This window comes from Amblyraja radiata, chromosome 4 (genome assembly GCF_010909765.2).
Source record: "Amblyraja radiata isolate CabotCenter1 chromosome 4, sAmbRad1.1.pri, whole genome shotgun sequence".
Classification (NCBI taxonomy): Eukaryota; Metazoa; Chordata; class Chondrichthyes; order Rajiformes; family Rajidae; genus Amblyraja; species Amblyraja radiata.
This window is the reverse complement of record NC_045959.1, coordinates 29,527,161-29,756,138: the sequence shown is the minus strand read 5'-3', so window position 1 is coordinate 29,756,138 and position 228,978 is coordinate 29,527,161. Positions and strand designations below refer to the sequence as shown.

The 228,978-nt window shown below is 43.7% G+C and overlaps 4 protein-coding genes and 3 long non-coding RNA genes across 9 annotated transcripts; 4 read left to right on the top strand and 3 right to left on the bottom strand.

Moving 5' to 3' along the window:
- The first annotated feature begins 7,112 nt into the window (after positions 1–7,112).
- c4h7orf25 (chromosome 4 C7orf25 homolog) lies at positions 7,113–10,435 on the top strand. Of its 3 annotated transcripts, none has more exons than XM_033019169.1 (2): positions 7,113–7,192; positions 9,113–10,435. In XM_033019169.1, the coding sequence occupies exon 2, from the start codon at positions 9,120–9,122 to the stop codon at positions 10,374–10,376; it is 1,257 nt and encodes a 418-aa protein (XP_032875060.1). In that variant the 5' UTR covers positions 7,113–7,192; positions 9,113–9,119; the 3' UTR covers positions 10,377–10,435. The 3 variants fall into 3 exon arrangements, with proteins under 3 accessions (XP_032875060.1, XP_032875061.1, XP_032875059.1); XM_033019170.1 differs by lacking the exon at positions 7,113–7,192 and adding an exon at positions 7,408–7,448; XM_033019168.1 differs by lacking the exon at positions 7,113–7,192 and adding an exon at positions 7,570–7,626.
- Positions 10,436–11,868: 1,433 nt separating this feature from the next.
- LOC116971954 lies at positions 11,869–28,058 on the bottom strand. The gene is made up of 3 exons (XR_004411667.1): positions 28,023–28,058; positions 26,904–26,905; positions 11,869–11,993 (listed from the first exon to the last, which is right to left on the bottom strand). It is a non-coding gene; the product is annotated as an uncharacterized LOC116971954 (long non-coding RNA).
- LOC116971955 lies at positions 13,134–15,616 on the top strand. The gene is made up of 2 exons (XR_004411668.1): positions 13,134–13,518; positions 13,557–15,616. It is a non-coding gene; the product is annotated as an uncharacterized LOC116971955 (long non-coding RNA).
- On the top strand, positions 23,803–114,442 carry avl9 (AVL9 cell migration associated). Its single transcript, XM_033019166.1, has 16 exons — positions 23,803–23,950; positions 41,350–41,470; positions 50,854–50,939; positions 60,045–60,116; positions 63,309–63,398; positions 75,844–75,910; positions 78,736–78,776; positions 82,572–82,610; positions 83,192–83,261; positions 84,891–85,417; positions 88,671–88,805; positions 90,082–90,301; positions 93,360–93,477; positions 95,970–96,023; positions 111,547–111,635; positions 112,589–114,442. The coding sequence occupies exons 1-16, from the start codon at positions 23,876–23,878 to the stop codon at positions 112,702–112,704; spliced, it is 1,920 nt and encodes a 639-aa protein (XP_032875057.1). The 5' UTR covers positions 23,803–23,875; the 3' UTR covers positions 112,705–114,442.
- Positions 114,443–114,918: 476 nt separating this feature from the next.
- Positions 114,919–150,126, bottom strand: kbtbd2 (kelch repeat and BTB domain containing 2). Its single transcript, XM_033019167.1, has 5 exons — positions 150,116–150,126; positions 138,578–138,741; positions 124,279–124,763; positions 122,049–122,214; positions 114,919–117,409 (listed from the first exon to the last, which is right to left on the bottom strand). Exons 3-5 carry the CDS (start codon positions 124,446–124,448, stop codon positions 115,871–115,873), a joined length of 1,875 nt encoding a protein of 624 aa, XP_032875058.1. The 5' UTR covers positions 124,449–124,763; positions 138,578–138,741; positions 150,116–150,126; the 3' UTR covers positions 114,919–115,870.
- Positions 150,127–161,292: 11,166 nt separating this feature from the next.
- LOC116972554 lies at positions 161,293–173,547 on the top strand. The gene is made up of 7 exons (XM_033020376.1): positions 161,293–161,395; positions 161,538–161,777; positions 163,437–165,001; positions 167,472–167,781; positions 172,089–172,184; positions 173,056–173,166; positions 173,380–173,547. Exons 1-7 carry the CDS (start codon positions 161,293–161,295, stop codon positions 173,508–173,510), a joined length of 2,556 nt encoding a protein of 851 aa, XP_032876267.1. The 3' UTR covers positions 173,511–173,547.
- A 7,691-nt stretch (positions 173,548–181,238) lies between these two features.
- LOC116971705 lies at positions 181,239–197,881 on the bottom strand. The gene is made up of 3 exons (XR_004411571.1): positions 197,844–197,881; positions 197,501–197,505; positions 181,239–181,248 (listed from the first exon to the last, which is right to left on the bottom strand). It is a non-coding gene; the product is annotated as an uncharacterized LOC116971705 (long non-coding RNA).
- Positions 197,882–228,978: the final 31,097 nt, after the last annotated feature.

Below are 228,978 nucleotides of genomic sequence, written 5' to 3'. Positions count from 1 at the left end.
TGTGTACCTTCGATCTTCCAACATCTGCAGTTCCTTCTTGAACACTGGTTCCTAAGACTATTCACATTAGATTTTCATGCCTTGGGTATTCTATTGATTAATAATTAATCGAGATTTGACTGCTGTGATCATTTGGGGATGAGGACAATGGACCCTTTGTCATCTCAATAATTTCATGTCATTATTTCTTTATTCCGACAACCCTTCCAATCCACCAAGCAGCCTTTGTTTATTTGTGATGGATCCAGGTAAGAAGGGGCTGATGGATAAATGAAGCCAGATGGGTGAGATATATAGTGATAGACTCTACCAACAACCGGGGAACACGACTACACATACAATCCAAGAAACGATATACATCAGTACTACAGTTACTGAGCCCACTTTCTACCCATGCCGCTAAACCCATTTGCTCATTGCTCTTTCAACGTCATGACTATTATGAAATGCCTTTTGGAAAACCACATATACCATATCATTGTACTTCCCTCTCTTCACTTCATAAAATTAAAAAAAAGACTACCAATCTACACTTCAACAAGTGGCTGCTAACTCTTTATCGTTCCTCAAGCTTTGTCAAACGTTAAACTGCGGAATTTACCCGTCTTCTTTGTTTTCATTTTTGCACAGAGAGCGCCGTTTGCAATTTTTGAGTCATCAGCCAACTATCAATGTGTTCACAATTATGGGCCAAACCTCTGAAACTTCCTCCTTTAGTTCCTTCAGGAACCTGGGCTATATCCCATCTGGACTAGGGATTGACTAACTTTTAAGTGTTGCCAGTCATTCTGCTATCCCCTTTACCCCAAATCTCAATTACTTTGTTCCTGATACTGCATATTATTCCTTGGTGAAGACTTATACAAGTATTATTAGAATCTCAGCTTTGCTTCCACAAGTAATTTCATTTTTTGATTCTCACTGGACATCTTTAGACTTTAGAGATACAGCATGATAACGGCCCTTCAGCCCATCGAGTTCGCGCTGACCAGTGATCACCCCGTACACTAGCACTATCCTACAAACTGGGGACAATTTACGATATGATTGAACTTTATTTATCCCAGGAGGGAAATTGGTTTGCCAACAGTCATAAAAACACATGAGACATGAAATTAAATTGATGAGGGGTAAGGATTGGGAATGTGCAAAGATTGTACAGAAGCCAATTTACCTACACACCTGTATGTCTTTGGAATGTGGGAGGAAAGCGGATCACATGGAGAAACCCCATGTGGTCACAGAGGGAAAGTACAAACTTTGCACTGACAGCATTGTGGTCAAGATCGAACCCAGGTCTCTGAAGCTGTGAGCCAGCAACTATACTGCCACTATGCTATCCCCTCACTCCTCTGAAAATCCTGTTCTTGTTCATTTGCCCTTGAACTACTTTTAGATTTCTACGGCCAGGCTTTTATCATGCTCCATCATTGCATCTTGTCTCTATTTTTATTTGTACCTTTAACTTTTTGTAATTAATCTGGTTGTCATTTGTGTTTTCAACTTAGCATTTAACCATATAACAATTACAGCACGGAAACAGGCCATCTCGGCCCTACAAGTCAGTGCCGAACAATTATTTTCCCTTAGTCCCACCTGCCTGCACTCATACCATAACCCTCCATTCCCTTCTCATCCATATGCCTATCCAATTTATTTTTAAATGATACCTACGAACCTGCCTCCACCACTTCCACTGGAAGCTCATTCCACACCGCTACCACTCTCTGAGTAAAGAAGTTCCCCCTCATGTTACCCCTAAACTTCTGTCCCTTAATTCTGAAGTCATGTCCTCTTGTTTGAATCTTCCCTATTCTCAAAGGGAAAAGCTTGTCCACATCAACTCTGTCTATCCCTCTCATCATTTTAAAGACCTCTATCAAGTCCCCCCTTAACCTTCTGCGCTCCAGAGAATAAAGACCTAACTTATTCAACCTTTCTCTGTAACTTAGTTGTTGAAACCCAGGCAACATTCTAGTAAATCTCCTCTGTACTCTCTCTATTTTGTTGACATCCTTCCTATAATTGGTCGACCAAAATTGTACACCATACTCCAGATTTGGTCTCACCAATGCCTTGTACAATTTTAACATTACATCCCAGCTTCTATACTCAATGCTCTGATTTATAAAGGCTAGCATACCAAAAGGTTTATTTACCACCCTATCTATATGAGATTCCACCTTCAAGGAACTATGCACGGTTATTCCCAGATCCCTCTGTTCAACTGCATTCTTCAATTCCCTACCATTTACCATGTACGTCCTATTTTGATTTGTCCTGCCAAGGTGTAGCACCTCACATTTATCAGCATTAAACAGCATTTTCTGCTCTACTATCTATTGTTTTAGTTGTCCAGGGATTCTTGCTTTATTTTTCCTATGTTTTACTCTCATGAGAATGTACCTGGACTTTAACTAAACCATCTCCAGTTTAAACATTTGCTTTGTTTATTTACAATTTTGACTTTACTTTACCTGAGCCTTATATATCTACATCAATCCAATTGAAATAGTTCAATGTATTATTCTTGCCTTGAATAGGCTACATCTTTTTCCATAGCTGTTCTAAACCTTTTGATATTATTGTTTTTATTATGTGGCCCCAGCTAATTCTTGAGCAAGAAAAATATTCACACCACAAACAATAGGCTGTGGGCCGAGCATCAGAAATGTGTCTAGAAATAGGTTTTCGTGACCCAAGTCACCAAACTACATGACATTTTCCACAGATTTAGATGAAATATAATTGAGAAGGATGTCATAACTCGTCATTGCCAAAAGTTGCACATTAATTAATTAAACTAATTAGAAAATGAGATCGGGAAAGCGCCATCGAGTGGCCAATGCCCGTATTACACCATGGGCAGCCTATTTCCGTGTTGCAGTCCATTTAAACTATATATTATTATACCTATATATATATATATATATATATATATATATATATATAACCTGTTAATATGAATGTTATCATATATAATTAAGTATAATTATATTATATAAAAATAATATGATGAATATAATTGTGGGTGTGTTTTTTTTAATGACACTGTCGCAGAGGTCCTGTTCCTGAACCATCCTAATTAATGGGTTAGGGCAGTTCTTGTGGGTTCCTCCCTTTACTGAACCCCACCGACTGCCAGTGTGCAGAGTGGGGGTGACGGCCATAGTGGGACCGGGGCAGTGCCAGGCAGGCATGTTCCAGTCGCTTTAATAGGAAATTAAATGAGACTGCAGCAGATGTCCCAGGTTTTAAGGGCTCATGAACCTGCCTAAATAAAGTGTCAGGACAGATCCTCTAGGTTTCCCCATTTACTGAACCCCGCTGACTGCCAGAGTGGGGGTAACGGCCATAGTGGGACTGGGGCAGTGCCAGACCTGTAAGAGACCTGTCTTATTTCTGATGTAAATATCACATCCTGGCCAAGAATCGAATGTTCTGATGTTTACTCGATGAAGATTCATTTTAAGCTACAATGAGCTTATATTTATGTTATAGACCCCCCCCCCTCCAGATGGTGCCTTTGCAAATGAGGGCTATTACATTTGACCTAAAAGAACCCTAAAAGTGTTGCATTTTTTATCTCTAGTTTGTGTGTGTGTCTGTGTATGCCTTTCAAACGTGTATCTGTGGATGTAAGTGTGTATGTACGTGTGGATGGATGTATGTAAGTAAGTTTTATTTATATAGCACGTTTTAAGTCAACTCGCATTGACACCAAAGTGCTTTACATAAAATAGATAATAAGTTTCCATACAAACCATAGAAAAAGGTTAAAAAAATAAAGAAAATGGACACAACACATTATAGAATTCAACACAAACGTCCCCCCACAGTAGAATCAAAAATTTCCACTGTGGGGAAAGTCACCAGAAAGTTAAGTCCTCTTCCTCTGTGAAACACCCGAGGTCGGGGCCCATTTGTGGCCTTGCAGCCAGTCCGATAATTTTCATGGCCCTCTTGCCCTCAGCGGCTTGGAAAGTCTGGAGCAGCTGCCTCCTCCCCGGAGACCGGGTCACTCGTAGTCCTCAGGCCGCGCCGGTTGGAGCTCCGACCCCGGCGAACTCGATCCCAGACTCCGCGGCGCTCCAAATCCGGCTCCGCCCGCAGCCACAGCTCCGCGATGTTGGGAGTCGGCAGCCACAGCGCTCCGGAGCTTACCGCACGGCGACCCAGTAAGGCATCGCCCGCTCCGTGTTGGTATCCCAGCGCTGCGCCACCGCCGCCGAAGCTGTAGTCCCGGTCGGTGGTAGGCCGCGAGGACGGGGCGAAGAAGCAGCTCGGAGGGATGCTGCCTCTCTGACCAGGTAGGGGACTAAGAAATAAAGTTTCCCCTTCCCCACCCCCACCCACCACATAAAAGACCTCCAACTAACATTTTTTAACTGGACTTAAAATTAAAAAAAGGTGAAGAGACGGACTGCGGGCAGGCTGCCATACACAGACGGCGCCCACTCCTGCACATCTTAACTGTGTGCATGTATGTTTGGATGTGTACATGTATGTCTGCGTGTGAATGGATGTGTGTGTGCGGATTTATGTGTGCATGTATGTGTGTGTTTGCATGCATGGAAGTGTGCGTATGGATGGATGGATGTGTGTGTGTGGATGTGCGTATGTATGTATGTGTGGATCGGTGGGTGGATTGTCGCAGTCATTCACCGGCACACCATTATCATAAGTAATTCACTCATTGTTTAAATAATTTGACCAAATAAACAGTGAAACGATCCACATTAAAATAAAACTTTATATAATCATTTTTTGCCACAATCTATCTTGTTTACATTACATCTGATTCTCTGCTCGATGACTCTCTTGCAGAAACTAGAGTAGGACTTCTCATACACCTGCTGCTGATTATCTTGTTTACATTCTTGTGCAAAATCAATGACAACTCTGGGGTATCTCTGGTAGCATGATTTATGGTATCTCGCTTCAAGAGCTACAAGGTCTCTGTCTCTTATGTCTAACAGCAATGCCTTCATGGTTCATTTCTTCATGGTTGCAACAGTCATTAAATGGCCACCTTGTTTTGTTTCACATTGCATTAATTTCTCCATTTTTCTTTTTCCCGTGTTTATTTCTTTTGTGTACTTTGAACCTTTACAAATTATGCATGCCTGCGGTCAGTGTGCTCGACAGTTGCTGTTCGTTGACTATGACTTGTCATGGATCGAAGCAGTCTCTTTGGGGCCGGCTCATCTGCTTCACCATCAGGAACTGCCTCTTGAGGTGATTCATCTGCTTCAGGCTTTTCAGCGTCTTGAACTCAATTGAAAGAGGAAAAAGAAAACAGAAAAGGAATGAAAAGTAAAATAAATCAACATCCTCAAATATATTCATTTTTCAAAGTAACATCATATGACCATAAGTAAAAAAGATTTGTTGTTTGAGTCCTATCATTACCTTTCTTCCTTCTAGACTTTGCTATCGCTCGATTTATTGTTGTTATGTTGCAGTAGTGACGATAGCACTCTGCATGATAACCCGGGATACACTGCTGCCTCCTAATAAAAGAAGATAATATGTGTCAGGGTGTATTTTACATCTTTTCATGTTTTATATTATGTAAGACAATATCGACATATCAATAAGGAAATTAAACATGTATGCAAGTCCAGGTAGATGGGATGGCAAGTCTGCTAATTATCAAATTAGTGTTCATTAAAGCACAGTGCATGTCCACACAAAAGTGTTTTGTGTGGACAGGCTCTGAAGAGTGGAGGGGCAAAAGCTGCAGGAAAAAAAAAATCTCATATTACTTAGGTCTGCATGGACTTCAATTCATAAAATGTCAATCTCTTCTTAATGTCAATGAGACTTACACTGTAATTTACTGCCATAGATAAGACTTCAAGTTCAAGTGCAGGAGCAGAGGGTGCAGAATAGCTAGAGAAAGAAACATCTCATAGTACCTAGATCTGCATCGTACTGTAGGACTTGTCGAGGAACGACTCAGTTTCTCCGACGAACCGGAGGTCATCCACTTGCTTCTCAAGTTCCCCAACACGGCCCTTCAGGAGCTCTACCTGGATGTACTTCTCGCATTTGTAGCAGCCAGAAGCACCAGCGGTGTCCTTGACCTCCCACATACTGCAAGCATCGCACTGAATCAGCTTGCCTGACATCTCCTTCTTTCGTCTCTACCTCTCAAGCGTATTGCGTGGTCTCCTCTCCTCAGCCTCCTCGCCGAAGACTCACGAGCCAAAGAATCACACTTTTCTCACAGGGCACTTCGCTCACTCACTGCCACTCGCTAAGAGCCGTCTTGCTTAAATTGACTGATAAATTGCCTGATTTACCAATTTACAAACCAAATTTCTCAGTTTTCAACTGTTTTCCCGGCACTGACTCACTTCTCTCCTCCCACTTGGGCTAGAGCCAATCAGTCGTATCTCTTGCTTAGCTCCTGCTGCTGTTGCTCCCAAATCTACAGCAGTTCTGAGCTCCTCGGCCCACAGCCTACAACGGGATCCCACCAGTAGCCACATCTTCCCATCCCCACCCCTTTCCGCAGAGACTGTTCCCTCCGCAACACCTAGACTCTCCCACTAGTGGGAAACACTATGTGCCCCTTTCTCCAATGCCTTTCGACCCTTCTTCATTCAAATCTGTTTCTCCCGCCCCTCTATCTCATTCCCCTCCTCTCCCTCCCACTGCCATTTCACACCATCCTCTCCTCCCCTCCTCCAGCCCTCACACCCTCCATCTGCTCTCCAGCCCCCACTCTATTCCCCTCCCGCTATTCCATTCCCCATCCCTCCCTCCATTCCCCTCCCCTCACTCCTCTTCCTCCCCTCATTCCTCTCAACCCTATTTCATACCCTCCTCCTCCACTCCAAAGGCCAACAGTCAGCCCTCACCAACATGGCGGCCTCCCCCTCACCATCATGGCGCCCCCCCCCCTCACCAACATGGCGCCCCCCCCCTCACCAACATGGCGCCCCCCCCCTCACCAACAGTCACTCGCCGCCCCTTTACCAACATGGCGGTCGCCACCTCACCAACAGTCACTCGCCGCCCTCACCAACATGGCGGCCGCCCCTTCACCATTAGTCACTCGCCGCCCTCACCAACATGGCGGCCGCTTTCGAACCGGACGGGACGTGCAGAGGTACTGACTGACCTGCTTCCGGCAGCAAGGCCGCGCCGGGCGGGAGGGAATCGCAGGCCGCGGGACCACCGGGTAACGGGGGGGACAGGGGAGAGAGAGAGATATATATGGTGACTGGGGCCTGGTTGCTCGCAGCAGCGAGGCGGCCGCGACGAGGGGGTGTGTGGCCCAAGGAGGGAGTGTGTGTGTGTGTTTGGGGGGAGGGAGTGCGTTGCCCAAGGAGGGTGTGTGTTTGGGGGGAGGGAGTGCGTTGCCCAAGGAGGGTGTGGGGGTGGGCCTTCAGGGAGAAGGACATTTATCTTGAGGAGCATTGACAGCGCTGATGGAGGTGGCGAACGAGTGATAATATCTTTCTATCTGATTTTAACATATGTGTATGAAGTTGCAGTGAAATCCGATGAGGTCTGAAGAAGGGTCTGGACCCGAAACATCACCAATTCCTTCTTTCCAGAGATGCTGCCTGTCACGCTCAGTTACTCCAGCTTTCTGTGTCTATCTCCAATGAGGTAAAGGTGTTTACAGAACCACAGAAAGTTTGTGGAAACATTTGAACCTGGCATCTGCTGCAGAGGGAATGTCCTTCTCCTCTGTGACTCTCTTTGGTGACCCTTCGACTATCCTTGATCAGACTTTAGACACAAAATGCTAGAGTGACTCAGCGGGACAGACAGCATCAAAGATACTAGAGGAGCTTCTCTAATATCTTTGGGCAGCGTCTCTGGAGAGAAGGAATGGGTGACGTTTCGGGTCAAGACCCTTCTTCAGACGGCGGGAGTGGGCGAGACAGAGATAGAATGTAGTTGAAGACAGTAAGACTGGTGGGAGAACGGGGATGGGATGGAAAGAGAGGGAAAAGTAAGGGTTACTTGAAGTTGGAGAAGTCAATGTTAATACCACTGGGGTGCAAGCTACCCAAGCGAAATATGAGGTGCTGTTCCACCAATTTGCGCTGGGCCTCACTCTGACAGTGGAGGAGGCCCATGACAGAAAGGTCAGTGTGGGAATGGGAGGGGGAGTTGAGGTGCTGAGCAACCGGGAGATCAGGTAAGTTAAGGTGGACTGAGCGGAGGTGTTCAGCGAAACGATCGCCGAGCCTGTGCTTGGTCTGGCAGATGTACAGAAGTACTTTACTGGCTTTACCATGCATTAAATGTTATTCCCTTGAACTGTACTGTAAATGTATTGCAATACACCGTAAGTACACTGCACTGTAAATGGCTCAATGTAATCATATATTGTCTTTCGGCTGACTGGATAGCACACAAGAAAAGCTTTTCACTGTACCTCAGTAAATGTGAGAATAAACAAAACTGAACTGATTCCCACTGCTCTTCAACCATTCCCTCCACAGATGCTGCCCACCCCGCTGAGTTACTCCAACACTGTGTTTCACTCAAGATTCCAGCATCTGCAGTTCCTATGTCTTCACATGACATCTGCTACACAGTGCCATCGATGACCACAGGATGTTACAAATGACTTTAAAGTAAATGAAGAACTTTGGAGATTATATCATCATACTGCTGGAGTTTCATTTGTAGAGCAACAATGTTGACCAAGACCTGTGGTCGCACCCTTGTTTTAAAATTGTGATATGTGATCTTTTGCAATCTTTGTTTTTAATTTTTTGTGGAGCACTCCTTCACCACTGCACTGAGGTGTCTGCCTAATATTTGGAATAATACTGGGACCTTTCAATTGAGTCACTTGAATAACAGCATTGACTATCAATCCGCCAGGAGCTTAATGTGCAGGGTCCTTAATTCATGTGTAGGAAGGAACTGTAGACGCTGGTTTGCACCGAAGACAGACACAAAATGCTGGAGTAACTCAGCGGGACAGGCAGCATCTCTGGATGAGTGACCCTTCTTCAGTCCTTAATTCACGTTTATTATTGTGTTTCTATCTGTTGCCCATCTGAATAAAATGAATGTCTTCCTCCCGTATCCTCCAGTAACAATACTCAACCAAAATGTGTTTTTTTTTTTTTAGTGATGCCATGTCCCTGCAGAAGATTCTATCGGAGAGGATCGTGGAAGCTCGGGAACTGCTGGAAAGGGCAGAGGCATTATCCCATTCCCGTGCTGGTGGGGTGCAAGGAGGGCCCAAGCTCTGCGGCAAGCTGAAGGCTGAGCTAAAGTTCTTGCGCAAAGTGGAAATGGGTAAAGTTTCGGTGAAGGAATCACACCTACAGAGCACAAACCTCACCCATCTCAAGGCAGTCATTGAATCAGCCGAGAGCCTGGAGGATGTGGTCAGCCTTTTGCACGTATTTAACTATCAGGAGCCTTCTGGCGAAAAGCAGTCCCTGGTTGTGGATGTCGTCGCAAATGGCGGACTTACCTGGGTCAAGGCTATCGGCCGGAAAGCTGAGGCATTGCATAGTATTTGGGTGGGGAGGGGCCAGTACGGTGACAAAAGTATTGTCGAACAAGCAGAGGATTATTTGGAAGCCAGCAAGCAGCAGCTGGTGCAGTATAGTAATCCACATGTTGTGTTTGCATTTTATAATGGCATTTCTAGCCCCATGGCAGAGAGACTGAATGAAATGGGGCTGTCTGTTCGAGGAGATATAGTTGCAGTGAATTCAATGATTGATTTCATGGACGAGGATGATAACTCAAGTGATTCGTCAGAAGATCTGGAGGAGCCTTTGCAAGTGACCAAAGTAGACCGGTCTACAATCGTTGCCAGTGTTGCCTTTCCCACCGAAGTTAAAGTGGATTTGTGCAATCGTGTCAATTTAGATATAACCACCCTGATTACCTTTGTTTCAGCAGTAAGTCACGGAGGCTGTTACTTCATCTTTAAGGAGAAAGTGTTGACTGAACAAGCTTCTCAGGAAAGGGCGGAGAACGTCCTGCCCAAATTGCAAGCCTTTATGAAGGACAAAGAACTATTTGCCTGCGAGTCGGCAGTGAAAGATTTTCACGCAATTTTGGAAACGTTAGGTGGCCCCGGAGAAAAGGCTCGGGCACAGAAACTACTGCAGCGAATCATAGTTGTCCCGGATCGCCCTTCTGATCGGGCCTCCAAATTGAACGTCAGTGCAAAAATCAACAGTCGCTCGATTAGAATTTTTGGAACTGGAGATGCTTTAAAGGCAATCACAATGACGGCAAACAGCGGGTTTGTTCGAGCAGCAGACAATCAGGGCGTGAAATTCAGCGTATTTATTCACCAGCCTAGAGCCTTAACAGAGAGCAAGGAATCGACAGCAAGTACTTTATGTACTGTTCATGAGAATCTTGGATGATGGCTTAGTAATATAAAGCAAACTCTTCTGGTCAAATATTTACATTGTCAAGTCTTAAAGATTGTGGCGTCATTTTTCATGGTGAACATTGATGCAAAGCCAGTTGCCTCTTGTATATCTCATCCCAGTCTTTCTTTTCATTGATGCCAAGCCCTGAGGGCTGTAGAAGAAGTGGGCAGTTAAAGCCCTGTCCCACGGTATGAGTTCATTCAGAGTTCTCCCGAGTTTGCCCGATTCGAACTCGGAGATTTACGGTAATGGCCACTGGTCAGTACTCGGGGCTCTCGTGGACATTTTTCAACATGTTGAAAAATCTTCACGAGTCTTCCCGAGCTTACCTGCCATTAGCGAGTCTTCCTGAGTACCTGCCGTTAGCGTTACGAGCCGCTAAGAGACGTTCCCGAGCTCCGATGTACCCACTACATTTATTCTCCGTGCTTACCACCAGTTTGATTTTTGTTTAAACTCGGGAGAGCTCTTGAATGAACTCGTACAGTGGGACAGGGCCATTAGACGTTGACAATTATGTTGTCCAACCTACTGTTAAAACAGATTTTTAAAATGCAAACCAAATACCAACTAATAAATGCACATTTGGACTGGTGGCAGCAGGTCATTTTGGAAGTTTTTGACTTTTCAAGTAGGTATCTATGCACTAAATGTATCGGACAAATTAATATGGCTATACATCAAACAATCCTCTTGAGTGCCAGGGACACATGTACTATGTTGCTGAGGCCAACACATATGTCTATGGGGGGAGAACAAGCAAATTACTACACACAAGGCATCTTGAAAATATACAGTGAGCTGACTCAAATGAGGCTTTGGTGATGATTGAGGTCATAAGGAATAGAATTAGGCCATTCAGCCCATCAAGTCTACTCCACCATTCAATCATGGCTGATCTATCTCTTCCCCCCTAACCCCATTCTCCTGCCTTCTCCCCATAGCCTCTGACACCCGTACTAATCAATAATATATCTATCTCTACCCTAAAAATATCCACTGACTTGGCCTCCACAGATTCACCACCCTCTGACTAAAGACATTTCTCCTCATCTCCTTCCTAAAAGAACGTCCTTTAATTCTGAGGCTCCGACAGAGGTCTAGACTCTCCCATTAATGGAAACATCCTCTCCACATCCAATTTGAAAATGTTTTGAATGACTTCGCAGCTTCTAAAGCTCAGATGAAAACAAATGGCCATATGATTGGAAGCCAGCATTTATTGAATTTGAGGAGGCGTTGAACAGTGCGTGGTTTTGATTGACCGGGATTTCGAATCTGCTAACATGCAACATGTGGGTTAGTTTCTTAAAATTGAGCGTGGTCACTTCTGAGAGAGATCGGTTTATGTTGGTGTGTATTCCATCTGCTAAGAATAAGTGTGCATCAGCAATTCTTTCCCTTCTTTCTGTAATCTAAAAAGACGAACCGGAGCAAAAGAGAGAAGTTTCAGGCAAAGAATTAATGATAGGATATGGAGGATTAAAAAGCAAAGAGCAAAGAAAATGCAAACAGAAGGTGAAGAGTGGGAATGGGTGTGTGGGTCAGATCATAGCATAGAAACAGGCCCTTCGGCCCAACTTGCCCATGCCAACTAATATGCCCTATCTACTATAGGGCGGTCACGGTCGCACAGCGGTAGAGTTGCTGCCTTACAGCAAAATGCAGCGCCAGAGACCCGGGTTCGATCCCGACTACGGGTGCTGTCTATGGAGTTTATACGTTCTCCCCGTGATCTGCGTGGGCTTTCTCCGAGATCTTCGGTTTCCTCCCACAATCCAAAGACGTACAGGTTTGTAGGTTAATTGGCTTGGTATAAATGTAAAATTGTCCAAGTTGGCGATATGCAGAGTACTGCCCTGCCGACTACAAAATTCAGAAGGTTCAGAAGGTACTATTCCTTCCTATCCATGTACCTGTCCAAATGTATTTTAAATATTGTTTTCGTACCTGCCTTGACTATTTCCTCTGGCAGCTCGTTATATATGCCCACCACCCACTCTGAAAAGGTTGCTGCTCAGGTTCTTGCTAAATCTTTCCCATTTCACCTTAAACCGATGTCCTCTGGTTCTTGATTCCCCTACTCTCGGATAAAGACTCTGTGCATTCATCCTATCACTTCCCTCGTGATCTTCTACACCTCTATAAGACCACTCCTCGGCCTCTTGCGCTCCAAGGAATAAAATCCCAGCCTGTCCAGCGCGCACAATAAAGTTTATCGCGTGCTGCAAAACCAACGTTGGTGGAGAGCTACAATCTCTGAGCTTGCCCTGTGATTTGTACAATATTTATAGATCAATTCCACCAATGTTTTAACGCTGAACTTTTTCTCCCATTCCTGAAAGAGGAATCCTATTTGTTGCCCTGCCCTTCGGCACAATTTTCCACATCCTCCGTGATTTATTAGATTCCCGGATGAAATTCCCAGCTCCTGGTTACTTTTTCGAACAGATCTGAGGAATTTTGTATTGAGCTCCACAAGACATCTACTTTCATCCCCTCTGGTTCTAAATCCCCAAACTTAAGGGGCTGTCCCACTGTACGAGCTAATTCAAGAGTTCTCCCGAGTTTCCCCTGATTCGACCTCGGAGAATTACAGTAATAGCAGCTCGTAGGTACTTGGGGGCTCTCGTGAACTTGTTGAAAAATCTTCACGAGTGTTCACGAGCTTACCGCGTTTCCCGAGTACCTGCCGTTAGCGTTATGAGTCGCTAAGAGACGTCCCGAGCTCCGACGTACCCGCTACGTACATTCTACGTGCTTACCACAAGTTTTTTTTTTTTTAAACTCGGGAGAGCTCTTGAACTAGCTCGTACAGTGGGACAGCCCCTTTATCGTCTCTCAACTTTAAGGTAAAGCAATTGAATCTAACATTCCATCTTTTTCGACTGAGCTGTTTCACCTTGGTTCACCTGACTACCCTGTGCTCATAAGTGCTGTAATTGTATTTTGTCCTGTATATTTTGTCATTTTCATTCTCTTATGTTTTTATCCTGTTTTTTTCATTGCTTTTCAGTGCATCCCAGCTTTTAATAGACTTTCCTTTTGAATTATTTATCTTTCTTTTGCAGAATAATGGTATTGCCAGCACAATCAGCATTTATTACACATCCCTAATTGCTTCTTGAAGCTGGTAGTAAGTTGCTTTCAATTGCTGCAGTCCTCGAAGAGAAGGTACTTCCAATGTTCCAGGGCAGGGAGTTCTGAGATTTAGATTTGGCATTAATGAAAGAACAGTGGTTATATTTCCATTTCAGGATGGTTTATACCTTGGAATCCTCAGCCGGTGTTGTCCGATGTGCCTGTCCTTTTCCGAGATGCTAAAGATAATAGATTTGGATGATTTTGGGGTGTAAATATCGTGCGTTTTGTAGATGGTACACACTTCAGCCACGGTGCCCTGGTGATGGATGGGTTATAGGTCAAGCAGACTACTTGTCTGGTTGGCATTGATTATCTTGCTGATGTCATGCTACTGTTGTTCAAAACAAAGGTTAGACTGTACATGGAATATAGTGTGCAGTTCTGGTCACCACACGATAGGAAGCACATGAATAAGCTTGAAAGAGTGCAGAAAACATTCACAAGGATGGTACTTGGTTTGGTGGGCCTGAGTAATCGGGAGACATTGGGTAGGCTAGGTCTGTTTTCTTTGGAGTGAAGGTGGCTGAGATGTGACATTATAGAGGTATATAACGACTGTGTGGCATAGTTCGGGTGGATAGCCAGTGTCTGTTTCCCATAGTGGGGGTGTCCAAAACTAGACGCAATAGGCTTGAGATGAGAGAGAGGAGGTTTCAAGGAGATCTGAGAAGCAACATTTCATCCAAGTTGATACTTGGAATGAGCTGATGCCAGAGAAGGTGGTGGAGGCAGGAACTGTAACAACATTTAAGAGGCATCTTGACAGATACTTGAACAACCAGGGCATGGTAGAATATGGGTCAGGCAAGATGTGATGGGCTGAAGAGCCTGCATGTATACTATACTAATGCTATACTAATCTGATTCTATGTTTTCACCAAAATAAGGGAACTATCATTTAAAACTGGTGTGTAAAACTTTGCACAGATGGTAGTGAATCTTTAGAATTATCTGCCCTATTAGGGTGGTGGAGGCAGACCATTAGATAAATATATCTAAGGTGGCATGGATATATATTCAATAGATCCAGGAACTGAGGGTTACAAGGAGCTGGCATTGGAGGAGTGATGCCAACATCTAAGTAGCCAAGATCATGTTGAATGGTGGGGCGGGCATGAGGGGCCCAATGGCCTATTTTCTTGTAGTATTTTTGTGTTGTGGTTATGTTATAAGCCATGTATCAGTCCATTCCTGCATCTGTCAAAAAAGGGAATCTGCTGGTGGAGCTCAGCCTGTCAGGTAGCATCTGCTGAGGGAAATGGGTAGTCAATGTTTTGGGTCGAGACCCTTCATCTGGATTGAAAGAGTAGAGGGGTGATTCCAGCATCTGCCGTCTCGTGCTTGTAATTGTCAGGCTGCTTAATGTTCTGGCGAGTTGAAAAATAATATCCATTGTACAATCACAAGTGACCATCCCCAATTTCAATCTAATTGAAAAGCTGTTGGAGGTGGTTGGAGCTGGCACATTTTCCTGAGAAATTCCTGCACTGGGTTGTGTCTGAAAGAAAAAATAATGATGTCTCCCATGTTGTGTCTTTTTATATCAATGCAAGTCTGTACTGTGGTTACTCCCTTTGTTATTGAAAACAACGCAATTTAACTCCTTCATGATTTTCAACATCACCTTCGATTGCATTGTAGCTTTCTCCAGTCTCTCACATAACTGAAGCTTTTCCCCCTGGTATCATCCTAGTAAATCCCGGTCTAAACTTCCCCAGTGTTGTGTCATCTTTTCAAAAGTGTAGCCTAAATAAATTGAGTACAGTACTTCAGTTGATATGTAACCTGTAAGAACTGTGTATAAAGCTAGCTATTACTGAGTAAGTGTTGAATATAACTAGTTCACTAAAGGTAGTTTTATTGGTGTGTATAGATCACTCTATGGACAAGTGATATTTTTGTCACATCAATGCCAGGGGCTATCTCAATTCAACAATGGAGTTTTGATCACAATCCTGGACACAATGCTGAGAACCCATCATTTGCTGCTTTGAGGGCACCATTGCGCCCATAAGAACATGTAAAATGTATATTCTGCAGGCTGTGGTTCACTTCCCAACTCTCTATAAAGTGTTCCTTTATCCACATGACAAGACAGGAGAACTTGAATCCTTTTAACTTTTGTGTTCATTTCAAGGACAGTACAAGTAGCTGGCTAAGTTAGCATTTATTGCCTACTATCCATAATTGCTCTTGGGCACAGTGGCTTGCCAAGTCATTTGTGATGATCAATTTAGAGTCAACCGCATTGCGCTTTATCTGTAGATCCATAAAGGCCAGATTAAATAAGGATAGTGGGTTTCATTCCATGAAGGACATTAATGAATCCGATAGGCTATGGATCACCCTTTTTCATTACTAATTTATTTAATTAAGTGAAATTAAATCCTTTTGCTGCCATGGTGAAATTTGAACTTGAGTCACAGGATTACCGGATATCATAGTCACTATGATTTGTATCCCTACGTTTATTAGCTTTATTGGTAATACCTTGGGTCACATAACTCTTAATAACTTTACCACATGTTCTGTCTGCTTCATAGCTTAATTTAAAATCTATTCACAGACCATTTTAAAATTGTTTATGTAAATCAGTTGTTGCTTCATCAGTTATAAAATTGTTAGTCGGACTCTTCAGTGATTTTCCAAGACCATAAAACTTGTAAACATAGACAATAGAAAATAGGTGCAGGAGTAGGCCATTCGGCCCCTCGAACCAGCACCGCCATTCAATGTGATCATGGCTCATCATCCCCAATCAGTACCCTGTTCCTGCCTTCTCCCCATGAACCCCTGACTCTGCTATCTTTAAGAGCCCTATCTAGCTCTCTCTTGAAAGTATCCAGAGAACTGGCCTCCACCACCCTCTGAGGCAGAGAATTCCACACAAACAACTCTGTGAGAAAAAGTGTTTCCTCATCTCCGTTCTAAATGGCTTACCCCTTTTTCTTAAACTGTGGCCCCTGGTTCTGGACTCCCCCAACATCGGGAACATGTTTCCTGCCTCTAGCGTGCCCAAACCCTTAATTATCTTATATGTTTCAATAAGATACCCTCATCCTTCTAAACTCCCGAGTATACAAGCCCAGCCGCTCTCAGCATATGACAGTCCTGCCATCCCGGGAATTAACCTTGTAAACCTACGCTGCACTCCCTCAATAGCAAGAATGTCCTTCCTCAAATTAGGGGACCAAAACTGCACACAATACTCCAGGTGTGGTCTCACTAGGGCCCTATGCACCTGCAGAAGGACCTCTTTACTCCTCTTGTTATGAAGGCCAACTGCCATTCGCTTTCTTCACTTCCTGCTGTACCTGCATGCTTACTTTCATTGACTGATGAACAAGGACCCCCAGATCCCGTGGTACTTCCCCTTTTCCCAACTTGACACCATTTAGATAATAATCTGCCTTCCTATTATTGCTACCAAAGTGGATAACCTCACATTTATCCACATTAAACTGCATCTGCCCACTCACCCAACCTGTCCAAGTCACCCTGCATTCTCATAGCATCCTCCTCACAGTTCACACTGCCACCCAGCATTGTGTCATCCGCAAATTTGCTAATGTTACTTTGAATCTCTTCATCTAAATCATTGATGTATATCGTAAATAGCTGCGGTCCCAGCACCGAGCCTTGCGGTACCCCACTAGTCCAGGGATCGAAATTAACGGTTGCCCGGGTGCCAATGACCACTCAAACTGCCGCCGGGCAACCTAAACGGCGAGTCATTTTGCCCGGCTTGGCAACTTGGTTTATACCGAAGATAGACACAAAAAACTGGAGTAACGTGACGTTTTGTGTCGGCGACGGTTGTGGGAAAGATGCTAAGTGTGGCATGACGGAGGGTCGGAGCGAATGTCGGGCCCCGCACAGCAGCAGCAGCGGCGGCGGCGGCGGCGACGGCTCCATCTCCTCCTCCTCCTCCCGCACCCGGCCCCGCCCGGCCTGTCTGCGGCAGCTGCTGCCACTCCGCCAACGGCGCTTTCAAAACAGACTCTTGGAGGAGGGAGGTGTCGGTCAGAGGCGGAGGTAGAGTGTGGGGGGTGATTGGAGGAGGGAGACGAGCCAAAACATTCTCGGCAGACCTGCACCGCAGCCAGGACCGATCCCGGACTACGGCGCTGCAATCGCTGCCGAACCGCCACTGGACCAACCCCGTCCCCGCCCGAGAGCCTCCACACGCCCAGGGATGGCCAGAGGCGTCAGGAGTCAGACGGGCGCGGCGCCCCCAGCCAGCGCAGAGAAGCAGCGCTAAACCCACCTGACTGCCTGTCCCGCCTGGTTAACCAACAGCCCTGTGTGGATTGAGACAGGCAGAGTTGAGCTGCATTTAGCGCTGGATTGAGCTGAAATGACCGTTCACAGAAGCCTCGTTCGTGTGTGTGAGTGTGCGCATGCGCGCGCGGCCGCCAAGATATTCTGTCCGCGGTCCCCTCCATATTTTGGTTGCGATTTATGTGCCTGACAGGTGTTGTCCGAGGAGCGTTGGCCTTCCTTCCCACCTCCTCTGCCCCTTCCTCTCTCTCTCTCTCATACGCCCCCCCTCCACTCCCCTTATCCTGAGACCCCTCCTCTCCATCCCGCACTGATCCCCATTCCTGTCTCTATTCAGTCCTCACTGACATCCCCTGTGCTCCCCCGCCCCCCCCCCCCCCCCCCATCTATTCATCCTGCACTGATCTCCCTAGCCACCTCGCATTGATTCTCCTGCCACTCCCCATCAATCCTACACTGGTCCCCCAATTCGTCCTGTACTGACCCCCTTCCCATCCATCCTGCACTGCTCACCCCTTCATCCTGCACTGCTCCCCCCATCCATCCTGCACAGATCCCCCCCCCATTCAACCCCACTGACATCCCCCGCGCTCTCCCCTCATAATTTTACCTACTCCAACCAACACTCACTAATTCCCCTGCCTCAATCCATCCAATCCACACCGATTCATAATATGGAGTATCAGTACTGTAGTTATTTAATGAGCAACATTCACAACTATATGTTGGATTTATCCAGGTTTTACTTCTACAGTCAGTCATATACATCACAAATTTGGTCAGGAGATATTTCAGTTGAAATTTTAACGTTAATTCTGAAGTGGGAATGATTGAAAAAGCGTTTATCAACAAAAAATTTTTTAAATGGTGCTTACAAACTGGGTATCTTCATTGCCACATACATCTAATCTGAATGTCTGGTAATGTGGCGTCTTGACACCTTTAAATATATTACCAAACATTTGCTGCATTTATGTCCTTTGGCCATCTCTTGTTAGTTAGTGTAATGTTTAACCTGTCAGATGGGTATAGTCAGTTTTGTCAGCTATTATCATAAAATGCCTTTAGAAAATTCCTTGCAACCTGTATATTTTGTTGTGGATGAATTATGTGGGAAGCGAGAGTGTTTCTGTACCAATAGCAATAACGACCCATGCTATGGCCATGTCATGATAATGTTCGGTCCTTCACAGAAAACATGCTTGTAGTGTGCATGGTTAAGTGTGCAGAAATTGATGAGGGTAAAGCAGTGGATGTTGTGTATGTGGACTTCAGTAAGGCCTTTGACAAGGTTCCTCATGGAAGGTTGGTTAAGAAGGTTCAATGGTTGGGTATTAATGGTGGAGTAGCAAGATGGATTCAACAGTGGCTGAATGGGAGATGCCAGAGAGTAATGGTGGATGGTTGTTTGTCAGGTTGGAGGCCAGTGACGAGTGGGGTGCCACAGGGATCTGTGTTGGGTCCACTGTTGTTTGTCATGTACATCAATGATCTGGACGATGGTGTGGTAAATTGGATTAGTAAGTATGCAGATGATACTAAGATAGGTGGGGTTGCGGGTAATGAAGTAGAGTTTCAAAGTCTACAGAGAGATTTATGCCAGTTGGAAGAGTGGGCTGAAAGATGGCAGATGGAGTTTAATGCTGATAAGTGTGAGGTGCTACATCTTGGCAGGACAAATCAAAATAGGACGTACATGGTAAATGGTAGGGAATTGAAGAATGTAGGTGAACAGAGGGATCTGGGAATAACTGTGCACAGTTCCCTGAAAGTGGAATCTCATGTAGATAGGGTGGTAAAGAAAGCTTTTGGTGTGCTGGCCTTTATAAATCAGAGCATTGAGTATAGAAGTTGGGATTGGCGGCGCGACTCACCCGTTGCAGCGGCCCCTACAGCCTGTCTGTCTTTTTTTTATTTTTTGTCTAGTTAAATGTAGTGTTGGTGTTTTTTAATATTGGTTTTAAATGTGTATATGTGGGGTGGGGGGCGGGGGGAGGGGGAAACTGTTTAAAATCTCTTCCCTGTCCGGGAGACCCGACCTTTTCCCTGTCGGGTCTCCGTTGTCGTTGGGGCCTAGCACCGTGGAGCGGTCTCCAGCCTGAACGACCCGGGGGCTCGGGAGACTGCGGAGCTGCGGACTACTCACCATCGTGGGGCTGGCCGGCCTCGGAACGTGGGGAGCGGTGGTGACTCGCTGCTGCGACTCGACTCCTGGGGCTCGGAGGCTCCAGCAACGCAGCTGCAGGTCCGGTGGACTGGGACATCGGGAGCTCGCGGGTCCGGGGGGAGAGAGAGACCGCTTCCCGGAGCTCCCGCAACGCGACTTCTCCAGCCCGTGTCACGGGGTTGGAACGACCCGGAGCGGGGTCGTACATCGCCCAGCACGGCTTCATGGCCGTGGGACATTACAGCGCCCGCCGGGGGCTCCAACTTTGTGACATTTGGACCGGGAGCGGGGCCGTAAATCGCCCGGCACGGCCTAAAATGGCCGTGGGACTTATCATCGCCCGCCTGGGGCTTGGACATCGGGAGAGACATGGAGAACAGGGGAGAGAAAAGACTTTGCCTTCCATCACAGTAGGTGATCACTGTGATGGATGTTTGTGTGAACTAAATTGTGTGTATGTCTAGGAATTGTCTTTGTTTGTATGGCTGTGGAAACGGAATTTCGTTTGAGCCTCACTGAGGCTCAAATGACAATAAATTGTATTGTATTGTATTGTATTGTATTGGGATGTAATGTTAAAATTGTACAAGGCATTGGTGAGGCCAATTCTGGAGTATGGTGTACAATTTTGGTCGCCTAATTATAGGAAGGATGTCAACAAAATAGAGAGAGTAGAGGAGATTTACTAGAATGTTGCCTGGGTTTCAGCAACTAAGTTACAGAGAAAGGTTGAACAAGTTAGGGCTTTATTCTTTGGAGCGCAGAAGGTTAAGGGGGGACTTGATAGAGGTTTTTAAAATGATGAGAGGGATAGACAGAGTTGACGTGGAAAAGCTTTTCCCACTGAGAGTAGGGAAAATTCAAACAAGGGGACATGACTTGAGAATTAAGAGACTGAAGTTTAGGGGTAACATGAGGGGGAACTTCTTTACTCAGAGAGTGGTAGCTGTGTGGAATGAGCTTCCAGTGAAGGTGGTGGAGGCAGGTTCGTTTTTATCATTTAAAAATAAATTGGATAGTTATATGGATGGGAAAGGAATGGAGGGTTATGGTCTGAGCGCAGGTATATGGGACTAGGGGAGATTATGTGTTCGGCACGGACTAGAAGGGTCGAGATGGCCTGTTTCCGTGCTGTAATTGTTATATGGTTATATGGTTAAGCATATATGTTATCATGGTCCAGGATTTATTGACACAGGTTGATCATACGCTGAATAATCCAACCACATTTTTGTTTTGAAGTGGAAATAAATAATAAAAATTGCATTAATTGCAATGTGTAAAAAGAGTTGAGATACCGTATTATAATTTTGCTGCTTGTCATTGTGGTATATATCATGTCTTGATTGGTGAATATGTTAGTTTGTGACTTTATTTGAAACAGAAATAATATGTGAATGCATAAATCCGACTGGTAACTACGCACTTCGTCCGAGCATACGTCATGCAAGCCATCTTAAATGACCACCTAAAATGTCATTTGGCAACCTAAAAAGCTGCCAAGGTTGCCCGGCTGGCAACAGGGAAAAAAAGTTAAGCGAGAGCCCTGCATAAGCATCTACCGACAACAATCGATCCGAGGTAAAACGGCTGTCATAGTGCCGTATCCCATAGGCTGCATATGTACACTTCGTTATGCCCGCGCGACATAGAATTGCGTAACATCGCCAGATCGAATCCGGGTACGTTATACGTGCAGACGATCTCAGCTCATCATTGCAGTTTGGTGAATTTAGAAGATCCACTACTTCACTGACAGTGATTTTTCACGGTACGTATTTTGTTTATGATTACTTTGTTTATTTATCTGTGAAGTGAGCGTGTATTAACTTTATTTTCGGGAATTTAGTTCTAAATGGGCAGAAACAAACTAAAGAAGTATCGTTAGACACTAAGCTTAAGTTAAACACAATAAGCCACACATCACCACCCTGACGCTTCCATGTAGTGCAATTAGTGCCATGACATCACTATGACGCGACGTCTTCAGTTGTCGCTGGCAGGGTCGTAGTTTGTCGTATCTTGTCACGGGTGGACGCAAGTTGACTGGTTGTAGTAGGTGTGGTCGTAGGTAGACGTCCCAATTCGCGAGGAATTGTGTTGCCGGTCAACGTAGCTTGTCATTGCTTGACGTCGACTAGGTGGTAACTTGTCGTAGGGTGGGTCCAGATTTCTCACTGTCAACTCTCACCCAATGTTGGCAGGTCTGCAGTGGGGACGATAGATATTGCATTCTCGCCAATAGGTTCTCTCTTCTGCACTGTTTCCAGTGCAATCACGTCCTTGCAGCAACCAGAAACGCGTAAGCATGACAGCTTTGAGCCAACCGATGCTTTATGAACTTAAATGACCTCCCTGCTTCTGTATGCGTTTAAAGAAATAAATGTCCTGGTCCCAGAACGTCGTTTTATCCATTTCCCCTCCGATCAGACTTCACTGCTGCTTGTCGCTGCAGATTCCAGCATCTGCGGACAACGACGGCCTTGCTCGACCAGGTGAGCGGCCTCCGACGTCGACGACAACCGCCGCCGCCGCGCTCCACAAAATACTCACCAAAGATTTAGAGGCGATCTATAACTAGAGGCTGACTTGAGAATTAAGGGACTGAAGTTTAGGGGTAACATGAGGGGGAACTTCTTTACTCAGAGAGTGGTAGCTGTGTGGAATGAGCTTCCAGTGAAGGTGGTGGAGGCAGGTTCGTTTTTATCATTTAAAAATAAATTGGATAGTTATATAGATGGGAAAGGAATGGAGGGTTATGGTCTGAGCGCAGGTATATGGGACTAGGAGATTATGTGTTCGGCACGGACTAGAAGGGTCGAGATGGCCTGTTTCCGTGCTGTAATTGTTATATGGTTATAACAGAAACACTAGAGGAGCTCTATAGGGGTGTTGCACGTAAGGTCACTGGGTCATAGGGCTCGACGCACGGAGCCGCTAAATCCAACTGGAAGACATCTGTCACTTCCGGTATATGTTATTAATGCTAGAAACGCGTACTTTCCTACCTGTTAAAAACCGCCAAAATGGTGAATTTTTGCGCTGAAAAAAATTGTGGAAGTCGGGGTAAGTGTGAGAGACATGTACCCAACTTTAGAATTCCAAAAGTGAAGCGAAATGAAGGTATAGAGAAGCGAGAACTGAAGGGACTATAGCAGCTAAAGTGCTTGGTAAACATTGAAAATATTGGGAATTATCGCGTTTGCTCACTGCATTTCATCAAGTAAGGCATTATTTGTGTTTTTTCTTGATTCCTTTGGTATCTAAAAATGCTCAGAAGTGATAAATCTGGCTGTAAATGTTTCTTCAGATGCGTTTTCATTTTGTATGTAAAAACCCACGAGAACCATGGGCGATTAAAAAAAATTACAGCCAGATTTATCACTTCTGAAACTTTTTAGATGCCAAAGGAATCAAGAAAAAACACAAATAATGCCTTAGTTGATGAAATGCAGTGAGCAAACGGCCAATGTTCGCCAAGCACTCTGGCTGTTGTTGTCCCTTCAGCTCTCGTTTCTATCTACCGTCATTTCTCCTCACTTTTGGAATTCTGAAGTAGGCTAAATGTCTCTCACGCTTATCCCGATTTCCATAATTATTTACAGCGCAAAAATTGACAATTTCAGCGGGTTTTAACGGGCCTGCTCCGCTGGAAACAATGGTAAGTGCCTACCTGCAGTACATCGCGTGTAATCCATTTGGAGTAGCCTAGCAACAGTACGGGTCATGGGTCGTGACCCGACTGCCGTGAAACATTCCTATGATCTTTGATACTCACGAGCCTCCCACTCGGAGCATGCGTGCTCTGGGCGATTTACGTACACGTGCGTGATGACGCATTGAACGCTTGGCTGGAGGCGGAAGTGCGTGCACGGCGAAGGCTCTCACCCGGGGCAGGATGGAGGAGGGCGCCGAGGCCCAGGTTGTCCTGCATATTGTGGTCGTGGGCTTCCATCACAAGAAGGGCTGCCAGGTGAGTCGGTCCGCTGGCTATTCCGGTCGGCAGAGCTCTGGGCTGGGAGCAGGGAGCCCCACAGTGGTCAGGGGAGATGAGAAGGAAGGCCGTACTGTTCATGCTGTAGGATCGGGGGGAAGCTTGGGAGTCAGCTCCTGGGACAGGATGGAGGGGTCGGGGTGTCTGCTCCTTGGACCTGAGGATGGTGGGGGACAGGGAGTCGGTTCCTGGGACCGGAGAATAGAGGGAAGAGGCAGTCGGTTCCTGGGACCAGAGAATGGAGGGGTCAGGGAGTCTGTTCCTGGGACTGGATCATCGTGGAAACAGGGGCTGGAGACTTGGGCTGGAATTGGTCAGTCCCTGGAACTGGAGGATGGGCTGGGTCAGTCCTTGGCACCGTGAAGGAGTGTTCAGGGGGTCTGTCTCTGAGGATGGGGGCAACAGGGAGTCTGTCCCTGGGACCTGAGGATGGACAAGGGTCGTATTCCTGGGATTGAAGTATTGTGGGGGACAGGGATTTGCTCATGTGGCCGTAGGATGGAGGGGGTCAGGGAGTTGGTCCCTGGGATCGAAGGATGGGGCTGGGATGTCAGTCCCTGGAATCGGTGGATGTGCAAGGAGTTGGTCCTTGGATCAGACGATGGAGGGGACAAGGCAGCCAGTGCTTGAGACCGGGGGATTGAGGGTGGCAGGGAATCACAGCTTGGCATCAATGGAGAGAGGTTGGAGGAGCAGGAGAGACTTGAGGTGACAGTCTGTGGGATCAGGGAAAAGTGAGTGTTAGATAATGTGATCAGGTAACAAGGATGCAGTAAGGTTTAGGAATTGGGGAGGACTGAGTTTCATGTTAGAAAATATTTTGAAAATAATGCCAGTTCAAAAGGTATTGTACCATTCACATGATCCTTTCCTTTGCCTAACCAAACAGCCTGAACAATTTCAACTCAATAGCCTTCAGGACCTGACTTCCTCCTTTTCTCACATGATTGCATTGTCTCTTTTCATCCCAATCCCACAAATTAACTCTCAGTCCTTCCCAACTCCTAAATCTTATTTCCTCCTTCTACATTGAAAATCTAATTGTAAATGATTGTAAATAATAATAATCCCATTTCTCCAATCCAATTGAGCATTAATGAGGGTTTTCACAGAATACTGCTTCATCTGAATACTGTAAACTTCTGTATTCTGACCTTCAGTCTGATTATGATAGGTGTTAATTAAAAAAAATTCTCTTTAAATGATTTGTATTTTAATATCGGATTCCAATTTTCAGCAGGAGCTTGTATGTACATAGTTCCTTTCATAGCCAGATATGTTACCACACAGGCCAGATGACAGCAGTCAGAGGTGGAGTAATTAAATATGAGGGAAATCAAGAGGCTAAAAGTAGAGCAGCATTATGTCAGATGATTTGAGAACCAGAGGAGGTTACAGAGTTTAGATTGTTCGAGACTGTGGTGGAATTGAAAGTATAATAATAATAATAATGCATTTTATTTGCTGGCGCCTTTCTGGACACCCAAGGACACCTTACAGGACATAAAATCACAATACATTTATCAATATTAAAATCAAGTTGATTAATAACAAAAAAACGCAGAAAATACACAAAACATTTTAAGTAATTAAAATCAGGGTGAACATGGTGGAAGTTATGTCGGGTATGCTAATCTAAACAGGTGTGTTTTGAGTTGTGATTTGAATTGATCGATAGTGTCCAGGTGACGGATGGGAGGTGGGAGAGTGTTCCAGAGACGTGGGGCAGAGCAGCTGAAGGCTCTGGCACCCATGGTGCTGAGTCTAAATGTGGGGACAGTTAAAATTGCAGCTGAGGAGGAACGAAGTGACCGGGAAGGAGTGTATGGTAGCAGCAGGTCAGAGAGGTATTGGGGAGCAAGGTGGTGTAGGGCTTTGAAGGTCAGCAGTAAAATCTTGTAGTTAATCCGGTGGTGCACAGGGAGCCAGTGGAGCTGAGTGAGGATGGGTGTGATGTGGTCCGATGATCTGGTGCGGGTGATGATCCGGGCTGCAGAGTTCTGAATGCATTGGAGGCGATGAAGAAGTTTATTGGAGGTGCAAGTGAGGAGGGCGTTGCAGTAATCAATGCGGGATGTGACCAGAGCGTGGATGAGGACTTTTGTATTGTCTTTGGAGAGGGAGGGGCGGAGTCTGGAGATGTTGCGGAGATGAAAGTATGCAGAGCGTGTGAGAGTATAGATGAAAATTGAGACATTTTTAATCCAAAATTCAATGTAGGTCAATAAGAGGCCTTATTGCACCTAATGGATGTGTACCTAATTAAGGGAAATTAGGCACAAATATGTGGTTAGTCAAGTTTGGAGGTGACATAGACATGAAGCAGAGTTGTGTTTGCAGATGTGTTGAGCCGTGCAGATTTGAATGACGTTATGCATTGGTAGACACCATGTCTACCCCGAGTCACAGTGCGGTTTTTCGAGCTGGAAGGTCAACAGTAGACATAGTCTTCTCCCTTCGCCAGTTCCAGGAGAAGTGCAGAGAACAGCGGATGCCCCTGTATGTTGCTTTCATTGACCTCACCAAGGCGTTCGACCTCGTCAGCATAGATGGCCTATTTAAGACTCTGCCAAAGATCGGCTGCCCACCAAAACTGCAGAGCATGATAGAATCCTTCCACATCAACACGAAGGGGACAGTGCAGTTCAATGGCAGCTTCTCTGAGCTCTTCGACATCCGCAGTGGTGTCAAACAAGGCTGCGTCCTCGCTCCTACACTCTTTGGGATTTTCTTCGCTCTGCTTCTGAAACATGCCTTTGGCACTGCAACAGAGGGGATCTACCTGCAGAGTAGATCAGATGGCAGGCTCTTCAACCTCACCCTCCTCAGAGCAAAGACAAAAGTACGTGAAGCTCTCATCAGAGACATGTGGTTTACCGACGACGCCGCAGTTATGTCCCACACCCAGCAGTAACTGCAATCACTGATGGACCGCTTCTATCGGGCATGCAAGGACTTCAGGCTGACCATCAGCCTGAAGAAGATGAACTTCTTGGGGCAGGATACAGAGACGCTGCCTGTCATCACCATCGATGACTACAAACTCGATGCCGTCCATCAGTTCACGTACCTCGGTTCCACCGTCACCGACAACCTCTCCTTGGACACTGAGATTGATAAGAGGATCGGGCAGCTACAACTCTCACTCGCCTCACAACTCGAATGTGGACCAACCCAAAGCTGACAGTGAAGACAAAGATAGCAGTCTACAACGCCTGTGTCATCAGCACGCTGCTGTACGGCAGTGAGACATGGACTACATATGCCAGGCAGAAGAGAAGACTCAACACCTTCCACCTGAGAAGCAACCGCCGTATCCTGGGCATATCCTGGCAAGACAGAGTGTTCAACGCCGAGATCCTGTCTCGTGCTGGCCTTCCCAGTATGTACACTCTACTCAGGCAGCGCAGACAGCGGTGGCTGGGCCATGTCCACCGCATGGAGGATGTCCGTATTTCAAAATAAATCCTCTATGGAGAGCTGACATCTGGGAGGAGAACCATCAGCCGCTCCCAGCTATGTTACAAGGATGTCTGCAAGAGAGATATGAAGGCGCTCGACATCGATGTGGAGTCCTGGGAGAGCCTTGCAGCTGACCGCACGAGGTGGAGAGGTACCCTGAACCAACATCTCAAAACGGGGGAAGAGAAACTGTTGAACGCAGCGGCACACAAGCGGGCACGCAGAAAGGAGCGCAGCAACTTCAACAAACCAGAGACCACACACAAATGTGACCTTTGCGACAGAGACTGTCACTCCCGCATTGGTCTCTTCAGCCACAAGCGACGCTGCTCCAGCCGAGGTTTGGAGCAAGCAGCCAACAACTAGGATGCATCACCCATGGTCAGTCATGACCGAGGGGGGTCTACGTATGCATGTGAAAGTAGATTATTGTAATGGCGGTACAGTTATCAGTTTGAGGCACGGTTCAGGATCACCGTGGTTGCAATTGGTGAAGTTCAGCTTCTGATAAATACCAAGGCGAGTCATACAGAATGGAAACGGGCCCTTCATTCCAACTTGCACATGCCGAACAACATGCCCCATCTACACTAGTCCCACCCATCTGCTTGCTTTTGGCCCATATCCTTTTAACACTATCCTATCCATGTACCTGGGTAAATGTTTATTTTAAACGCTGTGATAGTACCTGGCTCAACCATCTCCTCAGGTAGTTCATTCCATATACCCACCACCCTTTGTGTGAGAAAAAAAGTTGCTCCTCGGGTTCCTATGAACGAGTTCGGTATTACAACTGCGCATGCGTGAGTTTGCCCAGGTCATGGGTCATTCTGGATAAACATTCTCGTCAGCTGAGCTGTGTGTACATTACGATTGATAATTGTTTTGAACTGCGTTTCATACGTATTTTCCAGTTTAGCTTCGAGGTAAGAAAATACTGCTTTGAAACTATTAACTAGGTGTATTCATGGTTCATTTGTACAAAACTATGGTCATTTTGGTGGTTGTATTGGCTTTTCCTTGGACGTTTGCAGACCCGCCTCGGTGAGTGAGCGAGATCGTGATGATGAATAACAACCATTTTTTATTGCACCAAATGTCCAGCATAGCTGCTGTTTCACCCAAGTCACAGGTCTCCCCACTTTGCCTCGTGGACTTTGGACCTAACGACCTGCGTGCGGAGATAGATAGGGTGTTCCATCCCACCCTCGCCCCACAGAGAGCTGTTCACATTTGCACATGGTTGAGGGGGATGGTGTTCGCAACCTCTCCAGTGTGGATAGTTGCTGCCTGACTTTGGCCTCTGTGGGGATAGTTGCTGCTGGAGCCAGGCAGCTAGGTGGTTACTCAGTGACCACCTGCAGTGATTTGGCAGGTGATGCCAGACTCGACCTGATTCCCTTCACCTTCAAAATAACTTTCATGTGTAAATTTCCTCTCGAGTAGACCATTGATCGAAAGCACTATGCCTTGCAATATCTCCAACTCCTTGGGTAACACAGTGTTGTCAATAAATATACTTTATTTAGTAGAATCTGGAGAGGACAGACATGTAGTGTGGGTATTAAAATATAACGTGCATGAGAAAGTATCCAAGACCCCTCTGAAATTTATGAAAACATTCTTGATCTTCACCTTGTGTTGATGCCAAAGAAAATGTTTTCATAGTTTGAAGATGGGAAAAGATTCTCGATTCTTTGTTTATCCTGAATGCCCTTTGACAAATTCCATGATTCATTGCACACGCGAGGTACCAAATTCGCTTATTGAATCATACCCCCCCCCCCCCCCCCCATCGCCTTGAGCATATGTCCTTTGGTTCTAGATTGTCTAGGGCTTCTATATATTCTGGAATTTAGAAGGATGAGAGGGCATCTTATTGAAACATAAGAATACTAGACCAAGTGCAGACCCGTTGGGTCTGTACCCCCAACGTGCGGTTGTGGGGGGGAGGCGGCATGCAGCGTCACACACACTAACTATCCCCTCCCCCCCCGCACTCACGCTAATTACCCCCTTGATATTATATTAATATTATTAATTTGCTCCTTTTACCCCATAACCACCCTATCTACTGACGCATAGCCCCCAACTTGCATTCACATCCAGAGAGAGGAGGGAGGGGGGGGGGGGGTAGAGGGTGATGGCAGAGAGAGAAGGGGCAGAGACAGAGAGAGGGGCAAGAGGGATAGGGGGGTGGAGAGGAGGAGAAGAGGGAGGGTGGGTGAGGGGGGAAAGGTGGAGGAGGGGGGAGAGAGAGAGAGGGGTGAGAGTGAGGGGGAGAGTGAGGGGGGTGCTGAGAGGGGGGTGAGGTGGGGAGCAGGGAGGGGGGGATGGGAGGGTTGAGGGTAGGGGGTGTGGAGGGGAGGGGGTTTAGGGGAGGGGGAGGGAGGGTGGGGGAAGGTATGGAGGGGGGAGGGGAGAGAGAGGGGGGAAGGGGAGAGGGAGTGGTGCCGCTGAAAGAGAGGGGTGGAGGGAGGGGGAGAGGTGGGGAGCAGAGGAAGAGAGGGGAGGGGGAGGGAAGGGGGAGGGGGTGTGTGGAGGGGAGGGAGGTTTAGGGGAGGGACAGTGGGGGAAGGGATGGAGGAGGGGAACAAGAGAGGGGGAGGGGGAGAGTTGGGGGAGAGGGGGGGGAGGGGGAGGGGGGAGAGGGGAGGGAGGAGAGGGGTGGGAGAGAGGGGGGAGAGACGGGGGGGGAGGAGAGGAGGGGAGAGTGAGAGAGAAAGGGAGAGAGACGGGGGAGAGAGAGAGAAAGAGAGAAGGATAGGGGGAGGGGGAGAGAGAGAGAGAGTGCCTTTTTACTTCAACCCAACCCCAAACAACCAATTGCAGGCAGTGCTTTTTTACTTCAAACTAACCATATATTCATTTTCAAACCACATTAAGGGCACTCACAGTGATGTAGACATTTGTTCAGTGTCATTCAGAGCTCAGTGACAGAGACTAATTGACAGAGCTCCATCTTGCAGAGACTAATTGAGGCACACCACTTCCTGGTTTTATAGTCCCCCTCCCTCCAGCAGGGGCAGCAGAGAGAATGGTGAATTTTGTAAAAACATTAATATCTCTGTCATTTTTCATCGACGGGAAATATCCTCGGCACACATGCGGCGGAGGGGGGCTCTGAGCGAGGTGGCCAAAAATGACGGCCGTAGGTGGCGGCGTTTTCTCGGAAATCGCAGCACAGACGGCCAAAAGCGGTCAAGAACAGAGATTTAGTAATATAGATTAAGTGTTTGGACATGCTAAAGGCAAGACACATGTTCCCGATGTTGGGGGAGTCCAGAACCAGGAGCCACAGTTTAAGAATAAGGGGTAAGCCATTTAGAATGGAGATGAGGAAACACTATTTCACACAGAGAGTTGTGAGTCTGTGGAATTCTCTGCCTCAAAGGGCGGCGGAGCCAGTTCTCTGGATACTTTCAAGAGAGAGCTAGATAGGGCTCTTAGGGATATGGAGAGAAGACAGGAATGGGGTACTGATTGTGGATGATCAGCCATGATCACATTGAATGGCGGTGCTAGCTCGAAGGGCCGAAAGGCCTACTCCTGCACCTATTGTCTTTAGGTAGGTTTATTTCCATGCAGAAATGCACAATACTATTTTAGCAAACCTCTTATTCAAAAATATTTCAACAATCATAAACCATAGAATCGTACAAAATGTGCAGAAATATAGCACTTTCCAGCAAATTGTTTTTGAAGTGTAATGTAGGAAATGCATCAACAAATTTATGTAAAGAAAGTTCCTACGGAAGATATTGTGATAATGCTTTGGTAATTTACTTTTAATATTATGTCAGGACTAAATATTGGCCGGTGCACGGAGGATAACACCTCTACTTTGCTGTGGATTTGTTTACAAAATACCGAGAGACCAAATGGCTTATGCAAAAATGATCACCTTTTGAAATGATCATATTACTTTAGTGTACAAGAAAATAAAAACCCTTAGCATTCAAAAGAAAGTGTCAAGTTGAATTGAACACCAGCTAGGAGGAAAGAGTTGACGAGTATTTCTTGATGGAAGGCTTCAAATAGTTGACAAGTATTTTCATGGAGGACATAATGTTGTTTTCATCGTGTAGTTTGCAACTTAAGGGCAAAATTGGCTTATGCATATTCTAAAAATGGAACACAGTCATTGCCTGGGCACAGCCTGTACAGGATTGCACATTTAAGGGATTTCTCAGAGGATTGTGTTTCTTTGGAATTCCCTGTACCAGAGAGCTGTGAAGGCAGGATCGTTATGGAGGTGGTTATGGAGGATTGTTTTTCTAATTGGAGGCCTGTGACCAGTGGAGTGCAGCAGTCGGAGCTAGGTCCATAGTATTTATTTAATTTAGTTTATTATTGTTGCGTGTACTGCCGAGGTACAATGCAAAGCTTTTATTTGAGTGTTTTCCAGTCAAAGAAAAGACTGTACATGAATACAATCGAGCCATCCACAAGTGCACAGATAAAGGATACAACTTTTAGCGCAAGATGTACCATTGAAGCCCGATAAAGTCCAATTGAAGATAGTTCAAAGGTTTAGCAAATTTGCAAATGACACTGAAATTATTGATTTAGTGGACACTGAGGAAGGATAATTCATTTTGCGACAGGATCTGGGTCAAGGAATGGAAAATGGAATTGAACTCTGGCAAGTGTGAGGTGTTGTACTTTGATATGTCAAACCAGGGCAGGATTTACACGGTAAATGATAGAGCCATGGAGAGCTGCAGAGACGAGAAATCTTGGAGTGCAGGTGCATGGGTCCCTGAAAGTTGACAGTGTGGTGAAGAGGGTGTTTGGCGTACTTGCCTTCATTTGGAAGGATATTGGGCACAAAAGTTGAGAAATGATGATGCAGCTGTACAAGTCACAGTGAGACCACATTTAAAGTACTGCGTGTGGTTCTGTGCCCAGTTACAGAAAGGATGTCATTAATTTGGAAATGGTGCCAAAGACATTCATCAGGATGTTACCTGGTCTTGCGTTATAGGGAGAGTTTGGATAGTCTGTCTCAATGTTTCTTTTGAGCACTCGAGGCTAAGGGGTGACCTTATTAAGGTATACAAGAACATGAGGGGCATGGATAGAGCAAACGGTTTTTTTTTTTGCATGGGTAGAGGATTCTAAACCTAGAGGGCACTGCCTCAAAGTGAGAGGGGCGAAATTTAAAAGGGTCCTCGGGCAACTTTTTAACTTGGTGGGTAATCCCTATCTGGAATGAGCTGCCAGAGGAAACTATAGAAATGGATACTTGAATGACTTTTAAAGGAGATTTGGACATTTGGGTGAGTAGGGTATAGAGGGCTCTGCACCAAATGCAGACTTGTATACTCCCAGTATACCAATTTTGGCATGGGCAAGTTGGACCAAGGGCCTGTTTCAGTGCCATTTCCCCTATGATCTTTTTGTTTGCAAGGGAATAGTTATTGACAGAGCTCATGGCTCTGAGGTGTAAACTGGTTTTGAATCATATTATTTTTTCAATTACTCTTTTTTTGTAAACCAGCATCTGCAGTTCCTTGTTTCAACATAATAATTAGTTGTTTATTTATCTGTTCGTTTCTCTGATTCAAAACCAGCATTTCTGGTTTATCTTGGACTTAATATCTCTGAACTAATTGTTGCTATTTTTTTTCTCTTCAAACTATACTTTATTCATCTGCTACTGAATATTATTAGAGAAATGTTCATGCACATTTAAGACTGGACTGAAATTATCCATTCTCTAATTAAAAGATTTAACTTTAGATTGCTCCTTGTTCTTCTACCTAATTAAAAATTAATGTTGCATGGTAATTTGTTCACAAGTATTTTCACTCATGCTAAGTGTACCTTGTCCATCACATTTCCGAGAGCTAGATCCAGATATGCTTTCTTGTTGCACTTTCTTGCTATTGTCAAGGACTTTTTTCACCCCGGTCATTCCCCTTTCTCCCCTCTCCCTTCAGACAGAAGATACAAAAGCTTGAAAGTAAGTGCTCCTGATTCAGGAGCAGTTTCTTTCCACTTTTATCAGATTATTGAACAGTCCTACCATAAACTAGAATGTTGCCACGATCTTCCAACCTACCTCATTACAGAGCCTGCGTGACTCCTCTGTGACTAATGCTATAATGTTGTAATACTCTATTCTGCACACAGGTGTTTTTTTCTTTGTATTTGGTTGATGGCCAGTTTGGACATGTGTAGTGTAATATGACTTGATGGCATGAAAACAAAGCATTTCATTGTATCGATTCATGTGACAATAAACCAATAAAAACATATTGATAAAGGAGTTCTGTGAAAAAATCATAGAAATTCCTTTTTGATGCTCACTCTCACACCATTCAAATTATTACTAGAATTGTTAAAGTCACCTCTGTATCACCATCTTAGTTTTTGTGTATTAGCTTCCCTACAGATTTACTCCTGGATCTCCCTGTCATTATTTAGTGGCTTATGAAATAACACTTGAAACTATTTGTATAATTTATGTTTAAGATACATACACTTTTTAAATGTCTGATCTTTCTGAAAAGATTTAAAATAAAATTATTTTACAAATACATGACTTGCTTCCCTTATAGTAATTGGTCAAATCTAAGCACAAATGTTTCTGGTATCTAGTGAGTGCACGGGTGCTGCCATTTTCAGTTGTAATGTGGGCTACAAGCAGCAAATAAAAAGTGGGCAAAGTGTTCAAAAGGGAACTGCAGATGCTGGAATATCGAAGGTACACAAAATTGCTGGGGAAACTCAGCGGGTGCAGCAGCATCTATGGAGCGAAGGAAATAGGCGACGTTTCGGGCCGAAACCCTTCTTCAGACTGATGGGGGGTGGGAGAAAGAAGGAAAAGGGGAGGAGGGGGAGGAGCCCGAGGGCGGGCGGATGGGAGGGTGGGAGGAGACAGCTAGAGGGTTAAGGAAGGGGAGGAGACAGCAAGGGCTAGCAAAATTGGGAGAATTCAATGTTAATGCCATAGGGACGCAAGGTCCCCAGACGGAATATGAGGTGCTGTTCCTCCAATTTCCGCTGTTGCTCACTCTGGCAATGGAGGAGACCCAGGACAGAGAGGTCGGATTGGGAATGGGAGGGGGAGTTGAAGTGCTGAGCCACCGGGAGTTCAGGTAGGTTATTGCGGACTGAGCGGAGGTGTTCGGCGAAACGATCGCCCAACCTACGCTTGGTCTCCCCGATGTAAATCAGCTGACATCTAGAGCAGCGGATGCAGTAGATGAGGTTGGAGGAGATACAGGTGAACCTTTGTCGCACCTGGAACGACTGCTTGGGTCCTTGAATGGAGTCGAGGGGGGAGGTGAAGGGACAGGTGTTGCATTTCTAGCGGTTGCAACGGAAAGTCCCCGGGGAGGGGGTGGTGCGGGAGGGAAGGGAAGAATTGACGAGGGAGTTGCGGAGGGAGCGGTCTTTGCGGAAGGCAGACTTGGGGGGAGATGGGAAGATGTGGCGAGTGGTGGGGTCACGTTGGAGGTGGCAGAAATGGCGGAGGATTATGTGTTGTATTTGGCGGCTAGTGGGGTGAAAGGTGAGGACCAGAGGGACTCTGCCCTTGTTGCGAGTGCGGGGATGGGGAGAGAGAGCAGTGTTACGGGGTATGGATGAGACCCTGGTGTGAGCCTCATCTATGGTGGCGGAGGGGAATCCCGTTCCCTGAAGAACGAGGACATTTCCGATGCCCTGGTGTGGAATGTCTCATCCTGGGAACAGATGCGGCGTAAGCGGAGGAATTGGGAGTAGGGGATGGAGTCTTTACAGGGGGCAGGGTGGGAAGACGTGTAGTCCAGATAGCCATGTGAGTCAGTGGGTTTGTAATGTGTGTCGGTCAGGAGTCTGTCCCCTGCGATGGAGATGGTGAGGTCAAGGAATGGTAGGGAAGTGTCGGAAATCGTCCAGGTGTATTGGAGTGCCGGATGGAAGTTGGTGGTGAAGTGGATGAAGTCAGTCAGTTGTGTGTAGGTGCAGGAGGTGGCCCCAAAGCAGTCGTCAATGTAAAAGTGGGGCTGCATTGTCAAGAAGCTATCTGCTTTTGAGAGCCTCCTTATGTGCTTGAGCATAAGTGCAGCTTCTTAAGAAAGTCTTTGTCCTTGAATCTTCCGGTCACAGCCTACCCTGATCCAGATTGCCCACTGCCTTTAAATTGTGCAGGAAGCCCACATCCTAACTTTACATACATACATGTGTAAAAGAGGAATATGTCCCCCGGGTCCCACAACCAACCTTCACTGTTTAATAATGATTAGGCAAATACAATTATAAACTTAACTCCAATTTCCCTATTATCGCCAGTCATCTTCCACACCCCCCATTATCTACAACTGCCTTAAAAAATATTCAAATGCTTTTTTTCACACAGTTGTTTTGAGCAAGAGAGTTTCAAACACACAATTCTCTGCAAGAAAAAAATGTAGGTCTCAGTCCACATCATCCTGGATGTGTCAGTAATAGATCCAGAAAGACTGCATAATCTAAAATTGGAGAATATGACACTGAGTGTGTCCAGATGGAAGATTAGATATTGTTCCTCAAGCTTGCATTGGGTTTCATTGCATCAATGCAGGAGGCTACAGACAGATTGGGCGGGGTTGGAGAGGTATGGTAATTAAAAAGTGACGGGTTACTCCAAACGGGCTGCTTCTGTGGATTGAACAGATCAATGGTCTGCCAGTGTAAAGAAGACTAAGACTAAATGAGTCTGAAGAAGGGTTTCAGCCCGGAACGTTGCCTATTTCCTTCGCTCCATAGATGCTGCCGCACCCGCTGAGTTTCTCCAGCACTTTCGTCTACCTAAAGGAGACTAAATTGTGATCACAGAATGCATTAAACTAATTTGAAGAAGTGCAAGTGAATCTCTGCTTCACGTGGAAAGGTACTCTTTGGGTCCCTGGATGGTGAAAAAAAGATAGGTGTTGCAATTCCCGTGCTTGCATGGGAAAAGTGCCATTATTGGGGAGACATAAGGGCAAATTGGTGAGTGGAGAAGGGAGCAAAGGAAAATCAAGTCAAGTCAAGTCACATTTATTTATATAGCACATTTAAAAAAACAACTCTCGTTGGCCAAAGTGCTTTACATTTATTATAAGAATAGTATAAACAAACAAACTACATACATATATACATATAGCCCTCGCTCAGTGGACGTCAGGAAAGGCTTGGGAGTATAGATAAGATTTTAGTCTTGACTTAAAGTCAATGGAGGGGGCAGTTCTGATGGGAAGGGGGATGCTGTTCCACAGTCTAGGAGCTGCAACCGCAAAGGCGCGGTCGCCCCTAAGCTTATACCTAGACCGCGGGATATTCAGCAACCCCAAGTCGGCCGATCTGAGGGACCTGGAGGTGGAGTGGTGGGTGAGAAGACTTTTAATGTAGGAGGGGGCAAGCCCATTGAGGGCTTTGTAGACATAGAGGAGGATCTTGAAATGTATACGGAACCGCACAGGGAGCTAGTGGAGAGAGGCCAGGATCGGGGTGATGTGGTCCCTTCTTCGGGTGCCCGTCAGGAGTCTCGCTGCGGCGTTTTGGACCAGTTGCAGGCGGGACAGGGAAGATTGTACCAGTGTAAAGAGAGTTGCAGTAATCTAGGCGGGAGGAGATAAATGTGTGGATGATCTTTTCGAGGTCATCAAAGTGGAGGAATTGTTTTATTTTAGCTATTGTCCGAAGCTGAAAGAAGCTAGCTTTTACCACGGCATTGACTTGTTTGTCAAATTTCAGTGCTGAGTCAAATATCACGCCGAGGTTTTTGACGTGAGGTTTGAGTAGTGGGGTAAGGCTTCCAAGACTGTCTGCTATCATTTTGATTGAGTCCGAGGGGCCGAGAAGGATGACCTCAGACTTACTGTCATTTAGTTGGAGGAAGTTCTGGGCCATCCAGCAAGTGGTAAGGTTTACGTGAAGAATAATCCATTGAATGCGGAAGCTGGTGGGATTGGGAAGACCTGGGGATATCTAATCTTGTTCTGTTAGAATGTGGGTGAAAGTAAAGGCGTGGAAATTGATGATATGTGATTAAGGATTTTGTCCTCTGGTAGGGGGAAGTCGTGCTTCAGAAAGCTTCATGGTGCATGGTGGGAGTTTGTGGCTTGTGTGTTTTTGTGGCTGGCCTGTCCCGTGAGATGGAGATTGAGAGATCTAAAAAGAGATCCAGATAACTAGAGTTATTGGGTGACGTTTTGGGTCGAGACCCGTCTTCAGGGTCTGAAGAAGGATCGAGACCTTCAACATCATCCATTCGTTCTCTCCAGAGATGCTGCCTGTCCCGCTGAGGTACTCCAGCATTTTGTGTCTACCTTCGATTTAAACCAGAATCTGCAAGTCTTTCCTACACAAAACTAGAGTTATTATTGTTCAACAAGGAACTGCAGATGCTGGAAAATCGAAGGTAGACAAAAGTGCTGGAGAAACTAAGCGGGTGCGGCAGCATTTATGGAGCGAAGGAAATAGGCAACGTTTCGGGCTGAAACCCTTCTTCAGACTGAGACCAAGTGTAGTCTTGGCGATCGTTTCACCGAACACCTCCGCTCGGTCCGCATTAACCAACCTGATCTCCCTGTGGCTCAGCACTTCAACTTCCCCCTCCCATTCTGAATCCTTTCTGTCCTGGGCCTCTTCCATTGCCAGAGTGAGCACCACCGGAAACTGGAGGAGCAGCAGCTCATATTCCGCTTGGACAGTCTGCATCCCGGTGGCCTGAATATTGATTCTCAAATTTCCGGTAGCCCTTGCTGTCTCCTCCCCTTCTCGGCTCTCCCTCAGCCTCCCTTCCCCCCACCTCTCCCCCACCCTTCCCCACACCTCTCACCCTCCCTTCCCCCCACCTCTCCCCCTCCCTTCCCCCCCACCTCTCCCCCTCCCTTCCCCCCACCTCTCCCCCTCCCTTCCCCCCACCTCTCCCCTCCCTTCCCCCCACCTCTCCCCCTCCCTTACCCCCACCTCTCCCTCTCCCCCTCCCTGCTCCCCCCCTCCTCCCTCCCCCCCCCTCTCCCCTCCCCCTCCCTCCTTCCTTCTCTCCCCCCTCTCTCCCTCCCTCCTTCTCTCCCTCCTTCCCTCCCTCCCTCTCTCCCCCCCTCCCTCCATCTCTCCCCCCCTAAACCGCACGTTCGGGGAACAGACCCAACGGGTCTGCAGTTGGTCTAGTATACTTTTAAAAGTGTGTGTGTGTGGGAGTTGGAGGGTGTGCGTGTGTGTGTGTGTTGGAGGGTGTGTGTGTGTGAGCCCTCCGGAGCTCTTCCTCCCCTCCCTCTCTCTTTCTCCCCTCCCTCTCTCTTCCTCCCCTCCCTCTCTCGTCCACCCCTCCCTCTCTCGTCCACCCCTCCCCCTCTCTTCCCCCCCTCCCTCTCTCTTCCCCCCCTCCCTCTCTCTCTTCACCCCTCCCTCTCTCTTCCCCCCTCCCTCTCTCTCCCCCCCTCCCTCTCTCTCTTCCCCCTCCCTCTCTCTCTTCCCCCTCCCTCTCTCTCTTCCCCCTCCCTCTCTCTCTTCCCCCTCCCTCTCTCTCTCCCCCTTCCTTCTCTCTCTCCCCCTCCCTCTCTCTCTCCCCCTTCCTCTCCCCCAACCCTCTGCCCTCCCCTAAACCCCCTTCCCCCCTCCACACCCTCCCCTTCCCCCCTCCCATACCCCCTTCCCTCCACCCCCTTCCCTACCCCATACCCCCTTCCCTCCAACTCCCCCCTCCCTTCCCCCCACCTCTCCCACTCCCTTCCCGCCCCTCCCCCCCTTCCCTTTCCCCCCTCTCAGCCCCCCTTCCCCCCCCCTCTCTCCTCCCATCTCTTACTCCACCCTCCCCCCCCTTACCCACCCTCCCTCTCCTCCTCCCCTCCACCCCCCCTCTCCCTCTGTCTTTTGCCGTTCTGTCTCTCTCCCTATTCTCGCTCTGGCCTCACTCTCTACCCCCCTCCCCTCCCTCTCTAGACGCGCCTGCGAGTTGGGGCTATGCGTCAGTGGATAGGGTGGTTATGGGGTAAAAGGAGCAAAGTAATAATATTAATATAATATCAAGGGGGGTAGTTAGCGTTTGTGCGGGGTGGTAGTTAGTGTGTGTCACGCCGCATGCTGCCCCCAGCCCACACCCCACCTCCCCCGCAACCACAGGTTGGGGGAACAGACCCAACGGGTCTGCACTTGGTCTAGTACTTTTATAAACTTCTACCAGGCCTTCCCTCAGTTTCTGACACAAGTTTTTCCAACTTCTGTCAACTAGTACCCTCTAATCAAGGAAGCCTCTGAAACCTATTCTGCACCTTCTCCAAAGCAAGAATGTGTTGGCTCTTTGTTAGTTGATTGCAATTCTCTTATGATCATTCTTCAGCAATTTTTCATGGGGAGAGGACACTCACCTAGTTGCTCTGTCGGTTTTTGCTTCACATGAGTTTTCTCTTCCCATTCCTCATGTAACCTGATATGTATTTCATTCAGGTTTTTCAGCTTTATCTCGTGTCATCTTTAAAGCATCTGTTCTATTTAACCACACGCATCATCCATTAAATTGAAATTTCTATATTTGAATAATTTATCGTGTAAAGATGTTTCTCACAAATTCCTTTAATAATATTTTAGTGACTGTTTTTGTTTATGGCTCCTACTTTTCATTTGTCTGCATGTTGAAACATCTTGGTCCAGCTAGGGTACAAATTGCATCGGGAGATAAAAATCAGCATGTAAGAAAGGCAATGTTACAGTGGTAATGGAGGATTTCAACTTGCAGGTAGACTCGGAAAATCAGGTTGATACTGAATCCCAAAAAAAAGGAACTTGTAGAATGCCTATGAGATAGCTTCTTAGAGCAGTGTGTGGTGGAGTCTCCTAGGGAAAAGGCAATTTTGGATTTGGCATTGTGTAACGAACTGGATTTGGGTTCTTAAAGCTTAGAAGCTTAAGGTTAAGGAACTCATAGGAGGAGGTGACCATCATGATATGATAAAATTCAACCTACAGCAGAGAGAGAGAGGGGGAGGAGGGGGAGAGAGAGAGAGGGAGGTAGGGAGAGGGAGGGGGGTGGGGAGAGGGAGAGAGAAAAATCAGGTGTGAGCAGCTGGCTAAAGTTGATTGGAAAGGGCTTAGCAGGAATGGAGTACCAATGGCAGGAGTTTCTGGGAGTAATTTGGAAGATGCAGGATATGTTCATTCTAAAGAGAAGGAAACATTCTAAAGGGAGAATGACCATGGCTAACAAAGTACATCAAAGTTAGCATAAAAGTAAAAGAGAAGACGTATAATAGTGCAAAGGGTAATGGGAAGCTAGAGGATTGTGAATGATTTATATAACTAATTGATGGCAACTTAAAAGGCAATGGAAGGGGAGAAAAGATGAAATATGAAGGGGAGGCGGTAAATAATATAAAAGGGAATACCAACATTTTCTTCAGATATATATAAAGACTAAAAGAGAGGCAAGAGTGTACATTGAACTATTGGAAAATGATGCTGGAGAAGTAGAAATGGGGAATAAAGAAATGGCATTAGTAACAATGGTGAAACTCCCAATTTTTATTAAAAGAATTACAGCTATTTAAGATTTCTTAGACCTGAATCATTGGATTCTCAGAATGTGGCCCTAATTTTAAATAGCTTTGCATCTTTACCACCATCAAGGATTGTGGTATGATATGTTAAAATTGTAAAATATCAAAGCAAAGATGAATATTGTCCTGAGACATATGAGGGTAAAGAGCCATGGGGTGCATGGTGGGATTGGTGTTGTGGGGAGGTGCCCTGAAAACAGATGGGGCTGCTAGCTGCTATCAATAAATGGCTACTGTGTACTGCAAGTCCCTTACTTACATATTTATCACTGATAGGATCAGAGATAGTTCTGGTGACTGGTGACAGTGTTCATTGTGGTCAATTAATTGTTATCATTTGTTAAAACTAATTATTGTTGTTATATTACTGTTACTTATTTCAATTTCCTTTCTGGAACACTATAGGTTGAATTTTCATATCCACCGTTGGTTCCAGCAGAAGGACATGATGGTCACAGCTTGCCCGAGGAATGGAAATACCTTCCATTTCTTGCTCTGCCAGATGGAGCACATAACTACCAGGAGGGTGAGATATATAAATTAAATCTATTTATATTTATACTTTCTGTAGTTTGTTAATATCAGTAGATAGTTCCTTCAACCAAGATCTTGTTTGTATTCTGGAGAAATATAACTTTATCATCCTGCTGATTGCTCGATTCTTGTTCAGGTGCTTCATTTGGCTACTTTGTGAAAAAGGAGTTAAGACTTCTCCAAGCTTCCTGCTTGCCTTCTTCCCACAGCACTGTTCAACACTTTTTTCTTGATATTATTACTGATGTGGATCTTTCTGTGTGTCGAGTTCTCCAACTTCAAGTAACCCCTGCTTTCCCTCTCTCTCCATCCCTCCCCATCCTTGTTCTCCGACCAGTCTGACTGTCTTTCTAATTCCATTTTATCTTTGTATGATTTGTTGTCACCTTCCCCTAGCTAACAATGATCTATCTACATTTTCCTTGAACTTTGTCTCCTTTGATGTTTCGCTTCCATATTTCTGCGTCTCCCTCTCCCTACACTATCAATTAAGCAGGCTGCTTTGAAGTGGGTGATGTCAGGCTTCTTGAGAGAGATGTGCTGCACCCATCCATCATATTGCTGATGTAACATAGATAGTAGAAGGGCCTTGGGTTGTCAGTCGGTGAGTCAGTTGCCTCAGAATACCTTAGCCTCTAATTTCTTTAGTCACGGTAATTATTTGGCTGGTCCAGTTAAGTATCTGATCATTGATAACGCTCAGCATAATGATGATGGTTCATTGGTGGTAATGTCAATCGCTGTCAAGAATAGGTAGTAATGCTCTCACTTGTCGGCTTATGGATATTGTCTGTCATTTATGTGGCTAGATGATTACTTGCCACAGCAGTTCATGCCTGAATTTTGTTTAGGTCTTGCTGCATTCAGGCATTGTCATCTTCATTTACTTAGGAATTGAGAATGGAATTGAATATATTGCAGTCATCACAGAGTAGACTTGATGGGCCAAATGGCCTACTTCTCCTATTCCTTATGAATACCTTAATTTCTGAGCTTTGGAAGGAAGCTCATTGATGAAGCAGCTAAAAATGGTTAAATCTGGGACATTACCTTGAGTCCCTCCTACATTGAAGTAGACCACAAAGTTGGGTAACTCAGTTGGTCAGGCAGCATCTCTGGAAGACATGGATAGGTGATTTTTCAGTTAAGGACTCTTCTTTAGACTGTGGAGTCCCTTCCTGCTTTTATTCCCCTCCCACAATCATTCTGAAGCAGAGTCCAGACCCAAAATGTTGCTTATCCATCTTCTCCATAGATGCTGCCTGACCCGCTGAATTACTCCAGCACTTTTTGTCCTCTTTGGTAAGCCCGCATCTGCAGTTCCTTGTGCCTAAATGGTAATTGCACAGGGTGGGTTTGTCATGCTTCTAATTAACAGGGCACACCTGGGCAATTTTCCATATTGTTGGTATCGATGTCAGTATTGTAACCATACTAGAATGGTTTGGCTCGAATTACAGCTAGTTCTGGTGCACAGGTGTTCAGTACGACAGCTGAAATATTGTCTGGAACCAGAGCCTTTGCTGTATCCAATGCTCTTAGCCAAAATTGAATTAGTTGGAGATTGACTTTTGTGATAACAGGATCTCGGGCGATTTGGGACATTTCAACTTCCCTTGTGACTTCACCTGCAGGTAGTGTATCCAGCTGCAGCATCAAGCGTACTGCCTGGAGCAGTTAGTGCTGTGGATAGATTTGCTATGGATCATCTGCATTGCAGGGAATACAGTCGGGTGGTACATTTAGTGAGCAGGTCACTCCACAGAAAGAGAGAAGATAGGTGACCACTGTAGGGCAAGAATTTCATGTGGCTATTCCCTTTACTGATAAATGTACTGAGTTGGATACTGTTTGTGGTGAGGGATTGTATGGTCTCCCAGGAGAGAACAGCTGTGACTGTGCAGTTTGGAACACTATGATGAACACAGCTGTATAGACGGTTGGAGGAGAAACAATAATGGGAGAGAGATAGTGATACAGACAAAGATGTCTCAGAGTGGCTGCAGGACATTCTGAAAGGGGAAGTAAACAGCTAGAAGTAGTGGTACATGTATGTACCAATGACATAGGTTTGCGATGGGATGAAGTCATACAAGATGAATTAAGGGAGCTAAATGTTTAAGAAGGAACTGCAGATGCTGGAAAATCGAAGGTAGACAAAAAAGCTGGAGAAACTCAGCGGGTGAGGCAGCATCTATGGAGCGAAGGAAATGGGAAACGTTTCGGGTCGAAACCCTTCCTCAGACTGATGTGAGGGTGGGGGGGTGGGAAGAAGAAAGGAAGAGGTGGAGCCAGTGGGCTGAGGGAGAGCTGAGAAGGGGAGGAGAAAGTAAGGACTATCTGAAATTAGAGAAGTCAATGTTCATACTGTTGGGGTGCAATGAGGTGCTGCTCCTCCAATTTACGGTGCTCCTCGCTGGCCATGGAGGAGGCCCAGGACAGAAAGGTCAGATTCGGAATGGGAAGGGGAGTTGAAGTGCTGAGCCACCGGATCAGGTTGGTTATTGCAAACCGAGCGGAGGTGTTCGGCGAAGCGATCGCCAAGCCTACGCTTGGTCTCACCAACGTAGAGCAGCTGACATCTAGAGCAGCGGATGCAATAGATGAGGTTGGAGGAGGTGCAGGTGAACCTCTGCCGCACCTGGAAAGACTGCTTGGGTCCTTGAATGGAGTCAAGGTGGGAGGTAAAGCTACAATTGTATCATTTCTTGCGGTTGCAAGTGAAAGTGCCTGGAGAGGGGGTGGTTCGGGTGGGAAGGGACCAATTGACCAGGGAGTTACGGAGGGAGCGGTCTCTGCGGAAAGCAGACAGGGGAGGAGATGGGAAGATGTGGCAAGTGGTGGGCTCAGGTCGGAGGCGGCAAAAATGTCGGAGGATTATATGTTGTATGTGACGGCTGGTAGGGTGGAAGGTGAGGACAAGGGAGACTCTGCTCTTGTTACGAGTGGGGGGGGATGGGGAGTGAGAGCAGAGTCACGGGGTATAGAAGAGACCCTGGTCTATGGTAGAAGAGGGGAACCCCCGTTCCCTGAAGAATGAGGACATCTCCGATGCCCTGGTGTGGAACACCTCATCCTAGGTGCAGATGCGGCGTAGCGGAGGAATTGGGGATGGAGTCCTTGCAGGAAGCAGGGTGAGAAGAAGTGTAGTCCAGATAGCCATGGGAGTCAGTTGGTTAATAGTCGAACTCAAAGATTAAATAGCGGCATTTAAATAGCAGTAATCTCTGGATTGCTTCTGGTGCCACAAGCTAGGAAATATGAGAATAGGATACATCAGATGAATGAGTGGCTGAATGAATGCTGCAGCAGAATGGGCTTTAGATTCTTGGATCATTGGAAACATTTCTGGGATAGGTGGAAAGTATACAAATAGGATAGGTTGCACCTTAACCAGAGTGAGACCAACATCCTTGCAGCGAGGTTTGCTAGTGCAGTTGAAGATTTAAGCTGAATTGGCTGGGGAAGAGGGTCTTTGGTTAGTTGTTCAGTTCGAGAGTAGCAGTGGAAGATGTTTTTCTGGCTCATGGTATATGATTGTTGGTGTTCCGCAGGTTCTTCTGTTGTTTTTAATTTTATATATATCAATAACGTGGACAAAAATGTTAATGGGTTGGTTAATGTATTTAGAGTTGACTTTCAAACCACTACAGTTGCTGACAGTGAAGAAAGATGTGAAAAGGTATAACACGATATAGATCAGTTACAGATATGGGTGATGAAATGAGCTGGCATTTAATCTGGGCAAGTGTGAGGTGTTGCACTTCGGGAAGTTATATTTAATGGGAAAGTACAGTGCATTCAGAAAGTATTCAGACCTCTTCACTTTTTCCACATTTTGTTACATAACAGCCTTATTCTATAATGGATTAAATTCATTTTTTTTAATCATCAATCTACGCACAATACCCCATAATAAAAAAGTGAAAACAGTTGTTTAGAAATTTTTGCAAAGTAATTAAAAGGAAATAACTGAAATATCACATTTACATAAGTATTCTGACCCTTTACTCAGTACTTTGTTGAGGCACCTTTGGCAGCGATTACAACCTCAAGTCTTCTTGGGTATGACGCTACAAGCTTGGCACACCTGTATTCGGTAATTTCTCCCATTCTTCTCTGCAGATCCTCTCAAGCTCTGTCAGGTTAGATGGGGAGTGTCGATGCACAGCTATTTTCAGATCCCTCCAGAGATGTTCGATCGGGTTCAAGTCCAGGGTCTGGCTGGGCCACTCAAGGACATTCACAGACTTGTCACAAAGCCACTTTTGTGTTGTCTTGGCTATATGCTTTGGGTCGTTGTCCTGTTGGAAGGTGAACTTTCGCCCCAGTCTGTGGTCCTGAACGCTCTGGAGCAGATTTTCATCAATGATCTCTCTGTACTTTGCTCTGTTCATCTTTCCCTCGATCCTGACTAGTCTCCAAGTTCCTGCCGCTGAAAAATACCACAGCATGATGCTGCCACCACCATGCTTCACCGTAGGTATGGTATTGGCCAGGTGATGAGTAGTGCCTGATTTCCTCCAGACGTGATGCTTGGCATTCAGGCCAAAGATTTCAAACTTGGTTTCATCAGACCAGAGAATCTGTTTAGGTGCCTTTTGGCAAACTCCAAGCGGGCTGTCATGTGTCTTTTACTGAGGAGTGGCTTCAGTCTGGCCACTCTACCATTAAGGCCTGATTGGTGGAGTAATAATAATAATAATAATAATAATAATAACTTTATTTATAAAGCACTTTAAACAACTATAGTTGCCACAAAGTGCTGTACATGAGAAATCATGAACAAAAAGCTATTACAAACAATTAAAAACCATTAAAAACCGTACAACGAAGGACTAAAAAACACACTAAAAATTAAAAGACATTAAAAGCACTAAAAACAGGAGCAATGCCTCAGCCAGTGTCGAAAGCCAAAGAATAAAAATATGTTTTTAGGGAGGATTTGAAGATGGACAGTGAGGGGGCCTGTCTGATGTGCAACGGCAAGGTGTTCCAGAGTGCCGGAGCAGCAACAGAAAAGGCTCTATCCCCTCTGAGCTTCCGCTTAGACCTTGGTACCTCAAGGAGCAGCTGATCAGCTGACCTGAGGCACCGGGCAGGAGCATATAGGTGGAGCAGCTCAGAGAGGTAAGGCGGGGCGAGCCCATTCAATGATTTAAAAACAAATAAAAGAATTTTGAAATGAACTCGAAAGTGCACTGGGAGCCAGTGTAGGGAGGCCAAAATTGGCGTAATGTGCTCCCTCTTTCGAGTTCCAGTCAAAAGGCGAGCGGCAGCATTTTGAACAAGCTGGAGACGAGCCAATGAAGCTCGTGCGACTCCAGAGTAGAGTGCGTTACAGTAATCCAGCCTAGATGTAATAAAGGCATGGATTACTGTTTCAAAATGCTCCCGCTCGAGAATGGGCTTCACCTTTGCCAGCTTCCTTAGGTGAAAGAAGCTGGACTTAACCACCGCGCCTATTTGTTTGTCTAGTTTAAAATCACCGTCCATCCTAAAACCCAGGTTCAAGACGGTTGGCTTTACAGACATTGCCAGTGGACCCAAGTCAACAAAGGGAGGTTCACGGCAGCCATTGGGGCCAAACAAAATCACCTCTGTCTTCTCTTCATTAAGTCCCAGAAAGTTTAAGGCCATCCAGGACTTAATGTCCTCAAGACAAGGCAGAAGTGATTTTAGAGAATAGTCTTCCTCTTTCCTGAGTGGCATATATAACTGGCTATCATCCGCATAAAAGTGAAAGGAGATGCCATGCCTTCTTAAAATTGAGCCCAGAGGAAGTAGGTATAAGGAGAAGAGCAGGGGCCCTAAAATTGAGCCCTGTGGAACCCCATATACCAAGGGAGTGGAGGAGGATTCAAAGTCAGCAAGGCTTACCCGCATGGTTCTGTCTGCCAGATAGGACCTGAACCATCCCAGGGCACTGCCACAAATGCCCACTTGGTGCTGTAGTCTGGAAATTAAAATTCCATGGTCCACTGTATCGAAGGCGGCAGATAGGTCCAGCAAGACAAGAACCACATAATTACCTGAGTCGTTTGCCAGGAGGATGTCGTTGAAGACCCTTAGCAGAGCCGACTCTGTGCTATGCATAGCCTTGAATCCAGACTGGAAAACCTCCCGAATATTGTGCTCATCCAGGAAGAGTTTCAGCTGCGCATAAACTACCTTCTCCATGATCTTGGAGATAAAAGGCAACTTGGAGATCGGCCTAAAATTGGACAGATCAGTTTGATCCAGGCCTGGTTTTTTAAGTAGTGGTTGCACTACAGCATGTTTAAAATTTATGGGGACAACCCCAGAACACAAGCTACTGTTTATAATGGCGAGAACCGACTGCCCTATACTCGGGAAAACCTCTTTAAAAAGAAGAGGAGGGACAGCATCACAGGGGGAACCCGACGGCTTAATATGCCTAACCACATCCTCTAGACCCGACAATGTCAGAGGCACAAACTTTTCAAATGCCACCAGGCATGGGGCCGGAACAGAGGGGTCAGAGGCAGGAGCTGAGATGAGAGCCCTTATAGAAACGACCTTATTAATAAAGAAGTGCAGGAAGTCATTGCACAATTCGGACGATGCTTCCAAGCAAACAGGCTGTGGGGCATTTAAAACAGAATCAATAGTTTTGAATAATACGCGTGGGTCGTGACGCTTAGCCACTATTATATTAGACAGGTAATATCTTTTGGCCTCTTTAACAGTATTTTGATCATTTCGCCAGCTGTCCTTTAGGATTTGCGATGAAACCTGCAGCCTGTCCTTCTTCCACTTTCGCTCAGCTCTGCGACAATCCCGTCGAGCTGTACGAGTTGCGTCACTAAACCAGGGCTCGGGTTTAGCTCTGGGCTGCAAAGTTTTTAAAGGAGCCACAGAGTCCAGTATAGTTGTGCAGGAGGAGTGGAACCAAGAACTAATCTCCTCCGCACCAAGGGGAGTGGACGCAGAGGGGGCACAGAGCTGATCGAATGCAGCAGAGAATTGGCCAGCAGCAGAAGGGTTAAAGGACCGACAGCGCCGAGCAGACGATACAGGTCTAACTGCAGCACTGGAAAAACCAACATCAAACAGTATAGGCATGTGATCAGAAAACAAACTATCACAGACCTCCAAGTTTAATACAGGCAAGCCATAGGAGAGAACAAGGTCCAATGTATGTCCATGTTCGTGTGTGCGACCAGACACACACTGCACAAAATTAAAAGAATCAATAAGACTTAAAAAGTCCTTCGCCAACGGCTTATCAGGACAACACACGTGTATGTTAAAATCCCCAACCATAAGGACACGGTCATAGTTGGGCATAATCCCAGCCAGAAACTCAGAAAAGTCAGACACAAAGTCCTTGTGGTATTTGGGGGGTCGGTAGATGACAGCACAAAGCACCGTGTCGGAGCGACCCACCTCAAATAAAGTTGCCTCAAAGCTGGAGAACGTTGATAATGCAGTGCACTGTTTGCATTTAAAAGTGCTTTTATAAATGACTGCAATTCCACCTCCACGGCCCGACATCCGTGGCGAGTTGAAATAAGAGCAGCCCGCCGGCAAAAGTTCAGTAAAAGCGCTGCACTCACCAGGACCGATCCAAGTCTCTGTCACACAGAGGAAGTCCAGAGCCCGGGAACAGAAGAAGTCCCTCAAAATAAAAGTCTTGTTTGCCAGCGATCTGGCGTTCACCAGGCCAACCCGGGAAGGGGATGGACTCTTTAGGTCTGCAGATCGGGGAGCCCGGGGCAGTGTCCGCAGGTTCCGGATATTCACCCCGCGATGGCAGAGCAGGAGAGCAGGAGAGCAGGAGGAGCGGAGCCGGTCCCGCTGCAGCCTCCGATCGTAAGCGGGTAGCGGGGGAGGGGGGGAGAAAGGAGAAACCTGAAGCAGCCGGCACACCCGGCGACCGCCCCCGTCCCCTCCGAGGCGGCGTGTCCGGGCCGTAGCAGGCGGGCAGCCCTCTACACCTTCCGGGAGGAGTTGGTGCGGTGGCAGCTGAGAAGCACCAGGCTGGAGACCCCGGAAGAGCGGGCTCACCTTGAGGCTGCCCACCTCCCCTCCGAGGCGGCGTGTCCGGGCAGCTCTCCAGGCCGCAGAGTGCTGCAGATATAGTTGTCCTTCTGGAAGGTTCTCCCATCTCCACAGAGGAACTCTGGAGCTCTGTCAGAGTGACCATCGGGTTCTTGGTCACCTCCCTGACCAAGGCCCTTCTCCCCCCATTGCTCAGTTTGGACGGGCGGCCAGCTCTATGAAGAGTCCTGGTGGTTCCAAAGTTCTTCCATTCCAACAGGACAAAGATCCTAAGCACACAGCCAAGACAATGTCTGGGCCTAAGAAGGGCTACAAAGTAAAACATGGGAACTATAGATGAGTAGGTCCAACCTCTGGTAGGAAATTTTCTGGACAAGATTCTGAGGGGCAAAATACACATGCATTTGGACTCACGAGTTTATTAGGGAAAGCATGGCTGTGTAAGTGGATGATCACGTCTCATGAATTTGATTTAATCACTTTTCTGGTCAATATTAGTTCCTTGGTATTGTTGACAGTGAGGGGGGGGGTGTTGTGGCACCACTCAACCAGGTGTTTTATCTCTCTCAAATGCTGACTTATCACCACCTATGATTCAGCCAACCACAATAATGTAATTGCTGAATTTATAGATGGCATTGGAGTTGTGCTTAGCTGCACAGTCATGGGTAAGAGTAGAGCTGGGAGCGAAGCACTCAGCCTTGAGGGGCACTTGTGTTGACGGTCAATGGAGAGGAGATGTTGTTACCGATCCGCACTGGTTGAGGTCTACTAATGAGGAAGTCAGGTTTCCAGATGCAAAGGAAGGTATAGAGGCCCATCTCTTGGAGCTTGGTGATGTGTTTGGAAGGTTTGGTAGTGGTGCATGCCAAGCTTTCGTGGATGAACGACAGTCTGATGTATGTGTTCCAGAGACACAGATATGCTGTTGACCTGTTGTGCTGATATGCAGATCCAGGTCAATTCTGAGGCAGGAGTTGATTTTAGCCATTATTAACATCTCAAATCACTTTATCAAGGTGGACATGAGTACTACAGGACAATAGTCATTGAGGCATTACCAGGATGAAATGTCAAATACTTGGGAACAAAGGTTTAAGGTGAGAAGGGTAGGAGTTTAAAGGAGGTGTATGGGCCAAAGGTTTTACACAAAGTGATAGATGGATAAAAGATGTATGCTTTCAGGGGTGATAGTGGAAGCAGAAATGAGAACAACATTTAAGAGGCATTTAAGCACATATATGGATATACACAGAATATGGGCATGTGCAGGCAGAATTGATTACAATTGGTTCTGAAGAGCCTGCCATATGTTCTATGATGTTACAGTTGTTTTTCTTTCTCCTTTAGATACTGTTTATTTTCACTTGCCTCCAAGGAGTGGAAATCAAAAGACGGTTTATGGGGTTTCCTGCTATCGTCAGATTGATGCCAAGGTGTGTGCCTCACTGAAAATATAACTTTATTGATTTGTTATGGCAACTGAGAAAGAACTGTTTTGCAAATTGATTGTGTTTAATAGAAGAAAATACTAATATAGTTCACTATAATTTTTGTTTAATGCTTGGTGAGAAATTCCATGGTATCTGCAGAGAATAATTTTAATATCTGGAGATTTTTATTAGAACATATAAATGAAATAAATATCGGTCCTCATCAACTGAATGCTATGAGAATGCAGGGTGACTTGGACAGGTTGGATGAGTGAGCGGATGCATGGCAGATGCAGTTTAATGTGGATAAATGTGAGGTTATCCACTTTGGTAGCAAAAACAGGAAGGCAGATTATTATCTAAATGGTGTCAAGTTGGGAAAAGGGGAAGTACAACGGGATCTGGGGGTCCTTGTTCATCAGTCAATGAAAGTAAGCATGCAGGCAGTGAAGAAAGCGAATGGCATGTTGGCCTTTATAACTAGAAGAGTTGAGTATAGGAGCAAAGAGGTCCTTCTGCAGTTGTATAGGGCCCTAATGAGACCACACCTGGAGTATTGTGTGCAGTTTGGTCTCCTAATTTGAGGAAGGACATTCTTGATATTGAGGGAGTGCAACGTAGGTTGACAAGGTTAATTCCCGGGATGCCGGGACTGTCATATGCTGAGAGAATGGAGCGGCTGGGCTTGTATACTCTGGAGTTTAGTAGGATGACAGGTGATCTTATTGAAACATATAAGATTATTAAGGGTTTGGACACGCTAAGGAGAGTAAGCTATTTAGAACGGAGACGAGGAAACTCTTTTTCTCACAGAGAGTGGTGAGTCTGTGGAATTCTCTACCTCAGAGGGCGGTGGAAGCCGGTTCTCTGGATATGTTCAAGAAAGAGCTAGATAGGGCTCTTAAAGATAGCGGAGTCAGGGAGAAGGCAGGAACGGGGTATTGATTGGGAATGATCAGGCATGGACACATTGAATGGCTGGCTCAAAGGGCCGAATGGCCTAACCCTGCACCTATTGCCTATAATTAATTATAACTATTTCTCAACATCAGTTAAATCTGGCAACTTTTGCTTGGGCAAGAAGGTGGCCTTTTTTATTTGCAATGCAGCCCAGCTAGAGTCATAAAGTCAGCGACCTTTGCAGAATCAGCCCAACTTATCCATGCTGACCAAGTTGCTTAGCTGAGCTAGTCCTACTTGCCTGTGCCTGGCTCATTTCCCTCCAAACCCATCCCATCCACATACCTGTCTAAATATCATATTTGTGCCCACTTCTACCACTTCCTCTGGCAGCTCTTTCCATGTATATACCATCCTCTGGAAAAAAAGTTGCCATTCTTTCCCCGGAGGACTGCTAAATCATTTTATGATAACATAATGCAGCAGAACAGGATACAGTAGATCTTGACAAAGATGCAGAACTATTATACATTAAATCAATTGTAAGAATAGGTTTTCAGCAAAATAATTAATGTATTCTGCTGTTTTATGGTAATCATTCTCTTTAATTCTATACTACAGGTACTAGGATTTTGCATTGCATTTTAGCCCACCAGACACCCTGCTTAAGTTGTCTCCTCCTTTCTTTATATTGCTCAAAGTGTCTGTCCAATTGCACTTTCATGAACTTTATGCTTCGTTTCTCATTTTTACTGAATTTGCAATATCGCTTGTCATCCAATGTTCTTGAACAAGTTGTACATTTCCACCAAAGGAACTATCAAATCTAAACCTATTTAATAAACAATCAATAATCAGATTTAAAAAAACAAATGTTTTCTCATTAACTAACTAAATTGCCATTCCATCAAAATTGATGTACAGTGAAGAAAGTCATCTGAGGTTACCACATTAGTTAGATCATCTGGGAAAGTAGACAAGGGAGTGGCTGATGGAATTTTAACTCTGATAAGTATGAAATAATGCATTTTGAGATGTTAAACCATGCCAGGACAAAAATAATGTATGGTAGGGGACAGGGGTGTGTATTGAACAGAGAGATATTGGAGTACAAATACAAAGTTTCCTGCAAGTGGCAATATACAGTAGGTGGACAGAGTAGTAAAGAAGAGGTCGGCACAAAATGCTGGTGTAACTCAGTGAGATGGGCAGCATCTCTGGAGAGGTGCTGGGTGACGTTTCAGGTCGAGACCCTTCTTCAGGCTGTTGTCAGGGGAGTGGGCGGTACAGAGATAAAATGTAGTCGGAGACAGTAAGACTGGTGGGAGAACTAGGAAGGGGGAGAGGATGGAGAAAGAGGGAAAGCAAGGGCTATTTGAAGTTAGAGAAGTCAATGTTCATACCATTGGGTTTTAAGCTACCCAAACGAAATATGAGGTGCTGATCCTCCAATTTGCGCTGAGCCTCACTCTGACAATGGAGGAGGCCCAGGACGGAACGTTCAAATTGGGAATGGCAGGGTGAGTTAAAGTGCTGAGCAACCGGGAGATCAGGTAGGTTAAGGCAAAATGAGCGGAGGTGTTCAGCGAAACAGCGGAGGTGTTCATCGCCCAGCCTGTGCTTGGTCTCGCCGATATATAGGAGTTGGCACCTGGAACAGTGGATTCAGTAGATGAGGTTGGAGGAGGTGTAAGTGAACCTCTGCCTCACCTGAAAAAACTGTCGGGGTCCTTGGACGGAGTCGATGGGGGAGGAAAAAGGACAAGTGTTGCATCTCCTGCGATTACAGGGGAAAGTACTTGGGGAGGGGATGGTTTGTGTGGGAAGGGATGAGTTGACCAGGGAGTTGTGGAGGGAACGGTCTCTGCGGAAAGCTGAAAGGGGTGGAGATGGGACGATGTGGGATCCCGTTGGAGGTGGCGAAAATGTCTGAGGATTATATGTTGTATGCGACAGCTGATGGGGTAGAAGGTGAGGACAAGGAAGACTCTGTCTTTCTTACGAATGGGGGGAGGGGGAGCAAGAGCGAAGCTGGGGGATATCGAGGAGACCTTAGTGAGAGCCTCATCTATAATGGAAGAAAGGAACCCCCGTTCCCTAATGAATGAGAACATCTCCGATGACCTGGTATGGAAAACCTCATCCTGGGTCAAGATGCGGCGTAGACGGAGGAATTGGGAGAAGGGGATGGAGTCTTTACAGGAAGTAAGGTGGGAAGAAGTGTAGTTTAGAAGGGGTATGGTATGCTTGCCTTTAGTGACCAAGGTATAGTGTATAAGTGTTAGGGTGTCATGTTACACCTGTACCATGAAAGAATGAATAAGATTAAGATGTTAGTACAAGACTAAACAGTCATACGGGAGGCCTGGTCCCCCAACGCAACACATTCCCCAACGCAATATTCCACCACTTACCCGTTCAACCAACACAACCCGTTCCTCCAACGCAATATTCCACCACTCGCCCATAGCCCCTAACTGCGCAGGCGCGGCACATTTCCCCTCATCCCCGAGCACTCCGTCCCCCTCCTCTTCATGTGCGGGAGGGGAGGAGGGGGGAAGTGGGGTGTGTGGCGGGGCGGGGCGCTTGTGGGGTGGGAGGGGAGGAGTATGTGTGTGGATGGGGAGGTGTAGGAGGCAGTGAGAGGGTGGAGTGGGGTGTGTGGCGGAGTGGGGTGTGTGGCAGGGGGGAGGTGGGGTGGCAGGGGGGAGGTGGGGTGGCGGGGAGGTGTGTATGTGGGCGGGGAGGGATGTGGGATGGGGGTGTATGGGAGCGGGTGTTTGTGAGGGGGGGGGTGTGTGGGGGGGAGGGTGTGAGGGGGGGGAGTTGTTGGGGGAGGGTGTGGTGTGAGCTGGAAGGGGTGTGTGAGAGGGGGGGGGTTTAGGGGGGAGGGGGGGTGTGGGGGGAGGTGTGGTGTGGGGGTGTGGGGGGGAGGGGTGTGTGAGAGGGGGGGGGGGTTGTAGGGGAGGGTGAGGGGTTGTGGAGGTGGGAGGGGTTGGGGGATGCGGGGGGTTGTGGGGGGGGTGGGGGGGGTTTGTAGGCAGGGGGGGTTTGTGGGGGGGGGGGGTGGGTGGGGTGGGGGGGGGGGGTGGGTGGGGGGGGTGGGTGGGGGGGGTAGGCAGGTGTGGGTGGTGGGCGGGGGGTGTGTGGGCAGGGGGACTTGTGGGGGGAGGAGGGGGAGTGGTGGGGGGGTTTGTGGGGGGTTTTGGGCAGGGTTAGTTGTGGGGGGAGAGGGGTGTGTGGGCGGGGGTGAATGAGCTCGGAGAAAAAATGAGGGAAGAGCCATGGGGGAAGTGGGGAGGAGCCAGCGAGGGGGACCAGAGGGGTAGTGGCTGGAATTGGTGCGATGGGGCTCACAGCGGGCGCTGGTCATTCTCCTCTGCTGGGATCAGCGTCTCCATTTTACGTTTGGCGACTTCGGCAATATCCCTGACTCCAGGCTGAGCTGGGTCTCCCACGCTCGGCTGGGCTGGGTCCAGTCTCCGACACTGGGCTGCTTGGGGTGGGGCTGGGCTGCTTGGGGCTGGTCTGGGCTGCTTGGGGTGGGGCTGGGCTGCTTGGGGCGGGGCTGGGCTGCTGTGGGACCCTCCGAAAGTCCGGTTGGAAACCTCTGCCAGCCATCCTCAGCTCCAGTAAAGACGCGATGGCGCAGGAAGGGGCGGACCGTCCCGGGGAGTGACAGGGAAAGAGACTAATCTGCGCGGCGCTGACTGGCAGGAGAAGAGAATCATCTGCGCACGCGCGTTTTTTAAGATTTTTAAACCTCGCTAACTTTCACGGTATTCAACCAATCGGAACAAAATTTGGTGCACTCACAGCTCAGGAGAACGGTGAGTGAACTGGCGAAAAATCGTAGCGCTATCCCAAACTGTTTTTGCGCAAATATAAAGACCACCAAACCGGAAGATAACAAGATCAGAGTTTTAGTTATGTACTAGACTAAGTGGGACCCGTTGGGTCCCATGTTCACACGGGAGGGCTGGTCCCCCGACGCAATATTCCACCTCTCCACCAATTCCAATATTGGTGGCCAGTGAGGGGGCTTTCTGGAGTGCTGGTATGGGTTCTTGGGGTGGCAGCTCAGTCCCTCAAGCCTGATCTGCTGGCAGCTAACTCACGGCTGGTGGGCTGGCAGTTGACTCATGACTATGCCTTGAAATTCCATTTCAAGCAGGGTGCAAGGCCACCAAATTCAAATCCATGTTCCTACCATTTCAAGCAGGGTGCAAGGCCACCAAATTCAAGTGCAGTTTCTTACCACAATGAGCAGGGTGCAAGGCCACCGAATTCAAGTGCAGTTTCCAACCACTTCAAGCAGCGTGCAAGGCCACCGAATTCAAGTGCAGATTCATACCACTTTCAGCAGGGTGCAAGGCCACCACATTCAGTGCAGTTTCATTCCACTTCAAGCAGGGTCGAAGGCCACCAAATTCAAATGCAGCTTCATACCATTTCATGCAGGGTGAAACCACCATAAAACCACACAAAACACCAAACTCACAGTTCAGTAGACATTCAGTGTGTTCAGTTGATTCACAGCTCAGACAGTCATGACCTCTCCCTCCCCCATCATGCAGAGACTGAGCCACACCCACACCTCCGGGTTTTATAACCCCTCCCCCTCCCACCGGAAAAGGTGTGGCTTTCAGGGCGTGATTGACAGGAGAGAGTTTCTCAACATTTTTTAAACACTAATAACACTTTTATTTTTCATTGATGGGAAGAATTCCCTGCACCTGCTCAGCGGAGGGGGGACTGAGTAAGATGGCCAAAAATCACAGCCGTAAGTGGTAGCATTTTTATCTTAAATCAATATACAGTGCAAACAGGAAGTAAGTGCATTTGCAGTAGTGCCTTTTAACTTCAAGCCAAAGCACCCAAGCCACCATTTGCAGTAAGTAGTGCCTTTCAACTTCAAGCCAAAGCACCCAAGCCACCATTTGCAGTAAGAAGTGCCTTTCAACTTCAAGCCAAAGCAGCCAAGCCATCATTTGTAGTAAGTAGTGCCTTTCAATTTCAAGCAAAGCACCCAAGCCACCATTTGCAGTAAGAAGTGCCTTTCAACCTCAAGCCAAAGCACCCAAGCCACCATTTGCAGTAAGTAGTGTCTTTCAACCAAGCCAAATCACCCGCCACCACATTAAGGGTACTCACAGTTGTGTAGACATTTGTTCAGTGTTATTCAGAGCTCAAAGAGACGTGAACCTTGGCTTCATCCATCTTGCAGAGCGTGAGTGAGGCACACCACTTCCTGGTTTTATAGTCCCTCCCCCTCCCTCCAGCAGGTGCAGCAGAGAGAATGGTGATTTTTTTTTAACTTCAAGCCAAAGCTCCCAAGCCCCCATTTGCAGTAAATAGTGCAAATCAACTTCAAGCCAAAGCACCCAAGCCATAATTTGCAGTAAGTAGTGCCTTTCAACTTCAAGCCAAAGCAGCCAAGCCATCACTTGTAGTAAGTAGTGCCTTTCAATTTCAAACAAAGCACCCAAGCCACCATTTGCAGTAAGTAGTGTCTTTCAACTTCAAGCCAAAGCACCCATGCCACCATTTGCAGTAAGTAGTGCCTTTCAACTTCATGCCACCATTTCCAGTAAGTGCCTTTCAACGTCAAGCCAAAGCACCCAAGCCACCATTTGCAGTAAGAAGTGCCTTTCAACTTCAAGCCAAATCACCCACCACCATTTGCAGTAATTAGTGCCTTTCAACTTCAAGCCAAAGCAGCCAAGCCATCATTTGTAGTAAGTAGTGCCTTTCAACTTCAAGCCAAAGCTCCCAAGTTACCATTTGCAGTAAGTAGCGCCTTTCAACTTCAAGCCAATACACCCAAGCCACCATTTGCAGTAAGTAGTGCCTTTCAACCTTAAGCCAAAGCACCCAAACAACCATTTGCAGGTAGTGCCTTTTAGAAACATAGAAATTAGGTGCAGGAGTAGGCCATTAGGCCCTTCGAGCCTGCACCGCCATTCAATATGATCATGGCTGATCATCCAACTCAGTATCCCGTACCTGCCTTCTCTCCATACCCTCTGATCCCCTTAGCCACAAGGGCCACATCTAACTCCTTCTTAAATATAGCCAATGAACTGGCCTCAACTACCCTCTGTGGCAGAGAGTTCCAGAGATTCACCACTCTCTGTGTGAAAAAAGTTCTTCTCATCTCGGTTTTAAAGGATTTCCCCCTTATCCTTAAGCTGTGACCCCTTGTCCTGGACTTCCCCAACATCGGGAACAATCTTCCTGCATCTAGCCTGTCCAACCCCTTAAGAATTTTGTAAGTTTCTATAAGATCCCCTCTCAATCTCCTAAATTCTAGAGAGTATAAACCAAGTCTATCCAGTCTTTCTTCATAAGACAGTCCTGACATCCCAGGAATCAGTCTGGTGAACCTTCTCTGCACTCCCTCTATGGCAATAATGTCCTTCCTCAGATTTGGAGACCAAAACGGTACGCAATACTCCAGGTGTGGTCTCACCAAGACCCTGTACAACTGCAGTAGAATCTCCCTGCTCCTATACTCAAATCCTTTTGCTATGAAAGCTAACATACCATTCGCTTTCTTCACTGCCTGCTGCACCTGCATGCCTACTTTCAATGACTGGTGTACCATGACACCCAGGTCTCGCTGCATCTCCCCTTTTCCTAATCGGCCACCATTTAGATAAAAGTCTGCTTTCCTGTTTTTGCCACCAAAATGGATAACCTTTACTTCAAACAAACCATATTTTCATTTTCAAACCACATTAAGGGTACTCACAGTTGTGTAGACATTTGTTCAGTGTTATTCAGAGCTCATAGAGACCTGATCCTTGGCTTCATCCATCTTGCAGAGATTGAGTGAGGCACACCACTTCCTGGTTTTATAGTCCCTCCCCCTCCCTCCAGCAGGTGCAGCAGAGAGAATGGTGATTTTTTTTTTAACTTCAAGCCAAAGCTCCCAAGCCCCCATTTGCAGTAAATAATGCAATTCAACTTCAAGCCAAATCACCCAAGCCATCATTTGCAGTAAGTAGTGCCTTTCAACTTCAAGCCAAAGCAGCCAAACCATCATTTGGTGTAAGTAGTGCCTTTCAACCTCAAGCCAAATCACCCAAGCCACCATTTGCAGTAAGTAGTGCCTTTCAACTTCATGCCACCATTTGCAGTAAGTAGTGCCTTTCAACTTCAAGCCAAAGCACCCAAGCCACCATTTGCAGTAAGAAGTGCCTTTCAACTTCAAGCCAAATCACCCACCACCATTTGCAGTAATTAGTGCCTTTCAACTTCAAGCCAAATCACCTGCCACCATTTGCAGTAAGAAGTACCTTTCAACTTCAAGCCAAATCACCCACGCCATCATTTGCAGTAAGTAGTGCCTTTCAACTTCAAGCCAAAGCAACCAAGCCATCATTTGTAGTAAGTAGTGCCTTTCAATTTCAAACAAAGCACCCAAGCCACCATTTGCAGTAAGTAGTGCCTTTCAACTTTAAGCCAAAGCACCCAAACAACTATTTGCAAGCAGTGCCTTTTTACTTCAAACAACCCATATTTTCATTTTCAAACCACATTAAGGGTACTCACAGTTGTGTAGACATGTGTTCAGTGTTATTCAGAGCTCAGAGATACGTGCCCCTTGGCTTCATCCATCTTGCAGAGACTAAGTGAGGCACACCACTTCCTGGTTTTATAGTCCCTCCCCCTCCCTCCGGCAGGGGTAGCAGAGGGAATGGTGATTTTAAAAAAAACATTAATATCTATCTGATTTTTCATCGATGGGAAAAGTCCTCAGCACCCGTAAGGCGGAGAGGGGCTCTGAGCGAGGTGACCTAAAATGACGGCAGTAGGTGGCAGAGTTCTGTCGGAATTCGCAGCACAGTGGGCCAAACGCGGTCAAGATCAGAGATTTAGACCTTTGACAAAATCCAATGATTCATTGCGTGCACGAGATACCAAACTCTCTTATTGGAAAGGTTTTGGAGGGATATTGGCTCTGCAGTGGGAATAGTTCAGTGGAGCAACATAGTCAGTGTGGCCAAATTGAGCAAAAGAGCCTGTTTCAATGCTATACAGCTCTATGACACTATTTACCATGTTGTTGTTTAGTGTGTTAATGCAGGCATTTTTTTCCAATGTCAAAGTTATACTTTTTTATTAATTTCATTCTCTATCAAGCTATAAAATTATTCTGTCCCTCTAGGGGCTCTAATTTTAGCATTTATTTCTTTATTTCAGATCCTGAAAGTTCGTCAAGCAGACGTCACTAGAGAAACTGTACAAAAGAGCGTCTGTGTGCTCAGCAGGCTGGTAATTCACTCTTTTTCTCAAATACAGCTTCTTTAATAAAATATTGTAATTTGGGAAGAAGAAATAAGGTGTAAGTACCATTTCATTGTTCAGCTATTTGGTTTTAAAGTAATAATGACATAGCAATTGAGCTAATTTAATTTCACTTTTGTCTATTTTTTAATAGCACATTTTCTCTTGGGATCCATTGAATTGGTGAACCTGCTGATGGGCTTACTGGTTACCTATTCTAAGCTGATGAAAGGGGTTTGTTAGTGTTGCTTAAAAGCAAAAAATTGCAGATCTTGAATATCTGAAATTAAAATGGTATGTGTGGAGTTTGCAGATGGTGGTGGGATCATTTGAAGTTGGCGGAAATGTCGGAGAATGCTGTTTTGGATTCTGAGGCTTGTGGGGTTAAAGGTAAGGACCATGGGAACTCTATCCTTGTTCCGTCTGGGGGAAGGGGGAGCGAGAGCAGAACTACAGGATACAGGTGACATGGATGAGGGATATATCTATGACAGGAGGGGAAAACCATGTTTTCTACAGAAAGAGGACATATTGAATGTCCAAGAATGGAAAGCCTCTTCTCACCACAGAGGAGACGTGGGAGAGGGCTCCATCTGTAACAATGGTGAAAGCCACATTTACTGAAAAAACAGGACATCTGTGAAAAGCCTTATCTTGGAAGCGGATGCAGCGGAGTTGTAGAAATTGAGTGTGAGCATGGAATCCTTGCAAGAAGCAGGGAGGACAAGTTCTAGTCAAGATAACTGTCGGAGACTATGCGTTTATAGTGGATATCAATCGTTGGTCGGTCCCATGTGATGGAGAAGAAGGGTTCGAGAAAGGGGAGAAAGGTTTCAAAGATTGACCAAGTGAATTTGAGGGCAGGGTGGAGGTTAATAATGAAGTGATTTCATCAACTTTATCATGCAGAACTTGTTGAATTCATCAAGATCCCAACATCTGCAGTGTCTAAGCCTCAGAACACTGTTGGCTATGCTTAGAAATGGGAGACTTATAATGGAGTTTTTCCTAAACTAGTATTTAAATAAGAGCAATTTGAAAATATTAAATTTAACTATCAAATCGCGTCATCGTTTTTAAATTTTTTATTGTACATTTACAAATGTCTTTAATTTTACAATGATGTCATATCTGCTCTCAAAGTTGTTTCTTTATCTGAACTAGTGATGCAAGATACGCATTTAAATATCTTTGAGTTTACTTCTTGCCAGATAGTACTGAAAAGCAATGAAGATACTGTTAAGACCACAAATATTATGCACAATTACTTGAGTCCGGTCCAAATTTGTATTGGTTTGAATAGATCAGTCAAATAAATTGCTTAATGGGTGGTGTGAGAGAAAGATTTTATGAGTAATTAGTACCATTAATTAAAGACAAGATGGCAGGAGAAAGGGGGCTATTCTACTGGGACAGACTTCACATACCCTTCATAATCTTTTTACTGGTCCTAGCTCATTCCTTCTTGTCATCCCTCTTATTTGGGCTTGCCTGTTCCCTTTCCACTTTTCAGTCCTTTCTAAATGAAAAGTATTCTGCAATATTTAATTCTCAACCCTAGTAGGCACAATTAAACCATGTCTGAAGTATTATTAGACCAGACTCATTTCTATCTTTTTTTTGTTATAAATCCATGCTTTATTTTTAGGCAGATTGATGCATTCGGTTAAAATCCTTCCAATTCCACATTTACAGTTTTCCTCAACTTCTAGCAGGACTCTCCACAGCGTCTTGCACTCCAGAGAAAACAATGCAAATTTGTCCAACCTTATAGCTCAAATATCCTCAAATCCAGACAGCAAAGCTCTTCTGCATCCACTCCTCCACATCCTTCCTGTGATGGGGTGACCAGAGCCGCACACAATACTCCTTGCCCCGTAACACTGCTCTCTCTCCCCATCCCCGCACACGCAACAAGGGCAGAGTCCCTCTGGTCCTCACCTTTCACCCCACCAGCCGGCAAATACAACACATAATCCTCCGCCATTTCCGCCACCTCCAACGTGACCCCACCACTCGCCACATCTTCCCATCTCCCCCCATGTCTGCCTTCCGCAAAGACCGCTCCCTCCGCAACTCCCTCGTCAATTCTTCCCTTCCCTCCCGCACCACACCCTCCCCGGGCACTTTCCGTTGCAACCGCAAGAAATGCAACACCTGTCCCTTCACCTCCCCCCTCGACTCTATTCAAGGTCCCAAGCAGTCGTTCCAGGTGCGACAAAGGTTCACCTGTATCTCCTCCAACCTCATCTACTGCATCCGCTGCTCTAGATGTCAGCTGATTTACATCGGTGAGACCAAGCGTAGGTTGGGCGATCGTTTCGCCGAACACCTCCGCTCAGTCCGCAATAACCTACCTGACCTCCCGGTGGCTCAGCACTTCAACTCCCCCTCCCATTCCCAATCCGACCTCTCTGTCCTGGGTCTCCTCCATTTCCAGAGTGAGCAACAGCGGAAATTGGAGGAACAGCACCTCATATTCCGTCTGGGGACCTTGCGTCCTTATGGCATTAACATTGAATTCTCCCAATTTGGCTAGCCCTTGCTGTCTCCTCCCCTTCCTTAACCCTCTAGCTGTCTCCTCCCACCCTCCCATCCGCCCGCCCTCGGGCTCCTCCTCCTCCTCCCCTTTTCCTTCTTTCTTTCCCCCCCCACCCCCCATCAGTCTGAAGAAGGGTTTCGGCCCGAAACGTCGCCTATTTCCTTCGCTCCATAGATGCTGCTGCACCCGCTGAGTTTCCCCAGCAATTTTGTGTACCTTCGATATTCCAGCATCTGCAGTTCCCTTTTGAACATTCCTTGCTCTTATACTCGATGCTCAGATTGGTGAAGGCAAGTATGCCTTATTTTCCACTCCATCTGCTTGTGTTTCAGCTTTAGGCCCAAATCGAGAGCTCCTTCAAAGATCCCACTGTATATGGATGTTGTTCAAGATTCTGCCATTAAATTATACTTCCCCTTACATTTGATCTCCCAAAGAGCAATACCTCACGCCCTGCCCAAATTAAACTACAATTAAACTGCCATTTTCCCAACACATACCTTCTGTATTATTTGATAGCCACATTCGCTGCAAATTTACAAACAGACCTGATAGGTTGAAGGTTCTGTTATTCTATGAAATTGCTATAAAATATTGTTGTGAATTAATTGATACTTTATCGCAATTTTTCTCAATAGCCGCTTTATGGTTTACTTCAAGCAAAATTGCAACTCATCACACATGCTTACTTTGAGGAAAAAGATTTTTCACAAATTTCTATCTTAAAGGTAAGCATTTTACTATTTTCATTTAAATAAAATTGTTGCAAGAAAGTAACACCGAGCAGTAGAGTTGCTGCCTTGCAGCGGCAGAGACCTGGATTCGATCCCAACTATGGGTGCTGTCTGTATGGAGTTTGTACGTTCTCCCTGTGACCGTTTTCTCCGAGATCTTCGGTTTCCTACCACACCCCCAAAGACGTCCAGGTTTGTAGGTTAATTGGCTTGGCTAAAGTGTAAATTGTCCCTAATGTGTGTTTAGGGTGGCGTTAATGTGCAGGGATCGCAGGTCGGCGTGGACTCGGTGGGCCGAAGATCTGTTTCTGCACTATCTCTAAACTAAAATACGAAAACAAAATAAAGTAGAATATTCTTCATTTACATCCTTTGCAAACAGCTTCAGTTGGAATTTTATGTCATTTTAGTGATTACCTTTATTCTTTATTATCATTAATCCTATTCGTCTATATTAATTATTTGGTGATCTGTGCCACAAGAATGTGGGATATTTGGAGGACCAAAGCATTGTCTTTAGTGCTTGTTTAAAAAAAATCTGTTCTTTAACAACTGACTTCTTCCCTCTCCTTGTGTTGAGCCAAACTGTTTGTAATTTCATGAGACAGATTTTAGACCACATACAGTATCATCCCAAGTCATGTTCTTCCATCCCTTTCATTGATCTGCAGTGGTTCCAATTTAAGCATCAACTCTGTTTTTAATTCTCATTATTGTTTTCAATTACCAACACAGTCTCATTCATCCCTAACCTTGCAATTTCCTCCAGCTCTTTAACCTTCCAAGGCATCTTTTGGATACTAATAATAGCCTCTTAATATGCCTCCTTTACTCTATATGTATATTAGTGCTGTTAAGGTTCTTACCAGTATACTTTCCCCTTGCATTTGATCTCCCAAAGTGCCACACCAAGTTTGCTCGGATTACACTCCATCTGTCATTTCTCTGCTCATTTCTGTAACTGATTGTATTGTATTGTATTGTTGTATTCAAATTTATTGTCATTGTCTCAGTTAGAGACAACGAAATGAATTTCCCTTACAGGCAGTATCATAAAAATAAAAATAAAAATAAATAAATAATAATAAATAATAAAACATTAAAACTAAAATAGAATAGAATTTAAAAAAAAAAAGCACAAGCACTGAAAGTCCACGACACAACATAACACAGTGGCACCAAGGTGAGGAAGGCACCATAGTCCAGCCAGCCTCCCCTCCGTTCTTCCCAGATGTTCACTCGTGGTCGAGGCCTTCCTAGCACCCGCAGTCGCCGCCCCGGGTGGCCCGATGTTCAGGCCCTCACGCCGGGCCGGTGGAACGCCGACGCCGATCCCCGACGGTGAACATCCTCCTCCTCGGCGGCCCGGACCTCCAGATCAGCCGCCTCCCACAGCCGGAGTCCGCAGCTCCCGAGTCCGCAGGCCGAGCCGGGCAGAGTCACAGGACCCCGCGCTGTCCATCAGCGCCGCCCGCGTTGGGAGCTCCGCAAACCGCAGCTCCATGATGTCGGTGCCGCAGGTCCAGCACTCCGGGCTCCAGACGGCGACCCCCGGTAAGGCATCGCCAGCCCCGCGATGTTACAGCGCTGTCCCGCCGCTGCTGGAGCTCTGGTCGATCCCAGCAGGAAAGGCCGCGCCAATCCAGTAGGTAGGCCGCTGGGGAGGGGGGGGGGGGCGGCGAGGACGCGACTCGAATAATAGTCGCGTCTTCACCAGGAAGCGGCTGAAGGACGGTATCCCCCGCACCGTACCCTCTTCCCCCACATCAAAACACAAAAAAAAACACAAAAAAAACACACTTTTACATAACTAAATAAACAAAAAAACAAAAAGATACCGGGCTGTAGGTGGAGGCTGCTGGCACCAGCGCCACCGGAAGTACATCTAACCCCACTGAATATTTTGACAGCCATCCTCACAGTCCACATCTCCAGCAATCTTGGTATCATCTGAAAATGTATTAACCAACCCATCTACATTCATGTCCATTTATATATATATATATATATATATATATATATATATCATAAACAACAGAACTGTGCGGAACTCCACTGGTTACAGATCTCCAACCAGAATAATGCCTTTCCACCACAACCTTCTGTTTTATTCGTAAGCCAATTCTGAACCCATGTGTCTAAGTCACTGTGAATCACATGCATCTTAGTCTTCTGGATCAGTATACTGTGGGGATTTCATCAAATACCTTACTAAAATTAATGTAGATGGCATTCACGACCCTACCCTCAATGAGCACCTTCATCACCTCAAAAAACATGATCAAGTCAATAAGACAAAGCCATGCTGCACGTCCCTAATTAGCCCATTCTCTTCCAATTTTGAATTCTTGGCAATTATCCTTTCAGATAACCAAGCCTTCAACTCTGAAATTGCTTATCTAAACCTCATCATCTCTTGTTATCTGCTGCATCAGCAGGTGAAACAAAGACTTTCATGTTTTAATCCCATTGCTAGTTGCTTCTCAGTTTGTACACCTGATATACTGGCGTACATTATTAACACAAAGATAATTTATTGGACATGTATCAACTTCTGTGGCTTACAATTAATTATTTGTTCAACCCTGTGTACAGTGCGCAACGTTTACTGATATTCTGACTGTCCCTGGAAAAGCGGTGTCCTCTCTAGAACCGACTAACATCAGACACTGATGTTTCAAGCTGACTTTAAGGTCATTTCATTCCACTTCATTTCACCACCGCATGAACTTTCACTTTACACTTCCACATTATTGCTTTCCTATACTTGGCTTGTGATCAGGATACATCCCTCGTAGTCTTTGACATTCTCTTTACAGACTGAAGTCCTTTAACACCTAATTGTCCTTTCCATTCGGAACCTAACTTTCTATCTATCTCTTAGACCTCAATTCTGTCTTCTCCCTTTTATGTGACCAAGACTAAATTTTCCAAATTCAATGTTACTACATAGTGCAGAATGTAGAGTTAGTGCATTATAGCTATAGTGCACTATAACAATTTGGATACAAATGGAGGAGGTATGTTTTAGATAGACACACGGATATGCGCTGTGAGGTCCTCTGAAATGTGAGTGCCCAGAAACTTAAAGCTGGACACTCTCTCCACACTTTCCCCGTAAATGGAGATTGGGGCGTATTCTCCATTATGGGACACCCTGAAGTCAATAATCAGCTCCTTGGTCTTGGAGATGTTTAGTGAAACCCGCCAGGTTCTGCACCTCCGCTCTGTATTTTGTTTCATCACCGTTGGTGATCAGCCCAATCACTGTTGTGTCGTCTGCAAACTTCACGATGGTGTTGTTGTCGAATGCAGGAACACAGTCGTGAGTGAAGAGGGAGTAGAGCATGGGGCTTAGTACACAGCCCTGTGGTGTGCCGGTGCTCAGGTTGATAGTGGAGGACAGGTGCGGGCCCAGTCTCACTGCCTGCGGTCGCTCCGTCAGAAAGTTCAGGATCCAATCGCATATCGGTGAGCTGAGGCCTAGCTGGTGGAGTTTGGTGGTGAGCTTGGTGGGGATGACCGTATTGAATGCAGAGCTATAGTCAATGAAGAGCATCCTCACGTACGTGCCCTGTCTGTCCAGGTGAGTCAGGACAGTGTGAAGAGCCAGAGAGATGGCATCCTCTGTTGATCTATTTGCCCTGTATGCAAATTGATGAGAGTCCAGTGAGGCAGGGATGCTGGATTTGATGTGGGAGAGGACCAGCCTTTCGAAGCACTTCATTGGGATTGGAGTTAGGGCAACCGGGCGGTGGTCATTCAGGTTGGTGACTTTAGACTTTTTCGGCACCGGCACTATGGTGGCTGTTTTCAGGCACTTGGGGACCGTTGCCAGAGATAGAGACGGATTGAAGATTCTCGTGAATACCTCCGCCAGCTGTACAGCACAGTCCTTTAGTACCCTTCCCTGGACTCCATCCGGGCCTGCAGCCTTGCGTGGATTGATCCTACGCAGAGCGCACTGTACCTCCTGAGTGCTCAGTGTTAAGGCCTGTCCCTCCGCCATGGCCGGGGTTATTCCACTCCTGGTGGTGTTGCCAGTTTCGAAGCGGGCAAATAAGGTGTTTAGTTTGTTGGCCAGTGTGATATCATCGTGGGGGCAGGCGGGGCTGCTCTTGTAGTCAGTGATGTCCCTGACACCTTGCCACATGCTCGCCATTATAAAGATTTCCACAATCATTTTGCAGCTAAATCTGTAATCTGTTTAACTTACTGTCAGACCTGATAATATGTTCTTTTTCTAGTGTACTATTCAATCTTAAAGTCTTGTAAAAATGTTGATGAATTTGTACTCCAACATAATCATAAATCTCCCGCTCAACCTCTTGTTGTTGGTCAATCTGCGTTGGTTTGATTCCATATTGAACTGATGATTTATTTTGATCAATGTTGTTTGAGGAACACCAGCAAAACCATGGAACTGATTGTGGACTTTGGAAGGGGTAGGATCATGACCCACAATCCTGTTTATGGTGTAAAGGGTCAAAAACTTGAAAATTCTGGGCGTGCATATTTCCGAAGATCTTTCCTGGTCCCAGCACACTGATGTAATTATAATGAAGGCACATTAGTGCCTTTACTTCCTGAGAAGATTACAGAGAGTCGGTATGTCAAGGAGGACTCTCTCAAACTGCTACAGGTACACAGTAGAGGATACTGACTGGCTGGCTTGGTTCAGGAACCTGAACATCCAGGAGCGGGAAAAAATGCAGAAAGTTGTGACCACTGCCCAGTCCAAAATCGTCTCTCACCTCCCCACCATTGAAGGGATCTATCGCAGTCGCTGCCTCAAAAAGGCTGCCTGCCATCATCAAAGACCCACACCATCCTGGCCACACACTCATCTTTCCATTGCCATAGGGAAGAAGGTACAGAGCTTAAAATCTGGAACATCCAGGTTCAGGAACAGCTTCTTCCCCACAGCCATCAGGTTATTAATTACAACATCAAACAAGCTCTGAACAATAACAGTCTATTATTACTATTGCACTTTAAATGTTTATGTATTGTGTATACATGGTCTATGTTATATAGACACTGAACTTTTATCTCCTGTTCTGTATTACGTTTACATATTCTGTTGTGCTGCAACAAGCAAGAATTTCATTGTCCTATCTGGGACACATGACGATAAAACTCTCTTGACTCTTGAAATGTGGCCACAGCACTGGAGATCATCCTGCCTTTAATTACGTCATTAAATCAATTCAATTTGTACACATAGGCACATGGACCCATGGTTTATTGCCTTCTGTGAATAACAGTTCCCCTTCTATGCTATGCTGAAATGCAAGTCTATGTTATCTGTTCAAGTTCATGGTAGAAAATAGAACATAGATCATAGAAAAGTACAGCACAGGAACGGGCCTTTTCGCCCACAATGTCTGTGCCAATCATGATGCCAAGTTAAACTATCTCATCTGGAACACCTCCATATCCTTATTGTTACAGAGCGATGAGAACTGCATGCAATACTCTAGTCTCAGCCAAGCCAAAATCTTACAAAGCCACATCATGACTTGCTGACTCTTGTACTCAGTGCCCTGAGACAAGCAAATCATACACCTTCTTTACCACTCTATATACTTGTGTGGCCAATTTCAGTAAGTTATGGACTTGGATCCCAAGATCCTTCTTTCTATATTAGTGCTGTTAAGGTTCTTACCAGTATACGTCCCCTGGCATTTGATCCCCCACACCCCAAATTTGCTTGGATGACCCTCCATCTGCCATTTCTCCGCCCAGTTCTGTGACTGATCTAACTCCACCAAATATTTTGACAGCCATCCTCATAGTCCACATCTCCAGCAATCCTAGTATCATCTGAAAATGTATTAACCAACCCATCTCCATTTATGTCCATTTTTATATGTATCATAAACAACAGAGGGCCCAGCACAGATCTTTTCAGAACACCACTGGTTACAGACCTCCAACCAGAACAATGCCATTCCACCACAAGCCTCTGTCCTTTATTCATAAGTCAATTCTGAACCCATGCGACCAAGTCACTGTGAATCGTACGCATCTTAATCTTCTGGATTAGTATACAGTGGGGACTTCATCAAATGCCTTACTAAAATTAATGTAGATAGTGTAATGTATTCATACATATTCATGTGTATGTTAATGAGTTGGTGTTCAATATAAGCAGGGAATGCTGGGTAATAAATCTCTCTCGTGATCTAGGCAACCAGTGTGTAAGTGTTATTCATTCTGCCGTCTGGAATATAACAAAATTGGCGAGGAGGACGGGATAGAGTTTGTGAACTCATCCTTTAAATACAGTGCAGGACTGTTTGGCAACATGCAGTATTGTTTAACATTTTAAACAGCAAATACGGAGCAGTGTCGCACTTGTTTGCGAGCTGGACACGATAGGCCGCAGATCCTTCTATGCAGGGGACTGTAGTTTAAAACAGCAGCTGCACAAATCGGCGAGTGTTTGTCAGGCTATCTCTATGTTGTGTCTACGTGGCAAGATGCCCACCTTGGGATGGTATAAGATATTAAACGGAGATATTTTTTGTCGAGTTCCTCAAGCTGTATAGCCTTTGTACAGCTAAGTTTTAGGTGATTTGCTACACCAGAACAGACAGGAAATCAGAACAGACAATAAATGTCTCTCTCGTGATCCAGGCAACCAGTGTGTAAGTTGTTATTCATTCTGCCGTCCGGAATTTAACAGATAGCATTCACGACCCTACCCTCAATGATCGCCTTCATCGCCTCAAAAAACATGATCAAGTTAACATGACAAAGCCGTGCTGCCTGTCCCTAATTAGCCCATTCTCTTCCAAATGAGAGTAAATCTGATCCCGAAGAATCCTCTCCAACTGCTTCCATACCACTGACATGAGGCTCACCAGTTTCTAATTCCCTGCATTATCTCTACTTCCCATCTTAAACAAAAGAACAACACTGGCTACTCTCCAGTCCTCTGGGACCTTGCCTCCAGCTTGAGAAGATGCAAAGATCTTTGCCAGTGCTCCTTCAATCTCCCCTCTTGCCTCTGTTAGTATCCTGGGATAGATCCCTAAAATAGGCGAATAGGCTATTAATGATAAAATAGGTCAAAGTCAGCATGGCTTTGTGAAGGGGAGGTCTTGCTTGACAAATTTGCTGGAATTCTTTGAAGAAGTAAATAGCAGGACAGACAAAGGAGTGTCAGTAGATGTTGTTTACTTAGATTTTCAGAAAGCCTTTGATAAGGAGCCACCTGTTAGGCTGCTTTGAGAGCCAACTGTATCAAAGGGCAGATACTAGCCTGGATAGCAGGTTGGCTGATTGGCACAAGCCAAGGAGTGGCAATCAAAGGGACTTTTTCTGGTTGGCTGCCAGTGACTAGTGGAGTTCCGCAAGGGGCGGTGCTGGGGCCGCTGCTCTTCACGTTGTATACGGTGCTGGGGCCGCTGCTCTTCACGTTGTATATTAATGATTTGGACGAAGGGATTGAAGGCTTTGTGGCAAAGCTTGCAGATGATATGAAAATAGTTGGAGGGGCAGGTAGTGTAGAGACAGCAGGGGGTCTGCAGAAGGATTTGGACATGTTGGGAGAGTGGGCAGAGAAGTGGCAGATGGAATATAGTGTAGCAAAGTGTGGAGTCATGCATTTTGGTAGTAGCTGGCGTAGACCAGTGGTTCCCAACCTTTTTTAGTTCATGGCCCCCTTGGCTCTTTAATTTTTCTGTGCCACCCCCACTTCCCCTGACATTATTAGCGGAAAAAAAGTGGCCCCCTTCATTGAACCTGTGGCCCCCTAAATCCTCAAACTTTTGTGTGGCTCCTCCCTGAAATTTGCCATGGCCCATCTGGCCCCAGGTTGGTAATCACTGGCGTAGACTATTTTCTAAATGAGGTAAGAATCCAGAAATTGGACATGTAAAGCAGGGGTTCCCAAACTTTTTTGTCCCGTTTACCCCTGGCAACTTTAATAGCACATAACAATGTTATTTCACTTATTTATGAACAACTATTGATGAACAGATACCAGAACCAAGCATAGTCAGTCAATGAGAAAATATATGTACAAATCCAGAATCCAGAAACAAATTTACACTCTGGGACCCCTTGGTAGAAAGGGACTTTGTAGTAGTAGTGCAGGATTCCCAGAAAGTTAATCTGCAAGTCGAATCGGTAGTAAAGAAAGCAACCGCATTGCTAGCATTTATTTGAAGAGAGTTTGTATACAAAAACAGGGATGTAACGTTGAGGCTCTGCAATGTGCTGGTGAGGCTGCATTTGGAATATTGTGAGCAATTTTGGGCCCCATATCTGAGGAAAGATGTGTTGGATCTGGAGAGGGTCCAGAGGAGGTTGATAAGAATGATCCCAGGAATCGGTAGGTTAACCTATGATGTGCGTTTGTCAGCACTGGGCCTGTATTCGCTGGAGTTTAGAAGAATGAAGGGGGACCTCATTGAAATATACAGAATAGTGAAAGGCTTGGATAGAGTGGATTTGGAGAGGATATTTCCACTAGTAGGAGAGTCTAAGCCTAGAGGTTTATAGCCTCAGAATTAAAGGACGTTCTTTTAGGAAAAAGATGAGGAGAAATTTATTTAGTCAGATGGTGGTGAATCTGTAGAATTCTTTGCCACGGATGGATGTGGAGGCCAAGTCAGTTGATATTTTTAAGGCAGAGATAGATTCTTGATTACTACAGGTGTCAGAGGTTATGGGGAAAAGGCAGGAGAATGGGGTTAGGAGGGAGAGATAGATTGGCCATGATTGTATGGCAGAGTAGACGATGGGCTAAATGGTCTCATTCTACTATTTCTTATATCTTGACTGTATTAGAAATTAATGCAAATCAGCTGGCATATTATAAATGGAAATCTGCAATAAACATGACACGTTCTTTGTCACTGTTTCTGCATCCTTGCATTCATATGGTATGTTAGACGTTGTGTTTCTGGAGTGAGGTACATTTTGTTACATGCCAATAGATGTGTGGATCATCAAGGCGAGGACCGAAAATTATCCAGTGTCCTCCATTTGGTTAGGAAGGGCAAAGGGACAAACCAGGAAAATACAACTATAACCATATAACCATATAACAATTACAGCACAGAAACAGGCCATCTCGACCCTTCTAGTCCGTGCCGAACACATAATCTCCCCTAGTCCCATATACCTGCGCTCAGACCATAACCCTCCATTCCTTTCCCATCCATATAACTATCCAATTTATTTTTAAATGATAAAAACGAACCTGCCTCCACCACCTTCACTGGAAGCTCATTCCACACAGCTACCACTCTCTGAGTAAAGAAGTTCCCCCTCATGTTACCCCTAAACTTCAGTCCCTTAATTCTCAAGTCATGTCCCCTTGTTTGAATCTTCCCTACTCTCAGTGGGAAAAGCTTTTCCACGTCAACTCTGTCTATCCCTCTCATCATTTTAAAAACCTCTATCAAGTCCCCCCTTAACCTTCTGCGCTCCAAAGAATAAAGCCCTAACTTGTTCAACCTTTCTCTGTAACTTAGTTGCTGAAACCCAGGCAACATTCTAGTAAATCTCCTCTGTACTCTCTCTATTTTGTTGACATCCTTCTTATAATTAGGCGACCAAAATTGTACACCATACTCCAGAATTGGCCTCACCAATGTCTTGTACAATTTTAACATTACATCCCAACTTCTATACTCAATGCTCTGATTTATAAAGGCCAGCACACCAAAAGCTTTCTTTACCACCCTATCTACATGAGATTCCACTTTCAGGGAACTGTGCACAGTTATTCCCAGATCCCTCTGTTCACCTACATTCTTCAATTCCCTACCATTTACCATGTACGTCCTATTTTGATTTGTCCTGCCAAGATGTAGCACCTCACACTTATCAGCATTAAACTCCATCTGCCATCTTTCAGCCCACTCTTCCAACTGGCATAAATCTCTCTGTAGACTTTGAAACTCTACTTCATTACCCACAACCCCACCTATCTTAGTATCATCTGCATACTTACTAATCCAATTTACCACACCATCGTCCAGATCATTGATGTACATGACAAACAACAGTGGACCCAACACAGATCCCTGTGGCACCCCACTCGTCACTGGCCTCCAACCTGACAAACAACCATCCACCATTACTCTCTGGCATCTCCCATTCAGCCACTGTTGAATCCATCTTGCTACTCCACCATTAATACCCAACCATTGAACCTTCTTAACCAACCTTCCATGAGGAACCTTGTCAAAGGCCTTACTGAAGTCCATATACACAACATCCACTGCTCTACCCTCATCAATTTCCTGAGTAACATCTTCAAAAAATTTAAGAAGATTAGTTAAACATGACCTTCCAGGCACAAATCCATGTTGACTGTTCCTAATCAGACCCTGTTTATCCAGATGCTTATATATATTATCTCTAAGTATTCTTTCCATTAATTTGCCCACCACTGACGTCAAACTAACAGGTCTATAATTGCTAGGTTTACTCTTAGACCCCTTTTTAAACAATGGAACAACATGCGCAGTACGCCAATCCTCCGGCACTATTCCCGTTTCTAATGACATTTGAAATATTTCTGCCATAGCCCCTGCTATTTCTACACTAACTTCCCTCAATGTCCTAGGGAATATCCTGTCCGGACCTGGAGACTTATCCACTTTTATATTTCTCAAAAGTGTCAGTACTTCCTCTTCTTTGATCCTCATAGTTTCCATAGCTACTCTACTTGTTTCCCTTACCTCACATAATTCAATATCCTTCTCCTTGGTGAATACCGAAGAAAAGAAACTGTTCAATATCTCCCCCATCTCTTTTGGCTCTGCAGATAGTTGGCCACTCTGACTCTCTAATGGACCAATTTTATCCCTTGTTATCCTTTTGCTATTAATATAGCGGTAGAAACCCTTCGGATTTACTTTTACCTTACTTGCCAAAGCAACCTCATATCTTCTTTTAGCTTTTCTAATTTCTTTCTTAAGATTCTTTTTACATTCTTTATACTCCTCAAGCACCTCATTTACTCCATGCTGCCTATAACTATTGTAGATCTCCCTCTTTTTCCGAACCAAGTGTCCAATTCCCCTTGAAAACCATGGCTCTTTAGATCTTCATTAGTGGTAGGGAATTTACTGGAGAAAATTCTTAAATGTATAATTTACTCACATTTGTAAAGGCACAGACTTATCAGGGATCAGTTTGAAGAAAATTCCCGAAAAGAAATGTCATCTGTCCATTTCCCTCCACAGAGTTTCTCCATTGCTTAGTTTTTTTGTTCAACATTCTTTGAGAATTCTGTGAGAGCAGAAGTTTGGAAATATCAAAAGCCAATTCCTTTGATACTTGAATTTATAACATGTAGACAGAAGGAACTGCAGATGCTGGTTTACATGCTGGCGGTCAGTCTGAACAAGCGTCCCGACTCAAAACCTCGCCTCTATTTCGAACATTTCGACCTAAAATGTTCTCTGGTGAAGTTGCCTGACCTGCTGAGTTACTCCCGTATTTTGTTTGTTTAAAAATGGCCTTTAATAAAATCTGACAATGGACTTTAACCACATGTGATTTTTTTTTCTATTACAAATCTCAAATTGTGGAGTACAGAGGCAAATAAATAAATGATGGGTCTGTCCAAAATATTATAGAGAGCACTGTACATTGGGATCATTACAATTTTAAATTTGACTTTACACTAGGTTTTTAAAGATGAACATTTTAGGAGTTAAGGGTCTGTCCTACTAAGGCGATATTTTTTTTTCGGCGACTGCCAGCGACTGTCATAGTCGTTGCCAGTCACTGAAAAACCGGCGACTGGAACCCCCTACGACAATGTCTACGACAAGCTGCAACAACCTACCACCGAGTCGATGTCAAGCTGTGGCAAGCTACCAACAACCGGTGACCCATTAGGAAGTCCACCCACGACCACACCTATGACAACCTACGTCAGCTATGCCAACTGAAGACAACTTAAGACAATTCAGTCGCTGGTACCTGTCGCCGGTTGACGTAGATGGAATTCACCAAAGTCAGCACCAGCGACCTGACGACAACCTACGTCATCCTGGCGACAACCTATGACAGCACCTATGTCAGGAGAAGACAAGCTACGCACATTGGCGTCAAGCCCACTGTCGCCGAAAAAGTTAGAACATTTCAAAATCCAGAGGCGACCAGAAAAACGATACGACTCTTTGGGCGACTGAGGAGACTACTCACGACCACACAGGCGACACAATGTGGCAACAGCCTAGTCGCCTAAAAAAATCGCCTAAGTGGGACTGGCCCTTTAGACTTCTGCACTTAAGATCTGTGTTAGCAACAAATGATGAATCTTCTTACATTGTGCTTGAGTGGGTTGACTTTTTTGTACATGTGTAATGCTTGCACAAGGCAAATAAAAGATGGATATAATATTTGTCCTTTTCAGAGTTTGAATGCTTTTAACATGATTTTTTTTTAATGATTATACTAGGAACTTTATGAACACATGAACAGCTCTTTAGGAGGGAATGCCTTAGAGGGATCCCAGGCTTATTTAAGTAAGTAAACATCGATCACATCACACATTTTTTTGGTTACCCCCAAAACACACTCAAAGGGAGGAAAAACAGGTTTGCTCTAAATTGTCACAGGAATGTTGATGATTCAGATTTTATGTTGTAGTTAGTTAAGTCTGCATTCACTGTTCAACAACTCTGCCCAATCTTCATGTCATCCACTAACTTTCTGATCTTGCCTTCCACATCCAAATCATTCAAATATACACTTTGATCTGCTATAAAATGAGTTCCATTCCAAACAAATCTTGTGTTATTAAAAAAATGTAATTGGGATAAAGGAGATTGGGAACCAGGAACTTTTGCATTGACAACATTATGTTTCCTGTAAGATTTTGAAAAATGAAGGGTTTTTTAATGGAGTATTGTTGCATGTGTCAATAGAAGTGATTGTCAACTATATTTAAGAGGGAGTTAGATGGTACAGGATACTGAGTTGGATGATCAGCCATGATCATATTGAATGGCGGTGCAGGCTCGAAGGGCCGAATGGCCTACTCCTGCACCTATTTTCTATGTTTCTATGTTCTAACTGTTAATGGCCTATGGTGAAACTAGCTGCCTGTGTACAGTCTACCTTTGTTATTACCCACCTCTTTATAACGGATTTCGGTTGTAACAGATGGAGCGATCCCACAGTAATCAGACACTACTGTCATAGTCAAAGAGTGATACAGCGTGAAAACAGGCCCTTCGGCCCAACTTGCCTACACCGTCCAACATGTCCCAGCTACACCTCCCCTTGTTTGGTCCATATCCCTCCAAACCTGTCCTATCCATGTACTTGTCTAACTGTTTCTTAAATGATGGGATAGTCTCAGCCTTTACTACCTCCTCTGGCAGCTTGTTGCATACATCCACTACCCTTTGTGTGAAAAAGATACCCCTTGGATTCCTATTAAATCTTTTCTCCGCCTTAAACCTATGTCCTCTGGTCCTCGATTCCCCTACTCTGGGCAAGAGACTCTGTGCATCTACCCGATCTATGCGTTTCACGATTTTATACACCTCTATAAGATCACCCCTCATCCTCCTGCACTCCAAGGAATAAAGTCCCAACCTACTCAACCTCTCCCAAGAACTCAGAACTTCTAGTCCTGCAACATCCTTGTAAGAACATAGGCTGCTAGTAGCACTGTGTTGACAGCATCCTTGCAGGCCAGAAGCGTCGCGCATGCAAGGTAATTGGAAACATCGTATAATTGGTGGATGGTGACTCAAGACTTGCGCGGGACCCAGTCTTAAAGGCTACAGCCATCTTTTGTAAATCACAATTATGTTTAAAGTTCAAAGTTAACTAGTAAACTACTATTAGCTTACTTACTCCATTGTGGTTATTGTTCCTGGCAATACATAACACGTGGGAGGCCATTGAAATTGACACGCAATTGCTTTGATCAACACGTGCAATAAAACTATTAAACAATGTCACAAACAGCCTTAGTATTTTTAGCTTGCAGTTACAAAAATATAATTTTAGCTATTAAAAATAACTTGGTTGTTGTTCTTTCACCCTGAACTCGGGCGAACAGTTGGTTGTGGGAATGTCACTGAGAGCGGGACCACACCGCCACTCCACCACACCGCCACTCCAAATCCCTAGATCTCCCATTTTTTTTCTTAATCTCTGAATGCAGGAATCAGTGGCAGCAGTTATTACCGTTCCCCAGCTGCTCTGGACAAGGTGGTGCCCGGCCTCCTTGGGCCGCTACGCTCTGTGTGCTGAGAGAGGGCCGCCTTGTTCCCTCGCCCCCACCCAACCCCCACCTCAATGGGGAGGTTACATTTTCTTCAGGACTGTCTCTTCCTCCAGATGCAAATGAAAGTTGATCTTTACGATGACATTGCATTGGTCACTCTGGCAATATGATCAAGGATAGCGTTTCTCACAGATACCTGGAATGTGCTGCCAAGGGAGAAGGTAGCATCAGATAAGATAGCAACGCTTGAGTAGCATTAATCCAGGCACATGAGCAGGCAAAGAATGGAGGGATATAAACAATGTGCAGACAGATAGAATGAGTTTAAATTGGCATCATAGTCTTCAGAGACATTGACCTGAAGAGCATGCTCCTGTGGTATGTGGTCTGTTAAATGTATTTATGTTATTTCTGAAATAAGACACAGTACTCAATATGTGGTTTCACCAATGTTCCATTTAACTGACTCACAATTCCCCTCTTATTGTATTCAAATCCTCAACGATAACTTTCATAATGATTTGCTTTACCTACATAATTACTATTTGTAAATCATACTCCAGGAAACCTAGATACCTCTACTTCTAAGATCCCTTAATTCTCTATTTGTTTGCCATTTTGAATTTTTCCATCAAAATGTAGAATAAACCATGTCGACTTTTCCTAATTGCTTTGAATTTTTTAAGTGTGTAGTAGTAATGCCTTCAATACATTTTTAACACTTTCTGAATGACAGATGAGGAGCTAATTTGGCTGGCAGTGATGGAGGGAAGCCAAGAATTTTGTTTTGACGGCGAGTTATGATTTGGGATGTACTGCTGAGCGAGCGCTGAAACCATATTCAATAAAACTTTGAAAATGAAGGGGATGGAGTTGGTGGGACAATGGGAAGGATGGAGAGTGGGATTAATTTCATTGTTATTTGAAAGAATGGGCATAGGCTTAATTATACATATTTCTGTTTCTTAGATGATTCATTCTCTGGTTCCTTAACATGTCTAATGGAAAGAATAGACGATCTAATTATTGTTAATTGTAATGATATTATTTTTCAGTTAGGATTATTTATTGACATTACAATTTAATATAAATTATCTCTCTTTTTAGGTCTGTCGCCTCGTGACCTGGTTCTCCATTTCAGACATAAGGTATATTAACCAAATTGGTCTTGGATATTTGTTGGGCCTTGATATAAAATAATGTGAGTTTAATATTAGCCAGCTGATTTAGATAGCCTCTCAATTTCTTCTGTGCACAGTCAGCATTTCAAGCACAACATCAGATTATCAATTTAATTTAAAAATATTCATACTAATATTTAAATTGAATAATAGATTTTTTTTCTTGTCAGCATGCTTTTTCCCTATTTCCGTGTCCCACCATTACCCTTCACTTCTCTGTTCCAAGTTTCCCTGACATCTGTGTTACTTTGAGTCTGAGTTTAATAATCGGATGCCTGGCTCCAGAATTTCCGCACTATGCCGTTTGCTAGCTTCTGCTCTTCTCCAAAACTTCCTCAAAGCCTATATTCCTGCCCTATCTCTGATCATCTCTAACTTAAGGGTCTGTCCCACTGCGGCGACCTAATTGGTGAGTTTAGGAGAGTTTGATGAGAGTTAAATGTCGTGTTGAAGACCTCCTTCGACTATGTAGAAGACCTCCTTCGACTCTGTTGAAGACTAGCTTCGACTAGCTTCGGGAAAATTGGACACCGAATAGTGGAGAGTGAAGACAACCTCCTTCGACCTCCCTTCAATCCCCCTTGACTATATCTACGACTACCTTCGACTACCCTTGATTACCTACGAATAACATGCCGACCTACTACAACCTACTTCGACTAAACCTACGAGTAAAAAAAGATTCCATTTTTTTCCATGGCGACCTTTTTTCACTCGCAGGCATTTTTCAACATGTTGAAAAATACACCGCAACCTATCTGAGGCCTCGAGTACACGGGGACTACTCAAGAGCATGAAGGGGAGTTACAAAGACCTCCTAGGACTTTGTGTCGACCATGCTGCGAGTATGAGTCGAGGGCGTATGAGTCGAGGGCAAACTCGCCAGAACTCGCTGATTAGGTCGCCGCGCTGGGACAGCCTCTTAAGTCTTTCTCTATGCTTGGTTTATAAAATGCCATGTTTTTTTTTGTTGCAATAAAGATGCATTATAATTAAATGATTTTACCAATAACGGTATTATTGAACGGTATTAATAAAGATTAAACCCTAAATGAATAAAGTTATTAAAAGTTATTTTTAGTTTTTTTTTTAAATTCCGATGTTTGATGCCCCCCGGCCCCCCTGAAAAACGCATGTCCCGATGGTTACTAGTGAAATTTCAAGTCGGCATATTTATTTAGTGGAGGATCTATCTGAAATGAAAATATTTTTAAACAGTGGGTATTAATAATTAAAATATGTATCGTCCTTAAAAAAAATTCCTCTATTCTCGATAAAATTATAAATCTTACCGTTTTTTTCAAAAATTCCTTGTCCCGATGATTGGAGTCATTTACCGTCACGCACTTTGTTCAGCAATCCCATATGGCTATAAATAGAAAAGACACGAACTTCCGACATCAAAAGACCGCGGAATTCAAGTCCCCTACATTGTGAATTTCTCATGATTCGCGGGATAAAAAGTGTGTGAAAACTCAGTTTTCTGCTGCATAACAGGTACCTTTATTCAGCGCCATTCCCAAATGGTGCTGAACTCTTAGAATTTATTTTAAAATCTTTCGTTTTTGATTTGTAGTGGGGAACAAATCATGCCATGTGCCATTTGTCCAAACGATATGGCCAGGTATGGCCTTCCAGGGAGGCCATCCTGGGCTAAAGGCTTGGGCTACCATTCCCGTCACGGTCACATCCGCAACTTAACCCCCGATCTCCATCCAGCTCCAGCTCCAGCCGGACACAAAACCATCGCATCTTCCCGTGACCTGATGTCCCTCTCCACGCCCGGCCCCCTTCAGACCTTGTTCTCCCCCCCCCCCCCCCCCCCCCCCCCCCCCCACCGGGGAGCAAGGGCTGAAGAGGGCCGGGCGTGGAGAGGGTCATTGGGTCACGGGAAGATGCGATGGCTGCAACGGGGCTTTGTGTCCGGTTGGAGCTGGAGCAGCTGAAGCTGGTTGCAAAGGCCTGTTGCAGCCGTCGCCTCTTCCCGTGACCCGATGTCCCTATTCACACCAGGCCCTCTTCAGCCCTTGTTCCCCCCCCCCCACCGGGGGACAAGGGCTGAAGAAGGCCGGGCGTGGAGAGGGACATCGGGTCACGGGAAGAGGCGACCGCTGCGATGACTTTGCATCTGGCTGGAGCTGTTGGAGATAGAGGATAAGTGACCCTAGCCCTAACCCGATCCCTAACCCTAGCCCTAACCTTAGCCCCAGCCCTAGCCTGAACCCTAGCCCTAAAGATAGTTTTAGTCATCTCCATCACGTGTCGCTCCCAAACTTGATCATTTCCACCATACTGAGTCATATCCGTCACACGAATATTTTATGCTCATAATGTGTAAAATAATACACCACTGACCATAATTATCAATTGTAGTTGATAAATGAACAGTATGCTTTTGCCTATTCATCTGAAGTTAATATTGTTTTAGAGGAAGTTGAAGAAAAGTTATGTGAAGGTTACCATTCATGTTGCAAATCACCACTTTTTTCGGCGGTAAACTGTTACGAAGGTTTAAAATCAATGTGTTTGACTGAAAAGGTTTTTTTGGGGGTTTTATTTGAGGAAGATACTCTATAATTTGAATGACTGCGACAAAAATTTGATTTTATATTCTTAAATCAGTTATTTTGCAGTGTTCATCATAAAAATATGACGGATATGACTGAATGCAATGGGCAACCTGGAAAAAGAAGAGGAAAAAATAAATTAAATTCTCTAAATGATTGCGCCAAACATATTTTTTCCCATTGTAAAGATGTTCATCTATGTGAAACGACATTCAAAGTTGCAAATATTTAAGTTTTATTTTCGGGTTTCCAGAAACTTAAAAGTAGACACTTACTGAAGAATCACCCTTAAGAGCCTGTCCCACTTTGGCGACTTTTTAGGCGAGTGCAGGAGACTTTGCGCTCGCCACATGGTCGCCACATGTTCGCTGGTGGTCTCTGGTGAGTCTCCTTCATGGTCGCGTGGAGTTCCCGCATTCTGGGAACTAGTCGCAGCCTCAGTATGGTCGCAGCAAATTTTTCAACATGTTGAAACATTTTCTGTGAGCAAAAATTGATCGCCATGGAGAAAATCCATAGTTTTGTAGTTGTAGGTGCAGTGGTAATGGGGTCGCCATGTCATTGTAGGTAGTCGAGGTAGCCGTAGGTAGTTTTCGGTAGTTTTCATTGGCTCATTGGGGGGGAAAAAACGTAAGCACGAGTTTTCAGAACCAAGGAAAACCAACTGGTAATGTTAAATGCCCCCTAAACTTCACAGCTGTGTATCTCTGGCTTAGTAAAAGTTGTCTGGCTTCTTAAAAGCATCTCCACTCCTTCACACAAACATCCACCACAGCATTCTTCACTGTGGTGGAAGGCACAAAGTCAGTCCTCCTCCATTGTTCCCGTGGTCGGGGCCATAAACCTCCGCAGTCGCTGCTGCGGGCGGCCAGATGTACAGGCCCTCTCGTCGGGACGCTGCTTTTCTTTTTGTCCGCTCTGTTACATCATTATTTTTATTTTATCATAGTGTTTCTTTTTGTGAAAGCTGTTCTCAAACTTCACCTCTGGCAAAGCAATTCTCCTTTCTTTACAATGCTCTGAAAACCGATCTGGTTTAGGATCATGTCTCCTTAAAATGGCGGTCATTTTCAAATTACATTTCCAGGAAGGTTGTTGGAATGTTTTACAGTAATAAATGTACTATATAAATGTAATTTTTGTCCTCAATCATACAATTTCTCATACAAATGCTAATTTTAGGCTTTTTTTGCAGACAATAATTCTCTTCAAATTGATTCTTTTAGAGAAAAAAGTAAGTAATCTTGGCAAGTGTAAGTAGTTAATCCTCATCAAATTTTCTCTTGCATTCAGAACATTTGTACAACTAAGAGTGTTAATATGTTTGAAAAACAGAAGACTGCAGTCACTGGAAATCAGAAATAAAACAGGAAATACAGGAATCATTCATCAGGTTAAGCAGCACATGTGAATAGCGAAATATAATCTGGATAGAGTTAACACTTTGGGTTGTAGGCCATTCAACAGACTGTGGGAATGTGACAAAACAGACTAGTTTTAAGTAGCCAAAAGGGTGGGGAAGTGATGAATATGATAAAGGGAATATCTCTATTCTGAGCCAGAGGTCCTAGCTCCATTCTCAGTATTACTTCAGACTTCCACCAACTGCAGTTTTGTTGCTTTTAGATTGTAGTTTGGTTTAGGATTACAAGTAGACCATTTTACCTTAACATTTACTCCACCTGAAATTTGCTGAGATGGGAGTCAATGGTTTTCAATTTATGACATTGCTGGAAACCTTTAGTAATTGTATGTTTTTTTATAATATTTATTATCTGTTTTTGAGTGTGATAGTAACAGCAACTTACTTTGCAGGTTCTATTTTATTTATCACCAGTGAACCGTCTAGTTGGAACCCTGATGACTGTACTATCGCTATTTCCAGGTAGGTATCTATATTTTATCAATAAATTAGTTAAACACATTTGGCTGAAAAATGCTTTAGATTTCTAAATGTGTTTAAGTAACTACATTAAGTATTTTTTCAAATTACAGTACTTGGGAAATATAGCAGCCAATTTCCACGCATAAAATGCCACAAGCAATATGTAGAGTAAGTTTTAAGTGATATTGGTTGATAAAATGGGAGAGTTCCTCAAGCTTGTATCCTAACATGGAATCATTTCAATGTACCTAAGGTAGAAGGAATCTTGGTCCAATGTCATCTAAAACCATATCACTGTTGTAACACTCCTTAAACAGCATTAAAGTGTCAACCCTGATTGTATGGTCAAATCTCTGCATTAGTTTATGATTTACTGCCCCTGTGGCAAGATTGCTGCCGTTGAATTTAAATACATGAGAAAAATTGTTAAATTTCCATGGAGAAGGAGTTCGCTTAACATGGATTATCTTACATGTACAAAACCTACTCCTGAATCTCTATGATCAGGATACATAGAAACATAGAAATAGGTGCAGGAGGAGGCCATTCGGCCCTTCGAGCCCGCACCGCCATTCATTGTGATCATAGCTGATCATCCACAATCAGTAACCCTTGTCTGCCTTCTGCACATACCCCTTGATTCCGTTAGCCCCAAAAGTTCTATCTAACTCTATTTTAAATTCCTCCAGTGAATTGGCCTCCACTGCCTTCTGTGGCAGAGAATTCCACAAATTCACAACTCTCTGGGTGAAAAAGTTTGTTCTCATCTCAGTTTTAAATGGCCTCCCCTTTTTTCATAGACTGTGGCCCCTGGTTCTGGATTCCCCCAACATTGGGAACATTTTTCTTGCATTTAGCTTGTCCAGCCCATTTATAATTTTATATGTTTCTCTAAGAACCCTCTCATCCTTCTCAATTCCAGTGAATACAAGTCCAGTCTTTCCAATCTTTCCTCATATGACAATCCCGCCATCCCAGGGATTAACCTCATAAACCTACGCTGCACTCCCTCAATAGCAAGAATGTCCTTCCTCGAATTATGAGACCAAAACTGCACACAATATTCCAGTTGCGGTCTCACCAGGGCCCTGTACAACTGTAGAAGAACCTCTTTATACCTATACTCAAATCCTCTTGTTATCCAACGTGCCATTAGCTTTCTTCACTGCCTGCTGCATCTGCATGTTTACTTTCAGTGACTGGTGTATATGGACACCCAGATCTCGTTGCACATCCCTTTTCCTAATCTGACACCATTGAGATAATAATCTGCCTCCTAGTTCTTGCCGCCAAAATGGATAACCTCACATTTATATACATTATATTCTGCATCTGCCATGCACCTGCCCACTCACTCAACTTGCAACCTCCTAGCATCCTCTTTGCAGTTCACACTCACACCCAGCTATGTGTCATCTGCAAATTTGCTAGTGTTACTTTTGGAACTACTGATTTTGTTTATTTTTTTTAAGTGAATTTTGCAGCGTATGGTTTCATTAACATCAAATTCTTAAGAAGCATTGAATAGAGTTGTTCTTCCCCCATCTTTGAGTTACTGGCTTATTCTTTGTATGTAGAGGTTGGACTGATTAATTTGCAATCTTGATTTTTTTTTAATGATTTATTTAGGAATGGTAGAACATGGTTTAGCAGATGCGTCACAATACAAACCACGTAAAAGCACTTCAGAAGATATCGTTTTCCAGGAGCATGGTTTGAATGCTGAAGAATATGTTTCCATTTCTGTGTCAGACGTTTCAAATATTACTCCAGAATTCAGTGTAGACACAAAATATCCAGCAGGAGATCATCAGAAAAATGTTACAGCAAAGCTGGTAAGCTTTGCAGATGCAGCGAGGTCCGAGCAAGTAGAAGATAGATTACGACTTCCACCACACACTTCACCCAATTCATCTGAAAGTGATTGGGAAACTTTGGACACCAGCATTCTTGATGCAGATAATGGGACAAAGGAAGAGACAATGAATGAAAAGAATAATCAAAAAGAAGTGTTTATCTCAGATTCTTTGGTTTCTCAATCTTTACCAATCACTGTGCAACCACAAGCAAATACAATTGAGACTGTGATAGTTCCAGGTTTAATTTCAGGTTTAGAGGAAGACCAGTATGGAATGCCCTTAGCTATCTTTACAAAGGTAACTTTGAAAAATGTTCAATTTTGATTTAAATTGTCAAGCAAGGCTTATCCTAATCTTTATATTAGGCAGCATTATCGTGTAGACGGATGCCTTTTGCCTGAAAAAATATGGTGGATTGTTTTCATAAATCTAAATTCTAGAAATGTAATTTATAGCTAATGTGTCTTAATCCATTATGCACATTTTGCCAAGATATTGTAAAATATCAAATAGTGGTCAATGGTGATTTACCAGGTTATTATCAACAATAAGGGATTTTAGTTAGAAGATAGTGGAACAATCAAGAATGGGTTCCGAGGAGGCTAAGAGGTAAATTTATGGAGCATTTGGATAGGCTGGGTGAGTGGGCAAATGTTTGGCAGATGCAGTATAATGTGGATAAATTTGAGGTTATCCATTTTGGTGGCAAAAACAGGAAAGCAGACTATTATCTAAATGGTGGCCGATTAGGAAAAGGGGAGATGCAGCGAGACCTGGGTGTCATGGTACACCAGTCATTGAAAGTATGCATGCAGGTGCAGCAGGCAGTGAAGAAAGTGAATGGTATGTTAGCTTTCATAGCAAAAGGATTTGAGTATAGGAGCAGGGAGGTTCTACTGCAGTTGTACAGGGTCTTGGTGAGACCACACCTGGAGTATTGCGTACAGTTTTGGTCTCCAAATCTGAGGAAGGACATTATTGCCATAGAGGGAGTGCAGAGAAGGTTCACCAGACTGATTCCTGGAATGTCAGGACTGTCTTATGAAGAAAGACTGGATAGACTTGGTTTATACTCTCTAGAATTTAGGAGATTGAGAGGGGATCTTATAGAAACTTACAAAATTCTTAAGGGGTTGGACAGGCTAGATGCAGGAAGGTTGTTCCCGATGTTGGGGAAGTCCAGGACAAGGGGTCACAGCTTAAGGTTCAGGGGGAAATCCTTTAAAACCGAGATGAGAAAAACTTTTTTCACACAGAGAGTGGTGAATCTCTGGAACTCCCTGCCACAGAGGGTAGTCGAGGCCAGTTCATTGGCTATATTTAAGAGGGAGTTAGATGTGGCCCTTGTGGCTAAGGGGATCAGAGGGTATGGAGAGAAGGCAGGTACAGGATACTGAGTTGGATGATCAGCCATGATCATATTGAATGGCGGTGCAGGCTCGAAGGGCCGAATGGCCTACTCCTGCACCTAATTTCTATGTTTCTATGTTTCTATTTCAAAATGATGAGGACTTCCAAAATCTTTTCAGGTAAGGTATTTTGGATCTAACTAACTCAAATGCTAAAATACATCAAATTTCTCCAGTGGTTTTGTCAAGGGGCAAATGGACTTGAGATGCAATGATGCTAATATAACTTTATTGTAAATGCAGTTGTTGCCAAATATACTAGAAGTGACTTGTCTGGCGTGTGAAAAGAAAATGACAAAACACACACAAGGAAGGGCACAAGTTGCTGTTAGCTTAGATAATTGGCCTTTTCATGACAAACCAAAAAGGTGGCGAGAACAATGACTGTCATAGAGTGATACAGTGTGAAAACAGGCTCCTCGGCCCAACTTGGCCACACCGGCCAGCATGTCCCACCTACACTAGTCCCACCTGCCCGCATTTGGTCCATATCCCACCAAACCTGTCCTATCCATGTACCTATCTAACTGTTTCTTAAATGTTGAGCTAGTCCCTGCCTCAACTACCTCCTCTGGCAGCTTGTTCTTTACATCCACCACCCTTTGTGTGAAAAAGCTACCCCTCAGATTCCAATTAAATGTTTTCCCCTTCACCATAAACCTATGTCCCCTGGTCCTCGATTCAACTACTCTGGGCAAGAGACTCTGTGCATCTACCCGATTTATTCCTCTCATGATCTTATACACCTCTATGAGATCACCCCTCACCTCCAGCGCTCCAAGGAATAGAGTCCCAGCCTACTCAACCTCTCCCCAGACCCTCTAGTCCTGGCAACAGTCTGCCACAGAGACTATTTTCATAGTTTATATTGTTTAAGTGTAAAGCTAATCCAGTACACAAATTGTTTGAAACTGCAGTTTAAAATTACATCATGTAGCCACTACATTTTTAGAAATTGGGTGTTCATATAATTTTGACCAATCTTATAATTTTAAATGTTAACTGCAGATGCTGGAAAAATCGAAGGTAGACAAAAATTCTGGAGAAACTCAGCTGGTGAAGCAGCATCTATGGAGCGAAGTTATAGGCGACGATTTGGGTCGAGACCCTTCTTCCAACGGATATGGGGGGGGGGGGGGCAGAAAAAAGAAAGGAAGTGGCGGAGACAGTAGGCTGTGGGAGAGCTGGGAAGAGGAGGGGAAGGAGGGAGAAAGCAAGGACTACCTGAAATTGGAGAAGTCAATGTTCATACTGCTGGGGTGTAAACTACCCAAGCGAAATATGAGGTGCTGCTCCTCCAATTTACAGTGGCACTCACTCTGGCCATGGAGGAGGCCCAGGACCGAAAGGTCGGATTCGGAATAGGAGGGGGAGTTGAAGTGCTGAGCCACTGGGAATTCCCTCCGTAACTCCTTGGTCAATTCGTCCCTTCCCACCCAAACCACCCCCTCCCCTGGTACTTTCCCTTGCAACCGCAGGAAGCTACACTTGTCGCTTTACCTCCCCCCTTGACTCCATCCAAGGACTCAAGCAGTCTTTCCAGGCGAGGCAGAGGTTCACCTGCACTTCCTCCAACCTCATCTATTGCATCCACTGTTCCAGGTGTCAACTGCTCTACTTCGCCCAACACCTCCGCTCAGTTTGCACTAACCAACCTGATCTCCGGCTCACCCGCTGAGTTTCTCCAGCATTTTTGTCTACCTTATAATTTTAAATGGCAATTTTCATGCTAGTTTTATTTTCTTGATTGTTTTGAGATTGCAGTAAAATAAAATTAATGTAACTAAATTACATACTGTTAGTTAAATTAATTTGCCGTTGGACAAAACTGTAGTCTTTTCAGAATATCATGTCAGGGTGGGGAGTATTCAAAAGAGAGTTAGATAGAGCTCTTAGGGCTAGTGGAATCAAGGGGTATGGGGATTAAGGCAGGAACGGGGTACTGATTGTGGATGATCAGCCATGATCACATTGAATGGCGGTGCTGGCTCGAAGGGCCGATCTATTGTCTATGTATTTATGTATCTGAAATTACAGATTGCTAGTTTATAGATCTCTGCAATTGGAAAAACTAGTTTTTATGTTTTCCATTGCATTATTGCCTACATTTGAAAATTAGTGACACTAATCCTTTTTTGCAGGGTTATCTTTGTTTACCATACATGGCTTTGCAGCAGCATCACCTTCTCTCTGATGTCACTGTGCGTGGGTTTGTTGCAGGGGCAACAAATATCCTTTTTCGGCAGCAAAAACATCTGAGTGATGCAGTGATTGACGTAAGTGCAATGCTCTAAAATCTAATTTAGTTTATGGCTTTAAATACAATGTATTAACCTTTTTGAAAGCATGATAGAATGGCTAGCAGTGTAATTAAACCATTAAACATCTCTGATCTATTAAAATGTATTGTAGGTTATATAAAATGATTACGAGACATTAGATTGCCATTGGATTGCCAGCCAACAAAACCCTACAACTTCTGTATTTTGACCTGAAATCAATCCGTTATATTTCCCACTGGGTTCAATTGTGTTTTGCTACTTATATCATACAATATAAAGACATGTACTATTTATGGATTTGGTAAATTAAGAATGAAGGGCTATACAGATTAACTTGACAGTTCTGTTGGTTATTTGGCAGAGACTCGTGGGCCTGTAGAGGTTGAGCAGGCTAGGACTCTATTTCGGTGGAAGAGAATGAGAGGTGATCATATAGAGATGTACAAAATCAGGAAAGGTAAATGGACAGAGACTCTTGCCCAGAGGAGAGGAATCAAGAGGAGGGGGGGGAAAGATTTAACAGGAACCTGTGGGATAACTTTTTAAACAAAGGATGGTGGGTATATGGAACAAGCTGCCGGAGGAGACGGGTGCTATCGCAATGCTTAAGAAACATTTAGACAGGTCATGGATAGGATAAGTTTAGCAGTACACGGCCCAAATGCAGGCAGGTGGGACTAGTGTAGATGGGACATGTTGGTCGGCGAAGGAAAGTTGAGCCGAAGGGCCTGTTTCCACGTGGTATGACCCAAAAAGGGTGACACAGTGATGCAGCTGGTAGCCATTGCCTCGCAGCACAGAGACACAGGTTAGATCCTGACTTTGGGTGCTGTCTGTGTGGAGTTTGCACATTCTAACTGTGGCCACGTGGGATTCCTCCGGGTGTTCCAGTTTCCTTCCACATCCCAAAGACGTGGGTTTGTTGTATTAATTGGCTGCTGTAAATTCCCTTAGTGTGCAAGGAGTGGATAAGAAAATGTGATAACATACTACTAGTGTGAACAGGTGATCGAGGATCAGTGTGGACTTGATGGGCCCATGGACCCGTTATCATGTTGTATCTCTAAACTAAACTAAACCCACAAATTATGTGGAACTTCTCCATGACTATTTAACAAAATACCTTGAAATATTGTTAAAGATGATTTGAAGTTGAGGAAAGAGCAACCTCTCCTCACATGCATGAGGCTTTTGCCAAATCTGAAGGTAAATAAACATTTCTTAAAGATAAGAGGAATCCAAAGCTCTTTTAACTTGTATATTTTTACAGATTGAAGAAGCTGGCATACAAACACATGATCCAGAACTACGCAAACTATTAAACCTCACTACCGCAGACTTGCGTTTTGCAGACTTTTTGGTGAAGCATGTAACTGAAAATAGAGACGATGTGTTTCTTGATGGGACAGGTTGGGAAGGAGGAGATGAGTGGATCAGGGCCCAGTTTTCACTCTATATTCATTCCCTTCTTGCCACAACATTGCAGCCAGGTGAGAATAACATTTTGAATATATTTTAAGTTTTTTAAATAATACAGTAATATCAAAATAGAATGGATCTCAAAATATCTTTCAGGCATGTGTATTAAAAAACATGCTCTGAGCCATGCCATGGCAAACCTTTCATTTTCTTGCTTTGATTTTTATGCCAATGTTGTCTTGTTTGAATTTAGTTGACCTGAAAACTTGGAACAGGTTTTAACAACGTTTCTTAAAGTTGAAGGGGTTTGGAATGGGGGAATGGAGCAGGACATGATGTGGGCAAGGAAGTATTTCCTCCGAGTGAAAAATAAATTCTGTGGCTTGTTCATCGAGATTCCAAATAAACTCCCACTAAATTTTTTTTTACCTTGTTTCACTATTATATTGCTTTTATTGGTATGTAAAGAGGCTTTTAAATGGGCACATAGATACGCAGGGAATGGAGGGATATGGACATGCAGGCTGAGGAGATTAATGTGGCACTGTTAATCTACTTTGGCACAGACATTGTGGGCTGAAGGACCTGTCCCTATGCTGTACTGTTCTGTAATTCCTATATCGAATGCACAAGATCTGTTCACATCGGCATTGTGAGATATTTCTAAATAAGAGCATTTCCGGAAGCTTTCTATGTGACACCCCCCCCCCCCCCCCCCCCCCCTCCCCCTTCCCCAAGGCAGCATTTCTCAAGAAGGAAGATATGTCCAAGGTTGAAATCATGATGTAGAGAAAGATCTTGACTCAATAGTACACCTATGTAATGTGTAGAATTGCCAGCATACTAAATGGCTGCAGTACACCACAGTTAATTGAATGTACTATGTCATCTGGGAAATCCATGCTAACTGCAAAAAGTGTTGTCAGTTATAGTTAATTGTAATTGTAATAAATTTATTAGCCAAGTATGTAAACATACAAGGAATTTGATTTGTCAACAATCATACAAAAAAAGCAACAAGATATATAACCACATTAAAAAAAAATAAACATAGACTTAGACAGCACCACAGCGGCATGTGAAAATCCCCAGGGCACACAGCATAAGTGGAGACCCACAGCCATCAATTCAACGTCCGGGCCACACATACACGCTCCTTCACCGTGATGTGACCAGAATTGTACGCTGTCACTCTCTCTGCAGTCCCTGTCCGCCTGAACGGTCAGAAAGCCATCCACATTCGCACGAGACTCCGGAATGTCCTAATGGAGCCATGTCCCCGCAAAACACTGAGATGACTGCACTCACGGCGCTCCCTCAGAGTCCTCACCAATGCAGGCAGCACGCCCATCTTGTTTTTGGCGCGGTCGGGGCAATCAAAACTTCCACAGTCGAGGCGATCAAAGCTCCTGCAGTTGGAGATCCCGCAGTCGATCCCTAACAAAGGGACGCCAGATCCACGATATTAAAGCCGCAGTGCAGACGGAGATACGGTGAAAAAGTCACATCTCTGTTGAGGAAAGAGATTAAAAAAAGGTTTCCCCCAACCCCACCCCCACATAATACAAAAACTAAAGGTACACTAAAACATACAAGTAAACACAGACCAAAACAGCAAAAGAAGAATAGGCTGCCATGTACAGTGGCTGCGCTGATGATTACTTAGGCAGCATGGAATACAAGGGCGATTTTATTCGTGTGATTGAAGGTAAATTGCAAATAGCCATATGGGATTGTAAAGTTGAAGATACAGAGAAAAAATAACAGAATGTGTGTGGCAAAATTGATGAAGGATGAAATAAATAAAACCAGAGGGGGGGAGAGAAAGGAAGAAAGGGGCCAAGATATTTTAATGCAGATGCGAATGTGAATTGTTCAAAGGGCAGAGAAGGAGAATTATTTTGTGTTCAAGACAATTTTTTTGAGGAATAGTTTCTGGACTCAGTGGGAATGAGCCTTTGCTGGGACTAGTTCCGGTGATTGAGCTACGAATGTTTGTGCACACACAGAGCATCGGGACTGCATTGCCTAACAGGTAGATGGGGAACTTGTGGCTTTCAAAGAGAAATAGAATCTGATCTTGAAGGGAAATAAATCTCTCTGATGTGGGAAACAGATATGGTAGTGGTGAAAAAGCTACTTTTATAACCACTAAACCAGGTTCGCTTCTTAATAAACAGACACCACACAAACTGTTTGGTAGACCAGTTCAAAACTTTACTTAACATCGGCCGATGGAAGGGAGGGAGAACTCCTGTCAAGTGACCAATACAGACACTTGACTGTCCTCCGTCCACTCCCCTGAACAACAGAATTACATTGCCTTAAATAGGCTTTTTTTGTCCCCTTAGCACATTTCACAGACATTAGTCATGGTCAGAGGTACAGGAAAAGGTTTCCACAGAATGCATCACATCAAAGGCCTTTTGTTTACATGTTACAAAATAACATTGGCCATTTGGTTTACGACATTTTATCTTTCTACTTCCCTGGTTCCTCTCTCGTCCTTCATAAACATTGGCCATTTGGATAATGCCATTTTATCTTCACAGAGATCACCCTAGCTCTTTTGCTGCTTCCTCTCTGTCATTTGGTCCCTCATAAACATTGGCCATTTGGTTTATGGCATCTTACTTCACAGATATGACTAGCTGTTTCTCTCTTCCTTTCTCGCCTCCTCCCCCATAACATTGGCCATTTGGTTTACGGCATCTTACTTCAAAGAGATCTCTCTAGCTTCTCCTCTCTGCTTGTCACTTGGGAAACAATGTTATAGGATTTATTATCTCACACACCCGCAACCTAAGGCAAGCCTAATTTGAGACTAAATATAAGCTGTGAGCTAGCCCAGAAGCCAATTTAATATCTTCTTATATTTTTAACTAAAATTGGGCTTCATCAGTGGGACCTGTCTATATTGCTCTTGCCGTGAACAGTACTGACTGGTCAAGAGTGTTTTATTGTTATATATATATTCCAGATTGCCTTTTCATTGCTATCTTCACTATCAGCTTTGAATTAATGATATGTAATTAATATTCATCTATTTATGCAAGTACAACAGAATAATTGGCTGAACACCATTAACAGTTAAAGCAATATACCTATATGGCTTTTCTTTTTCATCAGATAATGAGAAAATGTTGGCAGACTATGGCCTTCTCTTTGTTACCGCCTGGAAGAATACACACCACTTTAGGGTGTGGCATAGCAACAAACATCCTGCTCTTGCACAAATTAATTCTGGGTGAGCTGGTCTTAATTCATTACTTAATCTATTCAGACACTGGTGAGGATTATGAGTAGATATAACACACTTTGGTTATTCATTTTGTTTCAAGGTTTGTATGTCTAATAATAGTGAGTGAAGTTAAAATTTTGTTTCATCTTATCAGTTTTGCTTACTTAGCATTTGAGTTTGACAGCATTGGGTCTCTGCTCGCTGGAGTTTAGAAGGTTAAGAGGAGACCTCATTGAAATTTACAGAATAATGAAAGGCGTCGAGTCGAGTGTTTTATTGTCATATGTCCCAGATAGAACAATGAAATTCTTACTGTTGCATATGCAAACGTTGTATGACATGACAAACGAGAGAGAGAAGAGAAAAGCTCAGTGTGTAAATATATTCAAAACACAGCCATAATATATATATCTATATTACTAAAAGTCTGATCTTGACAACTTCCTGTTCTGTATATTGATTTTAGAAAAAACGCTGCCACTTACGGCTGTGATTTTTGGCCATCTTACTCGGAGCCCCCCTCCGGACAAGAGGATTTTTCCCATTGATGAAAAATAAAAGAGTTATTAGTGTTTAAATAATGTTGAGATTCTCTCTCCTGTCAATCATGCCATGAGGGCCACGCCCCTTCTGGTGGGAGGCTGAGGGACTACAAAACCCAGAAGTGTGGCCGTGGCTCAGTCTCAATGGAATTTCAAGGAATAGCCGTGAGTCAACTGCCAGCCCACCAGCCGTGAGTGAGTGAGCTGCCAGCACAATAGGCTTGAGTGACTGAGCCGCCAGCCCAAGAATCCATTTGGCCCACAATGTCCATACTAGCCCTCTGGAAACCAGGGTGTGTGTGTGTGTGGGTGTCTCTCTCTCTCTCTCTCTCTCTCTCTCTCTCTCTCTCAAACAGAAGAGTGCAATAATAATAATAATAGTCTATTGTGGTTCAGAGCCTGTAGAAGTGCAAGAGAATCCTCTTTGACATACCGAATCTCCGTAACCTTCTCAGGAAGTAGAGGCGCTGATGTGCTTTCCTTATAATTGCATCAGTGTGCTGGGTCCAGGAAAGATCTTCGAAAATATGCACGCCCAGGAATTTGAAGTTTTTGACACTCTCCACCATCGTCCCATTGATATAAACAGGATTGTGGGTCCTTATCCTTTCTCTTCCAAAGACCACAATCAGTTCCTTGGTTTTACCGATATTGAGAGCCAGGTTCCTGATACCTTCAGGTAGAAGTTACTTGAGGTTGTTGTGCTGGCACCATTTGGTCAATCGGTCGATCTCACTTCTGTACTCTTCATCACAATTTGTAATTCATCCCTCAACGATGGTGTAGTCGGCGAACATGACGATGTTCACACTATGTCTGGCTACACAGTCATGAGTATAGAGTGAGTAGAGCAGGGAGCTCCCGTACTGATTGTTAATGAGGGTGATTCCTGCCAATTCGAACAGTCTGTGGATGAGGAAGTCGAGGATCCAATTGCAGAGGGATGCGCAGAGACACAGTTCCGTGAGCTTGGAGGGGATAATAATAATAATGGATGGGATTTATATAGCGCCTTTCTAATACTCAAGGCGCTTTGAATGGTATGATGATGATGATGGTATTGAACACCAAGCTGTAGTCAATAAAATATAGCCGGAAATGTAAGTGTTTTTATTGTCCAAGTGGTCCAGTGCGGAGTGGCGAGCCAGTGAGATCGCATCCTCTGTTGACCTGTTGTGATGGTAGGCAAACTGTAGTGGGTCGAGGTTCGTGAGGTAGGAGTTGATATGCGCCATAACAAACCTCTCAAAGCACTGTGTGGATGTGGCAGAGTGTGGATGTGGCAGTTGAATGAAGCAGAGTGGATGTGGAAAGGATGTTTCCACTGGTGAGAGATTCTGGGACCAGAGGTCATAACCTCAGAATTAAAGGGTGCCCTTTTAGAAAGGAGATGACGAGGAACTTCTTTGGTCAGAAGGTAGTTAATCTGTGGAACTCATTGCCACAGAGGGCTGTGGAGGCCAAATCAGTGGATATGTATAAGGCAGAGATAGACAAATTCTTGATTAGAACGGGTGTCAAGTGTTATGAGGAGAAGGCAGGAAAATGGGATTAATAGGCTGAGAGAGATCAGCCATGATTAAATGGTGGAATAGACGCAATGGGCTGAATGGCCTAATTCTACTCCTATGACGTGAACTTAAAACCTGCAATAGGCTCTGAAATTAATGAATGTGAATTTAGGTTTTAAATGGTTACATAGATGAGAAGCAGCATTTAATAAATACATTTAATATGAATTATTTGCTGGTGTAGGAGCCAAATACATATTTCCAAGCATTTTATTCAGTTGCAAGTATAAGATAGGCATGCATCAGATGTTAGGTTTGATAAGAAGCTAATTGTAGAGGTGATTGGTTTTAATTTGTTCAATAAGCATTGATATTAATTAATTGTGAGCTAAAAACGTATATTGAATCAAAACAAAATTATCAGCATGTTTTTTCTCTTTACCAGACATCCATTTCAGGGCCAGTACAACGTATCAGATGTCAAACTAAGATTGTCACAGTGAGTAGTATAAGAGTTAGGATTTCTATGTTATTCGAACATTTGCCAATGCTGAATTTATTTCGACTTTAAAGAAATTTTTTTTAATGTGCCAGTTATGAAGAGAGAAAAATTTTCCTAACTTTTTCATCTTCTTACATAAATTAATAAGTCATCAGGCAAAAAAGCAACCATACAGAGATTTTGCTTCACCCAACAACATTCTTGAACTGTTCAAGAAGGAACTGTTCAAGATGTTGTAAAATCGAAGGTAGACAAAATTGCTGGAGAAACTCAGCGGGTGCGGCAGCATCTATGGAGCGAAGGATATAGGCAACGTTTTGGCCCGAAACGTTGCCTATTTCCTTCGCTCCATAGATGCTGCCGCACCCGCTGAGTTTCTCCAGCAATTTTGTCTACTTAACATTCTTGAACTTTTCCCTAATACAGTAGGCTTGTATTAGATATGCATTTCACTGATGATAAAGCTAGACCGGGCAAAATGCTGAAGGGACTCAACGGGTCAGGCAGCATCTGTAGAGGAAATCAGATGGGCAACCCACCATTTGGGTTAGGACACTTCTTCAGACTGATAGTTGAGGAGGGAAAGCTGGAAGAGAGGTGTGGGAATTGGACAAAACCTGGTATGTAGGAGGTGGTTGCAGGGGGAGGGTTGGTTGGAAGATGGGTGGAGTAAGTAACAAAGGCTGGATGTGAAAATGAGACAAAGGATATCAGATAGGGAGAAAAGTTGAGTGAAATGTAAAGCCAGAGAGAGGGATGTAGGTGGAAAAGGACAAGAGGGAGAGGAAAGGGGGGTAAAAGGGGAATGTTAAATCAGATAAATCCCAGAGACGCGATGATTTTTATCCCAGATGATTGAGTTAACCTATGATGGGCTTGTACATGCTGGAGTTTAGAAATATGAGGGGGGACTTCATTGAAACTTATCAAATAGTGAAATTGCCTGGATTGAGTGGATGTGGAGATGATGATTTCACTCGTAGGAGAGTCTAGGACCAGAGGGCACAGCCAATAGACATTAGGTGCAGTAGTAGGCCATTCGGCCCTTCGAGCGAGCACCACCATTCAATGTGATCATGGCTGATCATCCCCAATCAGTACCCTGTTCCTGCCTTCTCCCCATATCCCCTGACTCTACTATCTTTAAGAGCCCTATCTAGCTATCTCTTGAAAGTATCCCGAGAACCGGCTTCCACAGACCCACAACTCTCTGTGAGAAAAAGTGTTTCCTCATCTCCGTTCCAGCTTGCCCCTTATTCTTAAACAATGGCCCCTGGTTCTGGACTCCCCCAACATCAGGAACATGTTTCCTGCCTCTAGCATCTCAAGAAGGGTTTCGGCCCGAAACGTTGCCTATTTCCTTCGCTCCATAGATGCTGCTGCACCCGCTGAGTTTCTCCAGCATTTTTGTGTACCTTAATAATCTTATATGTTTCAATAAGATCTCCTCGCATCCTTCTAAACTCCAGAGTATACAAGCCCAGCCGCTCTGTTCTCTCAGCCATCTCCTGCCATCCCGTGAATTAACCTTGTAAACCTACGCTGCACTCCCTCAATAGCAAGAATGTCCTTCCTCAAATTATGGGACCAAAACTGCACACAATACTCCAGGTGTGGTCTCACTACGGCCCTATACAACTGCAGAAGGAACTCTTTGCTCCAATACTCAACTCCTCTTGTTATAAAGGCCAACATGCCATTTGCTTTCTTCACTGCCTGCTTACTTTCATTGACTGATGAACAAGGACCCCCAGATCCCGTTGTACTTCCCCTTTTCCCAACTTGACAACATTTAGATAGTAATCTGCCTTCCTGTTTTTGCTGCCAAGGTGGATAACCTCACATTTATCCACATTAAACTGCACCTGCCATGCACCTGCCCACTCACCCAACCTGTCCTCACCTGTTACCCTGCATTCTCCTCCTCACAGTTCACACTGCCACCCAGCTTTGTGTCATCTGCAAATTTGCTATTGTTACTATGAATCCCTTCATCTAAATCATTGATGTATATTGTAAATAGCTGCGGTCCCAGCACCGAGCCTTGCGGTACTCCACTAGTCACTGCCTGCCATTCTGAAAGGGACCCGTTTATCCCTACTCTTTGTTTCCTGTCTGCCAACCAATTTTCTATCTATGTTAACACTCTACCCCCAATACCATGCACATTAATTTTACCCACTATTTTCCTATGTGGGACCTTATCAAATGCTTTCTGAAAGTCCAGGTACACTACATCTACTGGCTCGCCCTTGTCCATTTTTCTCGTTACATCCTCAAAAAATTCCAGAAGATTAGTCAAGCATGATTTCCCCTTCATAAATCCATGCTGACTCGGACTGATCCTGTTATTGCTATCCAAATGTGCCGCTATTTCATCTTTTATAATTGACTCCAGCATCTTCCCCACCACCGATGTCAGGCTAACTGGTCTATAATTCCCTGTTTTCTCTCTCCAGCCTTTCATAAAAAGTGGGATAACATTACCTAACCTCCAATCCACAAGAGCTAATCCTGAATCTATGGAACATTGGAAAATTATCACCAATGCGTCCACGATTTCTAGAGCCACTTCTTTAAGTACCCTGGGATGCAGACCATCAGGCCCTGGGGATTTATCAGCCTTCAGTCCCATCAGTCTACTCAACACCATTTCCTGCCTAATGTGGATTTCCTTCAGTTCCTCCGTCACCCCAGATCCTCTGGACACTAGTACATCAGGAAGATTGTTGGTGTCCTCCTCAGACGGATCTAAAGTATGTGTTCAACTCATCTGCCATTTCCTTGTTCCCCATAATACATTCACCTTTTTCACTCTTCAAGGGTCCAACTTTGGTCTTAATTAATTATTTCCTCTTCACATACCTAAAGAAGCTTTTACTATCCTCCTTTATATTATTGGCTAGCTTACCTCAATACCTCCTCTTTTCTCCCCGTATTTCCTTTTTAGTTATCTTCTGTTGCTCTTTAAACATTACCGAATCCTCTTGCTTCCTGCTCATCTTTGCTATGTTGTACTTCTTTTATTTTATTTTTACACTGTCCCTGATGTCCCTTGTCAGCCACGGTCGCCCCTATCTCCTCCTGGAATCTTTCCTCTTTGGAATGAACTGATCCAGCACCTTCTGTATTATTCCCAGAAATACCTGCCATTGTTGTTTCACTGTCATCCCTGATAGGGTATCCTCAGAATAAATGGACGTACCTTTAGAAAGGAGCGTGAGGAATTTCCTTAACCAGAGGGTGGTGAATCTGTGGAATTCATTGCCACAGACTGCATCAGAGGCCAAATCATTGGGTATTTTTAAAGTGGAGATCGACAGGTTCTTCTAAGGGTGTAAAAAAATTGAGGATACTGCTGGTCTGTACCAGCAAGCCCTTTTTCAGCAGCTGCCACACCATCTGGTTGATGCGGCTGTTGTTGCGGCTTACGTTGCAGCCCATGGTCAACTGTGTTTTCTTTAGGCCACTGACAGGACGCGCTTGGTCACCATGGGCTTCCTCCCTTCTCACCAGGTGCTGCTTCTTCCTGCCGCCTGTCAGTTTGTTCACTCTGCAATATGGGATAAATCCCTTGGGATTTATGGAAAGGTAGGGATGAAATTGCTGTAGGAAGGATGTCAGTAAACGGGAATGGGTGCAGAAAGTATTCGCAAGAATGTTTTCAGGACAACACATATCAACAATGGGATAGACTGGGGATTAGGAAAGTAGGGGATATGTATGAATTGGGTAAACTGTTATCATTTCAACAATTAAAATTAAAATTTAAATTGAAGGATAATCAATATTTTAAATATATACAGGTATGTGACTTTATGAAGAAATATATACATAGATTTCAAACTATATTTTTAGACCCTTTAGAAGAAGCAATGAATATTAAGGCTGATTCACAAAAATTAATTTCATACTTTTATAATAATATATTAGATAGAGAATCACCCTCAACAGAAGCACTAAGGGAAGATTGGGAACATGAGCTAATGATAAAGATCTCGAAGGATAGATGGGAAAAGTATTTGATGAATACACATAACTGTTCTATTAATACAAGACATAATTTAATTCAATTCAAATTATTACATAGACTATATTATTCAAAAACGAGGTTGAATAAATTTTATCCAAACGTCTCTCCCAGATGCGATAAATGTTTGTTTCAAAACGCTAATTTAACACATTCATTTGTAGGATGTACAAAGTTGAATAAATTTTGGAGTGATATATTTGATATATTTACAAAGCTCTTCAAGTCAAGAATAGAACCCAAAATGGAATGGATTATATTTGGAATAATAGGAGAAGATACCAATTTAAATAAAGACCAAAATGTTTTTTTTAATTATGGGTTAATAATTGGAAAGAAATTGATACTTAAATTTTGGAAAAATACAACCATACCAACTGTTAAAATGTGGATTAGGAATATGATGGACATAGCACGCCTTGAAGAAATGAGACTCCGACTAATAGATAAATATGACCAATTCTTAAGGAGTTGGTCTCCTTTCATCGACTTTTTGGAATCATGTGATGCAGCGGTACCATAAGGATTGCTGATTTCAGTTCATGACGTGGATAGATCTACATCTCCGAATATAGATTTGAAAAATTCTCTTTTAAGGGGCCTTTTCTTCTATTTCTACTTTCCACCTTTTCTTTTTTATTTTATTTTTTTATTTTTATTTTTTATATCCACACTTCACATTTTTCTACTCTCTACCATCTATTTTCCACTCTTTCCCCTTTCTATTGTTTTCTTTTTCTTGTCTTGCTTACTCATAACATAAAACTAGAGGTTGTACATAGAATGGATTACGGTATGACATAGTTGGCACCTAAAATTAGGTGCCACTGTATTGTTTTGTATTGTATTAACTTCTAATAAAATAAACAAACAAAAAAAAAAAAAAAAAAAAAGAATGTTTTCAGGATTGGAGTGATAGGGAGGGACCAGATAGGATGAGGCTTTATTTTCCTTGGAGTGCAGGAATAGACAAAGTGGTGGATCAGTCTTTTTCCCAGAGTCGGAAGTCTAAAACTAGAGAGTATAGGTATAGAGAGTATAGGTTTAAGGTGAGAGGGAAAAGATTTAAAGGGGACTGTAGGGGCACTTTTCTCAGAGGCTGGCAGAGTATGTCATGGAGATGAGTAGATTGATACTTGGACATGTACATTAATAAAGCGTTTGGAAGGATATTGGCCAAGTCCTGAAAAATGGGACTTGCTCAGAGATGCAGCTTGATTGGCATAGGTTGGGCAAAAGTGCCCATTTCCTGGCTGCATATCTATTAAATATTGAAATATGATTCCCAGAAGCTGGTCTTTACAAATTCCATGCAATGAAAATATAAAATTTGAAATGGCATTGCGCATAATCAAAGATCTTAAAAGATGTTTAATTTGGTTATGTATACACAGATATTATTCATGAAAAAAGTTCTGTTCAATTCATCTAATAACATATCTGTTTTTCTCTCGCACGTGAAAGAGCGTAACCACTGATGGAATATACAAAATCTAGCCTCTGTGGTTGGAAATTGTGCGCACTTTATCAAATTCTGAAGAATGTTTAATAGATTGTGAACTTTTGAATGAAAAAATGTGGTCTTTCTAAATATTAATGATTGCTGCTCATTATGTGAAGTAAGATGCACATTTGTAACATTTAGATAGTTTCTGTATTTATGTCAGTCATGTTGAGTTTATTGTCCCATGCATAAATAGGGTGAGGAACAGGTGCAAAAAAAATCTTGCTGGCAGCAACATCACAGCTTTTGACCACTCGCACAAACACATGAATTTATGCAAGCATGAAACAACAAATATAGCAGGGCAGTGGTAAAAGACAGCAAAATGGAAAGACATTAGTGCAAAAAAAACAATTAGAATGTTCCTTGTCGGGGTTGTGCAAGTTGGTTCAAGAACTTGATAGTTACATAGAAACATAGAAAATAGGTGCAGGAGGAGGCCTTTCGGCCCTTCGAGCCAGCACCGCCATTCATTGTGATCATGGCTGATCGTCCCCTATCAATAATCCGTGCCTGCCTTCTCCCCATATCCCTTGACTCCACTAGCCCCTAGAGCTCTATCTAACTCTCTATTAAATCCATCCAGTGACTTGGCCTCCACTGCCCTCTGTGGCAGGGAATTCCATAAATTCACAACTCTCTGGGTGAAAAAGTTTTTTTCTCAGTCTTAAATGACCTCCCCTAGTTATAACAAAGTAAGTGTTCCTGAACCTGGTTGCGTGAGACTTCAGTCATAGCTGTGAAGAGAGTAGACCAGGGTGTTAAGCAATCAGCCTTGGATCTCCTGTGTTGATGGTTAGTGAGGAGGAAATGTTGTTACTGATCCTTTCATGATCCAAAAAATTATGATGCATGCAATTAACAATTACTTGATCATATTTGGTTTATTGATGGAACACAGGGTTTTGATGGAAGGATGATGATCTTCAGGTTTGAGGTCAGTGACCAGTGAAGTTCTACAGCGATTTGTGCTGGGACCTCTGTTGTTTGTTTAGTTTAGTGATACAATGCAGAAACAGGCCCTTAGGCCCACCGAGCCCACACTGACCAACGATCCACACACATTAACACTACCATATACACACACTAGGGACAATTTACATTTATATCAAGCTAATTAACCTACAAACCTGTACAGCTTTGGAGTGTGGGAGAAAACCAAAGATCGTGGAGAAAACCCACGCGGTCAAGGACGAATGTACAAACTTCATAGACAGCACCCGTATTCTGGATCGAACCCGGGTCTCCGGCACCAAGTGCTGTTGTAGTTATGCTCTCGACAGCTTACCCTCTTAGTCTAGTTCGCCTTTCTGGAGAGCTATTTGGATGGGATCAATGCAAACACATCCTACCTGAGCTGCGTCTTCTGCCCATACTTGCGTGTCCACATACTCACATACCTCACTCCCCAGATGCTGGCGTAGCCGGGTAACAACTGTCCTTGGGGCCTGATAGAACTTAACAACATACTGGTTAGACAAATTTTGGGTCTGCCATAGTAATTGCCCTTTTCACCAGTGCACCTAGATCTTTTGCACTTGCCAGATAGTTTACTTTTCTGGTGATATGTGGAGCAACCCCTGCAGTTCTTTCCACAAATTCACCGGTATCTCAGCCCGTTCCCCAGCGCCTTCCTATCCTTCAACTAGTGCCAAAATTCTTGTTTCCACTTTGTTCCCACACATCAATAACAGTTACTTGGTTTCCCTTTTTAATTTCTCTGCAGCTTCCCCTTGGCTCTTGCTCCATTCTCTGCTTCTCTGTCTTCGTGAAGAACATTCCCTGCTCCAGTGACCTAATTGGTTACAATTGAAGCAAGCCCCTGAGTCTACTATTTCCTTCACTTTAAAATATTTCTCCATGTGATTATGGGGCTGTCCATAATTCTTTCTTGACGCTGGACTATCTTTCCTTAATGTCTTCCTCGTACAATTTTCAGTGTTTATTGTAATGGTATATCTAATTTCTTCAGCTCGATAAATTACTTTGATGGGTCCAGGGGTAGGGGGTCAGGTTATCTTGTCCAGTGATTCTGGACTGGCTGGCTAATCAGGACTGCGAAAATGGGTTGGTCTGTGAAAAAGGTGTCTGTCTTCTTGGTCCCTGATCTCCTGGCCAGCTTACTCTTTGTTCTCTCTGATTTAAAGACTTCCTGTAATCTCAAGGATCTTGAGAGCTCCTGTAGTCTCTAGGATCCCAAGGGTCCCTCTAATCCTGAGACCCTTCTCTGACCCTTTCCTTCAATTCGTCCCCTTGTCAGACATACTCTACTCCAATGCCCTTCTCCCACCACAAGTATAACACTGATCTGGTTCCAGTATTTTATTTCTTCTCCAATTTGGTCTCGGGGAAATCGACACTAAGGCAGGCATATCATCGTAAAATTGCTCTGGATATTCTGGAACCCTAATTTCTCTCATTCCATGCTTCGCTAATGTTTTAGGACGCCACGGTCCAAAGTCAGATTTTGGCGCCTCCTTTTTAATTACGTATTATGTTTTTGTTTTTGCTGCAGGCTGACCTTCCTGCTTTTTGATATCTTTCCAGTGATATCTCACTGCCCGAGCCATCTGACTGGAACTATTTTCCGACCAGTCCATAGTATTGGTTTTAATTGATTCAGCCGCATTAGTTGGAAGGCAGTTCAAGAATATTGCGCAGTACTGAGGAGTATTTGCCACATTCCTAAAATTCAGATCACCTGACTTATCCATGTATAACTCTGAGAATCTCTCTAAAAACTCATCTGCTCCCTCTCCTTTCTTTGGTCTCACATCCAGAATCCTGGCAATATCTATTGGCTTCTGAAGAGTATTCGCAAGGGCAGTTAAAACTGCATCTTCTCTTGCACTATCGTCAGTGATCACATTAACCAGTGCTTCATGAGTTGGGTGTCCTAAGGTTGCTAGGAATCAGGTATGCTCTGTCGGAGTAATTATCTGCTGGATCACAGCCCATAAATCTCGGGAGTCTGCGTGATACACACGCATTGTGGTCCTAAGGTAATCCACAAAGGAAGCAGGTGCTTTCTTACAGTCAGGTATCTTGCTCAGTACTGCCCTCATCTCATTGGGTTTCTATGGGGTACGTACATCAATAGTTTGGGGATTGTTTGCACCCACTGCACTAACCGGATCTAAAGCTGGATTAGGCATTTCCCTGACTGGGAGCTGCCTACGGGATACTTGCTCTGCTCTCATGATATTAGCCATATCGGGATCTGCCTCAGTGTCTCCCACTACTGTCTCACCCTCCGATATGTCTTCCTCTTTACTAGGGGGATTACGGTACGTCTTAAAGGAACCTCCCTGATCTCTCGCTACTCGTCTACTTCATCTAGGCTTAGGCTCACAAAAGTATTCTGGTGGATGTACCATGTCTTGAATAACCTCTCTCTCCTTAAATATGGGAGCTATCTTCTTCGTTTCACACCAGGTACCGTGATCTACTGGACTACCTGCCAAAAGTGGAGCGGTTGGGGTCAAAGAATCCTGTACTTGTGTTGTTGCTGTTTGTAAAGCAGGCTTTATTGTGGAATCTGCAGGTGGTGTTAAAGGTGTTGCAGGCTCTAAGTGTCTGTTGTGTGGGCAAGCTGTACAACGTGTGGATGGAGTACGGGGAACGCAAGAGGAATAAGGTGGGGGCTGCGAACTTCTAATCCTAACACTTTCCCAATCTTCCAAATAACGTCTTCTCCCCCTTCAAAGCCAATGCCAACCACTGGGTCCTTAAATTCTAAATCTACTGGTGCCAGTTTCGCTTCAGGAGATTTCTTTCTCTCCCACTCCTTATGTTCTCTAGTACATCCACATCCATTTCTCAAGGTGTCTGGAGGTTGGTTTACTTCATCATCTCTTAGTTCTTTTCCAAGCTTTGAAGCTGCTTCCTGCCAATTTGCCATTCTCACAGCCTCTCTACTTGTTTTCTGCTCTGCATAATACTTTCTCCATAATCCAATCAACTCCTTTGCTACATCGCTATTGCTGCATTGCCAAATAATCTGTTCTATATACTTCACTCCCTTCAATGTTCCGACCCCTCCTTCAGGCCACAACTCATCTCCTAATTTCCGATTCAGCGCTCCCGAAAAATTCTTTGATCTCTCAGCCTTTTGTGGGAACTCGCTACACACTAATTGTAACGGTCTCTCGGAGTCCTCAACGGTATCTCGTTCCATCTGATTCCCCATTGTTGCCAACAATGGACACAAACTCTCAACGATTCACACAATATCCCAACAATTCACACTCCACTCACAATCTTCTAGACTTATCAAACTCGCTCCCAAACAACGGCCAAAAGTTCCACAGCGCGTCAGCAGTCTCGCGCTCCTCAAAACACAATCACACAATCAAATCTCCTTTCAATCCCGGGTACCCAAAAATTCCATCAGTCTCACACAAGCTTCCAATCCTGTAAACAATTTCAAGTAACAATCCTTGTTCGACAAACAAGTTAAGGTGCTTCAGCAAACAATCAACACACTTCAGCAGCAAATCTCCGGCATGTGAACCACTTTAATCTAGACACAGACAAATGAGCTCCAAACACACAAACAAAATTGTACTTAGACATAGAAACATAGAAAATAGGTGCAGGAGGAGGCCATTCGGCCCTTCGAGCCGGCACCGCCATTCATTGTGATCATGGCTGATCATCCCTTATCAATAACCCGTGCCTGCCTTCTCTCCATATCCCTTCACTCCACTAGCCCCTAGACCTCTATCTAACTCTCTCTTAAATCCATCCAGTGACTTGACCTCCACTGCCCTCTGTGGCAGGGAATTACATAAATTCACAACTCTCTGGGTGAAAAGGTTTTTTCTCACCTCAGTCTTAAATGACCTCCCTTTTATTCTAAGACTGTGGCCCCAGGCGACCAAAATTGTACACCATACTCCAGAATTGGCCTCACCAATGCCTTGTACAATTTTAACATTACATCCCAACTTCTATACTCAATGCTCTGATTTATAAAGCCAGCACACCAAAAGCTTTCTTTACCGCCCTATCTACATGAAATTCCACCTTCAGGGAACTGTGCACAGTTATTCCTAGATCCCTCTGTTCAACTGCAATCCTCAATTCCCTCCCATTTACCATGTACGTCCTATTTTGATTTGTCCTGCCAAGATGTAGCACCTCACACTTATCAGCATTAAACTCCATCTGCCATCTTTCAGCCCACTCTTCCAACTGGCATAAATCTCTCTGTAGACTTTGAAAATCTACTTCATTATCCACAACACCACCTATCTTAGTATCATCTGCATACTTACTAATCCAATTTACCACACCATCATCCAGATCATTGATGTACATGACAAACAACAGTGGACCCAACACAGATCCCTGTGGCACCCCACTAGTCACTGGCCTCCAACCTGACAAACAGCCATCCACCATTACTCTCTGACATCTCCCATTCAGCCACTGTTGAATCCATCTTGCTACTCCACCATTAATACACAACAATTGAACCTTCTTAACCAACCTTCCATGAGGAACCTTGTCAAAGGCCTTACTGAAGTCCATATATACAACATCCACTGCTTTACCTCATCAATTTCCCGAGTAACCTCTTCAAAAAAATTCAAGAAGATTAGTCAAACATGACCTTCCAGGCACAAATCCATGTTGACTGTCCTAATCAGACCCTGTTTATCCAGATGCTTATATATATTATCTCTAAGTATCCTTTCCATTAATTTGCCCATCACTGACGTCAAGCTAACAGGTCTATAACTGCTAGGTTTACTCTTAGAACCCTTTTTAAACAATGGAACAACATGCGCAGTACGCTAATCCTCCGGCACTATTCCCGTTTCTAATGACATTTGAAATGTTTCTGTCATAGCCCCTGCTATTTCTACACTAACTTCCCTCAATGTCCTAGGGAATATCATGTCCGGACCTGGAGACTTATCCACGTTTATATTTTTCAAAAGTGTCAGTACTTCCTCTTCTTTGAATCTCATAGTTTCCATAGCTACTCTACTTGTTTCCCTTACCTCACATAATTCAATATCCTTCTCCTTGGTGAATACCGAAGAAAATAAATTGTTCAATATCTCCCCCATCTCTTTTGGCTCTGCAGATAGCTGTCCACTTTGACTCTCTAATGGACCAATTTTATCCCTCGTTATCCTTTTGCTATTAATATAGCTGTAGAAACCCTTTGGATTTACTTTCACCTTACTTGCCAAAGCAACCTCATATCTTCTTTTAGCTTTTCTAATTTCTTTCATAATAGATGCATCTTTAATTTCAATCAATCCTCAGTGTTGTCCCCGAGTATTTCCTTCAGCCAATTATACTCCAACACTGGGTTCCCAGCACTGTTGCGGAGTCCTCAACTTATCCAAAGTTCTAGGTACTACTCACACAGGCGGGGCCTTCAACCTCCTAGGCTCCTTCCTTCCAACCTGCGAGCTACTGGGCTTAAGCGCTGGCATTCGATGCCGATCTTTAAAGTGCCTTTCCAATCGAAAAGCCTTGTGAGCTTAACTCCCACCACACCCTTAGGCAAGGACTCTCTCTCTCCTTACCCTCAGTGCTTGCTAGACTACTGTTCTTGGATCTCGTTGGGAACCACAACACAAGCGCGCAAATGATCGATTCATCCCGATCAGCGAAGTGGGAAAAACCGCACCGTGGCGCCGATTTCTCCCCTCGCAATCTAGAACGACTTAACTCCCTGATTGCAAACTTCTGTCTGGGGCTCCGTTGAGATCCCGGACGAGCCCCCAATGTAATTATGCGCTCTACAACTTACCCCCTTAGCCTAGTTCAGTAAAACACTGAGTCAAGCACTGGATCAACTAATTCTTTATTCTCACTAACGCAAACAAACGTCCTATACGATACCTAACCAACACCGCGGGTCCGATCCTTGTCTCTACTCATCCAAGCCCTTCAGCCTCGTGCGAATGGACACCTCCAGACAGTCACACAGTCCAAGTGCACTCCCAGAAGATCGGCTCCAATCCATGTGGTGGCTCCTCTTTTATAGGGTATTGGATCCGTGGGGCGAAACTATATGGGGTGGGGGGGCAACCCCTACAAGCCAATCACAAATATAGATCATATAATACATTTATTGACAGTTCCCTAACCCAACCACAAAGTACCCCATTACATTGTTTCCACAGAAAGTTCTAATTGGAAGACAGTTTACTAAAGTAAAGAAACATTTCCCCAGGTAGTATAAACAATTTGAACAAGGCTCCATACTTAAACCAATCACAAGATAACAGCACAAACACTCTGCAACATAATTAACAATACTTTACAACACCTCATACTCTGACCAATCCTAATCATGCATTTGCAATCCTGCTCAGCTCTTTCTGCAAAACCTTCATACATATTAACAGTAAGAAGGACATCTGGACTTCATCTTATCCTCAACTTCCTCCCAGGGTCCAGACATCTTGGAGCCATAACTCATAGCCCTTCAACCTTTCACAGAAAGAGGACAAGGAGGCTTTGCAAATGCAGAGATTCTCCATTTTGTGACAAGTTTTACTTGGCCATTATTATCACTGTAAGGCAGCAACTCTACCGTTGCATCATTGTTTGTGATATATATATGTATCTCTGTAAATGCAATCTGACCAAATCCCTATAAAGCTGCAAGATTATATCCTGATGCTTATATATCTATCTTCTATATTACTAAATCTCTGTTCTTGACCGCTTTTGGCCTTCTGTGCTGCGATTTCCGAGAGAACGCCGCCACTTACAGCCGTCATTTTTGGCCACCTCGCTCAGAGCCCCCCTCCGCCGCATGTGTGCCGAGGATTTATCCCGTCGATGTAAAATGACAGAGATATTAATGTTTTTACAAAATTTCCCATTCTCTCTGCTGCCCCTGCTGGAGGGAGGGGGAGGGACTATAAAACCAGGAAGTGGTGTGCCTCAATCAGAGCTCTGAATAACACTGAACAAATGTCTCCACAGCTGTGAGTACCCATAATGTGGTTTGAAAATGAAAATAGGGTTAGTTTGAGGAAAAAACCACTGGCTGCAAATGGTTGTTTGGGTTGAAGTAAAAAGGCACCCTCTCTCTCTCTCCCCCCTCTTCTCTCTCCCTATCCCTCTCTCTTTCTCTCCCCCGTCTCTCTCCCTTTCTCTCTCTCCCCCCTCCTCTCTCCCCCCCTCTCCCCCCCTCCTCTCTCCTCCCTCCTCCCTCCTCCCTCCTCTCTCCTCCCCCTCTCCTCTCCTCTCCCCCCCTCCCTCTCTCCCCCCCTCTCCTCTCCCCCCTCTCCTCTCCCCCCTCTCCTCCCCCCCCCCTCTCTCTCCCTTCTTTTACTCCCTCTCCTCCCCCGTCCCTCCCCTAAACCCCCCTCCCCTTCACACACCCCTACCCCCTTCCCTCCACCCTCCCCCCTCCCTGCTCCCCCTCACCTCACACCCCTCTCAGCACACCCTCTCTCCCCACCCTCCCTCCCCTAAACCCCCTCCCTTCCACACCCCCTTCCCTTTTCCCTCCCCCTCTCTCCCCCTCACTCTCACCCTCTCTCCTCCCCACCTTTTCCCCCCTCACCCACCCTCCCTCTTCCCCTCCTTTCCACCCCCATCCCTCTTGCCCCTCTCTCTGTCTCTGTCTCTCTCTCTCTGTATCTGCCCCTTCTCTCTCTGCCCTCACTCTCTAACCCCGCCACCCCCCCCCCCTCCCTCTCTAGATGTTACTGCAAGTTGGGGGCTATGCGTCAGTAGATAGGGTGGTTATGGGGTAAAAGGAGCAAATTAATAATATTAATATATCAAGGGGGGTAATTAGCGTGAGTGCGGGGGGGGGGGATAGTTAGTGTGTGTGACGCTGCATGCCACCTCCCCCCCCCCCCCACAACCGCACGTTGGGGGAACAGACCCAAGGGGTCTACACTTGGTCTAGTATAAATATATAGAAAGAACTGCAGATGCTGGTTTAAATCGAAGGTAGATACAAATTGCTGGAGTAACTCCGTGGGTGAGGCAGCATCTCTGGAGAGAAGGAATGGATGGCGTTTCAGGTCGAGACCCTTCTTCAGGCAATATAATAATAATAATAATAATAAATCTAATTTTTATAGCGCTTTTCTAAGACTCAAAGTCGCTTTACAATAGTAACAGACAATAACATTCCTAATATATCAGGAAATCATCGTGCAGCTTTATAGGAATTTGGTTAGACTGCATTTAGAGTATTAGGAGGGTGAAAGGGGTACTTTTCGTGCGTTGAGTGATTAGGATTTAGAATACACTGCCAGGTAGCTATTAGTTGAGAGGAAGTTCAATAGTTGCTTGCGAAACAAATATAATTGTAATGAAAACCAAAAATTGCAGAAGCTAAAAATCTGAAATAAAGACAGAATGTTGGAAAGACAAGTCAGTGATAATGCCCAATATAAACTTAACAAGTAAAACCTCATCTTCTGTTTGGACATGGTTTAGCGTTTTGGACATGGAACAGAATAACTTCACGTATATCCATGTTATACTTTATCTGCCATACACCCTCACCCAATCTGTTTAAAATAATGTTGGACCCACTTTGCATCCTCCTCAGCACTCACATTCCCACATCACCCAACTCCCGTCCCACGTTTGTATTAACAGCAGACTTGGTTACATGAGGTTCCCTCAATCAAATCATTGGTATCTAGTGAATAATTCAGACTCAAGCTTTGAATGCTCCAGTAACACACAAGCTGAAGATTGCCACAAGGAAACAAAAATATTTGAAATGCAATTGATTCCTCACTATCCACAAATCTAGAAAGCCTTAAATCAAACCAATGTTCAGTCGCTTGCTGATAGACACAAAATGCTGGAGTAACTCAGCAAGACAGGCAACTTCTCTGAAGAGGAATGGGTGTCGTTTTGGATCGAGACCCTTCTTCAGACTTGCTGGTCACTTGCTAGTGGATAAAAGTAGAAAGTGAAATATTAATAATGAAAGTCGCACATTGAATGGTCCTGGAATTTTGTTTTTGCTCTAGTTCTGTCCAGAATAGTGAACGCGGGAAGAAGCTTGGAAATGCAATGATCTCCACGAGCCGCAGTGTGGTGCAGACAGGAAAGGCAGTCAGTAAGTGGATTACTTACGAACCATTATTTTTTATAACTTTGTCATAAGTTTGAGTTGTTGGATAATTTTTCGGTTACAGCCTCATCCTTAACTTGTTATCCTTACGAACTATCCATTTCTTGTGTCTCTAATACTTTCTTCAAGCTTCTCTTGAATATATTGTTACCTGTCAGCTTGTCCCTATTTTCCTCAAACTTGTAGTCGAGTCTCTCCAATCAGATTTCTATTCCTGCCTAAACAGTTAATAGTCTAATCAAATTAAAAATATGACATTCTGTATGCTGACCACAATTGGCTTGGTGATGGGATGCAAAGCAAAGTGGTCAGAGTTATGCAGCGTGGAAACAGGCCCTTCAGCCCAACGTATACCAAGCCAACGAAGATGCCCCATTCAAATTAGTCCCATTAGCTCACACCTGGCCCATATCCCTCTAAAACCTTCCTATCCATGTACCTGTCCAAATGTATTTTTAAAGGGTGTTTTGTAAGTCTCAATTACTTAATGTGACACCATATTATTCCATATACCTGCAGAGGTAGGTAAGGTTCCATAGAGTACATGGGAAAGATTTGCCCCTCAGGTTTCTATTAGATTCCCCTCCCCTTAAATCTAACTTGTTTTCTTACCCGTTAGATTGAAGGGCCTTCATTCTGAACCATTAACGCTCATCTTTTCATACACCTGCTGGATATTTCCAGAATTTGTGTTTAAGATTTCCAGCACCAGAGGTTCTTTCATTTTCAGTGTCTGAGTGACATGTAATTGATCCAAATACAGAACAGAAAATGCTGGGAACATACAGAATCTTTGGAAAGAGAAATTTAATATTTCGAGTCCCAGACTGATCCCGATGTCTAGGATCTGAAGTTTTTCCATCCATATGCTGTGTAACCTTTGTGTGCTTTTTAATTAAAACAAAAAAATTAAAAGCAATTATCATTCCTTTTTACAGGTCAATCTGTAGGAGGGGCACTCACTAGTGCCAAATCTGCCATGACCTCGTGGTTTTCCACGTTCAACCAACAATCTGCTGCATCTTTCACTGAAAGACAAACAGGGAAACACTGACAACTTCATATGCAAGGATGATTGCAGGCACTGGGCATTCCAATATTATTCTGCAGAGAGCTGGAACTCGTTGATTTATTAAAAGGCCTGGTTATAATCAGTATATTCCTTATTTCTGGTGCCAGGTAATAATGATCAGACTTATCACTGTTTATCTATTTTGCTTATTACCTCAACTTGAGACAACTTTTCATTATTAGATGCTTGCTGATTTATGTAGAATGTGTATTTTGGCCAATTGACAAAAGAAGTTGTATTTCTTACTGTACAACCGTAGAGGCAGTGGATAAATGTATTTGCTAATAGTGTGTGCCTCTGCATCACTTTCATAATCTTTAATTGGGATTAATATTTAAATGGCAAACTTTATATTTTTCTCTTGTTTGCAACAATCGTAAGAATGTTCCAGTAAATATAATCACTGAAGTAATTAAAACCCATGTTCTTAATTGATTCTACCAAACCGATGCTGTGTACTGACAGGGATGTACATATGTTCATTTTTAAGCAATTGAAATGAAATATTTTAATGCTTAAGTATGGGGGAAAAACTGCTTAGATTTGATTGAGTTGTATTTAAATAAAAGGGAAATAATTCTGGGCTCAAGACCTTCATCTCCCTTCCAAGAATGCCATTACCCTCAAATAGTGAACTGGAGTATTCAGATCATGAAAACTAAACACTTAATATTTATGCTTGTAATGCATTGACCCTTAAGTTTTTGACTAATCAAATATGCAACTGCCTGTAATAACTCATGTATTTTTAAATAACTTGAAAGAAATGCTTGTAAATATAACTTTCCAGTTTTATTTAAATTAACATTTTCTTTGGTGTAAATCATAAAATCTTATTTTCTCATCTAATGCAAATATGGCCTTGCAAATTTTGAAATAATGGCATTGGTGTATGCTGTATTTTAATGCAGAAAACTGCAGGCAGACATTATAGTGTCGGTCAGAAAGTTATTTGTGAAAGTATTCTGGACAAAATATAGCACTTGCATATCCAGTCTCTTTCTCGTTCCCTTTAATAAGGGAAATAGTGAAGTTTACATTCCTAGCCGCATTCTGCATCAGTTTTGATTAAAAAGGGGAAGAAGATAATGTACTGGTTTTACAGTGGTATGGTACACAATGTTATAATTTGGATTCAAATGTTTTTGGAATCAGTCAAGACCAGTTAGTCTCTAACTACAACATTTTTTGTGAGGGGTGCAAGCTCTTCTCATACAAAATGGATCTGTCCAATTTTATGAAGGTGTAAGTTGGTTACAATAGACTTAATAGATTGTACTTTGCATATTAAGTTTAGTAGTTTTGTCCCTGACAAATTTTCAGATATTTTGTGAAACGTCAGATGTAATTCAAAATTTTGTCACAATTCAATAGAAAATAGCTTTGCACGTTATTTGCTCTATTACAATTTACTGTGAACTTTGTTTTCAGTATGTTAATATTTGTTCTGTGATAATTACAAATAAAACCATCTTCAAAGGGATTTTTCCACAACTGCACCAGTTACTGAATTTAACATATCTCCAGAAACGTTGTCTACTGATCCAACTGCCAATTCACGCTTTTAGTGCAAGGTGTTTGAAAAAGCCATTCATATTTCTTCAATTCCTAATTTAATGGGTACAGTAGAAAAGTGAACACTAAAAATTGGGAAATTGATTAACTGTGAAACTAATGTGTAGCGATTCAAATAAGTCTTTAAATTGTACTTCAACTCTGACTTTTGCCTCGTCTCATTATTGTGGTTGATTCTCAGCTGTTAACCGTGCTTGGGGTAATCACATCCTGTGAACCATAGCAGCCAACTTCATATGAATGATATTTTAATAGGGTTTAGTTAAGACAGAGTGACAGGTGCAGAAATCCTGTGAATAATGGCTGCTCAGGGCTCAAGTGGAGAGTTAATTCAAATGATGCAGTTATATTATGAATTGTATAGCACCTGTTTTTGTTTATGCAATTAATCTGAAAATTGCATTTATATTACTTAAATTTGGAACATAAAATTCCACTTTCAACCACACCAACTGTCAGCTAATTTTAAAGAGTTGAATATACAAGTAAAATGCTTTATTCATTTTCTGACTTAAATAGATCTTTGTTTTAATAGAGGACTGAAGAGTAGGATAGCGAGATGTGAAATCATACCTGTTGTGGTAACATTTTCATTTTAGGCATCACAAATGAAAACAAATATTTACTTTGTGAAGGTTTTTAATAAATTAAGTTAATTCAAAATACAGTGCCAAAGGAACACAATGTAGCTGAACATGCGAGTAGGGATTTCATGAAGCACCTGTGCTCATGTTAGAATGGAGAGTCCAGCAACTGCTAGTGGTTCCAGGGAGTTATGCCAGAGCAGTGCTGGGTCCGTTCTGCTCTCCTGCACGCAGGATACAGTTCATTCTTGAAACTATTTCACTCAAACCAACTGTATTAAAAACCCAACAGCTAGGTTACCTATACACAATCACACTACAGTAACAGTTGCCTTATTAAATTAATGAAATACAAAATAAAGACCTGGTTGTTACTCACTAAAATTTGTTTTAACAAATGACAATTCAGCAGCAGGAAATTGTAATATGGATGAGCCTATGTTACTTGCAATGTGGAGACACATTGAGTATTGAAGCTCCACAGACCCGCACTACAAGAGACAGGCAGTCATTACACTGCCCACTAACACACCTGGTAAATTACCAGCCGTTTGATAGTTCTATTACCTGGAATAAATGGGAACAGTATGGATACGGGTGTACATGTATCTAACAAATCCAATGTTTCGACTGAACCTGCAGTCAGCCTCCTTGCTCAGCCTATTTTTACTGGGAAGATCTACAATATTTCATATCTTCATAGTCAAATCCAGAGATACGTGTAAGTAAAACAATTTCTTTTGAAAATTAGTCACACTGTAACAATATGATAATCTCTTTAGCAGAACACAGTATCTAGTAGTGGAAGATACTACAACTCATTTCAGTTATTTATACAATACTATGCAAACTTAGTGACAAGCTGTGCTAAACATAGGTACAGCTTAATCTGTTAAAATAAACCCCGTCATGACCTGGAAGTTTGATGACATGCACATTGCTGTGCTATGTATGTCCTTGGAATCCATAGCATCTGTGCCCACATCTGGCTAACTATTTAAGGGCAAAGTAACCATCTCGCCATCCAATTCAAACTCATCTGCTCCATCCTGTGAAAATAAAGATGGCGGTGGCTTCCAAAGAGATTCTTCCAGACACGAGGGGTAAAGTTTCCCCATAGTGCACCGAAAATCCTTGCCAAGGTCCCAGAGGACTCGCTCTGAAATGGACTGTCGCAGGATCCATTGGTCCAGCTCCATGTTGTACTGATAGATTGCATACTTGGGTTTTTCATTCATATGAGTGTCTCTCATAAACACACACAAGCGATTCAAGACCACGACTGCCCTTACACATGGGTCAGAGTAACGTTTTGCAGGGATATTAGTTGCTATTTTCCACTCATTTTTGATCACATCATATACTTCAACAGTTACAGAGGAACCATCAACAGTGCTTGAAGGTATTCGGATGCCTGAGTTATTTCCAATATGCAAACCACCAATGTAGAAAATTTTGTCTCCAAATGCTGCAGCTGAGGCAAAACACCTGCTTGTCTGGCGCGCAGCCATTTCAACCCAGGTGTCAGTACGTGGGCAGTAGCAAAATGTTAAATTGTGTGCCATGACATAAATGTAGTCCTCCACAGCCACTGCTGCATTCCATTGCCAAGCACAAGGCAAGGGATTTACTAAAGTCCATTCATCTGCTTCAGAATCATACCTTTCCACGGTCCGTTTGTTCATTTCCCCAGTAACATTGTCCCCTCCGATTGCATAGATATATCCCTCACAACAAACCAATGAAGGTCGATTGCGAGCACACAACATTGGAGTCTTAGGAACCCATATGTTCAGCTGAGCATCAAACAAGTAGAAACAATTCACCGGTCTATATGCAGCCTGTAGTTTACTCGCTTTACTATTATTGGTGATAGACGTTTTCAAAGGCACCTGTCCACCTGCAATGTAAATGTCATTGTCAGGAGTGACAAGGGTCCCCACTCTCTGTAAGTCTCCAGGTGGGTTGCACAGCTTGTACACCTTCTCAGCCTGAGGGCTGTAGCAAACAGCACAAAAGGAAGAACGAGGACTTTCACCTGTGACTTCAGTGAATATAAGCATCTCTTCTTTAGTCATACCAAGTCTCGGCTTAAAAAATTTTGGCATAGATTTATACAGTCCTTGCACAACAACAGACTTATCATTAGGTGGCAAGCCTTGGAACCAGGCTCTCCGCGTTACCTCAGAAAGTGCATCAATTCTTATTTGGCCAAGGACCGAAGATAAATATTGGGACCGTGATTCGGTGTCATATTCAAGCCATACCATAGCAGCTTCACGCACGGTCTCTTCCTTCTCAACATTTAAATTGTCACTGCTCAAGATATCAAGCAGTAGATCATGTGACAACTGTAAAAATGCATCTTGATGATAAACAGCTGTGAATTTATGCTCTACCATTCGCTTTGCACTTAATTTGAGCTCCTCACAGCTGTACAAGTCTGCAAAGCTGAGTAATCGAACACAGTTCTCAGCATTGATTTTCTTTATTAAATATTCCCGACAACGTTGAGATACATTTTCTACCTGCACAAAGAAAGACACAATTTAAATTAGTACAGCTTTTAACTTCAACAAACTTTTTAGAATTTGGATGAAAAAAGCTTTACAATTAGGAAATAATAATTGTTAAATATTACTGAGACTCGGTATACTTATTTTGTATGTAAAGAGATTAATGTTTGTCTAAAATCATTAAATAAGTAGAGAGCTGCAGATGACACAAAAACTGCTGATATAATGGAGTCAGGAAAGTATATCTAAGTTTACAACAGGATCTAGATCAGTTGGGAAAGTGTCAAGGAAGTGCAGAAGGAATTTAACTCAACAGGTGTTGGTATGTCAAACCAAGGCAAGATTTGTATTGTAAATGGCAGAGCCCTGAGTGTTGTAGAACAATCATGGAATTGCAGAGCATGGAAATGGACCCTTTCACCCAACTTGTCTGTGTCAACCAAGATATCCCATCCACTCTAGTCCTATTTGCCTGTTCTTGTCCCATGCCCCTCTACGTCATTCCTATCCATGTTTTTGTCCAAATGTTTTTTTTATGTTATTGTATTGCCTCAAATACTTCCTCTGGAAGCTTATTCCATAAATCCAACATACTATGTGCTGATGTTCCTATTAAAGCTTTACCCTCTCGCCTTAAACCTATGCCCTTTAATTCCTGCTTCCCCGTCCCTATAAAAAACAACTGTGTTCGCCCTATCTATCCCCACATGATTTTATATAATTTTTAAGTTTACCCTTCAGCCTCCTGTATCCAAGGAATAAAGTACTAGCCTGCCCGACCTCCTTATAGCACGAGTGCTGGCAACATCCACACATATCATCTTTGCACTCTTTCCAGCTTATTAGCATCTTTCCTAAAGCAGGGAGACCAAAACTGAACACAATATTCCATGTGCAGCGCGACAAATGTTTTGCACAACTTTAACATAACATCCCGATTTCTGTACTAAGTCCCCGTGACTCATGAAGACCAGCATGCCAAAAGCCTGTTCATCTCTCTCTCTCTCTCTCTCTCCATGTAATGACACATCAGAGAATTGTCTAGTACTCCTAAATCCATTTGCTTTCTAACATCCTCCAAGTGAAAGAGCTAGTAGTCAAATCAAATATGGTTTACAAAATGGAGTCGTTCTTCTGCAAAAGCATGGTCTAGTAGAACAAAAGAATGGCTCGGTGCCAAGTCTGAATGACTTTGCAAATTATATGGAACACAATATGGAGGACAAGTTGTCATTTTAATAAAGACATTTAGATGGAATCCTGCAGTGATAACATGTGCTTCTTTCAAGGCCATAAAGAAGCCAAGATTGCAGAAAAATAGCGGACACTCCAGAGATAAATAATAACTTGTTATTGGATGAGCTTGATTCAGACTCAGCTTTTCCTATATTGTGAAAGGCTACAGAATCTTTCAGTCATGCCATATTCAGACTTGGTAGGAGTGTTTTACTGATAAGAAAAATGTATAAATGTGCTAACTTTCCTTGTTCTGTGAGTGGAGCCCAAGAAGCAGTGAGCAACGTTTGTGCTCATTGTAGATCTTGCCAATCTCGTCTGACAAATCGATTAAAGATTGCTATGGTTTACCTTTAACAATTTTGTTGCTGTCTGCTTTTTAAGAAACAAACTTTGACACTAGGTCAAATGCTGCTTCACCCAAATGTTCTCAGTATTTCCAATTAGTTGATATACATAGAAAAATAAGGCAACAAAAAGTGGTAAAAGTTTGGAACTGAATATTCCAGCATACTTGACAACCTAGAAGGTTAGACAGAACAAACAAGGAATTGGGTAGCTGTAATAATAAAAGATGACAGGGGGTCTTGGTTTTGGAAATCTAGTAATAGTTTGATGGAGGTAGTAAGTAATGAAGGCAAGAAATCATTGGTGCAAGTAGTCTGTGGCCTCCCTCCCAACAGTTAAACCACTGGACTTAATACTAAGCAAAAAACGATGCAAACATGGAATATTCCGTAACAGAATGATAATGTACCACTTTTATCTGCACTTAGATTGCGCAAATTATATCAACATAGCCAACCAAAGACATGGAATGTGCATAAGACAGTTTTCTGGAATATGTTGTGGCTCCAAATATGGAACAGCCTAGTTTAAATCTGATCAAGAGTATCAAGAATCAGTGATTCCAGAGCAAAGAATCTTTAAGATAAAGATGGGATTTGAGTGAATTTAAAAAAAAGATTAAAAGATAACAGCAAATAAGCAGTGGAAGACAGTTAAAAAAAATTCTTAACATTCAACAAGGGTGCAAACCATTAGAATTAAAAACTATGGGGGAAAAGGAATCTACGGGTAACACAGTGAAATATGTTCTTTTTTTTAAAAAAGGTTTAGAACGTTGTGGAATAACTTGACCATTAGGTGTGAGGTTACTGTCGCACAGATCCAGATCCTTCCACAAGAACATAAAAAAATAAAGATGCATGCCATTTAGTGTTTCATGTGCTTTGACATTAACATCATGAATGGTGTTCTACTACAGTTGCATCTGACATTATCATATTACTCGGTTCCATTAATATTCATAAATAAACAATCTGACTGAACTTACTGATTGGCCTCCATAGTCCAACAAAATAAAGAATTCTATCACCCCCTGGGAAAATAAATCTTTCCCTATCTCAGTCCCAAATGACTGCCCCTTTTCATAGAGTCAGAGTCATGCAAATCTTAAACGGGCTCAACTCCAACTCATCCATGCTTATCCAGGCTAGTCCCATTTGCCCAGATATCACCCACATCCCTCTAAACAATTCTCTTCCATGTATGAGTCCAAATATCTTTTTAACGCAAGTTAGACCCAAAAAGCTGGGGTAACTCAGCGAGTCAGACAGCATCTCTGGAGAAAAGGAATAGGTGACATTTAGGATTGAGACCCTTGAGATCCAGAACCAGGGAACACAGTTTAAGAATAAGGGGTAAGCCATTTAGAACGGACACGAGGAAACACTTTTTCTCACAGAGAGTTGTGAGTCTGCGGAATTCTCTGCCTCAGAGGAGGCAGGTTCTCTGGATACTTTCAAGAGAGTGCTGGTTAGGGCTCTTAAAGATAGCAGAGTCAGGGGATATGGGGAAAAAGCAGGAACGGGGTACTGATTGTGCCATGATCACATTGAATGGCGGTGATGGCTCGAAGAGCCGAATGGCCTACTCCTGCACCTATTGTCTATTGTGTCTTGACCCGAGACGTCACCTATTTCTTTCCTCCAGAGATGCTGTCTGACCCGTTGATATACTCCAGCGTTTTGTGTCCGTCTTCGGTTTAAACCATCATCCGCAGTTTCTTCCTGTATATCTTTTAAACGTAATTGTACCCACCTCTACTACATTTTCTGACAGCTTATTCCGCATACCCACCATTGTCTGTGGGATAATAGATGCCTCCTTAAAATCTTTCCCCTCTCATCTTAAAAGCTGTGCCTTCTAGTTTTAGACTCCTTAACTCTGAGGAAAAATATCAACCATTCGCCTTTCAAAAAACCTGTCTACCTATGATGCCACCTTTAAAGAGCCACTTGTACTTCTAGGACCCTCTGGGCTACAACACTCCCGGGACTTTACCATTCACTGCAAATGCCCTGGTTTGACTTCCCAAAATACAACACCGCTCATTTATCTGAATTAAACTCTGCTTGCTATTCTTCAGCCCACTTACCCAGCTGGTCAAGATCCCACTAATTCTTGATAATCTTATTTACTGCCTACGATGCCACAAATTTTAGTGTCCTGTGCAAACTTACAAACGATGCCTTATACATCCACCAATTTTTTGATATAGATGAGAAACAACAATGGCTCCAGCACCAATCCACACCATTAGTTAAGGGCCTCTAGTCCAAAAAAAACCTTTACCATTCGGTCTATTATGTATCCAATTAGCTCGCTCTCCCTGCATCCCATATAATCTAACCTTCGAGAGTAACCGACTATATAAAACTGATTCAGAAAAGGAAACGGGTAAATACTTGCTGGGGACCTTGTCCATCTCCGGTGGTTCCACACACAATTGACCGCATTGATTCCCAAGTGGTCCCACTCTCTCTGGTTACCCTTTTTCCTTTTATGTCCTTATAACATTTATTGGGATTATCTTTCATGCTATCTACCAGAGCTATTTCTTGCCCCCCTTTTGCCCTTCTGATTTCCGTTTTTAGCTTACTTAGTTCCCAAAACACCCCCCGGGATACACTTGACCCCAGCTGCCTATACTTATCCCATGCCTCCTTACTCTTGACCAAAGCATCAATTTCCCTCATCATCCAGGCTTCCTTACCGTTGCCTGCCTTGCCCTTCACTGTAACAGGGACGTACGTGCGTGTCCTGAACTCTTGTCAGCACACTTTTAAAAACATCCCATTTTCCCCGACGTTCTTTTTTCATCAGTCAACCTACTCCAATCAACTCGATCAAGTTCCTGCCTCATACCCTCAAAGTTGGCCTTGCCCCAATTTAGCATTTTAACTCTAGCCTTACTCCTCTGGACCAGCTGCCCGTGCAGGTCCTCAATGTCCTCTTAACCCCCCCCCCCCCCCATTATCCATATCACCCATTAAATAAATAAAAAATAAAAAAGTGCTTTAAAAACATGCTAATAGTGCAAAATTGTCTTCAGTCAACCAAATATTCTTACCTGCAGAAAAGATGATGTCTCATAGAGCTGCTCCACAGTACTGTCATTGATTACCAGGTTACCCGTGTACGCATATCTAATGATTATCTGAAGCGTCGGTGCATGTACATTCTGTAAATGAACATGTGTCTGCTTGCTTTCGCTCAGTCCACTCATAAACATGGCCCTGAAGAAAGATCCACAATAATTTACTGCTTTAAGCACTAAAAGACTAAAGGCAATTGTTAATATAACATTTTTTTTTCTAATTTCTTTTCTATTTTATTTTGCTGCTGGCAAACATTAGCAATAACTCAGTGTTCCCTGCACTGTTCTTTCCTTCATCATTTGAACGCATTAGTTTAAGATCATATGCCAAGTTCTGCAATTAGATTGATTGGGAAAGAGCAGTGAATGCCACCTACATGGATTTTAGTAAGGCATAAGATGCCTCATGGTAGGCTGATCCAGAAGATCAAGATGCATGGGATCTATAATGGCAGTTTGGATTCAAAACCGGCTTACCAATAGAAAACCGAGCGTAATGGTGGAAGGGTATTATTCTAGCTCAAGATCTGTGCTGAGACCTGTGTTGCAAACAGCAAGGAAAACTGTCAAAATATGCAGAGTGATATAGATCAGTTACAGATATGGCAGAGAAAGGGCTGATCAGTGTTTAATCAAGCAAGTGTGAGGTGTTGGACTTTGGAAGGTTGAATGTAAAAGATTTCTGTACAAAGCCACCTGAAGTAGCAACACACGTGGATAGTAGTAAAGAAGGCTTATCATATTCTTGCTTCATCCATCAGGGCTTGGAATATAAGAATCAGGAAGTCATGTTGCAGTTTCAAAAAAATGTTGGTTTTGCCACATTTGAGTATTATGTAGGAAGGTTGTGAAGGCTTTGGAGAGGGTATACAAGAGGTTTACTTGGTTGCTGTCTGGATGATAGGGTATTAGTTATAAGGAGAGGTTGGACAAACTTGGATTCACAGTACATCTATTAGAGGAGGAAATAGTGCAGGACCTATGTCTGACCATCTGCCAGTACCTACTGATCTGCCCATCGCTTTTCTTGTACAACCAATATTTTTTGAGGATCCAACTCACTTGCAGCAAAGGAGGTCGAGGAGAGTTTTGATTAGATTTGTGCAAGTTCATGACTGGTTCAGAAAAGATAAACAAGTAATTCCCAGTACATGTCGTTCAAGGAACAAGGTGCAGAGATTTAATATTCTAGACAAAAGGTACAGGAGCTTTGAAGAAAAGAAAATCTAATCTTGCTTTCAAAAAGCATTTAAATAATCTTTGGTACACAAAATTGCTGGGGAAACTCAGCGGGTGCAGCAGCATCTATGGAGCGAAGGAAATAGGCGACGTTTCGGGCCGAAACCCTTCTTCAGAATAATCTTTGTTGTGATTCGTTCAATTTAAATTTACGCCAAACTCTTGCTTCCAAAATGCAACTTACCTGCACGTAAAAACATGACCTTTTCACCACCTCTCACCCCCCCCCTCTCTTCCCCCCCCCCCAAACCCACCCCCCACCCACCCCCAGTGACCAAACTTTAGAAGTGGTGCTCAATAACGTTCAGAGTTTTAGAAGCTGAAAAACAGAATACTATTTTCCAACATTTAAAAATAAAGTGAAAAAATCTTTCCAAATTAACAAACTGAATAAAATTCTGCACTACAGAATGAGCTCTCACAACGTTGATAAATGATTCACGCATACCAAAAGAACACAAAAGGATCATGGATTCCATAAATTTCCACTGTTAAATCTGATCTACAGCATCAGAGTCTAATAAAATTTGGTCAAATAACTGACTATCGAGCTTAAGTGTTTCCAATTGCAGTGTAAATACTAGGTTAATGGGATCGCATTAATGCAGGACACAGGACATTTACCTATTACACACATGGGGTGCCACAAGCCTACTTTTCTATGTATACTGCAAGGTCAAGTTTATGATCCAAAAGGCACACTTCCACCCTGAATGCATTTGTTTTTGTGGTGTTTGTAGCTGTGGCAAAATAAAGATTTTTCTGTGTCTGTATCTCGCTGCACTTTTGCATATGTTAATAAACTAAATTTGACTTTAATTGCATATTAAATGATTAAAGCAATCATTTTGGCCACCCCAGGTCACATGAAGTTTTAAAATCTAATATACATCGTCATTCCTCTGTGCAGCAAGTGCTCAATTGAGCCATACAAGACAGGGAAAATAAAAGATCTCTAACTTACCTGAAATAGGAGCTACATGTAGCAAGAACCATCTTATGGCACGGGAATTCAGTGCTCTCCGCAATTAGAACAATGTCAGTCAATAGCTGCTGATCATAAAAACACTTAAGCTGCTCCAGCAAAGATACAGCATATTCAGTATTGATCTGCCTCTCTTCCTTATTGGACATGATTGCATTTCATTAATGAGAAACTCCAGATAATTTGATGAAAGCTCTCTTAACAGTTTGAAAAAGTTATTTTTCAGATCAACCAATGAGCACTAATTTAATATATTACTCTTGGAAGTTGTACAATGACTAACAGACATAAGAGAGCAGAATTTTCCAGATGTTGAAACAGCACTGGGTCACTTCAAATTTTATACTCCAGATGTTTATGGCGAGTTGCAGCATTTCCATTGAGGCAAATTGCATCACATGTATATTTCTGAGGTAGCATAAATCAAGCACACAAGCGATCCAGGTGCTAAACAATATCAGTGCCTAGACAAAAAGAAAAAAGATTAGAAATAATTATATCATTTGGATGTGGTCAGGCAGTTTTCAAATAAGTTATTTGTCAAAATTATGTATTGAAGATTTAAAATAGAGCCAAGCAATACTCTGGAATATAATTAATTAAAATTTCTTAGTAATTCTTGTCTCCTTGAACTCTGACTAGCTTATAAATCCAAAGCACCACTGTAGTAGGGGCAGCTAGTACAGCTGTTATCTCAACTCTGATATATCCTGATCTGATATATCCGAGGAAATCATGAGAAACTAGAGATGAAAATGCAGGAGCCCCGGTTGAAATTTACGAGTCGTTCTTAAATACAGGAGAGGTGCCGGAAGACTGGAGGGTGGCAAATGTTGTACCTCTTTTCAAGAAGGGCCGCCGGGAAAATGCTGGGAACTATAGGCTGGTGAGCTTAACATCTGTAGTTGGTAGGTTAATGGAGAGTATTCTGATGGATAGGATATACAGGCATTTGGATGGGCAAGGGCTGATTAGCGATAGTCAGCATGGTTTTGTATGTGAGAGGTCGTGTCTCACAAATCTGATTGATTTTTTGAAGACTTGCCCAAAAAGATTGATGAGGGCAGAGCTGTAGATGTGTAACAGACTTCAGTAAGGCGTTCGACAAGGTTCTGCATGGTAGGCTGCTCTGGAAGGTTAAATCGCATGGGATCGAAGGAGAGATAGCTGAATGGATAGCAAATTGGCTCCATGGAAGGAAGCAGAGGGTGATGGTGGAAGGAATGTTGCAGGAATATTGTGTTCAGTTCTGGGCACCATTTTATAGGAAAGATATTGTCAAGCCTGAAAGGGTTCAGAAAAGATTTACAAGGATGTTGCCAGGACTGGAGGGTGTGCGCTGTAGGTAGACGTTGAGTAGGCTGGGTCTCTATTCCATGGAGTGCAGCAGGAAGAGGGGAGATCATGTAGAGGTATACAAAATCAGGAGAGGAATAGATCAGGTAGATGCACAGAGTCTTTTGCCCAGAGTAGGGGAATCGAGGACCAGAGGACATGGGTCAAAGTGAAGGAGAAAAGATTTAATAGGAATCAGAGGGGTAACTTTTTCACACAAAGGGTGGTGGATGTATGGAACAAGCTGCCAGAGGAGGTAGTTGAGGCTGGGACTATACCATTGTTTAAGAAACAGTTAGACAGGTAAATGGATAGGGCAGGTTTGGAGGGATATGGACCAAGTGCAGACAAGTGGGACTAGTGTAGGTGGGACATTGTAGACTGTGTGGGTGAGTTGGGCTGAAGGGCCTGTTTCCACACTGTATTGCTCAATGACTCCAGCAACAAGGTTTAAATCCCGTTCTGGTGCCATCTGAAGTTTACACATTCTCCATGATTGCGCATCATTCCTCCCACATCACAACACATTGGTAGTCCCCATTACATAAGTGAGTGGTAGAACCTGGAAATGTTCAGGGAATAAAAATGGGATTAGGGGATTAGTGTAATCGGGCAGAGTATCGAGTACAGACTTTGGGACGTTATGGTACAATTGTACAAAATGTTGGTGAGGCTGCATTTGGAGTATTGTATTCAGTTTTGGTCAACCTGCTATGGGAAGGATGTTAAGGTGGAAAGAGTACACAGAAGATTTTAAGGATGTTGCCAGGATGAGGGCCTGGGTTACAGGGAGATGTTGAGCCTATTTCTTGGAGCACAGGAGACCGAGGGGTGGTCTCATAGGGGTGTACAAAATCATGAGAATAGATAGGACGAGGGCACAGAGTGTATTACCTAGGGTATGGGAATCAAGAATCAGAAGACATACATTTATGATAAGAGGGAAAAGGTTTAATAGGAACCTGGCAAGCAACTTTTTCCCACAAGGAGGGTGTGGGTATATGGAACAAGCTGACCGAGGAGGTAGTTGAGGCAGGTACTATAACAACATTTCAAATACATTTGACAAACACATGAATAGGAAGGTTTAATGGGATATGGGCCAAACACAGGCAGGTGAGACTAGCATCGATGGGGCATTTTAGTCTGCATGGACAAATTGGGCCAAAGGGGTCTATTTCCCTGATGTATGACTTTATCCACTCCCTATGCAATAGGGGCATTTTAGAGGCTAATCAACCTACAAACCCACATGCCTTTGAGATGTGGGGGGAAAACTGGAGTACCCAAAGGAAACCCACGTGGTCACAGGGAGAACTGAGAACTGCACAGACAGCATCCAAGATGAGGATCAAAGTCAGGTCTCTGGTGTTGAAGTAGTAGCTCAAAGGGCCGAATGCCCTACTTCTGCACCTATTTTCTATGCTTCTACCAGCTGTACCACAGTGCCACACTATGATATCACAGATTGAAACCAGAAAAATTCACAAGATAACAATGGCGGACAGCAGTAGAGTAACTTTTCATTGCTGCTACTATAATTGCCTGCAAGGTTGCAGTGGCAATATTTGCACAACATAATAAAAAAATCTTTAGAGTATCGTTAAGACTTAGTTAAGAGAATGTGCCAAGAATAGATGGAATGATGCCTCAATAAGCAAAATGACACTGAAAATAACATTGTGACTAGAAACTGACTGAAACACAGGAAACTGCATTTGGTTCTCAGAACATTAATTACATATTTTAAAATCGGTAAGGCTACTCAAAGGCTAATGGAATTCCAGTCTTTAATACAAAAGTTTATTATAAAATCCCTGGTACCTCTCCAAAATCTTAAAACCCATGTTTTTGGTTTAGTACTGGGCTCCAACCTGAAAATACAATCTGGAATAAACAATTATACTTGAAACAGATTAGATGCATCCTTGGTTTTGGGGCGAGGGAAAAATAAATAGAAATGAATGTTAAAAAATCTTCAATTACACAGCCATTGTGAGCAAGGCTGCCATTTATGAGGAACTTGGAAAAAGTGGTGACAAATTACCTCGTAAACAGTTGTAGTCTAAATACTGTTTCTACCTATACCAGGGCTCTCACTTTTTTTCTGTTGCTAGTCGGGCAACCTAGGCAGTTTTTTAGGTTGCCAAATGAGTTAAGGTGGTCATTTAAGATGGCTTGCATGACGCGTGCGATAATGTGCTCGGACGAAGTGCGTATTTACAGTAGGAATTATGTTCAATGAAGCATTCACATATTATTTCTGCTTCAAATAAAGTCACAAACTAAACATATTCATCAATCAAGACATGATATATACCACAATGACATGCAGCAAAATTACAATACAGTATCTCAACTCTTTTTTACATGTTGCAATCAATGCAATTTCTATTATTTCTTTCCACTTCCAAACAAAAATGTGGTTGGATTATTCAGCATATGATCAACCTCGGTGAGACCAAGCGCAGGCTTGGCGATCGCTTCACACAACACCTCCACTCAGTTCGCAATAACCAACCTGATCTCCCGGTGGCTCAGCACTTCAACTTCCCCTCCCATTCCGAATCCGACCTTTCTGTCCTGTGCCTCCTCCATGGCCAGAGTGATGCCCACTGCAAATTGGAGGAACAGCACCTCATATTTTGCTTGGGTAGTTTACACCCCAGAGGTATGAACATTGGCTTCTGCAATTTCAGGTAGTCCTTGCTTTCTCCTTCCCCTCCCATTCCCAGCTCTCCCACAGCCTACTGTCTCCGCCTCTTCCTTTCTACCCCCCCCCCCCCCCCCGACATCAGTCTGAAGAAGGGTCTCAAACCGTAACGTCGCCTATTCCTTCGCTCCATAGATGCTGCCTCACCCGCTGATTTTCTCCAGCTTTGTTATCCCACTTTCCTCACCCACTCCCTACACATTAGGGTCAATTTTACAGAGACACATTAACCTACAAAGCCAATGCGTCTTTGGGATGTGGGAGGAAACCCACACGCTTGCAGGGAGAATGTGCAAATTCAACACAGACACTGCCCGAAGACAGGATCGAACACAGATCTCTGGCATGTGAGGCAGCAAGTCTACCAGCTGTGCCACTAAATTTTGTTTCCAACACACAAAAAATTATACGCTGATAACTTTGGTTACTAAAAAAATATACTATCCATTTTCAGTCTTCAATCTCTAAGCCACGCTATGCCCCCCTGTACAGCTACTGTATGTTTTAATTCAGTTCAAGACTATGGGGAGAATAAAACAGCAAGAATTACTCCAGGGAGTTACTCGATTCTGCGTTGGGTTTCAGCGGTTGCAACAGGTGGCGATCTGACAGCAATGGCGGCCAGATCTCCCACAATGCAAAGGGAGGGAGAAAGTGCCCGGTGCCGACCAGTGGCCGTGGCAGTGCGCATGTGCAGGGCGGCCAATTTAGTACTTCCACGGTTCAGACTTATCCTCAATCATGACTATCTTGTTTTAAGTCGAGTCGTGGCCTCAGATGATGAGAAGTTAAGTCCTTGGTCTTGAAGGACAAAGTGATATTTTTAGGTTTTCGCAGCTGGGATGAGGTGTATCCCTGTAAGAGTACAAGGGATTGAAGAGTGTACAAAGGAAACACTTGACAGCAGGATTTTGCTCCGCTGGGCGAGTGAATGGAGTTTCATTCAGATATGTGCAAAATGTTGCATTATGGAAAGTCAAACAAGGGCATGACCATGACAGTGAACAGGAGGCCCCTGGAGAGTATGGGAAAGAGTGATGTTGAGATTGTACATTTCCCTGAAATCACAAGTAGATTGGGTGGTAAAGGGGGCTTTGGCATGCTGGCCTTCATCAGATAGGTAATTGAATTTTGAACTTGGGACGTTATGTTACAGTCATACAAGAATTTTTTGAGTCCACACTTGGAGCATAGAAACATAGAAAATAGGTGCAGGAGGAGGCCATTCAGCCCTTTGAGCCAGCACCACCATTCATTATGATCATGGCTGGTCGTCCCCTATCAATAACCCGTGCCTGCCTTCTCCCCATATCCCTGGACTCCACTAGCCCCTAGAGCTCTATCTAACTCTAAACACAGTGTTTAGTTTTGGCCACCCTGCTCTCGGAAAGATACCATTAAGCTGCAAAGAGTGCAGAGAGGATTTATGTCTGAAGAAGGATCTCAACCCGAAACGTCACCCATTCCTTCTCTCAAGAGATGCTGCCGCTGAATTGCTCCAACATTTTGCAGCTACCTTTGATTTAAACCAGCATCTGTAGTTCTTTCCGACACATATTTATGAGGATGTTGCCAGGACTCAAAGGCCTGAGCTATAGAGAGGTTGGGTAGGCTGGGAATTTATTCCTTGGAGGCTGAGGGGTGATCTTATAGAGGCGCACAAGATAATATGGGGAATAGACAGCATGATTGCAATTTTTGTTTCCCCCAGGGTAGAGTGATTCAAGAACTAGTGGGCAGAGGTTTAAGGTAAGAGGGGAAAGATTTAATAGGAATCTGAGGGGCAACTTTTTTTATATTCAGAGGGTATTGGATATATGAATGAGTTACTGGTTAAAGTAGTTGAGGCAGATATGAATCTTGTACTAGACATACCATACACTGCCACCAATAGCTTTGAAACAAAATATCCCAGTGTTGTTCATCATACCCGGGGACTTCAACAAGGTGAATGTTGACAACCCAAAATTCCACCAGCCTGGCTGTGTGGTCATTAAAATACAATACAATACAATACAATGTGCTACCAAAACACCATCAATGTATCTCCTGTGCAGTCAGAGGCCCAAACACCATTGACAAAGATGCACACCCATTAAATATGCCCAATGCTCCATCCCCACCTGAATTTTTGAAAAGCTAACATGTCTATGTTCCTACCCTCTGCTTAGATGCCAAAACTGAAACGTGAAGATCAGATACAGAAAGGCATAAAGTTCTGGTCTAAGAAAACAGATGAGATCCTACATGATCCTTTGAGTTGGTCAACTGGTCCACATTCAAAGACACTACAGCCAACCTAAATGAGTATGCCACTGACACTGAAGTCAACTCCTTAGCAAATTCCATATTTGTGGCATTTAAATCAGTTGTTCCCGATCTGAACCGTAAATCAAGGTACGAACTTTACAAAGACATTAAGGATGCTGCGATACCAGAATAGATAGAATCCCAGAATAACCACACGGATACTCGTCGATTGTAACACGACTTGCACTGTGTAACGGGTTAAAAAGAGAAGTAAGGCTGTATTGCTGGCATCCTGACGAGCTGAATGCATTCTATGTTCGTTTTGAACAGATAGTGGAAGGATGACACTCACCACGATGGTTGAACCTGTACCTACAGTCACCATTGCAGACATCAGATCAGCCTTGTGCGAACCCGAGTAAAGTGACTGACCCTGGGTCAAATTCTCAACAATGTCCTCAGATCCTGCTCAGACCAGCTAGTAGGAAAATTCAGACATCTCCCTACGCTGATCTGTGATTCCCACCTGATTTAAGGCAACCACAATTTTCCCGGTGCCAAAGCAAAATCAGCTAGCATGCCACCCAGTGGTATTCACCATCATAAAATGCTTCATGATGTTGGTCATAGCACATATCCGGTCCAGACTTCCAGGCAGCATAGACCCACTGCAATTTACCTACTGCCGGAACAAGTCCACAGCAGGTGCCATTCCCAGGCCCTACACTATCTCTGGCATATCTGGGTAACAAGGATACCTGCGACAGACTCTTACTTATAGCATTGCTTTCAACACTATAATTCCAAACAATATAATCTCAAAACTCCTTGAACTTGGACTCATCAATCTCTTACTGCAACTGGATCCTAGACTTCCTAATCCATAGACTGCAATAAGGATAGGTGACAACCTATCCTCCATGATAATACTCTACATCTACACAAAGCTACATCCTCAGCACCTTACTATAAACTCTGTACTCAGGATTGTGCAGCCAAATTCTGCTCCAACTTCATTTTACAAGTTTTCAGATAACACTATCGTATGGGGCCAGATCTCGAGCAACGGTACAGGAAAGGAGACCGAGAGCTTAGTACTACAGTATCAAGAAAACATCTCCATTAATGTCAGCAAAAGAATGGAGCTGATCATCGACTTCAGGAAGCTGTGTGGAACACACACACCACTCTAGATCAGTGGTACTGAAGTAGACTTGGTCACACTTCCTGGATGTAAATATCACCAAGGATTTGACCTAGTCGAACCACATTTAGGCTCAAGAAAGCACACCAACACCTCTACTTTTTCTGAAAAGTAAGAAAATTTGGTGTGTCTCTAATGACTCGTTAATTTTAGAGAGAAACCATAGATTGCATCCTATCAGAGTGCATCATACATCCTATCGTGTTGCATCACAGCTTTTATATTGCAGTCGCTCTGTTTGAAACTCAAGAGGTTGCACAGTTGCGAAAGCAGCCCAGTTCATCATTCAAATGAACTTACCCAACACCACATCTGAAGAAGGCTTTTCGGACCGAAACGTTGTCTATTTCCTTCGCTCCATAGATGCTGCTGCACCCGCTGAGTTTCTCCAGCATTTTTGTGTACCACATCTACACTTCATATTACCTTGGGAAAGGACAACTCACAACCCCGATCATACTCCCTTCTCCCGTCAGACAGAGATATAAAAGCTTGAAAGCACATATAGGCTGTGGGCCGAGGAGCTTTATTCTGCAGTTTCGTGACCCAAGTCACCAAACTACATGAAATCTTCACATATTGTGTAAAAAAATTTATATAAATCACCCCTGAAACTAGATATGAAGAAGACTTGCACATTTTTATTAAATTAGAGAAAAACCGGAAAAATGTCGGGAATTTTTTAGTCCAACAAAGCACATTTAACATTGAGTTGTCTGCCAGTTGGCCAATCACGCGCTTTGTTTCAGGCTAGCACACAAAATGGCTGAGGGGGCTTCACAGATGCCTGTTTTACTGGAGATTCCGATTTGTTGTTCTGTGGAATAAATGTCGTGGAAACTTGCAGCAGGTGGATTTTCTATCTGTATAGCTGTATCTATCATACAGATAGATTTTCATAAATTCAGACTTTAGTCTTACCTTTCAGTTAGAGTTGATTCATGGGGGCCTTCTTTGTGTTCCAGCACATCAGCAGGGACTTTGAAGGCTTTCTTGCACTTTAATCCACCGCAACACTTTCTTCAGCCTTTTTAATGCTTTTCCCACTAAATACAATTACCTGCTGCAAGTTTCCACGACATTTATTCCACAGAACACATCGGAATCTCCAGTAAAACAGGCATCTGTGAAGCCCCCTCAGCCATTTTGTGTGCTAGCCTGAAACAAAGCGTGTGATTGGCCAACTGGCAGACAACTCAATGTTAAATGTGCTTTGATTGGACTAAATAATTCCCGACATTTTTCTGGTTTTTCTCTAATTTAATTTTAAAAATGTGCAAGTCTTCTTCATATCGAGTTTCAGGGGTGATTTATATAATTTTATTTTACACAATATGTGAAAATTTCATGTAGTTTGGTGACTTGGGTCACGAAATCCTATTTCTAGACACATTTTTGATGCTCGGCCCACAGCCTAATACACCAGATTCAAAAACAGCTTCTTCCCCAAGCGAAAATTCCACACCAAGCCAGAGTTCCAAGCAATCTATACAGACACCTGTCATTTGTGGCCAGGCATGCATTGAAATAGAAAGCATTGAGCATATTGGTATAACTGACACCATGGTGCCAGTGATATTGCTGCAAGGGTCTACAAAGTGAAGCTCAGCAATAACACTGGCAACAATGTGTCACTCCCCAATAAGATCAATGCTCACTTAGAATAGAAGGATTGAGAAAATACATCATTCATCCATGTTGCACCTAAACCTAGTCACCGTCACAGACGTCAGAACTGCCTTCCTGAAAGTGAATCTGCAGAAAGTCAGCATCAATGGCCTCAACATGGAGATGGATGAGAGCTTCAAGTTCTGAGGCGTAAATATCACCAACAATTTGTCCTGGGCCAAATATGTTGAAGCTGCAGTCAAGAAAGAACACCTCTACTTCCTCAGAAGACGAAGGAAGTCGAGCATTTCTCCAGTGTCTCTTACCAACTCTTACAGATGCTCTGTAGAAAGTATCCTATCGATATGCATCACAGCTTGATTTGGCAACAACTCTGCCAAGACTACAATAAATTTTAGAGTGTCATGGATCTAACTAAGTCCATCATATAAACCAGCTCCCCACACCCCCCTTCCAAAACGCATGCATCTACACTTCAATCTGTCCTGAGAACACAGCCAGCATAATTAAGCACCATTTTTAACCTGGCCATTCCCTCTCTTTGCCGACATAAGATTCAAAAGCTTCAAATCAAGTACAGGAACAGCTTCCTCCCCGTTATTACCAAACTACTGAACTGTCCACACGTAAACTAAAGGTTTAAGGGCCTGTCCCACTTGGCCGTCATTTGCGCGCCATTTACGCGACCTGGTAGCATGTGGGTAGCGCGGGACGGGCGCATGGAGTGACGTGGAGGAGTGTGGAGTTGCGCGCAGTATCACGCAGCGCTCCAGGATTTTGTTCTGCACTAAATCTTCGCACGCCACAGGCCTGTCGCGTAAATGACGGCCAAGTGTGACACCCTGGCCGGCGCAACATCTCACCTCCAACAGCAGCAGAGGCAGGCAAGCGATCACAGAGCTCGGCCTGGGGCTCACAGAGGTTGCGGATCCGGATACTCACAGAGGTTGCGGATCCGGATACTCAGAGGTTGCGGATCCGGATACTCCCAGAGCGGGGTCAAGACGATTGGAGATAGACACAAAATGCAGGAGTAACTCAGCGGGACCGGCAGCTTCTCAGACTGAAGAAGAATCTCGACCCGAAACATCATCCATTCCTTCTCTCCAGAGATGCTGCCTGTCCCGCTGAGTTACTCCTGCATTTTGTGCCTATCTTCAAATGACGTCGTGCTCCAGGCGGCTGTGCGGACGCATGAAGACGCACGTCAGTCACTACCGGCCTGTCGCGTAATTGACGGTCAAGTGGGATAGGCCCTTTAGTCACAATCTTCCAACCTACCTGACTGCAGCCCTCATGCACTCCAACTGTAACACTATATACTCCACTCAGGTATTTTCCTTTTATCAGACAAGTGCAAGGTGTTGCATTTTGGAAAGTCAAACCAGGGCAAGGCCTTCACAGTGAATGGCAGGGGTCTGAGGTGTTTCAGAGCAGAGGGATCAAAAGCGCAGGAACATAGTTCCTTGAAATTGATGTCACAGGTCACAGATAGGGTGGTCAAGATGGCTTTCGTCACATTGGCCTTCATCAATCAGGTGATCTTAGAGGTGCTTAAGATCATGAGGGGAATAGAGTCTAGTTGCAGCATGGAAATAAACCCATTGGCCCAACTTGCCCACGCCGAATCATGCGCCACACATGAGTCCGACCTGCCCGTCCTTGGCACATAGCCCACTAAAACTATCCTATCCATGTACATGTCCAAAGGTCTCTTAAAAGTTATGATAGTACCTGCCTCAACTACCTCCTCCTCAGCTCCTTCCATGTACCCACCACTCTGTAAAACAGTTACACCTCAGGTTCCTACTAAATCTTTCCCAGCTCTCCTTAAACCCGTGTCTTCTGATTCTTCATACCCCTACTCCGAGTAAAAGACTATGCATTTATCTGATCTATTTCCCTCATGATGGTGTACACCTCTAAAAGATCATCCCTCACCCTCCTGCGCTTCAAGGAATAAAGGCCCTCGAGTCCTGGCAACATCCTTGTAAATCTTCTCTGCACCCTTTCCAGCTTGACATCTTTCCTACAACACGGTGACCAAAACTGAACACAAAACTCTAAATGTGACCTCACCAGCATCAGACATAACTGCAACATGACCTCCAAACTTCCATCTCAATAATCTGACTGATGCAGGCCAATATGCCGAAAACATTTATGACCACCTTACCTGTGATGTCACTCTCAAGGAACTATGTACCTGCACTCCTGGATCCATTTGCTCGGCAACACTCGCCAGAGGCCTGCCATTCACTGTGTAGGTCCTGCCCTTGTTGGACTTACCAAAATGCAACACCTCACGTTTTGCTGTATTACATTCCATTCCTCACCCCACCTGCCCAACTGATCAAGGTCCTGCTCCAATTTTTGGCAACCATCTTTACTATCTACAATACCACCCACTTTTGTGTCAACTGCAAACTTACTAAAAATGCCATGTACTTTCTCAATCAAAATTATTGATATAGAGGATAAACAATAATGGGCCCAGCATCAAACTCTGAGGTACACCACTAGCCACAGACCTCCAGTCCAGATCTCCCAAATACAAAACCATGCTTACTATCCCTAATCAGCACGTGAATTTAAATGCATGTATATCTTATCCCTCAGGATAGTGTCTAGTAAATTTCCAACCACAGATGCTAGGCTCACTGATCTGTAGTTCCCAGGCTACATGATGCTAGTTCCCAGGCTTTTCCCTGCAGCCCTTCTTAAATAGGGGCACAACAATTGGTGTCCTCTAGTCTTCTGGCAACTTGCCCATATTTAAAGAACACTTATAAATCTCAGTAGAGGTAGCGTATTTTACTGAGCGTAAGGGAATCAAGAACCATAGGTTTAAGATGAGAGGGGAGAGATTTAATAGGAACCTAAAGGGCATCTTATTCCACAGAGGATGGTGGGTGTATGGAATGAGCAGCCAGAGTGAGTAGTTAAGGCAGGTACTGTCACAGCATTTGAAAGACATTTAGACTGTTATATGAATTGGAATGGTTTAGAGGGACACGGGCCCAACGAAAGCAAGTGGGACTAGTGTAGATGGGGCATATTGCTCAGCATGGGCAAGTTGGTCCAAAGGGCGTTTCCATGCAGTATGACTCCATCATTTGAAGGGCAGCAGTAAAAGATGACGCACAAGGGACTTTGGTGATGCGAGGCTACTAGATGATAAAAAAGTAAATTCAGTATTTGTATACGTTATACAATTCTAATACACTTCACAATAAACCTGGTACGTTTAAGGGTGTACAGGAACTAGAGACTCCCATAAGTCAGAAGAGACTGCAGGAAATATTATCAGACATCATAGCATTGGAATTTCCAAATGGTTGGATTACCACAATTTTACAGTATGATTTATAGATTTTTGAAAAGAGTGAAAGGACCCTAAGAAATAGTTACAAAAAGGGCCTTGCAGTACCTGTCCAGGGAACACAGCAAATGGCAGTACAGCTAGTTGAGGTAATTAAGTCAGCATAGGTGAAACTGGCCTTCATTAACCGGGATAGCGAAGTATTGATACAAATGCATAATAAAGTTATTCATTTTACAGTTGGAGCAATGTGTGTAATTTGGTTACATGTTTGGAAGGATGTGATTTTACTGAAGAGGGTGCAATGGAGATTCACCATGTAGCCTAGCATGCAGCATTTCACTATGGGAAGATTGCATAGCCTGAGTTTGATTTCAATGGAACAGTAAAAGCTATGCGGGACTTTATTACGAGTCATACATAGTGAGAAACCTTTGCATTTAACAGAAACGTACATAATAACAGAACATACGTTTAGGGAAGGATGGAAAATTCAGAGGGGTTTTGAGGAATAATTTTTTTCATTCAGATGTTGAAATCTGGAATGCACTGCTGAGGAGTGGTAGAGACAAGCACTCATATTTTAAAGCACTGAAACATCAGGGCAGGCTATGGTCTGAGTGCTGTGAAATAGGTAATAGTAGAAGGCAACAGAACAATACTGATTAGTTGATGGTCAGCACAGATAGTAGACCAAAGAATCTGGGCAAGAAAATGTCTCCTCATCTATCCTGAATGTTCAACTCCTTTCCCCCTTTTTTCACCCTACTCCAGTCAGAAGGGTCCTGACCTAATCTGCCCCATTCCACCAGATGTTGCCTGACCCACTAAGTTCCTCCAATACTTTTGTTTTGCTCAAAGTTTCAACATCTGCAGTTTCTAGCTAAACTACGTTTCAAGTTGGCGGTTTTTATGACTTGCTTACAAGCTGTGCATCAATTCTTTCATTGATGCGCATTGCTGGTTTACTGTACTTTCCCAAACTCCCACAACCAACTCACATCTTCATAGACCGATTGCCGTTGAATGTTGACTACATTCTAATAGACAGCTTTCTGTTTTATTGTATACCAAATTTATTTACTGACTTTAACTGCTGAAATACTCTTCTGTATACGGGTAAATTCGGTGTCCTTTGCCACTTTACTAAACTTCTCCCTCATCAGATCACCCACACCACTGTTAAAGATCTAACTATATGCCCAAGTCATTCCATTCACTAGGACACTTGATGGCACGAATAAGGCCGCCACAACGGAACGTCTTTCCCCAGTATTAGTGTCAGTGTCCCACGAATTGAAATCAAATTATCTTTTGCCAGTTTATGAGCGATACATTCAGTTCTCCGATTCTATTTACACGATGTTAGATGGTACGATTTTTGAGGTGTACAATTAAACCACAAACCAACCCAGATCTTTTCTGATAAGTGAAACTGATACAGGAAGCTGAATATTTCCCGCGTTGTTTATTTCTCATTCGCCAACTTCTAGCATTTCTAAAGAATTATTCATCCTCTAAATCCGAACAGAGCTGAATGTTCCTCAACCACCCGTGTTCCTGACTCAGTGGGTTCACGATGTGTCCCGCTCGCAGGCCCGGCGCCGGCGAGTTCCGGCCTAGCGCAGGCCTGTGGGGCGATAGCGGGAAGCGGCCCTCGCAGCCGCGGCGGCCACCGCCCGGAAACCGGGTAGAAGCCGGGTCGAGCGCCGTCTCCGCAGAGGCTCCGAGCCGCCAGGTTCCGCGGGAGCCGACATGGGCACCGCGGCCTCCGCAGCCGCCCCACCTGACGCAGCGCGGGGAGCCACGCCGGAGCCTGCCCTACCTTGGTGCGGGAGAGGGATCAGCAACGCCCCCGCGACCTCCATGGAAAGTTCACTAGCAGTGAAGCGCGGCCAGCGGGGCCCAGCCTTGACGCTCAGTCCTTGCGACAGACAAGCAGCGCCCGAACCCCTGGGCTCGCCGCCATCACTGGCCCAACTGCCCTTCCTTCACACGTCACGGCGCAGGAGCGTGATGACGTCCGCAGCAGACTGGGAGTCGCGTATCGATTAAGAAGGAACTGCAGATGCTGGAAAATCGAAACTGGACAATAATATTGGTACAACTCAGCGAGTGAGGCAGCGTCTATGGAGCGAAGGAAATAGGCGACGTTCCGGCTCGAGACCCTTCTTCAGACAGGTAGCGTATCGATTCGCGCCCGCCAGCCGCAGGGTATCGCACCGCCAGGGGGCGCAGAGTCGGCGCAGCCAAGAACAACTGGTGTGAAGGCATTTGAGGACAAGCCTGCAGTCAAGGCGATGCCAACACCCAACACCCAACACCCAACTCCCATGCAGCGGCAGTGAAGCGCAGTGGCACAACGACCCGCTGATCTTGAGCAAATCACCAAGTACCCAAGTAACCCAGCAGTATTAAAAATGAACTGCAGATGCTGGTTTATACCAAAGTAGACACAAAATGCTGTAGTAACGCAGCATCCCTGGAAAAAAATGGATAGTCGACGTTTCAGGTCGAGACACCTATTCAGACTGATTTTAGGGGGAAGGAAGCGAGAAAGACCAGGGCAAAAATCTGGGCCAGCAACAGATGACATTAATTACCCACAGTCTGCAGAAGGGTGTCGACTCGAAACGTCACTTATAAGCAAGTTCGGTATTCCGAAAAATCATGGGATTTGTCAAAGGTCACTCGCGATAAACATTCTCGGCAACCGTGCTGCTGCATGTATACAGACCTGTGTTTCATCAGTAGTCATGATCAAACCTGGGTCTCCGGCGCTCCAAGCGCTGTTGAATTGCTGCTGGACTGTCCTCGTCCCCTCCCGAGTGTCCCATCCCTGTTCGGGGGCAGCCGGAGAGTCTGGGGTGACCCTGGACTGACGGGACACCAGCCCTGAGTAGTGGTGGCCCAGGTTTACAGCCAGCGCAGAGAAGAAGCGCTACCTCCAGCTCAACTCTGCCTGTCCCGCCAGATTAACCGACAGCCCTGGACTGACGGGACACCAGCCCGGAGGAGTGGAATTAGCGCTTCTTCTCCGCGCTGGCTGTAAGCCTGGGCCGCCACTGCTCTGGTCCTGTGTCCCGTCAGTCCAGGGCTGTCGGTCACCCTGATCCTCACCGGCCGCCACTGGACAGGGATGGGACACTCGGGAGGAGACGGGGACGCTCCAGTAGCAATTCAACAGTGCTTGCAGCCCCAGAGACCCGGGTTCAGTCCTGACTGCGGATGAAATGCAGGTCTGTATACATGCAGCAGCACAGTTGCCGTGAATGTTTACCTCAAGTGACCTAATCTATGACCTGGCCATGCGCTGTAGAAATACCGAACTCGCTTATTCCTTTTCTCCAGAGATGCTGCCTGACCCACTGAGTTACACCGGCATTTAGTGTCCATTAACAGATGACATCAGGCAGGATGGTTCCGATAGGCGGATCGATGGTGAGGGGCAGTGTGATCCCAAGAGGGATTCATTGTTGCAACTGTGGAACTATCAACTGACTTTCAATAGAGAGGTGGCGGAGGGGTGTGTTTGTTTAAGTTACCTAAAGTTGGAGATTCAATGTTCATACCGCTTGTTTGTAAACTAACCAAGCAAAATATGAGGTGTACTTCCTCCAATTTGCGTGTGGCCTCACTGGCAATAGAGTAGGCTCAGGACAGAAAGGTCAGCATGGGAATAAGAAGGACAGTTAAAATGGTTAACAGTGGGAGATCTCTTGGTCTCGCTGATATACAAGAGCCCACATTGGAAACACTGGATGCAGTAGATGAGGTTAGAGGAGTTGCATGTGAACCTCTGTTCACTCATCGGGGCAGGCTGCATCTCTGGGGGAAATGGATCGGCGACATTTTGTGTCGGGACCCTTCTTCAGACTGATCATTGGGGGGGGGGGGGGGAGAAAGCTGGAAGAATTTAGGGCTGGAGAAAACCAGACTTAGTGAAGAGCCTTCTCCTTCAGAAATAAAGGGAAAAAATGAATACTAAAGAATAGAAACAACATTAAGCCATTCAGCCCATCAAGATTGCTCTATCATATAATAAACGCATGGCTGGTCCAATCCTCTTGAATGCATTTTACGAATTCCTTCAAACCTGCTCAATTGAGGTACTTCCACTCAATATTGGGACAGTTAAAATCTCCTATTACAATCATATTGCTTTTATACCCTTGTATAAAACAGTGAGGGGTTCGGGATCCCTCCGACCACGGGTGAACAACTGAGGACAACAGAGGAGGATGACTGAACTTTGGTGCCTTCCCTCACAGTGGGAAACTTTGATTCCGCTGTGTGGGGATGTCTATGTTAAAGACTATCGTGTTCTATGCTCTTTTTTATTCATATGGCTGTATGGTGACCACACATTTCACTGTACCAATTGGTACATGTGACAAATAAATGTCTCAGTGAATTTTGAAAAACCTCAAACAGTACCTCAATCTCTGCAACCGATTCCCCTAATACCTTTGGATGCAGTCCATTGGGTAGTAGCAACTTCCCCATCTTTAGTCCCATTAGTTTTTTCTATAACTTATCCCTTGTAGAAGGGGTTGCTCTAGGTTCTTTCACTCGGTATGAACTACCTCATCTAGGATATTTGCCGTCTAGTCCACTGTGAAGTTTGATGCAAAGTGTTAATTTAAATGATCTGCTATTGTTCATTTCCCAGTTTCAAACTTCAGGATCCCACATTTATCTCAGCTTTTTCTCCAGATATTAGCATCAGTAAATTGGTACTATGATGCATGAGATTTGCCATATTTTACATCGTATATTCACATCGCTGCTACCATAATTACTAGAGCAACCTTCCGCTCTAGAAGTTCAACTCCACAGGCCCCATGCACAATCCCAGCCCCTCCCCCACCCTGGGCAAGGTGGAGAAAGGTGTACCCAATTATTCACTAATCCTGATGGCCATCTTTGTAAGTGGCTGTTGCTGTAAGTGTGTGTAGGCCTGCACGCAAACACTAAGTGTTAGAATACTATCGTGAAGGCTAAGGCAGACCTAGGATATCTTGGTGAGCTGAACCTGTCAAGCTGCCCATCCTCTCCAGGTGGATAATTACCTGGGTAGAAATTTCTTCAACCAAAGCTGTCAGGTAATGAGTGTCTTGGAATGTATTTACCATTGAAGGAGAGAAAACAGAAGAACCCATTTGGTGTTTGCTTGACTAGACAGTCAACTCCATTTGGCAAAGTGCCTCAAAGCCAGAACTAGCCAACAGACACCAGGATGTAACTTGGATGGTGATGAAGAAGATGAAGAGCATGAGTACAGCCTCAGCACCACCACCAGCTGCCCACAAGCTACAACAAGCACCACTCAGTTCCTCAGTTGGAGTATTTCATTGTATAGTACGTTTCGGGAGAAATGAGCTGGTATCAATCCAACCCTAGCCCAACATCTCAAAGATTTTTCTTAGAGGCACACACTGGAGATACACAACCAATCTAAAAGTTGGGTCATTATGTTGCAACATTACAAAACAAACATCATATTTTGGCACTATTTTCAAAGTGCAGTCCATGCTCTCATTCTTATGAGCAATCTGGGCAAGGCCCAGGCTGCTCTGGGCTTCCAGCCATCGCCTTCCTTGAATGCAATGTTCCTGTCCTTGCCTGTCCACCTTTTGGCCTACTGCCTCCTCTGCGCTACTCACAGATTACCTTGAGGGGGCGGTAGGCCAGACCATGGTTCCCTCTCCTCTCCAACCAGCTTTGCTCCTCGCCAGTCACGTCCGACCTCGTCGCCGGCTCCATCCTCCCAGTCTCTGGTCTTTGGTTGACGAGCAGGGGCCGGTTCCTCCGGCCGGTGGCCGGCTTGGTGGCTTACTCCCTGCAGGGAGGAGGTGGGAGAGATGGGATAAGGGAGAGGGGATGGGACGGGGTATGTGGGTTGTTATGGGGAGAAGCTAGTTTTCCTCGGTGGGAAGGAAGCCGAAGGTGACCTGATGGAAATATAAAATTGCCAGGTATAGGGTATGGTTTGAAGCATTTTTTCATGGTAGGATATCAAAAACGAGAGGGCCTAGGTTTGAGGTGAGAGGAATAAGTTTCAGAGGGAAAGTGAAGGGAAAGTTTTGGTGACAAGAGTGGTCTATGTCTGGAAGAGAAAGTGATGGAACCAGATACAATCACTGTTTAAGAGACATTTATACGGGCACTCCAAGGCAGAGAAGAATATGGCAATAATGTGGACAAATTAGATTAGTATAGATGGCAAAAAAGAGCAGCAAGAATGCATTGGGCAGAGGGCCTTGTTTCTTTGCCCTACTGTACTATGAATTTATGAAACGAATTATTACTGGAAGACTTTGCGATCCAAGTGAGGAATGTTAATCTTCCAACAGAAGAAACTATGATGAAGTTTAGCTGCTCAGCATCACAATTACATGCAGTGGAACTTGCTCAAGCAAAATGTGATTGACACAAGAAGCTAACAGAGAAGAACATCTGTGTAATTCAATCACCAGACCAACATGAACTATCCTTAATCAGACTTAGTTGGATTTTAACTTGCACTAAATGTTGTACTCTTTATGCTTTAGCTTTGCGCTGTGGACAGCTTGATTGTATTCTTTTATTTCACTGGATAGCATGCAAACAAAAGCTTTTCACTCTACCTCGGTATACGTGACAATAATTAACTAAACTACTTGTCAGCGGACAGGAAGTTGTGGTTTCATAATAAAAATACCTAACATGAGATGTACAAATGTATTGACTGTAAATTAGAAAGAAAGTTGTCTGTATTTATGTGGAAATATTTCAACATTATAAGGCTATTGCATGGTTGACACTTGCCCCATAATGTTGCCATGCAACATCTTCTGGAGGACAAGCGGTGTACGGGATGCAAACACGAGTGTGTTGATTACAATGGCTACCAGTACAGCGGGACCGTCTTTGGTCCCAGCAGCCGTTGAATTGTCCATATGCTTCCAATCTTTCAACGTGACGAGTACACATGATATGTTCAAAACTTTTCTGTGATTGGTATCAACCCTTATTTAGTGCCTGAAACAGAGAAATCGCGTGATATTTCCCAACTTCCAGAACTCAATTTCATGGACATCATGGCATACCAGATACCATACACGGCAAATAATTTCCAGGCATACAAGTCATCGGAGGCTTACAATCAATTTACAAATGGTTGGTTGCACAACACAAGGGTATATAATCCAAAGAGGCGTCCACAGTTACGTGTGGTGTGTGGAAAAGAAGATTTCTATCATTTGTTTATGCCATTCGCAAGTTTTTAATCAGGTTTATAAACTTGTTCGATAAACTTTTAGTGACATTCAATTTAAATGGATAGAAAGTGCACTTGACTATAAATAAACATTGGGATTTTTGCAGTAGTTTCCACGTAATCGATGCTACATTCACCTGGCTATTACTAATATTTGATGCATGAAATAACTGTTGCATTCGTTGTATCATAACAATTTGATCGTCCATGATATTCTGGTGCTTTTTTATTCAACTTTGTGTGAATACAAACTACAACAGGTAGTTGCATATTGAGTTAAAAATAATAACCCACACAGAAAAAAAAATTTGTCCCGAAACAGTAAACTTAAATCCATGCATGGAGAAAATAACTAAATAATTTTATGTAAAAAAAGGGGGAATGACATAGGCCTAATGTGAAAACTGTCAGCACTAAAAACAATGAAAAAAAACACCTTTGGATTGGTGTAATGTTAATAAAACTTTGGGCATGGTGTGTTTGTCTTCAGAAAATATTTAATATGTACACAGTCATTTTATCAGGACTATTATTATAGTCGTTAATATGAGGGTGCCAAATAATTTAGTTTTATGCCATTTTTATTACACCAGCTGCAGACTGTTCTGTAATGTGAAAATAAATAAATAAATGTAAATGAATGTGCATAGGCATTATGTTAAAGAAGGAACTGCAGATGCAGGAAAATCGAAGGTAAACAAAAGTGCTGGAGAAACTCAGCGAATGCAGCAGCATCTATGGAGCGAAGGAACTAGGCAATGTTTTGGGCCAAAACCCTTCTTCAGACTGATATAGGGTGGGGGGGGGGGGAGAAGAAAGGAGAAAGGAAGAGTAGGAGCCAGAAGGCTGAGGGAGAGCTGAGAAGAGGAGGAGACAGCAAGGGCTACCGGAAATTGGAGAAGTCAATGTTTATGCCGCTAGGGTGCAGACTGCCCAAGTGGAATATGAGGTGCTGCTCCTCCAATTTCCGGTGGTGCTCACTCAGGCCATGGAGGAGGCCCAGGACAGAAAGGTCGGATTTGGAAAGGGAGGGGGAGTTGAAGTGCTGAGCCACAGGGAGATCAGGTTGGTTAATGCGGACCAAGCGGAGCTGTTCGGCGAAACGATCGCCAAGCCTACGCTTGGTCTCACCGATGTAGATCAGCTGATATCTAGAGCAGCGGATGCAATAGATGAGGTTGGAGGAGATGCAGGTGAACCTCTGTTGCACCTGGAACGACTGCTTGGGTCCTTGAATGAATTCGAGGGGGGAGGTAAAGCGACAAGTGTAGCATCTCTTGCGGTTGCAAGGGAAAGTGCCCGGGGAGGGGGTGGTGCGGGAGGGAAGGGAAGAATTGACCAGGGAGTTACGGAGGGAGAGGTCTTTGCGGAAAGCAGACAGGGGGGGAGATGGGAAGATGTGGCGAGTGGTGGGCTCACGTTGGGTCTGGCGAAAATGACGGAGGACTATTTGTTGTATGTGACGGCTGGTGGGGTGAAAGGTGAGGACTAGGGGGACTCTGCCCTTGTTACGAGTGGGGGAATGGGGAGAGAGAGCAGTGTTACGGGGTATTGAAGAGACCCTGGTGAGAGCCTCATCTATAGTAGGAGAGGGGACCGTACATAGGCATTAAACAAGTAAAATTGAAATGTATATTTTGGAATATAATAATATGTCCTGAAAGCTTAAACACCCCCTCCCTTTCAAAGATATTGTCAATACTGAGCTGAATTATGTTCAATTACTAGCTAATAATTCTGCCATTCCTTGGCTTACATCTCAGTAAAATGTAATTCAAAATCCACGTATAATTTTTGTAGGCCCTAAGTTCAATTATGTAAAAGATTTGCGATTTTTTTCTGAGAAATTTCCCTTCAGAAGCGTTGTCTTTTTGCATGTAAACACCCACTTGAGAACCATGGTGACTTCTAAAACTTTTTAAACAAAGGAATCATGAAAAAACACAAAGAATGCCTTACTGCTGATGAAATGCAGTGAACCAAATGATAATTCTCGATCTTTTCCATCTTGATATCTGCACGGCCAATGTTCACCAACCACTTTATCTGTTGTTGTCCCTTCAACTCTCGCTTCTCGCTACCATCATTTCTCCTCACATTTGGAATTCTGATGTACGATAAATGGCTCTCATGGTTAGCCCTATTCCCACAAATATTCAGCACAAAAACTGACCATTTTGATGGTATTTTCCAGGTAAGAACGTACGTGTTGTGTGTGTGCAGAGTGTATACCGGAGGTTTGCTTGTCCTCCAGTACGCTTGAGCGACTACATGGGTCACACACTTTGACCTTTTCCCTTTCCGTGCAATTACTCTAGGGCACTGTTAAATGGAGGATTAGTGCAAAACCTGTAAGAGAGGTACCAACAGTGCATGCTCAATGAGGGACACCTGAAATACAGTCAGGTCTGCCAGGGCGCTAATGAGGCACTGGCAGAGGGAATGTATGGGCAGTGGTAGGTATGGGCAGTGTCGCCTTTTTCTGAAGCACTGTAATTTTTAGTGAAACTTTATTTCACCATCTTGGTGATATACTCATGACTGCGTAGCCGGACATAGTGCGAACTCCACCATCACGTTCGCCGACGACACCACTGTGTGGGACGAATCACTGATGGGGACGAGTCAGAGTACGGAAGTGAGATTGACCAAATGGTGCCAGCACAATAACCTGGCTCTCAACACCAGCAAAACCAAGAAACTGATTGTGGACTTTGGAAGGGGTAGGATAGGGACCCACAATCCCGTTTATATGAACGGGACGATGGTGGAAAGAGTCAAGAACTTCAAATTCCTGGGCGTGCACATTTCCGAAGATTTTTCCTGGTCCCAGCACACTGATGCAATTATAAAGAAAGCACATCAGCGCCTCTACTTCCTGAGATTACGGGGTCGGAATGTCAAAGAGGACTCTCTCGAAGTTCTACAGGTGCACAGTAGAGAGCATGCTGACTGGTTGCATCGTGGCTTGGTTCGGCAACTTGAGCGTCCAGGAGCGGAAAAGAATGCAGAAAGTTGTGGCCACTGCCCAGTCCACCATCGGCTCTGTCCTCCCCACCATCGAGGGGATCTATCGCAGTCGCTGCCTCAGAAAGGCTACCAGCATCATCAAAGACCCACACCATCCTGGCCACACACTCGTTTCTCCGCTACCATCGGGTAGAAGATACAGGAGCCTGAAAACTGGTACTTTCAGGTTCAGGAACAGCTTTCTCCCCATAGCCATCAGGCTATTAAACTCGCCAACAAACAGACTCTGAACTGTAACAGCCTATTGCACTTTATCTGTTTATTTATGTGTATATCGAATTGAACTGAACTGAACCTATTTATGAACTGAACTGAATTTATGCTTACAATATTCTGTTGCGCTGCAGCAAGCAAGAATTTCATTGTCCTATCTGGGACACATGATGATAAACTCTCTTGACTTGACTTGTCTTGGTGGCCTTCCTTCTAATCTGTTATAGAACTGTTACTTGTCAGTACAATTCTCTCGGAACGGAATTTCTTTAGAAACTGAGTTTTTTCCCAAGTTATTCAAAGACCATTATTTAAAAGAAAATATTTTTTTTTTTTTTTGTTATTTTATTAGAAGCCATTGTACAAGAAGAAAGCAGTCGACATAACAATCATACAATTTTCGTACAGCTCCATTTTTAACATTTTATAAACTGATAAATGAATCTGAAAAAAAAAGTTAAAAGGAAAGAATGAAGAAAAAGAAGAAAGATATAAAAAAGAGAGAAGAAAAAAACCCTGAACTGCCAAGAATTGAGGGAGAAAAAAGAGAAAAGAAAAACGGAGATATGTCCCACTATCCTTCCCTACCCCCGCTCACCCAACCCAAGCATCGGTTTTAAATATGTGTTCAACCATTCTATTGTTGAAGAAATTCAATCAAAGGAGACCATGTTTTGGAAAATTGGTCTGATTTATCAGCCAAAACAAGCCTTATTTTTTCTAAATGTAGTGTCTCGGTCATTTCTGTGATCCACATCTTCACTGTGGGAACTGTTATCTTTTTCCAGAATTTAAGTATAAGTTTTTTCGCAATTATTAAGCCGTAGTCAAGGAAACGTCTTTGGAATGTCGTTAACTTAGAGCAGCCCTCTGACATTCCTAATATTATTAGTTTTGCATCTGACTCCAATTGAATTTTGAGTGTTTTAGAAATGGTATTGAATATTCCCATCCAGAAATTTTGTATTTTTATACAGGATACAAAAGAATGGGTTAAGGTAGCTTCTTGGAGGTGACATTTATCACAGATAGGGGAGACAGTTGGAAAAATCTTATTCAATTTGGTCTTTGACTAGTATAACCTATGCAATATTTTGAATTGTATCAGGCAATGTCTGACATTTAAAGAACAGTAATGTATGTATAGAAGACTTTCCTCCCATATATCTTTTGAAATAGGTAAACCCAACTCGTCCTCCAATGCTCGCCTATAAATCTCAGAAGGTGGGGTATCGATATTTAAGAGTGTTATAAATGTAAGATATCAACTTACTTGTATCGGCATGTCTTCAAACAATCGTCTAATATATCTGGACCCATAAAAGGACAATCTTGTGTGTATGTTTTCATATAATCTCGGATTTGAAGGTATCTGAAAAAATTGTTTGCGTTCAAGTGATATTTGTCCTGTGGTTCTTGAAAAGAAAAGAGAGTCCCCCTTATAGAGGTCTCCCACAGTGTTAATTCCCAGGTTTTTCCATTGGACAAACACCCTATCTAAAGTAGACGGTTTAAACGAGGGATTGTTTGCAATAGGCAGAAGGAGAAACAAGTTTCTCAGTTTAAGACTTAATTTCAACTGTTTGCAGCTACGTATAGCATTATGTATTATCGGATTTTGCTCATACGTTGACTTATTCAAATGTATTGGAGATAGGAGAATCGAGCCTATATTAAAAGGCAAACAATCTTCCCTCTCCATTTTTAACCAATTTACCTGTTGACATGTATCGTCCAACCAGAAGATTATATTTTTAATGTTAGCTGCCCAGTAGTAATAAAGAAAATTAGGAATAGCTAATCCTCCATTTTCTTTGGGTTTGCACAAATGTATTTTGTGTATTCTATGGGTTTTGTAGTCCCAAATAAAATTAGTGATAGTAGAATCAATTTTATTTTTTTTAACTTTTTGGGAGATATATCAGTATTGATTGAAATAAATATAGGAGTTGCGGAAGGAAGATCATCTTTATGGCATTTACTCTACCTATAAGGGAGATAGGAAGTGTTTTCTAAAATTGAATGTAGGCATATAGTTTAGTAATTAATGGTGGAAATTTTGTTTAAAATAGAGAGGAATATTTTCTAGTCACGTAAATTCCGAGATATCTGAACTTTTCGGTAACAATTCTGAAAGGAAATTTTTGGAGTTGAGAAGGATCTTGTGCTTTTATTGGCATAATTTCACTTTTATTCCAATTTATTCTATATCCTGAGAAATAACCAAATTGTTCTATAATGTTTAGCACATTTGGAATACTAACTTGGGGATTAGTAATGTATAGAAGTACATCATCTGCATATAACGAAATCTTATTGTTGGTATATTTAGTATTATATCCATAAATGCCCAAATGTGACCTAATACTCTCAGCAAGGGGTTCTATGGCTAAAGCAAATAACATTGGTGAAAGGGCGCATCCTTGTCTGTTACCCCTAGATAAATGAAATTTAGGTGAAAGCATTTGATTTGTCAGTATTCTGGCTGTCGGATTAGTGTATAACAGCTTCACCCATGAAGTAATGTTTTCTCCCAATTGGAATTTTTCCAACACTGTGAAAAGATAAGACCATTCCACTTGGTCGAAAGCTTTTTCTGCATCTAGAGAAATAATTGTTAGATCCTCGTTTGTCGTTCTCTGCGAGTATATTATATTAAACAAATGTCTCAAATTATAAAACTAATGTCGTTTAGGTTTGGTCCAGTTTAAATCTCCTCCAATTATCAGAATCTGCTGAAAGGAGTCTGAGATTATATTAAATATTTTATTAAAAAATTGGGGATTGTCGAAATTAGGAGCATAAATATTCACCATAGTCAGTGGAGTTGAGTATAATTCCCCAGATATTATAATGTACCTGCCTTCCTTATCGGCTATAGTGGATTTGTGTTTGAATGGTATATCTTTGCGAATTAGAATTGCTGTTCCTCTTGCTTTGGAAGAAAAAGTAGAATGATATAATTGACCAATCCAGCTACCCTTCAGCCTGTTGTGAGCTCCATTTTTGAGATGCGTCTCCTGTAGAAATATTATATCAGTATTAATAGATTTTAAGTGGGCTAGTACTTTGCCCCTTTTAATTGGCTCGTTAACGCCCCTATCATTCCAACTACAAAATGTAATTCCTCCTATTTTCCTAGCTACATCATCTTGCATTTTAAAACTTACATGGTTTCCTTTGATTCAAATGATCCAACACATTATTTGAAATATTTCCTTTCATTGCTGGGTGGGTGAGCCCTGTACCTTTTTCTCCTATCCCCCAGAGATATCTCCAAGAAAAATGTGCATTGATAAAAATAGATAAGATATTTAGTAAAGAAAATAGAAAGTGAAAAAGAAAACAACGGAAATTGCAGCATATAGAAATGGTTTTAGTAATGAATTTTATAAAAAATTCCATGAGGTAACGACCCCTTATTTATTTAATTTATACTCCCACGCTTTTAAAGAAAACAAACTACCTGAACACTAACAGAATCAACTATTACGCTTATTCCAAAAAAGAATAAAGATTTAGAAGATCCGGGCTCATACAGAGCTATATCACTTTTAAATACAGACCAGAAAATCTTAGCAAAGACTTTAGCAAGAAGATTAAGCAAATATATTAGTAAATTGATAAATCCTGATCAAACGGGGTTTATACCCAAACGATACTCATTTAATAATTTGAGACGCCTGTTTAATATAATGTACTCGCATAAAGTAGAGGAAGAAGATATATCAATTATTTCTTTGGATGCAGAGAAAGCATTTGATCAGGTAGAGTGGCAATACTTATATAAAGTACTGCAAAAATTTAATATGGGAGAGAATTTTATAACATGGATAAAATTATTGTATGATAAACCGATGGCAAGAATTTTAACTAATAACATGTTATCTCAAAAATTTCAACTATCAAGGGGTAATAGGCAGGGATGTGCGTTATCACCCCTGCTATTTGCCCTTATGATAGAACCTCTGGCTGAAAGTATAAGAATTCATCTGAATATTCAGGGCTATAATACTAGGGACTCAAAGAATAAAATCTCATTATATGCAGACGATATACTTTTATATATTACAAAGTTACAAACGAGCATACCAAATTTATTAAATTTGATAGAGGAATTCGGGTCTTTTTCTGGATATAGAATAAACTGGAATAAAAGTGAAATCATGACATTAAAACCTCAAGAACCTACACACTTATTGAAGTTCCCCTTTAAAATCGCAACAGAAAAATTTAAATACTTGGGTATTCAGATTACTAGAAAATATAAAGCATTATTCAACGCTAATTTTAAATTTAATACGCTGATTAAATTTTGGAAAACACTTCCTTTATCATTATTAGGTAGAATAAATGCAATAAAAATGATCTCCCTACCACAATTACTATACCTATTTCAGTCTATACCGGTATATATACCAAAATATTTTTTTTTAAAATTAGACTCTAATATTACTGATTTTAGTTGGGACTATAGATCACATAGAATTACAAAAAAACACTTATGTAAACCAAAAGAGGTCGGGGGGCTTTCACTTCCGAATTTTATGTATTATTACTGGGCAGTGCATATTAAGAATATAATTTATTGGCTGGATAGTTCTACCTAACAGACAGAATGGATAAAAATGGAGAAAGAGGATTGTCATCCTTGTAATATAGGAACGATCCTCTTCTCCCCGAAAAAACGGAATAACACAATATATAAGAAGAACCCAATTATATATGGTACAATAAGAATTTGGAAACAAAGAAAATTATCTTTAAAATTAAGAAATTTATCATTGTTAATGCCAATAGCGAATAACCCTTTATTTAAATCTCTTATTGATAAAACATATAACCAATTAGAAGGATCGGGGATATGTACGAAATGGGAAACCTACTATCCTTCCAACAATTACAATTAAAATTTAAACTGAAAAACAATTATCTTCAGATTTACGATTTCATGAAAAAATATATACAAGGATATCAAAAAATAACACCTGAATTATTGGAAGAAGCAATGAATATTGAAGCTGACTCACAAAAATTAATATAATATTTATATAATAGTATTCTAAATATAGACCTACCATCGACAGAGGTACTTAGAGAAGAGTGGGAACGGGAACTAATGATAAAAATTACGAAGGTTACATGGGAAAAGTACTTGATATATATTCACAAATGTTCGATTAATGTAAGACATAATCTAATTCAATTTAAAATTTTACATAGATTATATTATTCAAAAACAAGATTGAACAAATTTTATCCAAATATATCCCCCATTTGTGATAAATGTCTATCCCAAAACACAACTATAACACATTCCTTAGTTTCCTGCATAAAACTTTATAGATTTTGGAGTGATATTTTCAAAATATTTACAAAATTATTCAAGATAAGAATGGAACCTAATACTGAAATGATTATATTTGGAGTAATGGAAGATGGGAATAAATTGAACACATCTCAAAATTTATTTTTTAACTATGGTTTAATAATAGCAAAAAAATTAATACTTAAATTTTGGAAAAATACATCAATACCAACGCTTAAAATGTGGATTGCAAGCATGTTGGACACCGCACATCTTGAGGAAATGCGATTCCTCCTAATGGATAAATCAGACCAATTCATAACGAGTTGGTCTCCATTTGTCGTCTTTTTGGAATCATATGGTGGAACACAATTGTAAAAACTAACTGTTTCAGGATTGGACGAGAGTTGGTCAAGATTATAAACAATGATCTTACCTTTTTTTTTAATTTTATTATGTCTTATTCTCTTTTTTCTATTTTCTTTTTCTCAACTTTCTTCACTCATTCGTCTTTTTTCTTTTTCTTCACACACTATATATCACACGCTTTTCTATCCTTTACTATCTAATTTCTTTTTCTTATTCTAAACTTTCTTTAATATAACAAAAAAAATAAGAAGCTGTACATAAAATGTATTATGAAAATATATATTAGGCACTTTAGTGCCATATGATTGTACTTACTTCTAATAAAATAAAATATTTAAAACATTGAAAAAAAGAAATGCTGCTGGTGAATACCACCCAACGGTGGTTGGGTTAGTGAAAACTTCCATACGATAGATAATATTAAGTAACTCCGCACCTTAAGGAATTAATAAAAACTAAACAGAACAAACCCCAAAAAAGTTTAACAGTATTTAAATCCGTCAGGGAATCAGCATTCCCAAGAAGTTAAGTATCTTAATGTGCTCTAATTAAGTATAATATTGAGTAATTTGACTAATATGTGGCACTTATTACTTAACTTTCTATTAATACTGTTTTGACGTATTAACCGACTCAAAGTCAGTGAATTTATGACAACTTATTGATTACAAATACCGTTTCACACAGTCATTTACTCCCTCTCTCTCTCCCTCTCTCCTTCCCTCTCCCTCACAACCTCTCCAAAACTTTCCAAACAAGTCTCTAAACTTTCCAATACTTTCAAAAACTTACTCAACACTTTCCAACCTATCTCCCACATTCGTTCTCTCTCCCCCCCCCTCTCTCTCCCCCTCTCCTTTAAGAATAAGGAGTAAGCCATTTAGAACGGAGACGAGGAAACACTTTTTCTCACAGAGAGTGGTGAGATTGTGGAATTCTCTGCCTCAGAGGGTGGTGGAGGCAGGTTCCCTGGATGCTTTCAGGGGAGAGTTAGATTGGGCTCTTAAAAATAGCGGAGTCAGAGGATATGGGGAGAAGGCAGGAACGGGGTACTGATTGTGGATGATCAGCCATGATCACATTGAATGGCGGTGCTGGCTCGAAGGGCCAAATGGCCTACTCCTGCACCTATTGTCTATTGTCTATTGCCTCCCTTTTCCCCATCCCTCCCTCTCTCTTCCATTCCCTCTCTCCCAAAACTTTCCACAACTTCCTCAAACTTACTCTCACTTATATTCTCTCTCGCTACCTCTCCCTCCCTCCCTCTCCTTCTCTCTCTCTGCTTCCCTACCCCTCCCCGTCTCTACCTCTCTCCCTCTCTCTCTGTTTCTCAATCTCTCAAGTTCTCTGTTTGACACATTAACCAATTCTGGGTCAGTAGATTTATAACAACATATTCATTATAAACACAGTGTAAGCTCAGTATAAACACAGTATAACCCTCTTGATTATCATCACGACATAAACTCAGTAACACAGTTACTTATCCTTGATGGATCCCTCAGTATCTTGGGCAAACTTGAATGCTTTATCCGGATCGGTAAAAAAGTATTCAGTTGCTTCAAAAGTACCTCGCAATTTGGCTGGATGTAGTAGGCCAAATCGGAGGTCTGGTATGACCCTCAAAATAGCTCTTGACTTGGTGAAGAGTGCTCTTTTCTTAACGACTTAACGGCAGGAAAGTCTCTGAAGATTCGTATATTTTCACCTTCAAAAGTTTGGTTTCTGTTGTTGGCAACTTTCTGCAGAATGTCCTCTAGAACATGGTAGTGATGTACCCTCAGAATCAACTGTCTTGGTAGAGCTGTGCTGTCTTGCCGAGCTCTCAGAGCTCTGTGAGCCCGGTCAAGTCTAGGTTTTTCATCCAAATTGAGTACATCTTGCAGTAGTTGGGCTGCAAAATCTCGAAGATTTTTACCATGTTCTTTGCCTTCTTTCACTCCAACAATCCTTAGATTCTGACGTTTGGAACGCCCTTCCAAATCAAGACATTTTTCAGTCACTTTGGCAAGTAACCCGGAGATACGCTCCACCTCAGCCATCAGCCTGTGTGTTGTCTCGACATTTACATCAGAATTAGACTCCAATTCCCGAATAGCCTCACTTTGTTTTTTTGAAGTAGCAAGAATAGGCTCCAACTTACGGCTAATATCGGTTTCAAGCCTGTGGATTTCCCCTTTCAAGGAGGAATTCACCTCCTCTATACGGGCATCAACCTTATCAATCTTGCCACAGATTTCTACTTTCACAGCTGAAATTTCCACCTTCACAGCCGAAAGTTGTTCACCCAGTAGTGATCGGATGTCCTCCAACCCCAGAGGTTGCCTTGCTGCTTCCTCTCGGGGGTGCTCCATACTCGAGGTCGAGGCTTCTTTGGGGCCTTCCACGACTTCTGGTTGTCGTTTCCTCTGTGGTTGTCTTGGCAAACGTCTACGGTCATTTAAAATGGAGTCGCGTTCTGCTGACGTCACTTACGCGACACTGAACGGTAAGTGTTTTTAAATCTGTCCGGTTTAGTTCGCGGTTAATTTTTCGGCCTTGGGTTGGGTGAGCCTTAGGAGCAAAATGGCGCGCTTCCTAAGCCGTCATAGCGCCACCGGAAGTCTCGAAAATAATTTTATTTAGAGACAAAAAAAAAAGTTAATTAAAATATCTTCCTGGCAGTCAATATTGTATTCCAGTTGATTCTGGACCTATCAATCATAGAAGGCCTTAAATACAGGAAAGGTTCTAAGCAGTGCACGATGTCTTGATTGGTTGACTTTCAAGGAAAATGTACATAAACATACAACCATACATGGAACATGCACTATGGAGAGTGCTAGTGGTAGAGGATAAAAAGTACAGACTTTATTAAGAGAGTAATATCAAAACAAACAACAAAGTCTTCTATGGATACAGGTTACCCCTGGGTTACATAAGTTAATTGAACTGTCTGTAAGCTGATTTATCCATGACAGAAACTTCTATTTTCCATAGCTCTGCAAATCATTGCTCTACATACCTGCTATAATTATTTCTCCATCCATAATTCAACTAATGGAATACCTACAGCATCCAATCATTAATGATAACCATGAATCATTTCATTATTATTATCACGTTAGAAAAATTCACTTGAAGTCGTATCTCTGTAAAGCAGGTCATTCAGAACTCGGGAAGCCTTATAGATAGAAAGGAAGAGAGTAATTTGTGTAGGTGTGGGTCCCTTAGAAAGCAAAGATAGGGAATTAGTATAAGCAAATTAGGAGATGGCAGCAAAGTTACATCAATACTTCATTAGTCTTCACTGAACAGAACAAATCCAATCCAGCTAATTACTGCCAATCAGTCTGCAATCAATCATTAGCAATGTGAGGGAAGCTGTCAAGTGACATTTACTGACTAATAATCGATGCCCAGTTTGGGTTTTACCAGGACCACTCCACATGTCCTTACAGTCATGGTCCAAATGTGGACAACTACACAGATCCATGAATATTTCCATTCTCAGTAAGGGTGAGGATGCCAAAGATTTCGAAAGCATTTGTGTTCATATTCAGCTGGAGATTCTGAGTGGTTGGTTGTTCTTGTCTTCCTCCAAGACACCCAATGTCACAAAAGATTGTTTTCGGTCAGATTGGCTCATTCCACATGCTACAGAGAAAAGGCTGGGAGTACTGGGTGGGAATAAGCATCAAGAGGAAGATTCTACAATGGCTGGAGTTGCACCTTGAACAAAGGCAACGGTTGTGAATATTGGATATTGATCATCCCACTGCAGCACACAGCTGCTGGAGTTCCTCAAGACAATGTGTTAGGCCTGACCATCTTTCATGTATCATAAGCACAGAAGAAGTAATATTTGCAGAAAATTATAGAATATTCAATTCCCAGTTTCTCAGAATGCAAATCAGACCATGCCCAGATACATCAAGGCCCATATAAAGTTTAGACATATGTAACAAGAAACATTCATACAGCTCAAGTCCTGGGAAATTATAATTTCCACAAGAGAGAATCTTAATACCTATTCTTGACGGTCAATTGCATTATTATTACTGAGTTATTCCATATTGAGTTATTCCATACAATAAATTGAATTGTATTGTATTGTATTAACATCAAGGGGATCATCGCTGACCAGAAACTCAACAAGGCCAGTTGCATAAATACTGTGGCTACAAGAGCAGGTCAGAGGCTGGGTAATCTATGCTGAATGGCACACCAGCCACCTCAACCTTTTCATCATTCACAAGACATATTAGGAGAATTGTGAAACATTATCCTCTAGCCTGAATAAATAGAGCTAAAGTAATAGTGAAAAAGATTGACACCATCTCGGACAAAGCACCCATCCACAACCCTAAACGTTGCAACATTGCCCAGATCCAAAAGATGAATGTGTTTATTTGCTTAACAACCTTGAAATTATGGTCTCTATCTCCAAAACATTCTCTCACTAACACTTCAACCAATTGCCAGACTACGTTCCCTAAGATTAGGCCCAGTTCAGCCCCTTCTCAAAAAGTACTATTATTATACAGGGTCCAAAACCTCTCCCAATTGTTCTTTAAAAATTCCACACTCTACACTTTTTCAATAAAATCATTCAGTTAATATAAGTGAAATTGAAATTATAAACCTGTTACTGATACAATTATAGTCATCGGACACAGAAATAGCCCTTCTGCCAACCATGTCTATGTGGCCATAAGTAAACATCTAAGCAACTCCCATTTATTAGCACGTGGTCTATAAGTCTCTGTACTTGGTGATTGAATTGCTCACTGACATTCTATTTAAATGTGGGAATACCTGCCTCCACTTCCACCACTTTACAACAAGCCTCTGGATGATAACGTTCTTCCTTTTATCCTCTCTAAATCTCTTAAACCTCACCCCTCTAATCTCAGATGCTCTTCCTGCTGCGATGAAAAGTTTTCTGCTATCTACCCAGCTTATGTCCCTCATAATTTTCTGTTCCTCATCAGGACTCCATCAGCCTCCACTGCTCTAAAGTAAACAATCCAGCCTATATAATCGTAATTCCCTATCCCAGACTGTATCCCTGTGAATCTCCTCTTGGATCTCTCAATGATTTGCCAATATATCTACGCAGTTAGAACCCTGTATGATAATGCTCCTTTGCTGATTCTAAGCTCCACTCACATAGCTTAGTTTGCGGAGATTTATTGGGTATTCCCCATTACTGTAGTAATTGATTCCTTAATCAATTTTGCCAATTTGTACTAGTTTCTCCTTCCCTAAAATTATTCCCAGTGATTCAGACATCTAGAACCCTCCCCTTATTAGGCATTCCCATTGGGGATGTGGCATACCAGAGAAACAGCAGCAACATCCCATTCATGTCATCATAGGGGATATTTCTGCACAGGAGAGGAAGAAGACTACAGAACTGTATTGTATCCCTTACTATACTGTAACTATATCATGAGGGAGAAGGGGCCTGCAGATAGGTATTTCTCTGTTTGCATATAAGACCCCAGGATATATTTTGCATCCCTGGTTCAAGGATGTCCCTGAGCAGCTGCAGGACACTCTGAAGGGGAAGGATGAACAGCCAGTAGTTGTGGTGCCAACGACATAGGTAGGAGAAGCAGTGAAGTCCTACAACATGAGTTTAGGGAGCTAGGCAGCCATTTAAAGGACAGGGCATTAAAGGTTATAATTGAATTGCTTCTGGTGGCCACAAACTAGTGAGTGTGTGAATAGGATAGGCCAAATGATTACATGGCTGAAGGGATGGTGCAGGAGGTTGGGTTTTAGTAAATGGATCGTTGGGACCATTTCTGGGGAAGATGGGGCATGTGCAAGTGGGACAGATTACACAGAAATCGGAACTGGACTAGCATCCTAGCAGGGAGGTTTAAACTAGGTTCCAATCAAGTCACGTTTATTGTCATATGCACGCATGGTGAGGTCCATGTAGAATGAAATTCTTGCTTACAATGCCATCACAAACACATAGATTAAAAACACAGCAGAAAACAAGACTTTAATTCAAAAACATAATAGGAAAAGTAGGATTAGGTTGGTTGTTAGGAAGGCAGGTTTGTAAACTGTATCCAAAAATTGCCTTAATAAAAGATAGATTTTTTTTCTGTGATTGGATGCCTGTGACTTGTGGTGTCCCATATGAATCAGTGCTGGGATTCTTGATGTTAGTAATACATGTGAATGATTTCGATTTGGATATAGAAGCTATGATCAGTCAGTCCGCAGATGACAAGATTGATGGAGCTGTCGATAGTGTGAAGGTAGTCTTAAGGGCCTGTCCCACTTACGCGACTTTTTCAGCGACTGCCGGCACCCCTTGTAGGTCGTTACAGGTCGTCGAAAATTTTCAACATGTTAAAAATCCCGCGGCGACCAAAACAAGGTACGACTCTTTGGGCACTATTCACGACCATACAGGCTTCACCCCATGACATGTCGCCAGGGTGTCGCCTGTATGGTCGTGAGTAGTCTCCCAGTCATCCAAAGAGTCGTAGCGTCTTTCTGGTCACCGCTGAATTTTCAACATGTTGAAAATTTTCGGCGACCTATGACGGGTGCCGGTAGTTGCCGAAAAAGTCGCGTAAGTGGGACAGGCCCTTTAGGCTACATGGTGATATGTTGATGAAATGAGCAGAGAAATGTGAGAAAGAGTTCAATCCAGACACATGTGAGTTGTGCGCACTTATAAAGCTAGGGCATACCCCATGAATAGTAGGATCTTAGGGAATACAGAGTAACGGAAGGTCCTTGGTTTACGAGTCCATAGAGCATTGAAAGTACCAGCAAAGGTAAATAATATGGTTAAGAAGTAATATGGGATGCTAGCCTTCATTAGTAAGGGCAATAATACAAAAGCACGGAGATTATAAAACAATGGTCAGACCTCAGCTGGAGTACTGTGTACAGTTATGGTCACCATTCTATCGGAAAGATTTGATAGCGCTGAGAGGATGCAGAGAATATTCACCAGGATGTTGGAACATTTCAGTTACAAGGAGAGACTAGGCCTGTTTTCCCTGGAGGAGAGGAATAAGAATTGAATTCTTCCATTTCAGGACATTTGACAATGTCTTGAACTCTTGACACTTGAGGTTTGCACAATTATGTATTGGTAAGCTAGACAACAAGAAACGTTTCCCCATATCCAGGGCCATCTTAACAGCATTATAGGCCCCCGGGCAAAGCAGTGCACTGAGGTCCCTACACTTCCAGTTTCTTTATACCGAATCAAATATGCCGTCATGCACCTGCGATGTTCTTCTCCGTTTTCATGTTCTACAATACATAGATTAGCATGGGGCCCCTATGCTCGTGGGGCCCCAGGCAACAGCCCAGCATGCCCATGCGTTAAGACGGGCCTGCCCATATCAGAGGTAGCTAAAACTAGAGGATACGAAATTAGGGTTAGGGTTAAGAGATTTAGAATGGATATGAAGGGGACCTTTTTAATCCAGAGAGTGTTGATTATTGGACATTGTCTTGCCTGCAAGAGTAACAATAGCAGGGTCACTGACAGCACCTAAGTGACTAGAATAGACTAGAATTGCCTCAGTGTAAAAGATAGATCAGTCATGATTGAATGGCGGAAGACACTCGATGGGCCGAATTACCTAATTCTGCTCCTATGACATGAAATTATAAACATGACAATGAACCAAGTGCTGATGATTAATACATATTAATACAGACATTAATACAGATAGGTTTCTATTGGTCAGCACGAATGCTGTGGGCCAAATGGCCTGATTCCATGCTGTGTGACACCATGATATTCTATGGCTCTAAACTATTTCTTTAGTTGCACTTTCATCTGACCTATATTCCTATTCCTATATTGTACACATCAGTAAAATAGAAATAAACACGTTTCAAGATGCAGAAAAGGGAGGCATTGCGAAGAGAAAACAAAGGGGAAGAACAATGAAGAATGGAAAGTATGGCAGGTCCAATGACAAGGGAGCAATTGAAAGAAGAAAATAACGAAATGGAAAAGTCAGAATAATCTGAAATTACAAAAGGAAACATAATGTGGGTTCTGAAAATCTTAAATTAAAAACATGAAATTGTTTCTAATTATCTTCAGTTTGTTCTAATCACATGTGTTACTTCCGTTGTCACAATCGTTCGAGGACGGCATTAAGTTTCCCCACCTGTTGGAATATTTTCATCACAAGTTTTTATCTAAAAGAGGACGGCAGAATGTTGTAGAATAACTAACTGGACCCATAATATCTGCATAAAACTAGTTCTAAAACTGTTTCGTCACACAGCTTCGAGAATCAGTGCTGTCAAATGAAATTAATGGATTCGCGTGACTGGCTGGTTGTTGGCCGCTAATTGATAAATGCACGGGTAAATCATGTTGGCAGATAAGGTAATTCGTGCCATTAGCGTTGTGTTGTGTAAATGCAAAGAGCAGGCTGATGGCTGTTCTCTCTCTCGCTTAGGAGTGTATGAAGTAGGTGCGTTATGGGCGCTTTCAAAGCTAAAACCTGAATTTATTGTCGTTGGTCTTGTGTGTTTATAACTTTAAAAGAATCAGTCTTTTCGAGTGAAAGTGTATTTATGTCACAGGTTTAGTTAATGCTTTTGCCTGTTTTTCAGTTGGAGCTTCGATGAATCTGACACCGATCCTGCACAATTGGGGTTTGATTTTGGTTCTTTGCGTGTCGCGAATCGCAATGAATTCTTCACCAACCTGCCAAAGACCGGAAGATGGTCACCCACCAAACCACAACCGGTCCTTCTTCTTTCAACCAATGCCTTCACCACACATGTTTGTGCCTCCTATGTCTCCTTTCGTGCAACCTCCCGCCTTCCACCCATACTTCTATCCCACAGTGGGTAAGTAAGCAGCTTTGCCAATATCCTACAGTTGCGAGTTGACTTAATCTTTTAACTGGTGTTCATTTCATTCCGTGTGTTGGCCTGATTTATACATTTGACTCAAATTTGTCGTTTCGCAACACAATTATACTCTTTCAGTGGACTTTGTTGATAAATTTAGTTAATGTTTGGTCTTCAGACTCGCCTTGGCTGTTCCAGGTTAGGCTTTGACCTGTGTTCAGTTAATGACGACAGTTGGAAAACCCGGCTAGGGACGAGTCGGTAAACCTGCCGAGGATCGATTAATTTAATCTGGATTCCTTGTTTAGTTTCCAGGATGGAAAAGGGCTGATCTTTCCACCTCTCTCTCCCGCCCACTTTGCAGTTACTATTGAGGAGCGGTCTTCTGTAATCTAACTAGTCTAGTGTGGCTGACTGCTTTTAAAGGGAGAGACGTCGTTCAAGAAGGGACATTAATAGGGTCAATAGCGAGAAGCATTCTCTCCTAATTTAGACGTTTAAAACCAGAGGACATGGATTTGAGTAAAGGAGTCAGTGGATTTGAGAACTTTCTACCCAGACGGTGTTTGAAATCTTGAATTCACTGCCTGAGAAGGTGGTGGAGGTGGGTGCTTCAAACATTTTTTAATACTGTTTGGACCAGCCCGTCAAGGCTGAGAAGCCTGTGGGCCAAGTATTAGTAAATGGAATTGGTATATGTTGGTACTTGGTCAGTCATGGAGCAGGGAAATGTGCCCTTCAGCCTAACTCATCGAATTTGCCCAACTGAGCTCGTCCCATTTGCCTGGCCTCCACCCCTCCAAATCTTTCATATCCATGTACCCCCCCAAGTGTCCTTTAAATGTCATAATTGAACTCGCCCATACAACTTCCTCTGACCACTCCTTCCATATACACACCAATCTCTGTGTGAATGAAGTTTTATTAAAGTATCTCTCCTCACCTGTCCCCTACTTTTAGACTCTCCTACCTTTTGGATGAAGACTGACAAATCACCTTGCCTATTCCCGTCATGATTTTGTAAAAGTCTAAGGTTACCCCCTCAGCCTCTAATGGTCCAAGCCTATCTAGCCTCTCCTTGCAACTTAACTTCCAGACCCTGTAACATCCTTCAGAATTTGTTTTTTTTTGGTGCATCCTTTCCACTTTATTAGTGTTGTTTAAAATTGTTCTACCTATAGATGGGTGATCAGAACTGTACACTTAATGGTCAGCATAGATGTGATGGGCTTTGTTTCTCTGCTTATGTGACACTGACTCTACCTTCTCCAGTGTAGTAAGAGAGGGACAATACATTTTGTCTTGCTGGTAACGTGTCCTGAAATGAAGAATAAAAAGTGCAAGGCAGACTAATTGGCCGCTGAGCAAATGAAATGCTGGTTCCAACTCTAGAACAAACATCAGCATGATTTGTGTTCAGTGTCATGACCTCTCCTTTTGTTGCCACTTTCATCAGGCTTGATTTTAATGTTTTAATTAATTAATCAAGTGTTAGCCACAGAGGCAAACTTCGTGAAGGAATGCTAAAATACTTGGCAATTATTTTAACAGTTCCCAAAACGAATGTTGTGGCATGTGGCTTAAGAGGCTTTTAATTAGTTTGTTTGATAAAAGATTATTTGTTACTCAACTAATTTGTCCCTTCCTTCCTGTTAGAATTTGGTGGTAGCTTGTATTATCCGGTGTGTCAAATGCCATTCCCAAGAAGCTATGGCCCACAATCACCAATGCCTCCCACAAACTTCAGAAGGCCCTATTTTAATTCATTTGTCGCTCGCCCAACATTTTATCACTCTACCCGATTCAGACATTATCCCTTTAGAAGGAATATGACTAGTTCAGAAGTGCAAACTGATACGAGTGAAACCAATCCAGCCCAACCGAAAAGGGCAGATGTGATCACTGAAACTATGGCAAGTAGCAGACAGGCGGCTGAAGTAAGGCACCAGAAGACCCCTGATACTGAATCAACTTCTGGCAGTGCAGATATCCTCCAGGCAAGAGTAGTGCACAAAAGAATACAGGGCGAGTCAAATGAGACAGAAGAAACTAGTGCTGCTGTGGCAACCAAGAATGCCAAGGCAGGTGGTTATGCTTTACAAAAAGAAAAAATAAGAATAGAATGCAATGAAGGAGCACCTTCTATAAATGTATGGAGGTCATTTGAAACCACTGTACCCATATATAATACTCCTAATAAAAAGGTAGAAGAAGGTGTTCAATGTAAAGTTTGGTCTGTAAGTGCCTGTGAGAGTGGGGTGCCTATTTATGGTTCATTTGAAGCTGACAAAATAGTTCGGAAAACAGAAGTTCCAGAAAAGTGTACACTTCCAGCCCTATCACAGGGGGAAATGTTGCTGGATTCAAACAAATCTCCAGAAGCAGGATTTGAATCTAGCACAAAAGATGAAGTTTCATGCTACCCAGGCATGCATGATAAAGTGGACAGTTTGCAATGCAAAACCAATAAAAGCTGCAAATTTCCAACAAATGAATTTGTACATGAGGCGTTGGAAAAAGCTCCATTGCAAAGGAACTCAAGTGGCCGTTTCAAACGAGATGGAAAAGTGAAGAATGCAACCAATAAAGACAATGGAAAGATTATTTCAGCAGAGCCATTAAATGAAGAAAAAATATGTGAGGTATTGAAAAGTGATGCTTCCCTTGAGTCAGCTGAAGAATACATACCTTCTGCAAGTGTGCTGGCATGGCTACAAGACCAAGCACAAAGTAATTGCTGGAAAGATGGTCCTCAAATGTTGCAGCACCATCCAAGAGTTCTTGATGTATCTTTTGAAGAAATCTCCTCAAAGGATGAGGAATCATCCTTTTCCGATGCCATGCATGGAAGACACCAACTGTCATACTCTCACCTGATGCGTAATGCCCATTCATCTTTCTACCCTGCAATCTCTACCTGCAATGATCAAATTGGCAACAAAACCGTAGGAAATCAACATCTTTCTGAGAGAGAGCAATTTTGTAGTTGTTGTAAAATAGAACTTGTAAAAGGAAAAGGCATAAAACATGTCTGCAGAAATAACTCTGCCACTTGGAATACCAGCAGCAAAGCCCTTTCTGAAATGGAGGATTTGAGAAAAGGCCAAATATTTCATGAGATGTCAGCATCTCGTGGACGGCGAAGATGTCGTAGAATTTCCAGAGAATCATCCAGATCGAATGGAAATAAAAAAACCCGATACTCTTCAGATTCCATTGAGGTATGATATTTTAACTATTAATTAAACATTGAGGAGCAGGAAAGTAACTTTTTTTTAAAATTGCTTCCACTGTCTTGAAATGGGTAATTTCAGGCCAGTTACTCGAGCAAATTATTTGAATAGATTCAAGAGGGACAAAATAAACCTTCATTTAGAAAAGCACTAATTCATCAGAAATTGCTGCCTGGGAAGCTGGGACTGATTAACTTGTTTCTTTTGAGATGGCAAAATGGATGGTTGAAGCAGACAGTGTTCGGCTGCATCGATTTTAGCAAGGTTTTTGATAATCATGACAGGCTAGTTTTCAAAATAAAAACCTTGTGGAGTCTAATGGAGAGTAACATTGTTTTGGTGTCTGAAAACAAAAGGTATTGGGTGCCGTATTGAGTGGGGTCCATAGGGTCTGGTACATGTATTATTGCATTAGAGATTTAAATTTTGAGGAAATCAAAGTTTGTGGATAGAAAGATGACTGTGGTGAAGGAAGGATTTGGACTAGAGGATAGTATAGATCAAAGCTGGAGTAACTCAGTGGGACAGGCATCATCTCTGGAGAGAAGGAATGGGTGACATTTTGGGTCGAGACCCTTGTTCAGACTGTTTAGGGATAAGGGAAACGAGAGGTATAAATGATGTAGAGAGATAAAGAACAACGAATGATAGATATGCAATAAAGTAACTATGATAAAGGAAGCGGGCTATTGTCTGAAGAAGGGTCTCCAGAGATGCTGCCTGTCTACCTGAGTTACTCCAACTTTTTGCGTGTATCTTTGGTTTAAATCAGCATCTGCAGTTCCTTCCTACATAGATCATATGATCAGTTGAATGGAACATTAGCAGGTGGAATTCTTTCTAGAGAAATGGGAGAAGGCATAGAAATGAAATAGACAAGTATAAAGGTAGAAATATGGAGGGATAGAAGAACTGGGCACCAATCTTTGGATAGCAGGGAGATGAATAAAATGATCAGGATTGTCAACTTTTTGTATCTTGTGTTATGCTACAATAAGATGCTCTACTAGTTCGACTGCATCTTGAGTATTATGGACAGTCCTGCAATTATTCTGGTGAGGATATTAAAGAGCCTTGATGTTGCCAGGACTAAAAGTTTAATAGAGGAAAATTAGTTGAGAATTGTGCCTTTTCGGAATGGGAAGTGGGTGAAGTTTAGGGGCCTAGATAATTCTGAATGTAAGGATGAAGCCAAAAAACACAGGAATATAGATTTAAGGTATATAATTGAAAATTATATGACTATGATTTTTACCTAAAAGGGTGGTTTGGAATTCCTCCTGAAAGGGTGATGGGGCGGAAAGCTTTATTACATCAATACCTGGCAGTACGGATACATACCTGAAAAGCTATTACATATAAAGCTACATTGTTTTATGAAATCATAATGTACAGCACAGAAATAGGCTTTTTTGGCCCAACTGCACCTAAATGTTAAACCCATTTCCCCGTATTAGTATCCCACTAACTAAGTAATCATCTGAATACTTTTCAAACATTATAGCTGTAATGACATCCATCACCTTTGGCAGCTTGTTCACATATCCAGCACTGTTTCGGAATAAACTTGCTCCTCAGAACATTTAAATTATCCCCTCTTGCCTTAAACCTGTGATTTCTCTTTTCAGATTCCATTGCCCAGAGAAAAAGATTATGACTATCCTACCTATGCCTCTCAATTTTACAGACCTCTATTCGGTCACCCCTTGGCTCCTATATTGCAATAAAAATAAACTGGCTATCTACTCTCCCTCGTTATAACCACAATGCACTGTTCTGGGAAATATTCTGATAAATTTATTTTGCACTCTATTGCTATTACATTCTTCATGTTGTGTGGTTACTGGAACTATACACAATACTCCAAGTCTATTCAAACCAATGTTTTGTACAGCTACAACACAATACATCGACTCTAATACTCAATGCCTCAAGGCATTGGGAAGGCAAGCATACTAAATGCCATTTGTACTACTCCATGCCACTATTAGGGAGCTAGGGACTAGCACACCAAGGTCCCGCTGTTCATCTTTGGTCTGAAGGTCTCTGCTATTTACTGTCATAACAGAATTTGTCCTCCCAAAGTGTTTTGCCTCGTTGTCTGGATTCAATTGCATCCACCCCCCGCTTTGCCCAACTTTCCAGATGATCAATCTCCTGCTATGTCTTTAAATAACTACCTTTGCTATATAAAACTCCCATTTTTACATAGTCTGCACATATGTTAATCATACCTCCTACATGTGATACACTACTTGCAAATTCCCAGTCTGAAAAATATCTGTCCACCACTACTCTACCTTCCATCACCTAGCCTGTTTTGTATCCAGTTTGCCAATATCTTGGATTGTTGGGAAGCTCTTTCAACTGACAAGGGCAATGTGGGCTACATGGCATAACAAGGGCAATGTGGGCTACATGGCATATTGCATAACTTCTGATCTCTAATTCCAAGCAGGTTTCAGAGGAGCAAGATTATGATTCCAGGGCAGAAAATCCAGGAAAGGCAAAGGTTGGTGGATTTTCCAATACGAAAATAAGTCGTAGATCACCTAAAATCTCTCCACTTCAGTTCTCTAATCGGTTGCAACAAGAAAAAGCGAGAGCAAAGAAAAGACAAGACATGATCAAGTATATTATTAACCAACGAGAACAAACTAAGTTGGGGACTGAGCACCAGGAACGTCGGAAATCTGGGCAAATCTCAAAATTGGAATGGAAACAGAAAGGGGGGAGAAGGCACAAATATACACGGAAAACAATGAGCGGTAAGGATTCATTGTATTGTACTATTGAATTGGATAGAGGATATACTTTTTACTTAAACTATGAAGCCCATTTGTCAAAAAAGTAAATTGAGTGTTTTGATACTCTTTCCTCAAGAGGCTGTTAAACTCACCAGGCTTGATCAAACAGCTTTGACATCAACTTGGTCCCACTCCCCTGCTAGTTATCCTGATCTACTATTTATCCCGTTCCTTTCAATAATTATGAATTAATTTTCTCTCACCGCCCTTTATGACATTGATGCTTTTGACTATTGTCTTAACTGAATTTTGTTATTTGCATGTTTTGCCACTGGGACTGATTCTTATTCACTCAATGAAAATCCTTGAACACCTTTACTTTAGAGAGGCAGCATGGAAACATGCCCTTCGGTCCACTGAGTCTGCGCTGACCAGCGATCATCCCGTATACTAACTATCCTACACACTGGGATCACTTTACAATTTACAGGAGCCAATTAACCTACAAACCTGTACGCCTTTGGATAGTGGGAGGAAACTGGAGAACCTAGAGAAAACCCACGTGGTCACAGGGAGAACATACAAACTCCAAACGGACACCACCTGTCAAACCTCTACTTGTTCTCTGCTTTGGTTTCACCCAACATCTCGTCTCCATTAACTGAAGCATACAATGTTAACTTGGAAATCTATCTTCAGAATAGGCACAGTCATGTAACAATATACTTAACAGAAGTAAATATCTTCACAAGGACTGCAGCTATTTAAAAGTAAGCCTCAAAGACCATGAAACAGAACGGTGTAGCAGAAGAACAGGCCCGAAAGCACAATCTGAGCTGAAGATGCATACTTGAAGTAATCTCTGCCTGCATGTGATCCATATCCTTCCATTTCCTATATATTTGCGTACCTCCTAAGCACCACTATTGTATCTGCTTCCACCATCATCCCTGGCTGCTCCTTTCAGGAACATCTCAGTTTTCTAAGAAACGTAACTTGCATGTCTCCTTTAAACTTGACCCCTCTTGCCTTAAAGCTAAGTAATTTAACACTCCCACCCTGGAGAAAAAGAATTATGACCATCTACCCTATCCCTTATTATTTTATACTTCTATCAGGTCCAACCTTGAATTCCAGTACTCCAGAGAAAACAATCCAAGTATGTTCATCTTCTTGCAATACTATCCTCAAATCCAGGCAGTATCCTGATTAATCCCTTCTACATCCCTCAAAAGCCTATGTTCCTGTAATGGGGTGACTAGAACACCACAATTCTCCAGATGTGGTCTAACCAAAGTTTTATAAAGCTGCAACATAACTTGCTGGCTCTTATACGTCATGGCCTGAAATTGGACATGCTGATAACTGCCCCGTAATGAAATTTCAATTACTTAGTTGCCAATCTACCTTCCTGTAATCTATAATTCAGGTTTATAACCAAATGAGTTGCAGCATGAAATGAGACCATTCATTCTGAGTAGTCCAGCTAATCACATTTGCCTTTTCAAATACAGTATTTGCCCAAGTTTACTCCATTGTTTTCCCCAACCATGCAATATAGATTCTTAATCACTGCCTATGCATCACTTTCATTCTTTATCCTCATTCTTTCTTCATCTTTTGCATTCTGCTAATTGGAAGCGTCTTCCTCAGACAAATTGGCTTTGTGTAAATCAGTTCTACTGGATCTTTCCCACAATACAGTGTTTCGTTTTCAGATCATTTGCCTGCACTGTAGAGGCAACATAGAATGTTATTGTGAATTCAAAGGTAGTTATCTAATCCCGTATAAAATAGAGGGAACAATTTTCGGAGACGCATCAACATTAATCTGGGAGTGCATGACTAAATTCTTGTAAGTGGTAGAGAAGGCAAGAAAGCAGTTGAGGTTTTTAGAATTCTGAGCTCTGTATGTGGAGGTGGGCAGTAAAGAGCAAGGAAATGCCACACTTCAATACGGATGCAAGGCTTTAAAGAAGGCAAGGGATTTACCAAAATGATTCTAGGAACGAGGGTCGTCGAGAAAAACTGCAGTGGTTCTAGAAATCCCGTGGATTTGAATGTCAAAGTTGAGGCTACCATAGATCATATTGAATGGCGGATGGGGCTTGAGGTGGTTATATGCCAATTCCTTGTATTTTCCTGTGCTCAAAGGATGCACAGTGCCCTCCATAATGTTTGGGACAAAGACCCATTTATTTATTTGCCTCTGAACTCCAAAATTTGAGATTTGTAATAGAAAAAAATCACCTATGGTCAAAGTGCACATTGTCAGATTTTATTAAAGGGTATTTTTATACATTTTGGTTTCATGTAGAAATTACAGCTGTGTATACGTAGTCCCCCATTTCAGGGCACCATAATGTTTTGGACACATGGTTTCACAGGTATTTGTAAGTACTCAGGTTTGTTTAAATGCCTCCTGGATGCAGGTGCAAGACAGCTCTCAGCACCTAGTCTTTCCTTCCATCACCTTTGGAAACGTTTATGGTTGTTTAGCAACATGAGGACCAAAGTTGTGCCAATGAAAGTCAAAGAAGCCATTATGAGACTGAGAAACAAGAATAAAAATGTTGGAGACATCAGCCACACCTTAGGCTTACCCAAATCAATTGTTTGGAACATCATTAAGAAGAAAGAGCACTGGTGAGCTTACTAATCGCAAAGGGATTGGCAGGCCAAGGAAGACCTCCACAGCTGATGACAGAAGAATTCTCTATAATAAAGAAAAAACACATCTGTCCGACAGATCAGAAACGCTCTTCAGGAGTTGGGTGTGGATTTGTCAATGACCACGGTCCGCAGAAGACTTCATGAACAGAAATACAGAGGCTACACTGGAAGGTGCAAACCACTGGTTAGCTGCAAAAATAGGATGGTCAGTTTACAGTCTGCCAAGAAGTACTTAAAAGAGCAACCACGGTTCTGGAAAAAGGTCTTGTGGACAGATGAGACAAAGATTAACTTGTATCAGAGTGATGGCAAGAGCAAAGTATGGAGGAGAGAAGAAACTGCCCAAGATCAAAAGCATACAACCTCATCTGTGAAGCACGGTGGTGGGGTTTTTTAGGGGCTGGGCATGTATGGCTGCTGAAGGTACTGGCTCACTTATCGTCATTGATGATATAGCTGCTGATGGTAGTAGCATATTCTGAAGTGTACGAACACATCCTATCTGCTCAAGTTCAAACAAATGCCTCATTGGCCAGCAGTTCATTCTACAGCAAGACAATGATCCCAAGCATGCTGCTAAAGCAACAAAGGAGTTTTTCAAAGCTTAAAAAATGGTCAATCACCCGATCTGAACCCAATTGAGCATGCCTTTTGTATGCTAAAGAGAACTGAAGGGGACTAGCCCCCAAAACGAGCATAAGCTAAATATGGCTGCAAAACAGGCCTTGCAGAGCATAACCAGAGAAAACACTCTGCAAGTGGTAATGTCCATGAATCGCAGACTTCAAGCAGTCATTACATGCAAAGGATATGCAACAAAATACTAAACATGACTACTTTCATTTACATGACATAGCTGTGTCCTAAACATTATGGTGCCCTGAAATGGGGGGGGACTATGTATAAACACTGCTGTGATTTCTACATGGTGAAACCAATGTACAAAAATGGCCTTTGTTAAAATCTGACAATGTGCACTTTAATCACATGTGGTTGTTTTCTATTACATATTTCAAATTGTGGAGTGCAGAGGTAAATAAATAAATGATGGATCTTTGTCCCAAACATTATGGAGGGCAGTGTAGATGGAGGCTATCTCAGTTGGTCAAGGACTAGGGGAGCACAGATAATTACCAAAAGTAACCTGTAATTTGTGCAATTGGTCTGGCTTATACAGTCAGGGTGGCATTTGAAACAATTTAATTGTAGTATTCAAATGCAAGCGAGATGAGTTTCTGAAAAATGTGCAGAGCCAAGGAAAGTCATGAGAGTGGGTTCAGCTGGCTTGCTCTTGCATTCATTCTGACAGATGTCTGCAATTCTTATTTTGAGCAGTTCATCTGAACTTGACCATCAATAACTTTAAACATCCTTGCACTTTCTTTACAGGTCCCACAATACCAGTAAGTATCACAATATTCAGAAATGTCATGTTTAGTTTTGTCAAAATCCAAATGCACAGTATGTGAAGACAATGTTGTGATTCTTGCCTACGTTTTTGTAATTTGTTCCCCTCATAAACAGTAATGAGCTAAATTGGGTAGAACTAGCTTCCTGACATTCAAATTGTTGGGGGACTAATTAGATCTATTTAAAAATTACTTTATAAATGTATTTAAGAAATTAATAAATCTGCTTTATTCATTTCTTCTAAGTACAAAATGCAAGTGAAGATTCTGTTGATGAATACTGGAATAAAGTTGGTGCAAGGCCCAAGTCGGCTACTCAGTCATTTGATGATGCAGACTCTGGTAAGAACATGTTTTCTTTCAACACTAACTATGGATTTGAACAAATTATTCAGTTAATTCTACACAATTCTTTTAACTGAAATGCAATTATCATGCATTTGGGATGATGCCCTTCCTAGCATAAGCTTTACCAAGATAGTATCTTAGCTAAACCAAGTTTGCAATATGACAATATCTTTTAGCATTTAAAACTATCAGCTGAAGTTAACTGGTTGAGGAGCTCTGCAGATTTCCACAGAATGTGTGGAGGGAAATGGACAGACTGTTTTGAGTTGGTATCCTTTAATCTCAAAGTCCTGGCAAATGTTGTCTGAATGCAGATTCTGGTAAGAACATGTAACTAATGCTGGCTGGCCTGTTGAATTCCTCCAGTGCTATTTTTAGCTCAAGATTCCAACATCTGCAGCCTTTTATCTTTATCAACTTTAGTTGCTATGCTGGTTCTCAATTGGATCTGATTGGTTTGGGTTTAATATTTATTCTCCTGCCCTTAGTCCGTTATGGAAAATGGATTAACATTATATTTTGGAAGATGAGATATGAGTGTAATTGTTTAAAATGCAATTAGATTTTGGTTAACTCCACTTTTCGTAGCATTGTACTTAATTGACTTTGGGCAGTGAATGCTACACTTGAGTGGAAAGTTATGGGTTCCAATTTACTCTGGGTTAGAGTACAAACTGTGGGTATACCCACACCCTGGACTACAGTTTGAAGGCAGCTCACTGTCATTTACTCAAGGACAATTAATGCTGACTCAGCCTGCAAAGCCCACATTGCTTGAATGTGAAAAATCTTCATTGGCAGCAATGCACAGGTGATATTTTATGATGAAATTGTACATTGTTTAACTAAGTTTGTTTTTGTACAGAGAAACTGGAACAAATCAAGCCCAGTTGCAAATCAGTCCCTCGGAAGAGAGCAACTCAGAAGCTTAATGAAATGGATTTCTGGAATTTATCAGATTTGCATGCATTTCAAGGTGATCCGTTAAGCAGGATCCAAGGGGACTGTAATTGGGAACTGATAAAATGGGTTAATTGCCAAGAGAATCTGCATTATTTGTACAAATTCCTTGGCATATCAGTAATTTCAGCCATCACTCCTAGATTAGAACTTTAATATTTTGACTCTTAGTGAAAATGCTGAACCATAAACTGATTTTAAATCTTGACTTTCTTTCCTTGCATTTCAGGAAATGCACTGAGGAGAGGAAGGGCTAAATGTGCCAAAAAGCCTGCACCTTTATACCATGTCAAAAAAGAGCACTTGGATGCAATTAAAAAATGCACAAGTCATTTTAAGTGCCTTCACAATGTAGAGTGATTTAAACACTGGTTAAAAATAAATTGGTGCAAAAGCAATTCATACTGTCCTGTGTACTTGTATTGCTTCCTGATTTCAATATTCAAAACTAAAATATGTAGATTTCAGCTTGTATAAAACTACAACATAGAAACAGGCCTTCTGGCCCACCTTCTCCATTTCAACTAATTCCTATTGACACTAATCCAAGATTTGTGCCTTAAACCAGTTATCTAAGGTGGCTTAATGTGCCATGTTTTCAGTTTTGCAGGACATGCAACTGGGGCTTTGATAAATGTAACAACCAAATTTCTGCCCCTGATTTTACACCTTTTAATAAAGGAATTTAGTTTGTGCCCATTTACAACATGCAGTTCAAGTTGCTACTCGTGCATTAAGTGGCTGTATTAGAAAACAAGCCAATCTGGACTAATGGTCATGTGGAACTCATTTGCATTTTTATCCCCAACATGATATTCAATACAAGAGAAATTGAGGATGAATTGCTAATGACTCGGTTGAGTTGGCTTTGAATTTTCAAACTTTCAAATTGCTGTCACTTGTGAGATGTATAGAGCAGGGAATTTCAGATATCATAAGATCATAAAAGATAGAGTAGAATTAGGCCATTAGGCCCATTCTCTCACCTAACACCGTTCTCCTGCCTTCTCCCCATAACCTCTGACACCCGTCAAAAGCTTGCGAACAGAAGTTTATGAAATATAAGTACAAGAAATTAGTTTGCAGAGAAAGACTTTGTAGAACAGCAATTTTCCAAAAGGAAGTTTAATTAAAGTGTTCCCTGGGTTCGGTACTGAGACAGCACGGTGGTGCGGCAGTAGAGTTACAAGAGCTATAGTGTGGAAACGGGCCCCTTGGTTCAACTTGCCCACATCTGGCAACACTCAGCCCAACTTGTCCCAGCTACACTAATTCTACCTGCCTGCGTTTGGTCCATATCCCTCAACCTGTCTTATCCATGTAGAGTTGCTGTCTCAGTATCAGAGACCTGGGTTCAATCCTGAATCTGGATGCTATTTGTGTGCAGTTTGTATGTTCTCCCACATTCCAAAGATGTGCAGGCTTGTAGGTGAATTAGCTTCTGTAAATTGTCCCGAATGTGTAGGATAGAATTGGTGTATAAGTTAGTCGGCATGGACTCGGTGGACATTGTATCTCTAAACTAAGGTAAACTAAAACTTCCCATTTTTGCTATTGAATTACTTTAATAGTATGTAAAATGTTCATTTAATAGATAAGCTTGCAAGTGCAGAAAAACATGATAAGAATGATGAAAACGACTGCTGATGAAATGGGCTGAAAGAAGAAATGCAATAGATCAAATTCAGCAATCTAAAAGGGTGCAAGAATAGGCATGGGTGCATATGTGAATGAATAAAGATGAGTAGGAAGTGGTTAATGAAGCAAGGTCTTTATAAAGGCACGAGGACAAAAGCAAGGTAGTTAAATTTAGTGACTAAAAGGCCATTACTATTGTTCAGTTTTCACCACTATCATTACAAAATGCTACTGAGGTTGTAGGAAAGATTAACTAGAATGATTTGGGGGATTTTAATGGCATATAATTATCTAATGAAGAATTTGGGGTGATTCTGTTGCTCTTTAGTTTGTCATAGGCCCCCCTCAGTCATGACTGACCCATGGGTGATGCATCCTAGTTGTTGGCTGCTTGCTCCAAACCTCGGCTAGAGCAGCGTCGCTTGTGGCTGAAGAGACCAATGCGGGAGTGACTGTCGCAAAGGTCACATTTGTGTGTGGTCGCTGGTTTGTTGAAGTTGCTGCGCTCCTTTCTGCGTGTTCGCTTGTCTGCTGCTGCGTTCAACAGTTTCCCCCGTTTTGAGATGTTGGTTCAGGGTACCTCTCCACCTTGTGCGGTCAGCTGCAAGGCTCTCCCATGACTCCACATCGATGTTGAGCTCCTTCATATCTCTCTTGCAGACATCCTTGTAACGTAGCTGGGGGCGACTGATGGTTCTCCTCCCAAATGTCAGCTCTCCATAGAGAATGTCTTTTGTAATTATGGACATCCTCCTTGCGGTGGACATGGCCTAGCCACCGCTGTCTGCGTTGCCTGAGTAGAGTGTACATACTGGGAAGGCCAGCGCGAGACAGGATCTTGGCGTTGGGCACTCTGTCTTGCCAGGATATGCCCAGGATACAGTGGATGCTTCTAAGGTGGAAGGTGTTGAGTCTTCTCTCCTGTCTGGCATATGTAGTCATGTCTCACTGCCATACAACAGCGTGCTGTTGATACAGGCGTTGTAGACTGCTATCTCTGTCTTCACTGTCAGCTTTGGGTTGGTCCACATTCGAGTTGTTAGGCGAGCGAAAGTTGTAGCTGCCTTCCCCATCCTCTTATCAATCTCTGTGTCCAAGGAGAGGTTGTCGGTTACAACCTTTAGTTACAAGTATATCTTTAGTTATAAGTATGGTAAGCTGTTTCAGAAAGTTAGGCATATGGGATTCACGATATTTTGGTTGACTGGATACACATTTGGCTTGGTGATAGGAGGTTGAAGGTGGTAGTGGTCAATTTATCTATGCCGAAGAGTCTGTTTCCAGGCTGACTTAAGTGTGGACTGGTTCAGAAGATTAGAAGGCAATGTATGCTAAGCTTGCACTTATTGGCTGTAGTGACAAATTAGGTGATTCCTGGAGCAACTGGAAATGTTGGTCTGTGCTAATACTAAAGCATTGTTTAATTTGCTGTCACTACATTGTGAAGCTATTGCAATTATTTAATGGCAGAAATATGGCTGAACGACATGGTCAACTTCCTGGTACATAGACAGATACTAGATGCTCATTTAGTAAAGTTCCTGAAACACTGGAATTGTGTTCACATAGCTCTTTTTTGCAAGCAAAAAATCTTGTACACAGTCAAAAGCCTGGAGCAGCAAACATTAAGAATTTGTTGCACAGCAACTTTGGGAAGATTCTACACTTAACAATCGAGAACTAATTTGTGCATATTACAACCAATCTCTTCACAACAAATCTTATCTTTATGAAATCATGTCCAATTATTTTGAGATTTGGCATTAAAAAGTTAGCTTGGTATGGCGGAGAATGTGTATGCACACCCTGAGGGGAGTCATGACAGTGCTGTCATCTTTACACCCAGATAATGCTATGAAAATTGGTTTTTGCAAAGCTGCAACTGCTTTGGAGCAGCTTGTTTCAACTGCAAAACAGGAACACAATGTCTACCTGCAAATTATAATGATTCAGTTCACGATGGTCCATTTATTTCAAGGCAATAACATGCATAGACTCTACTCAATTGGGAAGTGAACGAGGACCATGTAAAATTTGCCTTTGAACTGCGTTTACTCCGTAAAATGTGATCAAATCAATAACGGGGTGCTCCCTCTCTCACACACTTCCTACTCACTCCCTCACATCGCCGCTCCCTCACTCATGCTAAGATTTTGTTGCTAGCCCATCAATTACACGTTCCTCTCATATGCACATGTCCACTCTCTTGCACTCGAGACTACTCTTGCTCGCTGTATCATGCACGTGCTCCTTCTGTCACTTGCTCCCATTTCCCACCTCTCATGCTCCCCTATGTGTGCCTTTTCCCTGCCCACGTTCAGCCTTCGTCCTTTTTCGCTAGCTGACCATTGTCCACGCCTGCCGCCTGTTGTTCAGTCACATTTAAAAAAATACAGGAACCGTGCAAAAAACTTCATCCGACATTCTCTGAGGCGAAACAAACATTCAATATTGTTTACCCAAATCGCAATTTTACTCCACCTCCTTGCCAATCATGTGGCCTAATGCCGTTAAATCCCTTCCCTTATTTTGAGGGGCGTCTCCACCACATCCTGCCCCCCATGTCCACCTAGACGGTCGCCCTCCTGTGTTTAGAAACATAGAAATATAGAAATTATATGCAGGAGTAGGCCATTCGGCTCTTCGAGCCTGCACTGCCATTCAATATGATCATGGCTGATCATCCAACTCAGTATCCCGTACCTGCCTTCTCTCCATACCCTCTGATCCCCTTGGCCACAAGGGCCACATATAACTCCCTCTTAAATATAGCCAATGAACTGGCCTCGACTACCCTCTGTGGCAGAGAGTTCCAGAGATTCACCACTCTCTGTGTGAAAAAAGTTCTTCTGATCTCGGTTTTAAAGGATTTCCCCCTTATCCTTAAGCTGTGACCCCTTGTCCTGGACTTCCCCAACATCGGGAGCAATCTTCCTGCATCTAGCCTGTCCAACCCCTTAAGAATTTTATAAGTTTCTATAAGATCCCCTCTCAATCTCCTAAATTCTAGAGAGTATAAACCAAGTCTATCCAGTCTTTCTTCATAAGACAGTCCTGACATCCCAGGAATCAGTCTGGTGAACCTCCTCTGCACTCCCTCTATGGCAATAATGTCCTTCCTCAGATTTAGAGACCAAAACTGTACGCAATACTCCAGGTGTGGTCTCACCAAGACCCTGTACAACTGCAGTAGAACGTCCCTGCTCCTATACTCAAATCCTTTTGCTATGAAAGCTAACATACCATTCGCTTTCTTCACTGCCTGCTGCACCTGCATGCCTACTTTCAATGGCTGGTGTACCATGACACCCAGGTCTCGCTGCATCTCCCCTTTTCCTAGTCGTCCACCATTTAGATAATAGTCTGCTTTCCTGTTTTTGCCACCAAAATGGATAACCTCACATTTATCCACATTATCCACGTTTCTAGTTCCTCTTTCGCTCCCATGCCTCTCGCTTGCTTGCTCCCTCATTCATTTGTCCAGTGTCGATCGATCGGTCTTGTGTATCCCACTGCCTCGTTGTTCACTCTTTAGGCACGACTATCCTCTTGTTTACTTGCTTCTCCCTGCATCTGCCCCTACAGGTTTGCTCATTCCCTTGTGCACTTGCATTATTTATTTTGCTCTTCTCTGATGTGACGGTCCCCTCATGCTTGCATGCCTACCCTCGCATATAGCTCCCTTGTGCCTCCATCTCCTTTGCTCTCTCACAGATGCGCTCACCGTTGCATGTGATCCCTCTCACCTCTTCAGCGCATCATACATTATCTCTTTCGCAATTGGCCCCTTTATCTAGTTGAATGCCTCATGCTCACACACCACCTTGCATGGCTCATTCTGGTGGTACTAACCGATAAATTCTGCAGGGCATGTACCCTTGCTGGCTCAGTGCCTAGTGCGTGCATTACTTTTGTTGTAATTACATTTGTTGTATTTCCTGCCCCCCCCCCCCCTCACACACATTAACTTTGTATGCTCTCTACTGCATATGCTATCTCCATTTTTCTCACAGTAAAGTTTAGATAATCTGGCATCAACACATTTTTAATTAACTTCTTTTAGATGTTACATGGTATTGTAATCAATTTAACAGTAAATTGGTTACTTTTAAGGGGAATTGAGTAAATTGAAAGGCATTATGGCCTACATCAGCTCGTGAACCAGATGCTAAACTGGGTACTTCCAATTATTCAAATAGCAGATTATTGAAATTTTACTATATTTCCTAGTTTTTAGCCAACATTAAATTAGACAGCACGGTTCATAGGCAAGAGTATGCAAAGAGCATCAATGATATGCGGACAAGCAGGGTGTGTAGGCAAGAAAATGACAGATAGGACATACTGTGGAAAATGTTCAATTATCCACTTTAGAATACATAATAGGAAAGTATTTGTTAAAAGAGAACCAGAAGTGGCCAACATGCAGATGTATCAAGTAATGGGCAAAATTATACATTAGCCTTTATTATTAATGCACTTATCTTACCAGAGAAAATGCAAATATGTGTGTTCAATAAGGACCAGTTTAGCCAAAATAGAAAAGTTGTTTAAGTGTTTTGAAACCCTTTGTCTAAATTGTGCTGGGAAGAACAATTGAAGTTGCATGAAACAGGAAGGCAAAACCCTACTAAAAAGAATCTGCTTGAGAAAAAAAAACTTTTATATGTTAAGATGCCAAATTCGACCGTAATCAAAGTACAACTGGAAAGAGAATGGTTTTCTGATCTAATAAAGGCTAGTGGCATAAGCAGGAAGAAAGCTTCACAGCAGTCTATGAAACCTAGGAGGAACAAGATGCTATCAGGAGTTATTCTCCTCTGGAAGAATCAGGTACAGTATTTTAGATTTTGATCTATTATAACAAACATTCCAGGATTTGGATCCATGGCCACATAGGGTTAATGATGTATATCCAAGTTGGATAGACTGGTTAACCAAGTTTGATTAAGATGAGACTTGTCAAGTCGTATAACCACTATGTACTGTCATAAAATAGTGTAACATGATTAACACTCCATTTTCCTGTAATGAGTCGAGTCGTACACACATCGAAATACAACACATATTTATTAAAGTCCACTTACAGCATAGGTACTGTAACGTTCTGCAGACCAAACGGCTACTCGGACCGAATTATGTAAGCAAGTTCTTGGTAATATAATTCACATATTAGGCGGAGCAACTACTAACAAGCACTACAATTGGTTAGTAAGAAATAACCAATCTACATCTTTCCTTGTAGAACCAAAATAAAGCAAAGATACGTTGAAACATGGTGGCCAAACAATATAGTAGCTGGAACGTTAATAACGCATATAGGGAAGTATAGATAGTTACACAAAATCACCGTATCTAATGGCTGGCCTGCTGACCCAGTCCGGCACGTGTGTGGTACAAATCCACATCTTCTCCTTTCACCGGTGAAGTGACTGGGGAGGTAACTGGGGACCCGCCGGGTGGAGGTGGTGAAATAGGCGAGCTGGGCGCTGAACACCGTTGGGAGGCTGCGGGGGACAGAGTCTCTGATAGTGGAGCAGCCGGCCCGGTAGTGGGAGGGTATACAAAACGCGAAATCTCTGGATGCTGAGTCGCAGGACACTGGAAGGAGATGTTGACGGTTGAGTCTGTAAATGGCCCCGTCCGCGCTAACCAGGTAGGAGCATGGTTCTTTGGCAGGGCTGTGGATGTGACCCAGACGGCCATAGCCTTTGTTGGTCTGGAGGCGAACAACCTGTCCACTGGAGAGAGGTTTAAATGGCTTACTGGATCTGTTGAAAAGCCATTTTTGTGCAGGCGTATTGTAGATGTTTCTGGACCGCAGGCGGAAAACGAACCTGTAGATGCAAAAGATGCGGGGGTACAGACAGGGCAGCACGGGTTTGGCGAGACATCAGTCGTTGGGCTGGGGAACCCAGTATGGGATCCCTGGCAATGTTTCTTAAATTGAGCAGGTCCAGGTAGACGTCAGATTTAGCAAGGTAAGAACACTCCATTAATAGTTTTGCGCTTCGGACAGCTCGTTCGGTGAGTCCATTGGACTGCGGAAACTCAGGGCTGCTGGTGATATGTTGAAAGTCCCATCGTTGTGCAATGTTTTTGAAAAGCTGGCTGGTGAACTGACTGCCGTTGTTGGATAGAAGGCGTGCAGGGGATCCGTGCACAGAGAAATGGTGTTGCAACTTCTGGATAACTGCTTCAGATGTGATGGTTTGGAGTAGATCGATGTCAAACCATCCCGAATAAGAGTCGACAAGAACCAGATAGTGTTTCCCATGCCATTCGAATAAGTCGGTGGCTACCGTGGACCACAGTAGAGGAGGAGCCGGGTGCGGCAGTACGGGCTACTTCTGCTGGTGTGGCATCAGGCTTTTGCAGTTGTCGCAACTTCAGTTTTGTCACGGATGTACTTGGTCATACCAGTCCAGTAAAACATTCTCTGTGCCCATTGTAAGGTTGCCTCCATGCCGGGGTGGCCCCTGTGGACGGCGTCAAAGTACTTCTCCTGGAGGACAGCTGGGACAATTGCCTTGTGGCCCTTGACTATAATCCCGTCCAGTAGCAACAGTTCGTCGCGAACCAGGAAGTATGGGCGGATCGCGAGCGGGGTGCGGTGTTTATCCGGCCAGCCATGCCGGATGACTGCGGACAGCAATTGTAAAGTCTCGTCAGCAGCCGTGTGCTCTGTCAGGCTGCTTAGGTATTCAGTAGGAACTATAAACCCACTGACTCCCATGGCTATCTGGACTACACTTCTTCCCACCCTGCTTCCTATAAGGACTCCATCCCCTACTCCCAATTCCTCCGTCTACGCCGCGTCTGCTCCCAGGATGAGGCGTTCCACACCAGGGCATCTGAAATGTCCTCATTCTTCAGGGAACGGGGGTTCTCCTCCTCCACCATAGATGAGGCTTGCACCAGGGTCTCTTCCATACCCCGCAACATTGCTCTCTCTCCCCCTCTTCCCCCCCCCCCCACTCGTAACAAGGGCAGAGTCCCCCTAGTCCTCACCTTTCACCCCACCAGCCATCACATACAAGTAATCCTCCGTCAGTTTCGCCACCTCCAACGTGACCCCACCACTCGCCACATCTTCCCATCTCCCCCCCATGTCTGCCTTCCACAAAGACCGCTCCCTCCGTAACTCCCTTGTCAATTCTTCCCTTCCCTCCCGTACCACCCCCTCCCCGGGCACTTTCATTGCAACTGCAAGAAATGCAACACTTGTCCCTTTACCTCCCCCCTCGACTCCATTCAAGGACCCAAGCAGTCGTTCCAGGTGCGACAGAGGTTCACCTGCATCTCCTCCAACCTCATCTATTGCATCCGCTGCTCTAGATGTCAGCTGATCTATATCGGTGAGACCAAGCGGAGGCTTGGTGATCATTTCGCCGAACACCTCCGCTCGGTCCGCAATAACCAACCTGACCTCCCGGTGGCTCAGCACTTCAACTCCCCCTCCCATTCCGTATCCGACCTCTGTCCTGGGTCTCCTCCATGGCCAGAGCGAGCAACACCGGAATTTGGAGGAACAGCACCTCATATTCCGCTTGGGGAGTCTCCATCCTGGGGGCATGAACATTGAATTCTCCCAATTTTGTTAGCTCTTGCTGTCTCCTCCCCTTCCTCAGCCCTCTGGCTGTCTCCTCCCATTCCTCAGCCTTCGGGCACCTCCTCCTTTTTCCTTTTTTCTCCCAGCCCCCCCCCCCAACCCCCGTCAGTCTGAAGAAGGGTTTCGGCCCGAAACGTTGCCTATTTCCTTCGCTCCATAGATGCTGCTGCACCCGCTGAGTTTCTCCAGCATTTTTGTGTACCTAGGAACATCTGATACCTTCATTACTGAGAACTAGTCCTGTTCAGAGAGTTGTTCGCTGGTTTTGCACGGGGCCCTTAATAGCGTGTCAGTTATGTGTTTGTTATAGACAATGTTGAAATCAAAACGCTGCAGCTGCATCATCCGTTGCAGGCGAGCCGGAGACAGCGTGAATTGGTTTATTCAAGATGGTGACCAGCGGGTGGTGATCTGTTTCTATAATTAGACTTCCCAAAAATAAAGTCTGTGAATTTTGTGCAGGCGAAAACCACTGCAAGTAATTATTTTTCAATCTGGGACAAATGTTGTTCAGTATCAGTTAGTGTGCGAGAGGCATATGAAACAGGCTTGCAGTCGACATCGGCAGTGGTCTGCAGGCAAGCAGCACCAAGTCCGTACTGGGACGCATCACATGTGAGCGTTACGGGTGACTCCAAAGCAAAATAAGCGAGGGTTGGTGCACTGACCAGCTGCAACAAGGATATCAAAAGCTCTTTGGTGCTGCGCATACCAGGACCATGCAGTGTCTTTGTGTGTCAGTTCCCGCAGGGGGGCAGATATATCGCTGAGGTTGGGAATAGATTTCCCCAGGTAGTTGACCATTCCAAGGAACCTTTGTAGAGTCAGGCTAGGCTACAGTCGATAAAAGTTAGGACTGAGATAGTCATTGAAAACTTAATCTATCATCACCAAATGTGGTATCTAAAAGTAGTCAAATGTGTTATCTAAAAGTAGTCAAACATAATATTCTGATATCTCTAGCTCCTCTTTACTCTAGAGTTGGAAAGTGCAAAGTGCCTGAAGTAAGTTTTATATGTGTCTGCGCCAAACTGTTTTGTATCATGTCCATGAACACTGTCACACAAAGGTGTCTTTTGATAAAGGAGCAAATGTACGTGCAACAGGACTGCAGTCACAACTTTACAGAAAATATTAAGTATAATGGGAAAAATAATAGTTCTTGGTCTATTTATTTTCAAACTAATTGAAGGTATCTATAGTAGATGTTGTGGTGCGTGGGTCTCAAAAAGGAAGGGAGGAGTCAAGTATTTTGAGAGGCACCTTTAATTATGTTTCTCCCGGTTGTAGGGAGGTCCAAACGAGAGAAAGATGGCACCCAAACCCCTGCCTTTAAACCCTCTGGTTAAGGGCCGCCTCCGGACTGAACCACTCCCGAGCCGAGGGGTTCGACAGCTATGATGGCGCGACCCCTGGGAGCCGCCACAGGACCCCCCCCCCCCCCAGAACCCGAGGCACGAAACGCACTAGTGGGCGCACGACCCGGCCGGCCCGTGTGCGGAAGTCAGCAGATCGTGGGGCTGGCGGAGGCATAGGTGGAGGGACAGGTCGAGGGAATAGTCGAGGGAATGGTCGAGGGACCGGCGGGAGGACAGGTGGAGTGACAGGCGGAGGGAGCCGTGAAGGGGGACGCCCTCGAGGCCGAGGTTGGGCAACCAGCACCGGCTGGTCAATGTCCAGGTGCGCTGGCTTCAACCTGTCGATCGACACTGCCTCCGGCCGGCCCCCCATGTCCAGCACAAAAGTCATCTGCCCATGTTCCAGCACCCGGAATGGGCCCTCGTACGGTCTCTGGAGTGGCGTCCGGTGGGCATCACGGCGCAGGAAAATGTATGGGCAGTCCCTGAGGGCTGATGGCACATGCGGGCGAAATGTCCCATGGCGGGACGTCGGGACAGGTGCGAGCCTGCCAACTCGGTCGCGAAGGCGCTTTAGGGTGGATGAGGGCGTTCCCTGCTGCCCCGGCGCCGACGGCACAAACTCCCCGGGCACCGTGAGTGGCGACCCGTACACGAGCTCTGCCGATGATGAGGCCAAGTCCTCTTTAGGAGCAGTCCGAATTCCCAGCATGACCCACGGTAACTCGTCCATCCAGTCCGGGCCGGAGAGTCGCGCCTTCAGCACTGCCTTTAGATGCCGGTGGAACCTCTCCACCAGACCATTCGCTTGCGGGTGGTAAGCTGTGGTGTGGTGTAGCCGCACCCCCAGCAAGCGAGCCATGGCTGACCACAGCTCGGAGGTGAACTGTGGCCCCCGATCTGAGGAGATGTGCGCCGGCACCCCGAAGTGAGCAATCCAGTGCGCGGGCAACGCACGAGCGCATGTAGCCGTTGAAGCATCAGACATCGGAATGGCTTCCGGCCACCGTATGAAGCGGTCCACCATTGTGAGAAGGTGGGTGATGCCCCGGGACGGCGGGAGAGGCCCCACAATGTCCACGTGGAGATGGTCGAATCGCCGGTGAGGTAGCCCAAACTCCTGGAGAGCCGCTTCATGGCGCTGGATATTCGCCGTCTGGCACGGAATGCAGGTGCGAGCCCAATTGCCAGCCTGCTTGCGCAGACCGTGCCACATGAAACGAGCGGCCACTAGTGCCGTTGTCGCCCGGATTGATGGGTGAGACAGTCCGTGGATGACTTCGAACACCCTCCGGCGCCAGGCGGCAGGGACGATGGGGCGCGGCTGACTGGACGAAACATCGCACAGGATCGTCGCTCCTCCAGGACCGAGAGGGACATCCTCAAGGCGGAGATCTCATCGTCCGTGAGCTGTGCCTCTGCCAGAGCAGAATAGTCAATTCCGGGCGCCACCTCAAAAACGGCGTTGATAGCGGGGCGGGACAATGCGTCGGCCACCCGGTTCTCCTTCCCCTCGACGTAGCGGATAGAAGTAGTATACTCCGAAATGTAGGCCAAATGCCGCTGCTGTCGTGCGGACCAGGGGTCGGAAACCTTTGCCAGGGCGAAAGTGAGCGGCTTGTGGTCCATGTAGGCGGTGAACGGGCGGCCCTCCAGGAAGTAGCGGAAGTGGCGCACTGCCAGGTACAGAGCCAGGAGCTTGCGGTCGAACGCGCTGTATTTCGTCTGCGCGCGGTTGAGGTGCCGGCTGAAGAAGGCCAGGGGCTGCCAACCTCCGCCCGTCAGTTGCTCCAGCACGGCACCAACCGCCGACTCCGAGGCGTCCACCGTGAGAGCAGTCGGGGCATCTTCCCGCGGGTGCACCAGCAGTACGGCCCGAGCAAGGGCCTCCTTCGTGCCGCCAAATGCTGCCACTGCCTCGTGGGTCCATTCAACGTTCTTGTTCTGCCCACCCGCCAGGAGTTGATACAGCGGCCGCATGACGTGGGCCATGGATGGCACGAAACGATGGTAAAGCGCCACCATACCGACAAACTCCTGCAGGCAGCGCACCGTGCGTGGGCGGGGAAACCGACGGATGGATCGACCCTGTCAGGCAGGGGAACCGCGCCTTGCGCAGTCACGCGGTGGCCGAGGAAGTCAATCTCGGTTACCCCAAAACGGCACTTGTCGAGGTTGATGGCCAAACCATGTTCGCTGAGCCACTGACAGAGCTGCCGAAGGTGGGTGCTGTGCTCGTCCAGGATGTTGTCCAGGTAAACAAATACGAAATCGAGGTCGCGACAATCCCCGTCCATTAGGTGTTGAAAAGCCTGCGCAGCGTTCTTGAGGCCGAACGGCATCCTCGTGAACTCATAAAGTCCGAATGGCGTGATGATCGCCGTCTTGGGTACATCATCTGGGTGGACCGGGATCTGGTTATAACCCCGTACCAGATCCACTTTTGAAAATATTGTGGCCCCAGCCAAATGGGCGATGAAGTCCTGGATGTGGGGTACGGGGTATCGATCCGCTGTTGTTGCGGCGTTCAGCCATCGGTAATCCCCGCAAGGTCGCCAGCCCCTGCTTGCCTTGGGGACCATGTGGAGTGGAGACGCCCATGGGCTGCTTGAAGGGCGGACGATCCCCAAGGCCTCCATCGTGCGGCATTCCTGCTGTGCCAGACGCAGTTTATCCGGCGGCAGTCGGCGTGCTCGTGCGTGGAGAGGTGGGCCGGTAGTCAGGATAAAATGTACCACTCCGTGACTGGGGGTCGATGACCGAAACTGTGGGGTCAGGATGTCCGGGAACGCGGCCAAGATCCATGCAAAGCGGGAGTCCACGGACGACAGGGGCCGTCCCACCGGCTGATCCAAACGCAACGTGATCGGCTCCATCGTAGCGGCGTTGACCAAGCGCTGACGCCTGACGTCCACCATGAGGGAATGCGCCCGGAGGAAGTCGGCCCCGAGCAATGGCTGGGAGACATCAGCAATGGTGAACCGCCACGAGAAATGGCAGGAGCCGAACACGATTGGAACCATGCGCACTCCATACGTGCGGATGGGGCTGCCATTCGCCGCGGTGAGGACGGGACGCCGCTTACCGGAACGAATGTCGGCCAGCGAAGGGGGCAGGACGCTGAGCTCCGCTCCAGTATCAAGGAGAAGCGGGTCCCGGAGCGCCGATCCCAGGCGAAGAGGCGGTGAATTTGGCCGGCTGCCGCGGGTACTATTGGCAGCCGGCCCAGGCATTTCCCGGGAACGTGCACGGCTGGCGGCATTGTCGTGCTGCAGCACCCCAGCGCTGATGGAAGTAGCACCAGCGCCTCATGTTGGTGGTACTTGGAGCTTGCCGGCTCCTGTTGGTGGTGCCTGCAGCTTGCTGGCGCTGGACTGCAGGTGCAGTACCCGTCACGGCCGCGGGAGGCGATCTTACGGGCCATCGGGCTGGAGCTGTCACTCCTTCCACAGCTCCCCCGCCCCACCGGAGGAAATCGGGAGCTGCCGGGGTGACGTCATCGGCGCGCCTGCCGACGACCAGCTCGTTGACGTCATCAGGGCACGTCGTCCTCAGTGCGTCCCCGTGGCTGCTGACGGCCAGCGCATTGACGTCATCAGGACGCGCCATCCACAGCGCGTCGGCGCGGCTCCCGAGGGCCCTGATGTCGGCGAAGGAGGCGTCCGTTAGCTGAAGACGGATGTAGGCCGGCAGCAGGTGGAGGTAGGTATACTCGAACATCAGGCACGGTGTGTGCCCATCCAGGAGAGCCACCATCTCCTTTAGGAGGCTAGATGGCCGTCGGTCGCCTAGGCCCTCCATATGAAGGAGCCTAGCAGCACGCTCCATCCTACTTAGTCCATAAATCTGGAGCAGGAGCTCCTTAAGGCCGAGATATTTATCGGTGGCCAGGGGGGCTGCGAGGAAGTCCGTGACCTCCTCGACCGTGTCCTGATCGAGGGCCCCCACCAGGTAATAGAAGCGGGTGGCATCGACCATGATGCCCCGCAGGTTGAACTGGGCCTCTGCCTGCTGGAACCAGATGTGCGGCCGGGTGGTCCAGAAGTTGGGCAATTTTACCGAGACCGCGTCCAGAGACACGGCCTGGCCGGCCTGTGAGGAGGTAGGGTGCTCTTCATTCTCCATCATGACGACAATGGAGCGTTGGGGTCACCAATGTGGTCCGTGGGTCTCAAAAAGGAAGAGAGGAGTCAAGTATTTTGAGAGGCACCTTTAATTATGTTCCTCCCGGTTGTAGGGAGGTCCAAACGAGAGAAAGATGGCACCCAAACCCCTGCCTTTAAACCCTCTGGTTAAGGGCCGCCTCCGGACAGAACCACTCCCAAGCCGAGGGGTTCAACAGCTATGATGGCGCGACCCCTGGGAGCCGCCACAAAGTATGAATTTATAGCCGTAAGAAACACCTGGCTTAAAGAGCTGGGCAAACAGCAGCTTGATGTTCCTACTTGCATGGCTTTCAGATAAGATTGAGGGAGATATTAGAAGGGTGGTGGTAAATGGTTCAAGAAGCAACAAGACAATGAAAAGGAATGATATGTGGAAAAAAATGAACTAGACAAGCCACTTGATGGTCAATCAGTCTCAGACTTGCGAAGAAGGTCAAGAACTTCACAGTAATTATATTCTCTCAAAGAGCAGGTTGGAACTGTCATATTTGGAAAAAGGCGTTAAAAACAGCAGGTTCAAATTTAAAGTAATGGTAGGAGAAAAAGAAGGGAGACGAAAAAAATGCTATACACCTTGAGATGATGGGCCTCCACCTCTTAAAAGGTGGCAGAGGCAGAAACCCTCACCACAACTGCTGGAACTACTCAACATGTTTGTGGTGAGAGAAATAATCGACTTCCTCATTCACAGACCACAGACTGTTCGAATTGGTGGAAAGGTGTCAGCCTCGATTACAATCAGCACGGGAGCACCTCAAGGCGGTGTGCTCAGCCCCCTGCTGTACTCTCTCTATACTCATGACTGTGTAGCTGGTCATAGTGCGAACTCCATCAAGTTTGCTGACTACACCACTGTTGCAGGACCTATCACTGATGGGGACGAGTCAGAGTATAGAAAAGAGATCGACCGACTGACCAGATGGTGCCAGCCCAATAACCTGGCCCTCAACATCAGTAAAACCAAGGAACTGATTGTGGACTTTGGAAGAGGTAGGATGGGGACCCACAGTCCCGTTTATATCAATGGGTTGATAGTGGAAAGGGTCAAGAGCTTCAAATTCCTGGGCGTGCACATCTCTGAAGATCTCTCCTGGTCCGAGAACACTGATGCAATCATAAAGAAAGCACATCATGCCTCTACTTCCTGAGAAGATTACGGAGAGTCGGTATGTCAAGGAGGACTCTCTCTAACTTCTACACGTGCACAATAGAGAGCATGCCGACCGGTTGCATCTTGGCTTGGTTCGGCAACCTGAGCGCCCAGGAGCGGGAAAGACTACAAAAAGTAGTAAACACTGCCCAGTCCATCATCGGCTCTGACCTGCCTACCATCGAGGGGATCTATCTCAGTCGCTGCCTCAAAGGCTGGCAGCATCATCAAGGACCCACACCATCCTGGCCACACACTCATCTCCCCGCTACCTTCAGGTAAAAGGTTCAGGAGCCTGAAGACTGCAATGTCCAGGTTCAGAAACAGCTTCTTCCCCACAGCCATCAGGCTATTGAACTCAACTCAAACAAAACAAAGGAAGAGGGGTTTCGGCCCGAAACGTTGCCTATTTCCTTCACTACCATAGATGCTGCTGCACCCGCTGAGTTTCGCCAGCATTTGTGTGTACCTTCAAACAAAACTCTGAACATTAATAGCCCATTATCTGTTTATTTGTACTTTATTTGTTTTATTTATTCATGTGTGTATATATTTATACAATGGTATATGGACACACTGATCTGTTCCGTATATATGCCTTCCATAATTCTGTTGTGCCTAAGCAAAGCAAGAATTTCATTGTCCTATCTGGGACACATGACAATAAACTCTCTTGAATCTTAAATCTAGTCAGAACTAGGAAGGAGAGCTTAAAAGCGTTAACATTCAGGGAGAATGGTAGAGAGTGGATGTCTGTGCACCCGAAAACCAAGGTGATCATGAGCTAAGTTGAAAACAAGGTTATCCAGGTTATCAGGTGGCTGCAGCCCAATTGTTCACCTTGGCTTGGCTTTTAAAATCGTTGCAACAGTTAGATGCCAGCCCAAGAATCCATTCGGCCCACAATGTCTATACTAGCCCCTGGAAACCAGTACCTTCGGCCCGCAACACCCATACTAGCACAACGGACAGCCCCCCCCCCACTGGCGAGCAATATTGGAATTGGTGGAGAAGTGGAATATTGCATTGGTGACCAGCCCTCCCGTGTGATGCTGGGACCCAACGGGTCCCACTTAATCTAGTAATTTTATATGTTTCTTTAAGATTCCCCACTCATCCTTCTAAACTCCAGGGAATGTGACAAATAAACACTCTTCACTATTAACACCCTGTAAATTGTAAAAAAAAATCCCTATTCTTGAAATCTAACCCCTTTGCAATAAAGGCCAAAATGACATTTGCCTTCTTAACTACGTGTGCCTGCTAACCTTTTTTGACTCGTGCACAAAAACACCCAAATTCCTCCAAACCTCACTCATTTGCAGTCTCTCTCCATTTGAATTTGCCTTTTGATTTCTCATACTATATGCATAATGTCACATTTTTCCACAATAAACTACATTTACAAAGTTTTCACTTAATCATTCAATGTATTCTTATTCTGTTGCAGAATCACAATGTACTTGTTATAACATGCCATTCCACTTACTTTTGTGTCCTTGGTGACTTGGAAAAATGTGTCCCCTCCAGGTTATTAATATAAATAGTAATCAATTGAGGCCAAGAACCAATGCTTGGAGTACTCCACTAGTTACATTCCTCTATCCTGAAAATAATCTATTTATTCTAACTGTTGTGTACGTGATATCCAATTTATATTATACCAAATCACATTTCTCTTTCCTCAATCTTAAATTACAAGCATAAATAACAAAAATAATTTTGTAATTAACATTAGTTTACAACTTAGATTGTACCTCGGGTTAAAGATTTGGTTATAACCATGTCCATTTTGCCTTTAGAGCTGAGGAACGACCTCAAAATAAGAAATTAGGCCATTTACGACTAAAAGGTAGAGAATAATACCTTACTTATAATATGTGAAATTATCTATTCTGGAGGGCTGCAGTGTCTTAATCATTGACTGCACTCAAAACAGAGATTGAGGATTTTAGGTTGTTAATCATCATTGTTTTGATGAAACCATTCGACAATCAGAAGCAATTACCTGCATATAAAACCAGGCATACATTGTTGCTATATGTACACTTTTTTAAATGTTCTAGATGTCATTATTTTAATGGAGTATAAAATACTGCATGGCAAGTCCACCTTGTATCATAGAAAATAAATATCAGAATTTGCACATTTCTACAATTCTGACCACAGGAAGCTGCGCAGTACTGATAAAAACATGAGTCAGACAGTGAAGCAATTTTAAACAGATGAAATGCAGAACACAAAACAAAGAACACATGTCCTTTTAATACGGGACGAGGAAGAAGGGAATTTGAATCTGAGCAAATGAGCATCACTGCAAAGGTCTGGAAATAAATACCTCTCTCACAACATATACACCAGCAATGAAATCATTTTTCTAAACTCCAGGCGTATAATGCACATAATAGAAGTGCATATGTCTAACTTTGTCTATAGATGGAGACCTGTGCTTAATAACAGAACACTCAGGAGTTAAAGAACTAATGGCTTTAGATCGCTAAAGTCAGGGCATGGAAATATTTTTTTAAAGTAGAAAACTTTTTTTTAGGATGGTGAAAGCTTGTTTTCTCTATAAGAAAATAGAGTTCTAGCACAGCAATATGGAACCTTAAAAGTGAGCTAATAATTTGCAGAATATTAGCTACCAAGTGCAGAACATATTCCTAACAGCAGTAGTCATAAACATAGGCTTCTATATGGGTTTTAAAAGACACAAGTGTTTATTTGTTATGCACTGGATATGAACCGGAACAATGAAATATTTACTTGCAGCAAGATTCCAGGCATATTAAACATAACAAAATAAACAAATGGATATACCATGGATTATTCCATATAAATTAAACCATGATAATGCATAAACCAAAATATGTAGAGCAACTGTAATAGTATAAATTCCACAGTGGTTCAGTGCTGAGATAGGTTTGCGATTAGGGTGGTTCAAGAACAGATTGGTATTGGGAAAATACTGTTCATGAACCTGGAGGAAACTGTTCTTGAACCTGGAGGTATCTGTACTTTCTTCCCGATTGTAGCAGCAAGATTAATGTGTGACCATGGTGGTGTAGGTCTTTAACTGCCTTCTTGAGGCTGTGCTTCCTTTAGATACTTTGGTGGACAGGGTAATAGCCATCACTTTCTTCAGCCTCCTCCGGGCACTTTGAAGAGATTAACAGAAAATAGGTGTAGGAGGAGGCCATTCGGCCCTTCGAGCCAGCACCACCATTCATTGTGATCATGGCTGATCGTTCCCAATCAATAACCCATGACTGCCTTCTCCCCGTCTCCCTTGAATTCCACTAGCCCCTAGAGTTCTATCTAACTCTCTCTTAAACCCATCCAGTGATTTGGCCTCCACTGCCCTCTGTGGCAGGGAATTCCACAAATTCACAATTCTCTGGGAGGAAATGTTTTTTTCTCACCTCAGTTTTAAATGGCCTTCACTTTATTCTAAGACTCTGGCCCCTGGTTCTGGACTCGCCCAACATTGGGAACATTTTTCCTGCATCTAGCTTGTCCAGTCCTTTTATAATTTTATATGTTTCTATAAGACCCCCCTCATCCTTCTAACTCCAGTGAATACAAGCCTAGTCTTTTCAATCTTTCCTCATATGACAGTCCCGCCATCCCAGAGATCAATCTCGTGAACCTACACTGCACTGCCTCAATCACAAGGATCTCCTTCCTCAAATTAGGAGACCAAAACTGTAAACAATACTCCAGATGCGGTCTTACCAGAGCCCTATACAATGGCAGAAGAACCTCTTTACTTCTGTACTGAAATCCTCTTATTATGAAGGCCAACATTCCATTAGTTTTTTTCACTGCCTGCTGTACCTGCATGCCAACTTTCAGTGACTGGTGTACAAGGACATCCAGGTCTCGCTGTACCTCCCCCTTACCTAACCTAACCTCACTGAGATAATAATCTGTCCCCTTGTTTTTGCCGCCAATGTGGATAACTTCACATTTATCTATATTATACTGCATCTGCCACGCATCTGCCCACTCACTCAACCTGTTCACGTCACCCTGCAACCTCCTAACATCCTCTTCACAGTTCACACTGCCACCCAGCTTTGTGTCATCCGCAAACTTGCTAGTGTTGCTCCTAATTCCCTCTTCCAAATCATTAATATATATGGTAAACAGTTGCGGCCCCAACACTGAGCCTTGCGGCACTCCACTCGCCACTGCCTGCCATTCTGAAAAGGACCCGTTCACTCATACTCTTTGCTTCCTGTCTGCCAACCAATTTTCTATCCAATACACCCTACCCCTAATACCATGTGCTCTAATTTTAGTCACCAGTCTCACGTGCGGGACCTTATCAAAGGTTTCTGAAAGTCTAGATACACTACATCCACCGGCGCCCCTTCATCCATACTTGTCACATCCTCAAAAAAATCCTGAAGAATAGTCAAGCATGATTTTCCTTTCATAAATCCATGCTGACTTGGATTAATCCTTTTACTGCTATCAAAATGCCCCATTATTACCTTATACAAGCTATCAAAATGCCCCATTATTATGTTATACAATAATTGACTCCAGCATCTTTCCCACCACCGAAGTCAAGCTAACTGGTCTGTAATTCCGCATTTTCTTTCTCGCTCCTTTCTTGAAAAGTGTAATAACATTAGCTATCCTCCAGTCCACAGGAACTGATCCTGAATCTATTGAACATTGGAAAATGATCACCAATGTGTCCACTATTTCTAGAGCCACCTCCCTGAGGAACCTGGGATGCAGACCATCAGGCCCAGGGGATTTATCATCCTTCAGTCCCATTAGCCTAACCAATACTATTTCTCGCCTAATGAAAATTTATTTCAGTTCCTCTAACCCTTAAGACCCTCTGTCCTCCAGTACTTTTGGGAGATTGTTTGTGTCTTCCTCAGTGAAGACAGATCCGAAGTACCTGTTCAACTCTTCTGCTATTTCCTTGTTTCCCATAATAATTTCACCCATGTCTGCCTTCAAGGGATCCACATTTGACTTTGCTATTCTTTTTCCCTTAACATATCCATAGAAGCTTTTACTGTTCTTTATATTCCTGGCCAGCATCCCCTCGTACTTCATCCTTTCAGCCCGTATCACCCGTTTTGTTTCCTTCTGTGGTCCTATGAAAGTTTCCTAATCCTTTGGCTTCCGGCTACTCTTTGCTGTGTTATACATCTTTTCTTTTAGTTTTATTCTATCCCTAACTTCTCTTGTCAGCCACAGTTGCCTCCTACTCCCCCTAGAACCTTTCTTCCTTTTTGGAATGAAATGATCCTGCTTCTTTCGGATAATGCCCAGAAATTCCAGCGATTGCTGTTCAACCGTCATTCCTGCTAGTATCCCTTTCCAGTCTACCTTGGCCAGCTCCTCCCTCATGCCTTCATAGTCCCCTTTGTTCAACTGCATCACTGACACTTCCGATTTAACCTTCTCCTTCTGAAATTGCAGATTAAAACTAATCATATCATGATCATTACTTCTAAGCGGTTCCTTTACCTCTAGTTCTCTTATCAAATCTGGTTCATTGGGCAACACTAAATCCAGAATTGCCTTTTCTCTGGTCGGCTCCATTACAAGTTGCTCTAAGAATCCATCTCGGAGGCACTCTACAAAACTCTCTTTCTCGGGGTCCTGAACCAACCTGATTTTCCAAGTCTACCTGCATGTTGAAATCAACCATCACCACAGTGGCATTACCATTGTTACATGCCAGTTTTAACTCCTGCTGCAACTTACACCCTACATCTGGGCTACTATTTGGGGGTCTGTAGGTAACACCAATTAGTGTCTCCTTGCCTTTGCAATTCCTCAACTCAATCCACAGTGAGTCTACCTCGTCAGTCCCTATATCTTCCCTCGCAAGGGTCTGAATTCCATCCCTCACCAGCAGAGCTACCCCCCCTCTTCTGCCCACCTGCCTGTCCTTTCTATAGGATGTATAACCCTGAATATTAATGCCCGATCCTCCTGCAGCAACGTAATGATTAGTGTTTAATGTTTTATGTATCATTCTTAACTGTCACTGTATGTCATGTTGTCACTTGTGGGCGGAGCACCAAGGCAAATTCCTTGTATGTGAATAACCATATAACCATATAACCATATAACAATTACAGCACGGAAACAGGTCATCTCGGCCCTACAAGTCCGTGCAATTCCTCAACTCAATCCACAGTTGAGCCAATACTTGGCCAATAAACTTATTCATTCATTCATTCATTCATTCATAATACAATCTGTTAAAGGCCATTGTCGGATTGACAAATGACGGATCATCAGTTTTTAGTTGAGAGAAAATCTCAGGAAGATTTTTTTCATATGCTACTGGATCTAGTCTGGGTCATAAAATGGAGCAAGTGGAGCAGTTGTGAATGGAGAACACAACATATTTAATAAACAGGCACCAAATGCAGGGAGAGAAAAAAAATCTGATCAACTTTGGTCAACATTCTGATGAAAGGATTTTGAGCTGAAATGTAAAGTCAGTTTCTCTCTCCACAAATACTGACTGTCCTAACCTAAATATCTATGCGACCTTTGTTTCTTAATGAACATGCCCACACCCGCAGGACCAGTCAGTTCAGTGTACATTGTGTCATTCCATGTGGGTGAGGCCGCTGGGCCCATGGTGTACAATCAGTTCAGTGTACTATTATTCCACACCAGTGGCACCACGGAGACCGAGGTGTGCAGTCAGTTCATAAGGGGCAGTGCCACCCCACTCGGGGACCACCAAGCCAAGGTATGAAGTTAGTTTACTGTGTACAATGTCACCCCAGACTCGTGAGACCACCAGGCCAGGGTGCAGTCAGCTCACATTGTACAGTTCTCCCCATGACAAGTCAACCATTTGTGATTAATGTAATTTGGCACTGTGGCCAGCATGGACACGGTGGGCTGAAAGGGCCTATTTCAGTGCTGTACAATTCTGATTCCTTAACTTCTCTATTCAAAACTGCCACCTTCAACTCACCAACATTTTCTCTTTTCATTTCAAGTTTCAATATCTGCAATGTTTAGGTTGGGGTCAATTGTTTAAGTTTTAGAATTATAGAAATGAAAATACAAGCAAATACTGGCTGAATGAGAACTATTTTTTTGGTAAATTGAATAAGGATCTGAAGGATGTCAGGGATTATGTGGCAAATGTAGAACAATGGGGTTGAAATGGAAAGATAGATCAACCATGATTGAATGGCAGGGTAGACTTGATGTGCCGAATGGCCTGATTTTGCTCTTAGAACTTAATTTGGGTAATTTATGTTTTGTGCATTGTCTAAGTCTATGTACCTGTGATGTCGCTGCAAGCCAGATTTTATTTATATCTGTACCTCACCAGTACTTGTGCATAGGTCAATAAACTCAACTTGACAAATAATTTAACAATAATAGCCCGAAAATGGAGCAGGACACATTTGTTTGTGGCAAGAGGTGGAATTCCAAAGCTGAAATCAAAACTATATTTCCAAAAATCAATTCCTTCACATCAAGCACCTGTGGACTCAACCCATGAAACAATTATTGTTGCCACCTCTCCATTCAACTCGTTCAGTGCTCTCTCCCAGTTTGCCTCGCGGTTCCTGTGATCCGTTGCAACCTCAATTACTCAACACTCGTGACTTGGAAACTCTCCACCACCTTAAACCTACACTCATCGTGCACCGTTCTGGCCTCACTCACCGATCTCCCGGTGGCTGCACCACCTGCCAGCACGTCGTGCGCTCGCAAATACTCAGCGCTGGGCGGCACGCGGAAGGCTAAAGCAAAGATACTAGAGGTAATCTGCGGTTTTCCCAGCATCTGCAGTTCCTTCTTGAATACTAGAGGTAATCTGCGGTTTTCCCAGCATCTGCAGTTCCTTCTTGAATACTAGAGGTAATCTTTGGCCTAAACCGAAGATCACAGCGCGCTCTAGGATCTTTGGGCTGGACCTGGCAGCACGTGACCAAGCGCCCGCCGCTTCGTCACTGAAAGCTCGGCGCGAGCGGACGGTTTGAAAGAGCCGGCGGCAACTGATTATAACGTCTCAAAACAGTTTTCACCACAATATCGGACGTACTACAAGTGTTAACCCAGACAATATCTTACAGCAGGTATTAACCTACGCAACAGTACTTCTCAAGTGGACACAAAATGCTGGAGTAACTCTGTAGGACAGACAGCACCTCTGGAGGAATGTGTGACGTTTCGGGTCACGTTATTGGAGTAGGATTAAGCCATTCGGCCCATCGAGTCCACTCCGCCATTTAATCATGGAATCATAGAATCATAGAAAGTAGGTGCGAGAGTAGACCACCAGGTCCGTCGAGCCCGCACCGCCATTCACTCATGGCTGAACACTAAACAGACACACTGATCTCTGCCTCCCAATCCCATTTTCCTCCCTTCTTCCCATAATCCTTGACACACGTTCTAATCAAAACTTTGTCTATCTCTGCCATAAAAAATATCCACTGACTTGGCCTCCATATGATGCCTGCTATGCGATGCGTTGTGTGTTCATCTCTGCTGTGTGATCTTGTTTTGTTTATCTCCTGCATGGTCTTGTGTTCATCCCTGCTGTTACTCCAGCATTTTGTGTCTATCTTTTGTACCTGGTTTAACCCAGCATCTGCAGTTCCTTCCTACACAGTATTTCTCAATTTTTAAGCCAGTCAATATCCCTTGGTAGTTATTAGCACAGTATGAATCCAGGTGAAATTGTGCAGCAGGCATTCACATTCAGTGTATGCACAGAACCGGTAAATGACAGCAGAAAATAACAACTTTAAGACCACACTGCAGGAAATGAACAACACAAGATCATGCAGCAGGAAATAACATCACACAGCAGAGGATTAGCAACACAACACACAAAAGGAGATGAACACACAAAAGGACATGAACAACACTCGATCACACAACAGGAGGTGAACCACACAAGATCATACAGAAGGACGTGAGCCACACAAGATCATACAGCAGGAGACGAATCACACAAGATCACACAGCAGGGAAGAATAACACAACGGGATGAACAAGAAGATAGACACAGAAAGCTGCAGTTACTCAGCGGGTCAAGCAGCATCTCTGGAGAAACGAAATAGGTGATGTTTCGGGTCGAGACACTTCTTCAGACCTTCAGGGGATGAACGACACAAGATCACACAACAGGAGGTGAACCACACAGATCATACAGCGACAGTTAACAGCACAAGATCTCACAGCCGGGGTGAACAACACAAGATCATACAGTAGGAGATAAACAACATAAGATCACACAACAGGAGGTGAACCACCGTATAGTAAGAGATGACCAGCACAAGATCATACAGCAGGACATGAACAACACAAGATCACACAGCAGGGGTGAACAATGAATCACACAGCAGGGGATGAAGAACACAAGATCACACAGTGGGAGATGAACAACACAAGATCCCTACGCAGGAGATCATCAACATCATACAGCAGATGAACACATCACACAAGTGAGTAACAACACAAAATTTCACAGCAGGAGAGGAACACATCACCCAGCAGGAGATGAAGAACACATTATAACATATAACATATAACAATTACAGCACGGAAACAGGCCATCTCGACCCTTCTAGTCCGTGCCGAACACATAATCTCCCCTAGTCCCATATACCTGCGCTCAGACCATAACCCTCCATTCCTTTCCCATCCATATAACTATCCAATTTATTTTTAAATGATAAAAACGAACCTGCCTCCACCACCTTCACTGGAAGCTCATTCCACACAGCTACCACCCTCTGAGTAAAGAAGTTCCCCCTCATGTTACCCCTAAACTTCAGTCCCTTAATTCTCAAGTCATGTCCCCTTGTTTGAATCTTCCCTACTCTCAGTGGGAAAAGCTTTTCCACGTCAACTCTGTCTATCCCTCTCATCATTTAAAAAACCTCTATCAAGTCCCCCCTTAACCTTCTGCGCTCCAAAGAATAAAGCCCTAACTTGTTCAACCTTTCTCTGTAACTTAGTTGCTGAAACCCAGGCAACATTCTAGTAAACCAGGCAACATTCTAGTAAAAAACATTACATTGCAGACAATAAGAATTGACCCACACACTATTGTTCAATAGGTATTGATATGTCATAGTATTGTCAAACCTGATATTGTACCATACTGGCACAAAATAGTATTGTACAGCTGCTACTGGCCCAACACAACGTTATACAGCAGAGATTGAGCAGAGCAGACACTGTATTGTGTACTAATAGAAACAAAAAAATAGGTGTAGGAGTAGGCATTTGACCCTTTGAGCCGGCATTCAATATGATCATGGCTGATCAGTGAATTGGCCTCCACTGCCGACTGTGACAGAGAATTGCACAGATTCATAACTCTGGGTTAAAAAGTTTTTCCTCATCTCAGTCCTAAATGGCCTACCTCTTATTCTTAAACTGTGACCCCTGGATCTGGACTCTTCCCAACATCAGAAACATTTTTCCTGCATCTAGCTTGTCCAATCCTTTAAGAATGTTATATGTTTCTATAAGATATCCTCTCATCCTTCTAAATTCCAGTGATTACAAGCTCAGTCAACCCATTCTTTCATCATATGTCAGTCCCGCCATCCCGGAATTAACCTGGTGAACCTATGCTGTACTCCCTCAATAGCAATAATGTCCTTCCTCTAATTAGGAGACCAAAATTGCGCACAATACTCCAGGTGTGGTCTCAGCCCGGTACAACTCAAATCCTCTCGTAATGAAGGCAAACATGCCATTAGCTTTCTTCACCGCCTGCTGTACCTGCAATGCTTACTTTCAGTGACTGATGTACAAGCATACCCAGGACTCGTTGAAACTCCCGATTTCCTAATCTGACACCATTCAGATAAGTTCAAGTTCAAGTGAGTTTATTGTCATGTGTCCCTGATAGGACAATGAAATTCTTGCTTTGCTTCAGCACACAGAACATAGTAGGCATTTACTACAAAACAGATCCGTGTGTCCATATACCATAATATAAATATATACACACATGAATAAATAAACTGATAAAGTTCAAATAACAGATAATGGGTTATTGATAATCAGAGTTTTGTCCGAGCCAGGTTTAATAGCCTGATGGTTGTGGGGAAATAGCTATTCCTGAACCTGGTTGTTGCAGTCTTCAGGCTCCTGTACCTTCTACCTGAATGTAGCAGGGAGATGAGTGTGTGCCCAGTATGGTGTGGGTCTTTGATGATACTGCCAACCTTTTTGAGGCAGCGACTGCGATAATAATCTGCCTTCCTGTTCTTGCCACCAAAGTGGATAACCTCACATTTATCACATTATACTGCATCTTCCTACTCACCCAACCTATCCAAGTCACCCTGCAGCCTCATAGCATCCTCCTCGCAGCTCATACTGCCACCCAGCTTTGTGTCATCTGCAAACTTGGAGAGGTTACATTTAATTCTCTCGTCTAAATCGTTAATATATATTGTAAATAATTGGGGTCCCAGCACCGAGCCTTGCGGCTCCCTACTAGTCACTGCCTGCCATTCTGAAAGAGACCTGTTAATTCCTACTCTTTGTTTCCTGTCTGCCAACCAGTTCCCTATCCAAGATACACAAAATGCTGGAGAAACTCAGCAGGTGCAGCAGCATCTATGGAGCGAAGGAAATAGGCAACGTTTCGGACCGAAACCCTTCTTCACAATTCCCTATCCATGTCAATACCCTACCCCCAATACCATATGCTCTAAAATTGCCTACTTATCTCTTGTGTGGGACCTAGTCAAAGGCTTTTTGAAACTCTAGTCCCTTATTCGTTCTACTTGTTACATCCTCAACAAATTTCAGAAGATTAGTCCAGCATGGTTTCCCCTTCGTAAATCCGATCCTGTCATTGCTTTCCAAATACGCAGCTATTACATCTTTAGTAATCGACTAAAGCATATTTCCCACTACCGGTCAGGCTAACTGGTCTATAATGCCCTGTTTTCTCTCTTTCCCTCCTTTCTTAAAAAGTGGGGTTACATGAACTACCCTCCAGTCCACAGGAACTGATCCAGAGTCTATAGAACATTGGAAAATGATCACCAATGCATCCATGATTTCTAGGGCCACCTCTTTGAGTACTCTGGGATGCAGACCTTACTTCATCAGGCCGCGGGGATTTATCTGCCTTCAGTCCCAACAGTTTACCTCACACCATTTCTTGACTAATGTGGATTTCTTTCAATTCCTCCCTCCCACTAGATCCTCAGTCCCCTAGTATTTCTGGGAGATTGTTTGTGTCTTGCTTAGTGAAGACAGAACCAAAGTACTTGTTTGGTCTGCCATTTCCTTGTTTCCCATTATAAATTCACCTGTTTCTGACTGTAAGGGACCTACATTTGTTTTCACTAATATTTTCCTCTTCACATATCTTTAGAAACTTTTAGTCAGTTTTTATATTCCCACAAACATTATTTCATGCTCTATTTCCCCCCTCTTAACTAACCCTTTTGTCTTTCTCTGTTGAATTCTAAAATTCTCAGTCCTCCAATTTGCTGCGTCCTCCGGCCAATTTATATGCCTCTTCCTTGGATTTAACACTATCCCTAATTTCCCTCATTAGCCACGGTTGAGCCGCCTTCCCTGTTTCATTTTTACGCCAGACAGGGATGAACAATTGTTGTAATTCACCCATGCAATCTTTAAATCTTTTCCATTGCATATCCACCGTTAACCTTTTAAGTATCATTTGCAAGTCTATCCTAGCCAATTCCCGTCTCATGCCATCAAAGTTATATTGAGTTCATCGAATCAAAGTTATATAAGATTGAGGATAATCCAAAGACATTTTATAAGTATACTAGACCAAGTGCAGACCCGTTGGGTCTGCTCCCCCAACGCACCCGTTCCCTACCCGTAGCCTCCACGGGAGGCGTGGTCCTCCAACTCAAGCCATTCCCAAACGTAAGATTCCAACACTACCCTGCCTCCCTCAGCATTGTTCTTTTAAAAAAATTCCAATTACAATTGCCCTGCGTGTTGCAATAGCAAACCGCCCTCCCCTGATAGCCGAACCATTGTGACGTCATCAGTTGAAGCTGGACGGTTTGAAATTCAAAGTAATTTGATTTTTTTTAACTTTAATCAGTAATGTCGAGAAATAAAACATAAAATTTAAGAGGGAGTTAGATGTGGCCCTTGTGGCTAAAGGGATCAGGGGGTATGGAGAGAAGGCAGGTACAGGATACTGAGTTGGATGATCAGCCATGATCATATTGAATGGGGGTGCAGGCTCGAAGGGCCAAATGGCCTACTCCTGCACCTATTTTCTATGTTTCTATAAAATGTTCAGTGAGGGTGATCTCTGCCTTGAGAGGAAAAATGTGAATCAGAATATGTAAAAATCTTGTGAAAGTTTGCATTTATAAAAGCTTTAATCGCGAATAACGTGTCAAATATAGGATTAAATTTACTTTGCTCCTTTTACCCCATAACCGCCTTATCCACTGACGCATAGCCTCCAACTCGCAGGCGCATCTAGAGAGGGAGGGGAGGGGGGAACAGAGGGAGAGGGGGGGTGGAAGGGAGGAGGAGAGGGAGCGTGGGTGAGTGGTGGAGGACGGGAGCAAGAGATGGGAAGAGGGGGCAAATTGGTGCTGAGAGGGGGGGAAGGGAAGGGGGAGAGGGGGGGGGCAAGGGAGGGGGGGAGGTGGAGAAGGGAGGGGGAGGTGGAGGGGGTTTAAGGGAGGGAGGGCAGGGGGTTGGGGGAGAGGGAGGGGAGGAAAAGAGAGGGGGGAGAGAGAGGATAGAGGGAGAGAGATCAGGGAGAGAGTGAGAGAGAGGGGGGTGAGAGAGATGGGGAGGGATGGAGAGGGGGTAGGGAGAGAGAGGAGAGGGGGGGGGGGGGGGAGAGAGAGGGGCGGGTCGACAGCCCGAGCGAGGCACGGAGCGATCTGAGGACGGTGAAACGGTCCAGCCGATCGTGGCTTCCGCCAGCGTGACAAAGAGCCGGGCCGGGAGGAGGACAGACGATCGTCCCCTGTGACGGGTAGAAAGCAAAGATCCTATAGCGGTATCAACAGCCGTTGATAACTGCCATTGATCACTGCCAGCTGACAACAGCCGTTTAAAGCTGCTAACGCAAGACGCGTTCGCCCAGGAGCGAGCGTTCACAGCAAAGAAGCACCGGCTTCTGACTCTCTGGAAACCCACGGCTGGGCGGGGCGGGGCGGGGCTTCACAAGCTGCGCCGGCAGTGAGGAAAAGGTTCAGCGCGAGAGGCGCCGCTGATTCAAGATCTGCAGAAGAAAGATCCTATAGCGGAACGGAGCTGTAGAATATTTGTTCTGCAGAACTTTCTCGAACTTTCTGCGCCTTTAATCCATAGTGGCGGGGCTGGGGGCGGGGCGGGGCCAGAAGCCAGGTGGACCTTGATTGGTGGGCATGTGGCCATTGTGACGTAGCAGCTAGCAAGCGGCTATTATATATTTTTTAATGAGTTTTGTGAACACTTTTCTTCAAAATCTGGGGAAATAATTGGTCGAATTTAGAGAGGAGTGCATTTATGCAATCATAAGTTAAATCCCTACCGAAATTGTAAAAATCTTTGCGTTTTTGTGTCTGGTTTTTGAGGAGATACGTTTCAAATACAAAATACTGTACACCCACACACACGGAGTTTTAATAGATACTAGACTTTTAGTAAGTACTAGACCAAGTGCAGTGTTGGGTCTGTTCCCCCAAAGTGCGGGGAGGGGGAGGCATGCGGCGTCACACACGCTAACTACCCTCCTTGATATTATATTAAAATTATTAATTTGCTCCTTTTACCCCATAACCGCCCTATCCACTGACGCATAGCCCCCAACTCGCAGAGAGAATGGGGAGAGACAGAGAGAAAGGGGCAGAGACAGAGGGAGAGGGGGGTGGAGGGGAGGAGGAGAGGGAGGGTGGAGGAGGGGTGAGAGATGGGAGGAGAGAGAGAGAGGGGGGGAGGGAAGGGGGTTTAGGGGAGGGGGTGGGGGAGAGGAAAGGGGGAGAGAGAGAGGGGGTGCTACCAGGCATTCTGGGGGGGGGGGGCGGGGCCGGGCGGGGCCAGTTGGGCCAGGTGCAAAGGCATTGTGAAAGGGAGGGCGGGGGAGAGATCTCCCACCCCAGTCCCATTGTGATTAGACATCTGTAAGATGGTTTGATTTTAGTGGGACCATGTGAAGGTTCTAATCTCCCACACCTGTCCCATTGGGATGGCATATGTAAATGAGATCCATTGTGATTGGACATCTGTTTTTTCAAAATCTGGGGAAATTATTGATGAAATCTAGAGAGGAGTGGATTTCTGAACTCATAAATTAATCCCTACCGAAATTGTAAAAATCTCCGCGTTTTTGCATCTGGTTTTCGAGTTGATACGTTTCACATGCAAAATAACACACACACATCCACACACACACACACACATACACACACACACACACACACACACACACACACACACACACACACACACAGAGTTTAATAGATACTAGACCAAGTGCAGACCCGTTGGGTCTGTTCCCGCAACTCGCGGTTGCAAGGGGGGGCGGCCTGACGTCATTGCGCAACGCCACGTGCTAGGTGAACGCCGTCAAGACGCTGCATACGACGTCGAGACGCTGCGTACGACGTTGAGACTCTGCATACGACGACGAGACGCTGCGTACGCCCATCAAGACGCTGCGTACGCCCGTCGAGACGATGCGTACGCCCTTTATCCGCCTGGGGCCGACAGGCAGTTGACGCACCGGCTCTGTCACGCTGGCTCAAGCCAAAGATCGGCTGTTTCCCCGCTGCTTTTCGCCGTCCTTGGACCGATCTTTGGCATGAGCCAGCATGACGGAGCCGGGCCGGGGAGGGGGGGGGGGGGGGGCGGGGGGAGTGGAGGAGAGATAAGTTTTTTTTTGGCCTTCCATCACAGCGATGTGATGGATGTTTATGTAAATTATGTTGTGTCTTGGGTCTATTTGTTTGTAATGTATGGCTGCAGAAACGGCATTTCGTTTGGACCTCAAGGGGTCCAAATGACAATAAATTGAATTGAATTGAATTGAATTGAATTGAGAGCCGGGTGATAGCAGGGAAAATCGCTAGCGAAATGTGAAACATGTCGGCGTTTTTGGAGCGGCAGCAGCCGTTATCGGGGTGCGGGCAGGCGAGTCGAGCTGCGGGAGGCGGGGCGCGAGCATAGTTGGAGGGGGGGGAAGGGGGGGGAGGGGGGGGGGGCGGGGGGGAGGAGAGCCGGGCTGCCAAATGAAGAGAGAGAGAGAAGCGTCTTGGATTGGTCGGCATGTGGGATTGTGACGTCAGCAGCTGGTGAGTCCCGTTTAGATTTTTAAATGAGTGAGTGGGGATGGGGGAGGATTTTATTTAAAAATGTGTACATAAAAATGTCCAAATGTTTTGAGGAGTGCATTAGTGAATGTAAAAGCGAATCCTCTAGCGAAATGGAAAAAATATCCACAAGTTTTTGCGTGTGGTTTTGGCGGACCAAAGAATCAAAGGCCAAATCTGACACCCACAAATAAACACACACCCACACACACACTCAGAGTTTAAAAATATAGATAGATATGATATGAATATGATATGAATGATATATGATGATATATGATATACATGATGATTAAGGATAAATGGGTGGTACACAAAAATGCTGGAGAAACTCAGCGGGTGCAGCAGCATCTATGGAGCGAAGGAAATAGGCGACGTTTCGGGCCGAAACCCTTCCTCAGTCTGAGGAAGGGTTTCGGCCCGAAACGTCGCAGTCTGAGGAAGGGTTTCGGCCCGAAACGTCGCCTATTTCCTTCGCTCCATAGATGCTGCTGCACCCGCTGAGTTTCTCCAGCATTTTTGTGTACCTTCGATCTTCCAGCAACTGCAGTTCCTACTTGAACAAGGATAAATGGGTAACTGGTTACTGAGGGTTCCCTCTCTAGATCCCCTTTTTCCTTAATATACTACATCTTAAAGAGCTCCCATTCAGCTGCAGTGAAAGTACATTACCACGATGGAAAAGATATGAAATTGAATAATATTTCCGTACAACATAGACGAAGGACATTTGACCCACTGAGTCTATGCTAGCTTGTAGAACAATCCCATTTCACCCAGTGAGTTCTCTGTAACCTATTCTCTCACACCCTTCCATCAAATTCTCCATGATTCTCCTCCCATCCACCTACACAAGAGATAATGAAACTTACCGATTACCTACCTGCATTAACCTACCAATGATATGTCTTTCAAAGATATGGGGCAGAAAATAAGAGAACCTGAGGGAAATTAATGAGGTCATAGAATTTATAATACTTCGCACAGACAAGCAGTGGAGGTCAGGATCGAACCTGTTTTTTTGGAGCTGGTAGACAGCACCACTATCTGCCATGCTATATTGAAAGCAAAAATTCCATGGATGACCAAAAAGATGGAGAGGTTGACTGAATAGAAACAAGAGCCTGTGACAGATGCCAGGTTATTCACATAATTGAGAACTAGGCTGATTGCAGAAAGTTCAAAGAGGAAGTAAGAAAGGGGAAAGGACCGCTAAACAGCAAGAAAAGACTGGGAACAAACATAAATGGTCAAATGTTTTATTGGCAATTTAGCAGGAAAAGGGAAGAGACCAAAATGGAAATCAGTGTAAGTGGCATAGGGCATGTTGCTGAGATAATAAATGCCTACTTAACATGCCTATTTACCAAGGAAAAATATGGTGTTGGAGTCTCAGCGAAGCAAGGTGTAGTGGACATATTAGTTGGGCTAAACAATACCCAAGCAGGTATCAATCCCACTACATTATAAGTAGCAGTTAATGTTTCCCCCTCAATTTCCCAAAGAAGGTTCTGACCTGCTACACTATTCTCCAATATTAAATAAAAGTGCACAACAATAATTACAGTTCTCATCATAATATGCCACGGAATATAAACACACAAAAGAAAGATTGAAACTCTTTCTTGTTTAAGATTCCTCTTCTTCATGCTTATGGCGTGCACAGCCTAAAGTTGTAGATCAAGGGTGGACTTCCTGGCCAGGACAGCATCAGTTACTGGGTGGATGGCTTTGATACCCCCAGGGAAAAGCCTTGTGGGCAGTCATTCACGATATGTGGGATTTTTTAAAGATTTGTTTAAGATACCAAAGATAGATCGATCATTTATTTCAACATCATAAAATATTACAAAATTTATAGCTCAAATTTGAAAACGATTGAGAGGTGTTTTAAATTTTAAGAAAGAACTGCAGATGCTGGAAAAATCTAACGTAGGCAAAAAGCTGGAGAAACTCAGCGGGTGAGACAGCATCTATGGAGTGAAGGAATAGGCGACGTTTCGGGTCAAGACCGAAGAGGGGTCTCGACCCAAGAGGTGTTTTAACGTATACTTGAAAACATAAGAAAATAAGATCTAGTAACAGTTGCTTTGGCATTTATTAAGATCAAGGCCGATTTTCTACTTCAGCTTATGTGAACTCAAAAGTCAATAAGGTAATTTAGCAGTTTTTATACTTTTTTTCAGGTGAAATGGCTGGGAGGAAAAAGGAGATTCAAATTGAGGTATAGATACTTTTAATTTAATACAATTTTAAAATCTTGATAAGGGAAGGAACAAAGTAGAGATAATCCAGGTAATTATAGGCCGGTGAGCCTCATGTCAGTGGTAGGGAAGCTATTGGAGGGGAATCATTTGGATGGGACTTACATTTGGAAGAAAAGGGGCCAATGAGTTCTGTATTCCGACAACGCATGCCCAGGTCATAGGTCACTAGCTATAAAACAGTCTCGGCAACGGTGGTACTACATTGTGTGCAGGCTTGCGTTTTGTCCATAGTCGGGGTCGGGGTCAGCTCGCCATCGCTGCGGATGCTGCTGAATTACTGCTGGGCCGTCCCCGTCCCCTCCGATGTGTCTGGGGTGGCCCTCAGCTGGCGGGGCGGCCACGGACGTGCAGCTGCTGGCTCCAGCTCGGCTCTGCTTGTCCCACCAGGTTGGCTGGTAGCCCTCCACCTCCACCCCCCTTCCCCTCAGTCCAACACAGAGATCCTGCTGAAGATGGGCAGCCGCCGGCCCTGCTCGAAGATGGGCGACCCAGAGCCGCTGCTGCTGGTGTCGCTCTGGTCGAAGAGAGATTCTGCGGATGGGCTCCTACCGGCCATGGGCAGGCCGGGCGCCCGCCGGAGCTGCTGGTGCTGTTGGCGGTGCTGCGGCAGCAGCAACTGTCTCCCCCTCCCTTGCCCAGCCCCAAGCCCAGGGTCTGGGCCAGCTCCAACTCCAGGTCGGGGCTGAAGGCTGCCCGCAGTGCAGCACAGTCGGGTGCCGGCCGGAGGAGGCTGAGCCCAGGCTGCGGAAGCCGGTGGTGTGCAAGGTACGGTTTGTACTTGGGGTGGCGGCACAGGTTCGATCCTGGCTGCGGATGAGGCGCGATTCTGTCTATGTCAGCTGTCTCCCTCCACTTCGTTCGATTTTTATTTATAGCGTTCGACCTTTGACAAATCCCATGATTCCTTGCATTTTTCGGAATACCAAACTCGCTTATTAGGGGCAGGTTTGTCCACAGCAATTATGTTTTACTAACTTGGTTGAGTTTTTGAGGAAGTGATGAAGGTAATTAGTGCGGATAGAGTAGCGGATACTGTCTACGTGGATTTTAATAAGCCATTTGATAAAATTCATCATGGTTGGCTGATTCAGTAGATTAAGATACATGGGATTCACAGTGATCTGGTAGTTTGGATTCAGAAGTGGCTTAGCTATAGAAGTCAGATATATATATAATATAATATATATATATATATATATATATAGAGAGAGAGAGAGAGAGAGAGAGAGAGAGAGAGAGAGAGAGAGAGGAAGGCTGTCAAAGAATACAGCTGCATTTAAATTCAGTTAGATCAATTACAGATACGGAGGAACAATGGCAGATGGCGTTTAATCCAAGCAAGTTTGAGGTGTTGCACTAGGGAGGTCGAATGTACTGGAAAAGTATATAGTTAATGGCTAGACCATTAATAACATTGGTGAACAGGTAGATCTTGGGGTCCAACACCATAGCTCCCTGATAGTGGCAACAAAAGTAGATAGTGATAAAGAAGGCATAAGGTATGCCTTTGGTTAGGCCACATTTGTAGTATTCTTTGCTGTTCTGTTTACCCTACCCCAGGAAGGATGGCTTTGGAGAGGATGCAGATGAAGTTTGCCAGAATGCTGCATGGATTAAAGTGTATTACCCATAAGGAGAGGTTGGACAAACTTGGATTATTTTCTCTGGAGCAACAGAGCTTGATGGGAGATATGATGGAAGTATATTAAATTATTAGTGGCATTGATAGGGAAGAGACTCAGAATCTATTCCCAGAGTATAGATATTGTCCTCAATATTGAAGACAATGCATTGTCAGAGGGGGAAAGCTTAAAGGAGATGTGCAGAGAGTGGTGGGTGCCTGCAACATGCTACCGGGGTGGTGGTGGAAGCAAATACAATGTTCATTGTTTGAGGCTTTTAGATAGGCACATGGATATGCAATAAATAGAGGGATATGGATCACACGGAGGCAGAGACATTAGATTAACTTTACATCATGTTCGGCACAATCATTGTTGCTGCAGCATCTGTTCCTGTGCTTTACTGTCTATGTTCTATATTCTACAAATTTTAAACAATGTTATTTCTCCCTATCAGATGCCATTACACAATGAAACAGAATGGGATGAAATGTTTGAAGCAAAAGGCTTATCAGGTGTGAATGCATCATAATTTTAGGTTAAAATGTCCACCCTTAGTTGTTTAAATATGATTGTCTTTATATTCACTTTTATTCTGTTCATTTTACTTAAAGTGCAAGACCATTGCTTGAAAATATCTTGCATAGATTATATTTTATGATTGCATGAAGTAAGGAATCCTATACTGTAATGCAAATGTTACTTTATTATAATTTCTCCATTAAAATAATCACAAACGGTCACTGCGCAGATGAAGGATGTTCTATCCATCTATGTAAGAACAATCCATTAATGCAATTGCATTAACGTATGTGTTACGACTCCCGAATGCAGGTACTTCAGAGCCGCGTAACACAATTCAAAAACCAGGTTCAAGTTCAAAAATCTTTTAATTATTCAATGGAACACAAAACCCAAACCTGATTTAAACAACCCAGTCAGGGATTATGGATGGACTAACAAACAATTAAACAGTGCTCCAGCCAGCCACGTAATGGACCGTCGAACCAGAGACTCTAAAACCTGCCTAAAGAGATATAACCCTGAAACAAAATACACGAAAACACTAAGGTCAGCCCTTATCCGTCCCAATTCAATATTTGTTAACAAGTAATGGTGAAAGTACACAAAGTTCTATGCCATGTGGCCAGGCCTTCTGCAGCTCACACCAGCAGACTGCTCACAAGTCAAGGTCGACGAAGAAGAGAGAGAATCCTGGGAGATTCTGGCATTTAAGCTTCAGATGAGTCACCCGTCACCTGACGCAGCTTGGCCAATCGGGTACAGGAGCCTTTTAACCCCTTGATTCCAGACTCACAGCCACGAGGCCTGTACTCGGGAGAGAAACAGAGAAAGGTAAGTACATAGCATTCACCAGGGGGGGGAGCGCCTAACAGTATGCCACAACCAGTGACGATGATTATACGTCAAGATACAGATACAGCTACTCTCCAAGCCCATTCATGTACCTCTCCAGTTCTTTGATTATCAGATGGTTGTGCCTAAACATTAATTATGTAAAAAATATTTTCCCTTCTGTCATAATGGGAATATGAATAATAAATAATAATTTACCTCTACTGTGTGCGATAGTGCCACACTAATAGCATAAGTAGTTCAAAATAAGGCCTACAACTAGGTATGTTGCAAAGCCTACCTGAAGCGTCGCTGAATATCTGCCGCTGAGGTTGTGCGCGATTTTGGCGCCGTTTAGAGGGGGCGGGTTTAAAACGCGATTTTCTCTAAGCTGTTCCAATCGAAAATGTTCAGCCTAGTTAATTATTAACGAAAAATCGCTGATAGACCCCGTCGCAAAAGCTATTATTAGGTTTAAAGGCCTTGAATAATAGTTATAGTAGTTTAAAAATCAATCTTTAAACCCGCGACCGTCAGCAACCGCAGGGTCTCATAAAGAAAATAGCAGAAGGTAGGTTGTATATTTTTACATTCAAAAGGGCTTCTAAAGATCCTTTTATACAAAATTTAATATTGCGAGTAGCTCAATTTGGGCCCATTATATCGCGCAGTATTTTTCTCGGCATTTGAGGCACAAATCTACCGCAATGTGAACGTTCTAAACCAGCGCGTTCCACAGGGACCCACTGGAAAGCTGATTTAAATGGGCATTTATTTACAGCAATTGAACACTGAATTCCTTCCATTTGGCCTATAAATTAATGTAAATGAGATTTTAAAATCATGTTTTATTGTGAATTATTTGTGAATATTATTTGGACATTTAGGCTATTTAAAAATGTTAATCATTTATTAAGAAATGGATAGATGTTTAGATCTAGTAATTGAAGTCTGAAATTAGCTACAATTAGGTAACTAACTAATTATATGCTTTAATTTCAGGTCATCCAAGTAAGATTATTTTATATTTGTTTCAGAATGCTTCAATCTATGATAACTGAAAATTTCATTCAGTTCTCTTAATTTTTAAGAAAGTTATGGGCTTTTGACTGTTCACGATCACAACTTTTTTGTTATGTCCATAGAAAATCAATAGGGAACAAGATGCTCATTTCCGAGTATGAAAATGGCCATAACTTTTTAAATACTTGAGATATGAAAGTGAATTAGATGTCAAATTAAACTTATTTTTATGCTTTATCTGATGGGATAAATTACAGACTTGATTTTTAAAATCTCAAAATTTTGTAACATTGCTACTACAACTGTGTCTCTCAATAACTCTTCCAATTATCATCAGTGGGACCCTCTCTGGACGGACCATTACCACTGCCATCATATATCAGAAGTGAAGAAGAGCCAGAAATCTGTTTCATTTCCCTTGGTTTCATACTTAATCTCATTAACAAATAAAAGTCACTGTAGGTAGATTCAAAGATTCATAAATTTATAGTTGTACAGCATGGAAACAGGTCATTTGGCCCAACTCATCCGTGCCAACCAAGAATCCTCTTTATACTTAAACGATTTGGCATAATTTGGCCCATATCCCTCTAAACCTCTAAAATGTCTTGTAAACTTTGTAATTATACCTGTCTCTACAACCTCCTCTGGCAGCTCGTCCCATAGATTCACCTCCCTCTATGTGAAAATTTTGCCCCTCAGACCCCCTTTATATCTTTCCACTCTCACCTTAAAACTCAGGATGGTGAGTGCTGGAATGTGCTGCCTGGGGAAATGGTGGGAAGCAGATATGAAAGTGGCATTTAAGAGGCTTTTAGATAGGCACATGGAACTTCAGGAAATGGAGGGGTATGCATCATTTCAGGCAGATGAGATTAGGTTAGCTAGGCATCATGTTTGGCACAAACATTATGGGCCAAAGACACTGTTCCTCTGCTGTACTTTTCCCTGTTCTATGATCTAATAAAGAATCTTTCACCAATCCCTATGTCACACCACTGGACACAGATCCAAAACTGAAAAACAGCCCTCCACTTCGACACCCTGCCTCCTGGACCAATTTGTTTTCTCAGCCTGATCCCATGTATTCTGACCTTCTGTTCTAGCTTACTGAGGGGTTTTGTCAAAATGCATACTTCCATATTCAAGCTCAGTTTCTTCCCAGCTGTTATCAGGCAACTCTACCATCCTATCACCAATAAGGGAGCGGTCCTGACCTACCATCAACCTCATTGAAGACCCTCGGACTATCTTTAATTGGACATTACTGGACTTTATCTTGCACTAAACATTATGCCCCTTGTCCAGCATCTGCACAAAGGCTGCAGTTTCAAAGGAAGATCAGGGACTGCTGTGTACTTTGTTTCATTGATACAATGTGAGTGTTTCTCCATTTATTGTATGAACTACACGGAATCCTCAAGCGAAGGAAAATGCAGCGGTGTCTGCTTTTTTGGTCAAAGCTTCATGGGCATGGTTTATATAATGGTCTTAGCTCAATTCAGGAATGTACTTTCCAATACCACCAGCATTGTCCTGCCCCAAGCATGGTGAATGCCCAACATAATATCTGCAAGACTTTCAGAGAAGCTGAGAAAACTACCAAAACAAGCTCAATTTAATCAAGGCAATGCCAGACGACTATGGCAGTACCTGACTATCATCACAGGCAACAATTCAGAATTATCTGACAATGACACATCTCTACTGGATGAACGTAATGCCTTTCATGCCGCATTGAATTAGCAAATAAAGCTCCACCTAAGCACATTCCCCCCAGTGGCTCTATCCCGTGCATCACGATCAGATCTGTTATCGCAAGGGTAAATTCAGAAAGTCTGGCCCAGTTAGAATTCTTGGACTGGTTCTGAAATTGTTTGCCAATCACCTGGCCATCTTCACCCACAGCATCAGCCTCTTACTTCAACGGTATTCTGTCTCCATCTGTTTCAAGGAAACATCCATTGTTTGTGTATCAAAAAAAACCCTTCCTTTCAATGACTATCTCCTACTAGCAACACTTGTGGTGTCACCCACTATGTAACAATAATGAAGCACTTTGAAAAATTGTTAATGGCCCACATTTAGACCATTCTTCTGGACAGTCTAGACATCCTACAATTTGCATACAGGAAAACTAAAATGATAGTAGGATGTCATCTCTCTTACACTACATTCAACCCGAATCATTTTGATAATAAGAACACCTTTGTCAGGATGTTATTTATTGACAGCCGCTCAGCCTTCAACATCATAATACTAAATACACTTATCCCAAAACTTCTGCACCTTGGTCTTGGGGCTTCTATCTCTGCAACTGGCATCTGAACTTCTTGACCAGCAGACCTCAGTCTCTTAGAATTGTTCATAACATTTCTTCATTCTGAATCCCATACTGATTCCCCCTCCGTGTACATCCATGATTTTATGGCCAAATGCAATGCCAACTCAATATTCAAGTTCATAGATGATACCACTGTTGTCAGCCAAATCTACAACAGTGATGAAATGAAGTACAGGAAAGAGATTGACAACCAAAGAATACAGACGGGATGCAGCACAGCCTGTATATGGCAACTGCTCTGCCCTTAATGGACTGAATCTGCAGAGAGAGGTGAACACAGCCGCATTCATGATGAGCTTGTCACTTCTATCAATCCAGTCCATCTTCATGGTGCTTTGCATCAGGACGGCTGGAACTATTGCCAAGTGTGCTTGCCACCCTCACCATTCACATTTTTCCCTTCTCCCTTCTGGGAGAAGATATATGAGCTTGAAAGCCTGACGTCCAAACTGATGAACACATTCTTCCCCACTCTTATCTGACTCCTGAACCATTCACCTCTTTCACATTCTATTCCTACATGTTCTGTTCCGTATTCTTACGCTGAACTTTTCCTCATTCAGTTATTCTTTTATTGTACTTTAATATTATTTTGTATGATTCGGATATTGCAGTGCAGTCCTGAACCATTCAGCCATTTTGCCCTTGTTGTATTTATCATTACTATATGTGTACTGTTTACTCTGTGATGGTGACGCTCATAATGGCCGCCTCGCCAGCAGTCTGTCTTGTCCCTTCTCTGTTTTTATTATGTTAACTATGTCTTGAATGTTTGTTTTAATGTCTCTTGGTATGTTTTATGTGGGGGGTGCGGGGGGGGGGGGGGGGTCATTTCCAGTCATTTACCTCAATGGAGATGCGATTTTTCTCCGTGTCGCATCTACCCCCCCCCCCCACTGCGGCCTTCAATGTGGAGTGGTGTGGCCTCTCCTGGAGACTGGCCCGGAGCATCAAGTCGCAGGTGTGGGGGCAGACTTACCATTGCGGAGCCTGGGATATTTTCCCGAGGATTGCCCATGTTGGATATCCTACCGTGGGGCCTGTGGTCTCCGGTAAGAAGCGGCCGACTCGGGAGCTCCATGCCGCGGAATGTTCTGATCCATCCCGATGCTGGAGTTTCAATCATCCCGATGAGAGGGCTTGAACAGCAGACCGTCGGCAACGGCCCCGTTCAAAGGCCCCGACCACGGGTGAACCAAGGAGGAAGATGACTGAATTTTATTGCCTTCCATCACAGTGAGGAATGTTGATTGCACTGCGGTGGATGTTTGTGTTAAACTTTATTTTATGTGCTGTGTGTATTTTTGCTTTTTACTTAGTATGGCTGTATGGTAACTCAAATTTCACTGGACCTTAATTGGTACATGTAACAATTAAATTGAATCTTGAATATCGAATTTCATTGTAACATCAGGATGTATACGGCCATGAATTAATCTGAGTTTGATTGGTGGGAGATGCTGCTAGACACATCCTGACAAATGAACCGCTTACCTATCATCCTTCTCTTCTCTTCTGTTCAAGCTGCTGTTTAATTATTTATCCAAATTGATAAGATGCTTCTGACTGTAAGCACTCTTTTTTTAAACAATATCTATTGTGGAACCTACTGGAATGCCTTTTAATAGAATTAATGCAAGTATAAATTCTCTCATCTACCATGTTTAATAAATTCTACAATCTTCACTGAACAAGACTTGTCCTTTACAAATTTCTCTGATTAGATCTTATTTCTTCCAATTTGGAGGAAGGAACTGCAGATGCTAGTTTAAACTGTAGATATGAAATGCTGGAGTAATGTCCCTGTCCCACTCAGGAAACCTGAACGGAAACCTCTGGAGGCTTTGCACCCCACCCAAGGTTTCCGTGCGGTTCCCGGAGGTTGCAGGTGGTTGCCGGAGGTTGCAGGTAGGGAGACTGACAAAAACCTCCGGGAACCGCACGGACACCTTGAGTGCGGCGCAAAGTCTCCAGAGGTTTCCGTTCAGGTTTCATAAGTGGGACAGGGGCATAACTCTCCAATGGGTGACGTTTCGGGTCAAGATCCTTCTTCAGCCTGAAAGTGCCCGCAAAGGGAAATGAGAGGGTTTTAGATGTAGAGAGATAAAGAACAAATGAATGAAAGAAAGGAAAAAAAGTAACAATGTAAAGCAAACAGGCCATTGTTAGCTGGTTGCTAGGTGAGAACAAAAAGCTGGTTTGGAGAGGGATGGAGGAAGATGGAATACAGGGGTTACTTGAAGTTAGAGAAATCAATAATGCCCAAGCAAAATATGAGATGCTATTCCTCCAATTTGCATTTAGCCTCACTCTGACAATGGAGGAGGCCTAAGACAGAAAGGTCAGTGTGGGAATGGGAAGGGGAATTAAAGTGTTTAGCAACCGTGAGATCAGGTAGGTCCAGGCGAACTGAGAGAAAGTGTTCAGCGAAACGATCACCCAGTCTATGTTTGGCCTCGCTGATGTATAAGAGTCCTCATCTTGAACAACGGATACAGTAGATGAGGAGATGCAAGTGAACCTCTGCCTAACATGAAAGGACTGTCATGGTCCCTAGACAAAATCGAGGGAAGAGGTATAGGGATGAATATTGGTATCTCTAATTTCAAGTAATGTCTGCATTCCCTCCCCTCCATTCCTCCCCCACCCTAGTCACACCAGACACACACACAGACGCGCACACACACAGACGCACACACACAGATGCACACGCACAGACGCACACACAAAGACTCTCGGACACACACTCTCACACACACACAGACTCACAAACAGTCACACACACTCACTCAGACACACACACACATACTCACTCACAGACACACACACACACTCACTCACAGATTCACACACAGTCACACAAACACACATACTCACAGACTCACACTCACACACACTGACACACACACACACTGACACACACACAGTGACTCACACACACACTGACTCACACACACACTGACACACACACTGACTCACACACACACTGACACACACACACACTGACACACACACACACACTGACTCACACACTGACACACACACACACACACTGACACACACACAGACCCACACACTGACACACACACGCACACACACACAGACTCACACTTAGACTCACACACACTGACACACACACTCACTCACACACACACACACACACACACACACTCAAAGGTATCAAAGGTATTTTATTGGTCACATTCACATACACCTAGGTGTAGTGAAGTGAAATGCTTCTTGCCATTTTGCAGCACATAAAGAAGGAATACAGACATAACATTGATAAGAGTTTTAAACATAAAGAACATCCCTCCACAATGGTTCCCATTATGAGGGAAGGCACAAAGTCCAGTCCCCAACCCCAGTTCACCCATAGTCGGGCCTATTGAGGCCTCCACAGTTGCCTCTACGGAGGCCCGATGTTCCAGGCCGTTCTCGCTGGGTGATGTTGCTCCGGCGTCGGGAGAGTCCTCTCAGCGGCTTGGGAACCCCGGAACGGCCGCTTCCGTACTGGAGGCCGCGGCTTCCGAAGCCAACAAGGCCGCGCCGGTTGGAGCTCCACAACTGGCGATCTCATCTAGAGATCCCAGGCTCCCGGTGTAAAGTTCAGCACCGCCGCCCGCAGCTGGTCGCTCCACAGTCCCGCAGCTCCGCGATGTTTTCCTCAGCGATCTTCAGCTCACCAGAGCTCCAGCGCGGTGACCCGGGCAAGGCATCGCCCGCTCCGCGATAGCGCTCCAGCGCTGTGCCGCCGCCGAAGCCGAGGTTCTGGGCAGTCCCCGACAGGAAACGCCGCTCCAGGCCCGCTGGTAGGCCGCGAGGACGGGTCGAAGCTGCAGCCCGGAGAAAAGCTGCCTCTCCGACCAGGTAGGGACCCTGAAAGATAGTTTCCCCCTTCCCCCCTCCCCCCCACCCCCCACATAAAAAAGTCTAGACCTCCAAACAAAACACTTTAACTAACTAAAATAAAAATAAAAAGATGAAAAGACAGACAGCTGCTGGCTGGGCAGCCATGCACAGGACAGCGCCCCCACTCACACACACACTCACACCCAATACTAAAATGCCAAGTAACTTCAGAACGTGGTAAACATACAGTGTGTAAACCGAATGATTCAAACGTTTAAACCCTGCTGTAGAGGCTGCTGCTGAAGCGAAAACGTGCTTTAAATAACGTCCAACAAACACACTCACCATAGACAGAGCAGTCAGCTCTCTTGAATTATTCAACGGCGTCTGCACTCGGCGCCATCTTGACGCCTCGCTTCTTGCCGCGAACCGGAAATGATGCACTCAGCGCCAGCATGCCGCTAACCGGAAATGACGTCATCGGCGCCATCTTGCCACTAAGCGGAATTCACGGAATGAGTGCCAATTTTGCAATTAAACACAGTCCTGATCTAATAAAATGTTTATTCACAATTTATCCATCCGAAAACTGTTGCAAGCATTTGAAAAGCCAAGCCAATTTGGCAAACACTTTGCAAATAACCAACACATTTTCTGAAGAGTCTTTAAAAGCCAAGCCAATTTGGCAAACACTTTGCAAACAAACAACACATTTTCTGAAGAGTCTTTAAAAACCAAGCCAATTTGGCAAACACTTTGCAAACAACCAACACATTTTCTGAAGAGTCTTTAAAAGCCAAGCCAATTTACACTTTGCAAACAACCAATACATTTTCTGAAGAGTCTTTAAAAGCCAAGCCAATTTGGCAAACACTTTGCAAACAACCAACACATTTTCTGAAGAGTCTTTAAAAGCCAAGCCAATTTTACAATCACATCGAGGGGACTCACCGTGGAGCAGACGTTCGTTCAGTGTTATTCGCAGCTCAGAGAGCCGTGACCCTCTCGCTTCCTTCGTCTCGCAGAGACTGAGTGAGGCACAACACTTCCGGATTCTATAGTCCCTCCCCCCTGCCGCCAGCGGGGGCAGCAGAGAGAATGGCGACATTTTTAAAAACATTAATAACTCTCTGATTTTTCATCGAGGTGGCCAGAAATGACGGCCGTAAGTGGTGGCGTTCTCTCGGAAATCATGAAGCAGAAAGTCAAAAGCGGCAAGATATTAGTTTTAGTAATATAGATAACCTCCACTAAGCTCTGATCAACATAGAATTAGGTGCATTGGTTTTGTCTTTTTGCACTATTATGGTTTGTTTGTATTTTATGTGAACATATGTATATGAATTTTTTTTCTCGTTTCCAACATTGTTTATAGTGTACTACTAGACTAAGTGGGACCCGTTGGGTCCCAGCATCACACGGGATGGCTGGTCCCCCAACACAATATTCCACCTCTCCACCAATTCCAATATTGGTGGCCAGTGGGGGGGGGGAGGCTTTCTGGAGCGCTAGTATGGGTGTTGTGCGCTGAAGGGACTGGTTTCCAGAGGGCTAGTATGGGCATTGTGGGCCGAATGGATTCTTGGGCTGGTAGCTGAGTCACTCAAGCCTGTTGTGCTGGCAGCTCACTCACACACCACTGGTGGGCTCACAGTTGACTCACGGCTATTCCTTGAAATTCCATTTCAAGCAGGGTGCAAGGGCACCAAATTCAAGTGCAGTTTCATACCATTTCAAGCAGGGTGCAAGGCCACTAAAGACAGCGAGTCATGACCGCTCCTCCCCCATCTTGCAGAGACTGAGCCATGCCCACACGTCCGGGTTTTATAGTCCCTCCCCCCCTCCACCAGAAGGGGCATGGCCTTCATGGTGTGATTGACAGGAGAGAGAATCTCAACATTTTTAAAACACTAATAACTCCTTTATTTTTCATCGATGGGAAAAATCCTCGGCACCTGATGAGCGGAGGGGGACTCTGAGTAAGATGGCCAAAAATCAAAGCCATACGTGGTAGCATTTTTTCTAAATTCAATATAAAGCACAAACAGGAAGTGGTCAAGATTAGACTTTTAATTATATAGAAGGCAAGGCAGCTCTAATTAGGCAAGGCAGCTCTAATTAGGCAAGGCAGCTCTAATTAGGCAAGGCAGCACTAATTAGGCAAGGCAGCTCACTTTAGCACTTTCAAAACCAAAGGCAAGGCAGCTCGCTTTAGCACTTTCAAAACCAAAGGCAGCTCGCTTTAGCACTTTCGAAACCAAAGGCAGCTTGCTTTAGCACTTTCAAAACCAAAGGCAACGCAGCTCGCTTTAGCATTTTCAAAACCAAAGGCAAGGCAGCTTGCTTTAGCACTTTCAAAACAAAAGGCAAGGCAGCTTGCTTTAGCACTTCCACAACCAAAGGCAAGGCAGCTTGCTTTAGCACTTTCAAAACCAAAGGCAAGGCAGCTTGCTTTAGCACTTTCAAAACAAAAGGCAAGGCAGTTTGCTTTAGCACTTTCAAAACCAAAGGCAAGGCAGCTTGCTTTAGCACTTTCAAAACCAAAGGCAAGGCAGCTTGCTTTAGCACTTTCAAAACCAAAGGCAAGGCAGCTTGCTTTAGCACTTTCAAAACCAAAGGCAAGGCAGCTTGCTTTAGCACTTTCAATACCAAAAGCAACACAGCTTGCTTTAGCACTTTCAAAACAAAAGGCAAGGCAGTTTGCTTTAGCACTTTCAAAACCAAAGGCAACACAGCTTGCTTTAGCACTTTCAAAACCATAGGCAACACAGCTTGCTTTAGTACTTTCAAAACCAAAACACACTTTTGCATTTTCAAACTACATTTTCAAACCACATTAAGGGCACTGACAGGTCAGTAAAACCACTCACAGTTTAGTTGACACGTGTTCAGTGTTATTCACAGCTCAGACAGAGAATTGCGACCTCTCATGCCCCCAACTTGCAGAGAACTGAGGCACCTTCACACTTCCAGGTTTTATAGTCCCTCCGGAAGGGGCATGGCCTTCAGGAGAGAGAATCTCAATATTTGTTAAACACTAATTACTCTTTTATTTTTCATCGATGGGAAAAATCCTCTTGTCCTGCTCAGTGGAGGGGGACTCTGAGTAAGATGGCCAAAAATCACAGTCGTAAGTGGCAGCGTTTTTTCTAAAATCAATATACAGAACAACAGGAAGTGGTCAAGATCAGACTTTTAGTAATGTAGATAGATATTTACATATTCTATTGTGCCTCTGCAAATAAGAATTTCATTGTTCTTTCCTGGACATATGACAATAAAACACTTGACCCTTGACTCTTGTTGCCCAATCAGTCAACTCCCAATTATCAGCAAAGTGATGGGAGCTGCGTTTGTCTGTGTTGTCAAACAGCACGTACCAAAAACCTGATCACAGATCCAGCTTTAGTCTAAAAATGAATCAAAGAGCTAGGGTTATAATGACTTTTCTTGACATCAACACAACTTTTTAGTGAATGTTGCATCAAGAAGGCTTGATAAATGTGAAGTCAATTTGCAACATTATCAATATGTCTAACATGATCTGCTCATTTACTTCAAGATTATTATTTTTTTTAAATCATTAGGAGATACCATAAATGAGCTGGTATACTTGTTTTTATAACAGTTGCTTTGATTTATTATAGCTATTTTACATTGTGGAATACATCTTATAATATATTAAAATAGATTATGAAGACCATTGATCTTCATTTCACCATATATTTTAATAGTTTCACCTTTTTTAAATATACAAGTATGTAGTTCTGTAAGTAAATTACTGACACTAATGCACAATATTTCAGTTGTGGATGTTCATCAACGATGGTGTGGACCATGTAAAGCAATCTTAAGTGTGTTCAGAAGGTTGAAAATGGAATATGGGGATGAGCTGTTACATTTTCACACAGTAAGTATTTTTAAACCCCATTAAATAATGTTGGAAAATTTTCCATTCAAAACAGAATTTGTTAGTTTTATCTCCTAGGTTCAAGCCAACATTATTCCCTTACTACAAGGATTTGAAGGAAAGTGTGAACCTGCCTTCTTGTTTATTGCGGTGAGTTAAAAATGTTTTGGGTTTATGAAATTTTAAAATAAGAAAGTCAAGGCGAATCTTAATAAAACACAGGCTCAGCCATAAATGGAATGTGGTAGTTAAGGTTATTAGGAAAGAGATATTTGCTCAAGAGAACATGCAGAAGAAATTTCTCAAAAGATTCCAAGAATTAGTTCTGTTGGGGTATGATTATTCTCCTTGGAACAGAGGAGGTTGCAAGGCGATTTGATAGGTATATCTAAAATGTGAAGGGCATAAGCAGCACAGAAATAGAGAAAAACATTTTTGTGGAAGGATCAATAACCACGAGGCATAGAATCTGAAGGACAAAAAAAACCCAGAAGTAATATGAAGGAAAGCATCTTCGACAGCAAACAAGTGGGGTCTTGAACACACAGGTATAGTGAAGACTTAATTGTAATATTCAGAAACTGATTAAGTATCTGAAAGAAAATAATTTGCAAGGCTATGGTGTAAGGTAAGTGAGTGGTCTGGCTGGCTGGATCTTACATATAGCTGGTGAATCACAAACAGATGAATGGACTCTTCTGTATTAACCGTTCTGTGAAATTTGAAATTATTTTTCTCCTTTCTCAGGCTGGTCAAATCGTGGATTATGTGAAAGGTGTCAATGCACCAGTTATTAATAACAAAATTATTGCATTAATGGAGATGGAGACTGATTTTTATGAGAAGGGAGTGGAACGTCAAGAGGAAAGTATCATTATTTTTTTTAATTTAAATTTATTTAAACTGAGTGCATATTAATAAACATTTACATATAAATACACAAGATTATAGCCAGTAGCTAATTTCCATCTTTAGTCCCTTTGGCAGGTTGATGTTAAATAAACAAGTTAAGACATCACAACACAATCAATCAATAAAATAAGAAAAATAACAATAAAGAGTACAATAAACAAATTGACAAACAATGCTGCTTATAACAGACCAGATAACGGTGAATAATTTTAAGGTAGATTATGAGTGCTGTATTGATTTTCCAGTAACCATGTTTTTAGATGTTTGGTAAATGAGATAAAGGTTGGCAGATCCCGTATGACGCTTGGTATCGTGTTCCAGGTCTGCGATGCTCAATATGAAAACACTGACTGCCCAAAAACACTTTTCCTAAATGGGACTAGACAATCACCTCTGGAGCCTGCTCTAGTCGACTTATTTGTGTTTTTCTTTATAAAGTCCTTTAACAGAGGTGGGGCTAGTCCACGGAAGATTTTATAAACCAAAATAGAATCTGCATATTTTATTATATTAGCAACCTTTTATAGTTATAAAGATACTTTTCTTCCCCCTAAAGTATTTGTTGAATGTTTAAATATCAAATTAAGTTGCATTCAGAAAATTCTAATGTGCATTTTACAAAATCAAGCTTTTAGCATTTATGACCTATTTGTGTTTTTCTTTATAAAGTCCTTTAACAGAGGTGGGGCTAGTGCATGGAAGATTTTATAAACCAAAATAGAATCTGCATATCTTATTATATTAGCAACCTTTTATAGTTATAAAGATACTTTTTTTCCCCCCAAAGTATTTGTTGAATGTTTAGATATCAAATTAAGTTGCATTCAGAAAATTCTAATGTGCATTTTACAAAATCAAGCTGTTAGCATTTATAACCTAATATTTAGTTACTGCAGAAATTAAAATTTAATTAGGCACTCTCAAATGTATAGAAATTCAATTATATAATACAAAGAACAAAGGACAAAGTGCAAAGGACTTTTATTGTCACCTACACCAATTGGTGCAGTGAAATTTGAGCTACCATGCAGCATACAAATAAGGTAAACACAACACAGAATTTTACACAAAACATTTTTAAAAATCCCCCCACAGCAGAATCAATGTTTCCCACTGTGAGGAAAGGCAACAAAGTTCAGTCCTCTTCCTCTGTTCACTCATGGTCGGGGCCTATTGAGGTCTCCGCAGTCGCCGCAACGGCAGCCCCATGTTTCAGGCCCTCGAATGGAAGAACACCCTCGGCGGCCTGGTGCCTCCGAATCGGCCGCTTCCTACCGGAGACCGCGGCTCCCGAAGTCCACAGGCCGAGGTGGGCGGAGATTCAACATTAGTGACCCCGGCAAGGATCCCAGGCTCCACGATGTCAAAGCCCGCGGCTGGACGTTCCACAGACCATAGTTCCCACGGTGTCAACGTCGGCCGTCCCAGCACTCCGGAGCTCCACTCATATGGAATAAAATACATATGGAATTAAAAATTATCAGTCTGGTTATTTTACTTAATTTCTTGTGTGCTTTACCCTTTTTCCTCTCTGATTCTAATTCCATGTTGGTATGCACATGATGTTATTTCATGTGTGACACTCTTTTGTAAATGTAGAATGGGAATTGGACCTGCGTGTTCTGGGTTCTTGGGGCTTTTCTGAAAGAAAAAAAAACATTATCTTAGTCGATCTTTTGGGGCCCCTCAGTGGCACTATGAACGATCCCGCACTGCCATCTTCCAAACTCTAGCCTGCTATCCTGACACAAATATTATTCAAGTCCCAGGCACCAATCTGTCTACCCTCTAATTACAACCACTTATTCCGTCAGTCCCTGATATTATGTTGCTCACCCAAGCCCCCTCACTCCACCAAATGAACATCATAAATACAGGTCTGATCCTGATTCCAAATTTACCTCTGCCCACCAAAATATTAAATGCTACCAACAATCTGCTGGAGGAATTCCATGGGTTGGACAGCATCTGTGGGGGAGAAAAAATTGTTAACGTTTTGGTTCAAATCCCACATTAGTCCAGATGCAGGATTTCATCCCAAAATTTAATGATTTCCTTCTCCCCATATATGCTGCTCAACCTGCAGATTGTGCACCATATCCCAGCATCAGCAATCTCACTGGTCAGCATAGTAAAGGGCCTGCCCCACTTAGGCGACTTTTTAGGCGACTACAGGAGACTCTGCGGTCGCCACATGGTCGTCAGATGTTCGTGGGTGTTTGCTGGGTAGTCGCCTTCATGGTCGTGAGGAGTTCCCGCATTCTGGGAACTAGTCGCGGCCTCATTATGGTCGCCGCAAATTTTTCAGCATAGTAGTGAGAATTCTCGTGCCGTAGGTGGGTGGCCAGGAGATCCTAGTGGGTTGCCAGGAGGTCGAGGGTTCTCGTAGGTTGTAGCCGGTGCTGACAGGTGAATTTCATTGGCTCATTGGGAAAGGATCCAAGGATAACTGACCGGTAATGTTAAATGTCCGCCGAGCTTCACAGCCATGTATCTCTGGCTTCTTAAAAATTGTCTCCTTCTCCCTCCTTCTATCCCCTTCTCCCCCCTCTCCCCCCCTCTTTTACAGACTTACCGTACGCTGTGCTTTAGCCGTCTTAATTACAGCGCCAACCTTCCTGAGCATTGCGGTGTGTGTCTGTATGACCTTGGCTTTGCACCATGTGAATTTCACTCAGACAGCGCTCCCCTTGCTTGCCCTGTCCCCGCCTGCATAACAGGCTGGTGAAGGTGTGTGTGTGTGTGTGTGTGTGTGTGTGTGTGTGTGTGTGTGTGTGTGTGTGTGTGTGTGTGTGTGTGTGTGTGTGTGTGTGTGTGTGTGTGTCTCTCTCTCTCTCTCTCTCTCTCTCTCTCTCTCTCTCTCTCAACGTGCCTACGTGGGACAGGCCCATAAATGCTGTCCTCAATGCAGCCATGGCCATGTTTCCGTTGGTACATCATCATGCTGGAGACACGCACCCAGTGCAGCAGCATCTATGCAGCGAAGGAGATAGGCAACGGCTCGGGCCAAACGCTCTATAGATGCTGCTGCTCCCGCTGAGTTTCTCCAGTTTTTGTGTGTACCTTCGATTTTCCAGCATCTGCAGTTCCTTCTCAAACACCATATTTCCTTTTTTGCTGCCCCAAATCCATTGCCTCTTGTGTTTTTGATCACTACCTTGGTCCAGGTGGAATTTGATCCATTTTAGAATAAGGCTGTAACGTAACAAAATGTGGAAAATGTGAAGGCCTCTCAATACTTTCTGAATGCACTGTAAATAAGAAAGTAAACTGCGAAGAGGAAATGAGGCTACAAATGGATATAGAGGGTGAATGTGCAACATTTGGCAAATAGAGTGTAATATGGCAAAATTATTCATTTTGCCACATTATCAAAAGGAGATTATAGAGATCTAAGATACAGAGGGATCCATGTATCATAATAAATGATTCACAGAAGACTAGCCTGTAGCTACTGTAAGTAATTAGGTAAGCTAACAAAATGTTACCATTTATTGCAAGGAAAATTCAATACAAAAATAGGGAAACAAATACAGGTAAAACTGCATATGTTGAAATCTGAAAAAACAACAGAAATGGTGGTAGAACTCAGCACACAAGCTGCAACTGTGGTAACAGAAATCAGTTAAGGTTATTTGGTCTTTGAAGTTAAGAAAGGCTATAAATGCATTGGACACAGTCCAGTGAAGATTTATTAGGCTAATACTTGGAATGGGAATGATTTATTTTGAGGAAAGGTTGGATAGTGTATTGATCCGGATGAGTATTGACAGTGTGGAGGGACCAAGTTCTTACTCCTGCTCTGAATACATATGTTTTCAAATTTGTTCCAAAATATTGAATTCCAATAAGCACCTCCTTCCCACACCACCTGTGCTCCTCCACAACTCCCACTTTCCAACCTGGGACACATTGCAGGGGGACAAAACCCCTCAAGGCTGCTGAAATTTCCTCCCCTGGCCACACACACAAATCCTACCAGAGAAAGGAATACACAGCAACATATTTTTAGTTCTGAAATGTGCAATTCCCAATCACTTATATTTGAGCCTTTGAGTCTTGACTGCAAATTTTTAGCAGACAACCAATGACCAAACTGGCCATTGAAACAGATCTTTTATTTCTGCATATCAGCGCGCTATTAGTAAACCCACAACCTAGGCCTACTGGTATCTTATATACTAAAGGGCCTGTCCCACTAACGCAACTTTTCAGTGACCGTATTCGACCTTCAAGCTCGGGGGCACTCGCCTGATAAACCTCGAGCTGGATCAACTGTCAGCGATGAAACCGCGAGCCGGATCAACCATCTGCACACACACACACAAACACATTGCGAAGGCGGGGGCCAGGGAAAGTGTGGGAAAGCAGTCTGAAATTCACACCCGCAATGAACAGGAAGGTAAAAGACGGCTGGCACAGTTACGGTAAGTCGTCCCCCCCCCCCCCCCCCCCCCCCCCCGCGGGGGGGGGGGGGGGGGAGAGAAGGGGAGAGAGAGGGAGAGAGAGGGAGAGAAGGGGGGGGGGGGAAGGAGACACATTTAAGAAGCCAGACAACTTTTAATAAAGTTTAGCGGGCATTTAACATTACCAGTCGGTTTACTTACCTTTTTTTTCTCAACAAGCTATTACCTTCGACTATCTTTGATTACCTTCGATTGCCTTCGATTATCTATGAATGCATTACGACTTACTACGACCTACCTCGACCAAACCTACGAGTAAAAAAATATTGATTTTTTCCATGGCGACCTTTTTTTACTTGCGGGCATTTTTCAGGTTGCTAAAAAAAAAACGCCGCGACCTAACTGAGGCCTCAAGTACGCGGGGACTACTTGAGTATGAAGGAGAATTACAAAGACCTCCTAGGACCTCCTGTCGACCATGCTGCGAGTATGAGTTGAGGGAAAACTCTTCTAAACTCACGAATTAGGTCCCCGCAGTGGGACAGGCCCTTTAAGAAGGTAGAAATTAAATAGTAATATCAGCAGGATAACATTAACAAAATATCTGAAATGAAAATTAAAATTAAGATCTGTTTTATATCTTTAGATCCAAGCAATTCAATTATATGATGTGGAAGATGAAATAGAAGAATTTTTGCAAGTGGCAACATCCAAACATGTTGGTGAGTGAATCTGATGGAATAAAATATACCTCTTCAAAACAATGATAGAAGACCCAAAGATAGTTACAACATGGAGACAGCCACTTAAGTCTACTTAGTCTTTGCTGACCATCATGCACCCATTTTTGTAGTAATCATTCCTTAACCCACATTATGCTCCCCAAATTCTCAACTGCCTCTAGATTCTACCCTCATCTACACACCTGCAACAAACAGCGCTGACCAATTACCCTATCATGTGTGAGGAAAACCACATGAGTATTGGGAGAATGTGCAAACATCAGGATTGAAGTCATGAAGCAGTAGCTCTACTGCTGCAACATTGTATAGCCCTATGTCACCGCAATTTTCAAAAGTTTCTGTCCTATAATGGCAGGTGTATAACAATTTTACTGACTTGCCATTTTCCCATATTCCCTGATCCCCTCCTCGAGCAAACTTATTGATTGGTCAAAACTCGTCCATTCTAGGTTTAGACTTTGGTCTCTCGGGTAAAGCAGATTACAACATTATTATTAGGCGGGGGTGAGGGAGAGTAAATTTTCAGCAACTATTATTGCCAAAAGTCCACATCACACATGTGGGAGTTGTCAACGACCAGTTGATCAGAGTTTAGGTATGGCATATTCCAGAAAGGAGAAGGAAATAGGATGGCCTGTTAAGGAAATCTTAGATGACTAGCGAAAATTGTAAATTTGGTCAAAAAGGAAAATGGAGCATATGTAAGGTTTCAGAAAATTAAAATCTGACAGACTATAGACAATAGACAATAGGTGCAGGAGTAGGCTGATCATCCCCAATCAGTACCCCTTTCCTGCCTTCTCCCCATATCCCCTGACTGCTATTTTTAAGAGCCCTATCTAGCTCTCTCTTGAAAGCATCCAGAAAACCTGCCTCCACCTCTGAGGCAGAGAATTCCACAGACTCACCACTCTCTGTGAGAAAAAGTGTTTCCTCGTCTCAGTTCTAAATGGCTTACTCTTTATTCTTAAACTGTGGCCCCTGGTTCTGGACTCCCCCAACATCGGGAGCATGTTTCCTGCCTCTAGCGTGTCCAAGCCCTTAACAATCTTATGTTTCAATGAGAATCCCTCTCATCCTTCTAAACTCCAGAGTGTCCAGCCCAGCTGCTCCGTTCTCTCAGCATATGACAGTCCCGCCATCCCGGGTATTAACCTTGTAA

Excerpts from the sequence above, each read along its gene's own strand:
- c4h7orf25 (XM_033019168.1), top strand. The coding sequence starts at position 7,574 with ATGCTGCCTGTCACGCTCAGTTACTCCAGCTTTCTGTGTCTATCTCCA. Across the intron at positions 7,627-9,112 it reads CTGTGTCTATCTCCAATGAG|TGATGCCATGTCCCTGCAGA; the intron begins GTAAAGGTGTTT and ends TTTTTTTTTTAG.
- avl9 (XM_033019166.1), top strand. The coding sequence starts at position 23,876 with ATGGAGGAGGGCGCCGAGGCCCAGGTTGTCCTGCATATTGTGGTCGTG. Across the intron at positions 41,471-50,853 it reads AGCACATAACTACCAGGAGG|ATACTGTTTATTTTCACTTG; the intron begins GTGAGATATATA and ends TTTCTCCTTTAG. Across the intron at positions 63,399-75,843 it reads CACAAATTTCTATCTTAAAG|GAACTTTATGAACACATGAA; the intron begins GTAAGCATTTTA and ends TGATTATACTAG.
- kbtbd2 (XM_033019167.1), bottom strand. The coding sequence starts at position 124,448 with ATGTCCAATAAGGAAGAGAGGCAGATCAATACTGAATATGCTGTATCT. Across the intron at positions 122,215-124,278 it reads ACATGTAGCTCCTATTTCAG|GGCCATGTTTATGAGTGGAC; the intron begins GTAAGTTAGAGA and ends ATCTTTCTTCAG. Across the intron at positions 117,410-122,048 it reads AGACATCATCTTTTCTGCAG|GTAGAAAATGTATCTCAACG; the intron begins GTAAGAATATTT and ends TTCTTTGTGCAG.
- LOC116972554 (XM_033020376.1), top strand. The coding sequence starts at position 161,293 with ATGTTGGCAGATAAGGTAATTCGTGCCATTAGCGTTGTGTTGTGTAAA. Across the intron at positions 161,778-163,436 it reads ATACTTCTATCCCACAGTGG|AATTTGGTGGTAGCTTGTAT; the intron begins GTAAGTAAGCAG and ends CCTTCCTGTTAG. Across the intron at positions 172,185-173,055 it reads ATTTGATGATGCAGACTCTG|AGAAACTGGAACAAATCAAG; the intron begins GTAAGAACATGT and ends GTTTTTGTACAG.